Here is a 253758-nt window from a genome sequence, read left to right as displayed (position 1 = left end):
CGGGCGGACGTGGCAGCCTGATAAAAGACAAACTCTAAAGAGTGTGATGGCGACCTTTCATTTCAGCAACACCTCTCACGTACACTCGGCTTGCAGTGACTCACAGTGCATGATGAGTTTGTGTTTTTTTAATGTTCAGTCTGCCTTTTACTGGCCATTTATATGCTTCGTCCCCTCTGTTTTACCTCTAAAGTGGTGATTGTGGTCTGAGTATTTAAGAGTGGGCCATTACTCCATTGCTACACCGGAGATTTGTCTTTTTTAGCTGGTATCTCAGCTATTTTTCCCTGCAGTGATTATATATACATATGCTTGCACAGGTTGGCAAGAAAGTTTGGTCAGAGCCCTGGGCAGCCTCCCTGGGAGAGTTGGGAATTAAAGCCATCTGAGGCCTAACAGCCAACAGAGTTAGAGGATGTGAATTAAAATGACACATAAAGCTTACAGATGATCATGAGCCTTGTCTGACCTGAATGATATACAGAAGGGGAAAAATACAGAGAAATAAGGGGCAAAAGTATGACAAGCATAAGTGAAGTACATTTAAACGTACTCAGGTATTTAAAAGTAACAAGTAACTGTTCTAACAGACTAAAATAAAAAATGGTGGTATATAATGTAGTACCAGTCTTCACACAAAGACACATTAGCATAGTCACAAGCAGTTTTATTTTACATCCAGATGAATTTTTGGATGTTTTGATGAAAACAATGCATTAAAATGCACAGGAACTCGACTGATTCACAAGATAAGAAGAGAGGAATCTCCTGACCTTTGAGATTTGTAGTATATACTTTATTTTTTTCTTTTGCAAATGTAATTAAATAAGAGTACTCAAGAGTATTCACTTTCAATAAAACGTCAGTAAGGCTCAAATCTACTAAATTACCGCAACGAAATACAATGGCTCAAGTATTTTCCACACCTGATAATATAAATGAGAAATGACAAACATTTACACAAAAGCACTCAAACATCCTGACAATGAAGATTACTTACATTTATATTTATTCCCACATTGATGTTATTGGCATTTAATATGTTTACGCTGCTTTACACCTGATTTAATTTAATGAAGAACTGATTGGTTGAAGCAGTATTGAATGGCAGCTGTAAATACTGGACTTTTTCAAGGAGAGGCCTGGAAATAGTTATGCTAACACACTGAAAGCAGCATCCAATACCTTCTAGTATACTGTATGTACTATTCTAATGAATGGACTTCTAATGGTGGCGTACTAGTTTTGACGTACTAATTATGGAAGTGGTCTTGGATGCAGCATGACAGACATCAAATCACACTGCATTCTTTATTTGCATACATTTTAACATGGTTTTTAACAAATACACACTTACTGAACAGATAAATGACCTTTTCTCAGATGCCTAAGACATTACTGTCTGTATTCTGTTCAAAACGTTTACCAGCCATTACCAGTTATGTGCAGCATGCAAACAAGAAGGACACGAAAATGTGTTTAAAAGTGTGTCTTTCAAGGAAATGGCAACTTTGGAATTATTGAAAGTGGATGACAGTACTCTTTCCCTGCAGTAGTCTTTTTCGCCACTAAAAGGCGCCATTTGCAGTTACACTGTAAATTCAGCCTTTAGTAAGAATGGAGTTTGGGACTAGAAAGAAATCAGTAAATTTTGAGAATAGATCTGTGTCGAATATGGGCTTGAGGCTGATATGTGATGGCCACAAACAAATCTTATGTAAATTAATACACATGGCTTATATAAATATAAATAAACACTATCATAAATATTATGGCCTATTTCGCTCCTACATACTGTCAATGGCACAGAGTGTGGTTTTATAAGCAGACCCCAATGGTTTATTTATTTTCCTTTCAGTGTGTGGGTATTACTCTCAGTGTGGCCCATGCCGTCTTTTGCTTAGGCCATTTTTGTAATTAGGCCTAGCAATGGGCTAATATTTTGTCATTAGCTTTTTTTGTGATATATATATTATGAAAGCATTTCTCTTGTTCACCTGTGCCGTCTGCCTTAGCTCATTAACTTACCTAATTGGTGAATAATTTGACCGACCGGATGTATTCAGAATGATGTATGCTGAGATATAGCCAGCAGCCAATTTGGTCATTTGTAGTTATTAGCCGTGCCTCTGAGATGGGCCTGAATAATGCACTATAGGGGCAATTTCTCTTCCCGTCTGTTCTGTGTAGGCATATTCACAATCTCTTTATAGCTGTGCTATTTTAGTTGCAAATCAAAGATGACCACTCACCCTTCAGTGACCTGCACAACAGTCCCTCAACAACAGAGAGCCCATCTACTACTGCAATTAATACACGTCAGTGTTGATATCATTTCTTCAGTTCCCAAAGTTTGCTCTCTGCTCTGGCGCCTAGTTCGACCTTTTCTCCTTGGCAAACATGTTGCAAACACTGTTGTGTTTGAGACTCTTAAATGAGAGGCAGTCAGTGGTGGAAATGTCTAGGTTTTACTGGAGCAACCTGTACTAAACACCAGTTTCTGGAACGTTTTCATGTTGAAATATGCATTTAAACATCACAGATTACAGCCTTTTCTGTTAAAGTCAAGAGCTGAAAGCTAGATGGTCTCTTATAAGACCTGGCTTGCAGTGGCCGTTCCAATTCATTCCAAAGATGTTGGATGGGCTTGAGGTCAGGGCTCTGTGCAGGCCAGTAAGGTTCTTCAACACCAAGCATGACAAATCATTTCTTTATGGATCTCACTTTGTGCATGGGGTTTTTGTCACAATAAAACCAGAAGTGTTCTTCCCCAAAGTGTTACCACAATTTTGGAAGCACACAGTTATCTAGAATGTCACTGTAAATTGTAGCATTAATCTTTCTTTTCACTAGAACTGAGGAACCTACACCATGAAAAACAACCGCAGACCATTATCCCTCCTCCACCAAACTTTACAGTTGGTGCTACACATTCGGGTAGGTATTCTCGTGTCATCCACTGAACCCATATTTATTGTCAGACTGCCAGATGGTGAAGCATGATTCCTCATTCATAGCATGTGTTTCTACTGCTCCAGAGTCCAATGGCAATGTGCTTTACACGCCAGTCGATGCTTGGTTTTGCGCATGGTAATCTTAGGCTTGTTTGACTGTTCAGCCACAGAAACCCAATCCATGATGCTCCTGACAAACAGGTATTGTGCTGACATTACCTCCAGAGGCAGTTTGTGACTTGATAGCGAGTGCAGACCACTGCACTTCAGCACTCTGAGGTCCCATTCTGTAAGCGTGTGGCCTACCGCTTTCATGGCTGAGCTGTTGATGCTGCTATATGTTTCTACTTCACAACAGCACTTACAGTTGACTGGAGCAGATATAGCAGGGAAAAAAACCCAATGTACTGACCCTGTTGGAAAGATGACATTCTATGACAGTGCCTTGTGGAGTTTCGCTAAGCTTTTCAGTGTGACTCATTCTACTGTCAATAAATGTGTATAGACATTGTATGGTTGTATGCTTGTTAACAAATGGTGTGGTTAAAATAGCCAAACCAATTAATTAAGGGGTGTCCAAATATTTTTGGTGTCCACGTCAATGCTAACAGCAGTGGAAATATTTTGCTACATTCAGCATCAATCAGTTTATGAACTGAAGTTTTTTAGGAGCCATTCTTCTCTTTTTGTAGAGAATAATGCACCATTTCTACAGTGAAGTATGGTTGTGGCAGTATCATCAGAAGACTGTTCATCAACAGAGATATGACATTTTGTTAAAATTGAAGAAAGAGTGGATGTAGACTGGGAAAATACTGCATGAGAAACTGAAGCCTGGGAGAATGTTCACCTTAAGAACAGCCAGAGCAACATTGAATGACTCTGCATTGTTTACAAAATTGCTCTCTTTAAGTACTTTTCCTCCAACCATCCTGAACAGCCTGCTGCAAACCTGCCAAGATGAACAGAAATATTAAAATATATTATGTGATAAACATTTGAGTTATAATTTGTAGCATTCTTATTGCCTATGGAAATATCAATGCCTGTTTTAGTTGATCATAACTGGTTAAAGAGGTAAGAACACATATGCAGAATCTTAATGGTCATTTGCAAAACATGCTTCAGTATAGTTTACCTTGCCTTAGGCATACAGTAGCTCGTACAAGGTTAGACTGGCAAGCTGGACATACAGTAATTTGAGACCTCTCATTATCAAACATATTGTGTCCTTTTGCTTTAGCCGAAGGCACTGAAGTGGGTTTTCATCAATAATACAACCACTGTCCACTCCACATGACCAATCATAATGCAGAAGATCTTCAGAATAATAAGACCATACACCTTTGGAGTTGATGAACTATGTTTTTTCTGGGTTGCCTCAGATGATTGCTTATCTGTTGCCCACTCTAAAACAAACATGACCCCTTCCATAAGGACACTTCTCTTGGGAAATGACTGCTATCCAGGCCAGTATTGTTACCTCCTCTTTCATACCCAGAGGCGCTGTTTCCTGCGATGGCGCCAAGCTGAGTGCTGTTTTAGATGGAAATTATGAGTTTGATGGTGTGGCGGTGCGGCTCTATGCCGGTCGAAATGAATCATTATTCTTGGATCTTGGGTAGTTTAAACAGCATCTGTGTCAAATCAGATCATGAATTGATGGTTAGTGATTGAGACGTTTAAGCCACGTTTTTGACGTTGATTAGCTGTTCATGTGTTTGTATGGTTCATAAATGAGAAATATCTCAAACAATAGCAGGGAAATTTTAAGCCACAGAAAACTGTGAGTGACGTTCCTGAACATGGATTATGACTCATCTTTTACTATATTTTAACAGTGAGAAGCCTTTTTAATCTTGCCTTAAACTTAACCCTCTATTGCACAGTGTTCCCATATGGCAACAATTATTTTATCTCAATTTTACTAAAAAGCAGTAATATAAAATCTATGTTTTCCTATTTAATTGTGGAAAAAGGGTCTTTTACTTTGAAAGGACAAATACTTCATGACATCACATGACAAGGAATTTCTATTATAATGTTATTATTGCCATATTACCATTCCAAATACCAACTGAAGTTGTAATAATTCCAATATTTGTAAATACTGGCTCATACATTTCACTAAGTAAGTTGGATTTGTTTGTTCTTGTTTTCAATAAAAGGATAAAAGGATGTTTTTAGAGAAAAATAAGATTTTATGGTGTGTTTTTAGATGTTATGGTGCTATGGTATGATTACTTATTGTTGCCACATGGCAACAGTTTAACAAGTAACCCACTTATTTTTTAGAAAATTTTTTTTTTCAAATATTTCCATTATTTAAGCAATTTCAAATAACAAAAACACATTAAAACATTTTATCACGTTTAAGTAATAATTCATGCAATAGAGGATTAATCTGGTGATGGGAAACTGGCCCTGTTTATATTTTTACATGATTGTTTTGGAAAGTATTTATCATCCTAGCAATGTTTTTGAGTCATTTACTCATTGGATAAATCCTGTGATGTAAGCTGGAAAGATTGGTTTATAATACTAAATTAAAATAACACATGCAAAATGAATTGTGAATTGTTAAACCTGTTGTATGTTTTGAATTTCAGTGACTGCAGTACCGTCTCCAAACAAATGAGTATATGACTGACCTGTTTAGGTAGAACCATTTAAATCCTTCATGCAATGTCCATGTGAATACAAAGTGTCCCAATGTTCCAAGCTTTCAGGGGAGAAAATGTGATCGAGCAGCATTTTTTTTTCATTTTATGCTGCTTTATGTTTATGCTTTCTAAATTTGATGTGAACTGCTCTGTGCATGCATGCAACCTTATTTCAGCATAGATGTTACCTTTATATTTGGCTGATTCTTTGGAAACTGGAGAACACATTTGACCGATACACTAAAACATGCACTTTCAGCCTGATGTCACTCTATTGACTGTTTTAGTTTGCATGAGGTCACTCAAAAAAAACACTGGGATGACATTTAACACTGCAATATATTTAGAAATGGTGCTGCATCAGCTGGAGTCCAGTACAGAGAACTGTGCACCAAACTACGGTGTTATCACAAATCAATCCAGCTGTCACAAAATATAAAGTGAAATGAATGGTTGAAGCAGTTTGCCCATTGTTGCTCATTTTTGGCTGAATCAGTGGTCAGTTTTGACTGAGAAACTGCCAACGTGCTGGACGCTAACTAATTACAGTTCAGCTCATTACTGTAATTAGCCATAGTGCTGATACTATAGACCGCATTTAGGGATGCATTGATTTAACTTTCTCTTTCTCCAAACCAATTCCAATGACTGAACTCATATCCATTGCTAATGACTACAGATCTGATACCAGTGTTGTTGTTACAGATCTGATACCAGTGTTGTTGTTGTTTGTGCTTGTGCTTTGTAACAGCAAAGAACACAAATACTGAGTAGAGGCTAACACACCACAATGGAGAGACACTGTTTTTTAAAACAGTAATTTTAAATGTGCCTCATTTACCAGCTGTTCTTAATAAGAAATGTCTTCTAAAAACCCACTTAGGCAGTTTTCACAATGATTCTGACATTCAGCAGTGTTTTCTTATCTCCACACACTCAGGAGCACAAAGGTGCGAACAATTCTGCGGTTTAAGAACACGTCATGAATCTGATGTAGACTTTTTCTTGGGACCTTTGTCAAAGACAAATTTAAGAAAGAACTTAAGAAGATATTAGTGAATGAGGCCCATTGTTAACGAAAGTATATAAAGTTGTTGCACTTGGTGCGATGAATCCAGTGTGGACAAACATCAACTGACAGGAAAGAAGGAGGAAAGAAGAAACCACACTATAGGGCCTGAGAATCAACGACACAGTGCAAGATTAAACAAATTGCTGTTTTATTGTTTTTCGGGCTCGTCATGCCTAAAAGTGAATAAAATGAGCAAGGTGTATATCTTAAACACCTGCATAGGGATGCCTGATGATCTGATGATGGTATACGGACAGAATTGGCCTTGGATCCATACAAACTCCTAAATGGTATATTTCACTATATTTCGCCTGTCTAGTTAGCAAACTAGTGACACTATTACTGTAACTGTATATTAAACCCCAGAAATCCATAGTAGATCATATTGGTTGAGGTTTATACCAAAAAGACAGTCAGTCTAAAGTCTTTAAGATAAGACAGACAAGTGCTAAGCATTTGTTTTCACCTCAGCTAATGTTTCCAGCCTTGTCACAGCATAACTTACTTCACCTCGTACCACCTAGCTGGAAAACAGTGAATCTGTGAAGAGTTCGTTAACTGACACAAAACATGATAACATCTATTAAAATGTGATCAGAGTATAAAATGAGCTTGAGCTTGATGTTTATCTGCACTCTCACTGCGATGCTTCCAGCAGCTGAACAGTGGAATAAAACTTCCTTTCCTATCTGCTTTGTTAGATGTTGCCAAATCTGCTGGAGCCGCCTGTTAGTCAGCTCTGCGAACGTATACTGAGACCACAAGCCACAGATTAGGCAACATCAGGGAAAGCAGGTATGAAAGGACAGATTCATTCAACTATTCAGAACTAGCCTAGACTGACTCATCCAAAATGGCAGATCATCCATAATACACTGCATCATGACTGGGGATGTGCATTCCAATTAATTTTGATATTCGAGTACCCGTAAAGGACACAGAATTGAGAATCTTTTAAGCGTGAAGAAGACACGGCTCCTGAGGACCACAACTTTCATTGTATATTTTATAATATTTATTTGGCATTTGTTTTCTTTATGTTGTTTAAATCATATATTTCATAATCATGTATAGATCACGTATAGATCACTGCAGTTAAAACGTCTTACCTTAAAATATGACACTCACCCTTCACACATGACTGTGGGGACAAGCTCTTCTGTGGTGCTTGGAATTCTATATAATTGATTTAAAAATCAATATTGCTGAATTGACGGCTTAAGGAGGTGTAATTGTTAAAACAACGTATTGTTTTGTTTTAAAATCGAAATAAACTGTAACCCCAACATGTTTTTCAAGTGTAATATCTCTGTAAACGCTAGGGACTCAAAAATGGACGTTTCCACAGAATGACTCTCTACTTGTTGGGGAGAGACAGTTGGGACAAAGGAAAGAATACAAATAATAATGCGATTGTACTTGATTTCTTTATTAGACTTGATTCCATGATTCCTCCGATAATTCGTCACGTCCTAAATGACCACGTTCACTCAAATTACAACATTCCACCCAAAATTCACCCTTACGATTTATGCTTAAGCTGTGTCTTCTCCTTTACTGGTAAATGCTACAAGACCAGGGCAAAGAAACAGGACAGAATGGGAATCAGTCTCAGGTGCCCAATGTCAGCTGTGTTTAATAAGGTTTAATAAGTATTGGTGCATCATTAAGTACAGTGAACCAGTGCCAACAAGCTGTTGTTACAGTTAAGACCAGAGTTAGACCAAACTGAGCCCTTTAAGCTACTCTCTAATATCTTGCCACCATTTGGCACCTGTTCTGGTGCTGCAGGCAGTGTATTTGCTTTCTCACCCTGTTTACAGTATGTTTTGAGTCATCTGTGTTTGTGTATGTGTCCAGAGATGGTGACAGATGAAGAAAGCACTGGAGGAACAAGAGATGATGCACTACTAATTCCCTAACATGATGACACATGTCACTGTGTCACTTTTCAATTGCTTGGAAGTCTCTGGGCAACTGCTCAAGTCTCTCTCTCTCTCTCCTCTCTCTCTCTCTCTCTCTCTCCTCTCTCTCTCTCCATTGTTCTGGCTCAGTAGCGAGTCTTAAATGACTCAACTCAGATCCATAGAGTCCTTTCCTGCTCTATGGAATTACAAGCACATTCAAACAGTGAAGCCTTTTGCCGTATCTGCGAAATACAAAGGTCAAATCTCTCACACGACTGGACTGGTCATGAAGGAGATGTATATACGGATGTGTGAATCTATGACTTTTTATGACTGGAGAAGAGGAAGATGTGGCTTAAGCTATCACTCCAGCATCATGAAGAGGGGGGACGAAAGATGATAAGCAATTAGTGGAGCATAAAATTAAATCTGAGCACAAAATTACGCAGTCAAATATGAGCGCTGCATAATTAGTGCGTGTATGCTTGTGGCCATTGTTGACGATCAGAGAGAAGTCTGTTGATTACATTAAAAGGAGAGGAAGCCTGACTGAATCTGAAAAGGAAGCACAAGTTGTAGACACAAAGATGATAGCAGATACATGTGAACTGACCATGAGGCAATTACAAACCTTGTTACCGCAATACATGTTTGTTTGTTGTTGCTTTAGCAACTTTAGTCGTTTTTTTTTCTCAGCAGTCCATTACTCAAAATTCTCTCACATGGTTGCTGTAATTACAGGATCCTTTGCATCATCTTCTAATATTCCAATTTTTGGATTAAATTACTCCTAGAATTAAATCTCCTTTTTTTATTAAAAAGAAAGAAGTGGAAAATACTTAATAATTGTTGCACTTTACTTGAGTATTTTTGAAATCAATTTTGTCAAGAGCTCTGAATGTTACAATCCGTTAAAAGGCACTTATCCTACATTTTTCAGGCACTTTAGTTCCACTTATACCATACATGTGTGTTTATGTACCAACAACAGCTTCAATTCATTTTTGTATGACCATTTTTCCAACCTATCTTTATCCTTTAGAATTTAACATGCTGACACACACACACACACACATATATATATATATATATATATATATATATTCAGAAAAAAAGGGATTCAAAACAGGCTGTTTTTGCAACTTATGGTACGTTAATACTACTGCAGCAAAAAAAAGTTCACCATTCACTTTTAATAGACATGTTTTTGCTGACCTGCATGGAGCTTCGTGACCATTTTGATGCGCGCTACGCTGACCTCAGGCTATGCTACAATACAATACACTGGCTTCTTTTTATCCCATCACTGTAGAGTATCAAAAACTTGGAATTTAAGATAAAAACATGCATTGGAGATTTGAAATGTTTGACTGACCTCTTTTGACACTATACAGCACTACATTTTCCATGACAGTGTGAACGTACCTTTAGTGATCATATATGGACTGTATGAACCGGGACGTGAATGGTATGTTTCAAAACTTTTGCAATGTTTACCCACAACATCAAACTTTTTTATTCTGAAAAAGAAACTTTTTTTTTTTAGTTTTCCACAACATGGGTCCTTTTAATTGGGAGAGAAATGACAACCAACTAGATTTTGAAATGTGATTTGCAAGCCAATGATGAGTAACACTAGCTAGCTAATCTGAAGTGTGTACAGAGTTGTGTCCTGTTGTGTGGTTGGCACATGTGTCAGCCTGCCCAGGTGCAGAGCTATTGTCACACTGCACACATACCAAATAAGACACTAAACAACACAACCAGAATGCAGTACTATATCACTGTTTATATCACATTTACATTACATTTGTAACAAGTTGATCTTCTAAACTTTAGGCCATTTGATAATAAATAAATTAATCTCTAGATGGATTTATTTATTAACAAATCTCTCTAGAAACACAACTTCTATGTCTTTATGTATTTTTTTTTGTCTTTTTCATTTTAAATTACACTTCATTTTAACGAAACAATGTTTACTTCATTAAACAGTAAATAGAAAATAGATGGTTGGTTATAAACTGTGATGTTTTTATACAGGCTAATTAAATTGGTAAAGTGGCCAAGTTTTATTTTTCTTATTTTTTGTCGAAAGGCTACAAGCCAATGATAAATAAATGAAACACTTTGTTTAATTGATTCAAAAACAACATCTGGTTGACGTTGAATGCTCATATTTTGGTTTGATTTAAACTAAAAGCTATTATCTTTATTATTTCTTATATGTTGCTTCATTCTGTGAAACAACAGCCTTTTAAAAGTTGTACCGTCCATCCCAATTTGCCCATTTATGACATGAATTTCATAAATGCACTAATTTCAGGTAATATTTTCAGACATTGAAAGTGTTTGTTTTTAGCTCAGGTGTTCAATGTTTTACTAATGAATGGTTGTCTTAATCGTATTACACTACATGCTGGATTTGCAGTGGTATAACAAGCATAAAGTTCACAGTTAAAAGAGGACTTATGGAGCCAAGAATATACTTCAATGAAGGTCACATGATCTACTTTTAAACATACAGTATATACACAAGTATATAAAAGTAAAAAAGTGAATGTCATAGCAAATAAATAAGGTTTGGTGGTGGGTGGCGCAGCAACTAATGGGTGGTACTGATACACAAAACCAAATTATCATAGTTTTGGGCAGTTTCTCTTTATGTGGATATAAATTTGGTTGGATGTTTTAATAATAACAAAGAAAGTAAAATGCACTGGAACACGACTGACTGGCAAGAGAAAAACACAAAAAAGAGAAACATCGCTTTGCATTCGTAATGAGTGTGTTAAAACTCAGAATGAGATGGTAAAATGGAATAAAAAGTGTATTTCTTCTCTTGCAAATGTATTTGAATAAGAGGAGGAGAGAGCGAGACTGGAGACTTCACTCTCTGTCGTATGTCCATACATTAACATACACCAGCACTACATTTTCCCCCAAATTCACACAGTTTCTCTGGTATCCTGCTGAAACTGTCTGTCAGTCAGGCTGTATTAGTGCGAGATCAAGACATATTGCAATATTTTACAAGCATGGTTGGTATAAGCCAGTGCTTAGATCAAGTGTTCTCCATGGACCATAATGCCTGCTAACCCCTCTTCCCTCTGAAAGACAACACTGCCGCTAATTACTACTCTGAAATACCAGCGTTCGCTCTCCCAGTGAGGAGCTGGCTTTAGAAAGCCCACAAAACACAGCGTTAATTGCACGGGCCAAGCCTGACCTGGCTGGCAAAACAGCTGCAGTGCGTACAGCTGCTTCCTGATCATCGATTTTTTCAAGTTCGGTGAGATGCAGAAATGAAATAATGTCAGTTACTTGCCATATTGATAAGGTTAATTACGTCCTGTCAGTGGACGTCGGGAAGGGAGATGTCAGACAGAGGATTCTGTCCAGCGTCCCTCTGACATCTTCGAAGGGATAGTTCAGTGAAAAATCAAACTTACACAGTTTTCCTCTTCCTCCAAATGTAGTTTGTCAGCCAAGAAAGGTTTGGTGTCCAAAGTAAGTAGGTAAGTATGTAGGCTAATGTAGCTAATGTAGCACCGTTGGCTTCAACTGTATCAAGGTGTTCGATAATCTCAGACAGACTTGTGTATGTGGTTTCTGACACTGTATGACTCACTATTATCTATAAAAATGGACAAAAGGATGAACAACATGGAGACTGAGGGGCACAACTTCTGTTTTCAGCTATGCAATGTATATCTGTCCATTTTTACAGTTAAATAGATGGAATATGCTTCCGAATGTTATTCCCTTCATTACGCAAGTAATGAAACTAAATTTAGTCTGTCTTACCTTGTCATGGGTTGAGGTGAATGTAAGATGCTTGAGGCATGCAGTTTGAACGATATTAACCCCTTAAAATCCCAGGCTTATTACATACTGAGGCTTATTATTCAGTAACTACAGGGACTTCAATGCAAACTGGTGTAATAAAACCTTGGGCCTGCCGGCGGACCCTGGCCATTTCAGGGGTTAATTAGTGTACACAAGCTTCCGTTACGTGTTCATTACTTTAGCCTCGTAGCTCCACTGCAAAACATAAAGGGCCATATAGAAAACAGACTTTCCCTCGCTTTGTTTCTAATAAAGGAGTTCTACTTATCTTTTAATCCTAAGAGATAATAAGAGGTTGGAAAATGGTCAGGTAAAAATTAATGACCATTTTGGTACATGAGACAGGATTCACCTACAGCATTATAAAGAAATGTCACATTCATTTCTCTATTCTGCAGTGACAAATGCAGTAAAATGAATAAAATGCAGACATGTTAGCACAGGATCCCAGCATTGCCTTAATATTCTGCTCTTCTTTAGTACAATAAATATGTCATCAAATATCAGTTTGAAATAGCAGTCAAGTCTAAAATATTGTCCAATGCTGATAATATTTTTAAAGCAATTACTGCCAATACCGATTTGACTTTGACATCATTGCGCAGCCCTATGAAAGAAGCAAACTTCAGGCACCAAACATGTCTTGGCTGATGAACCACACTTGAGAAAAGGGGGAAATTGTGTAAGTTTGATTTTGCGTGAAACAACTGTGAAGATAAAGACGATGCCATGAACTTCACCATGCATGAAACATGGTGGCGGATGTTATTTTGTGGCGGAGCGGTTTGGCCTAGCTTGACATGCTATAACGATATGTTTACTGTAGGCGGAAGGGAAAGTTTATGGATAGTGGGCTGTTACCTGGGTTTAACAACGCTGTACGTCTTTGATGTCTGCAGCGCGTCAGTTGTAAAAACAGCCCTGATCTTTTTTGTGCACATAAAGCCGGAATGAAGCTTGAACGGCAGTCAATTATCATCAATTACTATCATTATTGCCTCTTAAATTACAGCCACTGTATCCGCCATCCTGCACATCATAAGCATCCGTCTGTTTTTATAACCGCTGTGTATTAGTGTTTAGTCCTTGTTGTCAGCAAAAGGTATTGTGGCGGTATGTTTTCAGTGGAACATGACGGATTTTAGCAGAAGGAACAGATGTCTGTAAATGGCAAAAACAGTGAAGAACAGTGGAGAAAACAGTTTGGGAAACCTAAACGATGAGGAACTACAGGAATAGAACCGCATATAAGGAAATAAAATGGTGCACAGAGAAAGGAACAAGCTGCGTTTGTGTTCATTTCTGATGGAAAAGTACAGAAATGCATGTGTTTTCATGCACACAGGACTTCTATGTATCAAGTAAGATATATGAACTTGTATGTAGCTGCATAAAGATTCTGTTTTTTTCAGACTTGTAATTTCTGAAAATGTTAATTGGTGGGTACAACTCTGTGTATCCACAAAAATAATGATGGGAAATGACACGAGTGGGTGCGAATGAAGTAGAAGGATGGAGGAATGGACATAGCAAGAGAGAGAGAGACAGAGAGAGAGAAAGAGCGAGAGAGAGAGAGAGAGGAAGGGAGAGGGAGGGTGGGATAAGCTGTGATAAACTCTTTGGGTGAGTCAGCCTCCTCAAAATCACCTGGCTGATTCGTTACTGAGTCATTACTTTTCCCATGGTGCTTCTGGGTCATAGAAACCCCCAAGCTACCAATAAGCCAATTAGGTCAGAGAGCAGTAATGTCAATCAATTTCTGCTCCCCACCCATAATTACACTCTTCCATCGAACTACAACAACCCCACCTTTATAGCTGATTACCTGGCACCGATCCACTGTGGAAAAATCTTGTCACACTGAACTCCCCTCAGCTATTTCCACTGTGAGAAAAAAAAGATAAAACATGTTGTCATGGTTCAAATAATGTAGCGTATATCGCAAATCCACAGTCGTCACTGAAAAATAGTTTCTTTCAGTTCCAGATGATGGTTTGTAATTTGCAGCTAATGGTAATGCTCTTCCCTGGAAACATAAAAGTCAAGGCCATTAGAAGTTTAGAGTTATCATGGTTGTTTTGCTATATTATTAACATGTAATTACACAATTACATGGCTAATTACATAGTTTGTTGCAGTAGGAGTTACATTCACATTTGATTTATGTTCTCTATCCGTGCACTTCTGATCTTTTTCCATTTATTTTGATGCCAACAAATGAAACACGTGGCAAAAATGTAAAGGATGTTTTTCCTTCCTGCAAAACAAGACTTTACATCAAATTCAAATCATAATAATAAAGTATCTTCTCTTCTACTTACAAACACAAATGTGGTACCAATTCAAAATTTAGAATCTGCAGTTTTGATTGAAATTCTTTACTTTTGAGAGTGAAAAATAATTCATATGAAACTACAACATGCTTTTCTTATAACTGGCAATAACTACAACTTACAGTTAAAACCGAAAGATATTTGCTTATCTCTTGCAGAGTGGAAGTGGGTAAGGGGATTGTTCTAATTCAGAACTGGCTTTTTCCTCTTTGATTATGATACTAGGCAGAGTCAGGGTCTGTGCTGACTTCATCCACTTTGGACTGGGCCTTCATTGTCTTTGTTTGCGTAGCATAAAGATGGACAGAGATAGGGAGATGGAGATGGTCCAGTAGGGGAGGAGGGAAGGGTGTAGACCAATTAGAGACAGGATGCACCACTCACAACATCACGCCCACGCCTCTTAACTGTCAGTCAAAGGTCAGCCAGAGGTCATCATCAATGGGAGCATCCAGAGTGCCAAATGGGTCTTTTAAGTTGAGACGGTGGGGCAGTTTGGCATCTCTTTCATCCGCTTTCAGCTTCCTTCCTTTATGACCTTAAATATAAGCTGTAATACTGGTGAAAGAGAGCATCAGAGAATTAAGACTTTGAAAGGTCTAAATGAGCACAGACGCAATTTCAAACCTGCGTTTGCTAAGGCTCGTCTTTCATCCTCACCTTCTTACACTTCTTATTATAAAGCTAAAGTGGTCCTCTGCTTAAATGCACCTCTAGGAAAAATGTCTATTTATTTATTTGGCTGGGCAATATGACAATATATATTGTTATCATGATGAAGTATGTCACCATATACTACAATATTCTTTTCTAATCATAGTGTGTACATCATCAGCACTTGTAGATCACTGACCAACTGCATGTTTCATTATAAAGAGAGCAAAATGAATCCTGTTTACCTGGGGCAACACAATATACTAAATACTGAATAAAAATCATTGTATGTACAGTTTTTGATAATATTTGTTGACATGTACCACAACTTGTTCTATCTTCTCAGTTCCAACTGATCAGATGTCGTGACACATTGTGTATTGTGTACCGTGATCTACAAGTATCGCAATATTATATTTTTGCCATATCGCCCACCTCAATGAGAAGTTAATGAGAGTTAATGTTGTGCCAAAAGTTTTAAGTAAAACAACAAATACATATATATATATATATATATATATATATATATATATATATATATATATATATATATATATATATGTATACATGAACTGTGGGAAGTCTCCTAACATGCTAAGTGCACTGTCAAGTCACATTTCCCACATCCCATGTTAATTATTAATACTATAATACATATTTAAGTCTTAGGTCACCCAGTATATAAGGATGCATTTTGCCAATTCAAGGCTTATTACATACTAAAGCTTATTATTAGTAACTATGGGGACTTTAATGCAAACTGAGCTATTCTTAGGTTATAGCAGTGTGTAATAAAACTTTGGGCCATGTAAGGGGTTAAGTAAACTTATTAAACTGTAACACTTACAGTTTAGCAGCTGTTACTAGCTCTGACCAGGCTAACAGTTGTTAAGGTGCTAACTTGGCCAGCTACACTAGAAGTCCACCTAGTAATTGAATGAACAGCTAGCTAACTGCATTCATGAGAAGAAAGGTGTTTGAGGCAGCAGTGTTATATGGACTGGTGAGTTTTCAGGGGCACAATGCTGCAACAGCTTTTGTTTTTTAAACTGCTGCTGCTGACTAGGTTAGCAGTCACACTAACGGTCAAACTAGGCAAGCTAAGTGTATAAACATGAAGAAAAGTAACCCTAAGCATTCTGTGAACTGTAATATTGAAACCCATCACCGATATGGAAGACAACTGTGTGTTTCTATGAGGAAAAAAAGCATAACTATCTAGCTTAACATAACTGTGACAGGCCAACTTCATTTCCTTTTGTTGTCGTCAAATGTTGAACTACATGTCTATCTGTCTTTAAACTTCTACTGTTAATCCATCAATTCTAGATCTCCCAATTACGCTGCAGTGATGGTAACTTGTAGCTGGCAGCAACGTGTAGTAGTTTCCTCTCTTTACCGCAGTGGGGAATCCTCAGGACCTTTGATTTTTATTTAATATAATCATCATGCTTGTTGTATTTCAACTCTGCAAGTATTGTAGTAATATACTTATTTCATTGTAAAATTTTGGTTGGAAAAAAGGTTAAATTCTTGAAACACCCAGGCAAATTCGCTTTTCCATTGGTCAGGACATCAGGAGCTAAACTGAAGGTCTGAAGTGTTAGACTGACCACTAACAAATTACAAAGTGATAGAGGAATCAACCAATTATGTCTTATTTTTCCAGTAGGTGGAATTGATTTAGTGAGAAAAAACGTCACTCTAGGCCCTCTGTAAGTTCTAGATACATGACTGACTGTTAGCAGAGATACAGGAGGGCTTTCCTGCGAATACGAGCCTGACCAATGAGTTTTAGTCTGATGCTAGAACAGTGCCGGCTCTGTGTCAGGGCTCTTTACTGAAGGAGTCACAAATAGAACATGCAATGTCTTTTACAAGCTTTAAATGTCTGCATTTAATCTAGAATGGCCAAAAATCTTCAAGTGCCATGAGCTTAGTGCTAACATAGTACTAGAACCCCCTAGGAGCGCTAGCAAATATTAGCATTATCGTAGAAGTGTTTTTTTCCTCGTTTCTGAACGAGTTTTGACCTTTATGGCCCGAACTGAAGGCCTGGTGCTAATAGTAATGGTTCGCCAATGATTTACTGGTGTTCCTTGTTTGGACTTTAGCAAACCCTGATAGCCTAGTTAATGAGCTACACTCAATATACTACACTTTCCAAAATATATCGTCTCTAAAGAACCACTAACTGAACCAAAAGTGGTTCTTCTATGGCCCAAGAAACCTGTTTGGCCCCTTTATTTCTGAGAATATATACACAGCTTTACCTGCATCAAGTCACTTCTTTTACTCATCCTTTTATTTATCCTTATAGTTTCATCCTTCGCATTCACTTCCCATTATCTCTCCTTTGGCTCCTGCAGAGGATTTATTAGTTCAATCTTTCTAGCATGTGCTCGCTTTCACGGTTATGTATGTATGTATGTATGTAGAAAAGACATCAGCCAAACTGAACTGCACAAAACACAACACTCGCATCTGATCAGGCAATAACCTTCTTATAAGGGATATTCTCAGATTATTTATTCATTTTGAGCTTAGAGGATATTTCCCAGTGGCATGCTGTCTATCTGTGCATCACATCTTCTTCCCCCCGTGCGTCATTTGGAATGATGGTGGCAATGGCGATCAAACACACCCACGAACACACACAGGAGAACTTGTTGCAGGATTACGCAGTTAAGCATGCAGCGCAAGACGCGAGTGCAAACACTGAGAATAATATCAAGTAATATCAGGGATCAACTTCAAACGTCTTTATTGTGCAAATGTCACCACTTGTCAACATGCAAATATTTTAAAAATATCATCATCCCCCAAACCCTATCATAATAAGTCGTTTATAAATAATATATCTATTTATTATGACTGGTTTGTAAATACATACTCTCGTACACCTCTGTAAGCACATATACACAGTGGTGAGAGTTATGCTCTTGTGTTCACTTCAAATAAAGTCCAAGGTCTTTAAGTACTTTCAGTGAAGTGAGTAACTGGTTTAAACTGATGTATCAATTTCAGTTGAATAAGTAACACCAGACAGAGGAAATCAGGTACGACATGGTGATTCACATACGGCTTAATACTCTGTGTATTGAATTTTAGTGAGGAAGAGCTGCCTAGATCTTTTACTTTGAATTTTGCAATGCTTTAAATTAGAGAAATATAAGCTTCTTTAATTTTGCCTGAATAATCAACCATTAAATATGTGAATTACTGAGCTGTACATCCTTTTCAGGTACAAAATCACACTTTATTTAGAGATTGTACAGAGCACTTATAATGCTTCACACTCATGTGCAAAAGTTTGAAATTACATGGGGAAACTGCATGTTGTTTAATTTCTAAGTGACAAAAAGTGAACACATTCTCTACAGGGAACAAACTTAAACGTGGCATTTCTCAGCAAAGTTTAACATATTGGAAAAATAAAATGTAAAATATAAGATGTGACGTAACTTTTGCAACATTTTATATTTTTCTTTTTTTCCAATATGTTAAATTCAGCAATTAAAGAGTAATTGTATATTAAAATGTGCAGAAGTGTGTTCTCTGTGGAGGATGTATTATGTATTTTGTATTATGTATTTTCACTTAGAAAATCAATGAAACGTCATTTGCACAGGGGCGCCCAAACTTTTGCATATGACTATACAAGGTGTTCTGCATGACACAAAATTTGAAATTAACATGTAAAGATGAATGACTTTGCCCTTGATTCATGTAACTTTTGGTTTAAAAAATGATGTTGTTAAAGAAAACCAAAGCTAAACTGGTAATAATTGCCAGGATTTTACAACATTTAACACTATTTCAAACTGTAAAATCAACTCCTCTTAAGAGTTCTTCTGTAATAACACTGCAAATTACTGTGAAGTACCACACAGCATTGTGTGATATGACAGCAAATGAGTTGAAAAGGGCATTAATATTTTACTAAAACATTTTTATTTATATATGTTTTATTCTCATGATTCAGGTTTTGGTGTTTTAAAATCTTGTAAATGCTGGAGGGACTGAGGCGTGAGAGTTTTTATTCTTAATTGGTATTGCCAGATGTCAGTTTTTGGTCATGCTTTAAAAGTTTTTTTTGCATATGTTACGGTACATTTCTGGCTATTGAGCTGCAGCTGCATTACTTTTACCATTGTTATGTAAAAATACAGGAGAATTACTGTATTTCATTTACTGCTTGTTACTGCAAATATACAGCAGAATATAGCTACATCACAATAATCTCATTGGTCTGGGAGCCTGTGAAGTTGCAACATACAGTTGCTATTTTACTATATTTACTGTTAAAACACTCTCAGAAATAAAGATACCAAACTGTCACTGGGGCAGTACCCCTCTTGTCAATGGGGTGGTACCCCCAAGGGTACATCTCAGTACCTTTAGTCAGAGAACAGAATTGTACCATAATCTATAGAAATTATATTTTCTAAGTTGTACTGACTCCACACACCCCGTCTCGTCTCCAGGCTTTTCATTTAACTGTTCTGTTTTAAAACATTTGGTTATGAAAAGATGCAAGAATAATCTTGTCCACTAGAAAAAAACGTATTCAAAGTGCACAATTGGACCTTAAAACCACTGTTGTACGTTTACATCGTTTGCACCTTGATGAACGAAAAATGTACCTGCACAGAACCTTTATTTCTAACAGTGTATGGTATAGTAAATTACTGTAATGCAATTAGTAGCCAGAAATTTACTGTAATTTTACAGCGACATTTTTTACAATGATATTATAAACAAATTACAACATGATTAAACATGAGATGTAGAAATCATACATAAATTATAATTCATTACATTTGTGATCACAATAGTATCGCAAACATACAGAATGTATCCTGTCTTTATGAGGTTTCATATTCCTGCTTTATAATGTCACACATGTAACTACAAGTATGACTGCTTAAGAATGCTTGAGTGCTTATGAGTGAGTGCTTATACCTCGTATATGACTTTTACCGTTCCGTATAAGACATTGTGGTATAGAAGGCATATAGTTCAGAGGATTATGAGTGATTTCTGTGAGTGTTACTCATTTCCTTTAGCCTTTTTCCAGAGCTGAATATTTATATATGAATCCCATGAGGCCTCAAACACTTGACATTTTCATAATGAGGAGCTCTTTTATTTAAACTGCTGCCGCAGTATTATCTGTATTTACGTACAACTCAAGAGAACAGGTTTCAAATGCAACACTTCCCGAAATGAACCTAAGCTGATTACAAATGGCCATATTTTGCATGTTTTCCCTTCACTATAACACTTCATCCTCATATTGTTCTTTGTAAATCGCGGCATAGATGACAGCTGGGGAGACAGGGTTCTCTATCTTTCATTTTGTGTAATGAAATAAGCGCTCCCTCAGTGAAACTGATTGGATAAAAAGCCTCTCATATACAGAGACACTCCGACAATCCAGCTTATGAAGTTAACTCTGTGAATTTGTTCAGTCTGGTCAGAAATGGTGCAGTTTTTAGGGCTTGCAAAGCCAACTGATTATTCGTGTTTCAGTATCTTTGACCTAGAGCTTCATTTCTATCATTCTGAGAAAGACTGCTGTAAATAAACGAGAAGATAAGAACCGTGTCTTGCCCTGAAGTCTCGTCAACAGAGCGACTGTCAAAGACAAAAGACCATTCGGAGAAAACACACACTGCCATTTTTGATCTGTATCATAACCATTAGTCACACGCTGATGTCACACACCTAGTAAATGTCATGTTCAAATGCTGAAAATTGTATTTCAGTACTGTATAGCCACCCTTTTCCTTTATTACAGCTTTATTACAGCTTCTCAAAAGTCTATTTGAGAGACTTGCTTTCAGGTTTTCAAAGAAATCTGCAGGGATATTTTCCCACACCTCCAAAGATCAGTCTTAGAAGTTGGTTGCATTTTCTTCTGAGTAATCTAAACACATTCAGTGATACTCAGATCTGGACTCTGGGGTGGTCAGTCCATTGTTCTGAGAACACCAGCAGCTTCTCTCTTTGATTTGCAAGTTTTCTTCTTTTTTTTAAATCTATTTGTTTCTCTCAGTAATGGCATCTTGACAGCTACACATCCTTCCAGACTCAAAGTGTTGAGTTGTCTTCTCACAGTGAAAAGAAGGACAGAAGCTCTGTATTTTTTCAGATCTGAAGCAGGAGTGGAGCTTGAATTTCTCCTCTCTCTTGAAAATGTTTTGAATATTGGTTATCTTGCTGAAAGACTGAGGCTTGAGAGCTTTATTGTTAATTGGTATTGCCAGATGTCAGTTTTTCATGTTTTAAAAGTCTTTTTTGCGTATGTTACGGTACATTTCTGGCTACTGAACTACAATACTTTTACATTTGTTATGTAAAAATACAGGAGAATTACTGTATTTCATTCACAGCTTATTACTGCAAGTATACAGCATATTCTATTATAACATTATATTCTGAGAACACCAGCAGCTTCTTTGTTTGATTTGCGAGTTTTCTTCTTTTTTTGTTTTAATCTATTTCCTTTTCTCAGTAATGTCTTGACGGCTACACATCCTTTCAGACTCATAGCACTGAGTTGTCTTCTCACAGTGAAAGGAAGGACAGAAGCTGTGTATTTTTTCAGATCTGAAGCAGGAGCGGAGCTTGAATTTCTCCTCTCTCTCAAAGATGTTTTCAGTATTGGTTATCTTATGGGAACAGTTTTAGTGGTCTACCAGGTCTTGTACTCTTTTCCTAAAAACTCCAGTTTTGGAGAATCATGTTTTTTCCACTTACTATTATTTTTTTTAACTTTCACCTAATGTTACATGTTAAAAGCACTTTGGAGGCGTCTCACTGTGTTTTGGCTCTTGAACGCTTTCCTGCTTTATGACCGGCAAATGACGCACATTCACATTCAGCAAGCCCACACTGTGGAGGTAACATCAGCGCTAGATGTTCTATTTCACCGCTGTAGGCCAGTGAACATTGTCTGACCTGGCTAATACAGGGTTTAACCATCATATGAAGTTCGGTCTTGAGAAAATAGGGTCTAATTTGCTGCTAAATGCTCGGCCAGTTGGAGCGCATGTAGCCGTGTGACTGCTGAACCCAGTTCTTATGTGTGTCATTGAATTATGTAATGATGTCATTATGACGAGAACAGATGAACAGATGTTTTTGGTTCGAACATTTGCACTCTGTGGTTTTAACTGGCTTGTATTTGTTTTCTTCATACATACTTTTCCAGACAGAGAATCAATCAGAAAAAACAGTTAAGTTATCTGTATATTGGGGTGCACAATACACCTAATGGCCAAAAGTATGTGGACACCCTTTCTAATGAGTGCGTTTGGCAATCTCAGCATATATATATATATATATATATATATAAAATCAAGCGTACAGCCCTGCAACCTCCACAGACAAGCACTGGCAGCAGAATTGGTCGTATGAAACACCTCAACAACTGTAAGTGCTGTTAATGTGAAGTGGAAATAACTATGAATTCCAATCAATTCTAACAAATTCCAAACAGTCTCTGGAAAGTGATGACAGCAAAAAGAAAAGCTTCACGAGTTTTGTGGCTTGGGCCTACACTGGGCTGCAGCTAACGACTATATATCATTACGATACTCATAATGGATTAGTTTGTACATTATGATTTCAATTAATTGATTAACTAGGAAATGAAAACCTGCAGATTTTAGTCTAGCAATAAGTTCTAATTGATATTTTTTAAAAGTTTTCTATCAACCTAACAGTGGCAGATTTTCTGCATTGTGAAAAACAGTTTTCGACAGTTTGATATGCTGTTCTTTTGTATTTCTCCACTAATTATAAAGCAAAAATAAACGAAATAGCTTCTGTGCGATTGCATCATGTAGTGAAATTTGATAATACAGGTGACACACTAACAGTCCAGTCACCAGCCATGTCAGATACAAAGACCTGAAACATTTAAAGCAGCTCATCACACAGAAAACAGCAATAACCAGCGAGTGATCTCGGCACTTTAAACATACGTTTTTATCTTTTTTTTTCAGATACTGAAACTAGAGTTTTTAACAAATCTTAGTGACCTTAAACTCTGTTTTAGTGAGGACGGGAGGCAAAAACCCAGAGAAAAACACTAAAAATGTCCAAGCTCGTTTGTGTGCATTAGCATAGAAGTAGGCCTAACAACCATGTAACTGTGTTCAGCTGTGCACTTTAAACCAACAGTTTCAAACTGCAGCCCTTCAGTCAGTGCTGCTCATTTGCAAACACAATCAGCTGGAAAGCTTTGCTTTGACTCTAGTTTTAACAACATTGTAGCATCTCACCGTGCCGAGTTTCTGTCTCAGATGCAATGTAATCTCTCTCATACTTACACCTGGCGGTCACGCTGGGCTCGGTTTTACAAGAAGAGGACATTAAAGTGAAATATTGTCATAGTTTTGATTTTTTGGGTCTTGTGCAACACTGTAGTGCAGTCTGTGTTATCTGTATTTTCCTCTTTCAGTCATGTAAATGAGACGAGCACGTGCCGTCAAGCCAATTAATCAATAATATGATTCGTTGCTAACAATTAGTTGTTGCTGCCCTGCCTGTCCAGGGTGTATCCTGTCTTCCACCCAATGACAGCTGGGATAGGCTCTAGCACCCCCAGCGACCCAGAAGGATAAGTGGCTTGGAAAATGTGTGTGTGTGTGTGTGTGGTTACTTACTTGTCTACAGGTCTAATATCTTTTGTTTGTTTGCATATGTATTGTTGACACTGTTTTTCATAGTTATTTCCTCTGATCTCTTCATTTAAAGGTTTGATGAACTGGTGTGCAGATTATCACCGAGAGGAGGTTCAAAACAGATGATTTCCTTTTAGCATAAAATGTTACAAGATGCATGTTAAATTTAAAACACTGTGCACTAGCAACACCCCTTACAATTAAACAGAACTGAGCACTATATGGAGATGACTAATACCGTTTTAGTGTTAGATGTGATTAAATTTGACTCACTGAGCTCATATTCTTTTGCATCCCTGTTTAAGAGACTTCTGGTAGTGACCCTTTAAGAAAAACCAACGACCCTGCTAAAGCAAACAGCTGGAAGCCATACAGCTCTAAATAGGGTGAGTGTTTGTGATGTGTGAGGGCCACTGAGGCAGCTGAGATCATGCTGGAGGTAGAGCAAGGGACCCAGACGAATGACCAAGCACTTATTAAACTCTCCTGCTTCTCAGTCTGTTTTCACGAAGCATTTCTGATCAAAACTCAATCACACATCTGCTACTTTCACATACAGGCACAGAATTCAGTGAAAGAGATCCTGTGGGGATCAGTAGTGAAAAGATAGTAACAGTTTTGGAGGATTTTCAGAAGAAGCCTGAGAAAGCATTCAAAGATCCAGAACCATCATCACAGGTTCTCTTCAAGGTGGTTGAAAGCCAGTGAGATTGGGTCATGAATCATCTCATTCTGGAGTGAAGACCTTCACAAACCTCCACTGATTTCTAATTAAGCCTTTCTGAGTGTGTTAGTTCCACTTAGATTCGTGCTCCACCACATGAACTGCCTTAATTAGATGAAGCACTTAGTCATATCTCACTAAATGAAAACTGAGCTGAAATGTTAGCTTATAAGTTAAAGCTACAAAACTATTGGTATGAAAACCAAAACCAAATTAATATCAGCAGCATTTTTGTTGTATTGTTTTAATTTCATAATATAAATACTAGCTTCCCTTTATACTGTGTCACAGTGTAAGGGGGCAGAAAGGTCCAAAATGACTTTGAGTAAAATCTTCTTCTTTCATTAACTTACATTGAAACGTTAAGAATGTTTTTTCTTTCCCTGTAAAGTTACACTTTAAGAGATACAAGCTTTTGTTCAGATTGTGTAAATATATATATATATATATATATATATATATATATATATATATATATATACACCTCCTTGTTTCTACACTCATTGTCCATTTTATCAGCTCCACTTACTATATAGGTGCACTTTGTAGTTCTACAATTATAGACTGTAGTCCATCTGTTTCTCTGCATACTTTATTAGCCCCCTTTTACCCTGTTCTTCAGTGGTCAAGACCCCCATGGACCCTCGCAGAGCATGTACTACTTGGGTGGTGGATCATTCTCAGCACTGATGTGGTGGTGGTGTGTTAGTGTGTGTTGCACTGGTCTGAGTGGATCAGACACAGCAGTGCTGCTGGAGTTTTTAAACACCTCAGTGTCACTGCTGGACTGAGAATAGTCCACCAACCAAAAATATCCAGCCAACAGCGTCCTGTGGGCAGCGCCCTGTGACCACTGATGAAGGACTAGAGGATGACCAACACAAACTGTGCAGCAGCAGATGAGCTATCGTCTCTGACTTTACATCTACAAGGTGGACTGACAAGGTAGGAGTGTCTAATAGAGTGGACAGTAAGTGGACAATAGCTTATACTTAATATTTTGACTGGAAAGGGTGGTCCCTGACTTAAGAACATTTTTTTTGGTTTCTACACAGTAAACCAAAGTATATTAATTGACTTAAAAAAAAAAACATGCACATTTCTTGCCTCAAAGATTTTGAGCTACCTAACAGGCTCAAGCTTAAATAGCTTTATATTTGAGTTAGAGCACTTTCTAATTTTCAGTGATCCTCACTTCTTCAACAAGTAAGGTAGAACTCAATCAGTCCACTCATTTTAAATTGCTCCAATTGATCCAGCAGAACTCTATTTTGAAAAGTTCTGCTTACTCTTGAATTAGCTAGTTTAATTTAAATCAAATGCTTCTGCTTGTGCAGTGCATAGAAACATCCAAAGATCCATTACTTTAACTGGACGGTTTATACAGTAATGAACAAATAGCTCAGATAGGATGAGTCATCTATTCTCAAGACTCAAGCTGCTTCATGCTTCTTGTGTTCAGAGGGCTGATATTTACTGCCTGATAAGTGTTCATGGCTACAGGCTGAACTGGTAAACCTGAACACAGAACACCATCATGGTGAGACTGACAAAAACATGTGAAAGGCATGCAAACTTCTGTGACACAAAAATAACAATGTGAAGAGAAGCCATTAAAAATGAGAGAAACAGACTCGTCTGTAGGACTTCTCCAAAGTAACTGATCTCAACTAGCTTACACTCAAAAAAATTATTTGTTGGATTTATTTAACCAGTTATGTCAACAATTTCCAATAAACTTAGTATTCAGATATCATTTGATAACATTTTTAAGATGGCAATAATTGACTTATGTGCAACCAACACCACTGTATGAGGTAATTCCAACTTTATCTGGTCAACTTGAATTTAATTAGTACATCATAATTCATGAATCATTGATTCATGCCAACGTAAAGATATTTCATTACACTGAGTTAGCTCACTTACGTAAATGTCACTTAACTGTTGGATGGCTGTTACTTAACTGTATTTCATAAGACCAACTGAACTATACTTTGTAGTTCCAACTTAACTGACTTAAATAAGTGTGACTGGCACTGGATTCTGTTTAACTTAACTGGTTTTTATTATCATCATAGTATCAATTTTAAGTGAAATTTCCAGTGTAGTTAAGTAAATGTAAATCACACAACTTTGATTCTGTGGAAAAGTACATTTAGAACCAAAGAAACACTGACCATGTTTCCCAAAAGCACTGTTTACAACTAGTTAAATGATAGAGGGAATATCATTTTGAACGCTCTCTCTCTTTTCACGGTTACTCAACGATGCTTTCGGGAAACAGAGCCCTGTTTAGCTGCCTGAGTTAAAAATAATGAAAATCTATAAAGACTGATATGTCTCACCTTATCAATCAACTTTTCCATCCCCTCACATTGTTCTTCACAAAGAAGCCCTGGCCTTTTAAGGGGTTCATAGATGAGTGAAGTTAACCAAAAATAGTGTTATTGTTCAGTCTTACAGTATATTTATGCCCTGCTGAGTTTTGGATCAGACTGTTTTCAGAGAGTAGACTTACAGTGTTGTACACTGCAAGCCTGGATAAGTTAATTTACTTTAAAAATTTGAGGAAACCGGTTGCCTTAAAAAATTAAGTAACGTGTAATGAAAACTTGAGTTAGAATAACTATCATTTTTGTGTTAAGCTAGCTTAAACACGTTTGTGCAACTCTTAAACTCTAATTACTGTAATTTAACATCTCAAAATTACAATTTGACTACATGTTTCATTAGGCAATTGAATTTTTTTTCTATTTAAGTGATATTGACCACTTTGACAAACACCAAGAGTTTACCTTTACAGTGAATATGGTCACTGAAGGACACGAATGCTCACTCACCAGCAAGAAGTAGCACATCTTTTGCTTTTATCCAACAGTACGATGTAAGTCAGCTCAATAACACATTAAAAACTCATACACCTGAGGAAAGGCAGCCTGAAAGCCCACTGACGGTGAGTAAAACAAATGGAATGAAACACTCAATATGCAAATAGATGGAGCCAGCAGCCAATGGGAAAGAAATATACGTTTAATCTAACAAGATCGTGTTAACAAAACAAACATGTAACTGCATGTTTACAGCTTACTTAGTTTGACTCAGTTTCATACATTTGTTCAGCAACTTTAGTGAGAAAGAAACAATTAAAACCAACAGAAATGTCGGCATTTTTTTGAATGTAGGGTTTCAAAGTAGCAACAGACTAAACTAAATAGCAATAAGTTAATTCAACTCAAAAATGCCATTTGAGTGAGCAAAATCATCAAAAACGTTCCCTTAACTTAAAATAGTTGAGTTATATGTGGGATATACTGAGTTTTATGTACAACAGACTTAATGTATTTGAGTTAAAACAAAATGCGGGATTAGTGTTGTATGCAGAACCCCAGTGACTCACTTTAACACAAAAACCCGTTTTATTTGTATTATTTTGTTCGTTAAATTACAGAACGCTTCTCTACGATAGTATAACGCATTGAGTGGCACTGCGTGGGACAGGGCAGCGTTAATGACCCTGTGATCCTCGTGCTTTAGTCTAACAGTGATCCGGTCTGGTGAACAGTGCTTGTGAATGAACCTTTAGGAAAAAACAAAACCCACAAGTGACATCACACCTGCACGGCGCCGCTGAGCTCGTGACGCGCTTCTCGTGACCGCGCGCGCGCCTTCAAATCCCCTCCACCGCGCGTCCGCAGCGTCCAAAAGAGCGCAAGCGACGGAGCGGGACGTGCGCGCGCCGTCAGCAACATGAAGAGCAGCAGGTGCCCAAAGCGAGCCACTCGGAGCGCGAGCCCCAGCAGCGGCAGCGCGAGCCCGAACTACAGAAGTAGCGCGAGAACAACCGCGAGCAGCCGCAGCAGCGCACTTTCTCCAGTTCACAGCGCGAGCCTCGCACTCTTCGTGCTGCTGCTGCTCTCCGCCGCGCCGCTCTGCACAGGTGAGGCACTCAGCTTTCTCCTCCCTCACCTTCAGTCAGAGACCCTTCCTCCATCCCTCCGCTCATCTCTCGGTTTGCTTTGCGCTCAGAGCGCACAGAGCGGCGCAGTCTGAGCGCAGAGAAGTGGAAAGAGAATAAAAAAGTTTTTAAAGGTTCTTTAAATTTACATTATTCAAATGTGTGCAGTGGCTTAGCACGAATTAAACATGTTACTAAGCGTAAAAACTTAATTCCATCTTATTTAGCATCTTTACATGGAACCGATTTGAGTCATAAAGATTCAGCAACTCATTTTTTCTTCAGTGTACGCTCTTAGAAAAGATGGTTCTTCAAGGGTTCTTTCGTGAAGAGAATGGTTCTATTTAGGACCACGAGCAAAAGTAGTTTTATATCCTTAACAAGAGGGGTTGTCAAGGGTTCTTTCATAAACGGAATAGTTCTATTTAGAACCATGAGTAAAAATAGTTCTACACTCTTAAAAAAGATGGTTTTTCAAGGGTTCTTTAGTAATGATTCTATTTAGAACCATGAGTAAAATAGTTCTACACTTTTAAAAAATATGGTCCTTTAAGGGTTCTTTAATAAATGGAATGATTCTTTTTAGAACCATGAGTAATAATAGTTCTACACTTTTACAAAAGATGGTTCTTTAAGGGTTCTTTAGTAAAGGGAATGGTTCTCTTTAGAACCATGAGTAAAAATAGTTTTACACTCTTAAAAAAGATGTTTTTTCAAGGGTTCTTTAGTAAAGGGAATGGTTCTATTTAGAACCAAGAGTAAAAATAGTTTTACAATCTTAAAAAAGATGGTTCTTCAAGGGTTCTTTAGTAAGTGGGAATGATTCAATTTAGAACCATGATTAAAAGTATTTGTACACTCTTAAAAAGATGTTTCTTCAGGGGTTCTTTAGTAAAGGGAACCTATTTAGAACCATGAGTAAAAATAGTTCTACACTCTTAAAAAGAGGGTTCTTCAATGGTTCTTCAGTGAAGGGAATGAGTAAAAATAGTTCGACACTCTTAAAAAAGATGGTTCTTCAAGGGTTCTTTAGTGAAGAAAATGGTTCTATATAGAACCATGAACACTCAAAGAACCCTCTGCATGATTACTTGGATTTGCATGGTGAAATGGCTCTTCATATTGATAGAGAATGTGCTGTAGATGGTTTTATATAGAACCTTTCCGAAAAAATGTTCTATATAGCACCAAAAAGTGTTCTTTTACTTTAACGATGTCAAGCTTGTAACAAAAGAAGAACCCATTTTCATGTTATATAGAACCCTTTTCAAAAAGGTTCCATATAAAACCATCTACTGCACATTCTCCATCAGTCTGCTGAACGCTTTCGTGGTGCAAAGAACCCTTTAATTATGAAAAGGGTACTTGTGTTAATTACCCTTTACTAATCCTTTATAATTATCCTTTACTAAAGAACCCCTAAAGAACCATCCTTTTTAAGTGTGTATATAGACACCAAAAAGACTCCTTGTATTGTTACAACACTCTTAAAAAAAGGTTCTTCAGGGGTTCTTTAGTAAAGACAGTGGTTCTGTATAGAATCCTGAGCACTTTAAAAAAAATTTGCATGCTGAAATGGTTCTTCAGATTGATGGAGAATGTGTTGTATGTGGTTCTTTATAGACCTCTTTTGAAAATTGTTCTATATAGCACCAAAAATGTTCTCCTACTGTTACAAGGTTGACACCGTATCAGTAGCAGAACCCTTTTTGGTGCTAGAACCAATTTAAAAAAGGTTCTATAAAGAACCATATACTACACATTCTCCATCAATCTAAAGAACCATTTCACCATGCAAAAAACATGGTTCCTTATAGAACTCTTGGTTCTAAACAGAACCAACTCTTGAGGAACCATCTTTTGTGTGTGTTAAAACCTTTCAAGAGGAAAAAATCTGCAAAACTGAGCCGTTGAGATGTAAACAGTGTCGCTCAGAGTGGTTTAATGTGAAATGAGTCGTTGTAGAGAAACTGACCCTGCGGTCACGATGTCACAAATAAAGCCATTTTATTTGGTCTTACAGTGGTCCTGCATGTGTGTGCAGTGAGTTTTTATATGTGATGTTTATAATGGTAAAATAGTTTTAAACCCCAAAAGCTTGTCGCAAAAACTCTCGGGCACCAGCCAAAGAATCCATAACCATTCTGTGTGCTAGCTTTCTTTGAAGGAGCCCTTGGAGACACTGCACATTTCAGACACCTGGTTCCCTTCATGACCACTGTGAGCAATTCAGGCTTGAACTGAGCATTTCACATCAAACCACCCTGAATGACTGTTTACATCTTAAGAATTTGATAATGAAATTTTGAAACATCGGTGGACTTCCCCTTTTAGTGTTCTATTGCAGCTTGAGTCCAAATTTAAAAGCTCTGAACAAATGATCCTTTACTGAGGAGGGAAGTTACTGTAAGTGTGAAAACTGAATTGAAGAAAAATGTGTTCATACTTTAAAACAGCTGAACAACTAACATTTAAGGTTGATGGAATAATTCAGTCTAAATGAAAAACCTCTGAACAAATCATCTTTTACAGGCGAGCCGGGGAAATAACTGGCCTGTCTATAAAAGATTATTGGAAACACGTACAAATAAACGTAAGTAAACTTTCAAAGACTTTCAGCGCAGCCTGGGTCTAAATTTAAAGCCGAATGAAATGAATTACAATCCGCACGAATGATCTCACACCAAGTCAGAACTACACGCAACAGGTGTTAGTCTACCTAAGGACTGTCTGTCAGTGCTGCTCTGTCGTCTATGTATGATTAATGCAGTGTTTCCTGTGAGTACATGATCATTAAAGCAGTGCCAAAGGCTTCATTGTAACTCTGAGGGGGGGCGCGCTGCTCCAGACCACCCGAGCCATCTGACTTCAGATGCTCAAAATAGTTCTAACATCAGTCTTTCTTTCCTTCATTACCGTTTACACACACAGATCAGTGTAGCCGTTACAGAGAGAGAGAGAGAGAGAGAGAGAGAGAGAGAGGGAGTAAGATAGAGAGAGAGAGGGAGAGAGGGAGAAGGAGTGAGAGAGAGAGAGAGAGAAAGGGAGAGAGAGATTGAGAGAGTGAGATAGAGAGAGAGAGGGAGTGAGAGAGAGAGAGAGGGGAAGTGAGAGAGAGAGAGAGGGAGAGAGAGGGAGTAAGATAGAGAGAGAGAGAGGGAGAGAGAGAGAGAGGGAGTAAGATAGAGAGAGAGAGAGAGGGAGTGAGAGAGAGGGAGTAAGATAGAGAGAGAGAGAGAGACAGAGAGAGAGAGGGAGAGAGAGGGAGTGAGACAGAAAGAGAGAAAGAGAGAGAGAGAGAGAGAGAGAGAGAGAGAGGGGGAGTGAGATAGAAAGAGAGAAAGAGAGAGAGAGAGAGAGAGAGACAGAGAGAGGAGTGGACTGCACTTTATCAGCTTTAACAAACAGTGAGTTTACAGTGAGACTCAAGCGGACATTTCGTGTCAGGTCGACAGAACCAACGGACAACACTCAAAAACCGGTCCAACCGGTCCAAAACCCATTTTTAAACCAGGCAAGTTTATTTAGATGTTTAACGAACTAAAAAAATTCGCTACACCTAAAATCCGCTACGACTAAACTAGCTAGCTAGCCAGCTATCGCTAACAAACTAGCTCGTCTCTGGCATTAGCTAACCTAAGTTAGCGTTTTAATCGAGGGCAGAGCTACAGTCTGCTTTGTTTACCTCACCTTTAAACATCCCGACACTCCTGAGCATCGGGAGAGTGGAGCAGGCTCTGTCAGCCACAGTAAAGGAGCATGAAAGATTCTAAATGTATACGGACTTCATTTCCCACGAGTCTGTGCGCAGGAACGTAAAGACGTGACGGAAAATCTGGATTTAAACGGAATGATCCTCTCTGCTTATAAACAATAGAACCGGAACATTAGATAAATTCCCTTAAAATGATAAGTGATAAGAAGAGCCATACTTTCCTCAGATACCTAGCGCTTTGCAATGTCTGATTATCATGATTATTATTGCTTTCATTTTTATTTGTCTGTTGTTTATTTGTTTGTTTGAATTTCATTTTGTTATTTTAGATTATTTTGCTGCTGTTAATTTATCCATTTAGTGTAGTAGCGATGTATGTTGTAGTGATATGTGTTATAGTTGTTATGAATAATTACGTAGTTGCATCTGCTAAAGCCGAGGGTGGCGAACTAAGGGTCGGTGTCCAGCCCTGTTTGGTGAGTTCCCTGCTTTAGCACACCAGCTAAACCTGGTAATTAGCTGTTGAGTTGAATCGTGTGTGCTTGAGAAGGTAATTTGCCTAATTGTGCATGAATCCGGCCCTCAAGGACCAGAGTTCCCCACCCCTGGTTTAAGCCATAGTTGTTTAAAAATGATATGATTAAAATTTACATCTTTTTGTCAAATGTACCAACCAAAAGCAGTCATGAAACACTTAAAAGGCAAGGTCCAGATATGTTTAAAGTGAATTATTGAGTGGGAACTATTCTTTCCCCCCAAAATGTTGAAGAGGACACGTCCCCCATCCCACCCCCCTAAAATCTACACCTCTGTGTGTCTATATACAGTATTCTGAGTGAATGAATGCGTTCATATGAGCATGTAAAGCCAATAGGCCATCAGTCATTTTGGAAATGTAAGTTATTTTGAAGGCTGTAAAAGCCCGAAAACAGAGGGCTGAGAAAAGGCAGTCGTAGTGATGCTCTCCAGCGCCTGCTAACGAAAGACTGAAGAGATTTAAACACAGTGAAAGCTGTATGTTTGATCTGGTGTATAGTTTCATTTTGAGGGTCTGTCAGCTCGCTGTGGACTGAGGCTGTGTGCGTTTCGCTCTGTGTTGAGCTGCAAACATCATTGTGTGTCTGATAGTTGTTGGATAGTTGTCAGAGTGGCTGATGTATCAGTGGATGACGTTTGGAAATCTGTGTCAGGGTGACTAATATTAGATGGATGAATTCATGTTCTTAAGGCACCTTAATACACTTCACACAAGTACTTCGGTTTTCGTCCTGCTCTGCTCATGATCTTACTGCATGTGCTGGATGAGAGAGGAGGCTGACACTGTGATCGCTTGCTTTTGAAGATGCTATTGCTTTTCTGGAAAATCATGGAAAGCCAAATTTTAATCACATTTTTTAAATAAAGAATTCGATATAGCATGTAAACATTAAAGTTTCAAAGTATCAAAGTATCTTTCCGTTTATATGCAGTTGTATGCAAAAGTTTGGGCACCCCTGGTCAAATTTTATGTTTTGTTGATTTTCTAAATGAAAATAAGTTATGCATCCTTTACAGAGAACACACTTCTGCTTATATTAGTGCACGATTACTGTTTATTTGCTGTAATTGACATATTTCATGTAAAACATAAAAAGTGGCTAGTGAAAAAGTTAAGGCACATTTTATATTTTGTGTTTTACTTTTTAAACTCAGTCAATAAATATAAACTGTGCACTAAATTTAGCAAAAAATGAAATATTGAAATGTGTTGTGTGTAGAGGACGTGAAGTTATAAAGAGTGTTTCAGCCCACACTGCTTTTTAAATACAGGGTAGCCATTCAGAACAGAGGTAATTTACATGTATCAGCATTAAAGGCACTGCAACAAAAGCAGGTTGTTTAGTTCTAAGGGATAAACGGAGATTGGAAAATTCTCATGTAAAAATGTATAAATCCACACAAACATTATAAGTGGACTCATATGTAGGAAAAACATAGAATATGGGCCCTTTAAAGCTTTATTATTGTCATTAATAGTTTAAAATCTACCAGTTTTGCAGTACTGGGCTGTTTGTCATTGTCAGATGCATCATGCTCCACATTAGGCAAGAATGACTTTTCTGGCGAAAGTTCTAAATTCAAGTCACTTCTGTAATTTCTAATTTTGATACAACCATTAATGCTTCTAAGATCTTGAAGTTAGACTGCTTTGTGCACTTGAATAACATTTAACCTCCTTTTCTCCAGCTAAAAAAAAGTATCAACTCTGCCATCGTCAAATAAGTAATACAGAATAAAGAAGTCACTGAGTGTGTTCAATGCACTTAATAGTCCGATAACTGCAGAAAATCAGATTTTGTCAGTAATCCAACACGTTTACATGCACTTGAGTAATCAGATAATGGAGAAACTCTTGGTCTATATGAGTCAGACAGTATTCACTGCTTTACAACCAGCCAATAAACTCACAGAATCAGACGTGACGTAAACGCAACGTCAAACTCATAAAACTTCATGCCGTGGCTTTTTTTAAAAAACATCGCACCACTTTACCTGAAAATATGAGCATACATCATCTAGAAAACGAAGAATATTTAAATCCTTTATTTCATGTTTGGTTTCAGCGCCACTCCAACAGTGTTTTACTGTGTCTCGCGACTTCCACCGTCTGTTCTCGTGCATGCGCAGACTGAGAAATCTGATAGAAATCGGAGTAAGAGTTCACATACACTGAAAAATCTGATTACTGAGCCAAAATCCAGCTCTTTTTATCAGATTTCTTAATCAGAGTATGGTGTTTACATCCGATTATGATTGGATTATTGAGTGCATGTACACGCATTTTTTGCATTTTTACATCCTGTCTTATGAGCATTTGTTTCAGGATTAATTAAAATATTCTCTCCTCATTACTTGACATGACTAGACGTCTATTGATTGGATGTGGTCTGGGAAATGCTCAAGGGAATCCATGGATGATCTAATCAATCCAGTGTCCAGATTAACCAAAGTGACTGACGGACTAAATAACACGTTGATTGATTCCTTTACTCTGGCTACTGTGAAAAAGTAGGAGATTCAGATGAAGGGCTTGATTGATGAAAGCAGTGCTGAATCATGAATCATGTTCCTGAAAACTGACGGGACTGTTTTTATCTGCAGTGGGTCCAGAGGAGAAATCATCCCTGTACACTGATGTACTTCACCCTGCAGCTCCTCTGACCCGAGTCTTAATTCAGCCATTAAACAAAAAAGCAGGATTGATCTCACATCAGTGTAAAAGGGCAACATCCACCAAAATATCCTGCCCACTGCAGCCTGAAGTGTCTGGAAAAGGATAGATTTGAAGCAGCCTGAATGAAAATGTAACAAGAGGCTTGAAATGTGAGGAGCTTCATGACGTTAATGTCTAGACATTCTCCTGGGTGTCAGTACTGGCAGTTTGTGATCGGTTGTGGTCCAATGACGTGTTACGCTTTGTGTGTCATTACATATTTATAAATATGCAAACAGTAAACACTAACAAGCAAGCAAGAGCAGCTTTACAAAAGTCCTGTATTGTGCAAAGACAAGATAGTAAGAGGTTATTTTTTATTGATTATATTAACCATATCGCTGTTGGAAGAAAACCTTGTATCTTCAAAATTGTAACTTTACAGGAGAAGGAAAAAACTACTTTACTTTTAATGTAAGTCAATGGAGCCAGACTTTTTTCCAACTCATTTTGTTTCTTTTGGTCCATTCATCATGAAATTTACACACAATGTAAAGAACAACAAGCATTTTCAAATTAGGTCAAAAACTGAAAAACGAAAATGGAGATATAAGGTTTTCTTCTGACAGCAGCGATATATAACCTAGTACAGCTTAAATATTAAACAATGATTCATAATAATAAAAATAATAATAATAATAATCATAAAGGTTTGAGCATCCATAATTATGTTTTGTTGATTTAAAATTTTTGTGTGCAATTTCTGGAAATATTGGCAAACCTAAAATGTAGCATATTAAATGTGCTACGATATAATCTTTATACATGACACTTTTTAGTGTTTTTTATACCTCAATATGTTAAATTAAGCAAATTAACAGTAATTGTGTATTACAATGTGCAGAAGTATGTTGACTGTAGGATATATGCATATATATAAATTTTTTTTTTTTCTACTTTTATTTATAAACTCTTTTATATAACTCTAATAAATACAGTATACATTTCTTGTAAAGCTTGGAATTTCTTGGAATGGCATATTTGGCTGTCCAAACCTTTAGACAATAACCCTCACATTTACAATTATGTATGTGGAAATGAGCTGACAATAATAAAATATAATTATTGCGTGTTTGTTTGTTTAAAAGGTACTCCAGTGTTCCTGAATCCATCTACAGTACAGCATGAGCAGCTCTTAAACCAGGTGGGTATTGCCGACTCCCAGCCAAATCACACACACACATAGTGAAGAGTGTCTTCTCATGCAGTCTTATTAAACCACTTAATCCTTCCTCAAATGCATTTGATATCTCCCTCATAGTTATACATTTCCAAACCAATATCTGATCCTTAGGGGCCATAACACATCATATCTGCTCGCCTGCAGCACCGGAGTTTAACTAATGACTGAGCTTCTGCTCTTTCTGTTCATGTGAGCGACAGGTGGGCCTAAGTAGCTGTATGGAATTGCTCAGAGACCTGTTTTCACAGCTGTGTGAAGATCATGACTATTAGAGTTAGGCCTTCAGTTTGTGCCATGATTGTCGAAAATTGGTTCAAAAATTGCTTAAAAAATGAGGAACAAAGTCTCTATAATAATGTTAGTTTCTGCAAGAGCCCTTATGGGACTCTAGTAGTATTTTAGCGCTAGGCTAACACCGATTCACAAGAACATTTTTGGCTGTTCTAGATCAAACCAGGACACTTGAAGATCACAAAAAAACATTTTGTGTTTTATTTAAATCTTGCAGCAGCCACGTTCATGTAAATTTTACCTTGTATGTAGAAGTTTTGCAGTGATTTTAGCAAAGATCTCTGGATTAGAGCTGCTGCTGTTTTCCATGTGACTGAAACACATTAGTCAGGCTCAGGCTAACACCCCCCCCCACCCCCCCTCCACACACACCCATTTTGCCTTTGTGTAAAATAACTTTTTTTAAAACTCACCACATTTTCAGTTTCTTCATTTATATGCTGCACTGAGATAACCGAGGTGGCAGGCTAGGGATGAAAACTGGCAAAATCATGAACTCTACAGAGCACTGCCTGGTGTGTCAGCCAATAACAGATTCACACCATCGTTCTCGAATTTCTCGAGGCTGATGTTAGCTTCTTATTCTCATTTCCGTTTCATCTTAAATAGTGCAGCAGTTATAAGCTGGCACCCATAGAAGCGTCTGAAAGTAACTGCTACATCAATTAAGGTGAAATAAGAATAAGAAGCTAACTTCAGCTTCATCTAATCTCTGTCCGCTGTACAAGACTCAGTTACAATCAGCAAACCGAGACTGTTTCAATTGAGCTGCTGGCTGCTGTAATTTAGCTCCTGAATTGCTGCAGATATACACTTGGATGTAACATTTATAGTTTGTCTGAAGGGTCTTGTGTTTATATGCGAGCGTAACTGGCCCAAAATTCTACTGGCCCACCTGGTATTCTCCCCACTCTTTCGATTATCCGCTCCAGAATTGGTCAGGTCAACGCTCGATCAGTGACGTATCCAGGTTTTCCAGAAGGCCTAGAGTGAGTTTTTTTTACTTATGAAATTGATTGATTCTCAATTCCTGATTTTGTTAGTGGTTAATCTGATACATTAGGCCTTCAGTTTAGGTCCTGAAGGCCTATCTAAAGGGAGAGCCAGTTTGGCTGTATCTATTTAAATACCACAGAAAAAAGACCCAATCAAATAATTTTTGAGAATTAATTTTGAGAATTTTACCCTTTACCAAAACTTGACAATTGAATATTATTACTTAAGTATTACTATAATATTTGCAGAGTTTAAATACAAACATGATCTAAAAATTAAAAAACAGGGTGAACTGTGAAAACAGTGCTTATAACCTTTTGTAACACTGAAGTAATAGAACTGGATGTAGCTGGTACATTTTCATTTGAGAGGCGTCATATGAAATTTGAAATGTTAAATATTCCAGTGTATTTTACAGGAAGGTTTCTTCCTCCATGAAATCAATTCACCCCCATGTTTCTCCTGTGCCCTCTCCCGCAGATAGATAATGCGTGCTCGTCCTACCTCTCTGCAGAACAACCCCTAAGGGTGAGTGAGGCTGTCTTTATGCAAAGCAGTGTCCCTTAATGTTGCCCAAAAAAACTCCTTTGAGTCAGCACCATGCAGCTGCAGAGTTTTCTCTGGGCTTTGGAAAACATCTTTGTGCCATTTCCATAGCATTTAGCCTTGACTTGAGCCATCTGGAAGAAGAGTATCCAATTAAACTGTCTGCAACCCCTCCCATGTCTCCATTTTAGACATCTGACGTACTGCGGGACTTCTGCGGGTTGATGCTGGGGGTGCTGCGAAAATCTCAGGTGAATGCTTTTGTACTATTTTAGCTTTAGGAATATGAATATTTTTGAATACACATATTATAAACCTTAAGATCTCTGCTGTCCAGAAAAGCCTTACAGTTCCTTGCGAGAAAGATGCATACAAAATACATTGTATACGTGAATTATATAGCGGATACTAAATTATGTATTTTTTATTTTTTTGTATTTTATGGAAATATACGTCAAACATACTTTTCTGTATCTTTTAAAAGAAGTACATTTTTAAATTATGCTTTAGTCTGCAAGGAAGCAAACTTGAATAAATGTATTTCTTAACATACTGAAGCATCCTTAAACAAAAGTATGTTTGTTATCAACTTAAGTGTATTATATAGAAGACTTTCTTACAGCGCTGACTTTTAAAGTAGGCTTTAGTACATTTTAGTTGCAGCTTACCAGCAATCAAATATGGATATCGGTACACTGAGGAGAGTACATTAAAAATATGTTTAATCCATAATAGAATAAAGCAATAAGCCACGAGAGGCCGTGTTACTGTGATTTTACCACGGGGAAGGGTGTTCTTAGGCATGACACGAAGCAGAGTCTGGGACAGGGATGCAGTTTCACTTTCTAAAATTTATGATAAATCTTAATTTTTCAATTTAATTCTAAAAAAAAGATTCTGTAAAAAAAAAAACTGTTGTTTTCACAATTTGAAATTCAGAGATTAGGGTTTGGAACAGACACCTCCCAATAGAAAGTACTCTCTCTATAAATAATGCTTTATGTATTTAATAATGCTTAATGATTTATCTCAATTAATGCCTTGTGTTTAATTAGATCATTACATAATCCTTGTAAATATATAAGATCTGAATACTTCAATGTTTTTTTTTTACATTTTTTTTACTGCTGGACTGTAGTTTGAACTCAGGAGAAAGGTCCATATATTAGGCCTCTGGCCTGCCAAAAACAGAGTATAAAGAAAACGTGAACAACATACTATTATCTGTCTATTAAGTAAGTAAGTTTGACCGGGTCTCTCTCTATTACAGGAGTTGGCAGCTCGAGAGCCGAGTAAAAGAGTGAGTACTTTTACCCTTTACACAGTCATCATTTACTGCAATTACAGTCAAACAGGATCATAACAACAACCTTTTTTCTATGTCTGTGTGCTCGTGTAATCACGTTTGTGTAATTTTACCTGTTACATGCTACTTGTATGTCCTTGTTTTTTTGTTTTTGTGCACGTTTGCTTTTACTTTCCATTTCTGCACACGTTGCTGTGCGTTTCGCGTCTTCGTGCTTGTTTGTGTACATGTCCTGCTGTGAATGTGTAGTTTTTATTTCATTACACTAAGCCGAATGGTGCCGGATTGTCTGATGGGACGGTAGGTTATCTGAGATTATCCCATTCTCTCTGCTTTACTCTGAACACCTGCCGCTTACCTCATTCTGTCACTATTCTGCAAAGTTGCAGTGTTGGCTTAGACCTTTAAGCTGCATATTGTTACCTGGAAGATTATAGACAATAACAAATGCACAACAATGAACATCGCTTTCTCCTCCTCTCTGTATGACCTGTGACTTCTTCACTTTGTGTGGCTGTCTTCACTGCGTGCTACTCACTGCTTGCATGCAACGTGTGAGTTCATCTGCGTGCCTTGCCGCTCGTCACCTGGCCTGCCAAGATGTGTCAGAACACGAATGGTGTCGAAACGAACCATCCAGAAGACAGGGCCAATTTATGAAAATACCTTTTGTTCATTAAAAAGCTCTTCCATTATTCATTGCAGACGGTGTTTCTTAAGTGCTGCAATTTTCTTGAAAACTCCCTCTCCAGTGACAGTTTTTAAAATTAATTTAGGATGAAATGAACTTCTGAAATGGCTCAGCAGCTACTTTATTTGAACTGTTTGGCCTTGGATAGGCGAAGAAGTTGCTCTTAGCTTCTCTAACTAACCATCTGAGCCTTGTTATGTGGGTGGCCTACCTAAATGAATGGCAAATGATTGAGTGAACTGAAAGTATGAAAGAGTTATAGTTCAGAGTGGGTGTTAACTCTCTAGCATAGCTCAGAGTCCATGTATCCTAGGAGAGTCCTAGTGGACAGTACACAACTCAAAATCTTCGAATCGCTGCATTGCTCACATTATACCACATTTCACATATGCGACCTGTTGTAGAAGTGCTCAGATTGCAAGATTCATCAGATTCAGAATTTCAAACACACTTAGAAGGGAATATCTCAGTTTCTTCAAGATTGCTTCGTAATTCAGTCATTGAGATGTAAACCGTTCTGAGTGTTCTGATGTGAAATGGTGAATTGTGCAGAAACAAAAAACTCATGAAAATAGTAGTGATAGGAACCAGTTATGGTGATATCTACAACACAAACACAGCCATTTTATTTACTATCCAAAACAGCCAGTGAACCTACATATGTCTTTTAAGTTATTATGTGCAATGTTGATAGTGATAAACGAGCAGCAACGTTTAAAAAATAAGTCTTCTTTGGATAATATTTTGCCTTACAATGCCCTGCATGTGTCTCTCCGCTGTGAACGTATTTTAAAAATTGTTTTAGGCCAAAACTTTCTCTCAAAACAATCTAAAAATGTCTCAGGCAGCATAAATTTCTCTTTTTGAGAAATTACATGCTTCAGATGTCTGGTTCCTATCACCACCACTGTGAGCAGTTCTAACTCAGTACGTTTCTCTAGAACAGAGCATTTCAAATCAAACCACTCTGAATGGTTTTGTTTACATCTTAACCATTGAATTATGTGGAAATTTAGAAAAATCAGTGGAATTCCCCCTTTAAAGGAATCTGTTGTCTGCTGCCCCCTAGCAGACCCAGTCTGTCCTGTCAGTGGTGCTGTCTGGCTTAAAGAGAAATTTCACAGATTTTTAAAAATTGCTGCATAATTTAATCCTTGAGATGTAAGCAAAGTCTTTCTAAAAGGTCTGAAATCAACTTGAATATTCATTACAGTTTTGGTGATAGGAACCAGAGCTCACACATAGCCATTTTATTTATTATGCAAAATAACCAGTTAGTCTACACGTGTCATCTGAGGTTTTATGGGTAACATTGATAATGATAAACTAGTGTCAAATCCAAAATCCCTGCAAAAACTTTTCTACAATAAGTGAATTAAAAAATACTATTTAGGTTGGATTTAACTTTGATGTAGAGTTTTAAAGGCATTAAATGCTTCAGATGTCTGGTTCCTATCACCAGTGTTGGGAACAATTTCTAAAAACCCCAGTCATTTGAGCGTAGGTATGTGTATAACATTAGCCCTCCTCTCCCCGCCCACTTTATTCTAATAGGATGCCCCAGATGGTTCATTTTGATCATTGACGTTAATTTCCACAAGAGATGATAAAAAAGAGAGCCCTGGAAAAGCATTTCACCATGTCAAGTTTTTCAATATGTATTGAAATCGTTACACCTTCATATTAGTTCATAAGTGTACATTAGCATGTCGCACAATTTTGCCTTATGGTAATCCACATTGCAGCAATTACAACACAACAAAAATGACTTACACCAAAGTTTTTCTATTACAGGGAATTAGAATGCAAAATCAGTGAGTAGTAGAGCTCGGCCTTCAGTTCAGGCGATAAACGTCAAAACTCTGATATGATAATGCTATTTTCTGCTAGTGCATTCTCCCTGTACCTTCGCAGTGCTGGCCCAGACATTCTGCTTTTGCATGGCCTTTCCTGTGTTTCTGCGTTCTGTACTGAGCATTGCTGCACTCCGCGTGCAATATGAACACCGAGCCGCACTGAGGACGAGTATGTGTGTATGTGCGTATGAGCGAGTGTGACTGGTGGCCAGCATGTGTGGAGATGGTGGTGTCCTCTCTGCGACCTGTGCCCTATCTCTTTCAGGGCAGTTGTTCATGGTTTTCATCTCTCTCTCTGTGTGTTCCTGTATGTATGTGTGTATGTGTCAGTCCACTGTGTTCCACCCTCTCCTGCAGCTCATACCCAAGCTCCATAGCAGAAGACGCAGAAGAGTGGAGTCACATGTATGTATCCTCTGCATACTTCCTCCTCATGTAGCCTGTTGTGAAGATAAGACAGAGGGAATGATCTCTTCTTCCTGTTGAAAAGATCACCCATCTCTCTTCATTCTCCACTCCACACAATTACATCTCCGAGATAGACGTAATTGTGTTGTTCCTTCTGATGCTTCAGTGTTACGTCTCGTGACTCATGAGCAATGCTGATGTTACCCACTAACATCTGATGCTGTGTCAATTCAATAACCTAAATGACTGAAAACCTTCTTAGACATACACTGTGTGTCCAAGAGTATCCAGATAACTCTTCTAATTAGTGAATTCAGCTACTTCTGTTGTTGATATTGGCATTTATTTGCACGTTTACAGTTTGTATAATGTCCCTAGTAAAGCATTGCCAATGGAATAGGACACTCTGGAGCAGCCACACATGAGCCTAAGATCACCATGCCCAATGTCAGGCATCTGATTGAGGGGTATAAGGCCCCCCAAGCGTTTTGGAGCAGTGGAAGTATGTTCTCCGGAGTGATGTAGCTCCAACCAGTGCCTTTGGGATGAGCTAATCATCTAACATCAGTATCTGACCTCACTAATGCTCTTGTGGCTGAATGCAATCAAATCCTCACAGCAGTTTTCCAACATTTAGTGTAAAGCCTTCCCAGAAGACTAGAATCTGTTTCTGCAGCAAACACTGTAGTAATACTCTTTATTTCAATAGAAAGGTTAGAGGAGCAGGTGTCTACAAACTTTTGGACATACAGTGTATGTAAGCTCAGTTCTTCAGACTGAAAAGGGCTCCAATATACGTCTTGTAAAGATTTTGTGGTAAATGTATAGGCACATTTTTACATGCTTTAACATATGTGCGCTGAACTTTACATAAAAAAAACAATTACGGAACTTCATTAAAGGTTCCTCTCAATCTCGTAGCTGTAGGCTTTGTCCAGTTTACTGGGCAGACAGGGTTGTCATAGTGATGTCAATCTATTCCTGTCGAAAAGTTCTCCCACCTCTCTTCATTCTCCACTCCGCAAATGAAATTTCTGAGATAGATGTAAATATCTCAGAAACTGAAGCTTCAATGCTACATCTTGTAACTCAGGATCAGTGCTGATGTTACCTGCTACCACATCATCTGATGCTGTGATAGCATCTGTAACAGCTGATGTTGATTTTCCACTGTTACGTTGCTGTTAGACCGCAGCATATAATCATGTCATGGTTTTGCTATGAGAGCTCTCAAAAGTGTAAAATCAATTATCTTAATAATAACTTTTGTAATTTTATATGCTTTATTTACGTATAAACTTAAGGTACTTTGGGAACAGCAATAAGGTATTAAATTGTAAATAGCATACTCAAGTTTTGCAGCTTCTTATCTTCCTGTTATTTGAAACCTTTGAAGCTGCAAAGCACAAACATGTTGCACTTTTGAAAAACAGTGTTTTCAAAATGGTTCTTGGTAGAGATGCAACAGATTCAGTACCAGGCATTGGTGTTGGGTTTCAGCAGAAAATACTAGAATGAATCAGATCCAGTCCTGTCACAAATCCGGCCTGAAATACAAGACATTAAAAAAATCGTATCACAAGTATACACACCAGAAGCAACACATTTTTGTTTTTGTTATTTTTTGCCATATTATTTGTATCGCAAAACAAACAAACATGACACAGATATCATTTGCTCCATACCAATGGCCAAACAATGAAGCTGGATAGGCTGCTTTCTGTTTTCGAAAAGGCAAAGAAACTCAAAGAGTGTCGCTGCCTCAATCAGCAGAAGCTAATCTAATGCCTCATTGAGCAGAAGCTAATCTGACGCCTCATTCAGCAGAAGCACAAACTTTTCTTTTTGAAATGACCCTTTTGAATCAGTGCCAATCACAGAGACAGCAGTTGTTGGTCGTGAGAGTTCATGTACCCTACTTCACTATGTAAGATTTAGGGATTTGGAGACCCCTCTGGTCGAGACATGTAATTGTGTGCAACGTGCGGAAGAACATTTTGTAACATTGGTTGAGCTTCGGACCCCTTCCCCGAGGGGATGAATCTAAGAATTGCAAGCACAATGAAAGAGTATTTAAAAACAACTGAGTCACAACTTGGTGAAGGACGTATGTTCCGTGAGTGAATTCTCTACTGTTATCATCATATCTTCATCAGTATAGTGTTAATTTTGCATCTGAGACCAGACCATCAAGCTGAAACTTGTTTTTTAGGCTGTGCGTGTGACGTTAATACATGTCCTTGCATATGATGTTAATGCACACGGACACCATATTTTTACGCGTTTTTTCCTTCCTGACTCAGTAATGCTACGTCTTTCAGTTTTAACAAAAATCATACATAGTGTAGCATTAATTTTACATCTGAATAAATCACAAAAATAAATCAACCAGTGATAAATCGGGGCGTGAAGGCCATGTGCACTGCCATGTTGTAGCTTGTTTGAGTAGTTTGAGCATCATAGCCTACTTTTAGGTGCTTTAGTAAAGTGGTTCTGTTAAAAATAGTTAGTATTTTTTTTATAGTAATTTTATGGCTTAATAGATTTGAAATAAAAATATCTGATCTGTATTGTATAAACAGTGTTTTTATGCCTTCTCTAATTCTTGGCTATGATCCTAAAAAAACCCTTTATTGCCGTAGAACTAGTTCTACAGTTTCTACAAACTTTAAAAGGTTTTATCACGCTCACCTACAAAAATGATTCTTTAATGAACTATTCTTCAAAAGCTTCTTCAGGAAACTACAAGTGGTTCTTTTTGCACCTTTATTTTTAAAAGAGGTTCATCTGCAACCAAATTGGTTATGCTTTTTGAATGGTAGCGTATAATTGAGTAATGTTTTGTTATGACGTTGTTATGAAAGCTCTCAGTGGTATCTCTGGTATTGCACTCGGGGAACTGATAATGCCATTAGCAACCACTGCAAGTTACGCAGGTCTAGAGGCGTTTGACTGTAGTAGGAAATTGCATCCTTGTTTAATATGTTGTGATTCACCTTCCTTTAATACCATAATGATTCATTTAATTATATCTCATCTCTGAAGCTGCTCTTCCGCTCATTAGGTATCGCTTTAATTTAGCGTGCATGTGATTTTTATACATGTTTAGGGTATTGGGGGCCGAGTGAGTGATATGGAGGATGTATGTATGTAGGATGTCTTGCAGGACGATATCATGTTTCTGAAATTTCTAAATCTAAATCTCCCCGACACTTAAGTTGTGTTTTCAGTTCATTCTCATGAGTGATTGAGTGGGTGTTTGAGTGTGTATGGGAGGTGGAGGTGCATTCGCGGTCGTTTCTGCTTGCGCGCATCCCTTTCCAAACGCACATGTTGCACTGCGCCTCAAAATTAGTTGCATTAGCTGTTCTTTTCCATTCGGCCAGTAATTATTGACTGAAATTATCTGCACTGACCTGCACTGCTTTGCACAGGTCCTACAGCATCGCCAGGGACATAACACTCAAACAAGCTCGCTGATGTAGGGGAGCACACTGCGGGTGGGCCCTGAGCAGTGAGGGCCCCCCAAGGACTGGACGTAAAAATGGACAAATTAAAAATATACTGTCTTGCAGACAACAGAAGGACAGACAAGACTGCATCTACCACTAGTGTTATGGATTTGACAGACACTGTGAGAGAAAATGTGAGAAGAAAAAGGCATTTTGGTTGTTGTTTAATGTAAAAGTAAAATGAAAAGAAATAATCCTCTCAGGCTGGATGTTACAGTGATATTCCCACAGCTAACGCACAACGCAAAGCAGAATAAAATCAGTGTAACGGCTGGACACGAGTGGATTATTGCTTTTAATCCATTATTGCTTTTAAACGGCCACAAAATACAATACGTTATAATGCACCAATATTCAACAGCTAACTTAATTTATTAATAATAATAATAATCATAATCAAAATAAATATATTTTGTAAGAAATATAATGTTAATGACTTAAAATTAGTCATTAACACTTTATTCAAATATCAAGTGCTTTTTACAACTTCTTCGAACATGCTCAGTAACTAGCAGCCATTCATTTAGAGTGCAGACTCCTTGGCCATTTGAGATTTGCCTGTGTTGCTACAGGCATGTCAGTTGCAGTTTAGTTTACAACCTTCCCATAGGGGCCTGACCCGCACTCTTTTTTTGTGGGGGGAGGTGGATTGTGGGGGGGTTGAATTTTGCACTGTAAACTTCTATTCAAACTCCAAACATAAAACTTTAAATGCTGAGGAATGTCCCTAAACCTTATTAGAACTTATCAAACCCCTGCATGAGAGGTGAGAAATTGAAGCAATAGAATCATCACAGCTGTGATGTTATACGCGATAACACACAACCTCGAGTGTTCTATTGCTTTTATACAACAGTTAAATTAATAAAGTAAGAAATTAATAAACTGGGTCGTGAGTGCGGCATTTAATGTTTTAATTTTTGCAATTGCTTCCGCCAAATTATAGTTCCTTAACAAGCAGCTTGTTGCTACGTCAGAGTAACGAGCTCCGCCCACTTGCTGCACAGCCGGCAGTTCGTTCTCCAGCTCCTCACACTAAATTCTGAAACTGTCATCGAGTACCATTCACCAAACGTGTAGTCTGGTCTTTAGAGTCTGACCAAATCAGACTGAGCCATAAAACTGCCGCAATATCAAGTTTAGCTCAGTTTTGTCAATTTCTGCCAGATCAGTATTAATGTTGTTTTGTTCCAGCCAGTCTGTAAAGCATCTTACAGCCCATTTTATTTGACAAATGGTATTGGGTTCATTTCTGGCTGATTCCAGGTTGTTTAGCTGTTCTTCTGTCACAGCTGCCGACTGAAAAGCTGCTCAGTGGTGATGACAGTTTGGGAATTCAGTGTCGTCTCATCTTCAGAGTCTGACCAAATCGGCTGTCGGTCAAATGTGATCTTAAAAGTGTCCATTTTCTGTTTGTGCAAAAAGTAAGAAGTAGAACGTTCAAATGGCTTGAGCGTCTCCTACAGTTGGCAAAGTCGTTGCTTAGCTACGGCATCTCAGTGGAGCGATACAGTGTTTGTGAAACGCTTCTCAACCAATCAGCTTTGAATGACTAGTACTGTAATTTAGTGACCTGGATGACCTGGAACCTTCATAGACATAGACATAAACTCATGTTTTGAACATGTTTAGAGATCCAACTCACTCTAAATCATTTTTTTCATCCAGAAGCTGAAAGAAAACCAGAAGCTTTAGTTCAGCGGTGTCCAATCTTATCCACAAAGGGCAGTTTTCATTTGAAACAAGCAAAAAAACAACTGGCTCCACTTGTTTAATCAGTTCGTCTCAGACTTCAACAGCTGATCATGTAGAGTCCTGCTTGGTTGGAATGAAAACCTGCAGCGTCACTGGCCCCCCTAGCGACACTGGACACTCCTGACCTAAGCCAGGGTTGTCTAATCTTATCTCGCGGGTAAGACTGGACACCCCTGGCTTAGGTCAATTGTCATAAAACTACTAGGAACTAGGAACAGTTTGTTAGGAAACTAACAAGGAGTAACCAGTAAATACATTTGAAGAAGGGACAAGACGTTAACTGTATACTGAAAGCAACAAACAAAACAAAGACTATACAAAAAGGAATGAATGGGAAAAACAAGACAGCAGTGAATACAATGATTACAGGGTGGAGACATGAGGTTACAGACAGGGACATGATGGAGACAGAAGGTTTTTGACTAAAAGTCAACCATTTCCAGAACACAATCCCATGACATGGAGTCTGTGACAGTTTTTTTCCAACTTAGAATTAACACACTTTGCCCGATGATATTTGAGGTGAAACTGCAGTTTTTCATTCAGGCTTGTTTGTTATGTAAATGGCTTGATGTTGTTGAGAACTTGGTAGGGCTACAAGTTATGGATTGAATACCATGTTGTGATTTTGATAGGACTTTATATTTAAACCATCCTGGTTAACTGACCTGCATTATTTTGACCACAGTTGTTTAAGTTTGTTTAGACTTTTCTTATGCATTGGTAACAGTTAAAAAACAGTTGTGCAGCTCTAGAACCTGGCCAAAGAAAAGCAGCACCACATACCAGTGCTAAGACTGATTTAGATTTAGGGCAGAGGTGTGTTGCTGAAGGAGGTCAGTCTTGTTTAGTGAGAGAGGGAAACAAGCCCGTGGACAACACTTTTACACACATCAGAAGAACTGTTTGTTTGGCTGGGGGCGGCGTGGCCACCTTATCCTAAAACACCATGCAAAGCTTAGTGGAATCTGAGGAGTTGACGTTGCTGCTTTATGAATTTTGGCTTCTTGAATCATGAGCATTTGAACCCCTTAAACTCCAGGCCTACTGCTACTCATTTTACTTTTAACTACTATCAACTACTCATTCCGCCGCAGGGGTCCATGCTGCCAAGGACCTCCCCACCATTTCCCACTGCCTATGAGGCACTGCACCGCTTCCACACGCTGAAAATGCCCACATGGTCCCCCCACGTTGTTTTCTTAGGCTGAGCCCAACTGGGTATGACGGCTGCCCGGCCACCAGGCGCTCAAAGAGTAACACTACCCCCAGGCCCGGCTCCAGGGGGACGTCCCGGTAACCCTCTCCCAGGCAGGGTACATAATAAATTGTGTCCACTGATCAAAGGGATTTTGGATCGTGTTAGTCTGGGTCTTCACTCCAGACATGTTCACCTTGGAAGGCCCTTTGACCAGGACCGTACTGCTCCAGATGACTTAGCTCTGAAGATCCTTAGACCACATAAGTCCTTCTACCACACTAAGGCCCTGATCCAGGAAGGATCACCCCCCAGAATGAGCTGGAGGAAGTTGCGTGGGACAGGGTCATCTGAGATTCTCTGCTTTCCCTATGGCTACTGTGACCCTAGCTGGATCAAGCAGTTTAAGATGATTGAAAAGGATGGATGAATTATTCATGAAATTGACATGTAAATTATGTAGTTTGCTTCCATAGACGGGTCCTTTAGGCTTTAAGGTGTTAAAATGAAAACGATTCTGTGAAAGCTTTCCTCTTGGAACCACATTTTTAGATTGAACAGTGAGGAATAACAGATCTTACAACGCTGTTATTGAGAAATGGCTTTTGTTCATGCACATAATTTAAAGACGGATTCCATTGTTTTCCTAAAATTTTGCATAGTGCAATTATGAACATGTCAAAAAAGTCATTCAGAGTGTTTTTTGTGAAATGCTCCTTTCTAAACAAACTAACAGACAATCGTTTACAGAAGTGGTGATAGGAACCAGACATCTCGAGCAATTAATGACTCTAAGAGTTACTGTACAGAAAGATATCAAATGAAATGGTTATGAATACATCGCCAGGTGCCAGGTGTTGTTTTACAACAGTTTAGAGAGCGAAAAAATATTTTTTAATCCCTTCGTGGTGGAGAGGTACATGCAGGGCATGATATGATATAATACCCCAAAAAAACATTTTTTTCAGATTTATCACTATTTTACCATTTTATTAACATTGCATATACAAACTCAGAACACATGTAGGTTCACTAAAATGGCTATATTTGCACTGTACCCCTGGTTCCCAGTAACACCACTGTAAAGAAAATCTGAGTCAATTTCAAGTGATTTCTGTACAATACAACACTCTGAATGCCTGTTTACATATCAACAGTTGAATTTAATTGAAATTTTGAGAAGTCAGTGGAATTCCTCTTGAAGTAATGTGCTAGTTGTGCTACAATATATCTAAAAATGCACTCTCTCTTTTCAGGAGGACATGCAGGGCCCAGGCGCCATCCAGAGTAGAGGATACTTCTTATATCGGGTAGGCAATAGTGCAGTAACTTGCCTGTTTGTTCTACAACTGTTACTGTAATTTGCATAGTTTGTAGTTAAAATGTTAAAATTAGTCTTTAATGTGCTTAAGAACAACAGTAACTGACAAGTGACATGTTTTATTTTCTCTTTACAGCCGCGAAATGGAAGACGGTCAACAGAATATGTGTAAAGAGGAGAAAGAAAACAGGTAACTGGCTCTGCGTTCACATTACCAGGCTGAAGTGGCACAAATCCGATTTTTTGCCCTAATGTGACTCAGATCAGATGTGTTCAGGGCTGTGTGGACACGCAAATCTGATTTTTTCAAATCCGACCTGAGCCACTTTCACATGTGGTCCTAGATCGGATTTGTGGCCATGCGACCTTAATGTGACGCTCAGATCGGAAATCATGTGCTTTTTTCCCACTGCGTGCGCACCATCATTCAGCGTTACCATGGCAGCGGCGCCGAACAGAAGTTAAAACCTGTAAACAGTGGAAAAGCAGAACATCTCACCTTTTTCGCCTTCGTCTTGCTCTAATAATGAACATCTGAGAGCTGATCAGAGTTCATTACCTTGGCAGCGAAGGCTCGTTCTGCTCTTTAGTCTTTTTGCTGATGACGCATGTGATGCACGTGATTCATTCACGTGACGCTACTGAGTAGGATGTGTGCATGCGGGTCATTTCAGGGAGCCGGTTTGTTCACAATTAATGACAAATTTGAAACTCTTACCTAAATGAGTGTGAACAATCGTGTCAGAGAGATCGGATTTAAGCAAACAATCAGATTTGAGCGATGAGACTTGTAATGTATACGTAGCCTAAGGCCCTGTACACCCTCAAAAAGAATGTAATAACGGTCTGCAGAACACCTTTCGTCAACAACACTTCTTTATAGTTGTCAGCAAGACTGAATCAGTGACAGAGCTTTCGTCTCTGTGTCTCCCCCTAGTCCTTGTCCTGTGGAGCTGCTGTTTATACCCAGATGAAAGCCAGACAACCCTGGACACCACACCCATTCCTCCGGAGCACCTGCTAACTGTCCGTCTATGGTGTATAGTGATGTTAAATGTACATAGAGAATCCAAATAAAGTCTTTTTTTGACCCAAAGGTCCTGATTGTGTAACCATGTTGTGTCTTTTGAATTAAAAGCATTCTGAAATGTTCTCCCGTTGTTGTGTGATTTTGAGTGACTAGCTGTGAAGCTCTCTGTCTGCATATCTTTGTCAAGGAAATTGGTGAGGTTTTGTTGGATGGTCCTGAATTGGTGAACATTAAAGCTGATGCATTCTTTACCACCCCATAGGTGGGGTTAATTGTAACAGGCTGAGGGGCTAGTCATAACAGTTGCTAAAAGGTTTGGCAAATGCAAAACAATTAATTCTACTGTTTCTAATTCTAATGTTTCTATAATGTTTAAACAAATTGGATATCCAGCCTGAATACATCCAAATATATCGCTGCTGTCAGAACAAAACCTTGTGTCTCCATTTTTGTCGTTTTTCAGTTTTTGACATAATTTGAAAATGCCCGTCTCCCTTTACATTGTGTGTAAATTTCCCAGTGAAAGGACCAAAAGAAACAGCCTAAAATTACTTGGAAATAAGTCTGATTACATTGATTTACATTAAAAGTAAAGCTGTTTTTTTTCTTCTCCTGTAAAGTTACCATTTTGAGTTTTTGTTCCGACAGCAACAGTACGCAACAAAATAAATATGATTAGAGAAAGACGCTGTGACTAACATAGCAAATTTATTTTTGACCACAAAGTGGAAAAGTTACAATCAGAATGATAATATTTAAATATATTAATTTACATTTTACATCCATAGTACATTTTTGAAGAAGCTGCACATGAAAACTTATAAAGCACGATGGACGTATATGGACTATTCTTGTTAAAGTCATTGGGAGGCTTAGTTGTGACAACTAACCCCGCCATGTGGAGGCTGTTCTTTAGCTAGGCCAGCTCTCAATGTGAGTTGCTTACATGCCTTAAAACAATGCTGTGCTGTAGCCGAGTGGGTGATTAAAATAAATAGGTGTGAATTCTTTGACAATTGAATATGAAAGTTGCTTTAATGTCACAAAAAAAGAGTCTTCAGGGTCGATCTTGAGAAATATCTTCTTTTATTCCCTTCTTCCAGAGCAGACAGAACATTTCATAGAATCACTCGGCATACAGTTTTACTCATTTTAGTTTCACAGGGAAGCAAGCTAAACATGAAAAATGTCACAGCTTTTAAAACACTACTTGTTCAAAACTCTGTATAATGTGACACATGATGCACGGGTCAGAGAGTGGAGTGTGTGTGCTGCATAAACAAAGGCTCTTTACCCTTCACTAGTTCTGGAGTTAGAAGAAAGACCCAGGAGGCAGCGCAGAACTCACAAGACATTAGTGTAGTAGCAGTAGTGTTGGGTGCTGTATGTGTGTGAGGGTGAAACAGGGGCCTTGAGGAGTGTGAAAATACATAGATGTCAGTGAACCCTGGAGTGTGATGAAAGCAGCAGAGCAGAAAACACAAGTTCTGGCACCAGGAATATAGACTCACACAATGCTATATTATGAAACTTTGAGTTCTCCTGTGTGTTGGACTATAAGGAGCTACACTAAGAAAATGTGAAATCGGTACTTCTGTATCTTCTTCAGTTCAGTGGTGGCAAGAACACTCCCTCTGTTTACAACCCATTCAGCATTACGGACGTTATGTTTGTCACGTGAGAGACACGTTTGCATATTACACCCTAATCTACTGTGATAGGCTCTTTGTTACAATTGACACAGAGTGCAACCAGGTCCAACCTACGTAACAGCTACGTAGTTATCTAATGCTATCAAACTCAAAGAAGAGCAAACAGAGTTTTTGAAATGAAGTTAGCAAAGTTAATGTATTTGGACAGAACAGTGTGGTGCTAACACTAGCTTAGCAAACGGGCCAACAGCTCCACAGGCATTCCAGCTCTTTTCAGTGAGTCAGATCGACTGGCTCAGCTCACCAGTAAGAGCCGGCTCTTTCAGATCCCAAATTTCTCTTCATTCAGTAACACCGACAGCTTTTTTGCTCCCGAAATTAGCCAACTTACCAATATTATATAATTGAGTTTTCAAACCGTAGGCTAATTAACAAAATGCAGTGTGTTTTTAAAAATTGAATAAGTCAGAGAAGTAGCTTCTTTGGTTGAATTTTGAAAGGCAGGGATTGGCAAAATGTAGGCCAATCCATCAAGCAGTCATCAACAACGGTAGATAAATGTTAAAAAGCAGAAGACCTAGTGAGACACGCTCTGCCAAGAAGAAAACCAGAGACAGGGGAGACACAATGATCTAAGAAGGAGGTTTTGTTCTATAGTGGCTTAAGATCTACCTATTTGTGTGTATATCTATATCTATATCTATACATATATATCTATATGTGTGTGTGTGTATATATCTATATATCTATCTATTTATCTATCTATCTATCTATATATATATATATATATATATATATATATATATATATATATACATATATAAAATGTAATCGGCTCCTCTGTGTTTCTAAATTTTCATTTGCACTTTTGAGTTTTTAGTCTGTTATGGATGTGTTATTGTCACTTATCTGTAATGAAATATATATGTGTATATATATATGTATGTATGTATATTGCCACATCACTACTCTACATACCAGAGGTTTCATTAAAGATAAGTGACAATAACACATCCATAACAGACTAAAAACTCAAAAGTGCAAATGAAAATTTAAAAACACAGAGGAGCCGATTTGATACATTTCTCATTAAAATAAACTCTCTTTATAAGATGTTCAGTGCAGACATACAAGTTTGAGAACTGACAAAATACACATACACCATAAATTAAAGTAAACAAAAGTGAAAACATGTTTACATTAAATAAAAACAGGGAGATTGTTTAGTCACTAAACATTAAAGTGGTAGGTATTTGTGTTTCATAAGAAACAGGTATCAGTAACGGAAGCCCTTCACATGTGCGAATGCTAAGCTAACACTGGAGCTAGTCAAAATTAGAGGCTGATGAGGACTCATCATCTTTTACACAACATATTTAGAAAACTTTACTGAAACAATATGAAGAATGGTATGTCTGCACTCTTTTGCTGCATTAAAAGGGCTTAACAAGGAAAAAAAATATTTTATGATTATGACTATTATTATTATTATTATTATTATGAGCTCATTTATCTTATTTACCTTTAGGCACAATGTTTTCATCACAAATATGTGAGCACTGTACTGTCCTGTTTACTCTGACTGATGTATAAATCTATGTGGTTTTCCACATAGTTAAATCCAAAACTTTCAACTTCAGGAATGCGACAAAAACACGACCACCCTCCAGATGATGAAGATACCATCAGGCATGTGTCAGGCATACGTTCCTCAGGAACACCTTTCCACCATCTAATTTACTGCCACTGCCGTTCTCACCGCAGGTTCGTTCAGAGGAGTTCTGTCTTCTTCCTTTACGTGATGCAGGAAGGAACGTTGAGAGGTCATTGTAACTGGCTGAGAGGTGTGTTGATCTTAATTTTGCAAAGGGTCAGTTGTCGGATTTAAGGTTTAATGGTGGTTGATTGAAAATCATGCTTAGATAGTTTTAATTTGACAGTTTAATGCATTCAGTTAGACAGAACACCCTAGCAGTGTTTTGAAATACTGACTAAATGGTTCCCTTTCAGCAAGAGGCCTATTTGTTTATTTAACGTCCAGCTTAACGTGCCCATAGATTACACTACATGTCCATGAAATATGTTATTTATTACTGATATTAATGGAACGTAAAACGTTGATGAATCCGTGGTTGACGTTCAAAGTCCAGTCTATGATAAAAAAACACAACCAGGTGCCCTGCAGATGCACCAGGTACCGTGTGCATACAGTGCCATCTAGTGATCATTATTAATGCTTGAATGTAACCAGCATAAACATTCATAAAACGTATTGATTGTAAATACTCTATCACTGTGTGTTAAAAAACAAAGTTGATTAAAAAAAATGCGACTTGCCTCTAAAGTAGCACATTTGCTGTACGTTACTTCACACTTAAAACAAAAGACCGGAGCACAGGACATCACTGCGAGTTCTAACGTCATGTGGTCGCTAGATGTCGCTAAGTCTTCATGATCAGACTGAATTCGTCTTTGCGTTTCTCTTAGGAAATATATTTAGGATTAAGCAATAAAACAGTAAAATAAAAGTCCCCTCCGATCGTTACACATCACTATAATGGGTTTTAGTTCAGCACGTTTGTGTGTTAGACGATGTTCAAGCAGTCGATAAATCTGCCTTGTTTTCTAGCACCAGAGCGCCGCTGTGGCGATAACCTGCGCACACGCACAATGCGCTGATTGGTCGCTTCACGCGTCACTCCTCTCGCCCCGCCCCCCAAAATTTTCGCGCGCTCCGTTCGTAGCTAAGGTAGGTTGGCTCGCGCGTTTGACCTAATTGGCGTTCGGCCAAAAACACCGAGCGACAGATGAGGGCCAAAGATTGGGAGCGTTTGTGTAACACCAAACGAGCTGAAAAACAAGAGAAGACAGGAGAAAAAGGCGGCATTAGTGGCCATTCATTGAGACTGTTTACCAAACGGGCCACATTACAGCCATTTAATAACACAACAGCGGAGCGGTTTTCGCCCTCGCGGTCACCTCTTAATAGACAGCTTACAGAGGACGGTGCTAAACTGATGAGTCTTGCTGGCGTCCGTGTGTATAAAGAGCTGCAACCGCGTTGCGGTTCTTGTGTTTCTTTTGTACTTAGTTATCAGGTAATATAAGCCCTTGTGCTGTAACTGACACGACATATTTGGGATATTTAACCGTCCTTCTCTCTCGCCGCTGCGCCCGGCAGCTCGACAGATCTCCCGCCTGTGCAGCGGCGCTCAGCTTGTGTAGGCTGCCGCTCGGTGTGCAGCGCGCATGCGCGGGGGGAGCCCGAGGTAGGCCCTGCTGTTTTTCTAACTCCAGTCAATCCAACGCGGCCATCTAAACCAAAACAAGGAGAGAGAAATCCCCCCGCAACGGCGAGAAAACGAGGTAAGGGCCGGTCGTTTCTGCACGACGGTGCTGCTTTTTAATTTAAAAACAGGACTGTCAGTCCCTCCGTAGCGCGGCGGACGCTTTAGTGCAGACGGGAAGGCAGAAAGAAACACGGCTCTGTGTGTGAGTGAGTGTGTATGAGTGTGAGTGAGTGAGTGTGTGTGTGTTGTTCTTGTGCTCGCTGGGGAAGAAGCCGAAGGCCTGCTGACCCACATTTCGTTCTCGCCTAGTGAGTCTACAGCGGGGAGGATTAGTGCTCACGGTGCCGCTCCGCTAAGCGTTCGCGGCTAGGTTAGCGAGCTAGCCGACTCACGGCTGGGTTATTTATCCGCCTTTGGCTGGTTCGTGTTTGAAACTTTGCTCCTATGTTTGATGCCGTGGGAGCTCGCAGTGACCTGTGTAACGTTAATAAACCAGTTAAACCAGCGCGTTGGCTCTGCTCAGCGCTTCTAGGTCACGTTTAACGTTAAGCATTTCGTTTCACCACCGTGCCTGTAGGTCACCGAGTTCCTGCCCAAATCAGCGGCGCTTATTTCGGTCTTGCTTGATCGATTTGTAGAGGGGAGGGGGTCCAGATCCAGACCTAACTGTAGCCCGACCGTTTAACCGTTAGAGCAACCTGTTAGAGAGGTGGGCACGGCTAGCGACATCATTATCTTCAGCTAACCGCGTTAGTGGGCTAGCCTGGTTCACAGATTAGCTCCCGGCTCGTGGACGGTGGTGCCGTGGAGGAGGATTACGCGTGTGTTGCCGAGCTGTACGGCGCTGTTGGCTCCGAAACGTTGCCGGAGAGTCCGGCAGCAGAGTGGAAATAAATGTTTATTCCCACCGGCTTCCCAGGGCAGCGTGTTTAGCGGTCAGGAGAAGGTAGTTCACCATCAAATTTAGTGCTAGCCTAGCTGTTTTCCTCAGATGGAACCTCAGCTTTGGGTCGCCTGAAGCTTCACGCTCTCAGATCTCATGGGGTCGCCCATAGACCACGCTGTGTCTGTCAAGTTAGTGAACAGAGCTAGGTTAATTAAGGAACCTTGTCCTGCGCTGTCATTTAGGGATGTTTCAGTTTCAGATCATTGCGATTTGTGCTTCAGCACCCTGTGTAAATCCCACACGGCGTTCTGTATCCATGTGCACTGTAGCGCCAAAAGTTTGTAGACAATACTAATGAATGAATTCAGCTGCTTTAAGGTATAAACTCCATAGAAAAGCACTGCCCGTAGAAGGGGACAGTGTGGAGCAGCTGCACATGAGCCTAAGGTCATCACCATGCCCAATGAGGGGTGGAGCAGGGGAACTGTGTTCTCTGGAGTGATGGAGCTCCATCCGGTACCCTTTGGGATGAGTTGGAGTGATCCAGCACTAATTCATCATTAGTACCTATACTAATGCTTCTGTGGCTGAATGCAATCAAATTCCTCACAGCAGTGTTCCAGCATCTAATGTAAAGCCCCTCGGAGGAGTAGAGACTGTTAAGTGGGGACCCTTGATTTCGGAAGAGATGTTGAATGAGCAGTTGCCTACAGACTTTCGACAGACAGTGAATGACCCCTCATTGACACTTATTCGCAGAGGTGATGAGGGACATTTATGACTCCCAGTTCATGGTTCAAGATCAGTAGCTGTAATATACAGTGTAGAGGTGAGGTGAGTTTTTTATAGAGCGGAACAGCGCCCGTATCAATAAACTACTGGCTCTCCCACATGCGGCTTGATGCCCTTCATGAACTTGCTGTTACGATACCTGACCACTTTCAATGTGAGAAAAGGAAAAGAAGCAGGTTATTATTATACAGTGAATGCTGTACTTCCAGAATGCAAGCATTCCTTTTCATGTGTGTGTTATTGTTTGGCAGTGTGGTTGTAAAAGATATTTCAGAATGCACTGTCAACACTGTCAGTAGTTAAAGGGTGCCTGACTGTACTCTTTAAGCTCTTAAATGAGTTGAGTATTCTTTCTATGATTTAATGTACACTAAAGTAGCCAGGCACCTTAGTGAATTCAGTTACCTTAAGGTGCACCTGATGCTGAAATAGTTGTTCAGTTATGGGGACACTATGAAGCATCCACACATGAACCTAATGTCGCCATGCCCAGTGCCAAGCACACACAGCAATGTTCTAACCACTAGTATGAAGACTTCCCAGAAGAGTAGAGGCTGTAGTGCAGAAAAGGGCAGAAAACTCCCTATTAATTCCCAATGATTTCAGAAGAAATGTTGTTCAGGTTATTGTTATTGTGTGCGTTGGTTAAATGCAAGTCAGTCCTGTGTATATCAGTGTTTCTCTGTACATTATTAGGGATGCACTAGATACACTGGAATTGTGGTCCTATGCCAGTATTTGATGCTTTTCGTGTACCTATCTGCCAATGCCGATAAAGAAACCTTTAACGTTGTATTATTGTTGTTATTATTAACAATATTATTTTTTATTTATTTATTTAGTTTTTATTTATTTTCATACAGAGCTGTTCTAAAGCCTGAAGTCGCTGTATAGTTTCAGTGATAGACAAGAACACAAATCGTCAGGAGATGAAGAAGCGTGTTGTGCTCTTTTGAAGTACAGTAACTATGTCATCAAATAGCAGCTATATAGGTGAAATCTAAGCGTCAGTCCAGTGTTGATAATTTTGTCTAAGCATTTATTTACCGATACAGTTATGATTCCAATATCATCGTGCGTCGCTATACAGCTACTGCACTATTATAACTATGTATTTTCTGCCATCCATTTACTGTCAGTGCCCTTAAGTCTGCCTGGCGTGCTGTTTGCAGCCCAAATGCATGACTGCTGATAGTGTCTTGTCCTACTCAACAAAAGGATGTATTGAGTACAGCAAGGTTAAAGTGATTGTGCTGTGCGGAAGTCTCATGTATTATTACAGTGTGGTGGTGTGTGTGTTCGTGCATTGTATGTGAATGAACTGTGGGGGTTTTGTGGTGCGAGAGAGACCCCAGTGTGAGTACTTAATGAACAGTTTCTAATGGCAGTTCTATTGACAATTCTGTTTCCTACTGAGTTGTGCTGTGATATACAGCTGTACATACCTGTCTTGATTGTCTTTGTCTGCTAAAGTGTAGATTCTGCCTTGCTTGCTTTCAACACCCTGAAGCTAAAAACTGCATAGAACGGAAATATTAATGTGCAGACACAGGGGTGGGAGGGCATTATGTGGCATGCAGACACGCGAAGACACACAAACAGTGGTCGTGTGCAGAAGCTCCGTTGGTGTGACTCATGTCATTGAGGCAGAATGAAGGCCATGAGCTAGTATGTGAGCTTGGAGTGAAGAGCGAATGGAACCACATTTTGCCTTTGACTCTGTTAGCAAAGTGGTGCCCCAGAGACTCCAAGAGAGTTTTTATTAACAAATGAAATTGCCATTGAGTCATAAAATTCCACAACGCTTTATCAGTTAAATGTAGGGAGTATAGCATGACTGGAGATTAGATTACAAACCAAGTTCCAGAGAAATGCCCAGTTTTTTAATCCGTTTTTTAAAATATGAATGGGAAAACCCTATTCACTGTTTGAATATCTTTCTTCTTTTGGATGTCATAATGAGGGCAGTATTGATAAAATTCATTATAATGTTCTTCTCCAAGTGATCGCGCTGGGTGGAAGCGTCATGTCTTGTTAGTGTGACGGTGTGTGTGTTCGTGCATTGTGGGAGGATGGTCAAGCGGTCAAGGCTCACAGTATCCTATTATATATTCAAGTTTGCATTAATAAAGTTAACAAACTCATGCTTTGAGTGCTGCTACTCTGTGCTTGAGGAGCGTCTTACAAAGCTGAATTAGCTCGTTATGATTGGCCTGCTTCTCTATGCATAGTCAGTATGTGCGAATAGGGACATCCCCTCTGTGTGTAGCTCTGGCCTCGATTGCTACTATATTTACAGGGCATGTCGAGAGTTAGCTTGGTGCCTCATCACGTTATGTGTGTGTGTGTGTGTGTGTATATATATATATATATATATATATGTATATATATGTATATATATGTATATATATGTATATATGTGTATATATATATATATATGTGTATATATATATATATATGTGTATATATATATATATATGTGTATATATATATATGTATATATGTATATATATATATATATATATATATGTATATATATATATGTATGTATGTATTTTTTTTTTAAGAATTAGCTATTTTTTTAAATTGACGGTGATATTATCTATCATTTAATTTACTATCAACAAGTCTTGGTCTGTTTTCAGATTAAAACACAAAACTGCATTATGTTATTAAAAATATCAAAGACGTTGCAGTGAGAAATGGCTGTTTAGACATACTTTGTGTTGATTTGATAAGACAAGAAACACAGATTAATGGACGAAATACATGTTAAAAGACATGATAGTCATTTGAAAGTGGTATTTTCTAATCATGTTCAGGTGATCTATAAGGGTATTGAGAGTGTGGGGAAAAATCTGATTGCTGAATTAAACATTCATTCTGGCTGATGGAAGAAATAAAGATAAAAGAGAGGATAAAAAAAAGTTCATTTTAGGTTTGTGCTCAGAGTTTTTACTGTATGTGTCCAAAGCAGGAGCTCCAGTGTTCCTTGTCAAAAAGCTAACTGTAAAACCCTGTATTCGAAGATGTCACCTGGTGCTGATATGGAGAGGCTCTCAGGAGGACACAGCCTGTATTGTTAATGTTTTGGATTCTCTGAATGAGTTTCAGACTTCTAGGAAACATGTCATGGATGATCAGCTCTGTGATGCTGTGGTTAAGAGAGCTGGACTGTGGAACTGGAAAACAGTTGTCTTAACAAACCAGAAGCTCCACAGGAGCTGATGGTTTAAAAAATGACTCCTCAAAGCTCCCATCGTGATGATACTCGAGAAAGCAGTTTTGGCTAATTTAGACCATTTAGAGACATGTGCCTGAAGAGTTTCTCACCAGGGGCTCCTTTTTACAGGCCTTCTTTAACAGCCAGTAATCTACCGTCAGAATGGAGGAGGGTTATGCAGTGAAATGAAGGTGATTATTAGTCAGACTGGGATGTTAAATGCATGGTTAGAGTTAAATGAAATGCTCAGGGAATCTATAATATTACGGATAAAAAGCTTCTCTTGATAAGAAATCTGTGTGTATTACATTTCACTGTGTTGCAGAAACTAAGCTATAATCTATGTTAATGGAGCTGCTTTTTGTGGAAAACTGATGGTGATAGATATGAAATGCGGTATTTATAAATGGTTGGATTTGAGACTTTTTCTTCTTGAGTTGTCAAACTGTTTTTTAAAAACCACTTACTTGTATTTTACAACATTGACTTCAAGCAACTGTATTGAGATTCTTGGCAGCGAAGGTGTTGGTTCCTGTTTAGCTTTCCTGTGCTTTGGATATGCTTTGAATGTTTGGCCGTATATTTGGATGAGCTGAATAAGCCTGGCGTCGAAATCCCAAACACAGATTACTCCCTGCCTGAGCTGAATTTTTAGATGTGGTCTTCTGTAGAAGTAGCCAATCCAGAGACAAATGTTGAACATCAAGCTGAAAAATAATGTTACTTCAAGGGTTGTCTGTTAAAAAAATGGTTCTATAAAAAACCATGAGTGCTCAAAAAACCCTTTTAAGGGTTCTTTGCATCATGAAAGGGTAGGGCTGGGCGATTAATCGAAAAGTAATCGATATAGGCATTCAGAACCTCGAACCATCGTAATCCTTTCCCCACTCTGTGTGCTCATGTACTGTCCCCTTAAAGACTTACCACCGCGCGTGTATCACTCTGCCACGTCCAGTCTGCGACATGGAAGCTAAGGCTTTGTTTACACAGCAGGTAAAAGTGGTCCAAATCTGATTTTCTCACCAAATCCGATTTATTTTGTTTGGCTGTTCACAATATCTTTTAAATGTGATCTGTATGTGACATCAGTCCGAACAGATCGGCTCCCAAACTGACCCGCATGCGCAAAAGAACAATGCTTCACGTTGCTCATCCAGAGGTAAACAATCCTAACTATGAACGAACGGTTCAGCTTCATCTTCGCCAGCATCACAGGAGCCATCATGAAGCTTCACTGACTGACAGCTGGACTCATCAACCAGAATGTGTTCGAGCTCGCTGTAAAAAACGGCGCAGTTACTTGAAATAAAATGAAATGAAATGAACCTTTTGTAGCCAACTGTGTCTGAACACATCGGAATTAGACCTCCGCATTTAACCCGTCCGTGCAGTGAAACACCACATACACACTAGTGAACACTCACACACTAGGGGGCGGTGAGCACACTTGCCCGGAGCGGTGGGCAGCCCTATCCGCGGCGCCCGGGGAGCTTCAGTCACATACTGTCAGCTGAGGGGATCGAAGCGGCGACCTTCCGGTCACAAGGCTGGTTCCCTAACCTCCAGCCCACGACTTCCCCACTTCTGTGGTTCGTGTCCTCGGATTCTTTAAACTTTGCTTTCAGACTTTTAACTGTTCTTTGACGCAGCAGCCTCGTTCTCCTACGGCTGCGTTTGGATATTTCTTTAGAAATCTCTTCAAACGTGGAGGATTTTGGATGAGTCTCTTCTATTTTTTGTACAGAAATATCACCCCAAATGTTTGAGTCTCAGCAGCACAAAATTGTGACGAATGTCGAGTTGGATTGACGTAAAAGCCACGTGAATTCTCATCTGGCTGTTGATGATTTACGTTAAGATATGCAGAGCATATTTACAGTACAAACCTTTTCAGTGAACTATGAGGGCAAAAAACAAAAGCAACCAAAAAAAAAGTTCATTAATCGTAATCAAGGTAAAACATTCAATTAATCGTGATATTGATTTGAGATCATATCGCCCAGCGCTATGAAAGGGTTATTCAGATTGATGGAGAATATGGTTCTATAAAGAGCCTTTTTTAAAAGGGTTCTATATAGCAGCAAAAAGGGTTCTTCTATTGTTATAACGTCAAGCTTATAATAATAGAAGAACCCTTTTTGCTGCTGTATAGAACCCTTTTCACAAAGGCTCTTTATAGAACCATATTTAACACATTCTTCATCAATCTGAAAAACCTTTTAATGATGCAAAGAACCCTTTAATCAAAGGGTTCTTTGAGTGTTCATGGTTCTACGTAGACCCATTTTCTTTGCTATGGAATCCCTGACGAACCATCATTTGTAAGTGTGTGGACTGTAAGCATGCATTAGTAGGTAATGAACAAGCACAGCAATAATCCGCCTCTGAAAACGTTCTTACTTTACCCCAGAAGTTCCACAGAGAACACCACCTAACACATGAATATCTTCCTCAAACCATAACTTAGTCAAGAGAATCTGATTAGCTGACCTGATTTATGTGTTTATTAAGCTGCAGAGTTCTTGAGAAGCTGTTTTGAGGGAGTAGCTGTGTCAGTAGCGCTTTACAGATTGAGAATAACTGGGTAATGTTATGGTAATCTTATGAAAACAGGTTGTATATTAAAAAAATGATATTGTCAGTTTAAATTTAGCAGGGAAACAAAGGAGCATGTTGCTTGCTGGTTTAACACCGGCTAAAAAAAATCATTGCACAGAGGCGGCTTCACCCACATAATCTAAGTATATGACACTGGCTATTTCAACTGCATGACAAAGTTATGTTAGAATTGGCCACAGCTAGGATTAATAAAGGTAAAACATCTACTGTTGAGACGTGGAAACAGATTTGTTGTGATGTGACGAAAAGATTGGAACAAATGCTATGAGGTAAATCTTATAGGCTGACATTCTTTTCTCTCTCTTTCGTTTTATTTTTGAAATCTCATCCTTGTCATTAAATCTTATTTAGTAAATAGTATAAAAATATGTACAGAAAATGGGAATGGATGGACCGGTGGGATGGGGTAGGTAAGGGGGTTGTTTTTTTGATTTCCTTCAGTTCTGTAATGTTGTGATCTGTAAGTGCTACTTGATTAACAGGAAACAAATTAAAAATTGATCACAAAAGTCATTAATTTTCTGGTTGTTACTAAGTAATAATTTAGTAATTGAAACGGCAACAAGTTGGTAATAAATTAGTCAAAATTCCATGCTAATCTTCTAATTGTTAAGAAGGATAAACGTACATTTTTGGGGTAATAACTCCTATATTATGAAATCCATACCATACCATTTTTATTTTTCCATTCTGCTTATAATTACCAATCATTTATTAACAACTATAAAAATATCCAGTAATTTTTTTAGGTTAGTAGCTTGTTAACACTATTTTTCTCGTTTATTACCAGCTCATTACCGACAATCACTAACTCAAATTTTAGTACTTTAAAATTAGCATATAATTTTTAGGTTAATTCTAATTGTTACCATTATTTTTTCATTTTATTACCAACCTTTTCCCACTACAATTACTAACTTATTGTTTAGTAACAACTACAAAATTAGCATGTAATTTATAGGCAAGTACAACTTGTTACTATAATATTACTATATTATTACCCCCTTATTACTGCTTTGTAAAGTGCCACAGCAGTGTCTTATCAGTGTTTGTATGGTTGTGTTGTGTAGTTATTGTAAGTGCATTAACCTCTGTACAGTATTGTGGTCGTTTTCTAAACCACAGGAAGTTAGTGTTAAAGTTTAGTTTGTGCTAAGAGCCCCCAAAACTAACATTGCAGTCTCTCTTTGCTCCCATTTGTGGATTACACTGCTGAGAAATGGTTAGTGGAACAATAGTGTGGTAACTCTGCTGTATTTAATAGGCTGTTCTAGACTAAAATCGAATATCAGCATTCATAAAAGCCTTGAACAGTTCATTAATAGTTGAATAATACAGTTGCTGGGTGATATATTGTCTATACTTGTATACTGTGTCTACCTGTGTACATACAGTGGTGTTGCTTTTCTTTTTTAGTGTTTTAGCAATGTATTTATGAGAGTTGCATCCATGACAAAATGTCCATTAAAATAACGTAACATTTGCAAAGCAAAGGTTTGTTTGTTTGTTTGTTTATATATATATATATATATATATATATATATATATATATATATATATATATATATATATATATATATATATATAAACCAAAAAAATGACTCCTACCAGTACTTAGGAAACATGGGTTCACGAATTTTATTAACGCTAACTTATGTATTCTTATACCATGATGCTAGGAGATGTTCAGAGAGTATTGTTATATTTGAAAAAGCATGGATGATGGTGTAAATTCAGACAATTGATACTTGTCTGCAGAAATATTGCAATAAAGGATGTCATCATGACCCCAATTCACTTACGAAGTACCACATGTGGATTTTACAGAGCCGAACCTGTACAACACCGGATGCTGATGGATGCTGGTCATCGTTTCCTGTGGGTTTTTTTTGATGTGTCAGCATGTTATTTTTATATTATACTAGCAACTCGAACGGTTAACCAAATATTTGAGTACCCCTGCACGTCCCTATTAATTACCTTATAATTATTAAAAAACAACCGACTTGACTTTTACTTAATTAATTATGCACCAGTTTGGCACTATTTTGATTACCAACCAAATCAATGTGTCAAACCACTGGATGTTAAATGTTCTATGCCGTCTGCATAAAAGACGATCAGCAAGGCTGCTCATACTACCAGTTTGCAAGCATATCTCGGGATGCGTCATCCAGCTCAGTGTGCTTTCGTAGTGTGTATAATGAAGAATATACAGATGATACAGATGTTCTATGAAGTGGAGATGCGCTCTGTGCAGTGTTAAAGGCTAAAATAGGCTTCTATGTTAACGCTATATGGGGTAGTTAAGTACCATTAACAGTATCTATTTTAATGTGGTAATTTATAGGACTAGAGGTGAGAGATGTGAATGACTGAAGCCGTTTTTGCTTCTATAATTGTTAACATGGTAATGCTGCTTGTTCTCTGTTGAAGAGGTGGTCGTAGTCTGCAGTCTACAGGTGAGCAGTACTTTCATAGCACTTTCCAAGTATAACTGTGTTAGATGATATTTAAGTTTTCATGAAAAAAGTTAATGAAACCGTGATTTATGAGTAGAAAAAAAACTAAGCACCCAGGCGGCATACTCTACACTAACCGTTCTTTTAGAAAACAATGAAAAAAAAATTAAGACCTAATTAATAAGGATATTATTCAGCAGAGTGTTATCATTGATGCAGTACTTATCTATCAATACTACTAAAATTAAAAATCAACACTGTCCTACGACACCAGCAAACTAGAATTAAGCAATAGAACACGAGAGGGAGTGTGTTATCGCGAAATAACATCACGGCTGTGATTTGGTCGCCAGAGATCGTCACAGCTGGGATGTTACAGCGATAACACACTCCTTGAGTGTTCTATTGCTTTAACAGTTAAATAAATAAAGTAAGAAATTAATAAACTGGGCCGTGAACGCAGCGTTTAATATGTTTTAATGTCAGCAGTTCCTTCTGCCAATTATAGTTCCTTAACAAGCAGCTTGTTGCTACGTCAGAGTAATGAGCTCCGCCCACTCGCTGCCCAGCCGGCAGTTCGTTCTCCAGCTCCTCACACAGACCAACTGACGGTTTGGGAATTTAGTGTCGTCTCATTTTCAGAGTCTGACCAAATCGGCTGTCGGTCAAACGTGATCTTAAAAATATCAATTTTCTGTTTGTGCGAAAAGTAAGAAGTAAAAACGTTCAAATGGCTTGAGCGTCTCCTACAGCTGGCAAAGTCGTTGCTTAGGAATGGCGTCTCAGCGGAGTGATAGTGTGTGTGAAAAACCGGTTAGAACGCTTCTCAACCAATCAGCTTGTGTAGCCGTAACTAACTGTTGTATAATAGATGATGCATCGCCCAGAGTGTAGTTTGAATTATTGTCCTTTTTGCTTCATGCAAAGTCCTTGTCGTTGTGCTCTTTTCACCATAGTCCTATCAGGATATCCAGCTGTCAGTGGCCAGAGTATCTGAAATGAGCCTTCTCTTTTATAGGAACATCTGTCAGTCATCAAAACTAGACTGGGTTTGTCATATCAGAATAAAGTGAGAGGGAGGAACATGATGCACATATATTTCTGAAGCTGCTTTGGAATTCTAAGGGTGGGAATCTCTAGATACCTCACTGTTTGTTTCAGGTTGCCTAGACCTGATTATTAAATGATTGTTAATGCTTCTCTATTTTTGTTTTCATGGCCTAAATCATGATTTTTCCTGTATTTGTCGTTAAGGAGAGGTGTTGGCGTAGTTGAATGTAGGAAACACAGAATACACATCAAAATAGGGCCTTTGCTCCTCATGAAGCAGGTGAACTGTAACATTGGGCAGGGTGCTTTAACTTTGGAAAAGTGAAAGGACAACGCAAAGTTTCTCCCCCTCATTTCAGGAGCAAAACTTTTACAAGTGCTTTCACTCACAGCTGAGTTTGAGATGGTTTTGGAGATGCAGCTCCACACTAAACGAAGCTCCAAACAAATGTCTCAAACCTGGCAAACGGAGAAACGGTGACAGTGGGCTACTGTCCATTCTGGAAATGTGAAAGTAGCTTGAAGAGCTTCATCACTTCAGAAGCTGAAACTTTGAGTTCTTCCACATTTACCTCTGTTTGTAACCCAGTTTAAGCTGCTTTTCTGAGATTCTGATCCTTCTGACGTTTGTGAAAATACTTCAGTTGCTGGAACACAGCTGCTCCGTCAGCTTGCTTGTTGCTTTGCCAACAGAAGAGACCACTATGATTGGTCAGTAAGTTCTTGTTGGTGATAAGTTTTTTTGCAAAAAACGACTAAGTTAAATAAAATAATGTCACATTTTCAAAAAATCACATTTGGTGTGCAAGATATTCTTATACACTTAAGTTTGTTTACTGTTGTCTGAATAAATTGCGCTGGGTGTGTAAAGGTCTTTACTCTGAATTTTACTGGATTAGCCTCTTAGGAATTTACTGAGGTGTTTGTTGAACAAATACACATAGGCTTACACAGGGTCATGTTTACTATGGTTTCTGGCCTTTTGTTTCATATTCATGAAACGTATGGCCAGTTGTGACTGCAAACATGCGTGGTCTACTGAGGTTCTGCATTTTTCTCCCCTCTTTAAAACTGGACTATGCCAAAGTATCCCACTTTGTAGGGAAGTAGGGGAAAACTTTTTTTTAAGAGAGAATTGTGATTCTTCTAAGAATCAATCATTTTTTAACCCCTAATAAATTTCAGGGGTTGAGTTTGTTGACTTGCATGCATTGAAAGTTCTAATGGAGAATTCGGTGACATTTTGAGTGGACTTACTTAGATGATTAATAAACTCTTAACAGATTGTCAGTGACACATCAGGAGCAAATCAGTGAAGTAGCAGTAGTGAAGCATCTGAGACCTCATAAATATTTGGGGTGATAATTTATGTACCAAAATTAGAAGAGACTCGTCCGAAACACCTCCGTGTTTGAAGAGATTTTGAAAGAAATGTCCGAACGCGGCCGTAGGAGAGCGAGGCTGCAGCATCAAAAAGAACAGTTAAAAGTCTGAAAGTTTAAAGAATCTGAGGACGCAAACCAAAGAAGTGACCGCGCCCTTTTTACAGCTCAAACACATTCTGGGTGATGAGCCCGGCTGTCAGTCGGTGAAGTTTCATGATGAGTCCTGTGACGCTGGTGAAGATGAAGCTGAACCCACCGGGAGCGACTGCTTAGCTTCCGTGTCTTAGACTGGACATGGCGGAGGGGGGCAGTACATGAACACAGAGTGGGGAAAAGATTAACAGAGAAAAAAAATAAAATCAAAATAACCGACATGGGCAAGATTACGTCGGTTAGAGGTTCTGAATCTTGGTTTCGATTACTTTTCGATTAATCGCCCAGCCCTAGCCTCTGATCACTTCAGAGCTCGATCAAAAGGCATAAAATTGAGTCCTTTCATTCCTCTCACACTACCAGATCATCTGTTCCTTCAGTCTGATTGAGCTCCTGGCCTGAAAAATCACTTTACTTTGTGAAAATTTGTCAGAAGGGGTAAATTGAGGTTCAGATCAGGCTAAAAAGTGTGTAGTTTAAGCCCAGTTCAAGCAATATAAGCCAATTTAGGTGCTTTAGACTTGTATGGTTGGGGGACCAGCCTTGTGACCGGAAGTTTGCTGGTTTGATCCCCTGAGCTGACAGGACATGACTGCTCCCCGGGCACCATGGATAGGGCTGCCCGCCGCTCTGGGCAAGTGTGCTCACTGCCCACTAGTGTGTGTGCGCTCACTACTGCACCGATGGGTTAAACACGGAGGTGAATTTCCCCGTTGTGGGATTAATAAAGGAGAGCTTACTTATTATTATTTACTTTATTAGCTGCATAAAATGTACTAACAGGATTAAATCACAATTATTCGTATATCATAAACATGTCAGGCCTGATAGTAATGCAGACAGGCTGTTTTTGCTTTAGGACCCGTCTGCTTCCCCTTCTTCCACAGTTGTTGCTTCTCTTCACTGTTCCTTATAGTGTTCTCAGAGGGATCTGCATGAAGACCAGCGCATTTGGTTGTAAGAATCATTATTCTCAGAGCTGCTCTGGCAGGCGGTGTTTCTGACATTTAAGTTTTTTCCATAATTCCAAATTTCCTGCCTCCATATGGGGATGAAACTGGAGTCAGTAGCAGTCTTATTCCCAGGCAAATGCATGGCAGCCTCGGAGGGACGCTGGAGCCAAACTGGCGCGAGGCCATCCGCCCTGGGCCCGGAGGGACTCGTGACTCCTCTGTGGGTGTGTGGGTCACTATGACGAGTCCTTCTGCAGGCCTGCAGCTCTCAGCATCCGCCCACTCCACCCAAACCCGCCTGCCTCCATCTGCTTGCTGCACACTGTCAGGCTCCAGATTCAGCACTCGGCTGAGGCTGATTTTATGACCGAACAGCTGATGTGAAATTAAAAGGACTTGAGGAAAATATAGGGCAGTTAGCTTTAGCCTGTTTGTTTTGCAGTTGTTCTGTTGTAGAGGGTAGGATTACTGTTCTGTGTTGTCCATGTTTAGCTTGCTTGTGTGAGGCATCCGGTTTGGGCGGGATCACAGCTAATTAACGGAATAATCCAGCATTTTCAACCTAATCTCCAGCTGCAGCAACTGTATCATACAGTCAGTTAACACAGACAATAATTTTGGGCTGTTTCCCTGTAGTAAAAGACCGGAGAACCTGTTGACTTATAATTGAAGCGAATGGGCAGATGCTCTAGCTGTTATTCAAACTCCGGCCTTTGCTGGTAGTACTGGATTGAGGAATAAAATGGCATAATTTTATCAGTACAAATGGAAATTAGGGCCTGACAGATACATAGATTGGCTGATGAAATCTGCTGATATTATAACTGAGTTTACATGTGTTGGAAAATGAGTTGTTTACTTACTTACTCTTATTGTAGTTTGTTTAGAAAGTGTTAGCTTTCCTAACGTTAACCAGCTGCTTTATAACTACCGTGGCCGACAAGATCCAACGCACTGCGAAATGAAAAACATTTTCATCAAAATGACAACATATGTGCTTCATTTTACAGAAGACCATCAAAATAATAAAATATGATGCACAATTCTAGATGCTCTACAGGCTCTGAACGCGTTTCATCCAAATAACATCAGCACAGCATTTTACAAACGCAGTGCTAATACAGAAAACACAGCTTCAGAAACGCTACAGTCACAACACAACGGAAATGTTTCCAGAGGACACTTAAAGAGAAAGGAGCCGTTCAAACTTTCAAACTTAATGCAGCATTAACATTCACAGGTAACAGCAAGTTATTTTTTTATTTGGGTAGATAACCAACATCACTGTAATGTAACGGGAATTAGCTGAATAGTGTAACTGTAAAACCTCAAAAAGCAATACCACCTATGACTGAACACTGTAGTGCAGTTATGACATGTCAGATTTATAACTAGCCAGCCAAATCAGCCATTAAGTAGCTGGAATGTGAGTCTCTGTGGTCTTATCAACTTCTGTCAGTGATTTTCCATCACAGATATTCCATCTTTGCATGTTTTCCAGAAATATTTACGTTGTGTTGTGGGTCACATCTCTTGTTGTGACCAGCTTTGAAGTGTTTTTGAAGTTGCACGCTTTTCTGAATTTGCAGTGTGATTGTGGAATGTAGTCGTTTTGATGAAAATACGATGCAAATTCAGAAAGCACTGAAGAGTTTGCAACACTTTTGTCACTGTACTCTGTATCGGGTTTTACCAGCCACTGTTTATAACAATACAGGCTAAACATGCACACACAATCATGCTTAACATAACAGAAACATGCAAAATACACCCAAACCTGTAAATTGTCATTGTCAGGAGACTAAGGCTGCTTTCACACCTACGTTGTTTGGTCTGGACCTGCGGACTTTTTTCAGTTTGGTTCAAGCCACAATAGCAGATGTGAAAGGTGCCTTAGACCACAGTCTGGACCAATGGACCAAAATCTGATCGAACCAAAAGAGGCGCTCTCAGTCTGGATCAAACTGAAATATGGTTGGGTCTGTTTGCAGTGTGAAAAATTTTGAATGGTTTGGACTTTTGGACCACTTGTGGCAGGCTAATTTTGAATGGTTTGGACTTTTGGACCACTTGTGGCTGGCTAATTTTGAGTGGTTTGGACTTTTGGACCACTTGTGGCAGGCCATAAGCCATCGAATAATAGAAGAAGAAAGAGAACCAGGAGAGAAGTAAAAATGAGGCGCAGTAGCTCACGGAGACACAGGGAGAGAGGAGGAGACAAAATATTTAATTGTAATTTGGTCCAATGAAAAAGTCAAGTTCAAAAACCGTATAAAATACTGAAACTTCTGCCTTATTCTCTAAGAGGATACGAGAGAGAGGATATTCATTTTTCTCCATTCGACAGAAAAGGCTACCCGCTGAACTGACAACATGCCGATGTCAGACGTTCACTCCTCTACAAACAATCAAAGTATAGGGAGACGCAGCCCACGTAGGTGATGACAGGATGTATGTATGCCTTGCAAAGTTCTGAAGTGCGCTCACTAAACTGCAATGTGAAACTAATCGGGTCAAATGTATACAGTGTAACAAAAACATGAACCTTGGTCTGGATCATGATCCAAACTTTCAGGTGTGAAAACACCTGAAACTTTTATTCTTGTAGGCAGATGTTCTGCAGAGAGGCGCTGGAGTTCCTTTTTCCCACTGATGTGAGATGGTGTTGTTTTAAAATAGAATTAGCATTTTTTCCTTTTAGTCCTCTGATTTGATTATGCCTGTTTGAGTGATGGAGGTTTTATCCAGTCAGCACTTAATGGTTTGTGGCTGTGATTCATTCTTAATTTCCATATGTCTGGGTAGGGGTGTGTACGTTTGTGTGAAAGAGCATGAAGGAAAGTGTTTGTATCAGCAGCTTGTGTGTCTAAGGCCCTGTGATTTTCTGTGATGTGGAGAGAACCGTGGAACTGAGACATAAAGTTAGATTTCAGGCATAAACTCAAAAATGTGTACAATTTGGAATACCGATATTATTACAGCATTTCTGGACATATTAAGTGTTTTGTGTAATTTGTATTTATACTACAGCTGTCAAGATTTTGAGATATTAGCTGGAGATTAAATAGAGGTTATATAAAGAGTATATAATCATAAAGAATTGTCATTAACAGTTAAATTGTCTCTTCTTGTTAATTGTAGGGCTGAAAGATTCATCGCAGTTTGAAAGAGTGCAATTTTTAAATCGCAACAGCTGCAATTTTTATTTTAGTCCTACAGTCTGTTATCAGCAACATTGGTACAAATACAAGTTTTAAGTAGGGAAGTTTTACCAAATAATGTGAAGCTTGGGAACTGCTGTGACATCACAACCACAAATAGCTGGCAGGCTGGCGCCCTGTGTTTACAGTTCAAATCTGAAGCCAGGAAAAATATACGCTGGTCTTCGTAGCCAAAACAAAAAGCCCCATACCTCAATTTATACCTCAATTATAAAGAATTGCAATTTTAAATTAATCGCGATATTGGTCAGAAAAATTGCAATTGGATATTTTGCTAAAATCGTTCAGCCCTAGTTAATCGTAAACAACTGTTAAGTGCACGCTTAAAAAGGCCAGGCTGCCTGAGAAGCCATCTTGCCGCCTAGCTATGTTTGATTAGTAGCTAGTACAAGTTGTACTATTGAAATGGTAGCCTACATTGCTGTGCACGCACAAACGTCGTAACATAGAATCATGTGTAGAGTCAAGCAAAGCTATACGAGTGGAATAGTACGCAAAAAACCCTCATTACTCGCGCAGCCTTATAAACATATTCCAGCACAGAGTTAGAACCTTTTTATAATCTCCATGTCTAAATTAACGCATTTACTTCTTACCTTCATTTACATTCATTTGCTTAACCCATCCTCCCAGTTCACGTTCTGCTTGCTTTAGACATCTAGCAATTGTGGAAAATGATTGTAGCCAGCCTAAATAATTTGATTGTCTCAAATAATTATGTAATAATTTTGATAGGTCTACTTTACACCATCCAGATGTCCTTTTTTTTTTTAACAAAACATCTGTTAGTTTAGATTTGCTGCTTTGTATTAAGTGTTAACTTTCAGTCTCCAGTATCTCTTTGTAAAACTGCTACTCAACACTGCTCAGTGAACAGTACACAAACAGTACACTGCTGTCATGCGTGCTGCAACTGACAAACTGCTGATTTAGTTTGTTACCTTTTTTAAATATTTGAAATGCTTTTTATGGATAGTTTTATAGATAGTTTTGTTTGCAAACAATGATTTGGCATTTTATATAGGTTTACAGTTTGAATGGCTGTCCAGTCTCTGTGAAAAGTACAAACAGTCTCAGTTTTTGGTCGTGGTGGGCCGTGTTGGGTGAATTCAGCATCACCGTATTTTCCAAATGTCACTAATAAATGAGATTTAAGTGAGCGTTAATAAAGTTTATCAAAACAAGCTTCCCGGGTGCTGCTGCTCTGCTAAAAGAGTGCCTTACAGACCTGATGGGGCTTCTGTTGATTGTTTTGCTTTCTTTTCTTAACAAGGGAAACCAAAGGAAACCTTATACAGTACAGTAAATGTTAAGACAGCAAGCTGTTTAGAAAGGAGACACTTATTTAGTTTTTATGTGTTTAAAAACAGTCCGACTTAGGCAGTTAATGACACCCAGAAGTTACATTTTTATCCCTTAGTCAGTATAACTGAAACTAAAACTGTGTGGGGGTCTCACACACACACACACACACACACACACACACACACACACACTGTGTTTAAAAACTCCAGCAGCACTGCTGTGTCTGATCCACTCAGACCAGCGCAACGCACACTAACACCACCACCACCATGTCAGTATCACTGCAGTGCTGAGAATGATCCACCACCCAAATAATACCTGCATACCTGCTCTGGGGGGTCCTGATCATTGAATAAGAGTAAAGGAGTCTAACAAAGAATACAGAGAAGCAGATGAGCTACAGTCTGTAGTTGTAGAACTACAAAATGTATCTGTATGATAAGTGGAGCCGGTATAATGAACAGTGAGTCTAGATGCGCTCTAGTTTTGGGGAAAAGGCTATGAAGCTTCCAGACAGACCAAAGACTGACAAAATCTGCTTGTCCTGTCTTTTTTTTCATGAAAGATGCATAAAGTTCCCTTAAAATAGTAATTTGGCCAAAAGGACGTTGTGTCTCGATGCAGTGTTGATTATGAAAGTTCTCATTGATGTTTTTTTTCTTCAGTAATATCAAGGACATCGGCTGTTCATCGCGGCCCTAGTGTGTGCACCACTGCTGAGGGTGACCCAGATGTTTTAGTTCTGATTTCATCTCTAATCAGAACCTCTGGGAGAAGCTAGCGGGCGGAACCAGAACAGCTCTTAGAACTCCACTAGTAAACACGCTGACACACACACAACGAGTATAATACATCATTTGCGTCCTGGTTTGTTGTCACATTTCAGTGCAGGATAACGTTCGGAAAATTGGGCTGTAACGCAGGTGTTCCAACACACCCCCCCTCACTCACACTTCTGGGTCTGCATTTTATTTATTTGTTTTACACCCTCAGGTTTGGCAGTGGGACAGGTGGACTACTCCGAACTGTAAAGGTCCCGAAGAAGGTTTTTATTTGAGAGAGGATTTTTAAGGTTGACTCTATTTAAATCATTCATGAATTGAAAGAATCACATTTAGCTGTGAAAGTGATTAGTGTGCTGTCTTGTTAACTGGGTGCATAAGTATCGAATATGTTAACATTATCATGTATTATATTATATTATAATATATGAAAGTCATTTTTTTTGGTTTGGTTTTGTTTGCTGCAGCTTGTTTCCACCTGATTGCCTTTTTGTGATAATGCTTTCCGTTATAATCTCGTTTCCTGAAAAAAAAAAAAAGAAAGAAAAACCGCTGTTGCGTAACTTTTGGTTTATCAGTTAAAGTGGTTTCCACCAAAATAAAAAAATCCATCTCTAATTTTATGTATGTTGCAATTTGTAAACATTTGGCTTCTTGAACGTCCAAAGAACCTACTGATAAGGAAAGTCTGTTTATCTGTTTATTTATTTATGGAGCTGTTTCTTTGCCTTGCAGAGCTGTTTCAGCTCTTTATATTTAGAAATGTTTATTTTGTATTTATTTCTCTTTGTTAGAGCTGAAAAGTGGCATCAATCCTTTAAAAATCTCTCCACTCCTCACTCTAACTAAATCTCTCCACAATCTGTTTGTGTTTCATGAAAGAGGCGTGTGAGGGGAACTCGTTAAATTTATGTATATGTGCACTTTTTTTTATTTATTTTTTTTTTCTTTCCATTTAATTCCATTGAAGTTTTGGGGACATTTTGGGTGTCAATAAACGTTTTTTTCTGCTTAAGTAGAATAGGAGGAAAAAGTTTTATCGCCTCTAATAAAATATTATCGTCAGTTTTCATTTCTGTAGCCTACATGGATAAACGTTTTGAAGGGTTACAGCGTTTTTCAGCAAAAGTCCTTTAGATGAAAAGGTAGTTATTGATAAGACAAATACCAAGTGGATATACTTGTTTGTATGTAATACTTATTTTGAGCACGTTAATAACAACGTCTGACTTCTAAAGAACATTTGTTACAACCATAGCTGAAACACAGCTGTGGTCATTTGCTGATATGTAAACATTTTATAAGATAGGGAAACCAGAACTGAATCTACCTGCGTTCGCATTACAGAGAAATATAACATACATTTGTCTAGAGGGATACAAACATAAAATGCAGACATTTTTGCACAGCCGCCCAGCGTGTCCTAAATATTCTGTACTTAAGTACAAAAATACATTAAATAGTGATTTAAAATATTGGTGAAATCTGTCCGATGCAATGGTTTATGCTGTGAATCAAATAGTTATATTTCATGTTGTAAAATATGTAATATTGGTAATGTTTTCTATAGTTCTGTTTCACACAGTCCAGGATAATCATAAATTTAACCTTGAATATATATATATATATTTGCAGCGCAGCTCTTAGAACTATAAATGTTTTGTTCAGCCAACGTTGGAAGAAGCTGAAGTTTTCTTCTAATTCAGTAGCTTCGGAATTTCCCTTCCATCGTAAATGGTGCAGCAATTGCGCTCTGACACCTGAGGGCAAATTCGGATGTCTACCTTGGATGGTTGATTCGCTGAGCTGCTTGAAATGGTGAGCGGAGAGAGCAAGTCTTAGCTGGAACAGGTGGATTGAACTCTCATTCATCTCCTGTTCTGAAAGCTACTCTGTTGTAGAGTCCTGGATTCCGCAGTTCGCTGGGAATGTTGAAAGCAGTACTGATGGACAGAGAGAGGCAGACTGAAGGGTGACAGTGTGCCGACATTGCACGAGTACCGGTGCTAATACCTCAACTGTGCTAGCTTGTTAGTGAAGACATCTACTAAATGTCTGTGTTACTGGAACGAGGGGGTTGCTGCAGCTACTTCTCTACACAGGATTCAAGCAGCCACCAAGCTTTGATTCTGAATGGCCGAAACAAATAACCTGACAGGAACGTTCAGATAGCTACTCTGTTGTAAAGTCCTGGATTCCGGCAGTTCACTGGGATTCATTAAGCCATGTTAGAAAATCCAGTCTGACACTCATTTTAGAAAGAATGGAAGAGCCACGCTTTATATACAAACACAAGAAGATTGTTAATGAGCTAGTAAAACTCAAGGGCTCCCGAGTGGCACAACCGTCTAAGTGTTGCCCCTATCAGTTGGCCCTCTCATCAGGAGATCGCCAGTTCGATCCCTCCAAGAGAGCACAATTGGCCTCGCTCTCTGGGTGGATAGGATGGCCCCCCCTTCTCCCCCATCACTCAACGTGATACAGATCTGGCGGTTGGCGCTTTCCTCCAAGTGCGTTCAGCTGTCCAATGACGTTGCGTGAGTGGCAGTTCGAAAAGAAGCAGTGGCTGGTTTCACAGGTCTCTGTGTTAGCCTTCACCCTCCTAGTGTTGGTATTGTGTGACTGGGGGAGTCCTAACTAGCCGGTGGAATTGGCGACGACTAAATTGGGGAGAAAATTGGGTAAAAGTTTAATTTTGAGATGTAGCCTAGTCCACACTTTTTTTGTTTTTCTTTTTTTGTTTAATTTTATTATTTTGAGTGGAATAACACACATTTGCCAAACACACTTGTGCAATTTGTATCATAGATGTTGCATTTTTGTTTATAAAATTTTATTCTCTAAGAAAATTACTTGTGCCAGTTATACCTTCAAGAAGCACTGCTGTTTTTTGGGGGGGGGCAAAAAGAAGAAATGCATGCGAAAGTTATGTTAGCATTTCTTTTCTTATTCTATACTTAAAATGTATTGTATTGTGAGTCAGAAACGACAATACATTTTACACGTTATTTCATAAAATTTGCATATCGTTGCGCCCCTGGCTGCAGCACTACTCAGCAGACCTGTAGTATGTTATCAAAGCTAAGGTGACCTCTGTCTAATTTCAGTGTGAGGTTTCTTACTTCAATTTGTTTCTTTCCACATTTGGTTAGACTAGCTAGTAGTCTGTGGTGTTACACTGATATTGTGTCATTTATATGATATGTTATATTTAGTCATGTTGCCCACTCCTGCCCACAAATTAAGAATAAAAATTCATTTTAGGATGGCATGCCCCCTCCAGGTAGGGGGAGAGGACCTGCCCCCAGGTGGAGGAGTTTAAGTATCTTGGGGTTTTGTTCACAAGTGATGGGAAGAATGATCGTGATATCAGCTGCAGGCTGGGACAGGTGGCAGCAGTAATGCGATCACTGTACCGGACTGTAATGATGAAGAGGGAGCTGAGCCATAAGGCAAAGCTCTCTCTTTACCGACTGGTCTACATCCCGACCCTCACCTATGACCGCAAGTAGAGCCGCTACTCCTCTACATTGAGAGGAGCCAGTTGAGGTTGTTTGGGCATCCTAATCGGCCAACTCTCATTGGAGGTTTAGCAGGCACGGCCTACTGGAACGAGACCCAGAGGTCGTTCTAGGACCCGCTAGAGGGATTATATCTCCAAATTGGCCTGGGAGCGGCTCAGGATCCCCCAGAATGAGCTGGAGGAAGTTGTGGGGGAACAGGGTAATCTGGGATTCTCTGCTTTCCCTGTTGCTATTGCCACCCTAGCTGGATCAAGTGGTTTAAGTTGAATGAATGATGAAAATAATTCATTTTAAGCATGATTTTTTCAAAAGCTTACCTGTAAAAGGCCATTCATATTTGATTACTCTCAAAACATCATCAATAAAACACCAGCATGATGCAGATGCAAATGTGGCTTGCAGCCGGTGTTAAATGGCTGCTCTGAAAGGAAGACGAGGTTTCAAACAGACTGGAAATTAACAGCTACTTGGGCAATGTCCTGTCACCTATTGTGCTGCTCTGTATTGGAAACGCTAAAGCAGCTCCTTTACCCAAGACTAATCTAGCAGCAAGTATACAGCTGTTTAGTTATTTTACACCCATCTGCATCTGCATTTATACGGAAATGACAAGGAATTTAGCAGAGCTAGAGTTACAGTGTTAGAGTGTTTTCTGGCTTGCAGTAGTAGTAGCAGTAGTAGTAGTACAGCTCTCAAATCAGTAAATATATGTCCAGTGAGATTATCAGTGTTTTTGAGATTGCATTATTAGAAACTACTGATTATTAATTTTAGTAAAATCACTAGCCAGTTTCAAGTTGATTGGTTCAAAAAAGGTGTTTTAGTAACCTTTTAGGTTTTGAATTGGCTGTTTAGCTGCTTAAGTTAGTTAATATATATATATATATATATATATATATATATATATATATATATATATATATATATATATATATATATGACAGGTTTCTCTATGGATTGCTCTGTGTATGTATATGTGCACATGTATATATCGCTGTAGTCAGAAGAAAACCTCTGGTCTCCAAAATGGTAACTTTACAGGAGAAGGAAAAAACATACGATTCTTTTAATGTAATTCAGTGGACCCAGACTTTTTTCTATGTTGGATGTTTCCTTTGGTTCATTCTTCATGAAATTTACACACAATGTAAAGGACAACAGGCATTTTCGTGTTATGTCAAAAACTGAAAAACGACAAAAATGGAGATACGAGGTTTTCTTCCAACAGCAGTGATATGTAGGTATACATTTATGTGTGTGTGTGTGTCTGTATGAACTAAACAGAACAATACATTGAGAAACCTGTCAATATTGCTTTTTTTTTTAACACCAGCCCTGCTGACCCACCAAAAACGGTGCTAAATTTTGTTTCACCTCTTAACTTTTACAGGGCTGAAGTTCATATTTATCAGCTTTTTTGCTTTTTCAGTTCCACCCAAAATGGTGCAGCAGTTACAGTTGAATACTGTACAGGTACCTGACTGTAACTGCTGCGCTATTTAAGTTGGGACAGGAATTTTGAATAGATGCCAACTTCAGCTTTCATCAGATTTCTCTTTTGTTTCATGAGTGCGTCCCGTACACTCGTGACTCTGACTGTCAGACACTGGAAAATGTTAGTTATACAGCTATCAGTAACAGCTGGTCCACGGCTTGTTTTGCACACAAGGCTGTGATGTCCGTGTTTAGGCTAAGGCTAACCCCAAAAGACCAGCCGTTTAATTCATGTTGGCTGCCTAGAAAACAAAGTGGGCTACTAGTTGCATCTGACTAGACAGTGGCAGGCAGCCGAGGGACTACTGTGTTTGTTTTTTTTTCTCTCGTTTATCCATAACTCTCCATATCACTCAACTAAAGAGGCGTGGTTTGCACTAGGTTAGGGTTATTTGTGGCATAACTGTGTTCTGACAAAACTCATACCGTAGGAAGAACTTCAGCATGTATAGCGGATGAACTGGTATACCTCCCACCACTACTGCCCATGTTTTATATGGCCGCACAATGACTTTTCAAATATATATAGTACATTTTAAAAGCGAATGTCTATTTGTTTTGTACATGAACACTGTTGGTGAACTATGCATTTATCCCTTTACCTCTGCAGACTGACTGCTGGAGCCAACTTCCCTGTTTGGAGACGCACAACTCTTTGAAAATCTGGGGCAGTCTTTCTTCAACTTAGTCACTTTGAACAAGGTAGGAGTGGATGTTCCATATGGAGATGGGGAAGAGTTTTTGCCGTAATTAGTCACCCAGTTCTGGATGTTGCTTTGCTTTAATATATTAAGTGCACATGCAGTAAAGTTACAATTAAATGGTCTGTTGAGATGTGGCTGTGGAATTGCAGGCTGTTTGCTTTTGGTCTGAGCCCCTGGAGATAAAGAGGAAATGATCAATTTGTGTGGAATGGAGTGGAGAGCTTTGCAAATTTTGCTGATATAATAAGATTTAGAAATTGTGAGCCTGAAGTAATTGTTAGTGCATTTCACATTATTCTAAATATGACAGAAACATCTGGTTACTTGGGTCCTCATACATCCTGAGAACGTTTCATTATGTTTTACTCTGACAGAAATGTCTTGCGTTCTACATTCATCCAAATTTTCTTTCCAACATTAAAAAAAAAATCTTCATAAGACTTGACTGCATGGTTTGGTGTCTTTTATATTTTAATATATATTTTTTTATTTTTTTAATATTCAGGTGTTATTTTTCAAGGTCTGGCTTAGTTTTGGTGTTGCTTGGCACTGGTTTTCACAGCTGGTTTGTACCAAGTGGATTCGATTTCCTGCAGCCTGTATTTCTTTAATCTACACGTGTTGGCAGGAGTCCATTCTCAGTGTGAGGTCTGGTGTGCGGTGTGCTGTTTTCTGCTTTCTCTGCCTCTGACGTTCTCCAAGTGAAATTTGCATGTAGATGGATGTGGCTGAAGGCTACAGAACTGATTGGAGCTTCAGAACTTTGACTGACCGCAGTCTGGACTTCCCTGGAGAGTATGCGCGCACACACACAACCTCACACACATACACACAGCTATTGCACTTCACTCTCCTCTCGTTATTTCCAGTGATCTCACTGTCTAGGATTCGCACCACCGCAGAGCCCCCTCTTTCTTTCTCTCAAAGGGAGGAATACTAAAGATGACCTACTAGTGAAAGTGGAGAAACAGGAGAGTCAGTATGACTGTGCACATGAGGCCTATTTTACAACACGTATTTCTTTGCAACTATATTTCTCACTCCTCTGAAATTTGTCCTGACTCACGCTTGCCATTTCCCTGTTGGCTCAAGTATAGTTTGTTAGGCTTTGTTCACACAGTGGGTAAAAGTGGCCCACAGATGTGTCTGTGTGTCAGTGTGAACAGCAAAAAACACATTGAAGCTGACATTTTCAGTTCCGATTTGAGACGCTTTCATATGTGATACTGAAATCCGACACGTATCCGATCTGCGGCAATGTGACTCAGTCTGAACAGCCAGATCGGAATTCACTTTTACGTCAGTCCAACTCCAAATTCGTCCTAATTTTGCGCTACTGAGACTCAAACATTTAGGCTGATGTTTCTGTACTAAGAAATAGAAGAGACTTATCTGAAACACCTCCGTGTTCGAAGAGATTTCGAAAGAAATGACTGAACGCAGCTGTAGGAGAACGAGGCTGCAGCGTCAAGAGAAAGTCTGAAAGCAAAGTCTGTTTAAAGAATTAGAGGACGTGAACCAAACAAGTGACCGTGTCAGTGTAACATGCACTTTTAACGGTGAGCTTGAACGCATTCTGGGTGATGAGCCCAGCTGTCAGTCAGTGAAGCTTCACTGTTGCTCCTGTGACGCTGGTGAAGATGAAACTGAAATCTCTAGGAGCGACTGGCGTTCCTGGGCAGTCATGATTGTTTACCGCTGGATGAGCCACGTGAAGCAACGTGACGCATTGTTCTTTTGCGCATGCGGGTCAGTTTAGGAGCTGATCTGTTCAGTGATGTCGTGTGTAGGTCACATTTAAAAGATATTGTGAACAGCCAAACAAAACAATCAGATTTGGTGAGAAAATCAGATTTGGGTCACTTTTACCTGTTGTGTGAATGTTGCCTTAGATAAACCCTTGGAGGGCTGAGTGGTCGAGTCAACATAATTGAAGACTTCCACAGCAGAATTTACCCAGAAAACATTGAATTCCTGTTTCAAATGTGAAAAGATGAGGGACAAAGACATTTATAAGCAGGAACAATAAAATGCTTCTCAGTGCATAATATTTTAAAAATCGTAATGCTGATTCAGGGATTCACCAGTGATGAACTTTAATGTCCGATTCCGAATTCTTTACAGCCGGTTTTTATTGTCCTTCTTTAATCTGAAACTCACATTGTGTGGGTAAATAAGAACATGAAGCACTAGCACACTTCCAGTACTTTTATTAATATTGGTAATAAGAAATTACCTTTTATAAGTTGCAATACAAACAGCATTATTAACTCTTTAATCAGCCAAACTGGTAATTAAAAATGTTCATGTCTGCTTTTGTAATTAGCAAGCTTAGGGCTAAAGAACTAGCAGAAAAAAAACAAAACAAAGAACAAACGTGACTTATAACAGTTTTCGTTTAAACCTGAAATGTAAACCAGACTCCAGACACACTTGTTTACTACGGTTATGTTCGTTACGCTTTGACCTCTCAGAACGGTTTACTTTACCGCGTTTGCTTAGCTGGCTGATTCGCTCACTGGGACTAGCTTAGCCAAGCCCAAGTGCATTCCCACTGAAAAAATCTGCTCCTGGTTGTTTCTTCCTCTCCTTCTGCTGGAAGTAGACATGTGTCATGACACAAGCATGACAATACGATGTTAATGACAACAAGCCATACGTTTGGTAAATGTTCACCTTAAAATTTGCTTTAATAATTACATTAATAATGAATAAATAAATAAGGAAGGGTACACTGGTGATGATTGATTCTATTATTGTTTACCTTCAATACATAAATAATGCTTGGGAAACCTCTAAGAACTGTAAAACTGGTATGGTTCTCTGAGGTGCTAAAGTAGAAGAAGGAAATTTAGCATTTTTTAACACAACGGCAGCAGCATTCAGCATTTAATGTGCATATGCGTGTCAGTTATCACTGACAGTGTTCTCAATTATACAACAGTTGGTTCCGGCCACGCAAGCTGATTGGTTGAGAGGCGTTCTAACTGTGCTGTTATTTCACCATAACATCACATTTTTTCACAAACACTATCACTCCGCTGAGACGCTGTTACTAAGCGACGACTTTGACAGCTGTAGGAGACGCTCAAGCCGTTTGAACGTTTTTACTTCTTACTTTGCCACAAACAGAAAATGGACACTTTTACGATCACATTTGACCGACAGCCGATTTGGTCAGACTCTGAAGATGAGACGACACTGAATTCCCAATCTGTCATCACCACTGAGCAGCTTTTCAGTCGGCAGCTGTGACAGAAGAACAGCTGAACAACCTGGAATCAGTCAGAAATGAACCCAACACCATTCGCCAAACTAAATGGGCTGTAAGATGCTTTACAGACTGGCTGGAACAAAACAACAATACTGATCTGGCAAAAAATGACAAAACTGAGCTAAATTTGATATTGCGGCAGTTTTATGGCTCAGTCTGTACCTCAAAAGGCAAGGCTTACAGCAGTCTGAGCAGGGAGTGAACGTTCATCACTCTGATGTAGCAACAAACTGTTTGTTAAGGAACTATAATCTGGTGAAAGGAATTAAAACATATATTAAATGCTGCGTTCACAGCCGAGTTTATTTATTTTGTACTTTATTTATCTAACTGTTGTATAAAAGCAATAGAACACTCGAGTTCGTGTGTTATCGCGAATAACATCACGGCTGTGATGATCTACAGCGACCGAATCACAGCCGTTATGTTATTTTGCGATAACACACTCCCTCTCGTGTTCTATTGCTTAAATATACAGATGGTCTGAAATATACCTGGGGAAAGCACCTGGAGGAGGCATTAGTAATATTTATGAATGTATATGGGTATCTAAAAAATAAAAAATAAAATAAAGTAATAACCTGTGTTTTCTTAGTGTTGTACTGAACGTGAACCTGTGAAATGTGGAAACGTGCAGCTGATATTTCACATGTTGTATATATTCATTACGTTATAAAATCTGGAATTTGTTGAAACGAGGGGACAGAATATGCCTGGGTAACTGTCAGGCTATGCTTGGATGGAGCCTTAAAAGTATAGTATGTGTGGGGAAACGCTAAGTGCACTAACATTGACCACAGTTTTCAACAGCACTACATCAAGAAACAGCTCTACAAACACATAATCACACTGCTAAGGGCTGAGTGCTAATCACAGCAGGCTACAAACTCACTCCAGCCTGTTAAAGTTAGTATTGAAATGCTCAGCTTTCAGGGTGACTAGCATGGCAGCTTTATGCAAATTCGAATGAATGGTCATAATGAAAGTACTCCATGGTGTGCCAGCATGATGAGGGTTTTTTTTTTTTTTGAGCATCAGTCATTTTCAAGTGAGTTTCCGTTGCCGGTACAGGAAGCCGTTCCAAATGATTCACTTCAGTTTGGTTGCATTTAAAATCTAACATACAATCCTGATTGGACAAATTTCCCCTCACGCCCACGTGTTACTCCACTGATTATGCTTTCCACCTCCTGGAATATGAACTTTTACCTGTTACAGAGCCTAGAAATATGCTTCCAGAAGAGCTTCCAGGAATGAACTCCATTACACTTCATACTGTGCTTTTGAGCAAACTTTGCCTTCCAGGTTTGTCGGCTTGTAAATCCGTTTTTACTCAGACCTTGACCAGATGTCATCTGTCAGGCTAAATATAGCACCTTACGTGGTCATGAATTCAGAAGTCCTCTTTGAATCGGTTTCCTGACTGCGAGATTTCTTATGATTTCTTTCTGCTCACTCTGCTCGTGCAGGCGCCGGAGAGGTTGCGGAAAATCTTGCCAAGTTATCAGAGATTCTCTGACTTGTTCTTTATTTGTTTGCGTCTCCTTTGATGTGCGAGTTGTTTCAGCAGGGAAATTAGGACATGAGTTTTAGGGAAGTTTGATTGAATATTTTATTGGACAGCTTCAGCTGGAGCGGGACGGAGAAAAATGATAGTCATTTAGTTCCTTTATGGTTGTTTTGGGACATTTCTCTAGTGACTGTGTAGAGCAGATGTTGCTCAGTTTTGCAGGTGGGAATCTTGTGCGGATGCTGAATGTGAAATGACGGGGGGGGGGCTGCTGTTTTATGTACAAATCTTTGGATGCTGATATATAAACGTTTGTAGAATTGGGGCTAGATCTTTTTGGATTAGCATTATAAAGAAATATAACATTTATTTCTATGAGGTTACAGACACAGTAACATGAATAAAATGCTGATATTTTTGCACAGTAACCCAGCAACACTTCAATGTTCTGCTCTTCCCATAGAACAATACAAACATCATCAAATATCAGTTTGAAATATCTGCTAAAACGAAACATCTGTTTCATTGTGCATCCTAGTTAATGGACGCGTAAGTGCTTGGTTAGAGTGTGCATGTTTGCATTGCGGTGTAGAGTCAGAGAGGTGTAAAGTGGAGGAAATGTCTTGTTTGTTTGACCTGTGTACGTCCTCAGCAGCCTTTAGACTGGGAGTGGCTCTCGTGGACTTATTTTTTTCTCTCACACACAAGCACACACACACACACACACTGCATATTCTGCTGTAAGTGACTGACTGACTGTAGTTGTTATTGCTCAACCTTCCTCACATACACTTCTAGGAAAGATCTTGGTGCAGAACATTTACAGTATGTGAAGTTTCAAGATTCTTTGTCATTGCACAGGGTACAACGAAATTGGGTAGCATTCCTAATGGTGCATAAACAAAAAAAAAAAATGAAATGGGAATAAAGCAAAAAATATGGGCTAAAGTAAAATATAAAATGCAGGATATTAAAAGACTATAATTTAAAATGATTTAAAAAAAGTAAAAATAGAAAATTAAACAAATAATTTAAAATAAAATTCTAAAAGTAAAATAAGTAAAATAAAGAGAGTGGATATAAAAGAATGTAGCAGCTGTGAAGTTGCACATGAGGGTATTTCACATATGTGAATGGTAGTATTTCTATTTACAGATGGTGCAGTTTAAATAAAGGACCTTTAAACCTTCGGAAAAGGTTCTTTGCTCTCACATTTAATTCACAAACGTAGTTCTTTTAAAGGTTTTTTTGGGATATGAAAGTGGTTCTTCTACGGCATTACTCCAACGATTGTGCGTTTTGTTTTGTTTTTGTTTGATGTCATATTTGATGTAATACCACTTGCTCCCCAGGTCATGCAGTACATGTATGGAAACTAAGCTGTAGAAACATCAAAAAACACAATGTGCAGAAAACACGTTAACATCATTTACAGCCTACAGCAGTGAAGCCCCACTCATTCAGACTGAAGTTATAAGGAGTGTTAAGCCCGAACTGCTTTTTTAATGAGGCACTGTACAGGGCAGCACTTCGGAACAGTCAGCTTTAAAGACACGGTAACAAAAACAGCATGTTTATTTCCAAGGGATAAACAGAGGAACCAGGCATCAGTGATTTATATGGTGTAAATGGCCCACGACCATGTTAAAAATATCCTACATAAATATACCCTTTCATTTAAACCCAGGGGCTGACAAATACAGTGGTGCTTGAAAGTTTGTGAACCCTTTAGCACTATGAGAATTTCTAGAAAAATATGTGATCTAAAATGTGATCAGATCCTCATTTAAGTTATAACAGTAGATAAAGGAAACCCAGTTAAGGAAGAAAATAAAAAAAACATACATCATTTTTATTTTATTTCCTGAACCAAGTTGGTCCAAAGTGAAATGTTTTTATTGGCAAAACAATGTGAACCTTTGTTTTCTGTAACTTGAGCAGCAGTGACCTCCAAACGGTTCCTGTAACTGTTGATTGGCTTTGGAAGAATTCTTGATCGATTTCTCCTTATAGAGCTGCTTCAACGCTGTTGTGTTGGTGGGCTTTCTCGCATTTCCTTGACAACATTACTGGTGGATTAAGGTCTGCACTTTGAATAAGTCATTCCAAAATGCAAAATTTTTTCTGCTTTAACTGTTCTGTGTATATTAACTGGTGTTTTTAGGGCTGTTGTCTTTGTGCAGGACCCACGTTCTATTGAGGTTAAACTCACAGATGGATGCTCTGCTGTAGAATTTCTTGATACAATTCAGAATCCAAAGCTCTGTCAAACGATGGCAGGCTGTCCTGGTCCAGTAGCAGCGAAACAGTCTGAAACTGTGATACTGCCACCACCATGTTTCGCAGTTTGGAATGGGCTTTATGCTGGAATGCAGTGTTTGGGTTTGCCAAACATCTCTCATTTAAGCCATGAAGATCTATTTTTGCCTCATCTGTTCACATAACATTTATTTCAGTCTTCTGGTTCATTCAGGGGGTTTTTAGAAAACATTTAAACAGGTAGCAGTGTTCCTCCTGGAGAGAAGTGGCTATCATTCCCACCATTCTTGGGACATCTGGCATAAGTTAGCTTTGTGTAATTTGTGTAAATTTGTGTTTTTATATGTATACATATATATGTGTGTGTGTGTGTGTGTGTGTGTGTGTGTGTGTGTGTGTGTGTGTGTGTGTGTGTAAACCTGCATATTCAAATAAGAGCTGTTTATTTGAAATTAAATAAAATTAACATTTTTTTAAACAATTGTTTTTGTCAGTTAACAACTAATCAGTTAATCATTTACATCCTTAATCTTTCCCATAAATTGTGGAAGTCTTCTGTTTTTTGAATGAAATTGATTCTTGTTAACTTTGTTTAATTTGGTGCAATAATGCTTTGTTACATATGACACGTTTTTAAACCACACATCTACTCTCCTTTCTCACGTAAACGGAAACCTGGTGCTTGGTGTTGACACCGCTTATAGCACCGCATTTCTGAATGCTCTGAGGACAACTTGCCTCTGCAGATGTCTCACCTTATTAATAACCTTATGGTTTCTTTGTCTACTCAACAAATTCAAAGTCCTCTCTTACAAGCACTGAGGAAACTGCACTCAAGTGGAGGTGCTTCAGTTCTACATGAGAATAGACATATTGGTTTTGAGAAACAAGTTTAATTTAGAAATATAGCTGATTTTAACCCTTTGTGTGGTGTTTGTGTTTTTTACTCAGTGGTCTGGTGGACCCACCGCATTATTTATTTATTTTTTTTGAATTATAACCATAACAATTTATGTAAAAACACCAGATGTTTTAAATATCACAAGTGGCCAGCGTAGGGTTCTCCTTTAGCAGCTGTAGCCAGTCAGCAGCCTGTCCATGTTGTCCACCCTCACACAGACACACACAGACATACTAACAGCAGGCCATGTAGGAGGAGAACAGAGTGAAGGACACAGCACCTCCACACTTTTACTCCCCGTGGGTTCAGCCCAACACCACATGTGTAATATAAATGTGTAGGGGGTGTTCAGTGTGAAGGCACTGAAAATGGGGTGTTTTAGATGTTCTTCACAGAAAATGAGCAAAGGCCAAGGAATCTGGGGTTAAAATAATAATAAATTGCATCATTTTTGTATTTTGGTAAACACTGAAAACGGGTCCCACAGACCTGAACACCACACAAGGGTTAAAGTTGTTAAATATCTACAAAAACAACACGTTCCTTATAGTCCACCAGGTTAGTGAAACTGCCCAGCCAGTTTAAAAACACTCAACAAAAGCATCTTAAATAAGAACCACAGTAACTCAGCGCTTACGTTCCGTAACTAGACCTTGCCCTCATTCTGTAACAGCCATAATCCTGAATAAATACGGAAATGGAACACATAAACTAGAAAAACTTAAAGACTGAAAATGAGCAGCTCATCCTTAAACTCTTTCACCTCATATCAACATATTTTCCACCTCCTTATATACCTTTAGGCAGAAGCCTTCTATTTTTAAATAATCGCTCTATAGCACAACACTTCTGACTCATTTAGCTTTATGACTGGTATGCGTTCAAAATTTTATTTATGTATTTGTTTTCTTAACAGTGGATGTATGAAGGAATCAGATGAGTGTCCACAGGTAATTGCTTTAAGGAAAAAAATATCTGCATTGGACTGATGCTTAGATTGTAGTGTAGGGGTGTAACAATACATTGTGATATTACATGTAGGATCAGAGGGTTGGTGGTAGGCTAGTGGTAGGAGAGGTGAGCCAGCAACTGGAAGGTAATGGATTCAAATTCCAGGCCTGGCTGGGTATGCCTGATTGTGCCCTTGGGCAAGGCACTTAATCCTCCACTGTCCCAGGTGGCATTGCTCTGCTTGGGACACTGTACAGCTCTCTGACTGGGAATGGTTAGCAGCAAAATGACACATTTCTCTTCAGAAGAATCAGTAAAATACATAACAGTGTAAAACAGTGACATTGTGCATTGCAGAGATGTCACAGTGCATTATGGGGAATGGACTTTTATGCCATCTAATGTAGCTGCATTGTTTGAACACCAAGTTTCAATCAGCCAGCACCAATCAGCAACTCACACCAGCACTCCTCCTGCCTCTGAGCTCTAGTGTCATTAATAAGTTGTGCAATGACATGATTATAGTCATTTTTCCTGATTTAAAGAGAATATTAAATTGTGAACCCAATATCAGGATTGAAATTGTAGGATGAGTCTATTATTACATCTCTGCTTAACTGATAATTCAAACTAAAATTTAATATTTGATAATGCTTTTAGTACTCCAGAAGAGCAACTAAAAACTAAGCTGCTATGCTAAAATCCCTCAATTTTATTCATTTTACTGCACCTATACAAATAAAAGGTACATTTCTTCATCATATCGATGTGGGTCCATTTTCTAACGTCTGTCTTTCTGCATCGGCATCAACACATAATATAGGATCCTAATATAGGATATTTATATTGGCGCTGAATTTCCATATCTATGCATCCCTACTTAAGGGTGTACAGGACACATTGAACCCAATGCTTCCTGTAGTGTATCGTTGGAATGGCTGTGCGTATGCCTGTGCTTGTCCTCTCATTAGAGCAACTGTGAGGAAAATAACTGCGCTTATTTTGTTTAGTTTTTTTTTTTCCTTAGACACCCTCCCAAGCTTTACCGCTTCGTCCTGAAATTTTCTGACAGTCTTATACTGAAGCAGACGTGGAAGAAAGCACTGTAACACCATGTGCTTTGAGTCTTAATGTCCGCATTTAAATAAACATAATACAGCACAGTTCACTGAAAGTTATGTTGTATTTTTAGCTGTGAAACTAATTCATCTAGTAAGAAAGAACGGAAATGTGAATGTTACTATCTGTGTTTCTGGTCGCTTAGCTTAACCCATTTGCCTTATTTGAAACCATTTCACCTGAAGGCATATGAAATGACCCGTTTAGCCTGACTAACGAGAGCTGAGACCTGTTTCTACTCGTTTTTCAGTCTGAGGCCTGATGCTGTGGTGCGAAGATGTCCTAAAATGTACACCGTACTGTAGAGGCGGCTTTTTATACAGGCGTAATGTCTGCCTGCACAGAGCATGTTTAACAAGCACTGCTGCATTTCTAGAACAATCTAATCTGTGTAAGGTAAGATAAATGTTGTATCAGTGTAGGATATCACATCACCCAATGTTTAAGAGCTCAGTTATGTTTCCGAGAGGGAAAACCGCTGTATTGCTGCGGTTTGCATGAAATAAATCAGTAAATTAACAACTTTTTTTATTTATTTATTTTTATTTATTTATTTTTTTTTACCTGGCAGTAAAGTAATTTTTACTGTCACTTGGCATTGTTACCGTGGTAACTTGATTTACTGAAACCGAATCAGCACAAGCCTGGCTGTTACAGAGCACTTTCACCCCTCTGTAATCAACTTCATTGGTGAATAATAGATTATCATTTCTAACTGATACTGTAAATTCTCTAAGGGTGGTCCAGTCTATTCTGTGGTTGCTGTGGAGTTTACTGTGGCCCAGAACAAAGTATTCATTATTTTTTTTTTTGATAAAGCAGTGCTCCAAGTCCTCAGGGACATAAAAGATTTTACAGTGATTTTACTGCGTGCTTCTGTTTTTCGTTTGTTTGGCTAAGTGCTGTAGATAAGAGCTGTCTAAGGTCAGGTAGATTAATATATAATTTGCCCCTCTTTGCCTATAACCCTCTTTCTTCCCCACCTCCTCTCCCCTCCTGCTCACTGCCCCTCTGGAGCAGATCCCGGCTGACCCACTTGGCCGAGGTGTTGGCGTTTGGCTGCGAGCCGGCGCCTCTTGGAGCCCGGGCCAGAGGCTGCAGTAGCTCCAGCGAGGGGTCCTGCCAGCAGTGCCGTGAGGGCCTGCCAGTGGAAAGCAGAGCCGTTCAGACATTTTCCTGTCTGCTGGCCGCTGGAAGCATGCGGCAAACAAAGGGAGCTTTTGTGAGCAGCAGGCGCGGGGCCGTACGGCCACAGAGGGGCTCCAATTCGGAGAAGGACTGGATGAGGGATGATTAGGTGGCACACGGTCCTCTAGAGGAAAGCCAGCGATGTTTGGAGAGATCACTGCTTGTTGGTCGGGTGATGGGCAGGCTGATAAGTGTGTTGTTGCTCGTGCTGCTCTGGAGAAAAGTTTGGCGTTCAGCCTGGGTGTTTAAACTCAAAGTGAAAGTCTGTTCTTGGAAATGATGCTCACTGAAGGAATATTAGCACGTGTGATTGTCTTTGCTTCATCGTTATGGGATGTTAGAGCTCTCATAAAAAAAGCAGAGAAGACTCGCTGATCTCTCCGATTATTTGATCTGAAATAGTCTTAAGACCTACGAAAGAATGACACGAAATCCAGTTAATGTGTTGCAGGTTTAAAAATGCAGCGATTCTTTCCGGAATGCAGTCACTGAATATTAACCACCCTCAATGGCTGGCCCACTTCTTCTGCCTCTCTTGCTCACTCGCTCTTTCGCTGCGTGTGAGAGAGGGATATTAATGCTCATTAGAGTTGTTTACCATTTGCATCTTGCTGTGTGAGCTCAGTCTTCCGCAGTCTCGCTCTGAGACTAAGGCTCTGTCCCTACATGTAAGGGCAAAAGAGCAGAGATGTGTGTTCCACACTTTGCATGTAAGTGCCTATTGTTCTTTTGTTGGGATGTAGCTCATCTGTAGTTTATTTGCAAATATTGCAGGATATCAGAGTCATGAATTCCATTAATAAGTGTGTATGTGTGTGTGCGAGGAGTCTAGACGGCTTCTGGTTTTAAATGTCGACCAAGGCTGCTGTTGGACTGGTTGTCATGGTAACGGCGGTGCAGTCAGGCTGTGCCGCGTGGTGCCCGCCCCAACCAGCATAAGCTCCGATGTCACTTTAATGCAGTGGTTCCTCACCCCTGCTTCTGGAATACCCCTGCCATACATAGTTTAGTGTTTTCCTGCTGTAAAGTACCCACCTTACATGTAATTTATTGGATCTGGTCATAAACTGATGAGCATGTGCTTGACACTCAAATCACCACACAGCAGTGTTTAATGTGAAAACTGTAAGAAGCGCTTTTTCATCAATTTACCACTGCCTGATTCTGCTAGTGCCTCTATGGGAGCGGCAGTGTTGTGCTCCATACTGGAATGTTGGTTCCACTGTTAGTGGTACGGCAAAAATATGCCGTCATGATACTTGAAGACATTGTGATGATACATGATATGCTTTTCAATATTAAGATTTTCTAAGGTTTGATAACTTGAAAAGAAGAAAAAAGTTTTTAACTTAAGAGGCTATATGTGTGTGCCATCTACATACTTAAGTAATAGAACACGAGGGAGTGTGTTATCGTGAAATATCACGGCTGTGATTTGATCGTGATAACGCACAACCTTGAGTGTTCTGTTGCTTTTATACAACAGTTAAATAAATAAAGTAAGAAATCAATAAATTGGGCCGTGAACGTGACATTTAATATGTTTTAATGTTCGCAGTTCCTTCCGCCAAATTATAGTTCCTTAACAAGCAGCTTGTTGCTACGTCAGAGTTACGAACTCTGCTCACTGCACAGCCGGCAGTTCGTTCTCCAGCTCCTTACACTAAATTCTGAAACTGTCCTTATCTCTGAGCAGCTTTCCAGTCGGCAGCTGTGATAGAAGAACACCTAAACAACCTGGAATCAGCCAGAAATGAACTGAATACCATTTGCCAAACGTGTAGTCTGATCTTCAGAGTCTGACCAAATCGGACTTAGCCATAAAACTGCTGCAATGTCAAGTTTAGCTCAGTTTTGTCAATTTTTTGCTAGATCAATATTATTGTTGTTTTGTTCCAGCCAGTCTGTAAAGCATCTTACAGCCCATTTAGTTTGGCGAATGGTGTTGGGTTCATTTCTGGCTGATTCCAGGTTGTTTAGCTGTTCTTCTGTCACAGCTGCCGACTGAAAAGCTGCTCAGTGGTGATGACAGTTTGGGAATTTAGTGTAGTCTCATCTTCAGAGTCTGACCAAATCGGCTGTCGGTCAAATGTGATCTTAAAAGTGTCCATTTTCTGTTTGTGGCAAAGTAAGAAGTAAAACGTTCAAACGGCGTGAGCGTCTCCTACTGCTGTCAAAGTTGTTGCTTAGCAATGAGTGATAGTGTTGTGACACATATGGAGTGATAGTGTTTGTGAAAAACCTGTGATGTTATGGCGAAATATCAGCACGGGTAGAACACCTCTCAACCAATCAGCTTGCGTGGCCGGAAGTAACTGCTGTATAAAAGTTAATAACACCAAGATTGTTTATTCATGTTTTACATCTTTAGAGCATCACTGTTCTTCACATCCCACACGAAACCAGATCAGGCTAACAGTCTAATGTCCGTTTGTTTGCATGGAGTGTGTTTCTGTCAACATACGGCCACATAAATATATATAAAACAGACAGTCTGACCTGTGACCTGGTGGACTCTGCACTGGCATTATAATATATAGCCCAGCTTCTATTGTGCAGTCTTTTTTAAGAAGTATGAAAACCGCAGCCATCTTTTATTGGCTCTGGGGGAAAACAGGAATGTGTTTTGTGACTGATGGGAGAATGTTGCTCTAGTTGTTTCTGTGATTTATACAGTCTGCCTAACACAGTGTACAACATTGGTATGCACGTATCCAGTTCTTTGACTCCTGACGGCGATTCCGAAACCTGGATTCAGGGTATCGGCCAAGATTAACCGATCACTTTAGACATCTTAATTGCTGTAGACAACAGTTCTCGTCTGCAAAGCGGCACTTATTTCAACTCCTTAAACAAACAAGCCTGTAATGTGATTATTAATAATAATTATCTATATGCAGAGCATTCAGTTCCACTAATAAAACGGCAAGTGAGGATTAGATGGGTAGAGTGTTTTGGAATTATAGGCTTCCATGTTAGAACTACCGTACAAAGAAACAGTACTAATAGTGGATCGATCATGTCAGCCCAGATCTGTTTAATGATGTCAGTATTGGTGCCAAAACCAATCCAGGATGTTGGATCGGTGCCTCACGCGTACAAAAACTTATCTAATCTCAAGTTTTTTATGTGTTTTTCTCTCTGTTTCCCTTTTTTCCCTCTGTTTATACTAGCTTAATATCTGTAAATTGCACAGAAAATAAAAGGATAAAAAATGAAATGCTTCCTTGTGCAGCCTCGTCTTAAAATATTTCCTCAGTATTGAACTTTTAAGTAAATATCAGATGCATCAGTAGTGCAACTAGGCATTCTTTCTAAGAGAAAGCAAGTTGTAGTTACGGCAACTTCGCTAGTTTTGTGTAGTAGCAAGCTTATATTAGGCAAGTGCTATATGGACTCTAGCAAGTGCTTTTTATTGTTCTGCTGCTTTACTCTTACCACCACACCTCAGAGTCTCGTGCTACCCACCCTCTGACCTGCATGCGTGTGTGTGTGTGTGTGTGTTCCATCCCATCTGTCTCCCACCGCCCATCAGGCTCCACTCCAGCTGTTTCCGCTGCCTCCTGAATCATGACTGATCCCGTCAAAAATGAATGACACTGAAGCAAAATTAGTCACAGGGCTGGGTCACATAGTGCCATTGTCACAACACAGAATTTGCAGTCCAGGACCTTTCAAGTCCGGGCGCTAGATTTCCATAGCCTATGAAAGATATCATATTTAATCGAATTGTAATTGGATATTACAAACAGTTTAAACTGTTAAAATAAAATAATGTTAAAATGATTTAAGCAGTCAATTAAGAATAATTGTTTTAAGTAGTTAATCGCGATTAGGTATGTTTATTCGCTAAAGTTTGACCTTGAAAAGAGAGACCATTCCATTTGAAAAGCAATGCATTTTGTTATAGCTGTGTGAGCAGCCACAGGGGGCAGTCGTGGGCTGGAGGTTAGGGAACCAGCCTTGTGACCAGATGGTCTGACAGGACATGACTGAAGTGAGCTTGAGCAAGGCACCTAACCCCCAACTGCTCCCCAGGTGCCGTGGATAGGGCTGCCCACCGCTTTGGTCAAGTTTGACCTTGGGGGGAAAAAAGACTGTTTCCGTTTGAAAAGCAGTGCATTTTGTTATAGCTGTGTGAGTAGCCTATATAAACTTCATCAGAATGTGTTTATTAGTTTCAGTACTTTTATAATATCTTTATCATGTGACTGCAGTGTTGATGTGAACGTGAAAAATCACATGAATGCAGAGTGAACATGACCAAAGTATGCATCACTGGCACCCAGTGAGAGGCCGTATGTCAACACCACAGCTAGCTTTCCACTTAGCTATTGCTTTTGGTCTGCTTTAAACACTGTCCAGCATAGTCTGCTAAAGGCATTCTCATACTGTAATGTTGATAATATTAATGATTATTCCCAGCATCAGCAGAGTGTTTTGCTTACTTAAGCTTTGATGTGCTTCAGTGATGAACTAATTCACCATGGCAGTAGCTGGAATAGCTGGTTTTATCGAGGGAGTATCAGCGGAACTTCGCATTCAAAACCTGTAATTGAATAAGAGGCCTGCAGTCCCAGAGTAGCTTGTTAACCCATCCGTATTGACATCTGTACTGACACCTGAATACAGTATTGTATCGCCGTTAGAGAATGTTGATACCATAGAGCAGTTTCTAATGCACGCATGGATGTGTGCCAGTAGGTGGACCTTAACTGAAGCCAGCAACATGTCAGCAGTGTGGAATTATTTCACGCTTGCAGAATCTCTAGCAATGCACCAGTAATGCTAGGGGTGGCATGACCAGCAAGGATTTCAGTACATCAGATTTTTATTAAGCACTTTTATTAAGCACTTACAAATAAGCACTTACAACCATGGCAAAAAGTCACTTTTTGCTGTTTGTAGTTCTTCAACCAGTAGAAGTCGTTCAATCAAGCTCCTTATGTTTTATTTGAGAACACTACTTTTGCCAAAATAAAATGGTAAACAATTGTAATTTTATAAAAATCAGTGTTGACTTCTTAGGGTGTACAGAGTTGGGATAGGTACTCTGTACTGGCAGATAGTTGAGGATCAGGTCTCTGTATCGGAAGTGGTATCAGTGCATGCCTAGCATGCAGGTAACTGGGCTTCGTGCTAGACCTATGATTGGTTCAAGGGTCAGAGTAGAAAAATGTGTTACCACTATTAAAAACATTTTATTGACGTTTTAACGTGTTATTAATGTGTTAATGTCGCTAGTAGTTTAACCTCTTTGTGCACGCCCCCTAGTGGCTGTTCTGCCAAGCGGAATGGAAACCGACAACATTTTTCATTTATCCAATCAAATCAAATATCGTTTCCCTGTAACTCTGTCAGTCTGTCCGTTGCGACTCTGTGTTGAGCTGCTAGCGAGCAGTGAGGAGTGAAAGGGAAGGAGTGAGAACTCCCTGTTGTAAAAACAATTCACTCCTCCCCACAAAGACGACTTGCTCACCTATGAAGGTGAAGTTTTGTAAATCATACACATTTCCATTCAAACACATTTCATCAACATTATTAAAGAAAAGAATGCATAGTGCTAAAACTGGGGAAAAAACATAAGTTGCATTTGATGGCTTTTGCGTGTTTTTCCTGTTTTTTTTTTTTGTGATCAACTTTTTATTGCATTTTTCATTACGTTTTACAACAAAGGCGGGGAAAAGTAAGGGGTGGGGAAGGCAGGACGGTGACAAGTTTTTCTTGTTGTTATATAACATACAGTAATTAAAGGTATTAAGTCGATTGAGGTTATTTTTATTCTGCTATTGAAGTCTGGGAAGTCCTGACTGCTTTGAAAGAGAGCCACATCACCTAAGGTTTATGCTGAGATTTAACATGTTCTTTATTGAATTATACTTGTGAGAATGGAAAGTATATATCCGCCCCTGCTTAGAAAAGAGCCATCGCAGTAAATATCTGCTCCTACTCAGAAAAGAGCAATCATTTAACAGCCTGTAATAATAATAATACATTATCAGAGAGCAAAGTTTATTCACCTGGCACACCCAGTGAGGGTCATTACTGGACATGGCTCTGTGAAGAAACCCTGGCGTCACCAAGGTGGGAAAGAGTGTGAATAGCACTACCCGAATGTTTGAAACTGTGTGTGTGCGTGAGAGAGAGACAAAGAGGGAGAATGAGTGAGCGAGCAAAAGGGAATCTCTGCAGTGGAGGAATCCAGCGTCTATTTTTACCCCGGCTGGTGAGAGCGGTTGCTATGGCGTTGCCGATGGGCACCGTTGTCATGCCTGCTTCTCTGTGCGTGCAGAGAGACACCAAGGATCCACGATGGAGTGACTCACATCCTCAGAGCTTCACTGACCTACATCTGAGAACACACACACACACACACACACACACACACACACACACACACACACACACACACACACACACACACACACCCTGTAGAGTGCCTGTAGAGACTGGATCTGCGTGACAGAGAAAACAGATAAAGGGCGGAATGTGTGGGCACTTTACATGAATTCATTAGAAACGGAAAGCTGTGTAGAGTTTGAGCTGAAAGAGACGGAGATGGAAACAGATATAAGGATTTAAAGGAATACATCAGTGTTTTAACCCGTCTGCTGCATATCTAGTGTACAGAGGATTGACACAGACTGTGATTTAAATGCAGAACAGAAATACTGTGACTCACTACACCTTCATCTAGAGGTGGGTGACGTGGCAGAAAGATTGTATCTTGATACTTAGATATTTTCATCCTGCACAATACATATCTTCATATTTGGATGCACATACACAGTGCAGTAACACTAGGTGCTTTGAAAAATTAACATCAAAAACTCACGTTCTGTACTGCACTAAATCCAATTAAATATATTTTTTTAATAAAATGTGCTCACAAAAGCATGTATGCATCACAATAATAAAATTCATCATGCTAACAATAAAACAGCATCATATTGCTCAACTCCTCCTTCAGCACCTTCCTATTGACCTCTATTGCAAGTCTATTATAGCACGTTTTCTGTTCCTTTACAGGGGAGCATGTCAAAATCGTCTCTTAGTCAACTATCAGCTATGGATGCAGCAGAAAGCGATTAGGTTGGAGGATCCTTTTAATGCTGAGAGCAGTGTCTGAATGAATTTGCACATACTTTTATATCAAAGACGGTATATTTTTATTGGTTCGCATTTTTAGGTTTGATGATATTTTCAGTTCTGAGGTCAAGCTGTGGCTTTCAATATTTTATGTGTTTAAATCGTCTTGTTTCCACAGAGCTCTAAATGTGTTGTCTCTTCCAGAACAAAACCACATACCTCCAAAATGGTAACTTTACAGGAGAAGAAAAAACATTCTGAACTTGAAATGGAAGTTGGTGCAACAAGACTTTTTGCAAAGTAATTTGAAATGCCGTGTTTGATCAGTAGTCCAACTTTTTTATGCAGTACAGTGTGAGCATGTTTCTAACCTAGTTCGTTATGCACTCTAGATTTGTCCTAGCTAGATATGACTATTAGAGACAAGTTATGAGAGATGCAAGCACTGGCACAACTTTACGGAAGAAAGAGGTTGTGCATTTTAACGGTATTGTCTCATTCTATATCTGTTTTGAAAATATATCAGTAAACTGTAGAAAGTCGATGTACTGACCGCCCGTAGGTTTTATTTTGCACTTTCAGTGATGTTGGGCCAGTTCAGGCCAGTTTCGGACAGAATTTTGTTAGACTGTCAGTTTCAGGCTCGAAAAATTGATTGGGTTCAGGTAGGTTTGGACAAAATTTGATTGGGCTCTGGTCCGGTATGGACACAACTTGATTATACACTGTTAGAAATAAAGGTTCTGTGCAAGTACAATTTTCATTCATCAAGGTACAAACAATGTAAACGTTCCCTCAAAGGTACAACAGTGGTTTTAAGGTCCAGTTGTATACCTTAAATAAGTTTTTTCAGGTGAAAAGTACATATTTGTACCTTTTCATAACCTAAAGTTTTAAAACAGAACAATAAAATAAAAGGCCTGGAGACGAGACGGGCTGTGTGGAGTCAGTACAACTTAGAAAATATCATTTCAATGGATTATGGTACAATTATGTTCCCTGACTAAAGGTACTGAGATGTACCCTTGAGGGAACCACCCCAGTGACAGTTTAGTACCTTTATTTCTGAGAGTGTATGCTTTGGGTTGTGCGTAGGTTAAATTACATTGTAAGAAAGTTCTAGGGCTGTATTTGAGTTCACACCTAAATGTCAGGCCTGATTAAAGCTATGGTGTTCATAGCATAAGCCCCTCCTCCTCATTTTTACCCTGATGGGATCTGCTCAGATGCCTAGTTTGAATCATTTACAGTGTTTTCTACGAAGGAATATAAATGAGAGACCTTTGGAAGAGACAGGTGAATTATTTTATGATATCCTGTCAAATTTTAAAGAGTTAAAGCAAGTTGGAGAGAGACGGCTGAGTTACAGAGATGCATGCTGCCGATCTTGAGCGCGCTCAGTGCGGTTCGTCAGTGGTTTTAATAGCCTTGAAGTTAAAATCTGAACTTTATTAGCATTAAGATAAGATACCTGACCAACGATTTGACCTCTGATTGTGTATGCTTTTGCGTGAGAGAGGATTTCCTTAAGCTGCTGGAGCAGTTCAGGGTTCCATATCTGCGCACTTGTGTGTTAAAAACAAGTGTGACAAATCAGGCAGGGAGGGGTTGTTGTGGGGGGCGGTGATGAGAGAGGTAGACAAGAGAAAAAAGTCCGTACAAGCTCTGATGTGGAAAGAAGTTTTTTTTGGTGTGGTCATGAGGTGATCTGTTGTAAACCCAAAACTATTTGAGTCTGGCTGGTTCATTCTGACAAAGTAGGTTAGAGAGTGTGTGTGTGTGTGTGTGTGTGTGTGTGTGTTTGTGTGTAGCTGCTGGTTAAAATGTACGTCAGCGTTAGTTTTCTAAAGTCAACGTTATCCTTGTTTTGTGGTTTTCTCTTTTCATTTTGCTGCCTCTCTTGTATTCGCTCTCCTTTTTTTCCACTGTGAATTTCCTCTTCACTCCCACTCCCCTTGCTTCAGGTTAAAAATGCTTGAGATCGGAATCTGATTGGCTGAAAAACCAAATGCTCCAGACTCTTCCCTCCCGCACCTTTTAGTTTTTTTTTTACTGGTCTTTGCTGGTTATGCACTTGGTTTCTTGGCTGAGGAACCTCAGACTGCAGTGGCACTGGCTGTTTCTGCGGCAGCCTGTTGAGCGGTGATTAAGTCGCAGTGAGCGAGCGAGAGAGAGAGGGAGAGGCAGCGGCAGAAAAGTAGGTCATTGGGTCAGCGGGTCAGTGAAGCATCCAGTGACATCACAGTTACAAAACCACTGCAACTGCTGCTCTACAGGAAACACAATGGCTGCCTCACTTCCCCCTTTCTTTCTCTCTCTCATTTTTGTCTTGCGCTCCTTTGCTCTTGCTTGCTCACTTTTTCTCTTTTTCTGTTTTTCTTTTGCGCTGTCTTTCACTCCTTTGTTCTTGCTCTTTTTTCTTTTTTTTGTCTTTTGCTCTTTCTTTCACTTTCTCTCTTGCTCTTGATTGTTTGCTCACTCCATTTTTGTCTCTCTCTCTCTCTCTCTCTCTCTCTCTCTCTCTCTCACTTTTTTGCATTTGCACTTTTTCTCTCTCACTTCACTTCTCACGAGGAGCCCTCCCCTCTTCCTTCCATAAAAGTCTTTTAACCTCTCTTTCTCTGTGTCTTTCTCTTGCGGGTTTTGTCTCCCCTCCCTGCGTTTTGAGTGACTCATGTGGGTGACATTTCATACTCTTACGAAAGATCATTCGCTACATTCATTCCACACTTTTCACAAAACAGACTTCGTGATTTTTTTCATCTTCCTTCCTTTTCCTTTCACATCCTCCTTCTTCCTTCTCTCCCAGCCCTGTCCTTGACTTATGTTCTCCTTTTTAAATCTTGTACAGTTGTGCTAATTACACAGTGATATTCTTTGGGGTTAGATTGTTTTCCCCACTGTGGTGGTTGTACAGGTGTACTGGTTAAATAATATAAACCAGACCTCTGCTTTGGTGAGCTGGATTCTGACATTGTTTTCTAGTCACTATTCTCTCACTACAATACCCAACATGCATTAAGCACATACATCACACAATTGTTGGGAATCCCTAAGGCGCTCAACAAATCCTGACTGCTAAAAGCTGGTAGATACATCCTGCTAACATAAGTGATATAGAAGTAAGCACAGTTAGTCCACAGTATCTATCTCGGAGCACTTTCAAAATTGCCTTCCACCTTCAAGATACATCATTATAAGAGGGTTTTCAAGCCTTTAAACCAAGAAATATCAGTCTAGACCAGGGGTGTCAAACTCAACCAATAAACGGGCCGTATTAAAAAGTCTCAACAAATCCGTGGGCCAGAGAACACCTGTTTTATTTCACTTCTAATTAACATTTTGCTATTAAACCATTGTTTATTCAAATTTTGCAAAAACTTATAGTAAAATATATTGTAGTAGGCCATGAAATACAGGGAGATTCACTCGAAAGAGACCCCGAGTAATCTGTAATAACTCTCATTAAGACGAAGCAATCTGAATGAAACAACGTGCAGTGTACTCCTCAGTATATGGAGCTTCGAACAAGCCGAGATGCCCCTGCGTCGGAGCGCCGGACAGCTGTCGCGATGTTTAACCTCTGTTTGCAACTCCTGGGTGCATACCCCCGTACCCCTTCATGTGTCTGGCGGAAAACTGACATCACTTCCAGCATCGCATGTAATGCAATCGATTACACATACGTCATTGTGAAATAAGCTAATATTAATAGAAAAATTAAAATACTTTTGTGGGCCGGATAGGATTGTGTTGCAGGCCTGATCTGCAGGCCTGATCTTGTGTTTGACACATGGGGTCTAGAGGTTGCTAGCGGGCATGTTTACAGCAGATGTAGTGATGGTTTTTTATTTTGGTCAGGGTGCCCCTTTAACACTGCAACTATGCTAGCTAGCTGATTTTTCTAGTTTTTACCTACCTATTTTCACAGTGAATGACTATGTAATGAGGGTGTAAAGCAGGACAGTGTCAATAGTTAAGGAATGGTATGCTTCACTGTAGGAGTGATCAAATTGTATTACATGTCCTCCCAAATCTTTTGTCTTTACTTCCTCTTTGTGGTAATTAGGTCTTAATTGGGGGTTTAGATCCCCTCAAACCCCCATGTAAACCACCCTGTGCTGATCTCCAGGCCTTTTTTGTCCTTGATCTGCAGTAGTACAGAAAATTATGGATTGCCATGCCTTGTCAAGCTGGTTCAGTCTTAACAAAACAACTCGCGGTCATGCTGTGGTGAGACTTGAGTTATGACTGAGCTCGTCATAGAGCAGAGCTAATAGCAGTACTCCAGCTCTAAGATGATCAGTGTAATTCTTCTTTTTCAATCTGTGTTCGGCTCGTGCTGTCTCGCACTTCACAGACAGATCCGTGGGGCTTGGTGGAGATGTGCATATCACCCCTGTTCTTCATTGAGCTGGGAAAGGAAGGCAGGCAGGCAGGCAGGCAGACAGGGAGGGAGGGAGGAAAGAGGAAGGATTCCCCTCTTCCTGTCTTCCTCTTGGCTGGCTGTAGTGGAGCTGTTCAGCATCGTGTTTAACTCGTGTGATGGAGATGTTATGACCCTCAGCAGGAAGACACAGACGACGCTCTTACACAAAGTGACAGCTTGGGTCAGTGTGTTGTTGAAGTAAGCAGAGTTCATTTTGCTGCTGAAGCCAGAAGGGTGGCTGGTAGGGCTGGGTAATGTTCGGATGTTTTTCACTACAGTTATGAGTGCCGATCCCATGATTCCTAAATGTTACTTTTTTTTTGATAAAATCTTTTAAATACAAAAACAAATAATATATAAAAGCATTCAATCTTGTTACATTTGTAATAATCAGTGCACAAAAACAATTACATTGCAGACACTCTTAATATTATTAATTTTTAAATAATGGGGGCAGTCATGAGCTGGAGGTTAGGGAACCAGCCTTGTGACAGGAAGGTTGCCGTTCTGATCCCCTGAGCCAACAGTATGTGACTGAAGTGCCCCTTGAGCAAGGCACCTAACCCCTAACTGCTCCCCGGGTGCTGTGGATAGGGCTGCCCACCGCTCCTGGTAAGTGTGCGCACTGCCCCCTAGTGTGTGTGCATTCACTAGTGTGTATGTGGTGTTTCGCTGCACGGATGGGTCAAAATGCGTAGGTGAAATTTCCCTGTTGTGGGACTAATAAGGATCACTCAATCTTAATCTAATCTAATGTTATTTCTAAACAGAATATGACTGACTGATCAAACTGACTACTTGTGTTGAAATGATGTGGTATTGAAAGGCACAGATTTTTTCCCCAATACTTAGTGATAGTGATGTAATTTAGCCAGTGCCATAAGTGTGAAATTCTGATATAAGGTTGTAGCTACTAGATTTCTTGCCTCCAACTGCAAATTTCCAAGTACAAACTACAATTACAAATTTTATACATAAACAACATACAGTTGTCTGCAGTTTTCCATGTTGTGCTTGCAGGCTAGTTGTCTTGTGTTTGGGGGCCGCACAATATAAAAATATGATATAATTATGTTGGTCTTTTATCACTACATATTGTCTGATATGGCTTATAATGTTTTAAAATGCCTCAGGGAGCACTAAACCTAAATATGATTAATCTGAAGTGTCTCCTTTGTTCACATGAATGCCTTGACTTGACGAACCATCCATAGAACAGTCATAGTACACAATGTAAGCTGTATGTGTTGGTTTAGGTGTTGCTGCGTTCTGCTGTATTGATATGTATCTGCTCAGGCTGGTTGTGTGTGAGTGTGTGTGACTGTAATGCTGATGAAGTACATAAATAACGTGCAGGCGCATAACTGCGGTGAAGTGGAGCATGACCAGAGATCCGGACATGCCTGTGTGCGAGAGAGACTTTCTACTATTACTTACTACAGCTGTATGCGTAAACTCCTTCTGTAGCTCGGTCTGTGCTTGTTTTAATGCTCCATGGTTTTACCTTTCCCCTGACTACACCACACCCAGCCTAAAAGAGCCTCTAGGAGTGGCTAGTACTGGCAATTTCTGTTCCTTTCAAGTCCACTGAAAAGGAGCATAGTGGATAAGACCAGTGGTAGACACAGTAGATCAGGGTTTCAGTCCCCGTTCAGACGGAAATACCAATGTTGCACCAGTGAGAGTTACATTCATCTCTTTCATGAGTTCAGATCTTTAAATGTTTGTTCAATACTTCAGTATTAAAAAGGAACAGGTCTGTATCTTTTCTTTAGCTAGTTATTTAGTTATTTAGACTAGTTATTTCTAGTTATTTAGACTTTGGCCAGCTTTCTGCACACTGTGTATCGTTACTGATGCACACCACTGATTATAAAATAACAGCAGGATGCAGGGCAGATGGTCGAGTGTCGCTTTCCTATGATGCTTTGTGTGAAAAATGATGTGAGGGATGGAAATAAACGTGGCTATGATGTTGATGTGTAGAACGCTGATGGCACGCTACTACAGCAGTGCTGTGGTGAACACTGCAGCCTTGGTTACATGAAGGAGAAAATGCCTTTGTGTGATGGGGTTAGACAGGTCAGCTCTCTTCTGACCTGAGATCTTGTTCAAGTGAATAATAAAGGCCGACCTGCAGTCTTTCAGAGGTTGCTGTTATGGCTGATGAGGCTGTTTCACTTGCGCTTCACTACAGTGTCACATATTCAGTGCTATATCGCTGTTGTTGATTCGTATCTCCAAAATGACTTTACAGGAGAAGGAAAAACATACTTTTCTATTTAACATAAGTCAGTGGAAGCAGACTCATTTTGGGCCGTTTCTTTTGGTCCATTCCTCATGAAGTTTACACACAATGTAAAGGGCAACAGGCATTTTCAATTATGTCAAGTACTGAAAACAACAGAAATGGAGATATGAGTTATATGTATTGTATGACTAACAGTAGTGACTTTCTGGTTGTTATTGTCGTGTGACTTGTTGACTGAAGCAGTCTTCGGAATAGTGTCATGGGGATGGCTCATGAATATAATAACAGGTTTATATTGGAGTACTTGGAATGCATATGTGTAGGACTGAACTATTTTGGCAAAATATCTAATTTCATTTTTGTACAGGCATTTTTTTTGGCCAAGGGGACCAGCGCATACTTTTTTGGCTTGAGGCTTGAAGGCCTAACACAGTGCTCCAGCCTGCCAGTTATTTGTGGTTTTGATGTCACAACACACAGACGTTAAGTTGCTTCTGATTCAGTCGATTCATCTAAAGCAGCTCACAAGCTCCATGTAATTATGTTACATTTCCCCACTTAAAACTTGCAATGTATCAGCTTTGATACTTAAAAAAAGGGTCTTCAATCTGAAGAACCATTTCACCATGCAAAGGTTTCTTTGAGTGTTCATGGTTCTATACAGAACCCTTTTCTTTACTAAAGAACCCCTGAAGAAACATCTGTAAGAGTGTTGTTGATAGTCGACTATAAAACTATTATAAAAATTGCAGCTGTTGCGATTTGAAAATTGCATTCTTTCAAATTGCGATTTCGATATAAAAGCAGTTAATCTTTCAGTTCTACATGTGTGCATGTATCTGGTACAATGAGCACCAAAATAGTGTTGTTTTTCTTTTTCTTTTTTTTTTTCTGGTGAGGGGTCATGGTGAAATCTTGATTTGCAAATGTATTCGTCACTCAGTAGAAGACTGCTGTTTCTAAATCAGTGCAGTTTTTTGCTAGAATTAGGTTTAATATAGATAGTATGGCTGCCCAGTACATTGTTTAACAGCATCGCAATGTTGGCCTTAGCAGAACTGATATGGGTAAAGACTGCAATATAAATTATAAACATGAGCCGTTTAACAAGCCACAGAATTTGAGTTTCTGAGTCTTGACCGCTCTCAACTGTTACATATGTGTTTATTGAAATGTTTGATAAACCAAGGCTGTAATTTTGGTCAGAATAATGCAGGCCAGTCTTTCCTGATGTCACATTAAGGACTTGCCAATGTCTTTTTAAAATATTGCAAGACATATCTTAGTTGCAGAGTCTAACAGTGTAATCACAGTGTGGTATTTTGTTTATATTGTGCATAGACAGGGTGCACGCTCAGCACTGGTACTCTGAGATTCTTTCAGTGCAGCTGGAGGACGTCAGCAATATCAGCGCTGAATAAATGTGTCATTAAAACGTGCTGAAAACTGCTGCAGTGATTTGAGCAGAAACATTTGTTTGCACAAACAGTATTTTTGAGTGTAATTAGCATCTTTTTGGGTAAAAATAAAGAATGTCTTGCATTGGGTGTTGGTGCTGTCTGCTGTAGGCAGACTAAATATTGAACAGCTATAATGAATATCTGGTTATTATGCCCATGAATTTTAATTATAAATAAAGTTCCCAGCTGTCCTGTGCAACATTGGGTATAGGGGCTCAAAGGATGCCGTAGATACAGTTGCAGGCGTTTGGTTGACCGTTCATGTCCTTATTCATAATTTAAAAGCTTTAAACACTGTATTTATTTAGTAGAGATTCAGCCAAATACAGCCTCAGAGCTTTGTCTGAATCTGACCCGATCCAATACGAGCCACATCACGTTTTGACTGCAAACCCGACCTGAGCTCGTCAAAGTTTTGTCGAGACTTGACCCGACCCCCCTCTTCATCGAGTTTTTATTACAAAACTAATCCAAGCCCATCAAAATTCTGTCGGAAACTGACTTGATCTAGCTCATCACCCACAGTGCTGAATAAAACCTGGCAGAATAGTGTTGTGTTAAATTACAGCGTCTTCACATTAATGGGCTTCACAGGTTTTTACATTCTGCAAGTTCACAGGTTTTTCAAATTCCGCAAGTTTCCATCACCCACCTCCATATTTCTATTAGGATGAAGTTGACAGGCATAAAAATGTGGTAATGAAAATAGAAAGGAAGAATAAAGCAATGAGTAAAACTAAAGCAGCAGGGGTGCTGTAAAAAGTGAGAGACAGATTGTGAGATCCCAAACGTGAAGTTTGAACCCGACCTGAGCCCAACACATATTTGGGAAATGACGTCTGAATCCAACATAACCCGACGTGAGCGCACAAATATTTCAGCCTCTGTTCGTTGCGCTGCATCACTGAAAGAGCTAAGGAGAAAAAAAAACCTTGTGTAGAAGCCCACGAGTTCATCTCACCATGTATTGCTGCAGCGGTTGGTTCTTGTGGTAGTTTTAGCGCGTGTTCATATGATCAGGCAGCCCCCAAAGCCCTATCCGACACCTACAGATGCTCAAGGATTTCCATTGGCTCTTTGAAATGTGCACTTAATTAATATCCGCCGAATAACATCATTTGTTAATGTTGGCTGATACTTTTTCAGCGTTTGACTTAATATGTACTTTTTAACCTTTTAAACTTCAATGCGCAACAATGAGCACAACCTTGATGTTCATGTGTGAAAAGGAGTCACTGCATTTCCTCCGAATCAGGACAAAAACCTTCAGGACAAGCTTTTATTTCACAAAATTGCCATTTGACTATTTTCACATAAAACGAAATTACTATAGTTTGTTGTAGCAGAGGTCTATTTATCCACTTGTCTGCTTTAAGGAAGGTACTTTGAAGGGTCTGTTAATGTGACCCGTGTGAATGAAAGCCACTCCTGTACATCATCGCCTTTACGCCTGCATTCAGTGCTCACTGGAATGGATTTTTCACTTCAGCACACCTGCAGCTGTGCTAGGAAATGTCTTCCAGCTGCATCTTCTCTAAAATCACACCATTAGTGGGAATCCACGCGGTTTTCATTGCTTCTCAGATGTTTGGAGAGACATTATTGACCTCATTCAGCGTTTTCTACCTTGAGACTCCTGCTGCTAGAATAGTTGATGTGCAAACAAATGCAGCTTGATGAGGTGTCTCAGCAAAGCTACTCAGCCTGTGTTACCACACATCGCTGTTCAACTGGTTCGGCACATTTGATTGAGCACATTTGTGACGTCCAGTTTATTAGAGCTACAAGATTCTTCTTGACAGCCCTCATTTGCATTATTTATGTATTGTCACATTCTGGTCCAGTGTTTCACTGGGAGCCCGATAAGTAATGCCTTACAATTTTACTTAGATAATGAGTAATCATTAAAATGTCTTCCATCGCATAATTAATAAATAGAACAGATTTACTGTCTAAACGATTAATGCATATTAGGACTGGCGCTCGATTAGGGCTCTAACAATACGTTTTCAGGGTAAATACAATTTTTCAATTCTAAGATCAAGATTAGAACTTTAATCTTATTTTAATCAATATGTTTACTAAGGTTTTACCTTAATTTAACCCACACTTACAATCATTCCCAGATAGTGCTTATACAATAAGATCAAAAACAAAGACAGAAGGTAGGTTTGGTCTGTAGATAGAGGTAAAGTACATAAGATAAAATGTTCGGTCAGCAATATTTAGGTCATTAATAACAGCACATGACTCAGATCTCCTCAACTTGACTGAGTACTGAGTGAAAACCTTCTGAGCATTTTTCAAGCAGTTTAGTTTTTCTTTTTCTTTAGATTAGATGTTATTTTCTCAGGGTGGATGTAGGGTGACCCTTCTTTTAATCCACTTGGAAAGGTGTTCAGATGATTTCCAGCTGATTTACATATAATAGTAATGCCATTTCTGCAGGAGAGCAGCAGTACTAAATCTAAGATTTGTCCCTTTTTGTATTTGTAACACAGACTCAACACCTAACAAAGCAGGTCTTGGTGACCAAAGTATATCCACATTGGTGACCTCTGTAATAACATCTAGAACTGTTTTCCAGTACCGGTCCAGGTCAGGGCAAGACCAAAGCTTATGTAACAAAGTTCCAGTTCCCACTTTGCAGTCATTATTCATTTTGTATAGAGAAATATACCCAATTAATGACATTACACTGGGTTAATTTAATTTTTTGGCAGCTATTAAAAGATTTTTTTGTATTTATTCATTAATTATTTAGTGCACAGATTGTTTTGGAGCAAAATATTGCAGTGTAGCACATTCTTTTGTAAAATAGTGATCCTAAAACAGTACATAAACGATAGAAAACAACACAAAAACCTTAACCACCTCATATAAAGCTGTATGGTGCTGACCTAGCCTTCATTTTCAGCCCCTAAAACTAAAATATAAGCCAGTCACAAAAGCACAGTTAAGATATGTACAAAGTCCACGACGTGTCTTGACACTAAGCTTTATTCGAGTCCATTTTTTTTTCACGTTCTCATTGCTTGTGAAAGGTACAAAGTAGAGACTGTAGAGACGATACTGTACAAGAATAGTTACACTTTATTGATCGTGATGGTATCAGATTAATCACCTCATTTTTTCCCCTTTCATTTTTATAAGTCAAAATGTAATGTGTTTTTTATTGGGCCTCCCATTAAAGTTAAGTTTGTTTTCATACTTCATATTAAATAGTTGAGTCCACACCCACTACAGATTCACGCCCAGGCTAGAAAACAGCTTTCACTTTCTGCCAAAAGTATCACTCTCTCTGGGCAAATTGCCTTGGATCCAGAAAAAATGTAAAATACGAAGCACCCTTTTAGAAGGAACTACCACACCAGCAAGGCACAATACACCTCTAATGCAAATTAGGGCTGTTGGACAGAGCCACACTTTTCTGCTGTGATTTTGCTGCTGTAATAAACTGGATGTCAAAAAAAGGTATTCATTTGAATGTGTAGCACCACATTAATGTGTCTTGACTCACACTGTTAGACTCGTAAGCCAGGTTTTAGTTACTGGTCACATGGTTGACCTTTATGCTACTGATTGTCCTGGGTCAGTGCGAGAAGTGTTTGATCCTGTAGCAATGTTCTTAAAGTTAAGCATAGGGTCACACGCAGGCTCTTAGGTCAGAGGATGAGTCTTTGAAAATGTGCTACTTTACAGGAGTACTTTCTTTAATTAGACACACATGGTTGGAGGCTCAGACTCAAGGGGTTCTTTGTTTGGTATAATTGGATTTCTTTCACAAAATATGATAAATATAGGAATAGGCCTGGGCGATGTCTAAAAAAATAATTAGCATGATATTTCCTAGTAAAAAAGTCACAATAATTGATGATATTGTGCCTCTTGCACCTTACTAGAACTCACATATTAAAAAATGTGATATTGAGTAGCCCAACGTCTTTTTAAAACTACTTTATCTGTCATTATAACAAACTTTAATGCTGACACGTGTGTTCCTGAGCTTCTTCTGCCACAGAGGAACTTCAGACTGCACTCTGAAACTGATTCGCGAGCCCAAATGGCGATTCTCACCTTTTACACATCACCATCGGGGTACTTGTCAGTCATTGAGGATATCTGATTACATCGCCCTATCGCCCAGGCCTGTACAGGAATCAACCTGGGGGAAAAAAAAAAAACAAAAAACGACTGAATCATCATAATTTTCTTTTTCGGATATACAAAGAGAGATGAATGGTTGGGGAAGAAAATGAACGTAAATCTGAAGGAGTGAATTGATTTTATATTGATTTAAATAACTACATCTGACCAAATTCTCATTACTGTAACACAGTAAGAATTGAAGATACACATGTAAATAATACCCCCCCCTTGATATACTCTGAATACTGTTGCCAGAGTGTTTTACAGCTATTTATTTATTTATTTATTTAACAAAATACAGTATTTTGTCACTCATTACTACAATGCACTGACAGCCTGGTGTATTATTTATTGGATCAATTTCCATTAAACATTAAAATAAGAGATTCAGTAACTGAAAGTTTTTTTTTCTCTTAATAAAAAAACAAACAAAAACAAAACAAAAAAAACATATTTTGGTAACGAAAAACACACATCAACATATCAGGCCAAAAAATACCAAAAACTTTAAAATAGGAAAATGGAGTAGTTTCATTTTTTACTAAACTTTCTGAATGTTATTTGTGTGCATAATGATTGACACTGAAAAATCTTTAGATATGGTTTGTGGCAGTTTAGTGAGAATGACCCACACAGCCATGCTCATGTGCACCCGTTACTGTGGACTGTTGAGTAAGATCTGTTGGATGATTTGTTCTCTTACACTTATTCTGGAATGTTTTTCTCTGTTGCAGATTGACAACACTGATCTCATAATCCACAAGAAGAGCAATATTTCTGAAATCATGACATAAGTGAGTGTTGGTTACGCTGCCTACTTCTTAAGTCATTCTGTGTATGTGCATGTATGTAAATGCAGTGGAAGTGATCTGTGCGATTTTCACCATGTTGGATTAACATTAATAGAGCTCCTGTGTGTTTATTCTCTTTGTGTTTTAGAAGGTGGCTGTTGCTGACATGCGGTGCCCGCTTGTTCACACTCGCCGGAAAACGCACACACCACAGGGATCCACAGTCCGCTTTTAACCCTTGACCTACTGACCTCTTCGACACCCCACCTAAGGTCCAGAAACGCACAGACACGTCCTCCACCCACCAAGCTGATCATCGTGCTCTTCATCCTCTGGCAAGCTCCTCATCCTCTCTTTAAGCAGGCAGCACTGGAGGTTGGTCTGGCTTTGAGGTTTAATGTGTGAATAGTTCTGTCACATGACCTCTGAGTAATTTCACTTTTGCTTGTTGTTGTGTTTTTCTCTCACGCAGGTTTATGTACAAATGTCTACCTCACGCTTAAAGCTCCTCTCTCTCCCACTGCAGCCCTGAACACGCTACAAAATGACCTCCAGTATAGACCGGTGAGTCCTTCACCTTCCAGCAATCCACTCTGAGAACAAGAGGGACTGACTCAGCACTCAGTTTAATGGTTTTGGCATCCAAAAAATGAGTTAGCTGGAAAACAGCTGTCTTTGGAAACATACTTGCTTCACTTCAGCTCTAAAAGTGCTCATCTTGTCCTGTTATGGTGGGTTTTTGTGCATTATTGAAACCATCTCCTTGTCCTTCTCCCAGAAGGCTTTGCACGTGAGCGACTGAGAGTGGCCACGTTTAACTTTCTCCGTGCTCGCAACCTTTCACGGCTGTCCTTCTCTTTAACCTATGCCTCAGCTCAGTTACCATGGCAACTATTGAACGTGCCCATCCTGGGCGGGCTCTGCGGGGCATGACCGCTCTCTAACTGGTCCAGCCAGTTGAGTGACATTTGGGCGGGCCTTTGTGTGTCTGCAGTATGGAATTTCCATGGCTAATCCCAGGATTAGCGCCTAGCGCAGCGGAGCCCCACTTTGCTCCGTTTCTCCTCCTGCAGAAGAAACTGGAGATGGCATTTTAAGAAAAAAGGAGTAAATAAATAATTAAAAGTTCTCATTATTAGGGTTGTTCCTTTTAATTCTAGTAGTAATCAAAGAAGCTACTGATTATTTTTGTCCCAATCAAGGTTTTTAAATAAAGGCCAAACAAGTAAAAACGATTAAGCGATAAGCGAGTCTTTCAATGATACCGAAAAACTATTAGAAAAAGAAATGTAGACACCTAAGGAATGAATTAAATGTATAAATATGCATAATAACTATAATAATTCCAATACTGAAGTAGAGCTGGGCGATATGGCCAAAAACATTATCACGATAAACAAAATTCATATCGTTCGATATCGATACATATCGCGATAAATGTCAAATCATGATTTCTTTCACGTTTGAAGGCTGATTTTGCTCCTGGGTGGTTAACTGTGGTTTTAAACTATCACTTACGGTCCGATCATGACAAACACTCAGCAAACAGTGGAACATTTCACTAATCTGTCTTGGGACAGTGGGAGAAGGTTTCTGAGCTGTTTTTATCAGCTTGAAATGCACAGCTGCAATTTTTGTAATAGTCATGATTTAAGAAAGAAAACAGATTATTTTTAGCTGTCTGGTGACGAGCGCTCGGCTACCCCGTTGCAAATGCTAAACAAGTGGCCAACAACAGTGCTAAACTCTTTAGTTTCTCAACAACGTCAGCTCGGTTCGGGAGGTCACTGCGGTCACTCCGACCACGTCCATGTCAGAGCGTATCACAGTATTCAGACAGCAGCTAGACGACTGGGTTTCTCTATGCTATCGTAGTAGTTTAAGGGGTGAACCGCAGTATATCTGACGTTCGCTGTGTAAAAGCATTATCTGCAGTGTGAATCTCTCACACCAGTCAAACAGAGTCCTCCTTTTAGGTATGTTTAAACTGAAAGCGGTGATTTTGTGTCTTGTTTGATCTACCGTATCATCAGTTCACCGTGTTTTGCCGGAGCGCTGCTTCAAGTTAGCCAGCAGCTAAAAACAGCTAGCCTGGAAAGACAGCGCTCTCCCGCTCTCCAACGCCTCACAGCTTCCTCAGTTTACTTTCGAACGTGAACCACTTCTTTCTTTCTCTTTCGTTGCTCGAGAACGCACTAATACTAAAATATGACGGTTTGCCGCTGTAACACGGCGCTGCAGACGTGATTTAACACCGCTAAAGTTGTTAGGATGCACGGAAAGAGGTGAGTTCGCTGTAGTACAGTACAGATACACCACTGACCTCGTCACTCACACTCGGTCACAGGAGAACAGATCGCCTATAACATCCACTCAGACAGGGACTGTACAACTCCGCGTTTCAGCCGTTGCTAAAGAATATTTGGCGACCCTTTTTTTACTCGTGGCCCCCTCCCTCTCTAATCAAGTTGAAAAATTCGGAAGTGCGCCCTCTCCTGGCGACAGCAGAGTAGTGTCGCTTTCCTTGCAGTAGAAAGCGCCACCAGGGCTTTCGCTAAATCATGGAAGTGTGAGAGTGGTGTATTATATCGAACATTTATCGAACCTGTCTTATCGGTCTATCGAGGAGAAGTTATATCGCGATACTTATCGTTATCGTTTTATCGCCCAGCCCTATACTCAAGTATTCTTTTGTTACATTGGTGTGCGTTTCTCTATTTAGTATTCAAAAACTTTTGAAACACACAAAAAATTGTAGCCCACAATAAATTCAAACTGAAAGACCTTTATATTATTAATTAATTAATTAATATAGATTTATAAGGAACTTGTTTAAAAATAAATTTAATAATAACTGCTTTAGCGGATTCTATACACATAGAATCTTTATTTTTTATTAGAACACAAAATTTTACCGAAAATGTGTCTCGTTATTGACAATTTATAAGATTACTCACTAATTTTTTTTATTTATTTATTTAATTTTTTAATGCTTTGGGACAAATTTACTTAAAAACGATGGGATCTAATTGTTTACCATCTGGCCGTGAGTATGAGGGACAGGGATGCAGTCTCATTTCCTGTTTTAAAATGCAGGGGTGTGGCTGAAATAAGACTCCGCCCAAGGACTAAAACTTTTTGGGTTTTAGTAGTGACATGAAAACGTGGGACATAGTTTTTGTTTATAAATGAACTCATTGTAAATCTAAATCCTTCATCAACTTTAATTTAAAAGAAGTCAAAAAGATCTTTTAAAAAAACAAGAAGTGTCACTGATGTGAAGTGCCAGTATGTAGTAACCCAGAAGTCCTAGAAAGCATGCACTTCTCACATATCCTCAGGGCTCAATAGTCTTAGCCATTTCAGCTAAGGTCGTGCTCACTGTAGTTATAAGAGTGCCAGTTGCCCCCCCTTGTGGACAGTTTTGTTAAGATGAGCGAGTGAGTGAGTGAGCAAGAAAGTTACAAGCCAGGTTGATAGATAGATGGATGGATGGATAGATAGACTTTATTTATCCCGAAGGAAATTTAACATGAGGTGCTTAGCATCTGAAAACGAAACACTAAAAATAAAGCTGTAAGTATTATTTTCACAAGTTGAAATTTAGGAGTTAGGGTTTGGGACAGACACCACCCAAAGAAAATACTGTATAAACGATGATTTTGTGTATGTATAGCGTATTCCTATCTCAGTTAATGCTTTGGGTTTAAATAGATCATAATCCTTGTAAATGTCTAAGATATGAACACTTCATTATTTTTAAGTAGTTTTTTGGCTGTGGGACAGCAGTTTGAACTAATTCAGTAGAATATATATTTACATGACCTATAAAGTTTCGTAGTTTAAAAAAAAAAGTTTCCAAGCGTTTGTTTTTCTCCTTCTTTTGATTATGACTGCTCTGTTTCTTCACATTTTCCTCTTCTGTTTCCAAGTGATCAAGTGAGCCATGTTAAAAGATTGTTTTTAAGGAGGCTTAGTCTCTCTCTTAGTGTCAGTAGTCTGACTGACAAATGCATAACCTATTAACACTGTGTCACATATTCCACTCATAACACTTGCTGTCTATAAACAACACATATTGACACACGAGAAGAGTCCAGATAACAGGTTGTTTTCAACAGCAGAGCAGGTTCACACGTGCTCTGTTATTATAGCTCTGTTGTTGTGAATTGCCTTGTTTTCCTTACCGTTTTTAACCCTTTATGCGTGAGTGGAACTGCAGAAGAGAGTGAAAGGACTGGTCAGACCTGCTACAGTAGCGAATGAGCCATAACAAGAAAGGTCTGTGACTAAGACCCATTTACAGTAAAGCTAACATGCCTCACGTGAGCCTCCACTGTTTTTTGTTAGTGTTTTTATTAATACAGATATATATAGTCAGCCTGGTCACAGGTTGGTAAACCTTTCTGTATCATCAGCTTGTTAACTGTATGCAGACCAAACATATGTTTAGCATTTAATGAGTGACTACCGGGATTTGTTTCCAAGAATTTTTGTAGAGGTTAAACATGCGTAAAATGTTTGTTTATATTGTTGTGATGGATCAAGCTCCATTTTAAATATTGATGCATCTGATCTATAATATAGAGTCAATGGTTTTATTATAGTACTTGGTGCTAACAATACTGATATCAGTTTATTTAGAAATGTTTGTTAGTCTTTTAAAGTGCATCAGGACTGCAGCGCTTTAGAGCCAACATGATTTGTTCTAAAATTACTAAAACTCAGTTTTATTTCTTTTTCAAAACCAGTCTCTACCTGGCCATGTAATCTGTGAGGGAGTGAAAAAATGTGTGAAAAATGAAAAGACTAAAAATGTTATTTTTGTTTCAAAATTAGCCAATTAGTAGCAAGTATAATGTTGCTCATACGATATATTAAATATATAAAGGCTTAGCATAGGTATTTATTTATTTATTATGCTAAAAATAACTTTTAAATATAATAAATATGTAAATATGTTTTTGGATAAAAATAAATATTTTAGATTTAATTTTCACCAATTACTCTTTATAATCTCGACCGTATATTTAAAGTGATTGATTTAAAAAATGCTTAAAAAGTAAAAACAGTTAATAACAATAATAATAAAAAATATTAGTAATAAAAATAGTAGTTTGTAGTACTAGTAAAATCTTGGTTGTATAATATATTGGACATTTAAAGTTCTGCAGTATATGCAGTCAAATCTGAAGAAACTTAAATATGGCATTTTCTGCAGTTTGTAGTGCACAATTTCTGTTTATTTGCTGAATTTACCTAGTTGGGGAAAAATGTAAAATATAAAAAAATGCCAAGTTTTGCACAGATCACATTTTTAGTTTTATATTATAGTTTATATATAATAAGAGATTTTTTCTCCCTCAGTATATTAAATTGAACAAATAAATAGTGATTGTGCATTTAAATCTGTAGAAGTGTCTTCTCTGTAGAGGATGTATTTACTTTTTTTCACATAAATCAACAAAATGTGATTTGACCAGGGGCGCCCAAATGTTTGCATACAACTGTATGTATGACTAAAACGATTAGGAAAGCTGAATATCCAGAATGCGTTGTATTTCTAATGGTGGTTCAATCTCAAGGCAGATAACGTACAGTAAATAAATGCAGTAGAATATGTAGAATATAGAGCTTATTTAATTATTTATTGGATGTGAATTGGTTGATGTATAAACCACATTGTACAAGTTATATAAAATGAAAAAGATTGTTAATATGACAAGCAATTCCACACTTTTGAATGTAAGCATTGAAGTACAAAGGCCTTAGCATACGTGTATTGACTTGTGGAAAGAAATCACTCATATCAGTGCTTCTGTGTACTGTTAATAAATGACTTGGTATCAATAAAGGCCTTTGGTGGCAGGGGTACACCCCTAGTAACCGGACAAGCCCTTTTCAGACCTCGTTGCTATTTACAGCTGCCACAAGACGTTGTCAGTCAGACCAGAACTTCAGTCACACTGCAGGCACTGAATAGCTGTTTGGAGTGGCTCTTCACAGCCGTCTTATGGTAGTTGTTTGATGTGGGAACTGTAAAGGCTCACGTGAGCTCTTTATTATCGTGTTATTGATGGACCTTGCTGTCTTTGTGGGGGGTGCAGAGAACAGGAACAACGCAAATACATTCTTTTATTATCCTTCTATTGGCTCTCTTTCTCTCCCTTACCCTCACAGCAGCACAAACACCATTTGGGTTAATGATTAGGCAACCTCAGCCTCCACACTGTGTTTGTGTATATGCGTGCGAGTGATAATGGAAGCGGCTAATGAAATTACTGTGTACGTATACTGTATTTACTGTTTACTATAAGTCAGGTTATTGCAGGGCGACGTTTGTGCTTCTAGAAATGGACAGTACAGTGCTGAATGTTATCAGTAGGACCTTATAAAAAAAACGGATCCCTTGCGATACCAGCTTGTGGTGTGGAATTATTAAGGGGGAAGTACGAGATAATTTCTTGTCTCTATAAGAAACACCCCACTGTAACTCCAGTAATAAATCCTGAACTGATTAATTGCATGTTTTTGTGTCCTTCAGAGCTGTTGTTGCAAAGTGAATGTGGAGCAGGTGGTTAGTAATTGCTCTTTGTAGGATACTAAAGCATGGAGAAGTTAAGTTCAAAAGCATGTGCAGTAAGGCACATTTGGTCAAAACAAAACGATATTAAAAGCTGAGTTAAGTAAATTTTTACTCAGCTTGTTCAGCTTTTTGAAAAACTCTTTAAAATAGAACCGAAGAAAAAAAACTATAGTGAAAATTAAATGAATAAAATAATATAATCGCATAATGGGATGAATAAGAAGGTAATACAGTTGCTAAACCCCTGGGGCATATTCCACAAAGCAGGATTTCTCAGTACGCTGGATAACATAAGCCCAAATTTGAGGATTGTCCCATAGGAATGCTCATCTCTTTTCCGATTGGAAGAGCTTATTTTGTTGGCTGAGAAATCCTGCTTTGTGAAATACCCCTTGTTGATGTCATGCGCCCTGCAATTGGTCTAATTATATTATAGAATCAGAGCAGTATGAAGTAATTTATCACAATAGTGATAAATGTGATCTAACATGTATTATAAAATGGATAGTTCTGGTCCTCAAATCTGATTGGCTGAGCTGCGTTCGAAGCCACACTATATGCACACCTATGACTGTCTCACAACAACTGAATTGTATTAACACACTTGTGCTGTTAATAGAATAATCTTTGATTCTCATGCTGCTCGCATGGACCACTGAGTATAGTGATGAAGTAAGAACCTGTTTACTGTTCTTAATTAGAACAAGGCTGGTCAGCTAGCTAACAGCCTAAAAATAGCCAACAGCCTAAACAACTCCATCATTAAATGACTATTTCTTAGCTGTGTTTCACACTGTTGGGCTTCAGGATCCAGTATTTAAATTCCTACGTGTGTGTGTATGTATATATATATATATATATATATATATATATATATATATACACGGGGATGGTTGTTTTCGTGTCGTGCTGAAGAAGACCCTTCCCATGATAAAACCACAGTAACACGCAGCCTCTTGTGGCTTATTGCTCGATCGCCCACCTTTACCTGGTTCAGCTAAATAAGGAGCCCTTCCTGAGTTAAAGTGATTGTGCTGGAACTCTCAGGCCTGGCTCATGAAGAATGTTCAAGTCATACAGCTCATAACTAAGTTTCAGCTTCATAATACAAATGTAACTGTTATTTACTCGTTTTAGGACTGCAGTCTTCTCTAACCCACGATTAGAGAAGTACAAAATATACTAAAAGATTGGGATTGGTCAGAAGCTCAGCCCTGAATGCTCCAAGAGCTCTTCATGAGCCACAGTCCTAAACTGATGCCATCTAGGCATCCCCAGGGCAGGGATAAGTTGGTGGGGTGATGTAGCTCGCTTAAGCGATCCACTGTCACAAGACAGAAAATCCAAAGTTAGATGGAACTTAGCCTGAAGTTAGCTGGCCAAGCCAGGTCCTGGAGTTGAGTTTTCACTGTTCTAACAGACTTACTTCTCAGGAAGTGCCTGTTAATTAAGCTGATTAGTTGAATCAGGTGTGTTGGAGCAGTTGTGCTAATATGCTAATTGTTCTTTTTTCTTCTCTTTTTCTTCTTTTTCTCTCTTTCCTTCTCTCTGTGTGGTAAAGCTAGCATTACAATATGTAACAGAGAGAAATCTCTCTTGCATCTCTCTCTCTCTCTCTCTCTCTCTCTCTCTCTCTCTCTCTCTTTCTTTCTTTCTCTCTCTCTCTCTCTCTCCCTCTCTCATGTTTATTAATGCGTGACTTTTGTACCCAGCTGTAAAGTGTTCTGTAGTGTCTCGTGCCAGTAAAGCTCTTTACTGTGAACACACACACAATACACATCTAAATATGGTCATCTCATCACAGATCTACTGTAAATACTCTGCTAATTTTAGCACCCCCATTTGCTGAGTTTTTAGCCCTCACTTCTCAATATTTACATCGTTTGACAGATTTCTGTTGGATTTTTTTTCTGTGTTTTTGATGGAAAATGATAATTTGCAGTTTCACATTTGCATCCCCTAATTACGTCGTCATCTTTGTGCAACACATCTGTCAACATTAATCCCTTTTCATAATGTGTCGGAGTTTTCATGCTGATCGAGTGCGTCATCTCGTTTATTTCATGTTGATAAATGTACTCTTGCACCCTTCCAACCTTTCTGACCAGACTGGGTTCTGGTTTCAGCCTGTAGATATAAATATCCTTTCTTGTGCGCTGACCAAAACGGTTGACGTCAGCGTAGCTGTCACTGATTTCAAACACGCATTAATAGACATGCAGACTGGTCACGACTGTCATTACCACTGGCTTGTTAGATTCACTTCACAAAGAAGCGTCACAATTACAACTTCCTCTCTGACAAAGGTGCACGTTTTGGATAATTGGCTCTCAAAGTTTTAGTTTGGTTTTTTATAGAGAATATTTTCATCAGAAAATGGTTATGTGGCTTAAAGGGCTCATATCACGGAAAACTGATTTATTATTGTTATTTCTTTCCCCACTTTTTGTAAATAAACATGTTAGATGTAGTATGTAAACACTGTTAAAGTTTAAAAACAGTAAGTGTCAAAGTCCATATATGGAAACTAACCTGCCAAAACAGCCTGTTTTGGATTCACTGTTTTTATGATGTCACACAAGTATCATATTTATAAGTGTTTCTATCCAGACCACTTTCTAAAGGCACGATACATGGCACCAATCAGAACAGAGCTCATTTGCATGTACAAATCTTAAATTCACATTAAAACTTAAAAACAACAGCCTGTTTAACAGAGGTTGAGAAATGCTCATGTTAAAATGAGTTATGTTTTTGGTGCATAAAACCACACCAACCTTATAAGTAGGTCTTGGAGAAAATACAAAATGCAAGAATGATGTAGGATATGAGCCTTTAAAAAAACCTCTTAGATGTGAGACCCATAGATTACGTTTATCTCAGTATCTGTCAGTAGTTGAGTTCTTCTAAGGTCTCATTAGTGGCATTCAGAGGCCCGGTGCCATTTTCATGCCCACTCACTTGAGAGAGGGAAAGAGAGAGCGTGAGTGAACCCACACATTCGCTGACTTGCTCTCCCCAAGGCTTTGACGCAAACACGCTCGGACTAACGCTAACCCATTTCTATAAAAGTGCTTCATGAGAACTTGCGCACTCAATGCCAGGAGAAAATGCACTCTCACCATTGCCCGCGTCCACACACACACTGTGACTCATGCTTATCTGGCTCGCGCACACGCATGCGCCCCTGCAACAATTATCTGGAAGGGCTGCACTGCGCAGCTATGGGACTCATGCAGCATCGCACTCCGGTGACCTCGAAGCGAACTGATGGCGTGTCAGACAAGCACAGGTGAGGTGAGGGCACCTTGGCTCTCCCTCATGTGCATTCCTGCTGTTGTGGTTTCTGCAGAGCTATTTGGGAACAGTGCGGTAGAAGGGAAAGAATGGAGCGGAATCTGGATGGTTCTGGGGAATTTGCCCTGAAAGAAATGGAGAAGTGCTCTCATTGCCCGTTTGTTGTTTTTGGGACACACCTCTGCAGTTATGTTTTTCTGAAGCGGCTGAAAAAGCCTCATACCTTACCTGTTACTAATAACAGTGGTGCATGATCTGTCGATGGGTGGCATAAATAAAATGGAAAATATTTTGGAAAATTATTGTTAGCGGCCTCATATTTGAGTTACAGCCGATAATTTCATTTAACCATCGATTTTTAGCTTCCACCCTCAGTGAGGCACATGTAGTCTCTAGTGAGCATTGCTTTTCTTTTACATATCATCTAAATGGAGCGTAGCAGATAACACCACCTCCCACCACACAGAAGACTGGAGAGTCCTGTCCAGGCAGGGACGCCACTGCTATACTAATAAGAGTACTTTGTAGAATGGGTGGGCTATATGATGATATGTTATCATTATTGTGATAAGTTGTCACAATATTCAGTACAGAGTTATTAAATGCCTTCACGTGTCACAATATTAAAATATTTGCCGTATTGCCCACCCCTGCCTGATAGTATTTGTGTGTGATTAGAGCTGTGGTACAGCATTAAACCTTTAACAAGTGCAGTGTGCTTAGTTAGTAATAACTAAATTCATTCCTTCTATGTAAATCGTAATGAATAACATTTGTTTTTCTCAAATTAGTCATTTACTTTTTAGGCACACAGAGAATAATGCACAGTTTTACTTTTACAACCACAACAATGAAACATATTAGCTGTTAAAATTTTCATGTGCTTATGTATTGAATATGCACTGAAAATCAGGAAAACCGAGAAAACAGGCCAAAATGAGTGTGAAAGCCACCGAAATCAAGCTAAAAATACACAATAGCAGCAAGAACAAAATAAAAAAAATTGATGTAGAATGTGAATGTGTAGTTAGTTACAATCCTGTGTATTTGTACATTTATATTTATATATATATATATATATATATATATATATATATATATATATATATATATATATATATATATATATATATATATGTGTGTGTGTGTGTGTGTGTGTGTGTGTGTGTGTGTGTGTGTGTGTGTGTGTGTGTGTATATATATATATATATATATATATATATATATATATATGCGTGTGTATGTATGTGTGTGTTATGGCAAAAATGAATGTCATTGGTTACAGATAATATTGAATGCATTTAAATGTACTAATTTTGAAAATATATAAATGAAATAAAAAGGCTAATTAATATTAAACACTGATCTTTTTAAAAAACTACATTTTTTTTTCCTTCCAAGATCCAAAAATCAGGCCAGAATTTTTAAGTTTAACTGTGTAACTTATGCTGGATTTGAAGGCTCTCAAACGACCTGCGGTGCTATAACTTTAACTTGTACCAATAACATTGAAGTGGATGCAAGTGCTGTTGCTGCCTGTAAGGATGTTGATGCTGAAAAACATTATTTTTTTTTTTAAATATTGTTACTGCTTTAAAAGTCTGATCTTCATGTAGTTTCCTTGTAAACCTGTATCCAGTCTTGAACCATCACAGATGACCGTCTGACTGTTCTCTGAACATAAGCTCAGACCAAGTGGCTGAACTATGTTGCTGTCTTTCTACACTGTTACCAGCTGAGTCAGAGAACAAAAAAGCTGCTGCTAAATTTAGTCTGAAACATACAGCGCTCCCCTGTGGCCCGGCTGCGGAGATGCAGCATTGCTCTACATTTGACGCCCACGTTCTGAAAGACGCTGAAACCAGTTTCATACCATCTCTGATGTTAATGCATTCCTAGAACAAGTGTAAGTGAAGATAGATGATGGAGCATTATGCTTTCTTTCATGGGCAAAATGGTGAAGCTGGTTTATATGCCACCATTCTTTATAAGGACAATGAAATAAAGCTTTGAAAAATGGATGTCACAAAGCTGTACTCTTAGGTCAAAACTGGCTTTGATCGACCAGTGGATTTGGCTGGTTGTGAGGGGTCATTTTAGTAAGTAAGGAAATTTAATGTCATTTGTGTTTGCTTGTTTTTCAGGGATGACAGTAGTATCTTTGATGGGTTGATGGAAGAAGATGAGAAGGACAAAGCAAAACGGTGAGATGGACAAGCAGAAAGATAGTCACACCAAACATCAAGAGGAAAATCTCTTCTATTAGGTGCCCAAATGGTGGTTTAGGAATGACTCATTAGCAATTAGAGGATTGTGCAGTGATGCTGTTTTTGCTTTCAGTATGACTGAGAAGGTTTTATAGCAGGAAAAAAAAGCTTTGAACTTGGAGAGTATTTGGAGCTTTTTTTTTAAAGAGGGAAAAAACAACACATTTTCCAGTAAATCAACAGCTTAGAGTGGGTATTAATCTATTAGTTAGAATTCTGGCTTTATGGTGTTGTAATTCTCTTGCATTCTCACAGTGAATCATTGTGTCTGTGTGGTGGAGTCTGATTACATGAGTGTGTGTTTGTCTTGCGCCCACTCTACAGAGTTTCCAGGAACAAGTCGGAGAAGAAGAGGCGAGACCAGTTCAATGTGCTCATCAAGGAGCTGGGCACCATGTTGCCGGGCAACACCCGCAAGATGGACAAGTCCACCATCCTGCAGAAGAGCATCGACTTCCTGCGCAAGCACAAAGGTATCAACCGCTTCTGCCATCTCTATTTCAGCCAATCTCTGACAGCGAAATGTCTAATAATCTCTCTCCCCATCACAGCGTATCACAATCAACTGTCACAGTTCATCACTATGTATCACAAGTTAATCATAGTCTCTCTTTACCAAATTACACGTTCTGATGCTGGTAGTGATTTTCATGCTGTAAAGCCAGTTTTGTGTGCATGTTTTGTTCTATCTGAGTTTTGAGGACAGTGTGTTAATCCTGGATCAGTAGAGTAGGAATTCAGTTACAGTACTTCAGCAGTGATGCTGACTGAACTCCTGTAGCCTTTACATCTAGCTAGGGCTGCAACATGTATTCAGTAATATTTGCTAAATTTGACAATGAAAATTTTGGAAAATGGAAAAACCATTTCCAACAAGTTTACTTCTTTTTTGAACTCGTTCTGTGGCAAACGAACACTTGTTTATCGAGCTAAGTACAAGCTAAGATTGTCACCAGCAGCACACAGTTGCCAGCTCTGCACGCAGGACTCATTGGACATTACGATAAGGCAGAGCTTGTGAGATTCTCACAGAAAGCTCCGGGTCCAAATAAGCCTTCTACTGCTCTGGATTTCTAGCTAGCTAGCATGTTCTCTGCTTCATTTGTTACTGAGAATAAATGAGGGTGTGTTGGCTATTTAGCTCCACATAGCTTTTGGAAAATTATTCAGAGGCACTCTTTATCACCCCCTTCACTGACAAGAGTTTCCTAAAAAGTTATTTAATTTGTAAACCGATGGTTTTATGGTGTGTTTTCTCCGTTTTCCTGCTTAATGCTGTTCGGTCAGCATCCTGCTCCGGGTTGCCAGTTTTAGCAGGATCCCTGGTTTAACATTATTTTAAAAGTAATTATTTATCAGAGATGTTTTTCTATTATCCTGTAGTATTTCAGTTTTAGGTTTATTCAAAATAATAATAATAATAATAATAATAATAAGAAGAAGAAGAAGAAGAAGAAGAAGAAGAAAAATAGTAGTAGTAATAACACTGAGAATAAAACATTTTAACCTTTTTTCAATCAGTTTCATTAAAGTTAAGCATCTTGAGCTTGTCTTATTCTTACAGAATATAGGAGTTTTCCACATCAAGGCTTTGTCATTTCAGCTACATACAAGTACACAGTAACACAAAACAACATTCCTCCAGGACCAACACAGGAATAAACAATACAATATACACAGTGCCGACAATACAGTACAATAAATATAAAAGACTTAGAATAAATACAAAACAGAACACAGGCAGTACACAGTACTGAGAGCGTGTGGAGTTGTGCAAAGGAGGATGTACCATACTATGACTGACATGTTAGCAGATTAGCAGAACAGCAATGGACTACAGTGTTTGGTTGATACAGTAATTCTATAAGCTAACATAGTTAAGGTAAAGTTCATTGTGCAAAAATGTCAGGTATTGTTGAGGAAATAAAATGTGCAAAATGCAAGTAGTCAGATCTACAAGTTATATTAGATTAAGTATTTTGGTGAAATGCAGTAATTATATTTAAATACAGTGTGTCCAGACATAATCTGGAACTGCAAAAAGTGGGGAGTGTGTTAGTTGTATATTGTTACGTGTACATGTATGTGTGCGTGTCCGTGTGGGTGTCCTTCAGTGAATGTACTTACTGATGGGGTGCGTGAATTTGACTTTTAAAAGAAGAGGTTGGACCACAGTTTGCCTGACATGTAGTCTTCTTTAGGGAGATGTAGCAGACTAATGTCTTGTTTTCACTTCTGTGATTAGTCATTCATGTTATTCAGAGCTACATGTTGTAAGTCTTTCAGTTGAGTCTTTCTCTGCTGGCTTTAAAGCAACATTGTGCAATTGACCGTAGACCTTTGAGTTTGTCCATTGTCTCATCTGCTAAACATTTTCAGACAAGATTTTATGAGCCTACATTGCTAATGTTTATAAGCCCTCATCGTTCATGATATTTGTCTGAAAAAGGTTAAGGCACAGAATAAAACGTCTGTATTCTAGCTAATGGTATATTGTTTTTGTTTAGTGTTATCAGTTATTGATATTCTAGCTAATACTAAAGCTTTTAGGCACTGGAAGACACTGTGCGTAAAGGATTGTGTTACCTTTTCATATAAATCAAATGAAATATTGGCTTCTGTAATTTGTTTTTATTTAAAATATAAACTGAATATTTATTTTGAATGAATATATATGATTCTTTTAGGACTTGCATTTGATTGATTCCGTAGTCTGTTGAGTAACGATTATTCTTTTTGGAGCGGTTGTAATAAAAAATGAAATACATTAAAATCAAAGGCGAATTGAATATTTTTTTTTTTGCTATTAAATCATTACAACTGTAATGTCTGAGTTATTGTCAGTCATGTTTGTTGTGCAATAACATTTTTCTCTCTGTTTCTCAGAAATCGCTGCGCAGTCAGAGTCGAGCGAGATCCGTCAGGACTGGAAGCCTCCGTTCCTCAGCAATGAGGAGTTTACCCAGCTGATGCTGGAGGTGAGAGAACATACTTGAGGTCACCTTTCTCACACACACTCATGCAGTGTTCAACAAAGATTTATCTGTCTGTCTGTCTGTCTGTCTGTCTATCTATCTTTCTTTAAAGGTCATGTTAGGAGCAAAATAGTCCTGAGTTCTTATTTTAATGGCTTTTAATGTGTTTTGCTCTTTGACCTCAGGCGCTAGATGGCTTCTTTCTGGCCATCATGACAGACGGCAACATAATCTACGTTTCAGAGAGTGTCACTTCCTTATTAGAGCATTTACCAGTAAGTAGTGTGTGTATGTGTGTGTATGTGTGAGTGAGAGAGAGAGAGAGGGAGAGAAAATAATGATGCTAAAAGATGTGAGTTTGTGTTTCAGTCTGATCTGGTGGACCAGAACCTGTTGAATTTCCTCCCACTGGGGGAGCACTCTGAAGTGTACAAAGCCCTCTCAACACACATACTGGAGGGAGAGACCCTCACACCAGACTACCTAAAGAGTAAGACATGCACACACATCATTCATATCATTATATACAATCAGCTACTCTCAGCACTCTACCCTCTCCTCCTTTTGATTAGGTGTGTGAGATTGTGGGCAGTGTAGCATCATCAGTTGTGCCCCCTAGCCATCTCCACTTGACCATACTATCAATAGGGGATGGCAGGCACAAAAAAGTCACTGCTTTTCCAAAAAAAACCAAAAAAACAAAAAGATGATCTGGGCGTGTTTGAGTTGATATGAAAAAGAATTCAAATATTGCCTGAGAGGCTGCTATTAAAAGACTGGGAACCCATATAGATCACTCTAAATCGTATGTGACTGTAAACAAAGATACTCTTCATTGCATTTCTCTGACAAACTTTGGCAACAATAAGTACAGATGTAAGATGCCACTATAAAAAGAAGTTATATACAGAGTTAAGTTTTATCTTTCCAAATACTTGCTAGCGAGAAAGAGTATAACAGCTGTACTTTGTACTGTGTTTGAGGCTATAGCTAACAGGAGCAAACTCAATTTCAGCCACATTTGTTAGTTCACAAATGTATTTTAAGTCTAAAACTGTTACACATTTAAGTAGTTTGAACACTAATGACTGATAAGATGATCTGCTAAACCTTTATGACTAAAAAGGTTATCTGATAAAGTCTAAACTCAAACAGGCAGACATAAGTTATTTGATAGGCTAAAAGGCTGCAGTACTTGATAGACTACACTGGGAGCACCTGTGTCTATCGCGTTGAGGCACATATCATATATCATTTGTAACATACAATCCGGGTAGAAATATGAACCAGTTATAGTGATAGAAAGTTTTGAAACTGTTTTATGAGTTCATTGACCAGGTTTTTTGCGGAGTGCAGTGAGGAGAGTGAGAGGTTTTTCTTCGAAATGGAAAATGATTAAAAAACTTTTAGACAGACATATCAAAATGTAGCTTAGGCTGTCAGCTTCACACAGTAACAAGTAAAAATTGGTGATTGGACGACTAGGAGTTTGCAGTTTGTCATCATTTTTTTCATAATATAAATGGGCTGACTGAAGAGGGCTAACAGGTATGACTGAGGTGAACAAAATGCTGTATCATGCTGCTTTGATATGTTCTAAAGGCACACAACATAAGTGTTTATATGACTTGGACCATACAATAAAAGAAAACAGATTACGCATGCGCTTTCATTTAGTGCATCTTACAGCCGCAGACGGCCTGTTTAATTTGGCTAATAACAGAATTGATAGCCATTGTGAGTGTGTTGTGTCTATCACAACAATCAGTGAGTCCTAATACTATCATTAATCACCTAAAACCTGCTTCTGATTCTTTCCTCCATTCTCTCTGGAGCAGGCAGTTTAGGTTTTTATATATGCAGTACTGTGCAGACTTATTGGCTTATAAGTAATTTGTTTAAAACCATTTATCTCAGCAGAAAGTGTGTTTTTGCCATTAAAAATTCTATATAGAATAAATACAAATAAACACACATAGTCAAAAGTAACAATGTCTTATCGAAGCCCCCAATCATTGTATATATTTGTTTAATTCCGTCACCAGTTCCCATTTAATTTAGTGAAAGATTGATTAGCTAAACCAGAATGATAACTGGGGCTTGTTATGAGGAGAGGTTTGAAAATACTTAAACAAGCACATACATAAAATCACTACCTACTGCGTTAATGCTATTTGTATTTATTCTAATATTAGTGTTTTTCTGAGCAAATAAACAGTTACTGCACAGCTAATGGCTTTTTAAATCAGATTTTCTCAGGTGGCTGCACAGTACTGTATATAGTTAGCAGTGAATTCGTGTTGTGCGCACTCGCACTTTGGATTTTGCTTGAGAAATGAAACAATGACTATGACGCTTCATGTTCCTTTAATTCCTATATACTTACCCCAGCACATATAAATTCTCTTGAATGAAAGTTGAACACCTTTTTTCTTCTTACGCCAAATCAGGTAGTAGTGTTTCTACTTTGTCTTGTCTGTTTGATTTTCAGAGTTTCCTGTGAATTAGCTTGTTTTTTGTAGCTTTAAGGTAGCCGTAAAACTTCTTTGTCTTTTTAATGTCTTCTTGTTGTTTTTCCTGCCTCTCTAGCAAAAAATCAGTTAGAGTTCTGCTGCCACATGCTCCGAGGCACCATCGACCCAAAAGAGCCTCCTGTCTACGAGTACGTCAAGTTCATTGGAAACTTCAAGTCCCTCAACACTGGTAAGAGTGAGAGCTGCTGCCTGTGGCTATAATGCTGAGTCATGCTTCTCACACTGCTCCTTTTTAGCCTCATCTTTGTTTTTCCTTCTGGTGCTGAACTCTGTGGCCTGGTCACTGAGAAGACAGTGAAAGGTGTTTAAGGAAAGTGTAGTGAGCTCAGCTAGTCCAAGTGTTATTCCACATTGAGGACATTTTGCTGAAGGCAGAAGGTTTTGCAGGTCAAAGTGAATGCAGCGCTTTTGTAGCAGACCCTGGCTCCTCTTCAGGTGTTTGCTTGTTGTCTCTGGCTAAAAGTACAAACAGGCCAAGAGCCTGAGCCTCAGTTCTTGATGCTCCCCGATACCTTTACTAATGCAGACAGTGGTGTGATGACTGGACAAATGGTCTGGAATTGGGTTTTTCACTGTGTGTGAAAAACACAACTCCAGACCTGCTTCACTGTTAATCTTATGTTTAGTGCTGCCATCTAGTGATTTGCTTGAACCTCTCCTGTTTAGACTCCTTCTTTTTTTTAGGTCTTAATTTGATGCTTTGTTTTCCTGCAGTGCCTAACTCAACACGGAATGGCTTTGAGGGTGTTATCCAGCGCTCTCTCAGACCCTCGTTTGAAGACCGCGTGTGTTTCATAGCAACTGTGAGGTTAGCCAAGCCTCAGTTTATCAAGGTAGGCTGATCCAGCACTTGCGGCCTGGCTTCTCATTGGTTCTGTGACCTTGTTTTTCTGTTTCACTTATGAAAACAGCAGTCAGGAAGAGAGTGATATGGGAGAGTTGGGGGTATGGGGGGAACGGCAGAGTATGCATTGTGAACACTTGTATGAAAATCGATAGACGTAATGGTGTCACAAAGGATAGCAGTTTTCCTCATCTTTGTCATTAAGACACATTTTTATTAATAATTATTTTATTTTATTAAATTTTTATTATATTTTATATTAGTATGCTTAATTTCTAAAGGAGACATAGTACCCAAATGCACACATGCGCATACACATCTATCTATCTATCTACCTATCTATCTACCTATCTATCTATCTGTCGATCTGTCTATATCCTATATATGTCTATATATCGCTGTTGCCGGAAGAAAACGTAGTATCTCCATTTTTGCCCCTTTTCAGTTTTTGACATAATTTGAAAATGCCTATTGGCCTTTACATTGTATGTAAATTTCATGATGAATGGACCAAAAACAAACGGCCCAAAATGACTTGGAAAAAATGTCTGCTTCCATTGACTTACATTAAAAGTAAGGCATATTTTTCTTTTCCAGTAAAGGTACAGTTTTGGAAATACAAGGTTTTCTTCCGACAACAGCGATATGCATATCATAATTGCACCATATTTTGTTATCAGTGGAGTAAACTGACCAACTGGGCATATAGCTAACAGGCGTTTTACTGAAAAAAGCAAGTGGCATGTTGCTTGAATATCTGTTACAAGCATTTAAAGTCCATGTTTAACTTAAAGAAAAGTGCCACCACCACTAGCGTGGTGCTAACATAACATTTCACATCCCAATAAGATGTTAATGTGAATTAGCATTTTCTAAACAGTGGAAATCAGGTAGCAAACAAAGGCTTTTAAAGTAAACGTTTCTGTATTACAAATCAGGAGACAAAGAGGAAAATATAGTGTATCTCCTTATACTTAACTGTTTTGTAGATGAATGTATTTGTGTGAACTGTATTATGTTGTATTGTAAAGTGTCCTAGATAGATATAAAATTTTCATAATTTCTGCTCTGTAGGAGATGTGCACTGTGGAGGAACCCAATGAGGAGTTCACATCCAGACACAGCTTAGAGTGGAAATTCCTCTTCCTGGACCACAGGTTGGTGTGAGGGGGTTGGGGTATAAGTATGTGTGAAAGTTGGTGGCTGAATGCTGAGTGTGTAATAACTGAAATATTCTGATATTCTCATCATGTGTCTGACGAGTGAAGGAAGCTGCCTCTGTGGAGGAGCTGATGATAATAACCAGCATAATGTTGGCTGCTGATAGAGCTTGTCTACTTCTACATGAGGTCTTCTCAGTGGATGATGTGCCAACATGTTACTCTGTCAGCAAATTGTTCACTGTTTCTAGATCTGGCTAACATCAACTAGAGTAGACAGCCTAGTTAGTGAAAAAGCCGCGGCACAGCTGGCTATGCTGTTTCTCAGTCACGTCACCAAGAATGCACTATGATATGAATGATAGAGCGCTCACATTCAGGCAATCCTGTTTTGTAGTAACAAAGTTTTACAGTCATGGTAAAATAATTTTCCTGAACTGTTAGCCTGCTTGTTTTCTCTTTCTTCCTGTGAAGAAACATGACAAATATCTGAATAGTGATTTCAGTATTCAAACACTGGCACGTCAAAAAGTTCACAGTACTCAGGTACCTTCGCAGATCCCTGTTTGTGTGTATATAAGTGTAGGAACAAGAAAAGAGTTTGGGCTAATATTAATGCCTTTATTACACTGATATTAATGTTTTTATTAAACAGAAGTGTTCATTTAAAAGTGTTTATTATTCAGAAATAGCCAAAGTCAATCCTTTGGTGACTCTGGGTTAACAGTGTCTAATGAGGCCTAAGTAGGCTGCCCATTCAGATGAAGCGTTAAAGGTTGATGAAATGTTGATTTTACACCTCTATTTTTTCATCTGCTATTTTGCAGGTAGCATCTAATGTTAAACTAATGCCATCTAGAGTAGTTAGGTTGGTTACAGCTACCTCGGCCTTCTCAAAAACTACACCGGTGCCCCTGGCAGTGACCTTATATTGAGTATAATGTACTTAAGCGCAAATATAAGAAAAAATGTCACATTTTACAGCCCTGCTTAAATGCAAGTGTTTCACTGAATTGTTAACTGATATATTTCCTCACTGACTTTCTGTGATGTGCTGTAATGAATACTGGCGTCTGGAAGCGTTAGCAGAATACTCGAGTACCCGTGTACATTTCTAGTCTCTATACCTCCCGTCCACCGAATGGTAAAGCGTGCTTTTCCTGTCCCTCTGGTGCCTGTTTATTTCCATCCCCCTTCTGATCTCTCCTGTTGTGTGTTAGTGAAACCCCTCAGGGGTGGGGCATTAAGTTCCTTGGCCTGTAACAGTCCTATCAATCTCCCTTTGAGGCTGTTCTCCGTTCAGTTCGTTTGGCTGGCTGCTTAGACGTGTGAGTCAGCCCTCCCATGAGAGAGAGCCCTAGGAAGAGTGAGCTCTCTCACAGCCCTTGGCAAGGCTCCTATTAGAATACTCAGCCAAAGCTGAACTTATACACGGATTCTAATGAGCATAAAGGCCTTGGGGGCTATTTATAACTCTGGGATTCCCTTTGTGCTGCATTCAAATCCTTACATGCCTTTTTCCCCTCAGAGATTTTCCCACTGATTCCAGGCAGAACAGCAAGAGGAAAAAACTAATAACCTATATCGGAGATTAATGTAGAGCACAGCTGTCAGTTTAAGAAGATAATAGGCTTTTCCATGCTTGACTTTCTATTCTCAGTATGATTATTAAAAAATGTTTGTGGCAAGAAAAAATAAGTGCATAATGCTTATACGGGTCTTCACTGTGATTTGCTTTATTAACACCATTGGGATTTTATACCAGCAAAACTTTCACATTCAACATGGAACCAATTAATAGGCAAGACAGCTGCATTTCATTTATATAGTACATTTAGTGAGAATGGCGTCTTTGGATAGAACAGTACATCAGAAGACATGTGAAACAAATGTATATTTATATGCAGAATGTTGAAAACACAGTAGATGAAATAAAATCAACGTAAAAAGGTTAAAAGAAGAATTTAATCATTTTACATCATCTTAGGGAAAGCCTTTTTAACAAACCTTTTTAACAATCAATTTTAACACTTTTTGTGTCTGGTTTATTTGGACATTTGTAGATGTATTTTAAGGGTTTAGAGGTATGGATAGAAATGTGTAATTGATAACTTGCACATCAAACATGTTTTTGGGCGTAAAAATGCAACATTTTATTTTACTTCTGATTTTTGTGAACTTTCATAAGTGACAATCACTCGACCAATCACTGTTGTTTCATCTGTTGCCATGGTGACAACCAAGCTGGCAGATTGGCTGTGTCACAGTAACTATAGCTTTTTGACAAGCATCAAAGGATTAATTTACTCTTTGCTTTGTGAAATACGGTGCTGTATCTCCAAATATATGTCAAACTGAATTATGGACAAACCAGCTGTGTGTGAAAGCACTCAGCTTGTAGATGAGGGGGTGAAATTCTTTCTGTTCCTTTTGCTTTGCTAAAATCAAAAGCGTACTTGAGATCGTTATTTTCTTGTTTTGTAATGAGCATCTTTTTGTCACTTTTTGTTTGTTTGTATTTTTTCGTCTGTTTGTTTGACTCCTCAAACAAAATAGCAAAAGTCAGATAAAAAACTTTTATTTATAAAAAATATCGCTGCTGTCGGAAGAAAACCTGGTATCTCTGTTTTTGACGTTTTTCAGTTTTTGACATAATTTGAAAATGCTTGCTGTCCTTTATGTTGTGTGTAAATTTCATGAAGCATGGATCAAAAGAAGTGACCCAAAATGACTTGGAAAAAAGTCTGGTTCCATTGACTTACAAAAGTAAAGTAGGTATTTTCCTTCTCCTGTAAAGTTACCATTTTGGAGAGAGAAAGTTTTCTTCCGACAACAGTGACATGTTCATGTCTTATTTATTTTTTCTTTATTTTTTATTCTGCGTTTCTTTTTCTTATTTTTGTTTGTTACTCAGTATCATTATTATTAATTGTTTGTTTTTTTTTGTTGACATTTATACTACTTTAATAACTAATTCAAACAAAGGCTTTTAAATGTTTACATTTTTTGTCCTTCTCAGGGCTCCACCTATCATAGGTTACCTGCCTTTTGAGGTTCTCGGCACGTCAGGCTATGACTACTATCACGTAGATGACCTGGAGACTCTAGCCAAGTGCCATGAACACTGTGAGTTACTCATGTTACTGTAGCATGATTTACCCAATGCAAAGTAAAGTGTTTTTGTGTGATTTTGAAGTGTTTTCACACTGTATGCCTGTTCAGGAGGAATTTGAACACATTTATTTGTAAAGCCAAATCTAATCGGTCATCCCTGATGACAATCTATGTTGGTGCAGTGATGCAGTACGGAAAAGGCAAATCATGCTATTATCGGTTCCTGACGAAAGGCCAGCAGTGGATCTGGCTCCAGACACACTACTACATCACCTACCACCAGTGGAACTCACGGCCTGAGTTTATTGTCTGCACACACACCGTGGTCAGGTGAGAGTTTTACACACATAAGCAGTGGTCAGGATCAGGTGGGGCAAAATATGTAAGCAAAAAGAGATTTTATTCTGTAACTGTGTTAATGCTGTGTTTGTGTTCTCTCTTACTGTAGCTATGCTGAGGTGAGGGCTGAGCAGCGCAGAGAGCTCGGCATCGAGGAGTCTCCTCCTGAGATCACTGCAGACAAGGTGTGGGGTTTATATACGCTTTCAGGACAACAGTATCCTGTCTTTGTTGGAAAAACAGGGCTAACCTGCTATTTGAAGACCAAACAAATGATCCTGACTTGAGTGCAGATACATAGAAGTGTGTTGAATGAAGTGGCTGATCAGTGTATATTATGCATAGGTCAAAACTGATGAACCCAGGTCCAGACATGCTACAAAAACAAACCTGTGTGTTTAAAAACTGTAACACACCTGTAATTTTAGTACTACACTTAATCTACCATCAGTCTCATTTACCTCTCTGTCTCTATTTCAGTCTCAGGATTCTGGCTCAGAGTTGAACACTTCCAGCCTGAAGGAGGCGCTGGAGCGCTTCGATCACAGCCGCACGCCCTCTGCCTCCTCCCGAAGCTCTCGCAAATCCTCTTCGCACACCGCCGTGTCTGACCCCACCTGTACGTATTAGCACAGTTCCACGTGCTGCATTACACATTTTGAAGACTGGTGGGCGATAAAATGTTAACGAAAATTATTAGAATCGTTTTTTTCCCCATTATACCTGTTAATGATCCTTTTTTTTTTCTTTTGATGATACTTGTTAATGATTATGACGTTCAGTCAGTACACTAAGTGGCAATATGTGTGCCTTAAACCCACTAAACAAGGAAGAAGTTGTCTAGCCACTCACTTATTGTACCCTATTATTTTTATTACTCACAAATCAGTCTGGCAATTAGGAGAGACAGCTTGCAAGCTGTTTCCACTGTTGAAATTAAGATGAGTAAAAAAAAGCAGGGAGTTTGAGGGGAAACTTCTCAGGATGAGGAAATCATGGCAAAAAAGGTCACTTTTCCTCTTAAGTCTGGAATTGGGTTGAACAGTCAGCAAAAGGAATCGTCTTTTTGTTTTCTTCTGGGTTTGTAACTGAGCATTAGGATATGCCTTGGAAATAATCGATAAACAATGGTTTGTAAATATATATACATACTTTGCAGACTCGAGCTGATTCATGATAGTATCAGGAATCACAGATGGATTCTGGTCATCGCGATTGCTGATCAAATAGGACAATTTAAATGTCATAAATCATGCCATTTCATAGCTTTTAGATGCACTAAAGTAATCATATGTATTTTTAACCGTGGTTATGCTTGTTAAGCAGATAAAGGCAGCCACAGCCTTCCATGCAGAGAACACCTTTCCTAGAGAAACATGAACCAGGGTTTATACAATTGTGACATCGTAGTGTTGTAGTTTTATTACACGTTAATAAAAACAAAAAGCACAAAGCCTTTTTTTAATATATAGTCTAATAGTAATAAAAATACAGAAACACTAAACTGTACAGTGGAGAGGGCGCCTCAGAAATGGAACTGTATAGCTGTTATGTAGATTTGTTCACTGTTGATGCAAAAGGAGTTTGTGCTTTGTAATTATTCTGATCGAGTACACTGTGTTTGTGTAGCCACCCAGACGAAGCTACAGACAGAACGCAGCACGCCGCCCCGCCAGTCCGTCTCCACCATCGAGATGACCTCCCAGCGACGGCCCTCTATCAGCAGCCAGGTTAGTGTGTGTGTGTGTGTGTGTGTGTGTGTGTGTTTACTGAAGCTCTGTATTTGGACATGAACTAAAGTGCAATCTTGGAAATATATGATAGACATTTGACATTATATAATCAAATTCGTAGCCGTAGACATGAGAACTAACTTGTTTGTCTAGCAGATACAGACTTTCTAGATCCAGACTCCCTTTTTAGTCCGTTGATTTATTAATCTATTTGTTCTTAAGGGAAAATTTGGAAATAAAGTGTAGTGTATGTGGTTGTGTATCTGAACGTTTATATTTGTCTGTGCCTCTCCAGTCAATGAGCTCCCAGAACACAAGCCAGACGATGGCAACGTGTCTAGTATCTCAGCCCCAGCAACCCCAGCAGCTGCAGCCCACTGTGCAGGTAACATACACACACTAAAAGCTGTGCTTCACACAGCAGGCTGGCCTGCTCCAAATAGATGTGTTTTTAAAGGGGCACTGACCAAAATGTAACCATCGCTACTTTGCAGTGAGTTTTATTATATAATTACATATATAATTATCATTATATATGTATATGCATGTATGTAGTGGAGAGAAATGAATACTTACTGAAATAGCAGAAATGACTTGTCAGATGTGGAGGACAACAACCTAAAACCTATCTAGAAACTTCATCTCTGTCAGTCTGGCTTCTTTTCTCTGGCTGAAAGGGGAAAAAACTTGTCCCTGGTGTCCATGTTGTGCCAAATAAAGACAGAATCACTGTTTTCTTTATGATTTTGTTCATGACTGAGGTAAGAGTTATACTAATTCTAGCTTGGTTGTATTTATTAGCCTTTAGATCAGTGGCTAGGCTTGCAGTCAGGACTGGTAGACATCATAGGGATTCATAATGGTTGTATCATGTATTTCCATAGTGCAAGTTGGGTATTACAATAAGAAAATGCCAATGGAAGAAAACATAAAAAAGACATAACATGATTAATTCTGTCAAACCAATGAGGAGGAATATAATGCTGCTCTGCAGAATACTGCAACATGCAACACTTAGCATATTAAACCCCTGTGTTAAGCCAAAATGTCCCTTTAGGTCTCTCTTTCACCTGTCTGGATTATAGATTTTGTAGGGATGACATGAAGATTCATGAAACAAACAGTTTAGCAAAACTTCCAATCTTTTTGCATGTGAGCTGATTAATGCATAATTATCATCAATTAGGGCTGGGCGATAAAACGATAACGATAAGTATCACGATATAACTTTTCCTCGATAGAGCGATAAGACAGGTTCGATAAATGTTCGATATGCACCACTCTCACACTTCCATGTTTTAGCGAAAGCCCTGGTGGCGCTTTCTACTGCAAGGAAAGCGACACTACTCTGCTGTCACCAGGAGATGGCGCACTTCCGAATTTTTCGACTTGATTAGAGAGGGAGGGGGCCACGAGTAAAAAAGGGGTCGCCAAATATACTTTAGCAACGGCTGAAACGCGGAGTTGTACAGTCCCTGTTTGAGTGGATGTTATCGGCGATCTGTTCTCCTGTGACCGAGTGTGAGTGACGAGGTCAGTGGTGTAACTGTACTGTCCTACGGTGAACTCACCTCTTTCCGTGCATCCTAACAACTTTAGCGGTGTTAAATTACGTCTGCAGCGCCGTGTTACAGTGCCAAACCGTCATATTTTAGTATTAGTGCATTCTCGAGCAGCGAAAGAGAAAGAAAGAAGTGGTTCACGTTCTAAAGTAAACTGAGGAAGCTGTGAGGCATTGGAGAGCGGGAGAGCGCTGTCTTTCCAGGCTAGCTGTTTTTAGCTGCTGGCTAACTTGAAGCAGCGCTCCGGCACAACACAGTGAACTGATGATACGGTAGATCAAACAAGACACAAAATCACCGCTTTCGGTTTAAACATGCCTAAAAGGAGGACTCTGTGACTGGTGTGAGAGATTCACACTGCAGATAATGCTTTTACACAGCAAACGTCAGATATACTGCAGTTCACCCCTTAAACTACTATGATAGCATAGAGAAACCCAGTCGTCTAGCTGGTGTCTGAATACTGTGATCTGCTCTGACATGGATGTGGTCGGAGTGACAGCAGTGACCTACAGAACCGAGTTGACGTTGTTGAGAAACTAAAGAGTTTAGCACTGTTGTTGGCCACTTGTTTAGCATTTGTGACGGGATAGCCGAGCGCTCGACACCAGACAGCTAAAATAATCTGTTTTCTTTCTTAAATCATGACAATTACAAAAATTGCAGCGGTGCTTTTCAAGCTGATAAAAACAGCTCACATCATTATAGCACCCCCAACTTGTGCTAATCCTAACATAAACTCATAATGATGATCTTAAGCAGTGATCTGAGGATGCTGATCTTGCTCCACTAATTCTGAGACTTCACATTTTTAGAAAAACATCCTTATGGAACTGAAACTGGTGTTTTGAGGTCCAAATTACTTGTAGGAGTATTTCAAAACAAAGATTAGACAAAAGATAAGACAGTAACTAGATTTTTCTAGAACTGCTGTTGGAACACATCAGGATATCCCTTAGTTGTATTTTGGCCGCTCAGAACTCGCTACTTAAACGGCTTGTTTTTTCTGGTTCTCTTTAATATTCTCGTTTGGTTTGGATCAAACGACTTGTGTTGCTTTTCTGTCTCCTGAGTGCTTCCTGTTGACAGGACCGTGGCCATAATTTCCTCTTGGCCTGGTGATGAACTTTTAAGTCGTGGTTCTCAACACTAACCCTTTGTAAGCCGTTCTTGAAGTGTGTGCTCTCTATATGACTAACAGTCAAATGATCCTGGTATTTCTTGGGGAGTTCCTCTTTAAGTAAACCAGTGTTGCGTGTCATGTGCTGTTGATGTGACCAACAGCATGCTTGACCTTTTTTTTTATTTATTTATTTTTTTTCCCGCAGCCCGTGCTGCAGTTCTCCACGCAGCTGGATGCCATGCAGCATCTGAAGGAGCAGCTGGAGCAGCGCACACGCATGATTGAGGCCAACATCCAAAGGCAGCAGGAGGAGCTGCGGCAGATCCAGGAAGAGCTTCAGAGGGTGCAGGGCCAGGGCTTGCAGGTGAGCGCCCCCTGCTGCCCGCAGGAGAGAATTAACTTGTATAAACTGAAAATTGGTCTGCATGTTGAGTAATTTGCACAGCATTTGAAGAGTTAATCCTTTCCTAGAATGTTTTCCTAGACTTCTAAGAATGGATTCAGTTGTGATTAAGCATGCCGAAACGCGCCATGGCCTCAGGAATGCACCTTCCTTTGTCTCTGAGAGTCTGAATTTAATTGGGGCTATTTTGAATGATGATCTTGTTCAACCTGTTTGTCTTGAAACTGCTGATGTGTTTTTAACATATGTGTGGGTTTTTTTTTTTTTACTGGATAGTAATATCAGTTTTGTGCGTGTGTATAGATGTTTCTGCAGCCTGGTGGTGGTAGTCTTAACCTGGGCTCGGTGCAGTTGACGCAAGGTACCTCCGTGCAGCCAGGGACCGCTCTGACCATGCAGGGTCAGGTGGTGCCAACAGGCAGCTTACAGGGTGGCCTGGCATCCACACACACAGGCACACAGCACACAGTCACTCAGCAGACCCAGCAAGCTCCTCCTCAACAGCAGAACCTCCTCCGAGACCAGAACTCCACCCTCACGCAGGTGAGGTCCACATACACACATTTGTCTTTGATTTGAATGAATCTCATTACATTAAAACTTAATGTTCTTGCCTTCTCCTGTCGAGTTACCAGTTTGTAGGTACGTGGTTTTGTTAGGACACTGATAATATTAAACATCTAACTTATACATTCATAGGCCATTTAATCAGGGTCTCCTACAGTATAGGTGCTTTTTATAGATTTACGGTAACTGACTGCAGCCCATGTGTTTCTGCAGTTTATCAGCCGCCCTCTACTTCGTCAATGAATAAAAAGAGACCACCATAGGACCGCCACTGAACAGATTTTTTTTTGAGTGGCGAACCATTCTCTATACAGCATTAATACCAACATGGTGCCACATTAGTGGATGTTGCGCTGGTATGCGGTATTCATGCACAACAGTGTTACTGAGGGGTTTTAAACACTGCATGTCCTGAACATTTTATTAGAGAAACCCACCTTTTTAATACAGTTTCTGGATGTACAGTGAGACACTACATCTATTCTAAGTCAGAATCTTTGTGAAAACTGCATAAGTGGGTTTTACGAAGAAATTTCTCTTTAAGACCGTTTGGTGAATGAGGCCCAATGATGATATGAGTATACCACCTTGTCTCAGAGAAATAAAATGCATTTTTTAATGAAAAAACATTCTTTTCAAACCTCTTCTTATTACAAATGGATATACAGCATTCTGGAATGAAACCCTTCAAATAAAGATGATTTTAGGTTTCAAATAGTTTTTAATATTACAACTTTTCTTTATAATGTTATAACACAGTATACAGTTTTATAAAGTTACACTATATTTAGTAACTTCTAGAATTTCTAGAACAAATTTTCATGTTTCATCATCAGTGCGCTGTGCATTTGTATGTAGCTGATGGTGAAAGTGCAGGTAGAGCGAGACCCATTGAGCCAGTGGAGAAAACAAGTACTGCTCAACCGTAGTGGCTAATGCAGTACCTGCGGAGGGGCACCTAAACAGCCTAATAATCATCATAAACTTGCACAGATGCACGTGAAATTTTACTTGCGCATGCATGAAAAAAATGGTCACAGTCTAGAACCCTGCAGTATAGAAACCTTATAAAATGGCCATTGAGTGAAGTCCCCTTTTGCTTTTTTTCATTTATGTTTACTGCTTGGAATTGAAGTAAGATTTTTTTTTTTTCTGCAACTCATCAGCGTTCTGTAATGTCAAATCACTTATTCCAGCCTGTGTGTGTTTCTTAAAATCTGTCTCCAGTCCCAGAGATCTTCTCATAGATTGCAGTCTCCTTCGGCAGCTCTGCCTGCTTCTCTCTATAACACCATGATGATCTCCCAGCCGGGACAGGCCAACGTGGTGCAGATCTCAACTAGTCTGGCCCAGAACAGCCCCAGTGGAGCAGCTGTCGCGACCTTTTCTCAGGACCGCCAGATACGGTACTGTTTAACTTACTCCCACACTTAGCTACACCTCCACTGTAGACAGCCACACGTTCCAGTGCTTGTGCATCGCTGTAACAAATACCTGTCAGGTGCTCACTGCCACATATGTCCATGCACTTAAAGTTAAGTTCTTCACCCCAAAATCTTAGCATGGCTAACAGTGAATGAAAGCTAGTAGCCATTTAGCATGATCTCATTTTCACAACTATGCAACAGCAGTACACCTGCCTCCTCCAAGCCTTCATTAATGATTAGTTACATTACTGAAATAGCACACAGAGTCAGGGTAGACATAGCCTGTTGCACAACCCTAGACATGACTTTTCATCTTTTGGCTACTACATGTGACCACTTGGATTGGAGAATGTTTCCATTCCGTCTGGTTGTATTGACTTACATTAGAAGTGAACTAGGGTTTTTCCTTCTCCTGTAATGTTGTCATTTTGGAGATACAAGGTTTTCTTCTGACAACAACATGTTAAATTAGCTGATGCTAAGCAGAGAGGCTGTCACTGCAGTAGCTAAACAGTAGCTAATGAAATAACTAGATTGACTGATGTCAGGGGGACCACCATGGTTACCATAGTGGCAGTTTAGTAATGTAGTTTTTAGTTAATATTTCTTTTTGCAAAGCAACATTCTTTAGTTCTGAAGTATGCTTGTTAATTGTAAATACAACGTATATACGATTAAAATGTTTGTTACTACAGCCACAGATTCTTGATTATTGGCCACAAGATTCATTGGCTTAGTGGCCTAAGTGACCAGTGCACACTTTAGTATCTGTTTACCCCTTCACACAATGTAGTCTCTGATGCTTACCTTCCTCCCCCCCTCCCAGATTCCCAGCAGCCCCTCAGCTCCTCACCAAGCTGGTGACTGGGCCGATGGCATGTGGAGCAGTCATGGTGCCCACCACCATGTTCATGGGCCAGGTGGTAACAGCATTCGCCCCGCAGCAGGGCCAGGCCCAGACCATCAGCATCGCCCAGCAGCCGCCCGCTACCTCTCAGGAGCAGCAGGCCCAGTCGCAGGCAGCCGCTGCTCAGCAGCAGAGCCAAGCCCAGGCCCAACTTGCCCAGCAGCAGACGCAGTTCCTCCAGGTGACCGAATGGGGCACTGCAGCCCTGTTTAGAATTAATGTTGGCCTAATGCTGATTAAGCTTAGCAGATTAATCCAGAAAGTGACACTTGCTGACCATGAAACACAACTACACATTAGCAGTGAATCACTGGAAATGGACATTGTTCAGATTGCTTCATCACTTAGTGGTGCGGGTGGTTTTCCTAAAGATCCTGGAGTAGACACGGAGTGTGGTCATTTAGTTTTTACAGTTTTGGAGGAATTCACGCATTCTTTTTTAAAACATTGGAAAGCTTTAGATTGTAAAAACTAAAATCCAGCAGTGTTATTTCATGCAGACAAATATGCAGGGGACTTGTAATGCTCTTTAAACAGTTTACTGAACATGTTTTTTAGAATAGATTATACCTAGAAAAGACGTATCCAAAACACCGGGGCTGTCCCAAAGATTTCAAAGAAAAATCAAATATTTAGGTTGTACCATTAGCCATGTTTACATGCATCCTAATAATCTGTTAATAATCCGACTAATTGCTCAATCGGAATAGAAGGCATCCATGTAGAATAAACTAGTCCGATTGAGGCCATTCGGAATAGTTTCTATCTGATTGAGCAAGGTGGGTAATCCTGTAAACACCTCTATCTTAAAACACCAAGATTATAAAATATTAGTAAATTATTTTTTAAAAAAAAGTTTAGGACACTATAGTAAATGGGAGTGCGTGATTTAACGGGATCTCTATGGATACTTGATGTTTTGACAAAAAAAAGGGTGTGGAAACCTGTGGTTTGATAGATATATAAGGCTCATGTAGCGCAGCTGGTGTGGACTAAAACATTGATATAAATGTAAGCGTATTTGTTCTGTCAGACAGATATCTAAGGCTACGTTCACACAGCAGGTAAAAGAGGCCCAAATCTGATTTTCTCACCAAATCAGATTTATTTTGTTTGGCTGTTCACATTATCTTTTAAATGTGATCTGTATGCAACATCAATCTCAACAGATCAGCTCCTAAACTGACCCTCATGCACTAAAGAACGTTGCTTCACGTTGCTTCACGTTGCTTCACGTTGCTTCACGTTGCTTCATGTTGCTTCACGTTGCTTCACGTTCCTTGACGTTGCTTCACGTTGCTTCACGTTGCTTCACGTTGCTTCACGTTGCTTCACGTGGCTCTGGCTGTTCAGACTCTGTCGCAATGCCGCAGATCGGATACAGATCAGATTTTAGTACCACATATGAAAGCGTCTCAAATTGGAATTGAAAATGTCAGATTCAGTTCACACTGACACACAGATACACATCTGTGTCACATATGAAGAAAAAGATCGGATTTGGGCCACTTTTACCTGCTGTGTGAACAAAGCTTAAAAGAGCTTCAAAATGATTGTCTTTAACTGTGATTTTGTTTTAAAATACCAACAAGGATTCAAAGCCTGTAAAATGCTGTTTGGGCCAGCTCTACCAAAACAAACAAGCTAAACTCTCTAACTCTACCCCACCCCAACCCCCAACAATACGTACAGTCCCTTGAGTCGCTGGGAATTCAAATGAGAGCCTTCTTCATTGGACGACCTGCTTTTTATTTAGCTCTGTCTCCACAGTATAGTTGCAGTAGCTATATAGGTTGGGTAGATATGCCTTCAAAAATATCTGGCTTTTGAACATACAGTATAAATCCTGGCTGGCCATAAAAGTTCTCTGATTAAAAAGCTTATGAACCCTAAATATCTGTACTCCATTCTTCTTAGGCCCCTCGTCTTCTCCATGGCAACCAGTCAGCCCAGCTGATACTCCAGGCAGCGTTTCCCTTACAGCAGCAGGGAACCTTTGCCACCACAACACAACAGCAGCAGCAACAGCAGCAACAGGTGCAGCAACAGCAGCTCCAACAGCAGCAGCAGCTCCAACAGCAACATCAGCAACAACAGCAGCAGCTTCAGCAACATCAGCAGCAGCAGCAGCAACTGGCGTCTCACAGGCCAGACAGCATGTCAGACCGCTCCAACGCGCCGCCTCAGTAACCCGGGAATGGCCAATCAGTCGGCAAGGACCGAGTCTAATCTCCATTGCGAGGGGTGACGAGGGGAAGAGGTCAGCGTCGGAGCACCATGGAAGAATAGCAGTATTCGAATCATACCTGTTAATATGGTGAAGGGCAAGACCTAGAAAGGGTGCCGTTTTCACCCTGTGCCCTTCCTGCCTTTCCTCTCTGATCTCTGGCTGCTTGCACTGAATTCTGGGAAGCGTAGTCCTTACATGCTGAGCCATTTGAAGTGGCTCGCAAGAGAGCAGCACCCGCTCTTTCAGTCACCCGGTCAAGCTCCACTGGAGTAAAGGGGCGAGGTGGGTCAAGCTTCTCCCGCCCCTTTTTTTCAGCCCTCTCTTCCCTCGTCTTGTACACCCGGTATGTGCTGTCATCACCCCCTCACTCGTTTAATTTATGCAGAACGCTCCGGTTTGTAGGCTGGAGACAACGATTCAAGACTTCAGAGAAGTCTAACAGGCAAATGGCACCATGCTCATTTGTCTGTCTCTCTCGCTCTCTCTCTCTCACACACAACCTCTTCCCCCTCTTCTTTTTCATCTTTTGCGTTTTTCATGTCAAAAAAGTAATTATGGGTCAGAAAATATTTTTAAGAATGTCATGTGGATTCAACTTTTATTGTACAGTACATCTGTAAAATAATATGTAAATATATGGACAAAAGGAAAGAGAAACTAATATTTTATATTGATGCATGAGATGAAAAAGCATAGTCTGTTATTTGTAGCTTTGAATATACTTTTTTTTGTAGTATTCAAAGGAAAAAAAAGAAAACACACTTAATGGCTGATACCTTCACGGACTTCCTTTTAGTCGTGGGGGGCTTGTGTGTGTATGTGTGTGTGTGCGTCTGCGAAGCAGGCAGTGCTGGTTCTGCGTTGTGTGTCACAGTTTGTTTAAACGGCGCCTTCGTATTTTAGTAAAACTGCTGAAGAAATAACAGTAACTATAGGTTTTTTTTTCATTTTATGGTTTAACAGATAATGACACATTTATTAATCTCTAAAATGTACAGACATTTTGTAAATATCAGAGAGAGCAGACTGTGGATTTAGATGGAGATATAGAATAGTATATTATGGGGAAAGTGGAGTTTTTCAAGCTTTTCGCAGTTGTTAGCTGCCTCATTATATTTCATTAGCATTATGAGCTTTCAGGAAAGGGAAATCGAGTGTAGATGATATATGATAGCAGTGAGATTAGCATAGATCAATGTTTATGATCGCTACAAAGTGCAGCCTTATGGAGAAGTGGAGAATGGCCACATACTATGTACAATGTTTAATAATACAGTTGAAATTTACATAGTGCCAAGCCATAATTTCAGTTTCCTCACTTTGACAGTAATATTTTGGATACGATAGAGAAAATATAGCATTGTAAACTTAACCAACCTGAAATTTAGTCTTACCAAACCAAACCTCATTGTTGCTAGAGATCTTAGCACGCAAACAAGTATTTGCACAGCTTTAATACACTATATACAGTTTATATATAGTGTCTTTTATTAGTTTTTCTTAGATTTACTTTGCGCATCAGTGAACTACAACCAAAATTGAGTCTAAAATATAGACATATTGCATAGATGCAAAAGTTTGGACACCACTGGACAACTGATGTTTTGATTTTCTAAGAACAAAAAATAAGTTTGTCCTTCACAAATAACTCACTTCTGCACATTTTAATGTTTTGTGTTAAATTTAACATGTTGGAGAAAATAAATAAAGCATAAAATGTGGTCTGTGCAAAAGTTACAGCACATTTTGTAATGCATGCCCCCACCCTCAATATGTTAAATGAAAATAGATAGGAATTATACACTAAAATTTGCATTAAAATGCCATATTTACGTTTATTTACTGTAAAGGACATGTTAACTTACTTTCACCAAGAAAATCAACTAAACGTCTTTTGACCTGGGGTGTCCAAACTTTCACATACGACTGTATGACTACCACTTTAAAGGGGCAGTTATGCAGAATTTTTTGAAAAATTGATTTAATGACTTTTCTAGTATTACGTGTGCAGTCCCCTCTAGAAAGAGTTACCAGGAATGTATTCTGTAGGATCGTGATAACACTTAATCTGACCTAAAGGAGGTGCCGTCTTTAGGAAGACGTTAAAACTGTTCTGACCCATTAGCGGTCAATATAGAAGCCCCAAAAAAACGTATAGCACTTATGTCTATATAGCACTTTAAATGTGTGTCTTTGTGTAAATATACCCTAAATTAGCTCAGCTTTTTAAGTTAAAGCCCGAACAAAACCCTAAAAAGACAACACTAATTTACCGTTCTTTCCAATAAGCGGCTTTTTTAGACTTTCTCCTCGTGCTGAAAATTGCAGTCAAGCTACGCCATCTTTACCTAATGGCCATAGTAGCTTTTGGCCAAATCCAGTCTAGGGTTGCTGTGGTCATATCAGTTCAATAATGTGTTAAGTTTGTGGAGATACAGCACATTTAGGACGTTTGTTGCAGTGTAGGTATGATTTAATGGCATACAGGAGTTACATTCTCAACATTTTAATGAGGTTTAGTTTGAGATGGGAGTGGATCCTTTACGGCGTCCCTCCCGCTGCTTGCACTTTAAGCTATCATGAATGTCAGGGGTAAAGGGGAAAGGTCTAATCGGCAAGGAGGTTGTGACGCCATCCTTGGTTTGATCGTTTTAAAGTGTGGACAATCATGAATTTTAGTGTTAGCCAAATTAGGAACTATTTTTTACCATTGTTTAATGAAAAAAATGAAAAAAAGAGACATTTTTGTGTTTTAACTAGTTTAAGTCAGCTTTCTTTTCATCAACGACAGCACTTATAGATATCTTCTCATGGATCTTTATATATTTTTTTCCTTTTGTTTTCTAAATGATCTTATTGATAAAATGGCCTTTGTGTAAAATAAATGTTTTCTAACCATTGATTTTTACCTTTTTGAAGTTTGAGTGGGTTAAACCATCGAGTAAGGATGCCTATTGTCAGGTTAGTTCGAGTAGAAACGGGTTGCAATAATTCGTATGTAATTCATATCAGACCTCAGCATCGCAGCACAGAACCGGTCCGAATGTTCCGCTTTCTCAGGATAAATATGCCTCCAGCCGTTCAGAGTGCTGGTCCAATCACAGTTCACGTTGCAGTATCCATCCAGTAGCAGAGCTACACCATTAATTGTCCACAAAAAGAGATCCCTGGAAACGTATATGGTGATGTGGATTTAGGTGATCTGAGGCAATCCCTCTAGTTACCTGGTCTGACGAAGGCAGTACGATGTTTAGTCACTACCAGTCAATACAATCCAATATGACATTTATACTACCTATCGGTACAGTGAATAAACCCAATGGTGCAGATTTGTTCACTGATAAATGTTAGACTTCAGACTGTTTCACAGATGTTTAGGACTTGCTGTCTCTATACGCAATACAGTTTTCCACCATGTTGAATTCATTTTGTAAAACTACTGGTCCCCAATTAGCGAGATGACCTAATAGCTGGCTAAGACAGAATGGCAGTAACTCACTGAATGAATGTAAACCAGCGTCGTCACGTCGTAGTAACCGGTATGCATGAGCTTGTCCTTAAATGTTTAAAATTTAATGAACAAAGACTGTTTAGAGAGGCAGATAGCCTGTTCTACAATATCATATTTTTCTAAGGCCTGACCAGACCTCTGGAGAGCGTTTGTAGAGAAAGAGCTTGTAGTAGATAAATACGACATGTCTTTAATGTAATAATGCATCTGCTAAGAAAGGGAACAGTGAAGTGAAGCAGAGTTAGGATTATGAGAACCTCAGATGAAGGACTTAAACAAACTGTGACACACTAGAGAACCAGGTTGAACTTGTTTTCTCACAGTGCAGTGGGATGCAGGCAGTGGCTGTTTGGGGGTCTGCTGTGTACGAGAGAGGTTATTGATGTGAGCTCCAGGCTCCTGTTCATACGTTTAGCCATTTAAAAAGATCATGGCAAAAATATTGCTAAAAAAAAAAAATCTTGAAACACCCTCACAGTATCAGTTGTTCAAGAATGGCCTTTACATTTCTGATAAACAATGTTGACGTTGACATACTCAGATGTCAGTAGTTAACATATCCTTGCTGTCCTAAGACCTGTTTAGTTATTATTATTATTTTTTAATGAGCCAGCGTGTCTTTGGGCAACTTTGGTTTTAGCCCAAATTAATCTTAATCAATGAAGATGACAAATACAAATTGATAGATATTGAAGAACTTGACAGATCTAAAGAAATAAAATGAAAAAAAATATATAAACTTAATAAAACTTGCCTTTCAGTGGGGCAGGTTGTCTCAAATGGGCACTGTTTACTAAACCAGTAACGTCTCCATTTATAAGTATGTCTAGATGTTACAAATAGCTGTCTAAGGGAAGTGGATCTTCTGTTTACAGTGGTTGAGAACAGACCTGTCAGTATCATAACATTATAGCTGATGGTTAATTATTATAAATCTAAATTAATATAAATATAAATAATTGCAGTTAACAACTTTTTTTTTTGTTCATGTATCAAAGTAAAAGCCTAAAGTGGCCACGTTGGCTGATTAGCTGTGTCGCTTCCTAGCTGTCGATACTCAGTGCCTCCCAGCTGAAGACAAACACAGCTCCAACTGAAATAAACAGACATTAAAAAGTTATATCAGCCATAAATTAGGACTTATAATGTAAGACTTATTGTGTGGCAATAAATGCGCTCGTCTCAACCCAACAGAGGAAAAAGCACCCAGTTTACATTGTTGTGATGTAAACATGGTTGTGAATGTTAACAGCTGAGTAGGAAAAGCTCAGTGAGCTTAAATAACTGCCATCAGCTGATTGTTATAATTGTGATGGGCCTTGTTGAGAGGCACTAAAAGAGGTCACAGATAATATCTGTGTGTCCTTCTCTTCACTTACTAGAAGTTACTTGGTAATAATATGGTTGATAATATATTCCCACGTCTTGATGGGACAAAACACTGAAGCGTCCAGGCTGCTGGTGAAGATTTATGACTGTAGTATACAGCTGTGGCTTTCAGGTCCAGTCCCAGGCTCTGTTCCCGGCCCCAGCACACCTGATCCAGCTCATCAGGTAATTGTCAAGCTCTTAATGAGCTGGACCAGGTGTGCTGGGGCAGTGAATACCTAAAATACAGGGTGATTCAGAAAGATTCATCCAATTTCAAAATGATTTATTTTTCTTATAAATCATTACCGAACAATGCAGTAAACTGTAAATGGTTTAGTGAGCATAAAGATTATGTAATTATACAAGTGCTCAATATGAACCTCCTCCAGCTGTACAGACATCATCAACGCCATAGTCAAATTCATCCCAGACTCAGTTGAGCATGTCAGGAGTCACTGTACTCTTTCAGTGTGATTTCGGAGATCATCTAGTGTTGTGGAACCAACAACGAACGCTCTGAGCTGTTGGATGAAAATCACATTGCAGAGTTAAGATGGATTCTCTCTTATTGAAGTGGAGAACGCAGAACGCTTTCTGGTCAGGGGTCGCCATCGCCTCTCAGACTGAAGGGAGCCAACTTCCGGTGACAGTCAGAAACTCTATGACCCCCTCTTTCAATTGGTATGTGATTGGTTCCTAGACGCCTCACGGTTGTAAAAAATATGGCTCTTTGAAATTGGATGAATCTTTTTGAACCACCCTGTACCTGCAGGGCAGTGAGTCCCTAGGACCGGAGTTTAAATCCACTTTGTGCTGTGGCCGACGAGGACCGACACATAGAGTCTCATTCATAAAACATACTTGTCACCATTTGCATATGATTTACACAAACACAACATTCACAGATCACACACTAAAATGCCTGCAGTTCATACATCAGGTTGGAAACATGCTCGGCTACGCACATTTCGTGTCAAATGTACAAATAAATCACTTACATGAATTTTCACATACTATCATTTTAAAATAAAATCTGTGTGCGCTCGTTTTATAATTGAGGCCTGTGGTCTCTGCTGTTTGACAAACTGTCAGAATTAACACTGTATTCCACTCATTCTTCCCAAGGCTAAGAGGATAAAGGCTCAAGACAATACGGATATCTAAACTAATTAGCGTGGCTTTCAGCCTAACTCTTCCAGATAATGAGTCAATACTTACAGCTGCTGTTTTATACTAAAATATGCCTGATTTTCTTGGATAGGACAGCAATGATATGTCACTGTCATTGTGTTTCATACTGACACTTTAAGTAACGCGGAGTACAGCTTCCTCAGGCCGGTTCTGGATGCTTAAACCCACATCAGTTGCATTCTCTCGGCCTCTCTATTATCAAGTGACCTCTTTAATAACATGCTTTCATCATGGTCTCTATGAACCCATCATCAGCCACTGAACATGTTCTCTCTCTCTCTTTGTTTTAAATATATAAATCTAGGTGTCCCTTAACATTTATGTACCTGGTCTCTGGCATTCAACATAATTTCAACATTGCCAGATGGTGTGAAGTAAATAAAAAAAAAAAATGTATCCAAAGAGCTGGGAGGAGCGATCAAAGTACCTGCCGAAAATCCTGTTTAATTATTTTATTTTTGGTTTGTTTCTTAAAAGAAATTTTAGTATTCCTGTTGAAAAAGCCCAATGGAAAAGGAGCTGGTTACTCATGTTTAATGTTCTGTAGTTCTGATGTATGCACTAGAAGTTCTGAATGTCTATCAGTGTTCTCTCTTGCTATCATTTAACCTTCGTATGTGTGACGTTCTTTGCAGAACACTTGTGTTTGGCTCATGAAATTTATCTGGTCAGTACACGGTGGGGGGGGTGGGGGTGGGAAATAATCAAATTATTTCAACACACCTGTGATTAGGTCCTTTGCAATTTAAGGTTCACAACATGACTTGAAATCCAGTGATCCATGGAGCTTACAGGGTGATGCTGTTTCCATGGACATTAAGTAAAATAAGCTTTGTGTGCTTTGTAAAGTTGCTGTAATATCAGAGTGCGTGTGCTGCATTGGGTTCATTTGATGAGCCAGGCTATTCTTACATTAACAAAGACATAATGGAAGCTTTTTAAGCGAATGGTGCCGTTTGCTCCCCTTACTCGATTTTGAAAATAAACATATTTAAAAAAAATTATGTCTCAAGTTAACTCGTGTTCTCATTTCAGTGTTTCATATATGAAGACTGATACGGAAGCAATAATAGAACCTGTCTGAACTTCTCCACTTCTGCTAATTTCAACTGCAGCTTTAAACTCTGCAAAAAAAAAAAAACATTGTAGTTCCAGCCTACATCTAACATTCCCCTCCTCTACTTAACACTGATGTATCTGATCCAAACAATAAAGAAGCTAGCTATCTGGAGCAGGGGTGGCTAGAACCAGACTACGCAACAAGGTAGATCTCCAGGACCGGTGTTGGAGACCACTGTTCTAGAGCGTACACTTCCTAGCTCTTACATTCTTTGGGGGGTTTCACACTTTTTCTAAAGGAGAAAACATGGTGCACTGCACAGACTTGGGTTCTCTCTGTTGAGCAACAACAGTGAGTTGCTCATCCTTCCATCATGGATGTCACAATACCAACCTGACTCATGATCTGATCGGTCGGCACAGAAAAAAACGATACATGGAATACTTGACTGGCTCACTCTGATCAAAATATGCATAAATTGTGAGGCACCCAGCAAGTAAACAGCCTCTCTTATTGAAAGTGATAGAAATGTGTAGTGTGAACCCCCCAGTGCTGGTGTTGCCCATGGTACTGATTCATACACATGTAAAAACAGCTCTTAAGGCCCTTCAGCCAAATTTTCTCAGCTTCCAGCAAACCCCGAGACAAACAGCTTGACTGACAGGCTTTAATAGAGTATTTACAGGATTTAGTTTTTGTACAGTCACAATCCGCCGCGCCACAAAATAGTGAATCTGCTTGTCCTTTAAAGCTGGACAAGTCCTGTCAAATATTGACAATGAAGTCAAGTCACCTTGAACAACAAAAACCAGCAGTCAGTGTCTTCCCTGACAGTACTACAGTACTTTAAAAAAAAAGAAGAAGAAGAAGAAAGGAAAAAAAGTGCACAAAAGAAGAATAAATAGAAACTGCTTTCACAGCCGACAGTCTGAAAGGACTTTTCCTCGGGCAGCTGTTCACTTCATGGCAGTGGAGGTGTAGAAGAACGTAAACCCACTTTTGATAAATATAAAATAGAACTTGCACTACTGGCCACTAAATGAGCTCTCACAGTTCATGATGAGTGGTAGGTGAGAGGGAAGGGGCTGTGAAGTGTTAAAACTGTCTGTACTTGCAGCTCATTCTGTACCTGTAGTTGTGATTGTGCAATGACCTTAGATGGATACTAATTTAAAGGGCCTCTGTACTGGACGTTCCTTCAAATACCTGATGTCCACTGATGAGGGACCAATAATGGATGCAGTATATGAAGAACACAAATGCAGAATACAGAAAGACTGAATAATCAGAATAGAAGCCAGTCCTTAGATCACTCAGTCCTTACAGTAGATCAAAGGACAATTGCAGATGTACATGATGTGGAACTGGGCAACTGCTGCTTTGCACTCAGCCTGTTAACTAAATGTTGTGGCTGTTTAGACTCACAATGTGTGCCAGGATACTCAGTCACTACCCCAGAACGCTCAAGTACACTGACTGGAGATTCATAGGACCAACAAAGTAAACAGAGAAGATGTTTTGGTGGGGGAGTAATCTGGAGGGCGAGGAAGAACGAGAAAGGGAAAGAAAAAAAAAAAATTAAAAAACTAAAGGTCACCTGTCACGGAAGCTGGCAGTCCCTGAAAACATACGGCTGAATATGCTCACTCTCGATGCCAACTCTAATGTGGCATTACACATTTTAAACCTGTTAAATGAAAAAAAAAATATATATATATATATATATAAAACCAACACAGCTTCCGTGACAGGATCTTTAAGACGTGAGCTATAACACTGCATTCACACACACTCAAACATAATCATACACACTCCACTATTCACACTCAGCCTTTGTGTACAGTCCCTCTTTGTGAATAGAGCACAGCTGAGCTGGTATTTACAGAAAAACACCAGAAAGTCTTTCCTCCAATCAGAATCCAGTTTCTGGCTTGATGAAGAGAGCAGAAAAAGCAAAGGCAAGGAATACGATCCCTCCGATGATTGTAACTGTGGAGGTAAAACAGAGCAGTTATCCAGCTGTTAATTACCTTGTACTGTTTGCTTATGAAACCCATTTCATTTAATAACAGATTCTTACCAGTCCTGACTGATATCTTCTGAGCTACCATCCTCCCACCAACCACAGCCAGACCTGTGCACAGACAGTGTCCCAGAGTTCCACCCACTGCCACTCCAAATGGATCCTGCAAGGAGGGAGAGTTGTGGCTCATTGAACACATTGAATCTGAGTCAGCGGTCGGTCGTTAGAGAGAATGAGGAGAGAAATGAAAGCAAGAGAACGTCACGAATTCTCACGAACACAGAATAGGCTCATTTTCAATGCCAGTGTAAAGTAATTCCAAATACTTAAACAAATGAGTGATTATCATTTTCCCAAAGAGGAGAATACTGTTATAAATTAACATGGACAAACAAGAGCACTGAAGGTCCTCTGATCACAAATCATTGCGGCCATGTTACAGTTGGTTAGAGTTGCTCCCCTTCACATAGAAGCATGAAGGACCTGCGAGACGACGATCAGCTGTAGGTGTTTCCCAGGCCTTAGACCTACTGGTACGTATATGCAGCACAAATATTTTACTAGGGTTTTGTCTGACAACAGTCAAGAATTGATGCATCTTTTGATGTTTTTATTTGGTTTTCTGATTCATTTTCTTTGATTTTCAAGCTTATTTCATTGTATTTATACTGAGCCACATGTGGGACACACTGCTGCTGTGTGTGTGTAAAAGCTCTGACCTCTTATGTGCGAAAATGAAAAGCAAAACGTTCTGCATTGCTCAAGCCACACAAAGGAAACGTGTATGAAATGTGCATTATTATTGCTGTGGTGTGGTGTGGTGTGCTTGCCCAGGCAGGAAGTAGAACCCCAGTTGCTGCATGGAGGGCAGCTGTATTACCCAGTATGCTAAACCATGGCTTTGGTCTTCTGATTTATGTTTGTCACGGAGGGGAAAAAAATGTATTGACCAATAATGTTTTAATGGATGCAGTCAAAAAACACTAAGTTCAGCTTGCTTTTGCAAGCATTCGGAAAAAACTCAACAATCCCATATCTTTCCAGTTTAGACCAGAGCACACAATTTTAACTTTCTGCAATAAACTAAAACACTGGGGTTGGTGTTCTATACCATGAAACAATGTTGGGAGTCCCCTTGGGAATGTTCCCCTTAGTTCACACTGGTTCGTTTGGCTTGTCTATTCTTAAAAATGATATATGATGTTTTGTGTTTGTGTTTTGTGTGTACTATAACTTTTAGGGACCGTGACTATGGGAGGCATGTAGTAACCCATATGTGTACATCAATTAATGTTCCAGAAGCAATGGGTTTAGCTAGTTAAAGGTCACAGATGTCTGATTATACTGCAGCTTGAGCGACTGTAATTGCTTTAGAACTTCAGCAGACTGTCTGTAAACACTTAAAGCAAATCTTCAGCTGAGTGGTACCGTGTGTGAATGTTATCTGACCTCTCGTGCAGCCAGGACGATGGTAGCGAGCTGAGAGCGGTCTCCCCACTCAGCCAGGAAAGTGAGAGTTAGTGCCTGGATGAAGATGGGCGAGATCACACTGTGCCACTTCCTCTGAGGCAGCATGTTTGCCGCTGTCCCTGTCTCCACATCTGGCGCTCCATTGGCCAGCTTATAGCGCTGGAGCTGTGGAGAAAATGAGGACACAGCCAATAAGAGATCAAGTTGTTAGAAACATCAAACTTTCATTTAACAGTGTTATCGCTGCCAGGCACAAGCTGACTTATAAAACATATTTTTACATTTTCATATGATAACTAGAAGCTCATCACATCGTGAATGCATATGGAATGTCTCGCAACTACAGGGCTTCTTAAAAAAAAGGAATTAAGTAAACCAAAAGAACTGAATTGTTTCTAACAGAAGTATTTGCCCACAGTATCGACTAGGGCTACCCAGGTAGTTGAATTAGGTGTGTCTGAGTAGGGAAATCACCAGGTTGTGCTCAACACCCTCCAAAATGGTAGTTAAAGAGCCTTGGTATAGACTTATGTGTTTGTTTATGTACATGCACGCACTGTCCAAAGCTTTGGAGACACCTGCTTATGCAACATTTCTTGTAAACTCAAAGGTTTTCATAGGGAGTTTATTTCCTCCTTGCTGCAGTAACAGCCTCTACTCTTCTGAGAAGGCCTTGCAACAGATAACAGATAACGCACTGTGGTTAGTAGTGGGTGGTCTGACCAAAAATGTATACCTCACAGTATAATTAAAACTGAATGTTTCTTACTGAAAGTCAAGGGACAGCACAGACTAGTAAGTTAGCTTACAAAAATAGATTTACTTCAGCATCTTAAATGTTACTGATTTCTATACACCAATGTTATTTTAAAATATTTTTACTCTGCAAAACAGTAAAAAAAAAACAAAAAAAAAAAAAACAACAACAATATATTAAAAAATGTCAATACAGCCCAATGGACTTGTGTTGCGGAGCTCAGTGTTGTTCCCCGTCTGAAAAAGCTTCGTATTTAGCAGTTTTTGTTCAAATTCTCCGTTCCACCTTAAATGGAACAGCAGTTCCATTTAGGCACTAGAATGTTAAGGTGGAATGGGAAATTCCTCAGCTTCAACAAATTTCTCTAGTCATTTGTCTTATTCATTGCATCCCATAAACTCATGCCTCCGGCTGGCAGATGCTGCTGAAATCTGGAAAATGTTTTTATTTTTATTTTGAAATGTGACAAACACCCATGTGACCCAGCCACTCAACTAAACGGGGTAACGTTAGTGTGATTTGAACGCTGAATTATCTGCGCTTATTTGTGGCATAGGCTACTGCTGTTATGTTTATGACAAAATTCATACCTAAGGAAGAATTTCAAACAGCCACTGCTAACTGCCATGAGGATTTGATTGCATTCTGCCATAAGAGCATTAGTGAGGTCAGGTACTGACGTTGGATTATTAGTTCTGGATCACAAACACCACTCCAACTTATCCCCAAGGTGCGACAGTGCCCAATCACTCCAGAGAACACACAGTTCAACCGCCACAGCCCACTCTAGAGCTTTATATCGCTCTAGCTGACAGCAATGTTCAGAGTCAGCAATGCTTTTCTACTGAGATTACACAAGCTGTGAAAAAAGACTGGCCATAGCATTCGACAGGACGTGATTATCAAGGTCAAATATATGCTGCTTAAAAATTTCAGACCCCTACACTGAAAATGCTTTCCCACATCCAAAGACAAGGGAAAACCAAATTACTGAGTCAGGAGTGCATTCAGTTTAAGAACAAACGTTTGCAGTAGTTTGGGAGTTTCCAGCTCCCCTCCTTGTTTACAGTCTGTGGTTTTGCTGATCCAGTCACCTGCATCCACTTCTCAGCAGCATGTTCAGTTAAGTGGGACCCACAACTCTCATTTGTCAGAGTGCAAAAGTAGTGTTGCATAGCATTTTTCTCACACAGCCAGATAACTCACCTCCTCATCTTTCTTCTTAATCTCAGCCTGCACCTCCTCAAGCTCTTCCTGGCCTTCATCAGCACTCATCCTCAACCCCTCTCTTAGCATTCTGATGCCAAAGATGGCAAACAGCGCCGTGGAGATATAGTAGGTGTAAATCCGTGGGATAATAGTGGTGGCATAACCGAACAGGACTGATGGGAAAAGACAGAGGTCAAAAGTTAATACTGGATCACACCAGTAAAACAATGGTTGTGAAACAATGCTCCCTTATCCGCCTGATGAACGTACAAAGAATGACCGAACCAGCAAGGTATTAATGTGTCTTTGGGTTTGCTGCCCTTACAAACAGAGATGGTTCCACATTGTAAACACAAAATGCAGCTTTTAAATTATCATTCCCTTTGATGAAAATGTATTCAAAAACCACCCATGTGAAAAAGTAATTGCTTTGTAACTCTTTCCAGACTGGTAGATTTCAATTTTTTCCATCTGTATTTGAATCTCCTTAGAACAAAGCATCATGTGCTGATTTCTGAGACATTCTGGTCTGCTTCACATTGCCAGACAGATTCTACTTGTTGTTTAGGTTCAACAGATCCGTCAGTAATCACGTCTGGGTGTGGCTTGTTTAACTGAACCTAACTGTCAACTGAATTTAATTAACCGGTTGATTTAGTAGCTAAGGGGGCAATTACCTTTTCACACAGGGGCCAAGTACAGCTGAACAGCATTTTTTGAACGCATAGTACTGGTCTTAATAAAATATCCAAAGATTTGGAAAATGACTGGTGGTCTCCTCTGAAAAGGTTTTAAGATGACACAAAGCAGAATGTACTTAACTTAGCTACGCATGACGCATCTAAAATTACAGAGAAGAGAGTTTAAACCTCTTAAAATGACTGATTGCAACATCTCCTCTACCAAAGAACAGAACTCACTTTTACAAACTACTGTGTAGCTCTAAAAAGGCCTTAGGGTCGTTCTCAAGAAAGAGCGTCAAACGATTTCCATAAATTTGACTATCAATCCTGATGTAAATAAACAACGTGTATAATTTAGGAGGTCAGTTGGAACACTGTATGGGATAAGCAAATGATTAAATTATTAATTTTACTATTTTAAGTCTATGTTTTTCTCTCTCATTACCACAATACGCCAACATATATGTTTCTCATTACTGGTATTTATCTCTTTTTAGGGGTCCAAGCACTGTAGGTACATGGAACTTTATTGCTTTGCTATAATTTATTATTTGCTAGGATTTTTTTTTCTTCTTCATCATCTTATTATTCTTTTTCTTCCCTAAAACTGATTGGGTAGAAGAAACCATAAGTCATGATTGGGGGGGGTTACAGTCAAAGTTCTTGCTTCTACACAATCCTTGCGGCAATATTTTTGTTTGTTTTTCTAATTAGAAAACAAGGAATCACTTTTAACTGGTGAATAATGTTTTCTATGTAAATTCTAGTAAAAAGAAAATCTCAACAGCTGTCATTGTGTTGCTGAGTTGACATAAAATTTCAAAACACTCAACTTGTTTTTTTATTTATATATATATATATATATATATATATATATATATATATATATATATATATATATATATATATACACATACACACATATATACACACACATATATACACCCACACACACACACATTTTAATAATCAGCTTTAAAATACATAGTCTGACAATGTCATTTTAGAAACCTGAGAAAAAAAATTGTTTACACATTTATCTTCAAATGTACTGGGTTGCAGTAATGAGAATTCAGTCATTAACCAGAAAACATTACAAAAAAAACTATTCAAAAAGCAGTTAAATAATTCAAACCTATTTTAATTATTCAACCAGGTATAAATGTTTGTATACCAAAAAAATAAATAATAAAAAAAAAAACAGTAAGCCTTACTCATTTTAAATGTTTTTCCAAGTTGGGTCCCAGTATTTGTCATGTTCGTGAGAATAACTCATTAGCATGATGAAGGCAAAAATGACTGTGCCTCATTTGCCTTTACCTTTAAACCAAGCAGTTCATTTTGTTACTGAACAAACTGCCAGTCTGCTTTCACTTAAACTGACAATAGCATACTGAGTCGTAAAACCACTACAGCCCTTCAAGTCAGAAAGATTTACATTAATCCTAATTGGGCACATTTGGCTTAGGGACTACATCTTTGGTTTGACAACACCACCCATTATTTACTTAGGACGTAGCTACTAACTAAATGAAGCAACTGAATGTGCTGTTTCAGCATGTGCTTTTTGTGTGAAAATGGCCACGGTTTCCTATCAAGATAAAGCTTTTTAAAAAGGCACAATCCACATAAATCAACAACACAGAAAGGTCTGCCATGTCCTTGTGACCGTCATTGAACATCCATGACGCAGTGTGATATGGCACAGACAATCCTCTCAAACTAAGCCATCTTTGCCTGAGAGTCTGGTGTAATTTTCCTCTCTCTAAATAGTTTCGACCAGTTTAATTTCCAGCATTTGCTATACACAGACCAGCCACTTCATTAGGTCCTTGTGTCTACACTCTTTGTCCATTTTATTAGGTCAATTCATCATGTAGGTGAACTTCTAGTTCTGCAATAACAGACTGCAGCTATCTAACAATACTCTTCATTCGACAGCTGGGTAGCACATGTGGCCATTAGTTATGTACTAAATCATATCTATTTGTGTTTACGTAAGAAGACAGACGGAAGCACTGGAAATTTACTGAGACCAATGGCCAGTCTGGTTTGTCAAACAACAGAGGAGGAAGAAAAAAGCCATAAACAAGCCAATTCAGCACCACTTCGGAGTCCCTTCATGTCACAGAGCTGTCACCACCTCTGAAAAGCCAAGCCAGTGCTGATTCTGGTCTTAACTTAAGCCCTGTCACTTTCCCTCTCTAACTTCCCTTTAGCATTTAGTTAAAATTTTCCCGTTCCACCTAAAATGGGGCAGCAGTTATTATAATGCCTCAGGTGCCTGAAAATAACTGCTGCACCATTTAAAGTGTAACGGGAAAATTTAAACAAGAAAATGGTGAATGTCCTTATCAGAAAAATGTTACCAGCATTAAAAGAATAATTAGAATTTTGATTCTAATTTTATATAACTACTTATCCCCCGAGTCTGTACTGAATTAATATAAAACACAAAATAAAACATTTAAAACACTGAGTTACTATGCTGTACGAATGATATGTGCATACTCGGTAGGACTACTGAAAAGGTAGAATAAACTGGTAGAACACCGGTTCTCTTCAGGTCTGTTTTTTTTTGCTTTGACCACAGATGACGCCGCAGAAGATGACAGAGTTTGCCGTTCGAGTCTCCATATTCAGCAATATCTCTCTTGTTCCTTTAACTATCTTTCAGCTCTGTAAAGATCAGCACTGTGAGCTACGGCCCCACTAACACTCGAGTAACCAGCCCATATCGAGCCAGACTTTCTTCCTGAGTCTGTGCGTCAATACATAAAGACGTCTGCGGTAGTCTTAAAAACCCTGCCAAATCCAACCCAACACCTCTGACTTTCGCATGAATATTTCAGGCAGTATAGGGAGACTCGTAGCAGCGCATGAACGTTTTAGCACGTTTTTTTCCTTCTCTTGACTCACTAATGTAAATTCTTTCACTTTTAACTAAAAAAATCTTACACAGTGCAGCTAAAGTGGTGATAAAATGAACAATGGGTGTAGATTAAAAGAGGAACATAAATGAAGTGGCCGGTTGGTGTGTGTTTCAATACAAAAACAATAACAAGCTTTAGTTACATGTGTCCTCTTTATTTTGTCTTAAAATAAGACATTTTGTTGAAGAGAGTAAAAACTGTAGAAATGAGAATTCACCAAGCTGCTCAAACTCTGGACAGTATTACCCCACTCACCTGACAGGCAGGTCATGAGACCCAGAGCCAACATAGCTCCTGCCAAGACAGTGAGCCGGTTGTATCGCATGGCCATGATAGCTGCGATGAAGAAGGTTTTGTCTCCCAGCTCTGAAACGATGATGACCGAAATGGCTGCCACAAACGCATGGATAAAGCCCAGGTTGCCTTTTCCGGTCTCATCCTGACTGACTGCTGGACCTGCAGGTTGGCCAGTGGCAGCTTTCTGTAGACAGAAACATTCAGCAGCTATTTACCATGTGTAATCATGTATGCTTGGCAATGAAGAAATGATAAAGGTGGTTTACAGTATCAGTTCTCTTAATGACTCTGATGTTGATAAGTGGAGTGACGTCAAGTCTTACAAGTGTGCCACATGGGTGTGTTTGACTCGTATGAGTCAAAGCACTACAGGTGAGTAAACTAGTTATACAAGTGCCTCTGCTAATGTCAATTGTAATCTTATACCATAATTCAGCTCTCCAATGTGCCCACAAGAAGGTGGTTTGTGTTTTGAGTCTTGAGTTTCACTGTTTATTCCTCAGGCTCTTAGGGACTTTTTTCTGCCACTGTAACCCAAGGCTTTCATATTAGGGGGCTTGGATCTGGATTTCTTAAAGCTGCTTTGTGACAGTGAGTGTTAAGAACACTACTGTAATTAAAGTGGAGAGTATAATGCAAATAACACGCACACCACATATGTGTAGCATTACATTTCAATAAAATACAGGGTGTCCCAAAAAAACTGACATCATTTCGTAGTGTAATAACAGCCAATTCTCCCTCAAATGATCTAAAATTTTAACAAAATGTATGAAAACTAACCAAGTTTAATTTTTAATGTTTTTTTTCAGGTTGAAGAATGGCGAAAATCTACATCCCTCTAAACTTCTTGTTCGAATTTTGATAAATAAATGTTGTATTGTTCAACATGAAGCCTCTTTAATTTCGTTTGCCTACGACATGTAGTTACTCAGATATTCACATCTCAAATGATGTCAATTTTTTTGGGACACACTGTATATCATACATAACCTTAGTCATGTGTGCACAGAACAACAGATGATTTTGATTCCTCTGACTACAGCCATGTGCTATGACGGCTCTGAAAATGGCCAAAGTAATAATCTTAAAAAAGATGGTTCTTCAAGGGTTCCTTAGTAAAGGGAATGGTTCTATTTAGAACCAGGAGCTCTATATATAATAATTTTATGCTTAAATGGTTCTTTGCATGGTAAAAACATTCTTCAGATCGATGGAGAATGTGTTGCGTATGATTCTATATAGAACCTTTTTGAAAATGGTTCAACACAGGACCAAAACGTGTTCTACTATTGTTGCGATGTCAAGCTTGCAGAACCATACACAACACACGCTCCATCAAACTGAACGTTACGATGTTACCATACAGAACCATATACAACACACTCATGGTGAAATGGTTCGTCAGATTGATGGAGAATGTGTTGTATATGGTTCTATATAGAACCTTTTTTTGAAAATGGTTCCATGCAGCACTAAAAGGGTTCTTCTGTTGTTACAAACTTGACATTGTGACAACAGCAGAACCCATTTTGGTGCTATAAAGAACCATTTCCAATAAGGTTCTATACAGATCCATACACACAACCCATTCTCAATCAATCTGAACGTTACGATGTTACCATACAGAACCATATACAATAAACTCTTTGCATGGTGAAATGGTTCGTCAGACTGATGGAGAATGTGTTGTATATGGTTCTATACAGAACCTTTTTTGAAAATGGTTCCAAGCAGCACTAAAAGGGTTCTTCTGTTGTTACAAACTTGACATTGTGACAACAGCAGAACTATTTTTGGTGCTGGATAGAACCATTTGCAGTAAGCATCTATACAGAACGATACACACAACACATTCTCAATCAATCTGATGAAAAAATCGCCAAGCAAAGAACCATTTAAGCAAGAAATGGTTCTATACAGAACCATTCCCTTTACTAAATGTACTTACTGTACATTTGTGAAACACGTTTACTTCAAATACACTCTTAAAAAAGTACTTGAAGTAAATGTGTTTCACAAATGTACAACTTCGATCATTAAATTATTCGATTATTCGACAGCGAAGTAAGGTTATCAAACTCAATTCAGTCCCAGGACACTCAGCTTAGCTGCTCGTGTGCTCAGTCTAAGTTTGCTCTCCTCTGGTCGTAAATACAATTAGCCTAGAAGTTAGGTTAGCTTGCTACCGTTAGCGAACAAGCAAGCTCAACACGCAGCCAAGCAGTCTAGCCATATTTTACTCATTTGAGAGGTAAAATTAGATGTTATTAAGCTGTTTGTTTTACCTCAACAGGCTGCTGCTCCTCAATTACTTTGGCGTCCTCTTGAATCGCGGAGACTCTCGTCAAAATCAGCAGAATTAGGGCCAGCAGGACGCAAAACAAGTTCGCCTCAGTTTGCCGAAAGCCGGCCCGGGGAGGCATTTTAAAAGCCTGCCAACACAGCAAAAGGGTAACGGTAAATAAGCGTCGCAACCCAAGTTCATAAAATAATTTTACCTGTATTTATAACAGTAATCTATGCGGCTAGCTGGCGGGCTAGCTAATCAATCAACTAACTAGCTGAATTCATGTTAACGACACAGCGAGCCGCTGTTGCCGAGCAGAAACGAACTTGCTGGCAGCCGGAGCGATATGATTGGTCCGCTTGGAAGAAAACGTGTGCCTAGCAGATTTGCGTCATCAGAATGGACTTAAATGATTGGTGGCTGAAGCTGTCGGTGAACTACCTGGTCGGAATGGGGTTAGGTTGGGTCTCACTGGAATTAAATTAGGAAGTAACAAAAAAGGCCACGCATAAACAGCAGAGCCGGTTTATGAGGAGCATGGCCACTTCCTATTCCCCCGTTATATCAAAAACAGGACTGCTAAACAGCAGAGGGCGCCCGCGAGCGAGTCCTCAATGAATGGGAGTAAATGGAGCTCAACGGCTAAAAACGAACAGTTAAAATAATTTCTAATCACTCGCCCAGAACGTTTCTTTAATTTTAGAAAGTAGAAGGATGTATTTCACTTAAAAAAACTAAGAAATCTTACCCATATATTTCCTTTTTTCTACAGCGAACGGGTTTTGGGCAGCAGGAGGCGGGCATTACTGCTAGAGAGTGATGATTGATTGGCGAGCGGAGCAGCTCATTGGCTGTTCGCGCTCACTGACGTCATGAACATACATGAGGCGCCGTTTTAAACTCCTATAACTCGAGTTTAAAAGCTCTTAAAAATATAACAGCGGTGTTAAAAAGTTTTATGCTGTTCTGTGTTCAGGAAATGATTGTATTCTTTTAGATTAAAAATGTTTAAGCATTTATAAACTATGATTTTGCTCAAATGCTCCATATCAACCGATTCATTTTGGACTCACTCAGGAGCGCCCTCTAGCGCTTGAGAAAACCGGAAGACATTGCAGAGTGGTAATTCTCATCTCTGCAAGTTCTCTGACTCTGACTCTCGACCCCGCTTAACTTTAACCAAAACAGCGCCAGGATCATAGATAAAGGCATATAACAGATATTAAACCGCCCTAAAGGTAGTTTATATGACTTAATATAAATGAGATATCTTGTTACTGCATTCAAATATGCGCTAGCAAGCTGCTGCAGTTAATTAAGCAATAGAACACTCGAGGGAGTGTGTTATCGCGAAATAATATCACGGCTGTGATTCGGTCGCTGTAGATCATCACAGCCGTGATGTTATACGCGGTAACACACGACCTCGAGTGTTCTGTTGCTTTTATACAACAGTTAAATAAATAAAGTAAGAAATTAATAAATTGAGCCGTGAACGCGGCGTTTAATATGTTTTAATGTTCGCAGTTCCTTCCGCCAAATTATAGTTCCTTAACAAGAAGCTTGTTGCTACGTCAGAGTAACGAGCTCCGCCCACTCGCTGCACAGCCGGCAGTTCGTTCTCCAGCTCCTCACACTAAATTCCCAAACTGTCACCACCGAGCAGCTTTTTTGTTTTTTATCGCGGCAGTTTTATGGCTCAGTCCGATTTGGCCAGACTCTGAAGATTAGACTACACGTTTGGCGAATGGTATTGGGTTCATTTCTGGCTGATTCCAGGTTGTTTAGCTGTTCTTCTGTCACAGCTGCCGACTGAAAAGCTCAGTGGTGATGACAGTTTGGGAATTTAGTGTAGCCTCATCACCAAATCGGCTGTCGGTCAAATGTGATCTTAAAAGTGTCCATTTTCTGTTTGTGCGCAAAGTAATAAGTAAAAACGTTCAAATGGCTTGAGCGTCTCCTACAGCTGAAGTCGTGATGTTATGTCGAAATAACAGCACGGTTAGACCACTTCTCAACCAATCAGCTTGCGTGGCCGGAACTAACTGTTGTATAATGTCAATTATCTGACAGCAGTCAGAGGGAATGTGTAGTGAGGAGAGCGGCCACTCATTAATGTGTTCCCGGTTTGTCAAACACTAGAGGGCGCTCTAGTGCGAGGCCAAAATAAATGGGTTAATATGGAACATTTTTATATCAAAGCATGCATTAGTTTCCTGAATACATAACAGCTTAAAACATTTTAACACTGCTGTTATATTTGTGAGCTCTTTTAAACTGCAATTAGGAGTTTATGGTTGCGGTCGACTTAATGTGGCCTTGCACAGCGCTGATTTAACGTGGTACATGCTAGTCTTAAAGCAATGCGTGCTGGTTAGACATTATGTCCAGCTTTCGCCGGTGTGCTCAATCTCACATCCCCGTCCTGATCTTACTTCCCCTGGTTTCCGGTCACGGTAGTAGCTGTGTTATTGGAGGAGTCATACATCTCATCGCTGTCGATCAACAACTCTGGGCGGAACCTCAAAAGGCAAAGGTAGACATGTATGTGCCTGACTTTTTGTAAACTTAAATATATTCATAAACAAACACAAGTTAATTGCACTAGCCACCAAAAAGGGTTCTGCTATTGGTATGATGTCAAGCTTGTCATAATAGAAGAATACTTTTAGGTGCGATACAGACCCATTTTCAAAAAGGATGCAAATGGTTCTGTATAGAACTCATGGTCCAAATGTTGACCAAGGAAGCTGCTGAGTTAAGAAGCGCTGGTCACAGCAGCCAGAATGGAAAGACAGAAGACATGAAGACACCATAATAAGACAAAATCAGCACCTCTGCCTACCTATGCAACCGGAGCGTTATCTTCCATAAGAATAAGGATATTTCTAAGAAGCCCCAGCCAACAAAATCCATCTCACTAGGTTTGTTAGGAGGTCCGCTTTGTCCCTAGCTGCAGGTTCTGTTCACCCAAAACCAGAGAGGCCCAAATAAGAGAGATGCTTCTCCCATCACTCTGCCAGCTCCTCCTGCTGAGTTCCTTAGAGCTCTTCTAAAGGGTCAACATGAATAAGTGGCGAAACATCAGTGAAACTTTGAAACCTGTGTTACCAGAAGAAAACCCAAGCTGAAAACATGGTGTGGATCAGGTGCGTGATGAAGATTCTGACAGTTCTGGCTGTATGGACAGTTAAGCCCTCGGACAGTCCTTCAGCATTAAAGCCTGGACAACTCATTTAGACGAAATGAGAACACCTACCACCCTGGACACTTGAAACTTTAAATAACATCTCATAAATGATATTTTTATCATTTATCAAGCATTTTCTTCAATAAAGGTTCATTTTTCCTGCATGAAATTTTATTACTGAACAGAACAATAGGAAACTTTTTAGAAATGCTCAGAGATGTTAGCAAGATTTAGCAGAGAATAAACACAAACCTAAGAGTGTTTATGCACAGGGACGTATGTTGTGCCTATATCATTACAGTTTTATGCTTTTTGTGTAAGACATTCTTCAAAGACTACACAGAACGGGAAAAGAAACTGCTGTACATAAAATCAAAATTTCGATAAAACAATAAAAAACTGTTTTAAAGAAAATGCACAATGAGCAAAAATATTTATATTCATATGAATTATTTTTAGAGGACAGCCACCATTAGCATTAGCTTGCATCGGTGTGAACCTTAGCAAAAAGTAAAATGAATCAAAATTGTGTTAAGGATATTAGGTTATTTTTAGCCTGACCTCCTGGTTATTCATGGTGGTTAAGGTCAAATGTATATGGCAAGAGTTGAATGATAAGGAAGATAGGCAAATTTTACAGTAATTTTTTACACAATATTTGGCTGTGTGCAGGCTACTTAGAATTAGCACTGACTTTATTTCATGTTGACTGGATTGACCTCAGCATCTAGCTAATTAAACACATGCATCTTCACATTAAAAATAACTAGGCAATGTGCCATGATGAAAGTAGACATGTTTGATAGCTGACCCATCTAACCATCGGCTAAACTAGCCTATACTGAGGTACTGCTGAAAGGAGACCACGCTGCAGATCGAGCAGGCTACAGGACAAGAGACAAGGACAGAAAATTAGGCCATCTACAGTAAAAGTAGAAATACTCATCAACAACCGTATCAGCAATTACTTTAAAAAATACACAAAGATAATAAATAGAACAAACGTAGAGATATCACTAATCTCACACCCGTTATAGTTAACAGGTTGCTATTAGCTGACAATTGGACATGAGATTGGATTGAACATCAGAATCTGAACTAATTTTGAAATTTTGTCAAGAAATTATGCAGATAATTTTGCTAGTTTCAACAAATAAGGCTTGAAACAAGCAAAATTATCTGCCAGAGGAATAAGACAATTCTTATAAAGTTCTTACAACAATCTCATATTTAGGAATATTCTATTGCTACAGAAGAGAAATGAAGAGGCTGTTATACACTGAGGACGTTTACCTCAGTTTTTTTTTGCAAATGCTTAGCACTGAGCACCAAGGAGCAGATTCCTTAGGAGAGGTGTTAATTACCAACAGTCTGGTGGGGCTTTAATGTCTGATTAGTGCAGTATAACCACACTTGGCTCACATACTTTCCATATAAAAGCCTGTTTCTGTCAGATAGAAAAAAGTTTATATGTTTCAGGTTCATTGAGCCGGTTTACACTTTACATTAATATGTGTTTCGTGTCTGGATCATAAAAAAACTAAAGCTTGAGAAAAACTTCACCGTTTAACAGGACAGTGATCTGAAGGCCAAAGCAACTTAAACAAAAAGCAATAAAAAGGTGAATCTTCTATAATGGTCAAGTCAAAGTCCAGACAGCACAAGTGTCATCCAACCAACCTGAAGAAACTGGAACAAATCTGCCTCGAAGAATGACCGAAAATCTCTCCCAAACAGTGTCAAACCTGGTAGAAACTTACCCCAAACAGAGCAGCAAAAAGTGGTTCTACCAAGTGCTGGTCTGAAGAGGTTGGATACTGACACAAGCAGCATTTTTCAGTATTTAATTTTTTTTAAAGATCTGCTGACAAATAGTGAATTTTGACTTTTACTTTAAGAGAATATTGGTTTCAATAAAAAATACTGAATCGAATCTGATGACTTTTAAGGGGGTTTAATACTTTTGCATGGCAAAGTATATCATAATAGCACAAGATATTTCAGTCAGCATTATACAATTCTTCCTCAGTACTGTTAATCCGTGCTAAAAGAATGTCTTGCAAACAACCCAGCTTGTTTTGGACAGACTTGTTGTGTTTTCTTACACCAAAGGGAACCTGACACTGTAGTAATGCAGAAATGCACCCAGTGCATAGATATATTCCTACATACAGTCAAGTCCTGTAGAATTAAGTTTAAAAACTTTTTTAATGTGAAGACTTTTCCTGATGCAGCATCTGCACAACACAGGGACGTTTCAGTGGCAAAGCTCAATCAGTTCTGGAGACCAGTTCTTGTAATCGCTTGTTATCACTGTCATGTCCAGCTCCCCTTATGTATGTTATAGTTACAGAAATTCTGCTTCAGGACCTTTTATTTGACAAGCGAAGGGACATTGAAAACTTATTTTCATTTACATGCAATAGGATGATAGTGGTTGCAAACCTGGACAAAGCTGAGCTGAAGTGTTTTACTGACAGGGGCCCATAGGTATTCCAGATATGTACAGTTCTGCTCAAATGTTTTAGCCACCTGAGAAAATTAGATAATTGGGCAGAAATCATGTATTTGCTCTGCTCAGAAAAACACTAATATTAAAACAAATATAAATAGCATTAATAAAATAAGTGGTGATTTTATGTGGCTCTAAAATATGCAATTTGACTAGGAACACCCAAACTTCACACCTCTCTCCCCCAGTATTATTTGAATTATTATCCAGTACTTGTTTTGGCTCAGTCAGTGTTTCATTAAATTGAATCAGGTGTGCTGGTGGTGGAATTAAATAAATTTAAGTGATAGCTTGGGGTGGAGAAAAGGAGAAATCTGGAGCCAAACATGAGTTCTTCTAACCAGCTCAAAAGATATCAACTAATTTTTAAAGAAATCTTTTCATATTTACTGCATTAATGTTTGTTTGCATTTATTCTAATGTGATAGTGTTTTAAAAGCACACTAACTGCCGAAATAAATCATTTTAAATAATTTTCTTAAGTGCCTAAGACAGGGGTGTCCAATCTTATCCATATAGGGCCGGTGAGGCTGCAGGTTTTCATTCCAAATAGGCTGGAGCACACCTGATTTCACCCGTTAAATAGATTTCAGTCTTGAAACAACTGATCATGTGTGTGTTACTGGTTCATTGGACAAATAAACTGTAACTGTGCTGAGCAAATGTGCAGAAATGTGTTCTCTGTAGAGGATGCGTTCATGTATTTTCACTTAGAAAATCAACAAAACATGTAATTTGACTATGAACACCCAAACTTTTGCATACGACTGTGTCTGTGGTTGGGCTGCATGCAGCCCTGCTGAACCGCTGAATGCTGGAAAGGACCTGCCCTTGACGTTCATTGTCACGAAAAACAAATTAATGCGGACATGAACAACATTATTTTACTGTTCTACACATTTAATCATAAACTGTCCATTTATTTGTATTAAAAAAAACATATCATAGCAGAAAAGGAACGAAGGCTTTGCGCTGACGTGGATATGCCTTAAATGTGCTTTGGTAGTACTCGTGGCATAGCTGGGCAGCCAGAGCTTGATTGCAGAAAATATAGAGCACCACTAGCCACCAAGTGACAGAGCAGCAGCCACAGCACACACCCAGCGCAGTGTAGATCAGCAGTTCAGCCAGGTAGTGAGGACAGGACACTAGCTCAAACCAGCCCCCATGTGGGATCCTGTGGGCCAAAGTCTCCACTTTACCTGCACACAGAAATAGAGAGAGACTGCCTATAACCTCCTTTGAGGATAAATATCAATGCCCTACACATTCAGCTTAAAACAGTAATGGATGCTAAACCAAAAGGGTTCTTTTATTTCAGTTTACTTGAAGGGATCCTTATGGCATAGATCTCATCCTGCTTTATTAATAAGGCCGTATTTGCTACGCGAGCAAGTCTTTACCTGAGCTGTTAGTACGCAGGCTGGCCAGCAGTGACAGCGAGTGGTGCTGTAGCAGAGATGCCCAGATGAACAGCAGGACTCCTGCTATATGATACCATGTGATTTGGGACAGAAATGGTCCAGCTGAGTCTCTTGACAGACCTAGAAAATGCAAATATGATCAATATTATCTCAACAACAAGTTTATTACAGGTGTTGCAAAATATCTGTTATATTTATATTTAGCAGTTCAGCCTATCTGCAGAACATATAATGAGAGAAGCAGGACCGGAAGAAGATGTTCAAGGATTCAGGATTGGTGGAAGAAACATCAATCATCTTGGATATGCAGATGATACAACAAAATCAGGAAGACCTGAAGGCCTTTGAATAGGAAGGGGTAAAAAACTAAGAAAAGATGGGACCTCAAAATAAAGAAGACTACGGTTATGACAACATGCCTGAAGTGCCCTTGAGCAAGGCACTTAACCCCCAACTGCTCCCTGGGTGCTGTGGATAGGGCTGCCCACTGTTCTGGGCAAGTGTGCTCACTGCCCCATAGCGTGTGTGTATGTGGGTGTTTCACTGCACAGATGGGTTAAATGCGGAGGTGAATTTCCCTGTTGTGAGATTAATAAAGGGTAACTTAAAAGATCTGAATTGTCCAGGCTATGCTCTCTCTGTGAATCTTTATGGATGTGAGAGCTGGATGACAAACAACCAATACAGGAAAAATATTGATGCTTTTGAACTTTAATGTTGGCAAAGACTTTTAAAAGTTTCTTGGAGGGCAAAGAAAACAAACAGATGGATGCTTGACCAAATTAATATTTATCTCTCACTTGAAGCCCAGAAAACCAAACTGATGCTATGTTATTTTGGACACGTTATCAGAAGAGTCAGTTCCTTGAAAAAGTCTGTTATGCTTGAAACAGGTAAAAGAGGAAGAGGGTGAGCAACAAGATGGATGGATACAATCTGAGGAATCAATGAACCAGCCATAGGATATAGGAACATAGAATATTCTGGAAAATTGAGTATTCGGAATGGATTTGACAGCACTTAATACATTCAGCAAGTTGGGGACTTTTCAACATGTATATTTTTCAGATTATTTTACAACTAGTTACGTTCATTGTAAGAGCAGATCTGTGAAAGCATCTATACTTATACACAAATTTCAGATGATATTCATCTGTACATTTTTACATCATCAAACTCACTGCTAATGGCAGAAAAATGTGTCAGATAACAGAAACTCATACTCACTATCTGTAGGTTGTGAGACACCTGCGCACAGGACAGTCAACCCCAGGAAAAGGTAATAACTCAATCCAAATGCATACTGAACTACATGGATCTTGCCATCAGAGAAAATGCTGACCAACAGGCACTCCAGCAGGCGTCTAAGGGAATGAACCCACAGAAGTGCTTGCAACACCAGGACACTCAGCTGAAGTTCTGAAATATAGAAAAAAACAGTGACTGACGGAGAAGGTGGTTACATCTTCTACAGGTCTAAGTATTACAGTCAACATCTTGAGCAGCAATCATGCTAGTGTACTCTTCAAAGACACACCAGTCCAAGCAGCTGCTGGACGTCCAGTCAGGAAACGAAGAACGTCAGTCAAGAATTCAGGAAACACCTCTCCAAATATTACAGCACGGAAGGAGAGGATAAAAAGAAGCCCATTCCAGAGGACAGATATGGCATAGAAATGCCAGAACCATCTACAGGAGGTGAAGAGAAAAATGTGTTGAAGATGTTTTGAGTAACAAACTGAGCAAGAATAGGTGAGAGGAACTGGTTAACATCCTTTTTTCCTAAGAGGATGCTAGAGTTGGGTAGTATCAAGTTACATTTGATGGATTTGTACCTTCCTGAGTATTTTCAAATGATAATACTGTTACTTCAAGTATATTTGGGAAGACAAAAAATTCCTTACATTTTAGTCATTAATATTTAGTTACTAATTCCTTTTTGTGTTTTACTTCTTTTTGTTGGTGACAGCGCATGTATTTAGAGATGGGCCGATAGCGATCACCTTTCATCACGGTCAGCTGATAGCTGATACCGATCAGGGGTGGGGCTGGATTATTAAGGCCTATTCACAAAAGGTATGTTTTTTTAGGATTAAAAAAAATGCAATTTTAATGTAGTGGAACCTTCACACAAAACATGCATGAAGGTCTTGGCTGATTAACCACATCCAGGACAAGCAGAAAATTGTGTGTGTGTGTATATATATATATATATATATATATATATACACAGTGATGGTTATAGGAACCAGGCATCTGAAACGATTAATGTCTCTTAAAGCTACCTCCTACACATCTATTACATAAAATTGTTGCAAATACATAGACTGATTCTGGGGACACTGTTTTGATACACACATGGCAGAGATATAAATGATTAGAAAACTCATGTTCGTTCACTGGTCATTTTGGATAAATAGCCAATAAAATGGCTGTAACATCAGAGTTAGCAGGTTTCTTTAGAAAGGAGCATTTCACATCAAACCTCTCTGAATGACTGTTTACATCTCAACGACTGAATTTCTAAATTTCAGCTCTGTTATTCAGTGTTCAGTAGCAGCACAAACAAATGAACATTAGGTTCCTGGCTAATAAATGTGCTGTCGTTATGTCCTAAAGTCTGACTGAACTGTGTGAATAAATGCTCAGCAGCTCATTCTCAGCACTGCATGTCAGTCAGCACCTTTTGGGGACGTCAAACAGGCGGAGGACGGCGCGGCGCTGCTTCAGCTGGCTCTTAGTTTTTCCGTACCGAATAAGATCCTGGAAAACCTGCTCGACGTCACCTGGAAATTTTAATGGCAGTTTATGAACGAAAAACGCTGTTAAAAACCCTAAAGCCAATAACAACCACGCGATATCAACTACCTGAAGAGCGACAGGCATCCTAGCAACACTACGTGGTGCTTTGCTGAAACAGTTCCGTTGGAAAACGAAGACTTGTGAGGTCGGGTTCCGTTGAATGTTATCTTATGTAGTTCATAGCCAGAAATTTTAATTGAATATTTCTACAGGTAGTGCATGGCGGTACTATATTTGATAGAAAAAAGAAGTTCGAAACACCCGACTAAGTTATTCGTATTTACAAAGTGGATTATGTCGAGACGATTATGTCCAGAAGTTACCACTGTGTACACTAGGGGGCAGACAATGCTCGGATGATAGCACCTCTTGGTGACTATACTGCAGAAAACAAAACTAACTAAAAAAAAAAAAAATGCATGAATTCCATACTATTCCAGACTGGTTTAGTCTGGTCTAGTGCTGGTTCAGCTGGTTACTCAGCAGTATACCAGAATACCAGCATCCAAAAGACAACATATGCTGGTTTGGCTGGTGATCAGCTATACTGGTACATGCTGTTTTTTCTCACAGGGTACACTGTGGGTCAGTTTCCCAGTCCCAGATTACGCCTACATGTAGATTTCAAACTATTTCCAAACAGAGACTCTTGATTTGCACTGCAGTTTAGGACTAGGCTTAAATAAAGCCTTCCAGAGAAGTAGAGTCTTACTGTAGCAGAGGGTGACAAACTCCCTAATACCCTTGATTACAAAAGGAAGGTAGGGTGAGCAGGTGTCTACAAACTTTTGGATATGTATTTTGATTTAGATACTCTCCTGCCCAGCTGACTTAACAACTTTACATTTCCTCACAGGCCCTTCTTTCAATATGGTATACTTTGCCCAGAACCACATTCTATATTTAAACCATACTTCAGTGTATATCATTGGTTGCGGAGAACCAGTTTCCGGCACAGCATGGTGATTTTCCTTTTCCCATACTTATCTTAGGATCAGCAAAAAAGAAAGCACAGAAACATTGTACTTTAAAAGAATCACTGCGTTATTTGACACACAGCAAAGGACTGCCATCTCTCAGCAGTACCCAAGTGGCAGGAACGGTGGGCAGGTCACCTCTTGCTATACAACTTCACCCCATGGCAGACCCCAACCCAACACCAACCACCCCACAGCCAAACACAGAATAGCGCAACCAACACTGCTGCAACATTTCTATAGTAAATGTCTCTCCTACTGCGAGTGCGGTGCTTCCCTAGATTCTCTTTGCATGGCTGCTTTGCATGGGCACACCTCCCCTGCTCCGCGGGACACTATACTACTAAGTGCTGAGTCCATCAGGTGTGTTTGGGGAAGGTAATCACAAACCCCGCCCTTCACGACTGCATTTGGCAACCCCTGCTGCATATCATATTGATCTGGCAAAGTGCTGTTGTATAGCCTCTCACCGTACTGCCCGCCGCCGTACTGCCCAGTGAGATTTTTTTCACTTCCAAATAAATCTTTGTGTAGGATACAGTACTTGTAACTTGTTTTGCTTTGAGTGTAGCCCAGGGGGAAGTCTCTCTTCCTTTTCTCTGAATTCCTCTGCTGTGCATGACCTGCGGACATCAAAGAGAGCGCAAAGTGTTTTTTTGGGCTCGTCTTCTGATGGCCCAGACAGGAACCCTGAGACCAAGTGCTGCCGCTCTGAAGCAGATGTGTGTTTCTCAGCACAAAGGAACATGGACTGTCACAGCAGAACTGAATAATGGAATTTCATCATCACCTCCCAAATACACTTCCATTATCTATCTGTGGCTTTGCAGATGTTGTCCTGTGATAACGTGACTAAAGTATGCACTAATGTTAAAGTGACAGTATTTCCTGTGTTATAAAATATGGATAGTTCTTCTATGACTGAGAAGCGTGTTCTTAAATGGGCATTCTGGCCTAAAACTAGATTTTATTAGATTGTGGAATCAGTGAAGAAGATGTGTGCGGGAAACATTGCGCTTTAGAGTGAATGCTCTTTTATTAAACAGGCAGCAATGGAGAACCACCGCTCAGCACTGCTGAAATGGCCAAGATAGCAGGCAGGTCATTTCTAGACATACACTTTCTCATGACAGTAGGCACCAACACTGCATATCATCAAGCAAATAACAATTTATTTACAACAAATGTCTCTCCTACCACAGAGCAGGTACTATTTGGGTGGTGGATCATTCTCAGCACTGCAGTAACACTGACATGGTGGTGGTGTGTTAGTGTGTGTTGCGCTGGTCTGAGTGGATCAGACACAGCAGTGCTGCTGGAGCTTTTAAACATCTCAGTGTCACTGCTGGACAGAGAATAGTCCAACAACCAAAAATATCCAGCCAACATCACCCTGTGGGCAGCATCCTGTGACTGCTGATGAAGGACCAGAGGATGACCAACAGAAACTGTGCAGTAAAAGATGAGCTACTGACTATAATCTAGAAGGTGGACCAACAAGCGTTGGTGTATCTAAGAGAGTGGCCAGTGAGTGGACAGTGGAGTTTAAAAACTCCAGCAGCACTGCTGTGTCTGATCCACTCATACCAGCGCAACACACACTAACACACCACCACCACATCAGTGTTACTGCAGTGCTGAGACTGATCCACCACCCAAATAATACCTGCTCTTTGGTGGTCCTGTGGGAGTGAAAGGGGTCTAACGAATTAAACAGAGAAACAGATTTGTAGAACTACATAGTGCATCTATATGGTAAGTAGAGCTAATAAAATAGGTAATGAGTGTAGAAAAAAGGAAGTGGTTTTAATGTTATGGCTGATCAGTGAATATGCTAATAAATAAAATCAAGTTAGTGTAACACTTCAGTTGTTGATCAAAATTGAAAAAAAAAAAGATTTATTATGATTTAAATGATTTAGCCCAAAATAAATACCAGAAAATACCGTTCAGCCAGAGAAACTGAGATAGCCAGCTAGCTACCTTGCTAACTTTGGCATTGTTGTGTTGAGTCAATAGTCCATTCTCTCCAATGTGATTTCATGATTTGAAGGCAGTTACCAAATCTACAAGATATTTGGCTTTTTAGGACTAATATTACGCCTCTGCCTTGCTTCTGCATCCATGAACTAACAGAAAAAAAATCAAAACAGCTTGGCCTCAAAAATCCATCCCAAAGCAGTTCCTCCCACGTTCAAGATACATCTTCAAAATGGAGTTTTCCTAGTCTTTTACCTGAAACATCTGAGGTATAACCTGTGGCCTGCTGTATGGAATCCAGAACCACTGACCTACAGGGCATATCTCCCCATACAAACCCATACATTCACATTGTAAAGCCTAGTGCTCACAGATTTACTTTTATTGTGCCCACTACAAACTGTTTACTGTAGCTGGGAAGGTGATGTTGCAGGATTTGATGTTCTGAGGTAAGGCAAGGATTAGCAACCACTGTCCGCTGACAAGAGGTCCTCAAATCCAGACCCTGAATCCAGTCTCCAGGTTTTGCTTACATAACATGGCGAAGAATTACCCACCTTGTCAGGACAAGGCTGTTTGACTTGCAAAATGACCAATCACAGCCTGTTGTGGTGCAGCATGTAGGAGGTGGAGATTGTGAAAACCCTAAGGAAGTGCATATGCCTAAAGGTGAGGATAGCAAGTCAGAATGCAACTGACAAAATCCCAATAGCTATGGTCAGCTTTGAGAGTAAAAGAGAGCAGGTGCTCCATTTCCACATGGGCGGAGTATCTGAGGCTGATGGTACATTAACAGTGCAGTTAACTACCACCCACACACACACACACACACACACATCATCTAAACCACTTATCCTTCTGGGTCACGGGGGGAGCTGGAGCCTATCCCAGCTGTCATTGGGCAGTAGTGTTTTATAGTGTTTTAAAAGCACACTAAGTGCCGAAATAAATCATTTTAAATAATTTTCTTAAGTGCCTAAGACAGGGGTGTCCAATCTTATCCATATAGGGCTGGTGAGGCTGCAGGTATTCATTCCAAATAGGCTGGAGCACATCTGATTTCACCTGTTAAATAGATTTCAGTCTTGAAACAACTGATCATGTGTGTGTTACTGGTTCATTGGAATGAAAACCTGCAGGCACACCAGCCCTCTGCAGATAAGACACTCCTGGTCTAAGAGTTTTGCGTAGTACTGTTAACTACACAAAAGCCCTTTTTTTTTGTTTATTTTCTAAGTGTAAATGAATTAACACATCCACTACACAGAACAAATATGGCACTCTGCAAATTATGGTGCACACTTTTTATTTATTTTCTCGGTTTAACATATCGGAAGCAATGAAGCATAAAATGTAAGGAGTGCCATAACTTCTGCGCAGGCCACATTTTGTTTTTTTATGTTAAATTCCACAAATAAACTGTAACTGTGCTGAGCAAATGTGAAGAAATGTGTTCTCTGTAGAGGATGCGTTCATGTATTTTCACTTAGAAAATCAACAAAACATGTAATTTGACTATGAACACCCAAACTTTTGCATACGACTGTGTCTGTGAACTGAACCGCTGAATGCTGGAAAGGACCTGACGTTCATTGTCACCAAAAACAAATTAATGCGGACATGAACAACATTATTTTACTGTTCTACACATTTAATCATAAACTGTCCATTTATTTGTATTAAAAAAAACATCATAGCAGAAAAGGAACGAAGGCTTTGCGCTGACGTGGATATGCCTTAAATGTGCTTTGGTAGTACTCGTGGCATAGCTGGGCAGCCAGAACTTGATTGCAGAAAATATAGAGCACCACTAGCCACCAAGTGACAGAGCAGCAGCCACAGCACACACCCAGCGCAGTGTAGATCAGCAGTTCAGCCAGGTAGTGAGGACAGGACACTAGCTCAAACCAGCCCCCATGTGGGATCCTGTGGGCCAAAGTCTCCACTTTACCTGCACACAGAAATAGAGAGAGACTGCCTATAACCTCCTTTGAGGATAAATATCAATGCCCTACACATTCAGCTTAAAACAGTAATGGATGCTAAACCAAAAGTGTTCTTTTATTTCAGTTTACTTGAAGGGATCCTTATGGCACAGATCTCATCCTGCTTTATTAATAAGGCCGTATTTGTTACGCGAGCAAGTCTTTACCTGAGCTGTTAGTACGCAGGCTGGCCAGCAGTGACAGCGAGTGGTGCTGTAGCAGAGATGCCCAGATGAACAGCAGGACTCCTGCTATATGATACTATGTGATTTGGGACAGAAATGGTCCAGCTGAGTCTCTTGACAGACCTAGAAAATGCAAATATGATCAATATTATCTCAACAACAAGTTTATTACAGGTGTTGCAAAATATCTGTTATATTTATATTTAGCAGTTCAGCCTATCTGCAGAACATATAATGAGAGAAGCAGGACCAGAAGAAGATGTTCAAGGATTCAGGATTGGTGGAAGAAACATCAATCATCTTGGATATGCAGATGATACAACACTCACAGCGGAAAATCAGGAAGACCTGAAGGCCTTTGAATAGGAAGGGGTAAAAAACTAAGAAAAGATGGGACCTCAAAATAAAGAAGACTACGGTTATGACAACAGGAAAGGTTACGACAACATGACTGAAGTGCCCTTGAGCAAGGCACTTAACCCCCAACTGCTCCCTGGGTGCTGTGGATAGGGCTGCCCACTGTTCTGGGCAAGTGTGCTCACTGCCCCATAGCGTGTGTGTATGTGGGTGTTTCACTGCACAGATGGGTTAAATGCGGAGGTGAATTTCCCTGTTGTGAGATTAATAAAGGGTAACTTAAAAGATCTGAATTGTCCAGGCTATGCTCTCTCTGTGAATCTTTGTGGATGTGAGAGCTGGATGACAAACAACCAATACAGGAAAAATACTGATGCTTTTGAACTTTAATGTTGGCAAAGACTTTTAAAAGTTTCTTGGAGGGCAAAGAAAACAAACAGATGGATGCTTGACCAAATTAATATTTATCTCTCACTTGAAGCCCAGAAAACCAAACTGATGCTATGTTATTTTGGACACGTTATCAGAAGAGTCAGTTCCTTGAAAAAGTCTGTTATGCTTGAAACAGCTAAAAGAGGAAGATGGTGAGCAACAAGATGGATGGAAACAATCTGAGGAATCAATGAACCAGCCATAGGATATAGGAACGTAGGATATTCTGGAAAATCGAGTATTTGGAATGGATTTGACAGCACTTAATACATTCAGCAAGTTGGGGACTTTTCAACATGTATATTTTTCAGATTATTTTACAACTAGTTACATTCGTTGTAAGAGCAGGTCTGTGAAAGCATCTATACTTATACACAAATTTCAGATGCTATTCATCTGTACATTGTTACATCATCAAACCCACTGCTAATGGCAGAAAAATGTGGCAGAAACAGAAACTCATACTCACTATCTGTAGGTTGTGAGACACCTGCGCACCGGACAGTCAACCCCAGGAAAAGGTAATAACTCAATCCAATAACTCAGATTTACTTTGCTCTGCTTTAAGCTTCAGCTTTAGCCGCTTTCCTCCCATCGCCACCAGAAAACCTTTCTTCAAAACTAGAAGAGTTTCTTGTAAAATGTCTCAGCATCCGGCAGGATACACCCTGGACAAGTCACCCGTCTATCACAGGGCAGGCAGACAAACATATACATTCACACACATAATTGCACCTGCATGTCTTTGGACTGTGGGAGAAAACTGGAGAACACAGAGAAGAACATGCAAATCAAACCCAGGCCCCTCTTGCTGTGAGGCAACAGCGCTACCCACTGTGCCACCATGTCACCCAGTTAACTACCAGTGATCGCAAAATCCAGAACCAGAAACTGGATTCAGGGGGTGGAGTTGAAGACATTAGTCTAGACTTAGATCACTGAATGTTTACACATCTCATGAAAAAAAAAAACATTACAGACTGACATGAAAACACATGAATGGCTGTTGTTGAGGATGTCTGCTTTTAATACTTATACTGTATAGACTAGTGTTTGTGAATGGGGTGGTCTTTGCGCTAGACAAAGGTAAGCAGCTGACTAGGCCCCCAAATGAAAATTAGATATACTGTTTACTTTAAATAACCTATTCTGAAATATATATACCCATATTAAAAAAATATTATTATTATATGTATAATTTAGATTTTTCTCAAGCATATTTCTAAATTAAACTAGTAAAAATGTCTAGAATTATTGGCCCATGTCATAGAAAACCAAAGTTTTCTTTTAAATAAAAGAGATTAATGTATTATGTAGCCTAAACATTCTGAAAGTTTCAAAACATACTGCTCACTTCCCAGTCCACACAGTCCATATGTGGACAATAAACTGCAAAAACAGCCCATTTTGAATTTATTGTTAATATGATGTCATGAAAAACCAAAACATATACATAAATCTGCTCATTCAACCTACAGCAGTAGTAGTAGGCCCACCCAGTCAAGGTGATTGAATGCAGACTGTAGTGGTTAGCTGATATCTCATCCTGTGGCTCTTGTTACAGGGCTGTAAATTTTAGCTCATTAGTTGCTTACCTGGTTCCTCCTCCCTGGGTGTGGTGAATCTTAAAGAGGACGTGATTTACTACAGGAAACAGTAATAATGTGTGTTGCATTCTGCTGAGTTGTGGTCTTTGCGATGCCCCTCATGAGCCATTACCTAATATATGTGTGGGTATGAGCACATGTGAGAGATACAGAAGGGTCGTCTGAAGCTTTTTATTCCAGGATGCCTCCTAGAGAAGGCTGCTTTCCTGTCCGAGGATGTGTACTCTGTTTCCTGGCCCCTCCTGCCACTTCCTGATTGTGCCCAGATTGTGCTCAAATCATCAGATAATCGCATGTTCTAATAAAGATCTTTGTGGTTGCTACTTGATCGTTCCACTCTTAGCATAATCCGAGTATTGTACGTAAATTATTAGCAGCGGTCAGTGATTCAGGCTTGGTATATGGTAATACACTGACCTCTCACTTCTGCTGGTGACCCAGGATGTTTAGAAACAGCAACTGAAGTGATTCCATTGCAATATTAAGGAGATCTTAAAGCCAAGATAAACGAAGAACGGGCCTCACTCTGTTTTGCCGGATTGTGAAGAGGACTGAGCAATTTTATTACATGTTAATCTTAGGTCTGCTGTAAATCAAGGTTGTGCAGAGCTCTCTTTTGTCCTGTTTGAGGTGAAGAACATTTATTTTGGACAGTCTTCTCTTTGGGCTTAAGTTATCCAGCTAAAAAGAGATGATGTGAAATTCCCTCAAAAAGTAGGCCACCTATGTTTCATTTGATGAGGAAGAAATATTCATATAGTTCATTTTACACACATTTTGGTATTGTTCTAAAATGTTATCCAAAGTAATGGAGGCCTTGCACTTGTTTTGTTAATATTCATGCAGCCCATTGTTCTGCCTGCCCCTTCACATACTTTGAGTGAGGAGGCTATTTTAAGACTCTCTGCTGTATTGTATGTAAATGAACAAATGTAATGTCATGCATAAAACTGAATAACCAAAACAAAACAGGAAAATAGAGAACAGACCAACAGGCTCAAAAAACCTATAAAGGGAAATTCCACCAATTTTTCAAAATATCTGCACAATTTAGTCATTAAGATGTAAACAACATCATTCAGAGAGGATTGACGTGAAATGCTCCTATTCTAGAGAAAGTCAGAACTGTTTACAGCAGTGGTTTTTGGAACCAAATGCCTGAAGAGTTTAGTGACTCTAAGCCACCTTACAAAAAGTTATTACATGAAATGATTCAGCTTACGTTTCCTGATGCCTGAGACATTGTTTTGAGATAAGCTTTTGGCCTTTCTTAAAACAAATACACGGTAGAGAGGTGCATGCGGAGTGTTGTAAGGCAAAATAGTCCCCCAAGAAGATTATTTTTCCTGGTTTTAACACTATTTTATCATCAACACTACATATAAAAATTTAGATGGATAGTTAAAATGGCTATATTTGTGTTGTAGACATTGCAACCCCTGGTTCCTATCACGCCCATTGTAATGAAATCCGAAAAGTTTCTCTTTCATGCATAATTTTACATCAAATCACCCAAAATGACTTTTGCATCTCAACAGTTGAATTATACAGAAATGTTGAAAAAATGTTGGAATTCCTCTTTAAGTGAGGATACCTAATCACGTTTTGTGATATTGCTCACATTATTATTTCTGTTGTGGCATATTGAGTGTCCCATGTTTAGTGTATTAAAAGGTTAAGCTATAACTCAACAGGTAGCTCTTTAATAACTAGTGCTAAAGACAATAAAACACTAGGCAAATAATTAAAGCAGGGAGAGAATTTTACACTTTCGGCCTAGTCCAATTCAAAGATGAATGGACGCAAAATTTAGTGTTTTCCTCTCTTCCAAGACATCCGATTCAACTCAACGGCTAATGATTGAACACTTCTCAAGTGAAACGGGTGAGTGAGAGCAGTAAAGTCATTAAATTCTGGATTTCAGTGCCCCTCCAGGACTAATACGTCTGTGAGTTATATAGAAGTAAGCTGTTGCGTTCTACTGCATTTCTATTTTCACAATACAAAAAAATAAAATGTTTTTTTTTTTTGTCAAGCTGTACCTGCTGAACTTTGTTAGCCTAAAAGTTACGTCGAATTCAGATTAAAGATGATGTTAAAGTCAGTGGAATAACCAGCAGTGGCAGTTATTATAAGTCATGCAAGCAACAAATCCTAAACTTTGCGTCTTAATCAGTGCATTTTTCCCCAAATGTAATACAATTTCACCAATTAACACCAACAAACTAATGGCAGTATATTAAATTTCCTCATTATTTTAAATAAGCTTTTAAATCTTTGGTAATGAAAGATAGATAGATAGAGAGATAGATAGATACTTTATTAATCCCAAAGGAAATTTAGCAGCCAGTAGCAGTCACAAAACACAGGACAGTAATAATAATAAGGGTGATACAATATAAAAAGAAGAATATATACAAAATATTAACTACAGAAATATATACAACTAGGAATATACAAAAATATGCAAAAAGATCTATAACCTGAGATAAGAAAGGCAGTGCAATAATGAATGTACAAGGAGGTGCAGGTAACTATAATGACAATACTGAATAAATATGTGCATATATTGGTACTGAAATAAAGTGTCCAGGTGTGGAGTGTCCAGATGTGCAAGATGTGCGATAAGGTGTGCAGAAGTGCAATGGGTACAGTAATGTGTCCACATGTGCAGATAGATTAAATAAACCTGTAATTTAGCATGAGAGATTCAGTCCTCATCTCTCCTCTTCCCTCTTCTCTCTTCTCTTCTGGCCCCACTGGGAAGAGTTGGAGAGCCTAATGGCTCAAGGACAAAGGATCTCCTGATTCTGGTGGTTGAGCAGCTCTGTGACAGCAATTATGCATAATGCATGGATAACCATAATAATATGCAAAAAATGTAGCACAGACACACATTCCTCTGATTGCTTGCTGTTGTATGAACAGTACTAAAAGCAGTTGCCTAAATTGCCTAAAATTGCCTGAACTGGAGCACTTGTGATCCTTTTTTGCTTATTTTACCATGTAAACTGTGGCCTTTTGCAGGGACCACACCAATGTGGACTCAGCAGTGGTCTCTTACCCAAAATTCCTTGAGATACAGGCCTGGACCCTCAGTGGGTTTGCTGACATCTACCTGAACAACATGGTGAAGAAGAAAATACTCAGGTGTGAGCTAAAATACATTTATTTTTTAATTTATCTAATCACTGCACTACATTATAGTTGTAATCTGACTAGAACAACTGTCTTAAATAACTTTTAAAGACAGAACACAGTGAACTTCAACTTATGATACAATGCCATAGTAAGTAACCGGGAGAGTTGAGAAAATTCCCGGTGGGCAGGTGTTGTTTTGAGCTGGTTGCTTTGAGCTAATGTATAAACTCACATGTATAAGCACAAGAAACTCAGACAAACTGAGCATGTTACATGAAAATGTACATGTGTAGTAATTTAGGGGTTAAACCCGTGGCCACAGTGGACAGAGATAAGATAAAGCAGAAATTAGCTTCGCATTTTCATTTCCCTTAATGGGCACTAGCATATAACTGCTGCACTATTTAAGGTGGAACGGAAATTTGAATAAGAAGCTAACATCAGCTTTAAAAGATTAGCATTTTAAATTCAGTGCGATGTTGAAACTGTTACTGGCTGACACAACAGGCATTGCTCTACAGAGTTCAGTACTGTTTTTGCATTATTTCATGCATGAATCCTGTGAAGACAGACAGCAGCAGTAAGAACTGCAAAAAAACAAGGTGGCACTGAGAAGACAAGAATAAAAAACTTGTTAAAGAGGATGAGAACATATCTGAGCACTATTAAGGAGGAGACTGATCACTGGTTAAAATATAAATGTGAAAACCTTTAACATTCAACAAGGAGCCTGTTTATGAGGAAAGTACTGCACTTCAACAAAATAGGCCAATCAGCTTGCTATTTAAGGTGCAAGCAGAAAAAAGCCCCCTTTTCTTTGCGGAGATCTGTGCAAGTGCATTAGCCAAAACAAGCAGAAAAATCATGGTATTTATGTGTTATTTGAGCCAAACACAACAAACTGTTCAAGCTATTTTTGACAGATTTTATCAGTGATTTCAACTATGTATTTGAAATGTTTATATGGCTTTTGATTTCAGTTTTGTAGATCTCTCCCCTTTCAAACATATAGGACTCTGGTCTTTTAAAACTGGAAATAACTGTGTTGCCAGAATGCTGTAGAGTAGACAAACTTTTACTATAGTGACTTTGCCTCGACTTACTTAGCTACCAATAGATAGTAATGATTATGTCACATTTAAGCTTTTTATCAGTAGCTTGCCACTTTGGCTTCTCAGAGTAGCAAAAAAATAAGAGAAAGTAATAAATGAAGAAGATGAAAATGTTACTTACTTAGTTTTTTGACACAAAGGCAATGCTGTGTGTGTGTGTGTGTGTGTGTGTGTGTGTGTGTGTGTGTGTGTATGTGTGTGTGTACAATTAAAGTTTGGGGTGGGCTGGTCTGCATCAGGTAACTCCTGGTCTCAAAGCAGGCCCAACTCCAGTCCTGCTACTACATCTTGCTTTGAAAGCCTCGTTGTTGTCACACTGTACAGAGCTGGTAACAGCTTGCTACTGGTGACTAGCTAGCATTTAGCTTGATAAATAAACATTTGTTTCCTATCTGGCAGATAAAAAATGGGGCACTGAAGTGCGTACACATGGCAGAGCAGATAGCCAAGAATGTAATTGCAAGGACTCCGGTAGACGTGCGGTTGCACTGCAAAGCAGTGGTTCCAAACTCTGTCCTGAGCTCCCCCCTTTCTGGCACATTTTGTTGTTAGTGTTTTTCATGCTCCAACTAATCAGTTAATTAACAAGCCCTTACTGAGTTGAAGTGGATATGTTATAGCAGGAAAGCCTAAAAATGCGCAGGGCACAGGTTACTCCACGACCAGGCCTGGGAACTGGTGCATTAGAGCATCACAGCTGGGGCTAACTGCTTTGGACTTGCGGAGGGTCTCAAGTCTTTTCAAGTCATAAAGCCCCAATCCAACTGATTGGTATAAAGTCAAAGTCAAGTTTCAAAACTTTTGTGATTTTACATTTATAAGTTGAGTATGAGGCCAACAAATTTGTGACTCGAGTCTGTATCGAGTCTAAGTCATGTGACTTAATTAACCTCATTAACATAAAACAAATGAAAATGATATGAGTGAGCTAAACGGAGCAATCTAGGAAAAAGCCTGTTGGAAACTCTGTGCTTGTTGAGGACACTGACTGGTGAGTCTGTATGGAGAGCAGAGTATTTTGATTGGCTCTAATGGTGCACAGGAGGGCTTTATAATACGATGTAGCAAAGGGCTACTTGCAGAAATTTACTGCCCGAAAGAAACAAAAGTCATTAGTCATTCAGACATTTGCAAACATTCTTTTCGAAATCCAAAACATTCTTTTTTACTGTGTAAATACAGAGACTATTTAAAATACCACATAAGATGCTCATCAATAACCTAAAGCAGGGCTTACCAGTTCTCCTACGGAAATCTATTTCCTGCAGGGTTTTGTCTGAATCTTAAAGGAATTCAGCAGCATTTAACAACTTATTTTCTATCTGCCTCAGCTGTGTTACCTGGTTGAGTACCATAGACCATCATTGTGATGAGTTTCTCAGTCTTTTTGTAAAAGAACTGAAAACCTGTTGATTCAAAACACAAAGGGGCAGCTGCTTTAACACCAGCCTAGTGATAGATAGACTTCTTCAGAAGGAGGTTTTGTGATGTAACACCTCTCTGAAGTACAGTCAGCTCCATAATTATAGGAAAAGAGGAGTAACAACAAAGAATTTCATAAAGAAATTAATTAATTAAATAAATAAAAAAATAAGAGATATTAAAGAATGCCATTGTGGTTGACAACCTGTGGGATGAGTTGAAAAGAAGAACCAAAAGAGAGAACCCATTCTGCATTGAGGATGTTGCAAGTTCCTTGCTCTGTATTCTCCACTCTTATCAAGCATTATAGGAGAAGACTTCATGCTGTTGTGTCGGCAAAGGGGGTTTCCATAAAGTACTAAATGCAGGGGTGCCAATAAATGTTACGATATTAGACAATATTATTCATAAAAAAAGATTTCATGGCAACATGGATTTCTGTTGTGTTAATATTCTTCTGCTATACACCTGTAATACCTGCATACTTTTGATGGCTACATGTCACCATCCAACTACCAGTGTTGGGTTAGTTACTCCAAAAGAAAGTAATCCTCTACTAATTACTTCTCTCAAGCTGTAATGGTATTACTTTACTTATTACTTCTTGGAAATGTAATCTCATTACTCATTACATGCTCTCTAAAACCAATCTAAAACACATCTGTACCAACTAGAAAGTACAAGGGAAAACCCACAATTCCTGCTCATTTATTTAGAACAAAACAGCCAGTCACAGTAAATGATTTATGTAACTGATTTACATTATGAACGGCTAATGCTTGAAAATCTAGAAAATCCAGCAAAAACAGGTAAAAAAAAAGGTACCAAATAAAATCTTCATGCATAAAATGTAAAGCTTACACAGCTGTTTCTGAAGGAAAGTAAGTCTGGCCTATTTACTCACCTTTAGTCATTTTGAAATCTTTTGCTGTGTAACGCAAGCAAAATAATATCACACAAAAATACAGTTGTTGAAAGACAAAAACATCTAAAGTCCTGTTTGAATTGGATTAGTTTTACTAGAGCAGGACTGTTGTAATTTCTAAGAGTTTTGATTAGTTCATTCGTACAGGAAGAAGTAACTGCGTAATTTCCCAGAATTACTTCAGACAGCCTGGATCAAAACATCATAGCTCAAACATTCACATCAACGTTAAGATTATAATCAAACAGATCCAAACAAACTATCCAGATTACAATGAACTTCTGGTTAATACCAAATAGAATAGCATTAGGTTAGTAAAGTGGGCTTTTAACTTTTTAAAGCCTTTCGGAGAGGTAGCCTACGCTCAGATATTTTATCTCATTCTCCTTCTACCCCATCACCAAAATGTTTCAGATCCTGTTGTGAACGTAAGAATAAAGGAACTGTGCCAAGCTGATCTCCATTTTGAGGGACAAGGCTCCAAGTGAGCCTTGTCTCCTTGCCACCAAAAAACAACAGTGCCATCATCTGTGACCATTGCATTACTTACAATGCTGTGATGTGTTGACTCAAACTGGACTAGAACTGCTGAATGAGCTTGGAGTTTGACGAATTTAAAGCCCTGTTTGAGCTGGATTAGTTTTACCAGAGGAGGTCTGGGGATGTAATTTGATCATGATTTGACTGGCTGATTCATACAGGGTAAAGCAGAGGTGTCAAACTCAACCACTAATAGGGCCATATTAAATAATCTCTGCAAATCCGTGGGCCAGCTGTGTTTTTACTTCATTTTTACTGCCATGACCCGAACAGGCCATTGTTTACTCACAACATATCAAAACTGCAACATCAAAATAGGCGTTCTAAATAAAAATAAATTGTTTAGGTACTTTTTTAAAACTGACTATTTGCTTGAACTAGACACCAGGCATGTTTTCTTTTCATGTAACCGCTGGATCATAGATTGTTGGGGGAAGGGGGTTCAGAACGCACACGATGTTGCAGTGCATGCTGGGAACTGAACAATAACAACACTTTGTGTTGCTAAATGGCATATATACTAGCATCAGGCTAGTAAAGTGGGTTCATTCTTACCAAATGCTGCCCAACAAGACAAAACGTGTATTGCTTTGCGAAAGGTACTTTCAATATATTCCATGTTTCTTAATTCAGCCATCATTAAAAATGTTGTGCACTTCAGTAGTCTGGTCATGAACCTGAGGATTAAGGAACTGGGTAAAATCAAGCTCCATTTCACCTGTTAGCCTTGTCTTCAGGTTGTATAAAAACACAAAAAAACTGAAAAAAATGCAGGCACCATTTTCTATTGCCCATTTTCGACGTTGATTCGAACAGGACTTCTATTACTGAGGGAGTTCCAAGTTCGACGAATTATAAAAGGTCATTTGCTCCGGAATTATTAATTAGTAGATTTATAAACTACAGGCATTACAGATTTGCACTGGATTAAAGTCACGGCCCTTATTAGTTATCACTCAAATTGCGGCACCTCCAAAGTTAAAACTAATCCAGCAGAATTTGACTTAATTCTCATTCAAAATATCAAACTGCAGCAGACTCTCACTATGTATGGTGAGTTTCAAGTTTCAAGTTTATTTGTCATTTGCACAAAATATCAGGACATTCATGCATTGAAATGCTTGTGGTGAGTCACAGGTTATCACTCTACAGCAGGGCAGCATTATATACATACTAAAACCAGTGCAGACAAAACAAAGTAAAGATACAAAAGAAAATACTAAACCTGAAATATTAAATATACACAAAATATACACAAAATATAGAGACAGAAGGGGCCTATGTAGAAGAACTCTTTGCTATGTACAAATATATTAACAAAAGGAAATCTGAGGAAAAAGAAATATACATTTTAAAGTGACGGTGTTATTGTCCGTAGCAGAGATATGATATAATAAGTAATACTAACAAAGTGACCGTGTGAGATGGTAATTGGGGAAGAACCCACAGCATCACAGCTTGTTCAGAAGCCTGACAGCCTGTGGGTAGAAACTGTTCATTAGCCGGGTTGTTCTAGCTTGGATGCTGCGGAATCTCCTGCCTGATGGCAGAATGGTGAACAGGCTGTAATCAGCCTGCAGTCGCGGAGTGCAAACAGTGTGTAATAATCCACACTGCTTTTTTTAAACAGATTTAGTACATCATGCTGGTACAAACAGCATATACTGCTTCATTTTCCAGGGTGAACACATTACTTGCATTCAAACTGTGTAGCACTTGAAAGTACTTGATTTGCGAACATGTTTTAAATGCATTGTGTCGTAATTAATATTATTCTATCAGGGGCACGAGTAACACAAGTGTACTGTGATTACAAAAATGTAAGCTGTAGTGATTTACACTCCGTCATCACAGGAGAAAGTAACACGTTTGTATTGTATTACACTTAACCCTGCAGCTATTGAACTACTGAAGCTTTGCACCTCTTCACTCTCTCTCTCTCTCTCGCTCTCTTTCTCTCTCTCTTTCTCTCTTTTCCTTCTCCCAGCAACACGCAGGCCACCCTTGCCTCTGTTTTCTCAGCCGTGTGATACAGTTCAGCTCACACATGCTGCTACCATTAGCCAAATTCCCAAAATGCAGTTTATCAAACTGAAAACGCAAAAGAGATTTAACTTTGATCGGCGCTCAGATGTTTCATGCTGAGCTATGTGCAAGCCCCCCTGTGTGCTTGTTTATGGAGGAATGCTGAGAAGCCTAAAGGATCTTTATGATGGAATGAAAACATGAAGGGAAAGCAAAATGGAGCCTTGCCTAGAACTGTTGATCTTCTCAGCAACACGTTCGAAACCCATCCATTATGAAAACGCTTACTTCCGTACATATACATACTGTGAGCTCTCGCCTTCACGTTTTGAGCCCATACACGTCTCCTTTGGGTACACTGAGCACGGCGCTGTTTGTGCAGGGGGCTCTTGTCCAGGGTGGGCAGTTTATCCTAGCGGCAGGGTTTCAGATCTGTGTTTATGGTTCTCCACATCTGTAAGAATTCATGCTAATTGGAGTGGACATTGTTAATGTTCTTATGGTTCAGAATACATGCAAACTCTCGCATGTTGTATTGCGCCTCCATCATTAAGTTAAGTACTGTGGCAATAACATTTCTAAAACTTCACTGGAGCTTGTCGGGAGGTAAGCGGTACATGTGGTAGCTAATGCATGACAGGAGTGTACAGAAGAAGTAGTGTTGTTTATACATGCTGGAAGTCAGTCTTTGGCTTGTAAAAGCTTGGACTGTCACGCTAAATTGTGCTCGTAAACAAAGAAAAGCACTCAAAAGTGTTTCAGCTTTTAGCTGGATGACCACTGTTTAGAGTCTGTATTCTGAAATGTCTTTATGTGACATATGTGTATATGTGTGTGAGCATGTGTATGTGTGTCTACACACCAATAAGCCACAATATTAAAGCCACCTCTTTGGTTCTACGCTCATTGTCCATTTTATCAGTTCCACTTACCATATAGATGCACTTTGTAGTTCTACAATTACAGACTGTAGTCCATCTGTTTCTCTGTATACTTTGTTAGCCCCCTTTTACCTTGTTCTTCAGTGGTCTGGACCCTCACAGGACCACCACAGAGTAGGTACTACTTGCGTGGTCGATCATTCTCAGCATTGCAGTGACACTGATGTGGTGGTGGTGTGTTAGTGTGTGTTGCGCTGGTATGAGAGGATCAGACACAGCAGTGCTGCTGGAGTTTTTAAACAAACAACTGTCACTGCTGGACTGAGAATAGTCCAACAACCAAAATATCCAGCCAACAGCATCCTGTGGGCAGCATCCTGTGACCACTGAAGAAGAACCAGAGGATGACCAACAGAAACTGTGCAGCAGCAGATCAGCTACTGTCTCTGACGTTACAGTCAAGGTGGACCAACAAAGCAGGAGTGCCTAATAGAGTGGACAGTGAGTGGACAGTGTTTAAGAACTCCAGCAACACTGCTGTGTCTGATTCACTTGCACCAGCACAACACGCACTAACACACCATCACCACCACCCAACTAATACCTGCTCTGTGGTGGTCCTGTGAGGTTCGTGACCATTGAAGAACAGGGTAAAAGTCAATCAAGTCAATTCCGACTCCTGGTAATCATATTTATAGTGTTTCTCCAGAATATCCTGTTTTCTGTTTGTGTCTTTGGGCTACTGAATGGCTGGTTCATTGATTCCTGTGATTGTATCCATCCATCTTGTTGCTGGTCATCCTCTTCCTCTTTTACCTTCAACTGTTCTGAGCACAATGGCCTTCTCCAGTGAATTGGTTCTTTTTAGAATATGTCAGCATATAAAAATAAGAGAGCTTCAGTTTGGTTATCTGGGCTTTGAGTGGGAGGCGAGGCTTGATTTGTTTGTTTTCTGTGCCCTCCTACGTTCTCTCACAAATCTTCGCCAAAGTTCAAAGGCATCAATATTTTTCCTGTCTTGATTGTTTAATGTCCAGCTTTTCCATGAAGAACCTTAGACAATTCTGATCTTTGTTTGTAGAGGCAAATTGTTGCATCTGTTCAAGTTTCTTCGTCCTTGTTCTGAAGTGCCAATCTGTGTCATATTTCTTTAGTGCTGGATCCTTTGTTGTTAATAATTGATCTGCGTAGGCAAAGCTGTCCATCGTTTCTCCATCTTCTCCATCAGTGATGCAGTTAGCAGTTTTCTTGTTGTCAAAGCCTCAGTCTTCTTTATATTCAGCTGAAGTCCCTTCTATTCACTCAGTTCTTTAACTTTCTTCATAAGGGCCTTTAGGTCTTCCAGATTTTCCGCAATGTCAATCTGTTTGTCCATTTTCTGTCATGACTGTGGCTTGTTGATCAGTGTAGGGATTCCTCATTATAACCATGAGAACATGGGTGACCCGCTACTCAGTAATGATTTTCTTCATAGAATATGTATTACTGTATTACTATATATTACCATATGCTATCATATACACTGTATATTACTGTAGGAATAATATAGGAATATTTTCTACTTTGGTCCTTGTTGGATATCATTATATATTCAATAACAGTGCCCTCCACAAATATTGGCACCCCAGGTAAATATGAGCAAAACATGCTGTAAGAAACATTCTTTGTTGCTTATCCATTTTTATCTTTCATTCAAAATATTGAAATCTAATCTTTATGTGAAGAACAATGATTGAAAAAAAAAACAAAATCCTAACAGGAAATAAATATTTTTCTCAAACCTGCGTGTGCCACAATTGTTGGCACCCCTTCATTTAATACTTTGTGCAGCCTCCCTTTGCAAAGATAACAGCTCTCTCCTGTGATGCTTAATGAGACTGGAGAACACATGGCAAAAGATCTGAGACCATTCCTCCATACAGAACCTCTCCAGATCCCTCAGATGCTGAGGTCCACACTGTGGTCTCTCCTCTTCAGCTCATCCCACAGGTTTTCTATGGGGTTTAGGTCAGGGGATGGGGTGGCTATGGTAAAACCTCTATTCTGTGGTCAGTGAGCCATTTTTATGTTGATTTTGAGGCATGCTTGGGATCATTGTCCTACTGGAAGATCCAAACTATGGCCCAATTTAAGCTTCCTGGCTGACAGGTTTTGATGGAGACTGTGATATCCTGTGTCTGAATAAATTGTCTAGGGCATTTGGAAGAAAAGCAGCCCCACAACATCACAGATTCACCACCATACTTCACAGTGGGGATGAGGTACTTTGCTGCATGGCTATCTTTGTGTCTACAGCAAACTCACCTCTGGTGTTTGTTGCCAAAAACCTTTATATTAAGTTCCCGTAATGTTTGGCAAACTGCAGATGCTTGACTTTGTTGGTCCTTGACATCAGAGGCTTTCTTTTGGCAACCCCCCCAGACAACTTGTGGTTTTTGGAGGTGGTGTTTGGTTGTAGTTTGGGAGACAATGTGGCCCCAAGAACTAGCCAATGTCTCCAATTCCTCATCTGTGATCCTTGGAGATTCTTTGTCCACTTGAACCATCCTCACTGTGAGTGGGGTCAGTATAGGCATGCATCCTTTTCCCAGCAGATTCTTAATATCTCAAGTTGTTATAAACTTCTTGACCTGATAGTGGAAAAAGGCATTTTCAACTGTTTGGTTTTTTTTTTGTAGTCATTTCCCGATTTGTGCAGCTCAGCAACCTTTTGTCTCACATCATGGCTATATTATCTGGTCTTTCTCATAGTGATGGATGACTGAGGTAATTTGTCCTGTGTTTCATCTCATATATATTCCCCAGTGAATCAGAAAGTCATAACTTTAATGAATGGGAATATACTTCAGTTACGTTTCACTCTTAAGGATTTCAATGTGTTCCAATAATTGTGGCATACATGGATTAAAAAAATTATGATAAGACTTTATTTTGAATGCAAGCTTGAAAGGATAAGTAATTAAAGATATATGGCTGCCATCAGCACTTCTTTCTACTTCTTATTTCTTGGGCAGTAATGACAGCTGCTTCAGTTAAGAGCTCTAAGCATGAAAAATGAACAAACAACATGAGTAACCATAAATCATTAGCTTTGACTGATGAATTTATTCTGCAACACAGAAAATCCAACTGAATTTGGTTAGAATTTTACAGTTTTACAGTCCAGAATTTTCTGACTGCGTTAATATGCCTGTATACATTTTCAAAACCTGACCTAGATTTTTTTCTGCCAGTTAAAGTCACCTCACAATTTACACTGACACAAATTAGGTTGCTCCCCATAGTTTAAGAAAGACTGCTGTAGACCTTCTGGAAGGCCTAGATATGCCACTGTCTGTCAATATGGTTGGTAGTCTAACCAGGATTGGTATCCATTTTTAGAGATAGTAAACAAAAGCAGATCTTGTCAAGGCTTTTTATTGAAAGAGTCACTGTGAAACTTAGAGCCATCATAGTACTAGGAATCCCATAGAGGCACTAATTGAACTGATCATATAGGAGGATTTTTTCTTGTTTATTGACTGAGTTTTGACAATTATGGCCTGAACTGAAGGCCTGAGGTCTAGTAGTCACGGTATGCCTGTATGTGTGTGTATGTGTGTGTGCGTGTGAGTATTAGTCACAGGGGTCTCTCACCCCATTGTGGTGGCTGGCTCTAAGTGAGCATTTCCATAGCTCTTACTGTGTTTTCTTTTCCAGTGCCCTTTGCTGATGACAGAACAGGAACTGGCACACCTTGGCCTGGACCGTCTGGACATTAAACCCAGACAGAAACGGCAGTGATTAAATGGATGTGCTGCTATCATTAACGCCTACAACACTTATGTGTTGGAATGACTGTGAAAGGCATTAAAAGATTCCTGATATGAGCAGCTCAAGCTAAACACTTTAACACATTTTCCATCGTTGGCTCCGTTTTATATTTGGAAATGTTTGATACTTTTTTCAATAGGAACTATTTCACTTCAATCACAAGCGAAGAATTATTTCCCCAGCTTGTTTCAAAAACCATTTATACATTCTGCAGGGCCTCCTGTGGCAATGCTGTGTCACTCTTTATCCCCTTTATTGGTTTATATGTGTTTTCTCATTCTTTTTTTTTATTTTCCGCTACATCTCTCTCACCCTCCCTCCTCTTCGATCCTCTGTTTTGCGCCTGCTTCTCCTTTGTCATACTATCCGTCATGCTATTCTCCCAGCATGCCAACCTGTCAACATGGCTCTCTTTGTTTAAGTCTAAATTCAGGAGAGGCCATGAGTGCTGCGCGGTGTGCATAGCACAACAAAGGGAGAAAACAACAGATAGAAAAGAAAAATGTTCCTGTTGGGAGCTTTTCCATGCTTGCCGCTGGGACCTAAGCGGAGCAATAGGAAGTGCTCTCACCCCCCCCTCTCTCTTCTGTTGAGCAAGGGAGGAGGTGCAGGTGCTATGGCTCCCAGTAGAAGTGCCCAGGACAGGAAACATGTGGAGGTAGCAAGCTCACACTCCAACACCCAGGCCATTACCACACGCACACACATCTCAGTAGGAAAGGGCCTGCTTGCAGAGTGCACCATACCAAGTATGTGTACCACCGCTGTCCTTGATAAAGAACAATATGGGCACTCTTGGGGTGGTAGAGTACTGTTAGGATAGAATAACCCCTAGCAAACCCCTTTCCATTTGATCTCTAAACCCCTTGAGGATTCTTGACATTTTTCAGAGTTAGAGGCTTTGGATCACTGATTTAAACAAAAAAATTAATCATAAAAGCAGGTAATATTAACAATTACAAGGAGATTTCATTTTAAATTGTGTCCCACCTCTTTAATATGAAAAAAAAAAAACAAGGGATAGAAATCAGCCCAGAGCTATCAGATCACAACTGAAGGGAAAATGGGCTCTGAAACTGTAATAGGCATTGTAAGTCTAATAGAATTCATAGAAATAAGGAACAGTGGTATGAAACAAACTGAATACAACAACTAAAGGAGGTTAGGGAACCAGCCTTATGACTGGAAGGTCACCAATTCAATCCTCTGAGCTGACAGTACGTGACTGACGTGCCCTTGAGCAAGGCGCCTAACCCCCAACTGCTCCCTGGGCGCTGTGGATAGGGCTGCTGTCCACCGTGGGCAAGTGTGCTCACTGCCCTCTAGTGTGTGTGCATTCACTAGTGTGTAAGTGGTGCTTCACTGCATGGATGGGTCAAAATGTGGAGGTGAAATTTCCTCATTGTGTTACTAATAAAGGTCTCTTAATCTTCAAGTCTGCACATTTATCCCAAGAACTCTCTCTAGCTTCAATTTCATTGAACTGAAGTAAGAGATATTAAGTAGTGTGCAAGAGATACCCAGCACTTACACATCAGCATGAGGAAGCTGAGCATGCCCTCGCTCACTCGTTTGGCCAGTGTAGCTAAAGGGACTAAGACTAACTAGAAAGTATCAGACACAGACATAACAGACCATCTAACTAGTTCAACTGACATGTTTAGGCTGATGCCCCTATAAATTGATACAAATTGTTAGCAAACACTGAAATGATGTGCCAAGTCACTGTCAGCGAACAAGATGTAGGTTCATTTAATGTTATTAGTATCATCACTGCTGTCTAGATGAACCGACTCCTTTGTCTCCATATATGATCAATTATTTTTTCACATTTAACACCATTTCATTATTATCAACACTGCATATAAAAACTCAGGAGACACGTGTGATTTGGACACTAGTCATTTTGGAGTAGACATTTTGGTGTATTAGACATTGTGACCTCTGGTTCCCATCACCACCACTGTAAACAAAACAGAGTTAGAAAGTTTCCCTACAATGAATTTCATATCAAGTCACTTTGAATGACTTTGTTTATACTGAATTACATTATGCAGAAATTTAGAAAAACTATTTCCCCTTTAAATAGCAGACGGACCGTGGGCCTCATTCACCAACTATTCTTGACTTTACTAATGTTTTCTTATTTGGGATTTGTTCTTAGGTAAGAACAGAATCTACTCAAACTCAAGAGCACAAAGATGAACAGTTCTGTGGTTAAACAACACATCATGAATCTGACATGAACCTTTTCTTAGGACCTTTCTCAAGAACAAATTCAAGAAAAAACTTAAGAAGATGATGGTAAAGAAGTTGGTGAATGAGATCTATTCTGAACTAGAGAGTCGAGGTACAGGCTGAGGTGGATACTCTTGAATGCAGAATGGCAGGAACGGGAATATATCGCCGTTGTCGGGAGAAAACCCCCAATTTTGATGTTTTGACATAATTTGAAAATACCTGTTACTCTTTATATTGTATGTAAATTTCATAAGGGATGGACTAAAAGAAATGACCTAAAATGACTTGGAAAGAAGTCTGGTTCCATTGACTTACATTAAAAGTAAAGTATGTTTTTTCCTTCTCCTGTAAAGTTACCATTTCGGAGATATGAGGTTTTCTTCCGACAACAGCGATATACAGTATGAATTTTCTTTGATGATCTTGAAAAGTATAATAAACTAAACACAAATAAACATATAGGCCTGGTTTCCCAGACTTAGATTAATCCAACGTCTAAACTTTGAAGATCTGTAATGGTGAAAAACCATTGGCTAGGTCAATTTAAAAAACAGTCACTATAGATAATCCTTAAGGATCACACAATCTCTAAAGGTGCTGTATTGTTAAAGCTTCTGGCTTGAATCACTTAACAGTCGATGAAGGAGAAGCACCATTTTGGAATGATATCTCACAGTTAGGTTAGTGAAATGCAGCAGCCTTTTCTAGTGTTGTGAAGGAAGAAGTCTGTGACAGTAAGTGAAGGTCAAAGTAAATGTTTAAATGAACTTGTTTTCAACCCTATCAGTCTCCATGCATAATCCTTACTTACACTGTTGTATTTCATGGCTCGATTATGTAAGAAAACTCTCTTGACTACCTATCTTCCATTATGCCAGGGTTACTTCAAAACACAGCGCATTAATGGTTGCTTTTAGCTACCATTGTAGCTAATGTTGTTTTAAAGTGTTTAAAGTTTTGACATTTAAAGGCCACTGACCTGTGGTATTATGGGTATTAAATCAAAAACTGCGACAGTGGCTCTGTTTCTGTAACCTAGTGCATGGACTGTTATATAGTGCTCAGTGTTTTCATGTAAGCCAGTGTGTTTTCTTTACTTCATACGCATTCTTAGCTGAAAAATCAATACATAAACAGATAAATAAATAGATCATGGGACAATTTTTTGCCAAATTAATAAAAATAAGTGTTTAATATTGAAAAGGATTTCAAAACTGTAAGTGTAAATAAAATTGAAGTGTTGTTGGCTATTCCCATTACAATAATCGCCAATTTGACTAAAACGCCTAAAAGATTTCTCGGCAATTAGATTACATGTAGAATCGTGAAATATAAATAATTCAAATGTATTTTAGATTTGCACTCTCCAATTTCCAATATTTATACTGAAGGACCTGAAGCTGAGAGTAACAATGCAAAACGTCATGTCCAATGCAAGTTAATGTGCAAAGTTTTTATTTCAAGTAATTTTGGAACATTTCTATTGGTGCATTTATCATGAAATGTTCTTATAATGTAAAGGAGAGCTGTTCAATGCAGAAAAATAAAAATGGTGAAAAAAATACCTTACTGCTGTAGAACCACCAATATTTGTGTTTTTTTTTATTACTGAATAATTTGCTTTGAATATTTTGCAGTCAGAAGTGCACAAAAACAGTTTTGCACACAAAACTTTCTTTGGGGAGGAGAGTTGAGTATGTTATTTTACCCCATTGGTGTATTTGAGAATCTTTAATCTTGAGAATCACTCAGCTGAACTGGAGCTTCAGTGTTCTGGAGTGTAATTTAAGGCAGATATCCTTTGTCAAAGGCTTATACTCTAGAGCAGGCATGTCAGACTGGGTTTTTTCAAGACCACAGCTCTGCAGAGATTATTGCTTTCCCTCATCTGACTCTCTGAATTCAATTCTTGACTCCTTTCCCTTTAGCTGATGAGTTGAAACCAGTTTCATGGGACAGAATGCTAAAGGCTGCAGTGCTGTGGCCTGCAAGTTCTGGATTCTGACACATGCTGTAGGACCTGTACCTTCTGTATTCTGACTATTCTCTTAAAGGAGAATTCCACTGATTTTTCAAAATGTCTGCATAATTTACAGTGTTAAGATTAAACAGAGTCATTCAGAGTGGTTTGACGTGAAAAGTGCTGTTACAGAGAAACTTACGAAGTGAGAGTTGTCCACAGTGGTGGTGATAGGAACCAGGCGCTGAAAGCATCCAATGCCTTTTAAAGCTATGTGCTACGTCACAGCAAGTTATTACCTGACATGGTTATGAATACGCTACCTGGTGCCTGACACAGTGTGTTATGATAATTTTGAGATAAGGTTTTGGCCTAAAATGTATTTTTTTTAAATCATTGGGAGAATTTACATGCAGGAAGTTGGAAGGGAAAATAATCCTCAACAAAAACTTTTTTTGGGTGCATTTACTACTATTTTACCATTATCGATGTTATACATAAAACTCAGATATGTGATATGTGTAGGTTCACTGGGCTTTCTGGATAATAAATAAAATGGCTATTTGTGCGTTGCATGCATTGTGACCCCTGGTTCCCATCACCACCACTATAAAGAAATCTGAGTCAGTAAGTTTCTCTACAGTGCTTTGTTTCACATAAAATCACTCTGAATGACTTTGTTTACATCTCAGCAGTTGAAATGTAACCAAAATACAGACTTTGGACGCTACATTGGAACAGCTCATCCAGCGTTCTAACCCATGGGAAAAAGAGAAGGCTGGAGACTACACTACACCGGAGTCTACACTAGAAGTGTGCACGATTTTAAAGGGGTACCACCTCAAAATTTCTGCCATGTCATTGGCTTCCACCTCGCTGTGGGGCGGGTGTTTGTGCCTTTAAGTAGAGAGTTGTGTGGCTATCAGTGATCAGCAGAACAACCTCTCTCAAAGACCACCCAACCCACCCCTTCCCCCCACTGCAGCAGAAAGTCTGGTTTGTGGAGGTCTCACATTGGACATAAGGTCCATAGCACAATCCTGTGGTTGGTCTGGCTGCAGACCATGCTAAACACCTCTGCAAGGTCCTGATATTCAGCTGGAATGTTGGTAGTCTAAGAGCCTGTCTCTCAATGGAAGAGCTAGAGACAATGGACCTCACACACAGGGCACCAGGACTGTCCAGGTATAATGATTCTGTGATGTGATGAACAGGGAAATTGAAACTGTGTGATGGGTTGCCATGTACAGGTACAATGGCAGAGTTTATTTATAGACAATCCTTGAGACAAGAGGTCTTCCACTGTGGGCATGGATGTGTAGAGTCAGCTGTCAAGGTCTCACCAGCTCCTACTGCACCATGTTCTGCAGCCTATAGTGGAAAACAGACATGAGAACTCACTTGTTTCAGGTGCCGCTGGCTGAAAGGGTGTGGAGTGATCATGCTGCAGGTGAACAGAGTCCTTGTGTGTCCCAGGAGTTGTTTTCTATGCTGCGTTTCCTCCATGTGGTGATCAAACACAGACCCAAACAATGATGTAATGCACTCAAAGCATAGAGTCTTCTCTCCTTCCTGTTCCCAAACAGCAATAGCCTAGCCCTATGCAAGTCAGTAAGTAAACTGATAACAAATGAAACTGCAGAATTCTCTTTTCTAAGTCCTAAATCCAAAAAGCACTGGAGAAGGAACTACAGAGCCCTGCTGGTGACATTCCATACAAATAAAAACAATGCACGGCCACAAATTAGTAAGGTGTGGGAACGAGATAATGAAGTCAATCATCTCGTTCCCACGCGTTACTAAGTCTTGGCCACAAATTAGGATCTCGTTCCCACATGCTAATACTGTGCGGCCATGCATTATTGTTATTTATACGGGATTTCACCAGCAGGGCTCCATAAGGAACACTGTAGTAACGTGGACTTTCTCAGGTTTGGCCATTTTTTGAGGTATGGAGAACAGTGTTGAGAGTTGCTGGCTTTCTTGTTGTTGTAAACAACTGTTTTTATATGTTTGATATTAAATGCAAATATTTGAATCTGTGGTTATTTTGCCCATTTAATGAAACAATATTAAATTCAGGTTATTTATACTTTTACTCAAGTGAATGTTCAGCATCAACACACATTTAGAGAGAGCTCACCTAGAGTGTCTGACTCTCCACTGTGCGTACTTGCAACCGTACTTGTCACAGTTTTGTAACAGTATCATACGTAATGCAATCCATGAAACAGGACTGTCGGTTCTGAAAGCACTTGCGGGAATTTTCTCTCTGTAAACCCTTTTCCTGCTCCTCCCTACAGTGTTAGCTCGGCAGGTTCCTGAGTCCTACAGCACGTCTGCTGCAGCTCCAGCTCCCTCCAGGTCTCCAACATCCCCAGCCCCCTGCTGATGTTTCTCCCCTTCTGCCCTCACACTGCTCCCCCATCCTGGTCCACCCACATCCCTTTGGCTGCCTCTCTGGGACAGTCTCTACTAACTATATGGAAAAAACAAGGGAGGCCACCAACACTAAACTCCACTTCTTCCCCCCAGGGAGTTAAAGAATAAGTGGGGTGGTGATCTGATTGTTGCCGAGACTTTACTGGTAAGGAAGCATCACCATCCAAATGATAAGAATCAAGAGTTGTTAAAAAAAAATTACGTATACAGACTCTTTCATTGTTTAAATACAGATACATTCAACACAGAACTGCTATATTTTGTCCAGCGGGAGAGTGGGCACTTATTTAAAAACAAGCTTTAGCTTTTGGGTGATCATCTTATCCAGTTCAGAGAGCCTATCTGGTGAAATTAGCAGCACTATCAAGTTGGGCACCATAGTCAATTTACGTTTTTTGTTTGTAAGTGAAAATAACACACATAATAACACATATACCTGCACATTTGAATAAACAATTACTGTTTATTTGTTGAATTTAATATGTTTAATTTTTTCCAACATTTGCAAATGAGTAGACGTTGTGCTCTAAAATTTGCAGTAAATTGTCACATTTAAGTTTATTCCTTGTAGAGGTAAAATCTACAACACATAATTTGACCAGAGGTGTTCAAACCTTTGCATACAACTATATAGACTATGCAACTAATTAAATAGGGTCTATTAGTTTTTTCTCTATTAGGCAGGAGGTGCATTTTAGTTAGGAGTAGAAAAAGTATAGAGAAACTGCGCTTAGGTGAAGGTATGGATACTGTATTACAGCGATAGGGATAAGCTTTGCATGCATAGGGAAGACTGGGGAGGGTTGTAATGTGGGGTAGGTTGTGACACCCCCAGTTTCACCAATCACTACAGTGCACACTCTCCACTCCCCTGAGCTGACTGGAGAAGTTGGAAAACATGTAACAAAACCTGATTCTGGGGCAGTAATCAGATCATGGTCATGCTTGTTGATCAGCTTGGTCAAACTGGTCATGCTGGTCAACCAGCTTGGTCAAGCAGTTTACACTGGTGAACCAGCTTGATCATGCTGGTCTGCCATCCAGGTCAAGCTGGTTACACTGGTCAACCGGCTTGGTTAAGCTGTTCATGCTAACCAAGCTGGTCATGCTGGTTAACCAACTTGGCCAAGCTGTTCATGCTGGTCAACCAGTGTGGTCAAGCTGGTCATGCTGATTTAAGCAGGTCAGTCAGCTTGGTCAATGTGGTTACACTGGTCAACTAGCTTGACCATGCTTGTCTGCCATCCAGGTCAAGCTGGGTACACTGTTCAACCAGCTTGGTTAAGCTGTTCATGCTAACCAAGCTGGTCACGCTGGTCAACCAGTGTGGTCAAGCTGGTCATGCTGATTTAAGCAGGTCAATCAGCTTGGTCATACTGGTTTTCCAGCTTGGTCAAGATGGTTACACTGGTGAACCAAGTTGGTCGATCATAGAAAACATCAAAGTCACACAAAAACATACCCCATATTGGTCAACCAGCTAATCTTGAGCTGGCCCAGCTGTTTTTCCAGAAGGGAAATGAGAAGTCAATAGGAGAAAAGAGCTGCTTCAGAGATAATTGATTGATAATTGATTAACTCCTGGTCCTGGTGTGTTTTTCACTGATGGAAAAGTCCTCAGGCTCTGTTAACAACCTTTATCAGCTGCTCAACCGCAGAAGAAGCAGTACCACTATTGTGCAGCCTGGACTTCCCCTGGGATGAAGGCAGATCAGCTGAGTCAGTACTGAGCATAAAGTTTGTTTTCCTCTGCTATCTGAACTGCTTGATTAGTTTAGGTCCTAATTAGTGTTTGATAAGACGGCCCGGTCTGAGCCCCAGAGCCCTTTTTATCACTGTTGCGCATTTACAGGCTTAGCAGAGGCGCTGGGGTCGCTGGTGGGCCCTCCCTCCCTTCACCTCCCTCCCTTCACCTCCCTCCCTTCACCCCCACTCACGCGCGCTCTCCTCTTCCCTCCGTCTCTCCTCCTCACTGTGCGACTGTCCAGTCGCGGTGTCCATCCAGCGCAGGATTCGCTCAGTGGATTTTTACTCTTCTCTCTCTTTTCCACGCTCATTTCTTTGGCTCGGTTTCGGCGCGTGTAGTGGACTCAGCGCGGGGCTGGACACAGCGGTGCTCTGATGCGCAGCTGAGGATTGCCGTCCTGTGGGAACTTTAAGACTGGTTTCATGCGGGGACAGTCCATCAGGGTGGTCGCACGATGGCAAAGCCATTTTCGCTTCTTTCTCTCGTGGGCATTATCTCTTCAGTCAGCTGGGTGACAGGTAAATAAAGCTGGCGTTTATACAGCACAAGATGTGGCCTAAAAAGTCATAGAAGTCAGTGGTCATCGTGGTGTAATGTGGCTATAGCGCTGATATAGGATCTGTGCGTTAGATCACGCGTTATTATGCACAATAGAGTAGCTACACATGCTTAAATTGTTGGCAAAGTACACAGTGAAACTCACTTGATTATCAGTAGTGTTAGGGTTTAGGATTTGATTCAGATTTGGGATTAAAATTAAGGTTAGAGATTCATTTCAGAATTCAATTGCTTTAAAGGGGAATTCCACTGTATGTTCAAAATTTCTGCATATTTCAATCAGTGGGATGTAAACAAAGTCATTCAGGGTGGTTTGATATGAAATGGTTCATTGTAAAGAAACTTAATGACTTAATGACTCAGATTTCTTTGCAGTGGTGCTGATAGGAACCAGGAGTCTCCATGTCTACAACACAAATATAGCCATTTTATTTACTATCCAAAATGTGTTTTAGGCCAAATCATTATCTCAGGATTGTCGCAAATCAATGTGAATGATCACACAATGTATTTGTAACCGTTTCATAGCATCGTTTTTCTGCAAGGTAGCTTTTAGAGGCGTCTTCAGATGTCTAGTATCTATCACCACAGTTGTAGATCTCTCTGACTTCATACGTTTCTCTTGAATGGAGTATTTCACATCGACATACTCTGATTTACTTTGTTTACATGGTAATAACTTAATTAGGCTGAAATTTTGAAGAAATAAATTAAGTTTACCTTTAAATAGTTACCCAATTGAAAATGAGTATTTATAGAGCAGTAAAAGTAAACGGTTACTATGCTTTATAAACTTCAACAACTAACTCTCCTCTTTACTGGCTATTATGTAATGTGGTATTGTTAATGCCTACACTGCGCTGCATTCAATTTGAGTCAGATTACATAATTAGTGCATTAATAAAATTAACCGTGTGAACTGAAAGGCAAAATGTTTGTTGTATGTTTCATTAATGTTTAAATGATGCAAATGTAGTGAATTCCATGCGTCCCTTGTTTTCAGTGATAAAAATGCATTTGGCAGCTCTCTCCTTCCTGTTGGTCTAAATGTAATCATCTCAGGAAAGCAGGGCTGTCCACCTTGTGTTCTCAAGTTTGATAAGGCCATAGCAGGATTTCAAACTTGCGTGATATGTTTTTTCTTGCAATATATTCATAATCTGATGTGCAATAATGCTGTATTATGAAAATATAGCATGAAACATCATATATATACTTTCTGAACCATACTTATCTTAAAGATATGGCCATAATTGCACTTGACGTGGCGTATTTTTCCCTAGTATTTGGTGCCTTTCCCACACTGCCATTGTTGTTTGAAATGATCTCAGTGCCCAGCAATTCAGAGATCAGATCTCAGCACTTCTTAAATCAAATGTTTGAATTAGCGGGACTCAGCAGGGTGTGCTCATTGTGGCTGTGAGCCTGTGTTTGAGTGTGTGTGTGTGTTGTCCCTTGCCCTGGTTCCTCTGGAGCAGGAACCCCACCTCAAGGCTTGGAGTGCGGGGCCATTTAGGCCAGCCCCGGCCCATCTGCCCCAGCTTCCTGTTTTGACACAGTCAGGCCGCTGGGCTGCTGCTGTTGCTCCAGTGGAAAAACAGCCCCAGAGCTTATACTGCACGTTCCAGAATTCACAAAGAGCGCTGATCTCGGGTCGGTCTGGCCTTAACTTCTATAATAGAGGCATGTAGGGGGGGCTGATCCTAAACCAGTGCTTCTAACTTGAGATCCTTCCTACATATGAGCCCAGAATTTAGATTCAGGCTGGGCCAAAAACTTGCTTTCACCACCAATCTTGTCTGTTCTCTCTTGACTCTGTTGTGAAGTCATGTTGATGCACATAAACAAGAAGAGGTTTTTTCTACTGTTGATACAATGAGAAATGCTAATATGTGAACATTAAATCAAGTAAAAAACATATTCAACAAGATAACATTTACAGCAGACGCTGTTATCCAGAGCGACATAGACCCAATCCCATTTTACCCCTCGCCCCTAACACTTAGCCCTTAGCCCTCTGTTTTGTGCGTTCACTTCTAGGGTTAGAGTGTCCCAAGTTTTGTTGAGATAGAGGGGTAGGGTGAAGTGTTAGGGCTACATGTCCCTCCAAACTGAGGTTTTTCAAAGGCTCACTCCAAATGGAGTGTTATAAGAAAAAAAGAAAAACCAGCAAGATGGCTGCCTGAGCAACCAAAGAAACTCACAAATGTAAGTCTTTTCTCCGTTAAAAATAACAATAACCACTGTATTATCTTAGTTTAATGTTGTTTCAATGTATTATAGTTTGTTTCTTCATAACAAGCATAAAAAATCGCTAATAGCATGCTAATGTCTTGGTAGCTAGCTAATTTTCCCGTTCCACCTTAAATAGTCCGGCAGTTCTGACGCCTGAAGCACCAGAATGTAACTGCTGCACCATTTAAGGTGGAACGGGAAAATTCTAAACAAGAACCTAATGAATATCTGACCTCAGCTTCGTATCACCAATTAATTAGCGGTGGGCGATAATAAATAATTGTCACCCGCCCTCTTTGAAAGCATAAGATGCCCTAAATGTAACTAAAGCCCAGCAGTGAGGAGCTGAACTTTTCCCTTCTCTGCTATCACTGAGACGGGCCGGGTCGCCTACAGAGCAGCGCTAGTAGCTGTTAATGAAGCAACATTTTTTGACGGTTGTCCCATTTCGCAGGACAGGATTTCAACCAGTACCCCTTGTAACTCAGTTCCTAGGGGTTAGGGTGACACTCAAAAACAAGGGGTAGGGGTAAAAAGAAGAAATGGGATTGGGCCTTGCAATATGATCATTTCACACATAAGGGTCAATACGAAGTGTTTCACAATGAAGGATAATCTTCTTTCTTCTAGTGAATATTGTTGGAAATATTTCCATAATATAAGCAGCGTATTATTATAGTACGGTATAATAATAGTTATTATAATACATTTTATTACAATACATCTTATAGCATACACTTATGACAGCATCAACTCATGGCACTTCACAGAAGACAAACAAAATAAAATGTATATGGACCATTTTACTAGTACTATACTGGAACTTGAGCACGTAAACCGTTATAAACCAAAAGTAAAAATCTCGAATTCTTTCTCTGACAAAAATGGCTCTTTATAATAATAATAATAATAATAATAATAATAATAATGTAATGATAACACCAAAAGCAAAAATCACCTCTGTGATGACATTAAAATGATTTTAATTGTAACATGTTGAGGACAAAAATATGACATGAAAATATGACAAAATAACATTTTAATACATAAAACTTTACCACTAAACAAATCTATTCACAGACATACATGGTATCCAGAGTAGTCTGTCACTGCCAGAAAGCTCAACAGGGACACATCATGACAATAATACTGTCCCTATGCAGTTTTCAATGTTATGTTATCAACAAGCTAATGGTGGTGTATGATCACTTTCCCACATAAAGTTTAATGCTACTTACCACAAGTCCAGCTCAAACATGGACATTTGAGGCTTGTAACAGCTCTTCAAGTAACATTACATACTTTGTATGTTGAAGTTTTTTGGAGGTAGCCCACCTGTTAGTCTGTTAACTAGCTGGCTTAAACAATAACTTTTCCAAAGACAAGTGACAGACAGGCACCTACAACGTAGGTGTAGCTGCTGCTTTAGTGTAACTGTTAACCACCTACTGATTTGTAGCATGTTTTTTTGGCAAAATAACCAGAACTAATATTATCTTGTTAAAGCTACAGTATGTAAGATTTGGAGATTTGGAGACCTCACTGGTGGAAATGTGTAATTACATGCAATGTTTGGAAGAACATTTTGTAACATTGGTTACTTCTGACCCCTTCGTCAAGTGGAAGAATCTGATGATGGCGAGTGTGTTGAATGAGAATTTAAAGAGGAGTCAGTAAAAGCTTGGTGAACAGTACAATGTTGATTTTTTACATTTGAGACCTGAACATTAAGCCGAGCCTTCTTTCTGAGCCTGTGTGTGTGAAGTTAATGCATAAAGATGTATGATGCAGTCTGAAAAACTCCTGCAAAATCTGACCTCAAACTTTTACGTGATTATTTCAGGCTTTAGAGCGTGACTCACAGCAGTGCATTGGATATGTTTGTTGTGTTACAGTTAGACAAATGGACAGAATTTGATTGAGTAAAATATTATAGTCTTTAGTAAAATAAGTACACTTAAACAATATGTTTTGACTAAAATTAGGCTATATTTAGAACATTTCTGCCAAAAGCTACAAATATGACTAAAAAATGTCAAAAATGTACCTAAAGAAAATGTGAAAATAGGAATAACATAGAGTTCCATATTAATTTAAAGAATATATCAAATTTAATAAGTAATAATGTTTCATCTTCTGTTTCCAGCTATGGAGCTCAGGTTTGTACCTGACCCCCCAGCATTGAGCATCACAGACAAAACATACAAAATAAATGCGTCAGACACACTGGAGATCACTTGTAGGTAAGCCTGAACTACACTACACAAAGAGGTGAATGGAAAGTAAGACAATGACATCATGTTTTTACACTCAAACCACATTAATTCATTAGTGAATATATTCATTAAGAAACACTCAGCTTTTGTATAGCCTCTCTTTTATATGTCACATCTGGAGCATATAGACAGTTATTGCTGGCAATATTTTTGATATGTACTTAGTAAAACAACAACAAAAAAATTATCTATAATACAAGCCAATGAACAAGTGCTGCAGGAACATCAAAATTATTGCCAGTGATCAATGCTCATATGCTGCAGTAGTACAGATATTATGTTGAAAAAGGCTGGAGTATTGCTTTTAGACACGAGATACTGAGCCTAGGTTAGCCCGTTTAACACCAAATAACCATTGGTGATTCCAGACTTCCATTCCTCACTACCACAAATGCCATAATTTTAATATTAATTTATAATGGTTACAGAATACTTCATAGTAGTTACTAGATAATAAACGTTAAGCTTAATTAATGTACTGAATAATAAGCTGAGAGAGTAAAGAGTTAACAGTAATAATAAGTGATAATGAAAATGGGATCACTTAAGTGTAATAAATTGGCAGCTATTTTATCATAAAAGTCTGTTTATCACTGTGTGGTGCATCTACCTGTCCTATAGGGGCCGCCAGATCCTGGAGTGGTACACACCTCACAACCTCACCGGCTCTGAAAACAGGCTCACTGCGACCGACTGCAGTGGGGACGGACTGTTCTGTAGCACCATCACACTGACCGCGGCCATGGCCAATGAGACAGGAGAGTATCGTTGTTCCTACAAAAACTTGGCCGTGGAGGATGGGAAGACTGCCAAGACAGTGTATGTCTTTGTGCAAGGTGAGCTGCTCTCAATTCTTGTAAGTGCTTGATAATGATAACTAGAGCTGTCAGTGTCAATTATATTAGTAATTGTATAAATGACCATTTATTTTGATGATTAAACAAGTTGTCAGTGTTTTTTTAAGGACCAAACATGACATACACTGACATCCCACAAAATTGCTGATTATTCGCTGACAATGCATCAAGAAGGTTAATTTTAATTTATAGTTTTAATTAGTTTAATTAGGTAATCTTGAAAGCCTAACTACTTACAAAGCACCTTTCATGCAAGCTCAAAATGCTTCACTATATATAGCAATAAAAGGGTGTAGGGCAAAACACCTGTGTCATTGGGCATTTTTTGCATAGCTATGAAAGCTGATACATTGCACATGAATAATGTGGTCCAGTGGTAGCTTGTACAATGAATATAAAAATGGGCCTCATACAGAACCCTGTGGTACGCCATAAAGAATGTCATGTTCTCCAGAGAAATGTTCACTTAGACTGGTAACAAATTCTTCATTCTTCACTCTACATTCTTTCTTTAAGATGTCTGTCAAACCACTTTAGGGCGGTGCAAAGCCAATCCAATTTTCAAAGCAGTTCTATAGTGTGAAGGGCAGCATTTAGAATTAGAAGTAAAAGAACTGAAAACAAATAGACAACAGCTTGGTCAAGACAGAGAGTTAAGACCAGAAGAAGGGTCTGTGCTTTGGTGGAGGATGAACAGTTAGTCAAAAGACTGTTTACAGACTTTCGTAGTAATAACTAGGTATGTACATAGTACAAACATTCCAGAAATATATATCTTTGCAGTTATAAGTGTCTCTAAAACAGCAGCTAATCTACAATTGTTCATATTGTCATGTATTATATGGAAGAAGTGCAGTGATTTCAATACAGGAGGCTGCTCGGTAAATAAATGTAAAATTTATTTTTTGAGTATTTAGTCTAAAGGTCTTGTTGATCAATACTCTAACATTTCAATGGTAAATATGTGAATTGGTCATTTATTTGGGGTCTTCAGCTTAAGCTTCAAACAGGACTTGGCAGTTGTGACAGAGTGGTTCCTTTCCAAGTCTGATTTTACATGTAAAGTCTGTTTAGGCACTGATAAAGAGTAAGGTAGAGAGACAAAGAGAGAGAGAGAGAGAGAGAGAGAGGGACAGAACTATCTTGCCTTAGCACACTTCCTGCCTGATCCTCCAGTGTGACCTCTCCACATGTGTCACCTCTGTATTCTACTTCCTGTTAGAGCTGTACCAGTCCATGATCCTACATCCTGTTGCCATTAGTTCCATTCAAGGAGAGAAATTACGCGAAGTTTATTGAAAAGTTCATTAAAAGTTACTGGAAATAACATTAAAGGGCCCATATCCTACATATTCCCTTAAGGTCCACGTATAACAGCTGTGTGGTTGTTTTATGTACCTAAAACAGACATAATTCTTTTTTACATGACCATTTTCCAACCTCTCTTTATCCCATTGGATTAAACAGGCTGTGTTTTTGCTACTGTGGCTTCTTGATAAATGAGCTCTGTTCTGATTGGCTGCCCTGTGCCTCATGCAAAAAGCACTCAGAACTGAAACGCTCCTTAGAACTTCAATGTGAATGGGCGGAACTAAACAGCTGTAGCCTGAATAGGTGGATGCATATACAAATAAATTGTCATGACATCACAGTTCACAAATGCCTTTTCTTTAAAAAAAAATTGTTTACTGTCTAAATGTAAAACATCTCGCCCTCCAGACTATCGTATGCCGTTTGTCCGCTCGGCTCAGGATTATGACGTAGTCTTCATTCGAGAAGGTGAACAGGTGGTCATCCCCTGCCTCGGCACCCTGGAGGACCTCAATGTCACTCTGCACACGGTGAGCATACACATACAGTGTATTTACAGATTAGCTTAGCAGAGGTGGGAGAAAAAAACTGATACAAACATAGTATTGTGAAACTTTGGGTGAAAAAATGGCATCACTACACAGAAGCCTTTCAATATTAAATTATTAATAATTTCAATGTGTATTATGCCCATTAGTACGCTAATAGAATAGAGTCACAATAGTATCATACTACTATTTAAGTATCTTTATAATATTGTATTGTGGAACCTTTACAAATCCATACTTGCCCATAGGTATTCCCTATCACATAATGTGGCCCCAAAAATATTCAAATGTATTAAATTTGTTTTGTTAGGAAACAAAATGTCAAAACAAGTGGCTTTACAGTACCCTAAGGGCAGTCTGGTTGAATAAAATACCATCGGTTTGTGGTGCTAAAAGTATTTCTATGAAACAAATACACTATTTGACTAAAGGTATGTTCCATGTACCATCACACCTATTAGCTTGCTGGACATCCCGTTCCAAAACCAAGAACATTGACATGGAATTGGTCCTCCTATGTGGCTACAACAATCTGGAAAGGCTTTCCACAAGATTGTCTGTGGGAATTCAGGCAAAAGAGCATTTGTGAGGTCAGGCAGTGATATTGGACAAGAAGGCCTGGCTCACAGTTAACGTTTCAGTTAATCTCAGAGGTGTTCAGTGGGGTTGAGGCCAGGGCTCTGTGTAGGCCGCTGGAGTTTGTCCACACCAAACCCGTCAAACCATGTCTTTGTAAACCTCGCTTTGTGCACAGGGGCACAGTCATGCTAGAACAGGAAAGGGCCTTCCCTAAACTGTTGGCACAAAGTTGGAAGTGTATAACTGTCTAAAATGTCTTTGTATGTTGTAGCATTGACATTACCCCTTGCTGGAGCTGAAACTCTGAAAAACAGCCCCATTATTCCTCCTCCACCAACTTTACTGTTGGCACTATGCATTCCGGGAGGATGTGTTCTCCGTTCATCCTCGAAACTCCCATTTGTCCAACGGACAACCAGATAGTGAAACATGATTCATCACTTCTGAGAACATGTTTCCACTGCTCCAGGGTCCAGTAGAGCTGTTATTTACACCACTTCAGCCAAAACTTGGCATTGTGCATAGTGATCATAGGCTTATGTGCAACTGCTCAGCCATGGAAACCCATTTCTTGAAGCTCCTGATACACAGTTCTTGTGCTGATGTTGTTTCCAGGGGCAGTTTGGAACTGTAAAGTAAGTGATGCAACAGAGGATAGGTGATTTTTACATGCTGCACTCTCTGCAGCCCCCTCTGTGTGAGTTTGCATGGTTTACCACTTTGTGGAGCAGATCTAACAAGGCAGAAATTTCACAAACTGACTTGATTCAAAGGTGGCATCTTATAACAATTCCATGTTTAAAGTCACTCAGCTCTTCAGAACAACCCATTCTGTGCCAGTGTTTGTCTATGGAGATTGCATGGTTATGTGCTTGATTTTTACACCTGTTACCAATAAGTGTGACTGAAACACCTGAACTCAATTATTAGGAGGCGTCCACATACTTTTGGCCATATTTTTCAGTTTTTCACATAATTTGAAAATGTCTGTTGCCCTTTACACTCTGTGTAAATTTCATCGTGAATGGACTAAAATAAACGGCCCAAAATTACTTGGAAAAACGTCTGGTTCCATTAACTTACATTAAAAGTAAAGTATGTTTTTTCCTTCTCCTGTGAAGTTAACATTTTCGAGATATGAGGTTTTGTTCCAACCACAGCGAAATGTAACAAGAGCCTATCTCGATATCACATTTTCTGTTACATAACTTGGTGTTCTGGGCACAGACTAAATTGTACTGAACCTCTTATGCAATAGTCACTGTGACTGTTGCGCCACTGTAAAGTTCACATTATAGCATTTTGCTTTTACAGAAGTATCCAATGAAAGAACTGCCTACTGACGGGAAGGACACGTTCTGGGACAGCAGGAGAGGTTTCATCCTCCCCAGTCATGTGATCAGCTACGCAGGTGTGGTCTTCTGCCAAACGCGCCTCCACAACGAAACCTTTCAGTCCTCGCTCTACATTGCGGCTGTTGTGGGTAAGGATGGTAACACTGACACAGACTGTGCGCGGCAAAACGTCATCATTCGTATTTGATATATTTAATGCAGCAGTTTCATACAGTCGCTATCTAGTCATGGGGTGTGGGGAAATGTTTAGTATTTCCTAAAATGTATGGGAATTTGTGACTGTGGAATTGCTGTTGCGTTTGGAAATTCGAGAGAGGCTGTTTGGTTGTGAGGAGAACAATACCCCCCTCCCTTCTCTTCCTCAGGATATAAGATCTATGACCTCACTGTGAGTCCTACTTATGAGAAGCTGACCGTTGGGGAGAGGCTGGTGTTCAACTGCACTGCTCACACTGAACTCAACGTGGCCATCAACTTCCAGTGGTCCTTACCTCAGGACAGGGTCAGTGTGTGAAGATTGCTTGTTACGGAGATGCATAAATAATGACCGCACAAGCCTATTCAGCTGTTCATGACCTTAGAAGGCTTCAGTTTCGCAAGAGCACTAATCTTAGTCATTTTCCCAAACATGTAATAGCCCATAACATTCCTGGGATTGTGGTTAAGAAAAAGCTGCTGTTTTCTGTGACCCTTAGACATTGTTTTCAGTTCAGTTCATTTCAATTCAATCCAATTCAAACCTATTTGATTCAACTACAGACCAGTTCAATCCAGTTCAATTTATTTACAGTCCAGTTTAAGTCTCTATACCTTTATATCAATTCAGTCTTATTCTCCATTTAGTTTAAATTCCAACCAAATTAATTTCATTTCATTTGATTCAGTGAGATTCAAATTAGTTTTCAAATTCAGACCAGTTCAATTGAAATTCAGACTAGTTCAACGCAAATTCATTCCACTAAATGTTCACTACATTTTATTAATTCAGGCAGTTTCTTCCAATTGAATAAAGTTGATTAAAGTTTGATTAACACTTGTGTGGTGTTCAGGTCTGTGGGACCCATTTTCAATGTTTACCAAAAGAAAAAATGATGCGATTTATTATTATTTCAACCTCAGATTTCTTGGCCTTTGCTCATTATCTGTGAAGAACACATAAAATAACCCATTTTCAGTGACCTCACACTGTTCACCCCCCACACATTTATATTACACATGTGGTGTTGGGTGAACCCGCGGGGAGTAAAAGTGTGGAGGTGCTGTGTCCTTCACTCTGTTCAACTCCTACATGGCCTGCTGTTAGTGTGTGTGTGTCTGTGTGTGTATGTGTTTGTATATGTGTGTGAGGGTGGACAACATGAACAGGCTGCTGACTGGCTACAGCTGCTAAAGGAGAACCCTACGCTGGCCACTTGTAATATTTTAAACATCTGGTAGTTTAACATAAATTGTTATGGCTGTATTGGTTTAAAAAACCAATAATGTGGTGGGTCCACCAGACCACTGAGTAACAAACACATCAGCACCACACAAGGGTTAAATTGGATTTACTTAAGTTCAGTTACATATAACATCATTCCAATCCAGACCAGCTTCAGTTTTTATGAATCCTGTTTTCTGTTTTGTTTAAATCAGACCTTCTTTTTATGTCCCACCAGAGAAACACCAGCCGTTCCACACGAACGCATTATGAGACTAAGTCCAACAAGAAGAAGCTGTGGAACTCTCTGGAAATGTCCAACTGGCTGATTATAGAGAATGTAACAGTCAGTGACATGGGGGAATACGTATGCACGGCATCCAGTGGTCAGATGGTCAAAACTGCCCAAGCATCTCTTATAGTGTATGGTGAGTGAGTGATGTCCACTGCAGTTTTCAAGTTCCTCTTTGGATGCACCTCCTGGTTTTCATGCTCTACCTTACAATCTCTAAGTGTGCCAATTATCAGGCTTTTTAAAGCATTTTGGGTTTTCTAAAATGTTTTGCTAGAGCTTTCTTAAACATGCTACATTTAAGATATGACATTAGCATTGAAAAGACTTGATGTTGAGAGGGTTTGTATGGGGTTATCCATATTGTCTAACTGCTCAGTATGAATATTCGGATGTAGTTTTCTCTCATAAAATACATTTGAAATTTTTTTTGACAATTATATTATGTTTATGCCAATTTTATTAACAATTAGATTAAATTTGGTATTGCAGAAAAGCCTTTCCTAGCTCTGAATGAACAATGGGTTCACGTTGTGGATGCAAACACAAGCCAACGAGAAGCAAAGATCCCGGTGAAATATGATGCTTATCCAGAACCTAGTGTGAAGTGGTGAGTAGCAAGAGTGCATTTTCTTTGTGTGTATGTGTGTTTGTAAATATTTGTATATAGTTTTTCTTTATGTGAGATTAACAATTCAATATCATGTCAGTGTCATTGAATTGCTATATATTGTAATTTTTAACATGCATTGCCATGTATGAAGACACATTGTGACATGGTTACCCCTTTAAACTCCAGGCCTGGTCAATTAATCAATGGTCATCAAGGTTTTTCATAATTATTCAGAGACTAATATAAAACTAATACACAAGTTAGTGTGTGTATTTATAAGGATTTGAAGTTATGGGTCTTTGAGAGTTTAAGGGGTTAAAGACTGGCCTGTATTATTTCGATTTATTAATGTTATTAATGTTTGATCTGTAAAAGGCTTTAGTTAGCCAAACCCCAAATTCTGAATTAATGGTCAATATTATGATGATGGCTAGTAACAAGAAATAGTCTATCCCTGTTTTCAGTTGTATTTATTCCTCCTGTTGTAAAGGAATTATTCGTTATACTTCCATGTGATTACAAAATGCTGTACTGCTGTGAATCCCACTCATTTCTGTTTTTGTAAGAGTGCCTATATTAAGATCTCTGTCTTACTCATCTTGTTCATCAAGGTTGAAAAATGGCCTGCCCATTTCCAATAAAGAGTACCGAATGAAGCCGGCCAAAGACTCTCTTACTATATTTGACGTCACAGAAAAGGATGCTGGGAATTATACTGTGGTCATGACCAATAAGATCACTAAAGAAGCTCGAAGGCAGACATTCCAGCTACTGGTCAATGGTACTCTTCTCTTCTCTTCTCTTCTCTTCTCTTCTTGTCTTATCTTGGCTTTTATCTTGTCTCTTCTCTTCTTGTCTTATCTTGGCTCTTATCTTGTCTCTTCTCTTCCCTTCTTGTCTTATCTTGGCTCTTGTCTCTTCTCTTCTCTTCTCTTCTCTTCTCTCCTCTTCTTGTCTTATCTTGGCTCTTATCTTGTCTCTTCTCTTCTCTTCTCTTCTCTTCTCTTCTCTTCTCATCTTGTCTCTTCTCTTCTCTTCTCTTCTCTTCTCTTCTCTCCTCTTCTTGTCTTATCTTGGCTCTTATCTTGGCTCTTATCTTGTCTCTTCTCTTCTCTTCTCTTCTCTTCTCTTCTCTTCTCGTCTTATCTTGTCTCTTCTCTTCTCTTCTCTTCTCTTCTCTCACGTGTGTGTATTGTGTGCAGCTCATCCTAAGATTTTTGAGAAGGAGGTGCCGTTGGATCGGAATGTTCACATGCTTGGTAGCAGCCCCACCCTCACCTGCACTGCTTCCGGCGGCTCCAGCCCCGTCACTATCCAGTGGCAGTGGATGCCCAGTGAGGACTGTCCGGCCCGATTTCAGTAAGTTTACACGCCACATGATTGGACAATGAAGAATTTGTGGGAATCAAACCTAAACCTAATCTTAATATTTGTTGCTTTTTAAATGTGTTTCTACTATACAAAAGTCCAATTGAGTGCAAGGTGTGGGAGAACTGTACTTGTGGTTAATATTTGGAAGAAGTGGCGATTTTACAACAAACTAAAGATCAGGGTCTTAATCCTCTGTGCTAGAGGTTCATGAAACTGCAAAACAGTTTTCCCACATAATGCACCTGACCGAATCAAGATCAGAGCAAGAAAAACACTATACTGTGAAGTTTTGTGACTTCAGAACGCATAATGGTGTTTCCATCTTTGCTGGATTGCCTGTGCACCTGATTTGAAAAGTTTATGCCAACCTTATTGTTTGCATAACTTCTTATCTTGTATGTACTTGTATGAATCAGTATTGTGTTTTTGAAGAAAAAAGGCATATTGAAAAAATAGTTTTTGTATGTGTGCTGCTGCATAATGTCAAAAAAATGATGCAGTTTAATAACCAGTCGCCTTTGTATGTGCGCTCATGCGTGCCTGTGTTGTTGACGGTCCCACAGAAAGCCAGCGCTGGTTGATTGTTTGGACGTTGAAAGCTGCTGACTGTTAAGCTAAGGCACACAGAGTTCTGATGAAAAACAGACTTTGAGACAATAAGAGTGAACTCCAACCTCTAACAGATAAGAGGATGTGATTCAGACTCTACACAATGAAATCCGTGCGGTGGTACAAAACAACATGGATTCATGCACCGGTTCAGCGCATGCTAGATGACGACATTGATGTTATGCATGTTTGGAGAGCAACAGTTTATAGCTTTTTGTATGATTTGGATCATACAGTTACAGAAAAATTTGAAGTCATGAGACTGTTTGAGCTTTGAATAGAATGAAGTTTATTTAGAATTAAATGATTGGTCAGTGTTTCTGAAGAGTACAGTAAGTGCAGTGAGCGCAAAGTTGCTGGTACAGTAAGTGCACAGATGCTGCATTGCACAATGCAGTACTGAACATTACTTACTTACGAGTTACAAAGTACTTTGAGTTTCCATGGACATCATTCATTTTCAGTATGAGCTGGTGATTTCTGGGAACAGAAGGCAGCAAGAGTGTTGATAATGAGAATCAGAAGAAAATAAAGTTGAGCAAGTTTAACTTTATGCAAATTTGGAGCGAAGCAATGTGGCAATAGCCCCTTTTCACATTTCTGGGTTTTCACCTCCGTCAGTTTCTGTTCGCGGGTAATTTTGTTCCTGTGCCTGCAATTTCATAAATTTCGGAGCAAGCACACACTAAGATCACAACTGATCTAGTCAGTCTGAAGGGTAGAGGGTTAATATTTTAGAGTAAATACCAACATCAGTGTCTGCAGCTGTCACTGAGAACGATGTTTATAGGACTCTTTCGGGTTGATTCATACTCAGTGGTGGTGCTGTACCCTGCCGTGTCCTTTGGAATAACTTTTCAAAAGCTTAAGATTTGAGAGGCTATTCAAGAGCATCCACATGGATCAGATATTAACAGCCAGGATGAGGAGGAGAATGAAGTCAGAATAAGAAGCTGACTTCAACTTCATCAGAAGTTCAAAGTCTAGCAGTTTACTGACATTGCAGAAGCAGCCTGACCTAACAAAGCACTGTAGCCGCAGATTTAAACTCATTTGTTGGCTGAAGCTTTATGGTATATATATCGCTGTTGTCGGAAGAAAACCTCATAACAAACCCGAGCAACAGGCATTTTCAAATGATGTCAAAAACTGAAAAACAACATAAATGGAGATTTTTCTTCCAACAGCAGTGATATATATCTAGTATATATATATATTCCATATATATATATATATATACTAAAAGAAGCCAACTATTTCCAGTCTGGTTAACTAAGTTAGATTAGTAGGTTAGCCAAGTTAGCTGGCTATGTAAAAGTCGCTTTCCTTAAAAGTCCAAAATGTAATTTATGAAGAAAAGCCTATATCCTTTACTCTTCTCGGTGTGTGTAGAGATGGAGGAATGGTGGTGGTGCTTTCACCGTAAATAGAGGGTAGTGATCGCAAAGACCAAACATTGTTCTCTTCACATACTGACAGCACAGATAGTGATGCACTATGCAGGGACTGTATTTGTATGCAAGTGATTTCTAAACCACATTGACAAGTCTGCGCGACCTGGATGAAGACCTGAATGCGGTTTGAATGAGTTGAGAGGAGTTTTGTAGATGCATTCTTACAGAAACAATTTCGTCTTTTGGGTGACTATTGAGTTCTAGTGTTTGTTAGCAATGTCAGCCTCATAGCTGCATCACTAAACTAAAGAAGCAACATTTGGATTCCCAACGTTTCTTGGCTGATCGACTACATTTAGGGTAAGTGGAAAACTGGGTCAATTAGATTTTTCACTGAACTATCCTAGTCAGTGATTGGTGGATGTTTGTAGTTTTAGCTGCTCATTGGTTCCGTGACTGGAGCTTTGCCCTGCTTGTGTAGCGTCAGCCAGTAAATTGATTAAGAACACACAACAGGAGTGAGTCAAAGCTTTGATTGACAAGGCAAGATTGGACCACACCCTGTCAGACGATGTCGTGACTGAGCGCTAGCCATTTTTGGTTAGCCATCACGCAAGCCTTATCTTCAGACTTCACCTTTGCCTGCTTCCTCTCTCTTCATCACAACTTCCTGTTGTTCTGAAAACAGACTCCTTCAAATCTCCTATTCCTGCTACATCCTCGTGTCCTTGATCAAACAGCTTCATCACAATGACCGAATCTGAAATCGAGTCCAGCTTGATCTATTTGATCATAGTGCTCTACCTAGAGTGTTTAGAAGTGAGCCACTTAAGATTCATTCAGTATCTCTAACATTCTGTCTCCCTTTCCTTTTTCTGTTTTTGTTTATGCATTTAACTTCTCTTTCCTCTCTGTCTCATCTCCTCTAGCTGACCCTGATGAGACCTGTGTCTGACCCTAATGACTGCTGTTTGTTGACATTTCCTATTATGCTCTTTTCTTGCAAATACATTGTATAATGAGGACAGAAACAGCTCCAGCTGTTAGTGAAGGAGATTTATGGTGTTCTAAATTTAACAGGCGTATGAATAGACGTGCCGGTTGTTTACTTTATTTGTAGGTTGTTTTTGATGATCCGGTTTGTCTGTTGGGTGGCGTAGAATGCAGCTTTGGGGCAGATCTCCTCTATTTGTTGTGTTGCTGTGTATACAGTGTTCTACAGAATTATTGGTATCCTAGAGCATAAAAAGCAGTAAAAGAAGATTTAAGAAAGATTTATCAATTTATCAATTGTATCAATTTATCAGTCTGAAGCTTTCAGGTAAGTAATAAGATTTAAGGAAAAAAAGAATTTTTAATTAACCCAAAAATATAAATAAAAAGTAAAAAAAGAATCCTCCTTGCATTTCAATGCTGTCAGAACAAAACCTCATACCTCCAAAATGGTAACTTTACAGGAGAAGGCAAAAACATACTTTACTTTTAATGTAAGTCAATGGAAGCAGACATTTTCCAAGTCATTTTGGGCCGTTTATTTTGACCCATTCAACATGAAATTTACACACAATGTAACAGACAACAAGCTTTTTCAGATTATATCAAAAACTGAAAAGTGAGAAAAATGAAAATGCAAGGTTTTGTTCCGACAGCAGCGTTTTAGTCCTTTCTTTTAGAGATAACAGCACTGAAGGCCAGCAAGAAGTTGTGATGTGGCCACAATATGTGCTTGCACTGCACCTGAAATTAGCATTTAAGTCACTATAGCTAATCATGAAATATCAAGCCTGTCTACTGAAGCCTGTCTACAAGGTTGTGAACAGTTCAGTCACAAGTTCAAGTTCAGTCACAAAGTAGCAACAGTGTGAATAAATGAATTTCTGTCCCATCAAAACCTTCAACTAGGGTATAATTCTACTCTAGCTTGAGAAAATGGAGTTTGGGAAACAGTGACACAGTTTACAAGCTCATATTTTGGCTAAATCAAGGCATATTTTTCATCTTTTCACATCATTATATGTGCAAAAGTTCGTAGACGCCTGCTCACGCAACGTTTCTTCTGCACGCAAGAGTTTATCCTCCCTTTGCTGCAGTAACAACTTCTACTCTTCTGGGTGGGCTTTACACTAGATGTTGGAACATTGCTGTGAGGATTTGATTGCATTCAGCCTCAAGAGCATCAGTGAGGTCAGGCACTGATGCTGTTTAGTTAGTTCTAGATTTGTATTATTAATGTAACTGTATGTCTTCCTAAAGGCCAAAGACAGATCAGACTGCAGAATGTGAGGGGAAATGGAGGGAGATTTCCAACAACACAGGGAAGAACCGCATTGGCCGACTCACCACCTTCATCGACCCCTCGCTCAAGGTGACCCAAACCAACCACCATATGACCACAAACTCACAAACACAACAGCAACTGAATATAGTGCACTGTCATAGTGTGAAGTTAATATTGTGTTGGTAATGAGAAAATGCAATGTGATTGTAATGTGATGGCTTCGTGATACTGTAATGTGATGTTAATGTGATAGTGTACGGTGATGGTGTAAAGTAATGACAGTATGATAGAGTATTGTGATTGTGTGATGCAATGGAAGTGTGATAGTGTAATGTGACAGCGTAATGTGATAATAATGTGATGGTGTTCTGTGTTAGTATAATTAAAAACTAAAACTTTCCAAATGCATTGTTTAAAATCTCTCAAAACCAGGTTTGAGCACATCTTCAATGATGTCTTGTGTTATCACAGATGCCTATGTTGCCTATCACAGATCTTTGCTTCTTTGATGATGAAGTTGTGTTTTGTTGCAGACAATCAGCACACTGAAGATCCAGAAGGCTGTGGCTCATGCCCTGTACAGATGTGTTGCCTCTAATAAAGTAGGAGTGGAGGACAGAGTCATTGTCTTTCAAGTAACACGTGAGTCAGTCCATGCCCACTGTAGTCCTCCCATTCTGGTTCACCTGTAGCTTAACATATGCAAGAGATTTCCACTCATGTAAATAATAATAATTGAGGGTGACGGGCTTTTATACTAATATAAAGATGTTGTCGGAACAAAACTTCCAAAATTTAACTTTTCGGGAGAAGGAAAAAACATACTTTATTTTTAATGTAAGTCAATGGAACCAGACGTTTTTCCAAGTAATTTTAGGCCATTTCTCTCGGTCTATTTATCAGAAAATTTACACCCAATGTAAAAGCCAACAGGCATTTTCAAATTATGTCAGAAAATGAAAAACGTCAAAAATGGAGATACAAGGTTTTGTTCCGACAACAGCGATAAGCTTTGTTGAAGCAGCTTTAAGGGGTGTTTGGATGACACCTTTTCAAACTCTCTCAAGTACACTTCTTTGCCTATGGGGCAGTGCATGCCACAACTGGAAAGCTCTCATCTAGCCCGTGGAATGCACTTTGCGTTTTAAAACTGCATGTTTAAATTGTAAAACTGTTGTACTGAGTGCCTACGAATGTGCGCCGTACTTCGTCCGCAGCTGACCAGTCAATATTGAAGATGCCTCCTCTCCTTGTCAGTCACTCATCCAACATGGAGAAAAGGCTGCTTTTATCTGTGAACCCCGAAGCTGTACAACGCTCAACACAAAGATTAACACAAACTGTTTTCTGTTATGACTTTATGCCAGTTTTGGAATGACCTACATGTAAATCAAATACATTAACCTGTCCCCTAAGAAGTGCATCCTGCTTCTGTTTTAGATGTCTCATATCTAAAAAGCCACTGCCTTGTATGCCTCTTTAGTTATTAGCAGCACTGTCTGTTACTATGATTATAAATTTCTGTGTAAAATTTAGAAACCAGTTGTCTCATTAGTCATTTTATTATTTTACACACATTAATAACAATGCATATTTAAAGATTGCAAACTAGACACCTAAAGGTATTTTAGATGTTTATTCAATACCTCAGGAATTTAAGTTAAGCCACGAAAACTGTACTGTAATTATTTTTTCTCGTAGCTTATTTATCTTGAGATTCGATCACCACTTTTGAAATATGAGGCTTTCTGGATATTCATTTTATTATATTTTCATTCTACTGTTATGCTACTTTCTCGGTTGTTCTACACCTCTGTTCATCATTCTGGAAGCATCTAGAATTTCCCTACAAAGCTTCCTACTAATGTTTGAAATCTATTAAATGCACACAAAATACTAGCGTCGTATTTGCATTATTTTACGTATGTAATTACTACAAAAATTTTTTATGTTTCATAATATTATTGAAAATGTTGATTACGTTTAAATTAAGTTTCCATAGGGTTAAATGTTGTGTGACCCTCTCCCACATGTATCACTCTCAGATATAATCTCTCTTTTGCTGCCCCCCCCAGGTTTTCTCAATCTCAGCGTGTTCCCTTCCAACAACCCTATAGAGCAGGAGGATGTGCTGCTGCGTTGTGTAGTTGATCGTATGCTCTACTCCAGTTTGAATTGGTATCGGGTGCTGAACGTGTCTAATCCAGACAATCTCCCTGCCACCGTGCCCTGTGGTACTCTTGTCCTGGCCCCTCTCATCCAGCCTAATGCTACCATCATGAGCCTAAAGGGCAACAACGTCACTCTGGACCTGTCACTGCCCAGAGCATCCCGGAAGGATGAGGGTCTGTACGCCTGCCGGGTGGAGAATGCTGACAGCAGTGAGAGGACCTGCTTACTGCAGTACCTGAGGCTCCGAGGTGAGGGTTTCATAGACTTTATGGAGAGCAGCACCAACAGCCTTTTGAAAGGTGTCTGTTCTCAGCTCTCCTTCAGGGTTCTGGGTAACTGATGCTGGTTGTCATGATGTAATCATGGTTAGCTAAGTTACCAATAGCATGGTTATTAGTGAGAAGAATAAAACGGTTACCTAAACAGCCTAAAGCTAATGAAAATATGATTAGTACATAAGAAAATGCAGCTGATTTTGAACCTTACATCCTACATCCATGGACGTGCTTGTGTAGAGGTGTGCATTTTTTCCAAAGCAGGACGTTCTCAGCCTTCCCTGTTCACTCCTCATTGCTCACTAGCAGCTCAACACAGGTTATATTTCACATACAGAGAGCCAATAGTGTCTCAGTTCATCTATTTAATTATAATAATCATTCAAATAATTATCCAAATCGGCTTCCATGCCACTAGAGGGCCTGCAAGAGGTTAAATCCAATAGTATATAGCTAAGCAGAGAGAAAAAGCTGAAGAAAAGATTTTGCAGTAGTTCACTTGCAAATGCAAGTGAATTACATTTCACATTTTAAATACTGCTTTTGGTCTTAGCTCTGGAGGCACCCTGGATTTTGAGCAACCTGACTGATCAAAAGGTCAATGTGAGTGATTTTGCGACGCTGGTATGTGAGGTCAGCGGGACTCCGAATCCCACCATCACCTGGACCAAAGACAACCAAACCGTCATTAAGGGATCTGGTGAGAGTTTTATTTTCACCTGACATTTTGGTGCCACTTTACAATACGACTGCCATTATAAAGCGTTTAGGAATGGTTTAAAATGAGTTTATTAATGGTTATTAATTCAGTCATTAACACCTTATAAGTCATTAACAAGCAGTTATAAAAGGGCAACAGTGACCGATTGAATGACACATACTATGCTCACTGAGCCCAGAACCTCAAGACTTCTTGCTTACTTATCTGACTTTGTCTTCTCCATCAGTCAGTATTACACCTGCCAGCTTCATCAGATATTCGTATTCAAATTTATATGGATTCAAATTTTACAACTCACTGTTGAACTTTTTATCTGTGTAACTGTATATTAATGGGTTCAATGTGTTTCTGACCTACCATTCATAAGCCCTTTATAAGGGTCATCTTATTGCAAAGTGGTACTAATCTTTTAGTAAAACCTGATTAAGGTGTACACCAGACCTGTTACATTTATCTGTTTATACAAATTAATGTTTTTTAATGCAGTTCAATTTCTACATTCAGTGACCTCCCGTCTCTCCCTTAATGCCCATATGCTGTTGACCGTTGCTGCCACTGAGTTGCAATAATTGTGTTTCTAACAGTTGCCTGCATGTTTTTAAATGTGTCTGGCAGGTGTTATTCTGAGTGAATCGAATCGCGTCTTGACCATCCAGAGAGTGAAGAAAGAGGACAGTGGGCTGTACACATGCATGGCCTGCAACAAACAAGGCTGTGACTTTGCCCAGGCCAAGCTCACAGTAGATGGTAAGGACCTTCGCATTTTCCTGCATGATCAGTGGGTGCTGGGAAATATGAGTTCTTAAGGTTTAGATTTAAGTTGTAAGATCTGTTTCCCCAATGATGTAAGGCCCAGATTGGAGATTCTTGTGGAATTTAGTGGAGAGGAACCTGATTGGTTCATGCAATCATATATGGGTAGAAAATGGCTGAATGACGCTGCTTCGCTTCAGTGTTTATCGTTAAGGGGAAGCCACAATGCATGTTGGAAGGAAATCTATTCTTAGCTTGAAGGGACTGACACGGTCGCTGTCTCCAGGAAACACATGTTGCTTTATGTGTTTTCCATGGAAACAAACAGAATAATGTTGGAAATACAAACTTGAAATTATGAGTAAGTAAATTGAATGTAAATGTGATCATTACATAAGTAGTCTCTGCTTATATCACGGGCTAAACGCGTATCTAGTTAGCCACCACGACATTAAACACTACAATATCTGTCCTGTAATGGTAACACAGCATTGTTACCTCATAAAAATAATCTCTCTAGAACATATAGGAATGCGTAGTGGGTCATTCTACAGAAACGTCCACTTTTCTGTCTCTCCATAGGAGTCACTGGTGTTACCAATCCTCATTGGCACCAGAGACAGTAACACCAGTGACATTTTTGATGAAATATGCATTTTACAAAATGTCTTCTACAGAACATCAAACCACATCATGGAATATCCACTAAAATATATAATTTAATCCATTTGTCTTCTATTTTATCAGAATTACCTCAGAATAAAGTCGGTCACACCAGTGACCTCAGCTAAAAGCTTCATATGAAATCATGAGCTAAATGAGAAAATTTCTGATAACTGAAAAGACACAGTGGACTCACCATGTACTTTTTCTTCATAGATCTTCAGAAAATAGGTAAAAGGAAGTCAAGTGATGTCATCAGTGTGATTTTTATTTCAAAATAAGAGATTTTTTGTTACGCCAGTGACACGACTCCTGGGGACAACAACTTTCATTATATATTTTATAATATTCATTTGCCATTTCTTTTCTCTATGTCATTTAATTTATATATTTCAGAGTCATATATAGATTATTGCAGTTAAAATTGCAGAAAAATGTGTTTTTTTCTTCAAAATATGACACTCACCCTTTACACGTGACTGTAGGGACAAGCACTTCTGTGATGCTTGGAATTCTATATAATTGATTTAAAAACCAATATTGCTAAATTGATGGATCAAGAAGGTGTAATTGTTAAAATAACTTATAACTAAATAAAATTGTTTTATTTGAAAATGTAAAAAAAAGTGTAACCCTGACATGTTTTTTAAGTGCAATATATTTGTAAATACAAAAATGGACGTTTCCGTAGAATGACCCTAGAACAGAACTGCCGAAGCACTTTGGGATTAATGTAGCTTGGTCTCCAACAACTGACCAAACTCTTCCTGCTTTAAGGCCTCACACGTGTGTAGCAATACCTGGCAGTGTTAGGAAATGCCATTGTATGACGAACAGGAAATGCTACTAATCACTGGGTAGTAGCCAGTCCTAATGGACGCACGAGCAGGAGTTACACTTTTTCCTGTGAGCTGTACACATAACGTTACAGTGTAACGTCATAGCACTTCAATCAATACAAATAGAGACTTTATCTCGGAGGAACATTGCTGTGGATTTGTGAGCAGCTCTTTGTGACACTCGGCCCTGTTTGATAAGGGAGAATTGTTTTAATTAAAGTCCTGTGGTAAAAATAGCCTTCTTTTTAGTCAGCCAGGAAGAGGGCTGTGTTAACGCACATCCTTCTGGGAGTGCTAAAAGAAAAACAGTACAAAGTCCCAGAACAGTGAGAGCAGAGGCACCCACCCCCTCTCTAGAGAGTGAGAAAGAGAGAGAGAGCACAAGTAGACGCACAAATAAACAGGATTAGCGGAGGTGCTAAGTGTACAGGCTGAGTGTACGTGACTTGTCTCTCATCACTGTCGTTTGTCTTTGTCACAGCTGAGGTGAATGTCGGGCGCCAGATAGACTCGCTAACGAGGCCTGCTAACAAGGGGTCTTGTTCTCACAAAGAAAGAGAGACAGAGGGGGAGTAGGAGAAAGAGATTGTGAGAGTGAAAGCGCAACTGTAATAGAATTATTTAACCGCTTTAAATTCTGGGCTCACTGTTCAGTTATGAATATTAAGGCTAATTGTACAGTAATATGGATTATTCAATAACCACTATAAAATTCATACACTTATTGTAGTTGTGGTGGTGAGTTTTCTGGCCCTGCTGACTGGTCATTAAACCGGGCTTTACATGGTGAAACTTTCGTGCAGCTGTAGTTGCTTTATAAAACTAAATTTCACTTGTGTGGCCCAATGTAAAAGCTCCTTCAAATCTCTTGAAACTCAGCTGCAAGCATCTCAGTTCTGTGATACAAATAGCCAATAGCCAATGAAATCTAATATTTTCACAAGAAACCAATACATAAACGACGGGTAAAACAAATTCCACTATTGCTTTGTGCCTACGAGTGATAAAACGATGAATATGTGAAAATATCTATAACCAAAAAAGCTAGATTAGCCATGTTCTCTGGATATGTTGAAGCTGCTAAGCAGGCAAATAAACATGCACACATACCAGCAGGGGACATGTCATGTGGTCATGGTCGGTAGTGCCACTGCCCATACGGAAATCTGGTATTTTCAAATTATGTCAAAAACTAAAAAACGTCAAAAATGGAGATACGAGGTTTTCTTCCAACAACAGCGATATACATTTGTATATGTTGAGGTATGACTGAAATTTATGTTCTATAATTTAAATGGCAACTTTCAAATAAGCTGTCATATATATCATATGTCCATATGTGACAAAAGTTGGATGTAAGGGAAATCCATGTATGCTAATATTTGTTATATATTTCAAATCCATATATTGCCATATATCAGATTCTCACATAGGTATAGACGTTTTCCACATCGACTGGCTCCAGTGAATGAAAATCTACTCCCTGTCGAGCACTTGCTCTCTCAAATGCTGACAGACGGAAAAATGAAAACTGTTCCACTGAAAGCAGCTGGGAACAGTGCCAGTGTTAAAGCATGAGCTACCTTTAGTGTAATGTTAGTCATGAAGGCTGACAAAAAGGTACTCCACCTAAATATGAACACCTAAATATGATTTAGCTGCACAAATACATATTTTGTTTTGTTTGTTGACAGCTGGGAAGCCATCGGATCTGAGGTAGGGTTGTTTTTGCTTCTAGCTCCAACACTGGGGTACAATGCAAAAGCTCATATTCTTTTACTCGGCCATCGTTGTTATTGTTGTTGTTTCAGCGGAAGCCGCATAACCCAACATAACATAAATGTGGAAACTGGAAATGTGAAAAGGGCTTATCAAAAACGCTGATAACATAGTGAGTGTAGGACGTCATTTCAACCGATTTCAATCGACACATCATAGACAAAAACATAAAACAGGATACTCTCTTGGAATAACATAACAAGCAGCTTTTATTGTTGGTATCTCAATTAGCTAAATAGATACCCAGCTAACATTTGCATGACAGCTGTTTGAATGGCTGCTTGTGCTGTTCTGCTTTGTTAGCCTGCAGTATTGTGATCTATGTAACAAAGTTGTTCAGTTTCTCTTCTCCTGACATAAAAATAGTACAAAGATGGTAATGAAGGCTAAAGAACACATTACAGATTGTTTTACATACCTTGAAAATACTAGCTACTAATCTTGCAGGCTAGCAAAATAATGTAACTTATAGGTAGAGGTGGGTAATCCAGGTCCAAAAAGTAAAAACCCTCTCCAGGATTTTGTTCCAACTGCTTAACTTCTCTAATTTGCTCAAACCAGCAGCAAAGGTGTTCAGGCAGTTGGAACAAAATCCTGGGGAGGGTTTTTACTTTTTGGACCTGGATTACCCACCTCTACTTATAGGTTTTGGATTTCTGTCATTGTAACTGTCCTGTTGCCTGGAAATTGCTGCAGCCTAAATCTTGGTGCGTGAAACCTGCAACATAAGGCCATCCATAAAGTTTGAGAACAAAATTTCTGTGTACATTGCAACATCAATTCATCTTTAACAAGAGCTGAATCTCAATAGCTCCCCACTCTGTAGTGCACTACATAAATCTTTTGATAATAGCTCCAGCACTCAAACAGTGCATAATGTGTCTAGCAAAAAGCCATTTGAAATTCCGCCACATGTGCACAATTCCATATTGGATATATAAATCACTGTGTGGGTGTAGAAGCCAAAATTTCATGAATCTCATAGTACGCTAGATAGGGGGTAGGGTAGCCATGATTTCTGCCATTGAATATACACTGATCAGGCATAACATTATGACCACTTCTTTGTTTCTAGGCTCATTGTCCATTTTATCAGCTCCACTTACTATATAGGTGCACTTTGTAGTTCTACAGTTACAGACTGTAGTCCATCTGTTTCTCTGCATACTTTATTAGCCCCCTTTTACCCTGTTCTTCAGTGGTCAGGACCCCCATAGACCCTCGCAGAGCAGGTACTATTTGGGCGGTGGATCATTCTCAGCACTGCAGTAACACTGATGTGGTGGTGGTGTGTTAGTGTGTGTTGTGCTGGTATGAGAGGATCAGACACAGCAGTGCTGCTGGAGTTTTTAAACACTGTGTCCACTCTCTGTCCACTCTATTAGACACTCCTACCTTGTCAGTCCACCTTGTAGATGTAAAGTCAGAGACGATAGCTCATCTGCTGCTGCACAGTTTGTGTTGGTCATCCTCTAGTCCTTCATCAGTGGTCAGAGGATGCTGCCCACAGGACGCTGTTGGCTGGATATTTTTGGTTGGTGGACTATTCTCAGTCCAGCAGTGACACTGAGGTGTTTAAAAACTCCAGCGGCACTGCTGTGTCTGATCCACTCAGGCCAGTGCAACACATACTAACACACCACCACCACATCAGTGTTACTGCAGTGCTGAGAATGATCCAACGCTACTGGAAACAGATTTAGAGAAACAAAGAAAGAATGAGTCCCAAACAGCCCGGTGGACTGAGCAAAGCAAGACTGAGAGCATGAAGAAAAGTGTACAGAAGTGAACAGGGTTCTCTCATAGCTTAGGATTTAAATAGGTGTGAAAATATGAAGATCAAAGAATAAAGGGAGAAACCTTAGAAATGGAAAACCAAGAGCTCATGTAATTCCTAGTGACCATCGACAAGGCCGCACTCTGATGGAAAAGCTGGGCTACATTTTCGCCCTACTGTTCTGAGTGACTCAGTTCCCATAGGTTGTCTTTGGCTCGCTGCTGTTGCAGACTGCTCATGCTTATTTTGATAAGATAAAATATCAGATCAGCACACAACTCAAATTCCTCACGGAGTCGCAGCCGCCATAAATCCCCCACTAGCAACAAGTATTTCCTGTAAACTTGGTTCCTCCTGGCAATCCCTGCCTGTGTTTGCCAAAACAACCCAGACGCGCATTCCTCAAATGTCAGTCCAGTGGAAATATTTATCAGAGTAAATCAAAAGCATATGATAAGCACATTTATCTTGCTTTGAGGGTTATTGATACATGGATAATATTTATTGAAAGCTAAAACCGCTGTGATTACCAGATGTTTATTTTGCCCATGAGATCTCTTGCAATCTTCATTAATCATTTGATTATATGTGTGAATGATTGTTATTTTGAGTTATCAGTCTATTACACTGACAGTGAGATGCAATTTACTTGATTTAAATGCATCTGGACCATTTGTACCAAATGAGTTCAAACTGCAGTTAAAAAAAAAAAGATTAAACTAATAAAAAAATCAAGTATTCAGTTGTTAGATGTTCTAATCTACTTAAAATAAGGCATTAATTGAGATAGTAATAAGCTAAATATATACAAAATCATCATTTATAGGTTAATTTTAAATTGTGAAAATAATACTTACATTTTTTGTATTTTTTTAATCAACTTTTTAAAGATCCTTTTGATTTCTTTCGAAGTGGAGATTTAGATTTATCATGAGTTTTATTTTTAAATGAAAACCTTATTGAAAAAATGCTGTCCCATGTTTTTATGTCACTGCCAAAACACATAGAGTTTTAGTCCCTAGGCGGGGGCTTATTTTAGCCACACCCCTGCATTTTAGAGCATGAAATGAAACTGCATCCCTGTCCCATCCCTGTCCCTCATGCCCACATGGTAAGCTGAAAATCAGTGTGTAACATTAAGAACTGCCACTACCGAAACACACAGTTTCTGCAATTAAGTAAACTTTGTGGCTTGTAAAATTGATCAAAGCTGTGTTTGGTAGTCATGTACTGGTGTTTTCGAGTTCTGCTCAAAATTAGCTAAAATTGTCACAGCTAAAAAAGTCACTACCGCAACATCTGGTACAGTTTCGGTAGTGCTATGATTGTTGCAGCAGTGACAAAATGGAATATTCAATCATTCACTTTAATAAAATAAACATTATTAAGATATAGAGTCACTCAAAACAAAAGGATTTTAGTCTAAATTTCAAGTCAGTTTAAACTCTGACTTTGAACCAGTTTGATAGAATCATCCATATTTCATTTCCACATTAATAAAATACAGGCCGATTATGTCAATTATGTCTTTAAGTTTATTTACTTTTTCAATAATGGCACTGATGTAATATTTTTTATTAATGTGTAATTAATAAAGCAAATTCAATGCATCAGTTTCTGGAGCACACGCTGATTTTTATGTGTCACTGGGTGTCATTAGGTGCGGAGGAGAAGATGAACGTAGAGCTGATTGTGCCGATCGGTGCTGTGGTCATCGCCATGTTCTTCTGGCTCCTCATTGTCTTTGTCATACGCAACAGGAAACGGGTAACGATCTCTTTCTCTCTCTTCTGTCTCACGCAAGCACTCACTCTGCTGCATGCTGACTGATCTGAAGTGACTGACCAGGCCTGCATTCACTCTGTCTTTTGTGGGTCCCTGGAAGCATTCCCTTCATTCTGCCTCCCTCATGTAGCCCCCTCCTTGTGCCCCAGCTTTTACTGCAGACTGTGTGTGTGTGTGGACAGCCTGCTGGGTGGTGCTGGGTTTGTTAACTGATGGGTCATTAATGATGGAGTGAGAGTGACCCACTGGAGCTTGTACAGGGCAAAGAATTTGTGTGGATGTGCCTGCAATCATGTCTGCCATGCACTGACCATCACACATGCACTCCTTGTGTCTTAGTTCTGTCCACTATGTACTTTACTCTGGCCTTTTACATCTCACATTTAACTCTGACGGTTGCAGTGAATGGAAATGACAGGGGTACATCACAGTCTTCATAGAAACGGCCACCGATTAAAATAAAAATGTTCTCCTGCTAAAAAATATTGGCTAATTTAAAATTCTCAAGCCACAGCCTCTAATAGCTCCAGATGTATGGCAGCCTGAGGCTGTTAAGTGCACACAGCATACATTCTAGTTAAACCTGGACATTTGATCTCATACTTATCATTATCACAGCATGAGTTTTAATGATCAACGCATTTCAAAGGCCTGAACAGATGACATTCCATTACAGCTAATGTACTGTTAGCAGCCTTGTCTAAGACTAGAGCAGTGATTTGGTTGCCTGAGTGGGGAATTGAACCCCACACTCCTTCCTGATTTGAGTGCCTTATCCACTACACTATCTAACTCTTACAAAGCTTAAACAGCTTAAAGACTATGCTATCTGAAATACCAGCCTGTAAAGGTACCTAAAATGTAATAACCATTATCAGTTTCAAGCGTTACATTAAACATGTCCAGTTATGGCTACTCTCACGGAGAAACAGAATGCATCTGTAAGGCCATAAGGAGCTTTGTAAGAAATGAATTATTTTACATTTGATGATCTATTTGTTGTCCTCCCGAAGAGCAGAATGTTTAGGTGATTTTGGCTAAATGTTTATGTATCATCATGAGTGTCAGCACCAGTAGATACGTACATGAACAATTTCAGACATCTCAATTCCCATATTGAAGCATTCCTAATTTTATTATTTTACGATTAGTAATAGTAGAATATTAATAGCATGATTTGCTCAAAGCTAAGGCCGCAGTGATGCTCTTTTCAATCAAGCAAGAAAAACGCTTATCAGATATGCAGAATACTGTCAATACTGTTATCTACAGTTGAATAAACAATATAATTGGTGATAATACTTTGGTGTAAGCGCTCTAGGGTTATACATTCTACACAGTATTCAGAAACACAATTAAGTTGTGTATTTTAATCATAATGTATTGTTTCTCACACTGTTATCCAGTGTTCTTGCAGATAGCATTTAATGTCTTAGACTATAATTCTCTTATATCAGCCAGGTAATAACAGCACAACACATCCTGACGCATACTGTGGTGTGAACGCATTATATTCCCTGAAAGTGGCCAGTACACTATGGTAGTGAATGATTTGAGACACAGCTACAAACTTATTCTCTTGTTCATTCTTTCACTCACTCACTAACTCGCTCACTCATTTGCCCGCTCACTCACTCACTCACTCACTCACTCTGTCACTCACTCATTCCCTTCTTGTATTTCTTCATGCAATCTCTCTTTATTCTTTATGCCTGTCTGTCTCTTGCCTTACATCTTAGCCCACTGATGGGGAGATAAAGACAGGCTACCTGTCAATCATCCTGGACTCCGAGGATATGCCAATGGACGAGCACTGTGAGAGACTCACCTATGATGCCAGCAAGTGGGAGTTTCCTCGCGAGCGCCTCAAACTAGGTGAGCTTCAGATTCATTACTGGAGCCGTCACTTCAAATCCGGCACAATCTTCATGTAATTCAAGTAAATGATAATATCACTGAAATACTAATACTACAGTTATAGATGCCTGTTTAAGCTGAATGGGCCTGTATGTGGGCCCACATGTTACTCCTTCACTTTTGTAACTGCATAACTTGAGCTTCATAGTAGTTAGTGATTTACTTAAAGCAGTTACTGAATCACATGTCTTAACATTAGTAATAATAAACCAGCAATTTCGGGGGTTAAAGAAACATGACTTTTTTAGATTCTTGTAAAAATGTGCAATATTTTCCATCATGAACAAACATTTTGAAATTTAAATAACAAGAAAGAGTGAAATCTAAAACCGCTTTGTGTTTGTAGGGGAGCCCCTGGGCCGAGGGGCATTTGGTCAGGTTGTGGAGGCGGCAGCGTTTGGTATTGAGAAGGCTACCACCTACACTACGGTAGCAGTGAAGATGCTTAAGGGTAAATATCTTTCTTTCACTCTTTAAAGAAGTATGGCATGACTAATAATGAATGAAAGCTAGTAGGAATCAGTCCAGGAGCATGGTCTTATTTTCATGAAGCTAACTAGGTTTTAATTAGTTACATTAGCGTTTCTGGGTGCAGTATTTCTTTGAGGTTTTTATTTAAGCTTACATTTCATCCTTCTCTTTCCATTTTGTACGAACTAGGCATTTATATATGTAAAAATAAGCCTTTTTTTATACTTTCACAGATTTTTTCAAAACATTTCCATTAGGCAGCTGTCAAGATGTGAATGAAGTCATTCACACTGTTTGGTGTGAAATGCTGAGAAAACTGACTCCGAATTGTTTACAGTAGTGGTGATAGGAACCAGACGTCTGAAGAGTTTAATACCTCTAAAAGCTACATCAAGGAAATTTATTACACCTTTCTGTAATAACAAGTTATTTTCACTTTCGTTGTTTTTCAACATCCTGTGACATTTATGTCGTTATCAGGACATAACAGACATTGTTCAATCATGACCTTCGTTGTGTCAGGATAATGCCACAAATATCTTGAGATGTCAAGAAATCAAATGAAAATAACTCGTTATTATGGAAAAACGGAGTAGAACAAAAATCCATGCCTGAATCCATCTTAGTTTTGAGAAAAGCTTTTGGGCTGGAATGTAATCTTTTTAAAATCCTTTCATGGTGGAGGGATACATGCAGGGAGCGGTAAGGCAAAATTGCACCCAAAGAAAACACATTTGTTCAGATTTATGACTATTTTACCATCATCAGCATTACATATATAAACTATATAAAGACAAGTGTAGGATCAGTGGTTGTTTTGAACGGTAAATACAATGGCTATACTTGTGTTTAGACATTGTGTGTCCTGGTTCCTATTACCACCACTGTAAATCTGAGTCTGTGAGTTTCTCTAGTATTAAGCATATCAAACCACTCTGAACAACTTTGAATACATCTCAGCCGTTTAATTAAACAGAAAAGAAAAAAAATCTCTAAAATTCTCCTTTAAGCTTGTGCTAGTCATTATAAACACATTAGTGCTTGTGTTGATGTGGTACCTCACATCATCGAACTGTTACCGAATAGCCTCTAAAAAAACAACTGACAATTATGAATTATAATGGAAAAATATTCACCTTAAGCATTAAGCATTTCCTTCCTATTGCAAACAGTGTGCAACATTGCAGACTTCAGTTTTTCATGGTTCTAGTATATCATGCAGTCCTTATAAAACATTTTTCACGTATTTTATTTTTTTTCATGAGGTCTGCATATAACATTTGTGAGGTTCTATATAGTAAAAACTGTAATAATTGTCTACACGATCACTAGAATTAAATAAGCTGTTTTTATTTCTGTGCGGTCATGACTGATTTATGTAAATGAGCTCTGTTCTGATTACCTGCCCTGTATTATGCTTCATTAGAAAAGCAGTGCAGTCTGAAACACTCCTTATAACTTCAGTTTGAATGTGCAAGGCTGAACAGGCAGATATATGTAAATGTATGTTATTCTGACGTCACAGAAACAGTGAATTAAAAGCTGTTTGCATAGGTTTTCATATACAGCCTGTATGGACTCTTTGATACTACATCAAACTCTTTTATTTCAAAAAAGCTTTTGGTTTTTCTCATGTTATGGGACAATTACCAGTGCATCTACATGCTTGTGTTGTTTCTCCATGTCCACAGAGGGCGCTACCTCCAGTGAGTACCGTGCCTTGATGTCTGAACTGAAGATTCTTATACATATTGGCCACCATCTTAACGTGGTCAACCTGCTAGGTGCCTGCACCAAACCCGGAGGTGAGTCCACTGTATTATATCACAATGATTGCGTTGTTTCTTAATGGACAACTAGAGTTATAATAGAAGCATAGAGTTATAGTTGTTTTTGCTGTACTATTTAAATGCAATGACACATCATAAAATTCAAATCACAATTAAATGTCTCTTATTCTACTTACAAACACAAAAGTGGTGTCAGTGGAAAGTTTAGAAATTGCACTTCCTGTAGAACCTAGCTCTGCCCTTCAAAATAAAAGTCCCTGAGAATAACAATTGCTAATGCATGTCTTTTTTCTAAACTAAATAGAACACAGTTGTTCACTGATGCCACAATATGAACTTACTCTCTGTTGTTGTTATTTCCAGCTGTTGCTTCTAAAATTCAAGCCGCATGCTTTAGTTGCACACATCTGCCTGTGTCCTTATGCTTTTGCACTGAAAAAAGTGTTGCTTTGAATTTAATTGATTGAAATGTGTGCATTGGTTTGTGTACATGAACAAAATACATAAATACAATTATTGCCAAAAGTAAGTAAAATGAATGACAGTAATTGTGTTATAATTGTGTTGATAAGTAAATGTTTGTTATACTCTACCACCATATATGTATAATGACAATAAAGTTGAATTCGCCTAGAAACTGTCATCACCACTGAGCAGCTTTTCAGTCGGCAGCTGTTGCAGAAGAACAGCTAAACAACCTGGAATTAGCCAGAAATGAACACAGTACCATTCGCCAAACAAAATAGGCTGTAAGATGCTTTACAGACTGGCTGGACCAAAACAACATTAATACTGATCTGGCAAAACTGACAAAACTGAGCTAAACTTGATATTGCGGCAGTTTTATGGCTCAGTCCGTACTTCAAAAGGCAAGGCTTACAGCAGACTGTGTAGCGAGTGAGCGGAGTTCGTTACTCTGATGTAGCAACAAGCTGCTTGTAAAAGAACTATAATTTGGCAGAAGCAATTGCTAACATTAAAACATTTATTTGAAAAAACAATTTATTTATTTATTACTTTATTTAACTGTTGTATAAAAGCAATAGAACACGAGAGGGAATGTGTTATTGCCAATAACATCACGGCTGTGATTTTATTTGCGATAACACACAACCTTGAGTGTTCTATTGCTTTTATTCAATAAATAAATGACACAGCCATAAATAATATTAAATAATTAATATAAATAATATTAAATATTAAAGATAAGTCAAAGCAACCTTTTTTCAGTATGTTTATTTTAGGGAGTCATGGTCAGTAAAATGCCCTATTAGTTTTGCAGTGAAACCATCTGTGTACCACGAAATGCCTCTTTAAATTTAGCCGATAAGAATGTATCAAATTCTCTACATTCTCTACAGAGAACACACTTCTGCACATTTTACTGTGCTGAATTTAACATATTGTGAAAATAAACTGCAAAGTTATACACATTTCATACTGAATGTTTATTTTTTTCAAGTATGTTAAACTCAGCAAATAAATAGAAATTGCGCACTAAAATTTAGTTTTAAGTTTATTCCCTATAGAGTATGCATTGCTCATGACTGCATCTGTGTGCAACCGTTTGACACAAACATTTGAATCACTTGGCCATTGCTGCCGTTACTTAGAAAGAAATCTCATGCATAGTTTCTCTTTCTCTCTTTTCTTCGTTCTCCCTGTCGCTCCCCCTCTCAGGTCCATTGATGGTGATAGTGGAGTACTGCAAGTACGGCAACCTATCCAGCTATCTGAAGAGTAAGCGTGGAGAATACAGCCCCTTTAAGGTAAACAAGCCGTGGCACTTAACAGGCTGGTAAAAGAGCACTGCGTCTGTGATGTGGTCCCACTGATCTTAGGTTAATACTTAACCACACTTTGAGTCACTCTGATGTGGTTACAGCTGGGCAGGAGCTGTTATGTAAGAAAAGAGGAATCAGCCAAAAGATCTCATCGCCTGTACATACCACTCAGGACTTACAGTGGAAGCCTGTTAGTAATGCGCGGTTGGCTTAGTGAAAAGTGATGAGCAAACTAAAAACAATGAAGGATAAAGATTCTTATGTGCATCTTTATTAAGTTAGCATAAGAAGTGATCTGTTCATGATTGTTTGGTTTATTTAGTGACCCTTTGATTGATTTTATAGTGTAGATTCATTGAGGTGAACATAGTTGTTCAGGTGTTTAAGTGTATGTGATTTAACCTACCACCAGTTGGAACAATACAAAAAAAATGACTAAATCAAGACTTTGAACAATAAAATATTGAAAATTCTATAAAATCTGGGTTGTAAAGAACTGAAAATGGCGTTGAACCTTTAATATGTGTATCGTTACACCCATATTATTTATCAGTGAATAACATCTTGTTCTGAAACACTGTATAAAGCATCTGAGAATACCTCTTCATGTGTAGTTTAGAATATTTAAATCTACACTAGACAATGTTGTTGCTTATGAAATGTGTCTCCAAACTTTTTAATGATTATCTATGCATTAGATTTTGAGAAGCAATATCAACTGCTTTTCTGTCAAAACCTTATTTAAAACATACGAGATAATATGTAAATTATTTACTTTTTTATTCCAAACTACTTCTGAGTTATTCCAGATGTCCACATATTCAAATAATTACAGCTATTCCCACTGTTGACCAATATCAGTCTTCTTGTTGCATAATTTGAATATTTGAATTCAAAGACAAATCATCTGGATAATCCAGACTACCAGGTAGAGGCTGTAAATTTGAGATGGTTTGTTGGGTCTTTATGTTTTTTTGATTTTTCTATGAATTATGTGTCAGATTTGTGTGCAGAGTGTGTTTGTAATCACCAGCAAAGCTTTATTTCATAATAACTAATTTCTCAGACTATCAAAACCTGCTGTCATCCTGTGTAACGTTGTCAATACTGCATAACGTTGCTATTAAAGCATAATTTGAAAACTCCAGTTAACCTTCTGGGTTGTACTCTTGCTGTGTGTTGTTTCAGAGGTGCAGGCCGCAGCTGGTGCAGGGCAGGGCAGGAGGGACGGAGGAAGACCTGGACGAGGGGGATCTGGGTTTGGGCACCACAACCCGGCTGGACATCTGCACTGGCACGGCCATCTGCTCTGGTCTGAGAGGGGAGGGCGTCTCCAACCCCAGTCTGGAAGAGCACGGTACTGCAGCCTTTCTGCTAAAGACGGTGTAGAAAATGTCTCGAGTTATTAATGTTGTTAATAATGAATAAAAACTAGTAGATTACTCGTTAATATCATTCCGTTAAAAGACCAAGTTAGTTAATCTGAAGTGGCTTTCATTCGTAGATAGACACATCAGCATTGCTGGGTGTTCATTTAGTATTCATTTAACTCTCAGATGTCTATAGAGTCTACAGTTATTACTTTCCTTTTATATTGTTAAATTATTTGACGGTGATTACATACTTGCATAAATAATTGCACAGTGAGCTGCATAATTAATCTTCATTGCTGCAATCATATGCAAAAGTTTGTTGAAGTGAAAATAAGTATACATCCTTGACAGAGAGCACACATCTGCACATTTTAATTCACAGTTGGTGTATTTAACACAGTTTATTGGCTAAATTTGACATATTGGGAAATAATAAACATAAAATGTGGCCTAAGAAAAAGTTATGGCACATTTTATGTTTTATTTTTGTTTTATTATGTGTTAAATGCATACATATAAATAGTGTAGTAGTGTACAAATGTCATATTTAAGAGCATGTGCTCACTTATCAACAGATTTGACTAGAGGTGTTCAAATTTTTGCATATGACTGTATATCAATAGATTTGAGTCTACTTGAAGTCTGTTGTCTCGGTGAGCTGAAATAACTGTGAGTTCTAATGGTTAAATCTGTCCGTTGCTGAGATGCAGCAGTAAACATTTTCATTTCTTGATTTACTGACGTTGCTGTAAATCATTGATAAAATGATAAATGTAGTGATCTGAGCTACATGCCCGCTGCCTGTCTGTAATGTAGTTACTGAGTCTGTTGTCGGGATTAAGTGCGATTCCCGCTCGCTCAGAGCCCCAACATATGGATAAAATGATACTAATCTGTTCTATAACTATGTTTTAGTTTTTTAATAAATCTAGTTGCTTGTTCTCAACATAAACGCAAAATAAAAGAAAGTTGAATAAAAGACTTCAGCCGTTGAGTTCTTTTTGAAGGAAGGAAAAGGCCCTCTTCATTTATTGAGCTTCAGGTGGCAAGATGGCTCCCGGACAGCCAAATGCAAAGTACATTACAGAAACATCATTTTTTATACCCTGTTTGGGGCGATGAAGCAATCGCCGCCTCCTTCTCACCTTTTCTCATTTCACTTTGGTTCCCATTGTTTCCCATCCCTACACTTCAGTTGGAAACCCTTATTTCCGACCGCATGCGTCCTTGATTTTTTAAAAACTTGCATGCTCAGCTATCCTAAGCTAGCCCCATCTTCTCAAGGTTTTTAATTAAATTTTATCTTTTTAAACTGGTTCTAACACTGATGCTGTCTGGTTTCCTATCAGCTACTGTCTGGTTCCCTATCAGCTTACCTCCCCTGTCACAGGCCAGCTTGTCCTTCCAACAAAGTATGCTAGCGTCTAGATGCTTCTGAACTTCATGGACTTTCCCATGCAAAATCCCCTAACCTACACACAGCAAGGCCTTTCCTTAGTGAGAGGATTAATACACTTTTTCAACTTTTTAGTATATGATTATGGATTTCTTATTTATTATAATAGTAATATATTCATTATAACTCAACACTGTTATGAATGTTTGTGGTGCAGAGAGTTCAGACTGTGATCACCTGACCATGGAGGATCTCATCAGTTATAGCTTCCAGGTGGCCAAAGGCATGGAGTTCCTCTCCTCACGGAAGGTAACTGTCATGCATTGTGCTTACTTCATATTGCATCAGCACAGTTATTGCAAAAAGCAAGTAAACTGAAAGAGTCTCATGTAATACATTTTACTCATGTGCACATTTGCATCAAGTAAATACATTGCTGTGTCCATGTCAGTGTATTCACCGGGATTTGGCAGCCAGGAACATTCTGCTTTCTGAGAACAACATTGTGAAGATCTGTGACTTCGGCCTGGCCAGAGACGTGTATAAAGACCCAGACTACGTTCGCAAAGGAGATGTACGCGTGTGCACACGCACCTTTTTTCACCAACACTAATAGCATTTGACATACAACTCATTTCTGTGTGTGAAGATGATTTCAGAATATTGACTTTCTCTTTCTATCTCTCTCTCTCTCTCTCTCTCTCCCACTCAGGCTCGCCTGCCTCTGAAGTGGATGGCTCCAGAGACCATTTTCGACCGTGTGTACACCACTCAGAGTGATGTGTGGTCCTTCGGGGTGCTGCTCTGGGAGATATTCTCCCTGGGTGAGGGACCTTTACTTTATCACCTACCTTGCTATCATTTAAACATACATGAGTACCTCAATAGCTGAAATGTAGGGCCCATCGGATTTATCTTGTGTTTTTAGAATTTAAACAGTACTTGATGGATATGATAGCCAGTTCTCAACTGTCACACCTCTTAAACTTACAACAAACAGAAATAAACAACAGAAACGATCAATAATGACTTCAATAATATACATTTTATATAATAATATCACAATATCAGCTTTCTGTTTATTGCCTCTTATTTGTCTTATTTTTTGTCAAATAGAAAAAAACAGAGGGTGCTTCAGATTTGTTTTGCCAGGTGTACAGTGGATTGTGCTATTGGAGATTTAAATTGTTCAAATTGTAATTGGCAATGTTTTCAACAATATTTTCTTGTGAGCAACTGTTTTATTCATTAGGATGAGACTGACAAGCTGGCACAGACAACAGATGATAGTGTTGTAAGGGTATACATACCAATACTGTGAGAGAGAAAAGATGTAATGAATATAATCATAATTATACTAAGAATAATAACTGTCACAAGAATTATCATAGTAATAATGAATGAAATATTAAAACAATCTGAATCAATATTGATAAGAAGAAAAAGGAAACAATTATATAAGTATTTTCACTGCTATTCGAGAACGCAGCTTGTCAATATCAGTCAATATTATCGGCCACCTGATATATCAGTCGGGCCCTAATTAAATGTGCTCTCCATGTTTGCAGTGCTTTGCGATTTCATTTTATTCCTCTTTTTCCCAGTTGTAGTATATAAAATATGACATTTGTTAGGGGTGTATCAATTCACAAAATTCATACAATTTCATACAATAGTAGTGTCTTGATTTAGTGCATTTTTTGCTATGGTGTCTGAAAATCTGCCATATGTTCATATGTTGATATTTGATAGTTGATATTTTAGTTTATTAGAGCATCCAGGATTATGAAAGCATGTTATAATAATGTGAAAGAAACAAGTTAATATATTCGCCCTGGTGTTATATATGCTTGTGAGGAGTGTGCTTTTCCTCCCTGCTCTCTATTGTGAGGTAAAGAGGAAGAGATATTTTTAGAGGAGGGAGGGTCTGCCATCACTGCAGGCTTGATTGTTTCATTTTTATTTTAATTCATGCACTGTAATCAGTATTAAACAGAGTACTTTATTTGCTCCAGTATGTTGAACGTATTGTCCAGCACCTGTGTGTACAGAATTGAGAGGCTCTTATTGAATGATACAGTTTCAATAATGATATGTTGTATTGTTACGCTACTCAGAAAGATCAGCAGCTTAGATGATGTGTTTGTGTGTATTGTTACACTTGTAGCCTTTGTGTATAGATTTATTAATTCCTATATTCACTGTATCAAGTACCATTAAGTAACAGTCCTCTGCTTTTACCTGACCTGAAATGCAGGTGCGTCTCCGTATCCTGGAGTGAACATTGACGAATCATTCTGCAGGAGGCTGAAGGAGGGTACCAGAATGAGACCGCCTGACTACGCTACCCCTGAGATGTAACTATACCTTTTCTGCAAGCATACAGCTACCCTATTAGGCACTGGACTTAAGTATAACTTAAGTACAGTTTGCTCAAATAAAAGTATGAAATAAAAAAAAAAGGAAAATTAAGTGTTCAGTCTATGTGAAAAGTTAAGGAGACAGTTTGCATTGTTGGTTTAACTTGGAGTGTTTCTTTGTAAAAAGACACAGGACATCTGTTCTGTCAACTCACATAAGTTCCTTGAAAATAATATTGGGTATCACTTTACTGTAGGGTACTGCTCATAAGGCTGCATGACATCTACATCAGGTTGTCACGACAACTGACATAACCCTACATAAATGTTTATAAATGCTTTTACCAATAGCCGTCATTCACTATAAATTCTACATTTGCCAGTTTTGTTCAAAGTTAGCTAAAGTAACCATTATATTAGATGACGCCTTTTGGAATAAGCATTAAATTGACTAGAATCTAAGTTGTAATTTGAGTGTTATTCATTTTAACTTAGTACCACTTTTACAGTCTATATCAGTGGTCTCCACTTCCTTCCTGCAAAGTTTAGGTCCAGCCTGTATCCAATAAGCTGCCTTGCCCCGTACTTAATGCTAATACTGCTGATCCAGCCAATCAGAGACTTGGGACAAGGTTGATTAGCTGGTGCAAGTGTGGCAAATTATGGCTGGAACCAGGCTCTGCAGGAAGGCAGGTATCCAGGGCCACTAGTCTATAAAGTATATCATCGTTGTCCAAAATAATAAAATGAAAAATGTAAAAGAAAAGTATCTCCATTTCTTTCTATTTTTATTTTTTTACAACATTTGAACACAGCGGTTGTCTTTAATCTCCTTTGAAAAATGATGAATGGACCAACACAAATGCTCCAAAATAGCTTGGAATAAAATCTTTTTACATGATCAGAAAAAAGTTTCAATTTTGGAAATGTTTGTTTTTCATTGGATGGAGATGATATAAAAGGAGGGGCAGGTGAAGTACATGTTGAGGGAAAGAGACGTGGTGGGAGGCAAGCAAGAGCAGCCTTTTTTCAAGAAAAAACAAGTCTAAGCACATTTTCAGTGTGCATATATGAAAAATCTCAAAATTTTGTCTGATAGGCTGCTCACTCAGTATTCACAAAACCTTTTCTAATGTGATGACGCTACAGAGGAGACTGCTCAAAATAATAGTGCTCATGTTTCTGGTCAGATTGCTGCCTTCAAGTCCTGTCAGAAATATCGTAATTACAAGATGGGGGTACATAATCAGGAAACTCAGATTTTTTTATAAGCCCTGAAAGAAGTGGGAACATCATTAAATAGAGTCAGCAGTCTTTTCTCTCATCCACAGCTTTCATTTAGCAGCTTTAGATTTTAGCAATGTAATATCCATCAACACTGCCCCTTGCTCTTTGACCACAGTATTGTTTGTGGTACAGATTTCCTCTCTATAGCTGAAAATGGTATGTTATCTGTACACAGTGTCATTTTAAACCATTTTGTTTCAGTTATCAGACGATGCTGGACTGCTGGCTGGATCGACCCAAAGACAGACCCACCTTCACAGAGCTAGTGGAGCATCTGGGCAATCTGCTACAGGCCAGCGCTCAACAGGTCAGGCATGGGTTTTTGTGTATGTGTGTGAGAAAGAGAGATAGAGAGGGAGATTTTATATATGCATAAAAAAAGACCACTGATTGGACTTTCACAGAAGTCCATCTTCCCTCTGCTGCGCTGAATCCTACTTCTCTGTGATGCACTCTTGAAACCATTAGCGTTCTCAAGCTTGATGTTCACGTCTGTGTGCAACAGATTGCATGTAAATTACTTTTTAAATATTGAACTATATCTGTCAGTTTTAGTCTGTATCTATTTAGTGCTGATCTTTTTTGTCATTGTTTTTGTACTTATTGGTGGCTGCATGTTTTTGCTCATTAGGACTTATCATGTGTTCCTCATGCGTAAATAATAACAGCCTGCGTGAAGTTTGAGTTTGTACAGGTCCTGTTTTCAGTGTGTTTCTCCTGTGCTGTAGGATGGGAAGGACTATATCCCGTTGACAGTTGGGGAGGCGGAGGGGGGGTCTGGAATTGCCCACCTTAGAGTGACATCATATAACCGAGCACCCAGAGCAGACAGCATAGGGAACCAGCTCAACTACGATAATGCTCCACCACTGGGGTCAGCACGCACACACACACACACACACGCACACACACACACGCACATTTATTTTTAAAGATTGTCAGGTTGTGGGGACATATACATGTCCTTTATGTGTTGTATATGTAAGAATCTGTATGTAATACACACTGAAAAAAAGTTTGCTTTAAATTTACATGATTCAAATATGTATCTCACTTATAGATGGCTATGGCATCACTAGGGCTCAAACTCACAACCTCCTGTTGGGGTGATGGCTTAGTCCGCTGCAGCACTCAGGAACACATGAAGCAGCTCATATTTTGTGTCCACAAATTTTTAATACACTGGAGAAAATATATGTTTTAACTTTAAAGCAAAGCATTGTCTCATGTGGTGCAACTGTCTAATAATTCATCCCAACATCAGGAGGTTGTAAGTTTGAATCCCATCAATACCACAGATGTCCATATCAGGAAACCCAAGAGGAAAATATTCCAGATGGGACTGTGTGTTAAAAGGAGCCCGACTGAGTAAAAAAACGCAGATTCAGTTTTGTTTATCTAACTGAGATGCAGAGCCAGAAACAGTAGCTGGGAGAATTTTAGACTCAACGAAGAAGTTTGAGTTGGGTGAACTGTGGTGTCCTCAAGCTGAGTCAACTCAAGAAAAGCCATGTAATCAGTTACTATTTCATTTTACGTTGAGCAGACTTCTCATTTTAACCATGCAGTAACCAAAACAAAATGGCTTACATTTCTAAAAAAATCTTTAAAAAAAAAAAAAAAGTTTATAAAACTAGTATTGATCCTGATATTGTAAGTTATCTCTGTCTTTCTCTGGGTTTACTACAAAATTGAAAATGTACAAAAACATAAATAGATAAGTGTTACCGTCTCTCTTTTCTCACAGATATGGTCAACAGCTTGAACTGTGTGCTCATCAGATATTTGAGGACATTCCTCTGGAACGAAGTGCTGTAATGGTAAAGTTTAGTCATCAATAAATTCTTAAAACTACTTTTGCACCAGTATATAAAGCTTTTTGAAGGAGTTTTAAGGATAGAATGATTTAAAAGACAGGTGATAATTTGATAATGGTTCCTTCCTCACCCACAGGATGGTCAGATGGACTGTGGTGTGGGTTTATCACGTGAAGAGATGAAGGCTTTAAACCAAGTGCAGAGAACAGCCACATTCAGGTGAGACTGAGACCAAGCTGTTTTCTCTCACCTGTACCATAGATCCTATTGATTAAAGTGATAGTTTGGCAAAAAAAATCTAATTTACACAGTTTCCCCTCAAAATAGTTGCAAGTGTGGTCAAACAGCAGAGAAATGTTTGGTTTGTGAGGTTTGCAGTGAGCTTTGAGGTTAATCTGTGTCATTTTCTTATGATTCTAAATTTATACTGATAATTTCTTGTGTAACTGTTTTTATCACCTGTCTGTAAAGCACTTTGAGCTGCCATTGGCATGAAAAGTGCTATATCGATAAAATTATTATTATTATATTATTATTAATATTTCTTTTAAGTAATGAAACCTTATGCCATCACATATTCACTTCAAACTGTATCAAGTTGTGATGTGGTGATGCAGTTTGAGGCAAGCGTGTGGTGATTTAGATATGCTGTTCGCACGACTTTTATCGGTTCTCTTGTTAGCTTTATTAGCCTCGTAGCACCATTGCAACCTTTGGCAAACTATTGACTTTTCAGTGTTCCCCTCCCAAACTATCACTTTAACTTGCATTTCTTTATGTTTCAATGTATATGGTGTTACGTAGTTGTTACCATGTTATTACAGTGTCCTAACCTTAACAAGATTTTAAAAAGAACCAAATGTCACTTAAAGAGTTTGTATAAATTATAATAAAGAATTTTTTCCCCCCCCTTCTTCCTCAGCCCCCTCCTGCGGTGTAAGAGTAAAGAATCTCTAGCCTCTGAATCGTCCAATCAGACGAGTGGTTACCAGTCGGGCTACCACTCAGATGATGCGGAGGCGCCTGTGTATGCCAACGAGGAGATGATCCTGAAGAGGGACATTCTGAAGAAGCCCCCACTCCCCAAAAGAGATGACAAGTTTAGCGCTGAGGTCCGTTACAGCGCACCCCCCGTTTAACAGGAATCACCCATAATGCCCTTATGACTTTAAAGAAGTGCCTTAATTGTCTTAATTGTGAACACGAGCTTTTGAACTTTTGACCTGGAATAGCAGATTCAACCTTTTATACTGAAAAAACGATGCGCTGAATTTACTAGTGTGTCATTTCCACATTAATGCAATGTACAATGTATTACATCCACCAAAAGGAAGTAAACTAAAAGACTGATGTAATATATTTCCTTCATGTGGATATAAGCAATAAAACAAGTGTGGGTGTTATCCTGAATAAAGTTCTGCTTATGATAGGTTGGCGCTTCACCATGATTTCAGTAGTGTAATTTTGTGGGTTACATCAGTGGACCCAGAAAACTAGCACAGGTAGCACCAGGTGACTAGACACTTCCTGTGAAGCGCTGTCTGGCCTTAGCGCAGCTCACCCTCACATACTGCCACTCCGAAGCATTGTTGTTTCTCTTTGTTGTTTATTTAACATTATTTAACCAGGTACATGTATTAAAATCAATAAGATTTCTTCTGTGTTAAATGTCTGCAACCACACTGTAATACTGTTCTACCAAACTCACTTTGTGCCTTAGCAGGAGCCTGTAAATCATTTTCTGTTTATATTAGAAAGTAAGTAAGTGGTCTGTGCTGATTAATCAAGCAAAATATCACATTTATTCCTGGTCCCTCCCCCATTTTTTTGGAAATAAATGTAATATATTGTCTTGGTGCAGATAAGCTGTATGTGTTAGTTCTCATTCTTTTCAAAGTAATTTTTCCGAGAGCTTTGGACATGTAATCACTGTTTACACAGGCCGCAGAGCAAGCGTAGCCTAGCAGTGAGACCACTCCCACTTCCTAGACAAGAGCCACACCCACTTTCTTCCAGATGGGAAATAGCGACTGGAATGCGAGACAATCAAATGAGGGAATGTTGATTTTTTTCTGTATTTATCTTTTGTATTGTGTTAAATTGAAGTTAGGCTGGCCTCTTTCTGTCCTGAGCTCTCTTCCTTTTGCCTTTTGTTTTTCTCCACTTGACGTTTTTCTTTTGTCTTTTTGTACAGTTTATGAAGTGAGGACTTAATATAGTCCATGTAAGAACATCAGTTATTTACTAAACTCGTTATAAATATAACTAGTTTTATAAAATAAACATTAAGTAAAATGTATCCTACTAATGGTGGTCGTCATAATTTGTGTGCCTTTAAACACTTTGACATCTATGTTGGGAGAGAAACATGACTGACATTTTTGTAATTTAATGGAAGAAAATCAGAGATCATTTTATTTGGTTCTCTGAGCTTAACAACTAGTCTTTGGGCAAACGGTCTCTTTATGTTAGTAAAGGATTTAATGGCCAGACTTCCTTACCAACCTGCTTAATCCATATACAACAAGTTCATTGAAGTCTTCTGATCAGCTTCTTTTGACTATTCCTTGGTCGTAGTTCAAGGGGAATTTCACCAATGTTTCAAAATTTCAGCGTAATTCAGTCATTGGCTGTGTTTACATGAAAAGCTTTTTGCCAATTCGATTAAATACGTTCAGATTATAGATGAAGACTGAGGTGTTTATCAGCTCAATCTACTCAACAATCTGATGGAAAATCTCTGTTTACATGCTCACTACAAGTAATCAGATCCAAAATTATGCACATGCGTAGAGAACCACTTAGTGTAGACGTTACCATGACAATGAGATGAGCAGCAGTGAGCAGTGCTTGTGTTTTTAATTACTTTCAAATGAGGTCAGACTCAGGAAAACGTCCTTCACATGTCCTTATTAAAGAAGGCCGAGAGGAAGACGTCGTGTTCTGAGACACATAAGCTGGATGCCCGTCCCACTACTGTCTTTTAAAGATCAGAGAATAAACTTCGTCTCCTCTGCAGACCAGTTTCTGCTCCGCCATGTTGAACATTATAAACGTTCACTATGACGCGACGAACATGATCAGAACGGACTTAAACTTTCTGATTGGGAATGTAATCAGATACAGGCGTTTGCATGGTTATCATTCTTCTCACCTCGTTCAGTCGGATAGAAATTGTATTCTGAATGCCTCAATCAGATTAGTCTATTCCGATTGAGATGTATACATGGATGTATTCCAATTGAGCTATAAATCGGATTATTGACGGATTATTAGGCTGAACATAAACGTGGCTGTTAAGGCTATTGAGATATAAACCAAGTCAGAGTGGTTTGACGTGAAGTGGTTCACTGTATACCGACTCTGATTACCTTCACAATGGTGCTGATAGGAACCAGGGGTCACAATATCTATGACACAAATGTAGTGGTTGTATTTAATATCCAAAATGAGCAGTGAACATACACATGTCTATATAATGTTGAGGTTGGTAAAGTAGTGATAAATCTGAAAAAAGACTTTCTTTGGGGACTATTTTGTGCTACAACACTTTGCATGTACCTCCCCTCCATTAATATATTAAAAAAGTGTTTTAGTCCAAAACCTTCTCAAAACTATAGTGAAGCTGTGTCTCAGGCATCAGGCAGCGTATTCATAACCATTCCATGCAATAACTTTCTGTAATTTAGCTTTTAGAGGCATTCAAGGCCTTAGTTGTCAGTTCCTATCATCAAAGCAAAAAGCGACTGTGCTTTTGCAGCTATTGCCCCACCTACATACATCCCTACATATCTACATATGACTTCTCCCAAGTCCAAACTGAGCATGTTTTCACTCATTAGCAAATGGAAACATCTGAATCCACTTAAATAAACTTTTATTTTTGTTTTATCCTATAAAAGTGCTATATATACATACAAGTTTACTTGCTTACTACAAATATACAGTATTTACAGTATATTGCAAAAGTCAGACACCACCCTTTATCTAATTTGTAGTCAAAACAGCCATAAAGTAGAAGATATTCATTTTTCAGGTGTTATGTCTGAGGACATTAGACAAAATACAATGTTTTTGCATAAGAAAAGAGAAAGTCAAAGAACGATCTAAGTTAGAGTTTCCAAAACTGGAGTTCAAAGAATTATTAAATGTTTTAGGGAAAATGGGACTCCTAACTACCATGCACGTCCTGGTAGACCAACAAAACTGTCACCGTCAGATAAAGAGTGCTTGACAGACTCTTATTTCAGATCTAAAACAAACCACACTTGTTTTTATCCAAGCTTCCACAGTGAGAAGACAACCCAACACTATGGAACTGGAAGAATGTGTTACTGAAGCTGTTACTGAGAAAAAGAAATAGACAAAAGAACATTTGCAAATCAAATAAAGAAGCTGCTGGTGTTCTCAGAACAATGAACTGACCACCTCAGAGTCCAGAGCTCAACATCATTGGACAGGTTTGGGATTATTTGGATTGTGAGAAACAGAAAATGCAACCAACTTCTAAGACTGTGGAAAAATATCTCCTTTTGAAAACTGAAAGCAAGTCTCTTAAAAGAATTGAAAGCTGTAATAGAGGCAAAGTTGATATTTTGTTTAGTTGTTAGGTTCCTGTGTAATTTTCTGTAAAATGTGCTTTCTGTTCTTTTCTGACATTAAAAAAAGGGGAAACTTCTATTTAATGGCTGTTTTGACAGGAAATTAAGTAAATGACAGACGGTCTTTGACTTTTGCACATTCCTGTATAGCACACCGGGAGAGAGAGAGCACACATATGTGTGTGTGTTGTGAGACCCCTCTTTTCCTGTATCTGTGTCTCAGTGACCCTGAGGAGACAATGCGCTTTCAATGTTATTTTCCATTGTGTGTTCGCCTGAATCAGTAAAAAGAGTGAATTAATCTCTGTATGTGTGTGTGTGTGTGTGAGACCAACTGCTTGGTGCGTCTCATTGTTTTTGTGTGTGTGTGTGTGTTTGTGCGTATGCCACCAGTCATAAGGAAACAATGCTCTTCCATCCTTGACTATTTTCTTAGGAGCGTTCAGCTTAAAAGGGCCACCCAGAATAGCCAAGGCCAGGCAGGGATGTGTGGGAGAGGTTTATTCGATTGTGTTGACGTGGAATGAAAGTAGGTTAGTTAGAATCAACACTTTTCTTCACTTATTTATTTTCACTTTATTTCACATGTGGCAAGAAATGTCCAAACATCCTTAAATCAACAGACAAGATAAGTGTTATCTTCATGAAAGATCTTCTTTATCCAGGATTTTTTCTTTGCAATTTCCAGTGGAGCAAAGCTCCCCTGTTAAATGACAGCAGCAATTAATGTGGGAGGATGAAGGCTGTATATATGTCTTCTTCATTTTACATAAAGTCTTCCACTAACCCAGGGGTTCCCAACCTTTTTCACAGTGTTTCCCTTTTTTGGGTTAAAGCGATTTTCCTACCCCCTCTTTTCCATCATTTATCCCCTTAAAATCACAGGCTTACATACATAGACTTATTATTCAGTAACTACAGGGACTTCAATGCAAACTGACTGAGCTATTCTTAGGTTAAAGAAGTGTGTAATAAAACTTTAGGCCCGCTGGTGGATCCTGGACATTTAAGGGGTTAAGGTGGAACAAAAAAGATGCCTCATTATGGTCTACGAGTCTTACATCTCTAAAACTCACTAAAATATAAAGTGTCTTTCACACAAAACATACACAGCTACCAAATCAAAAAGGCATAAGTCGTCGGTTCTGATGAGCATTTGCAAAACAAACTGCTCTATATTGACAGAGCAGCTAACCTTTACTAGCAGTTACCTAGCCAGGCTCTTCAGTTTGCTGACATTTTTTAACTAGGTTTAGTTAAATAAAAAGTTCTGTAATGTGACATTGTGGCAAACGCTCTGTTTTGATAGGGCAGTCAATAGTAGTGAGGGAAATGTGAGAAATACAAATTCATATTGGGAAATTAATGCACACGAAAGAGGCTGTGCTAACTACCCATCAATATATGGAGGACATGGTTTAAACAATACAGCCAAGTCATAGTTTGGCAAAACTTACTTCTGATTTGCTCTGCTGGTGTCTGACTGCACATAACATCATTTACTGGAATATGTTCTCCTAGTTTAAGTGGATGGAAACATTTGAATGAGCCAGTTTTGTGAAAGAAAGCACCTGGAGTGGCCAATCAGATTTCAGGTATAGCCAGTGTCGTTCACCACTGTCTCTGATATGACATGTCACGTATTTTCTGCTTAGAATTTTAATTTAAAATGCCTTTCCATAATTCAGTGCACCCTGCAAGGCAGTACACGGATCGTGTTGCATTACTGTGTATTATCAAGAGGACAGCACTACAAATTTGACCTGGCCTAGAACTTCATAGCAGGGAAGACACAACCAACCACTCTGCTCTTCACATGACAATGAAACCAAGTGTATTCTTTGGAATCAATGCTGTTTTTGAATGTTTGCTACTAATAATGTTGAACCACTGAGATTTGAAACAGAAGCCCGGCAACGAGGCCTACTTTGCCCTGCAAAACAGTGCTTCAAATATGAGTGCCATGGAGGTCATTAGACACATTTTGTTGAATGGACGCCCTGTCCCAAACCTCATGCCAGCTTGTGTTTATTTTATCAATAGTGTTTATGTACTGCTACGGTCCTGGCTGCTCTTCAGCCCTGCTACCCACTGGGTCAGGAAGCTAAGCTAAGCTACTGTTTATTGCCCCTGACCGTTCCTGAGGACTTCTTCACATCAAAGCGAAGTAGTTGAGCTTATCTCAAAGCAATTCTCACAGTG

The 253758-nt window shown here is 39.1% G+C and overlaps 5 protein-coding genes across 6 annotated transcripts; 3 read left to right on the top strand and 2 right to left on the bottom strand.

Annotated features, from left to right (window-relative positions):
• Window positions 1–28602: 28602 nt before the first annotated feature.
• Window positions 28603–51993, top strand: nmu (neuromedin U). The gene is made up of 10 exons (XM_036582603.1): window positions 28603–28792; window positions 36867–36922; window positions 38729–38776; window positions 38986–39045; window positions 40065–40094; window positions 40350–40400; window positions 43005–43052; window positions 50777–50830; window positions 50978–51031; window positions 51779–51993. Exons 1-9 carry the CDS (start codon window positions 28603–28605, stop codon window positions 51011–51013), a joined length of 573 nt encoding a protein of 190 aa, XP_036438496.1. The 3' UTR covers window positions 51014–51031; window positions 51779–51993.
• Window positions 51994–56778: 4785 nt separating this feature from the next.
• On the top strand, window positions 56779–152878 carry clocka (clock circadian regulator a). 2 transcript variants are annotated; one of them, XM_036581490.1, is made up of 24 exons: window positions 56779–56889; window positions 81273–81364; window positions 112681–112740; window positions 112889–113112; window positions 113210–113301; window positions 124765–124824; window positions 125212–125360; window positions 127774–127865; window positions 128048–128137; window positions 128232–128352; window positions 130452–130565; window positions 131111–131229; window positions 132315–132397; window positions 135420–135526; window positions 135697–135844; window positions 135963–136038; window positions 136334–136472; window positions 137483–137583; window positions 137882–137971; window positions 140477–140635; window positions 140978–141217; window positions 142469–142647; window positions 143495–143756; window positions 145493–152878. In XM_036581490.1, exons 5-24 carry the CDS (start codon window positions 113282–113284, stop codon window positions 145763–145765), a joined length of 2622 nt encoding a protein of 873 aa, XP_036437383.1. In that variant the 5' UTR covers window positions 56779–56889; window positions 81273–81364; window positions 112681–112740; window positions 112889–113112; window positions 113210–113281; the 3' UTR covers window positions 145766–152878. The 2 variants fall into 2 exon arrangements, with proteins under 2 accessions (XP_036437383.1, XP_036437382.1); XM_036581489.1 differs by having other exon boundaries at window positions 112886–113112.
• Window positions 152879–153591: 713 nt separating this feature from the next.
• Window positions 153592–164945, bottom strand: tmem165 (transmembrane protein 165). The gene is made up of 6 exons (XM_036581488.1): window positions 164599–164945; window positions 162269–162494; window positions 158395–158570; window positions 156411–156596; window positions 155019–155124; window positions 153592–154927 (listed from the first exon to the last, which is right to left on the bottom strand). Exons 1-6 carry the CDS (start codon window positions 164734–164736, stop codon window positions 154851–154853), a joined length of 909 nt encoding a protein of 302 aa, XP_036437381.1. The 5' UTR covers window positions 164737–164945; the 3' UTR covers window positions 153592–154850.
• A 4786-nt stretch (window positions 164946–169731) lies between these two features.
• On the bottom strand, window positions 169732–174627 carry srd5a3 (steroid 5 alpha-reductase 3). The gene is made up of 5 exons (XM_036581487.1): window positions 174410–174627; window positions 173264–173415; window positions 172954–173145; window positions 171706–171846; window positions 169732–171504 (listed from the first exon to the last, which is right to left on the bottom strand). Exons 1-5 carry the CDS (start codon window positions 174610–174612, stop codon window positions 171245–171247), a joined length of 948 nt encoding a protein of 315 aa, XP_036437380.1. The 5' UTR covers window positions 174613–174627; the 3' UTR covers window positions 169732–171244.
• Window positions 174628–204498: 29871 nt separating this feature from the next.
• kdr (kinase insert domain receptor (a type III receptor tyrosine kinase)) lies at window positions 204499–249254 on the top strand. The gene is made up of 30 exons (XM_036581485.1): window positions 204499–204818; window positions 209240–209336; window positions 209991–210205; window positions 211946–212067; window positions 213979–214147; window positions 214385–214521; window positions 215678–215867; window positions 216224–216341; window positions 216956–217125; window positions 217547–217703; window positions 221972–222083; window positions 222530–222638; window positions 224072–224416; window positions 224997–225143; window positions 225780–225911; window positions 232636–232742; window positions 234500–234635; window positions 235024–235128; window positions 236840–236953; window positions 238619–238707; window positions 239911–240079; window positions 241709–241800; window positions 241943–242065; window positions 242204–242315; window positions 243749–243848; window positions 245340–245445; window positions 245867–246012; window positions 246886–246958; window positions 247092–247174; window positions 247878–249254. Exons 1-30 carry the CDS (start codon window positions 204755–204757, stop codon window positions 248092–248094), a joined length of 4056 nt encoding a protein of 1351 aa, XP_036437378.1. The 5' UTR covers window positions 204499–204754; the 3' UTR covers window positions 248095–249254.
• Window positions 249255–253758: the final 4504 nt, after the last annotated feature.

The sequence above is a fragment of the Colossoma macropomum genome, unplaced genomic scaffold, assembly GCF_904425465.1.
Source record: "Colossoma macropomum unplaced genomic scaffold, Colossoma_macropomum, whole genome shotgun sequence".
In the NCBI taxonomy this organism is placed as follows: Eukaryota; Metazoa; Chordata; class Actinopteri; order Characiformes; family Serrasalmidae; genus Colossoma; species Colossoma macropomum.
Note: the sequence above shows the minus strand (reverse complement) of the source record. Positions and strands in the feature narration are given on the sequence as shown.

Excerpts from the sequence above, each read along its gene's own strand:
- clocka (XM_036581490.1), top strand. The coding sequence starts at position 113,282 with ATGACCTCCAGTATAGACCG. Across the intron at positions 128,353-130,451 it reads CACACCAGACTACCTAAAGA|CAAAAAATCAGTTAGAGTTC; the intron begins GTAAGACATGCA and ends CTGCCTCTCTAG. Across the intron at positions 137,972-140,476 it reads AGCTGCAGCCCACTGTGCAG|CCCGTGCTGCAGTTCTCCAC; the intron begins GTAACATACACA and ends TTTTTCCCGCAG.
- nmu (XM_036582603.1), top strand. The coding sequence starts at position 28,603 with ATGAAGAGCAGCAGGTGCCCAAAGCGAGCCACTCGGAGCGCGAGCCCC. Across the intron at positions 39,046-40,064 it reads GGGTGCTGCGAAAATCTCAG|GAGTTGGCAGCTCGAGAGCC; the intron begins GTGAATGCTTTT and ends TCTCTATTACAG. Across the intron at positions 43,053-50,776 it reads GCAGAAGAGTGGAGTCACAT|GAGGACATGCAGGGCCCAGG; the intron begins GTATGTATCCTC and ends CTCTCTTTTCAG.
- srd5a3 (XM_036581487.1), bottom strand. The coding sequence starts at position 174,612 with ATGCCTGTCGCTCTTCAGGTAGTTGATATCGCGTGGTTGTTATTGGCT. Across the intron at positions 173,416-174,409 it reads CTGTTTGACGTCCCCAAAAG|ATGGTTCTGGCATTTCTATG; the intron begins GTGCTGACTGAC and ends CACCTCCTGTAG. Across the intron at positions 173,146-173,263 it reads TCCAGCAGCTGCTTGGACTG|AACTTCAGCTGAGTGTCCTG; the intron begins GTGTGTCTTTGA and ends TCTATATTTCAG.
- kdr (XM_036581485.1), top strand. The coding sequence starts at position 204,755 with ATGGCAAAGCCATTTTCGCTTCTTTCTCTCGTGGGCATTATCTCTTCA. Across the intron at positions 235,129-236,839 it reads AGCAGTGAAGATGCTTAAGG|AGGGCGCTACCTCCAGTGAG; the intron begins GTAAATATCTTT and ends CCATGTCCACAG. Across the intron at positions 242,316-243,748 it reads CTGGGAGATATTCTCCCTGG|GTGCGTCTCCGTATCCTGGA; the intron begins GTGAGGGACCTT and ends CCTGAAATGCAG.
- tmem165 (XM_036581488.1), bottom strand. The coding sequence starts at position 164,736 with ATGCCTCCCCGGGCCGGCTTTCGGCAAACTGAGGCGAACTTGTTTTGC. Across the intron at positions 156,597-158,394 it reads TTAAGAAGAAAGATGAGGAG|CTCCAGCGCTATAAGCTGGC; the intron begins GTGAGTTATCTG and ends TTTTCTCCACAG. Across the intron at positions 154,928-155,018 it reads GAAGATATCAGTCAGGACTG|TTACAATCATCGGAGGGATC; the intron begins GTAAGAATCTGT and ends TTACCTCCACAG.